Source organism: Python bivittatus, unplaced genomic scaffold (assembly GCF_059951505.1).
Source record: "Python bivittatus isolate LINGU-HERP-01145 unplaced genomic scaffold, Pbiv_v1 ctg000480_np1212, whole genome shotgun sequence".
Classification (NCBI taxonomy): Eukaryota; Metazoa; Chordata; class Lepidosauria; order Squamata; family Pythonidae; genus Python; species Python bivittatus.
Genome location: NW_028277075.1, coordinates 105,951,354 through 106,234,664, shown reverse-complemented (window position 1 = coordinate 106,234,664; position 283,311 = coordinate 105,951,354). Strand labels below are relative to the sequence as shown.

Genomic DNA, 283,311 nt, shown 5'->3' with positions numbered 1-283,311 from the left:
ATCTTGTTATTGCTATGAATATTAATGCATTTATTATGGCATAATTTTTATGAATTAAAGTCCAGTTAACATCTTATTTTACAAAACTCAAATTCAGTGAAAAGAGTTGAATTTCTTAATTTTAATTTAACTGATTAATGAACTTTCTGGCTGGATGTAAGGAAGGCTAGACCATCCCTTGTTGCAAGTGTTTTTGCATCACTTTTACAATTCTTTTAGTGACAATCAGAACTTGGCACAATTATGTCACTCTCACATTGGAAATTTATCTCATTGGAGATTTGCATGTAATGTTTTAAAGTGCACATCAGAGAAATGTGGTTTATTTCAGCATATCAGATCTTGCTTGTCTCTTCCACATTTATTTTGTCTCAAATAACTCCACTGATCTTTTCCATGGTCTGTTTTTTGAAACTGGGAGAAGTAAACTGAGTTTGTTACAAATTATTACTCTGAAGTCCTAAGTAAATAAAAGCTTTACCTTTCCACTAAAAGTAATGTGCATACCAAATTTGGAACTGATTCAGAATTCTCTATTTGAGAAATAGGTGAGAAACTAGGATGATAACTTTGTGGAACTTAATATGGACCAGGACAGGGCTATCAACTTCAATGCCCACTTTTAACATCAGCACGTAACTGAAGTTGGTGAAGTAAAAGAGGGGAAAAGAGCTTCAGAAAATGTAAGTGTAATACGTTTTTTTTAAAAAATTTCCCACTCTCCTGTTACATGGTCCTCAAAGCAATTTTTTTATATATGCTGCATAATCCTCAAACTCTCTACTTACCTGTATGTATAGGGAGAGGTACAGCAAGTTTTAATTATGTTCCTAGGAATATGTATGTCTTGTAAGAAACTCGCAGTACTTTATTGTGGTATAATCAACCATAAATTGACAGACGGTTGTGACATTATGGATGGTCTGAGTGCAGAGGTGTAGAGATAAGCTAATCAGAGAAGTCATGAAATGTGGAGCTACACCCTGGTTTACGGGAGACAGGTCAAGGGCAAAACACAGCCACAAACCCAAATGTAAAAGACAAATAGTGATGTAGTGCTTCCTTCATCTAGAAATATCTAATAACACAAACACCAGGGAAAGGGATCACATGCAGAGAATCTTGTCTGCTACCTGTAATACTTATCAGGAGGCAACATGGGCTTTTATTCACATATTCATAAAATATTAGAAAAGGAACGGTTCCTGGCCATACTTGAGGTCGTTGACCTCTTGGATACCAACCTCCAACTCAGATTTAACACATGACTTCTGGAGTAAATTTGTTCCATGACTGAAATAAGTTTCTTCCTCAAGAAACTAAACGTTAATTCCTGTTTTTAAGAACTCTGTATCAATAATGTTCACCATTATTTCAAAATGATGCATCTCCCCTAAAAGAAAGGGGGGGGGGAACAGAAAATTGTATTCAGCTGTTTTTAAGCAACTCAAATTACTGAATAATATTCAAGGTGCAGCTGAGAGAAAAAGTTTGCTATTAAATTCACACAGAGCTAGAAATGATGGCTTTCTCCAATTGTGCTATCCTTTGCTGTTCATATACAACAAAATGAATGGCTTAAGAAAAGAATATACTTTCATGCAATGGGTAAAGATGCTAAGAACAATTTGTTTTGGAGTGTATAGCACAGTCTCATGCATGCTTGTTTGGAGGTAAGTTCTACTGCATTTGGGGAGGAGGGGGTCATTCATAGAACCACAGCACTGGAAGGACTTTGTGAGAACCAACTAGTCCAATCTTTGTAGGCTATCTGGCTAACTTAATTTCAACATTTCCTTAACTCCAAGAATGTGAGAATCCCCAAATGTGAATGTCCAAGCTCCGCTCAAAAACCTTAAATAAAGTGGAATCTCTGCCCTCCAGCCATTTGTTCTGTTGCAGAACTGCTTCTATTGTCAGAAGGTGTCAGCTGGTGCTCAACTTAAATCCACCTGATTTGAACATTCAGGCTTACAAAGAACAGGTCTTTGCCACCTTGTATGGGACAACTGTTACTCTTCTCTTCTTCAGGAAAATAGTCCTTCAGGAACAGTCTGTATACTGCAGAAAACAATATAGCTGTTTTCCATAAGCTTTGGTTCAGTTAAAATTATATTACTCATTAATAAGTATACAGGTAGTCCCCAATTTAAGAACGAGTTCCGTTCCCAAGGCCTGTCCTTAAATTGAATTTGTATGTAAGTGTTGTTGTATAATACTGTATAAGTAATATTGTATATTTAACTTGAATAGTTGTGCATTTAACTTGAATTTTGCTATAATAGGCTCTGTTCTTAACTATAAGTCATCTGTAATCTGGGTGTCCTTAACCTGGGGACTACCTAGAAATTAGGATAACAATTTCATTGCTACAGAGAACATATGTGTCTCCATTCATTACCTCCCCCTGTAGACAGGTCTGCGTCAGTTGACTTATCTGGAAAAAGTCATAGCATAACCCTTTCGAGAAGATGGGATAAGGGAAACTGTGCTTGGGGCCACCGTTGCAACTATTCCTATGCTTCCAAGATGGCACCATTTATTCAGAAGTTTCTTCAGGAAGTATTTTAAGTGCTCTTAATTCTAACCTATTCATGATATAACTCTAAGAAATCCAATTCCACTGTAACACTTCCACATACTAGCTCATTAGAAGACCCAGAATTCTGAAAGGTATATACCTAAATAATATTAGCTTGGAGAAGGGTGGATTACTATATGCATGACTTTAGTTCTTATTTTTTATAAATAAAATAAATCTTTATAAATTTTTATAAATTTATAATTTTTTAAATAAATTTTATAAATAAAATAAATCCAGTCTCCCACCTCCCCTTCTTGGGGAAGGTGGTTGAGAAAGTGGTGGCTTCGCAGCTCCAAAGGGTCCTGGAGGAAACGGATTATCTGGACCCTTATCAGTCAGGTTTCAGGCCCGGCTATGGAACGGAAACGGCATTGGTCACACTTATGGATGATCTCTGGCGGGAGCGGGATGGTGGTAGTGTGACCATCCTTGCTCTCCTTGATCTCTCAGCGGCGTTCGATACCGTCGACCACGGCATCCTACTGGGACAGCTCAGGGATATGGGGGTGGGCAGCAGAGTTTTGTGCTGGTTCACTTCCTTTCTCCAGGGGTGGTCCCAATCGGTGGTGATAGGGAGTGAGAGGTCCCATCCTCGGCCCCTCCTTTGTGGGGTGCCGCAGGGTTTGGTTCTCTCTCCGCTCCTTTTCAACATCTATATGAAGCCGCTGGGTGGGATCATCAGTCATCATGGGATGAGGTATCATCAGTATGCTGATGATACTCAACTATACATCTCCATCCCTGGTGAGGTAAGTGATGCCGTGTCCGCCCTCTCGTGGTGCCTGGAGGCTGTGAGGGTCTGGATGGGGAACAACAGGCTCCAGCTGAACCCTGGCAAGATGGAGTGGCTGTGGGTTAATGGCTCCTCTGTATCCGGGACATTGTCATCGTTGGTTCTGGATGGGGTAGCACTGCCCCAGACAGACCCAGTGCATAATTTGGGGGTCCTCCTGGACTCACGATTCCTGCTCAAAGAGCAGGTGGCAGCCGTGGCCAGGAGGACTTTTGCACAGCTTCGGGTTGTGCACGAGTTACGCCCTTTCCTGGATCGGGATGCCCTGCGAACAGTCACTCATGCCCTCGTTATCTCCCAGATAGACTACTGCAATGCGCTCTACATGGGGCTACCCTTGAAGAATATCCGGAAGCTTCAGCTGGTCCAGAATGCAGCTGCGCGAGCAATTGTTGGGGCCCGAAGAAGGACCCATATAACACCTCTGCTCCGTGAGCTGCATTGGGTACCGGTTTGCTTCCGGGTCCAATTCAAGATGCTGGTTATCACCTTTAAAGCCCTACATGGCATGGGGCCAGGTTACCTGAAGGACCGCCTCCCCCCCACGATCTCACAGAGAGGGCATGCTTCGGATCCCCGCGGTAAAAGAACTTCGATTAGCTGGGTCCAGGAGGCGGGCCTTCTCTGTTGTGGCCCCCGCCCTTTGGAACATCTTGCCCCCGGAGGTGAGACAGGCCCCCTCACTCCAGGCCTTTCGGAGGGATTTGAAGACCTGGCTCTGCCATCTGGCCTGGGGTGGGGAGGGAGAATATCAGAAATGGGGTTGGCTGGCCCCTTAGCGGCCTGGTGTGGCCCCTATTGGCCTCTTGGATTTTTTAGCTTTTTTATGTTTCTAATGTTTGGTTTTTATAACTTTTAATTGTATTTATGTTTTTAGTGTGTTGTAAGCCACCCAGAGTCCCCCGTTGTGGGGAGATGGGCGGGGACAAGTTAAATAAATAAATAAATAAATATATTATTTATTTATTTATTAAACCAATTTATATAGCCACCCATCTCACCACAGGTGACTCTGGGCGGCATACAACAAAGCTAAAAACAATAAACACATTAAAAATATAAAAAGCAAAATAAGCAAACAAAATAAAAAGCAAAATAAAACAGAGAGAATAAAAAGATGTTAAAAATAAGGGAGCCATCTCATTAATTCCCCCGTCCCCTGGGGTCCCCAGGCCTGCTGGCACAACCAAGTCTTAAGTTGACCTCTGGAAGCTCAACAATGACAAGGCCAACCTCACCTCAGGGGGGAGGTTTTTCCACAAATAGCAATGTTATACTTTGGATTGGTTCAACCTGAACTACAAACATTCACAGATGTCTTCACAGAGATGTTCCTATGAAATCCGCTATTCCTAAATCTATGATGGCTTGCCATAAACTAACAGAGTATACCTTCATTCTCCACATGGAACAAAATTATCACCACATTTACATGCTAGTTCACTAGTCAATGTCCTTAGATTTTTCAGAAACAGAGGGAGCTTCAAGGAAACTCCAATTTGCCTTATTCAGATGAGATCCCAAAGTGCGTAGCAGGAACAGTATGAATGGTATACTGTGTGTGCTTGTTACTAAGTGCAGTATAGGTAAAACAATAAATAAAAATATCAACTAATATCAACTATAAAACAGTAAAACGATCAATAACAAGACATTTCCTAATATCAACACAATCATAATCTTTTTTTAAAAAAAACAACCATATCAAATCATGACAACGGAAATTCTTTTGACTTCATAAAGGTCCTGTGAAAAGAAATATTTTAGGAACCTTTTTAAACTTCAAGAGATAGGTCACCAGGACTAATTCAAGGGGGAGATGATTCCAGAGAGCATCCCATCGTCTGTATTATCTTTCCTTCTCCGTAGGTGGAAAGATACCACTGAATGCCCTATTTTATTTCCATGGAGACTCTGTAGCCATTTCTAAAATGGGAGCACTTAGAAAAAGAAAAATATTGGTAAATAATATGTGGAAAACTTGGCTTTTATTCTTCTTATCTATACTAGACCTGGCAATATAAAAGAAAACAAGGAAAGGGAAATAACAGATATAGCACTCTGCCCTACTGATATAGGCCCGGCAAGATTTTGGATTTTCAGTCCCTCTGAGTTTTGGCTGTTGTCACCAAATGAGGTTGGATTTCAGTGCCTCAGAAATAAATCTAATAAATGATACAGCTTAAATTTTATTTATCTTTCAACTTACAATATGCAGCCAAATGTTTCCTGGCTGGTAGCAATTTTGTCAGGAACACATTTTTTTCAATTTTGATTGGCACTAAAGCTGAAATGTATAATATACATTATTGGGGCCAAAGGGAAGTTCAGAAGATAAAAGATATCGTGTGCCAACCTGCTGAATTTGTTTTCCCTTTCCTAGCTGTTCCCTGCTGCTGTTACACAATCTTCCATTTCAGCGCCAATCAGAATTGAAAAACAGGAGTCTGCCTCCAAAAATAATTCCCATTCAGGAAGTCACAGAGCAGCTTCATCGTATCAACCCTCATAGAGTTTAAAGGCAGAGCTACATAAGGATAGCATAAAACCAACTCTGAATGAAGGCCAATGCTTCATTGCTAATGTTGCCATGTGCTATTGGCAATCACATTTGGCGGCAATGTTGCAGAATGGTCCCTGCAGCCGGATGGTGAGAATAATGCTTCCTTTTCTCATTGCAAACGGGCAATGTTTTACCTCGAGTCACAAACTACCCCCCAATAACTTCTTGAACTCCCTTCATGCATTGCCTTCCTTTTTCTAATCAGTCCAACTTAAGGATAGTTTTGTATGCTGCCCAGAGTCCACTGGAGTTGGGTGGCCAATAAATATAAATACATACATACATACATACATATGTCCCTGGTTTTCTTCAGCTGTAGGACTTGGATTGAACTTTTTTCTGTTTTGTTACCAGTTTGGACTGAAAATGAGACCTGGTGTGGGGTAATGGTTACAGCAAGGGGCTGTCACCATGGCATCACAGCTTCTAGCCCACCCTCCAAGCTGACTGGGCGACCCTGGGCCGGTCCCTCTCTCTCTCTGCCCAACCTACCCCACAGGGTTGTTGTGGCAGGGAAAAGTGGGGGGAGGAAGAAGCACTCTGCATCTCATCTTGAGCACCTGAAGGAAAAGCAGGATAGACATCTTACCAATACACACCTCTCCCATAGATACAGCGGGAGGCAAACTGCCAGCCCCAGACCTCCGAATTAGATACACTGAGAAGAGGGCTGGGTTTCCTACTGGGGTGGCAATGGCAAGCAGACATTTCTGTGATCAGAAAAAGAGAGAGCCTGTCCCCTTAATAACCACAAGCTAAAAAAGCATTATATTCACATTTTACCACATCCTGAAACTCTTTTTCGGTAGAAGTCCATTTCCCTCTCTGATGTCGCATCTGAGGATACAGCCCCGTGCGGTGCTTGCTTGCAGAGGAGTGCTCTGGGCGTCAAAATACTGTCTCAGGAAGTCATGCTCTGTTTTATAAACCAGTTTATCCAGACAGGGCCTTGCCAGGCCAAAGGCCTGCCTAGCAGTTCCAGCTCTCAAGAAGCTGTTGAGGGCCCCTTCAGCTAATAGCATGGGGCCCTCAACAGGGTCAGGAAAAGACAGGCCAGCTGTTGCAAAATCCTGTCTGGCTGAGGGGCTGAAGCAGGCTGTTGCCCACCCCCGTTCTCCACGAGTCGTTTCCTCTTCAGGCTCAAAGACAGGGGGTCAGGCACATAAAAAGCAGGTGGATCTTCAATTGCACCGTCACAGCCTCCATCTTCACTTTTTTGACCATACCCTGAGGACAACCCCACCCCCTGACCACATGGTAGCACTTTCATTCAAAAATTGAAACTAACAGGCCCAGCGGTCTTTCAGAAGAGTGCTGGACTCGTGCTCATAAATCACCCAAAGGACAGGTCAGCAGCAGGCTGTCAGCCGTCCCTGGGGCAACTCGAAAGGAAATTGAAGCTTCTGCCCAGCTCTCACCCACAGTGGCCCGAGCTCACCCGGCCACACATCAAGGACTGGGACAAGAACTGGCGGTTGTTCTTCCTGCTGGCAGATGATCCTGGGTGGGAGGGAAAATAGCCTGGGGAATTTATCAGTCACTGCCCTTAAATTGTTCCACGTTTAAATGGTAAGGACAGTCGCCAGCCCCGCCACTGAGCTCGGCCACTGGGGCAGCACACTCCGTGCCCGGCATGCTTATCTGCTCATCCAAGGGCAGGAGGCTTGTATGTGAATGCAGCCGGAAACTTCCCGGAGAGGCCCTGCTGAGGGAACCTGCGTTATATTGATTGGGAAGGGAAGAAAAGTTTTCTGCAGGGCTTCTAGCGACAGAGACCACATATTACTTCCCGGATCAGGGATGGTCTGCTTCCCCTTGGTTTCTGGTTGACCCCAAGCTGAATGCTGACACAGCAGCCTTGTCGACTGTAGCACAAAAACAGGGGAGCATTTCAGAGTTGGGCACCTCACGGCATCTGGCAAATCCAGCAGCCACTGAGGAAGGCTTGCTAGGGCCTTGAGCGCTCCTTTGCCTTTCACATTTTTATTCTCTTTTTTGTCTTTTTTTAAAAAATTATTTTTTAGTATTTCAAATTTGCTAAACTTGTTTCCTCTCATTCAGTTATTCTTCCTTTCTCAACATGTATAAAAGCACATATATCCATACACAGATATATATACATACAAACATATACATGCGTGTGTATACACACACACCAAGTAATAACACGATGGAGCATTTAATATTAAGTAATTAAGCTTAAGACTGAAAGCCTTATTATAAAACAAATACTTGATGTATGTTCTACCTCTATATTCTCATTCATTTCCAATGTTATATTTAATTTTGAAGAAAAAGTTAAATAATTGTAATGCCTGTAACATTAATATCCGAAACTGTGATTAATATTGATAGAATATCCACTTACCTATAGTCATTACTCTAATGCATCTAAATAACAGAATATTAAGAATCTAAATAACAGAATATTAATATTAATATTAATATTAATATTAACCCTAAATAACAGAATATTAAGAATCTAAGTATTTACTGTATATAAATATCATTGTACTGAAATAATATGCTGTATTAAAACTGAAAAGATGGAGCAATGGATGGTCTGTATGGCTAGATTTGATAATATGTCAAAAGGCTGAGCTAATTCTGCATTAATACTTTAGAGATATAGCTTTAGTTTCTTCAAATGCCACTCATTTAATTACTGTTTTGTATATTCTTTTTTGATTATATTAACAACGTTATATGTTTGGTTTACTTCATGATATCTTCTAATTGTTATACTTTATCAATAAAATATTTAAATGTTAAAAAAAAAAGAAACTCCACTTAGGATACCCCAGATAAGCCATGAATTTATTAAGCTAGGGCCATTCCACTGTAAAGGCCACGAGAGGGCAGTGTGGTCATACAGAAAATCTGACTTCTTTGCTGCCCTCTAGGAGTCTTTGAAGAGGCAGTGTGGCATGGTTCAGGCACCAGGCTCAGGGAGACCATGAGTTCTAGTCCTTCCTTAGGCATGAAGCCAGCTGAATAATTTTGGGCCAGTCCTTCTCTCTCACCCCTAGGAAGCAGGCAGTAGGAAATCAATTCCAAATAGTGACTAGAAAACCTGTCCGAGGAAGTTGCCAGAAATGACTCAAAGGCACACACATATATATAAGTAGTGATGTGAATTGTGGCAAACCAGATCTGGTGGCCCTAACTAAGCTCCTTTGGTGCCACTTTTGTCATGCCAGATGGTCTATGGTTAGCTCAGTGGGACATAAGTTGAACAGATCTGATTTAAGGACAGAAAACTATTCCAGACAGAATGTGCACCCCCATCCATAGTACTGTGGTTTGTTTCCAGGCCCACACACTCTTCCTTTTGACTAAATCTCACTGCAGTGCACCAACTGGAAACCAACTCAGCTAAAGACCAATCAGCAGTCAGAAGACCTGGCTATAAAGACAGGAACCCAGTCAGTCCTTGCTCAGTTGCCTGTGGTCTGTGTAGCAGACTACCTTGCCTCTGCAAATGCCAGCCACAGTTGCCGGCAAAACGTCAGGAAATCTGTTGTCTAGACCACAATCACTAAACCCTGAAGCCCGACGCCACCCAAACAAATATTACCTTCATCTCATTTTAGAAATGATCAGTGAACAAATATATTAATCTGATAATTAAATATATACAAAGTAATTGCAATGCACACAAAGCTGAGCCTACAGCTGAACATCTTGCCTATTCAGAACATTCACCACTCTTACTATTTATTGAGATAGTCTCTGGACCATTTTTCAAAAGCACGCGTATCTACATTCTGATGAGGAATCCCTCTTGAGTACTGTAAAGTCAGAAATGTCATCTCTCCAATTATGAAATCAGAATGAAACTAGCTAGAATGTCATATTATGACACAAGGTTCCTGGAAACAACTTGAACTATTGATCAACCTCACTATCAACAGATGTTAATTAGCACAATGCAGTTCCCAAGTCTGTAGGTTTTAATGCTGATGGCCTCTTATTTCAAAATGGAAGGAGAGATAATTTCAGGCCTCTCTGACAGACTCATCCTTTAAGGCATGGTTTCCCAAACTGTGAGGTGTACCTCCCTTGGGGAGGTGCAGACAGAGTCCAGGGGAGGTGTGAAGAAACTTTTAATTGTAGATTGTTACAATAAATCCACCTTTCTCACAGTTTCATTGTATTGTTTTCATAGTTCATTTGTGTTTGTTTTGGTGTTTGGATTTTTAGGGGAGGTGTGTACATTAAGATTACACTGAAGGGAGGTGTGATGATAAAAAGTTTGGGAACCCCTGCTCTAAGGGTTCCCCAGGAAAAAATGGTTAGTATAGGTTATCACCGGTTAGGCTGAATCTTCTAACACTCAGTCTGACCAACTGGGAAGTCTGAGTGTTGCTTTGACTCAAAACAATGCTCCATCTCTGAGGTCCTGGATCTAGTCAGCAAACCAAAATTATCTAGGGAGTCAACCTACATTGCTAATGGCCCTTGATTTAATTTTAAAGTTGCACTCTGTTTTTTACCAGTTCTGCCTTTGTTTAAATGGGAGAAGAGAAGAGATGGGGGGGAATCATCTATTCAGGCTTTTCCTCTTTGGGTCACATCAAAACTAGGGGTTTATCACACCCATTTTACAAATGAATAATGACTTTATGTGCCTAGAGCATGTCTCACATATATCTTTTTGATGATCAGATTTGGGCTGAAAGTTACCGAAAGAAGGAGAAGGAGTGATGATTATATTAGACATCTCTCTTTCTCTACAGTTTTTCCACAAGTGTCCATAACAGTTAAAATAAAAACTATAATGGCTAAAACATAAACATCCTCTATGATGTATGAATTGATAAAAAAATTAATGATGTATGCAGCATATCTTTAATTATCATTAATAATTCTAGTCTTTAATAATAACTGAACATGGTAAATCTAACATCTGTTACTAGATTCTGAACCTCAACATCAAAATAAATAAATGTTAAATTAAAAAATGAGAATACTTTCAAAGAAGAAATAATGCTAGCAATAGGGTACAAAGCAGATTCAGGGGAAGGCAACCAAGCTGGCTGTTTAGGATGCTAGACTTGGTGAATATATATCATGGACTGTCCATACAACTATACATATTACATATATATATTAAAGTTATGAAAAGAGATGCAGGCTTTTTTTTTTTTTTAAGTCAACCAAGTGAGGGGGACTATAAGAAGCATATTCTGGCTGGTTTATCTTTGCTGTAAAACAGATTTGGCTGGGTTAATAAACTTCAAAATAGACATGAATTATGGGGAAAAAAATCAAATTCTTGTTTTAATCACCTTGGGAGCTCTGGTACATGGGTAAAATTTCTGCCCTGTTTCTGCTCACAGTGGTACTTCCATTCCTTTGAAGGTACAGCATAACCATTTCTTGTGATGGTATGAATGGGGAAGCCTACCTGCAAGAGAGTTAATTGCTCCTTTCAGTGCAACAGGAATTGGGACAGAGGAAACAGTAACTAGAGAAAGCTCTAATGCTGGGAAAGGTGGAAGGAAAGAGGAGACAACCAGCAGCAAGGTGGATAGACTCAGTTACAACAGTGATGGTGCACTGTTGGAAGACTTGAAGAACCAGGTTATGGACAGATTGTCATGGGGAAAAATCCATCTATGTGGTCACTAGGAATTGAAAATTACTTGATGGCACATAATCAAACAGTAACTACTGGGAGAAGGAGAACAATTTCTATTAGTTAGATTCCAAAGGAATCAGGTGTGTATGTGTAAATAAGTGCAAACTATGACAGTATGAATTCACAAAGTGTTGTGCACTTTAGGGCTACACAGCACTTCAGATTTGAAAACAAAAAGATGCTTTGGGGTATGCAGGGTGCAAACATATGGCCTACCTGCAACTCCTTAAAGCAGCTTTATCTTTTTCTGGAATTACATATGTGTATGTGCATGTACATGTGTGAACATAGGAAGTCTGTCTCAAGTTTAGGCTTTAGGAGAGTTTGAGGGCCACATTAATCATAATGAGCAGAAAAGTCCTTCCCCCCCACCTCCAACAACACCGCATGCCCCTTATGCTGTAAAAATCATATTTTTTAAATGAGTGAAATTGTACACCACGACTCCATGTGTGTTTTGCAATAGCCTTCATTCTCTGAAAGACCAGCATAGCCTGGCTGTCCCAGAAATTGCAAATAAGTTTCCTCAGAGCTCCGTGCGCAAAGGGACCAAACCACCAAACAGATGTTGCTTAAGTAAGAGCAGAAATTGCTGAAGCAGAAGCATGAAGTGGTGTTGCAAGAGTGAAAGGTCAGGGAGCAGCACTGAATCTGCAGAATGCAGTTCTTGAAAAGTCAACGTTTGTCACCAGTTCTACAAAAACAGAACTACATTCAAGTATATTTAAGTATACTTTCCTATTTAAGTATATTTAAGTATACTTTCCTATTTAAGCTGCACTTGATGTTATAATCAAGGTCAGACAAAAGGCACAAATTAGCATGAAATATTACTACATGGCATATAGTGCCTAAATTCAGTGCATATTCAATGTATCTCAAGGGGCTTGTACAGGTACATATTAACCCATGGAATCACCATGTAGGATATCGTTTTAGTTACACATCCACATATATGAGTGCCAAAAAGACTTTAAAGTAAAAATGTCAATAATATCACCCCCACAAAAGCATAAATCAGACATCTAACAGTGTCAATTTTTTTTTTCTACAAAATACAAAGTATTTTGGTATTTTTCTTTGTATTTTTTTTACATTTACAAAATATTTGTTCCTCTTTAAAAGGTTATTTGCTTTTTGAACCTGGTATCCTCCAGATGTGTTGGGATACTACTTCCATTGTCCACAGACAGCAAGCTTGCTAAGAACAATGGAGTTGCAGACTAGAACTACAGACATACAAGCTGGATTTCAAAGAGGCAGAGGAACTAGAGATCAAATTGCCAACATTCGCTGGATCATGGAGAAAGCACAAGAGTTCCAGAAAAACATCTACCTCTGCTTCACTGAGTATGCAAAAGCCTTTGATTGTGTGGATCACAACAAACTGTGGCAAATTCTTAAAGAGATGGGGGTACCAGACCACCTTACCTGTCTCCTGAGAAATCTGTATGCGGGCCAAGAAGCAACGGTTAGAACCGATCATGGAACAACCAATTGGTTCAAAATAGGGAAAGGAGTACGACAAGGCTGTATACTGTCACCCTCCTTATTTAATTTATATGCAGAGTACATCATGAGAAATGCCAGGCTGGAAGAAATACAAGCCAGAATTAAGACTGCAGGAAGAAATATCAACAACCTCAAATATGCAGGCGATACCACCCTAATGGCAGAAAGTGAAGAAGAACTAAAGAGCCTCTTGATGAGGGTGAAAGAGGAGAGTGCAAAAGCTGAAACTCAACATTAAAAAAACTAAGATCATGGCATCTGGACCCATCAATTCCTGGCAAACAGAAGGGGTAGAAATGGAAGCAGTGACAGACTTCATTTATTTGGGCTCCAAGATCACCGCAGACGGAGACTGAAGCCATGAAATTAAAAGACGCTTGCTCCTTGGGAGGAAAGCTATGGCAAACCTAGACAGCATATTAAAAAGCAGAGACATCACCTTGCTGACAAAGATCTGCATAATCAAAGCTATGGTTTTTCCAGTAGCAATGTATGGCTGTGAGAGCTGGACCATAAGGAAGGCTGAGCGCCAAAGAATTGATGCCTTTGAACTGTGGTGCTGGAGAAGACTCTTAGGAGTCCCTTGGACTGCCAGAAGATCAAACCAGTCAATCTTAAAGGAAATCAACCCTGACTGCTCATTGGAAGGATTGATACTGAAGCTCAAGCTCAGAAACTTTGGCCACCTAATGTGAAGAGAGGACTCTTTGGAAAAGACCCTGATTCTGGGAAAGATTGAAGGCAAAAGGACAAGGGGACGGCAGAGGATGAGATGGTTAGATAGCATCACTGAAGCAATGAACATGAAACTGAGCAAACTCCGGGAGGCAGTGAAGGATAGGAAGGCCTGGCGCAATATGGTTCATGGGGTGAGGAAGATTTGGACATGACTTAACAACTGAACAACAACAAACAAATATCTAAGGAATGGTGATTAATACTACAGTGCAAATCTTTCCAGACAGGTAACCATATTTTCTGCTACAGCACGGAACAGCAAAGAAGATGACTATATCTTACTGTACTACAGTTACCTTTTTTAAAAATTGTGAGTAATAAAGATGGTTACGTCCATGCTGATAAGGTCTTGTATTCATAAGACTACTGCCCTATTTAGGAATGTGATTCACCCACTTTGCAAAATATATTGTTCTAGATAACAGTAGCGTGCCATTCTGTGCTTCAGAAGACCTGCATCATTTTTGTGGAATGTCAAGGGAGAGAACTTTTTTAGCACAGGAGAGAGGGAGAGAAAGACTCAGCAAAGATGTGGCACTAGCAACATTTTCACTCTAAGCAATTGTATCCTCTTTAGACATATGTAATCATTGCTAAGACTAACTTCCATCCATTTCCCCACTGGTGGATCTAGCATTGCTCTATAACCTAACTGTTGAGTTCAGGTTAGCCTTTCTGTTCCCCTCTCCCTGAGATTACAATTCCATTCTTGGAGCCTCCAATGCTTCTTTGTATGGGTTTTATTTAAAATCTATCTGTCACTCCCATTCCCTTCCACATCTACCTCTGCTAGCAACATGCAACATGGCCACAGCTATTGAGAAAATATCCAGTTGCAAAATCAGCAAACTTGCTATCAATTTTACAGTTGATCCTTCCTCATATAGCTTCCCCTCATAAAAAAAACCCCAAAACCTCAGATTTTTTTCCCAAGCTACCAGACCAGTGCTTCTTAGCCTTGGCAACCTGAAGATGGCTGGGAAATTCTGGGAGTTGAAGTTCACACATCTTCAAGCTGCCAAGGTTGAGAAACACTATACCAGACAGTCAATGTATTGAAAAACATGAAGGTTGGGAGGGGGGGAATTTTGTTGCTCCCCAATTGATGGTAGCTCAGCTAGTGGGTCCTGATTGGCTTATAGCATTCTTTGTTTAAATGCATAAAGATGACTGCATATTTTTAAGTTGGCAGAGATCAGTAAATAGGGAAGATGAACTTGTGATAGGTTGGAAATATTGGTAGTGTGGAAGTGCTCCAAGTCTCTTTCCTTAACCTATGCATCATGCATTTGATGGCTAACTTAATGCTTTCTTGGGCTCATTAAACATTAAACCATTTAAAGGCTTAATAAGTGCCCTTTTTCCTGATTTGATGATATTGCTATACTCCTTGGCAAACTGATATCTGATTTGATATTTATTAATTGTTATTATTTTTGTTATTGCTTTATTTTTCTTTATTATTATTTAATTATTAATTGGTCTCAGATTAAAAAGTAAAAACATACTGCTTGCCACATTGAATAAAGACAGATGAACTTCAGTTCAGGCAGACCTCAGATATACAGCATTTACTTTTACTGTAGACTGAAATGTTAAATTAACCAAACGGAGCCTGATAGAGAAGACAATGAATTATAGAATTTAAAGCCTGTTTTGAATGTCAGAACTGGCTTGAACACATCAGGTTTCCACATAGGGTTACCAGACATCTAGGAAAAGGAGGACATGGCCTCCTTGTTGTTCTCATGTCCTCCATCTGGCAGGTATTGCCTTCCAAATCAAATACTGTCTGGTTTTTGAGTATCTTTTTCTCCACAGTGCTGCGCTTCCCTAAAAAGTCCTAATACAAATTAACAAGCTCAGCTCTGTGACCTTACAGGTAGTCCTTGTTTAATGACCACTCGTTCAGCAACCATTCGAACTTGTGACATTGCTGAATGAGTGATAGTTATGACTGATCCTCAAGTGCTGGCTGTCACAATGCCCTCATAGTCACATGATCCTGATCTGGGCCCTTGACAAGGACTACCTATAATTAGTACCCTCCAGCCAGCTAGCCTGAAGTTGACAAGACCTTAATCAGTTACACTCTGAAGGCTTTTGCCTCCTAATAGGATCTAACACATTCCTGCCATTGAAAAACTAGTCTTTTATATGTAGGCCTAGGTACTTTTTTTTTTTTTAGTTTTTCGCTGTAATTTTTGTTGCAGATGCCAAGAAAGTTAAAGTGTTATTGTGTCCTCCTTTCCAATTGTCTGTGTCCTCTGCCTGTTCAGTTATCTAGTAACCTTACTTCCAGATAAATAATACCATTCCTGTTCAAACGTTTTCTAATTTCAGCAGGGTAGTTAGTTCTAGAACATATAGGGAGTAAGAAATCCTTGCAGATTACTAGAGATGTACAAATACATTCTGATCTGCCCAACCTAAGGCCACTTGGTCTTGCTGATCAATCTGACACTAGCAGGTTTTCCATAGTATGCATGCGAGCTGCAACACATCTTCTACTTTCTCCCTCTTCCTGTTAAAGATTACAGTTTCCATCTTACTTTTAGTTTGCTGTGATTCAAGAGAGCTTCACCTGTGTATAGGTCTATGGGGAGTTACCTACATCTGATAGGAGCCTAGGGTTAATGATCACTAGCTCAGGTTTATTGGCTGGAACTCTTAAAACATAGGACTTTACAACACTTGAACGTAGGCACGCACCAGCTGTTGTACAAGATACTACTTTGCTACTTAGGCAAGGTAATGGAATACAAAAAGGAGGCATCTGAGTTATTTGTCATGAGAAAGGCATTACCTTCCAGCTGCAGGAGCAATTTCTGAATCCCCTGCCCCCCCCAACAAAAATAGCAACTAGCCTCCACAATATCTACACGTAGACACAAAGAAAGCAATTTGGATTGATTTTTCATATAATCTTAAAAATGTTACAGACGCCCATTCTATCCCTCTCTATATTTTTCCTTATCTGTAGACCATTCAGTAAATATACTACTTTAGCAGAATATTTATATGCTTTCTCAATTATATAAAGAAAAGTCAATTAATATTTTCACTAAACTGAAAGGGGTCAGGATTTAACTTCCCCATTACAAGGTTAGGCAAATTAACAATAGCAATGAAGGCTGTAAAATAAGCCCATGATTACATCATACCTCTTCAACTGGCTGAGCCAAAATTACAAAACCAATCCAAAGTTGTCTTGCTAATTCATGTTAAAAACCTTTCTTTCAGGAGCCATCATCATAACTACTAAGATTATGTTTTCTAAATTTTTTGTTTCTAAAGAAAGAGAAGAATTTCTGGCACAGGGAGAAAAAAATTTATGGATGTTATTTGGATTTTTAGAGAAAATTGATACACACTTGGGCAATCAATCTCATGTCTCTTTTGCAGGACTCTTCTAACTGCATCTCCTGGAGAAGTTAAAATAATTATGAATAACTACAATACAGACAAAAACATTATTAGTCTCTTCATATATCATGTCTTACCTTACATTTCCTATTAATTTGCAACATCTCGGCACATTCATCCATTTCAGAAATATATTTTAATATGATTTTAATATAAAATTTGACTGTTCACATTATCTATGATGTGATTATGAAAGAAAGGATCTGACCAGCTAGAAAAAGATGTGTGGTCGATAAAAAGAATATATTTGTCTCATAGACAGTGTGGTTACCAAACATACTAGTTTTGGAATACTGATGCTGTAATTTATTGATTACGTACAATTATTTTTAATAGTATCTAATATTTTGGTTTATAAATGAACAGAATGTCATTTTTCCTATTACTGTACTACAAATTCTGGTTATAGCTTCCAAAGGCTTTGGGTTTCTTTCTCCTTTCCAATGAATTAGTGAATCTTCCCCAAGCCTGTTTTGGTTTACATTCATAGTATCTCCATTTTCACTCTACTGCTTATTTCAAGTAACAAATAACTCATTCCAGCTGTAAGTTTGTACCTTACATAACTCCACAAAGAAAGTTGCCCTCTTAATAACTTCCTTCCTGACTAAATCTGCTGTCAGAGTTTCATACCAATAACAGAAGTACTCACGGAGTAGTCATCAATAGTACAGTAGTTTCACTAACGTTCATAAACCTTTCAAACCCTTCATCCAAGGGTTGCAGTTTTGGCCCCGGTTCAGAGAAAGAGAGGAGGAAGAACAATGGAGTTAACTGAGTAAAACAGATGGGAGATACAGTGATTTCATCTTGATACTTTGGATTGTTGAAAGATAAATCAACCCTAGATTTATCAGTCCATTCCATTCCAACTAATATTTCACTTTAATCAGTGTGGGTAATGTGTTAAAAAAAATCTTCAGTAAAATTATTTTAAAAAAAATGTGGGTAATATAGATCAGATGGCTTAGGCATTTTTCCATGAACACTGGGTTGGGTGCAGAGCAAGCAGAAACAGAGTAGGTTTAAAAGTGGAGTGCTTAGTATCAAGGTCAGGTAATAGAAGCCCCAGATAAGCCAGGTTCTGTGACAAATTGAGGTTTGATCTATGCATGATGTAGCATATTTCAAATTCTGTTTATAACTACTTCCTCAGCTTGCAGCAAAACAAGTTTGAGAAACTGAATCTTGGTCTGAAGGCAAACAGAACTGGTCTTTGAAAGGTGCTAAAAGTTACTCTTTTGGCCCTTTGGGAACACTAAATTCCTGTGATCATTATAATCCAAATAGGTCTGCCAATACTTTTTGTTCATACGTATTCAATTTCTAAATCAACCTTATCTGATCTTTAATTTACAGAAATAGATGGGAGTACCTTCACCAATTCTCAAAAATAATTCAACCACACTAGTACATGGACTTATATTTAGTTAAGATTTCCTCAAGTCAGGTGCAACATCTGGTACCTTCATAGGTCCATGCATATTATTTTCTTGGCAACAAAACCAAATTGATTTGCTATTGCGTTCTTCCAGGATGTTTTTCCATCTTTCCCCTCTATCTTTCAGCCCTAGGATTTCCTGGATTGGATTTCCATCCAAGTACTAACCAAAACCAACCCTTTTTAACTTGTTCAAGATCAGATTTGGCTAGGTGCTACCATAAGTTTCAAAGCTTGTATTTGGGACATAGTTAAAAAAAAAAAAAGTATTACTTGAAAGATTGTTACCACCCCAAAGTAATTTTAGAAATGTGTAGAAGGTAATCTGTTAAAATCAAAGCATTTCTTTCATGAGTCCTTAGATGTGGGCATAGGAAGGCCTCATGTCACATGCTTGCAGTTGCCCTCCTAAATCATATTTTGGCCCTATGAATAAGAATTGGCAGAAACCAAAAACTGAAGTCTAAATTTTCTGTAAATATATGTAAGATGGTATCTTTGGGAAGTAGGGCATATTTATTTAAAACCTTTTGACTCCTCTGCTCGACTCAGATACAAAACTTTCCATCAAAATTAAGAACTAATGGCAACCAGAAATAGAAATAAATTAAAATACATTGTAGGTACAAACTCAACAGCAACATTAAGTTGTTATGATAAAAAGAATTCCAAAATTAACTTCCAAAATATCAAAAACAGAAATGGGAAGCAAGCAAACTGAACAACCTACTAGCTGGAAGAATCTTGATCAAGAACTGAAAACAAATATAGTACAAATTTAGTGCCTTGGCCATACAGATTTAGAAGTATTAATAGCAAGATAAACAAGTCCATTTTCAGCCTCTTAGTAAAGTGTTACAGGTCTCACTCTCAGTCTATCACATTTGAGACACATTACTATGGGAACCGCAGATATCAAGTCTGTAATGATCATTGATTCAGTGGAAAGAAGGACTGCACACATGGGAAGCAAATGTATAATCGCCAAGGATAAAAGTTATTGCTGTTAGATCAAAACTTTACAATAAATACACTATTGAAATGTATATAACAGTATATACACAATAAATGAATCATTCATAAAAAACACATATTATAAGGAAGTGCCAGTGCAATTACATGCACAATGACAATGTGGACTTTTCCCAGGAAGAAGACACTCCCCCAGAACTCGGGTGGAGATTAGAAAAGGATCTCTTTTCCTCAGGATCCTACCTTTCTCCAGAACTTCACATTTCTCTTTCAGCTTCCCTGTTGTGCAAATTATAATTCAGCTCTTAAACACTCTCTGGAATGCTAAAAGATGACCAATTGACCATGCAGCCTGGTCCATTCAGAGTTTCATTACTTCTAAACCCACATACCTTTGTTGAACCAGTAAAGTTCAATAAAAGGTTCTAAGTAGGACATGTCCTTGTGAAATGTTATAATTGGTTCTTTTGATGGGTGTTCTTATGTGGATAGGAAAGATAAATGGATAATTCAAGCTGCAAATTGTTCTTGTCATCCTGTTCACTTTCTGCATAAGAAATATGGTCACTGTGTTAGATTAAGGATGTTGGTCCATCTATCTATTGAGCACTGTCAACTGACCACCTTTTGTTGTCCATGTCGATGAAGCATGAGTCAAGAATATCCTTGTGTAAAAGACAAATTAACTTTTTTAACACACTGGGAGAGCAAAATGGCAAGAATGACAGTGCCTCCCTTGTTTTCAAAATCCTGCAGAAGTTGGCCTCACTCAGTTCTTATTTAGGGGCAACACTGCTTCCAATGCCTTACTGTTCTTTCCGACATTTTGATTTACAACTGTGATGCAGAGGTGAGCAGCAAGCTTATGCTACTTATGATGTGCTGTGTTTGCAAGGATTTCTGAAAAGGGTTTGAAGGGGTTCAAGAAACAGGAAATGCTAAACCATGGTTTGTTTTAACCACAATCTTTGGAATAAGCCACAGCTAGTTGAGATCATACCACATGATAAATTAAAAGCAAATCATGTCGCAGCTTGGGGTAATAGATAAACGCAGCCCCTGTGATCACAGAGCCACAGAACTAGCTTGTCTGGTTTTATTCATACAAGCCTGACCAGAACCTTCCTGCTTTCATAGCCCAAAACTGAAGAGCACAAAACAAATTCAAACACAGTCACTGTTGCTATTCAGACGCATGCAATTACTGTATCATAGGAAGGGCTTTCCACCTGGCCAAATTGTTTGCAAAATCCAAGATTGCCCATACCAACTGAAACTGAGTCTCTAATCCCTGAACTGGAAAGATGGAAGGTTAAGCCTGAGATTTTTCTCAATGGGTTCAGCCATGGCTCTGAGGTCATCCATTGTGTGCTCTCCAGATGTTGCTGAACTTCCACTCCCAATAATTTCAGCCAGTAGGCCTGCAATCTGGAGTGGCTGGCATCAATATCCAGTTTCTATTTTATAAAATGCATTAGACTGAATCAGCCTGACACTCAACTACATGGCTTCCTGACATCTCAGAACATGCCTCACCTTAAGCAGTGCAACATCTGGATGGTCCTAACCACTGAGACTGAACCGAGGGAAGGGGCACAGGAACCGAGATCTCTCAGTCTTCAGACATTTGAAGGAACCGTTTCTTCACTAAAGAGAGGCATTCTATATATGGTCATGGGCATTTTATTCCATGGCTTAATCTCATGACTTCTGGGCAACTGAGAGATTCTACCTATACTTAGAGAATTCAGCCCTCCGCAAAGAACTTAAACTGCCACTGGGTCACACACACACGCTGGGGTGAAGAGAAAGAGGACTCTGTTTTGCCTCTGTAGAGCTCTTCAAAATGACCAAAATTTGCAAAGCACATAGTTGGTACTTTTAACTGTCTTTGTACTTTGTTATTCTTCTAGTGAAGTCTTAAAATACACAATTATTTCACTGTTCTGTGATAACAGTTTTCTAAGTTTTGATCGATCAATTGCCTACGGTATATTTTTGTCAGCAAATGCTAGATCAGCCTTAACAACAATCAGACAGTGCAGACCATATTGTCATCTTAATGTCAGCAAAAAATGGCATTGCCCACACTCCTGGATACTTGTTTGCCTGAACACTGGAGTATTTATCTTCATTATTTAAGCAAGCACAGCTTTTGAAGCATGAACGTGAACTGGTACTTTGAACTGGTTAACAATGGCCACAGTATAGCCAGTTCTTGTCCTGAGCCAACTGGTTGAGGCTCCCTAGGAAATGCCAAGTAACCAAAGGAGGAGATCTTATTCTGCATTTGGATTAACTAGCTTAACTTTGTTCTTCATGAGTATATAGTCCTGCACAGAGACTGGCATCTTTGAGAGAGGAATCCAAAGGAATTTAGCATCCATGCCTGCACTGTAATGAGTCTGTGGATATTTGCTCATTAAGGCATGTTCCATGCAGTTCACAACCAGTGAGAGGTTTGAATTCTGGCACATTTTAACTAATCTTTCTTTCTTTATTGCATCTGGGGAAAGAATAAAAGGGAGGAGAAAATATTTTCAGTAATAGGATTCACAGCTCTTGATTAAGTATTTTGATGTGATTATGATTCTAAAATATAAAGCAGTAAAGACAAATTGCATTGGATTGTTACATTAAATACATAGAGATACATACTAAGAGAGCTAACAAGGTCTGGCAGATTAACACATCATTTTGTTCTCTTATTCCACAAAGAATTCTGATAGTATGATAGGGTAAGAGGGAGAAAGAGGATTTCACACTTTACACATAAGCACAAATCAGCTCATTCCTTGGAGCTGGGCAAAATTATTGATGCCACACGTAGGCAGGATCCTCACTAGTGATTTATAGCATCTTCTGGCATCATCCAACTATAGCTGGGCTGATACTACAGTAATGAGAACAGGACTATAGTAATGCAATGGTGACTAGGCGGCACTAGAAGATGCTCTGAATTGTTACTGGAGAAATGGCCTTACTGCCAGTTAAGGGAAGGCAGTGGGCACCGAGATAATTTTAGAGCCTGGAATTCGTGGAGTTGGAGTCCACAGCTCTGAAGGTGCCAAGGCTGAGAAACACTGCTTTAGAAAAATACAGAACAGGCATCTGTAGCAATAACTATCTACATGACCATCCAGCTACCCAGAATGTAAATTGTTTTTAAAATAAAAATGAAATAGGTTGTCATGAATAGCCTCAACCCAGGTGCCGGTGATGAACCTGCTGCTGCTCCCTCCCTGAAGGTGGGTTGTGGGGCTCCGGAGCTTGGCCCTGAGGTGACTATCAAGCATGGGGAAGTGCTTTGGGGGCTAACGAGGGTGGGGAGATGGGGTGGCCATGTTGAAGGGGATCTCCCCATGGGCAAAATGGAGAGAGGGCATTTAAATGCTCATCACCTCAAAGACACTTGCAAGTTCCTTTCTGAACCAAGATGGGACAGATTCCCCTGACACCTGACAGCTCCAGAGTTTCTTTAGGCCCTTTACATTTTTTCATAGCTTACCTTCCTTGAGATAATGTTCACCATACTGCTGTTGGATAATGGGAGGAAGGCTAGTCCAAATGGCCATTTTTTCTTTTATGACCCGGATTCTATCAGAGAGCTCTGTTTTGAATAACCCAGGTTGAATACAAGACACTTTCACTCCAAAGGGCTTCATGTCCTGTCTGCAAAACAGGAAAAGACATCACCAGTAATTCAGTAATTTACACTAGATGGGTTTTTCAGAGAGAGAAAGTATCACTGAGTTTGGTAGCACCTGCTCTGACTAACAAATGTCATTAAATAGCTATTAAAAGGCATAAGCTTTCATGGGCTGCAGCTCCTGTCATCAGAGCTGTGGCCCATGAAAGCTTATGCCTTTTATTAACATTTGTTTGTCGGAAAAGGGGCTACCAGACTCTAGATTTTTTGCCAGCATAGTCTGCCACAGCTCTCCTCCTACAATGCTGGATCTGTGTCTGCACATTCCTGATGGCCATTATACTGGACTGCACTAAGGCTGGCTGGATGTTTGTTAATATTTAAAACTTTCTCTTCCCCCTTGGGACAGTACCGAAGAAAAGCCATTTCTTTCCCAATCTGATCCAACCGATTTAGGAAAAACAATCCTCTCCCCAAATCAGATTTCTCCTGCCCACATTCTCCCTTTTGCCATTACTTTACAAGTAAGAGAAGATTCAGTGTAGGTTAAAATCTTGACCCACTTGCAGTGAACTGCATATGGACGAGTCCCATGGGTCTCTAGCTGGTTTCTCCTATCCCCTCTGCCTCTGCATCTAGATGAGGGACCACTGCAAAGATCAGGAGTCCAATCCCTGTGCCCTTGCCTCCATCCAGCCATATCGTGATGTAAGTTTCTTGTGTACTGGAGCATGAATGATGGGATATGATGCTGACATTACAGCACACTCGGACTGGAATGAGTCTTAGGTATGATGAACCTTATTTTTGACTCCTGTCTTACCTTAAATTGTTGGTAAATGCTTCTGCTCCAAATTTGGATGGACAATAACCACCTGAACATATTGCCAGAACACCGCCAATGCTGGTTACGTTTACTATTCTTCCTTTGGCTTTCTTCACCAATGGAAGCATGTTTAACGTAACGTTTATGAGGCCCATCAGGTTGACTTCAATGGGGGCTCTAAAATGCTCAATCCTCAGCCAATCGGTTGGTGCTGATGGTCCCATGACCCCAGCATTGTTGATGAGGCCCCAGAGACCTGCAAAGGAACAAAAAACCCACAAAAAATAATTTATGACATCTGAATATAAAAATCATGTTCTGACCATTATGAAAAGCATTAAGAAAGATAGCGCAGGTACACACACGCACATACACACAGGTTGCAACAATCATAATCCAGAAATATTCATTGTTTTAGCAATGCATAATCTATTTATCCTGAAAAGGACTAAAGGATGTAAACAAACTGAAAAACTGTCCAGTGGAGGGTCTGAAAATCAAGCTCTATGAGGAGCATCACAGGAAGCTGCCATAATAAATGATACTTCTGGTCCATATAGCTAAGCATCACCTGCATTAACTGGCAGTGGCTCACCACAGTTTTTATAGCCCTTCCTGGAGATGTCAGGATTGATTCCAGATGCAAAGCAAAAGCTCTGTCACCACTGTTTATCCTGAAGAAGAGATTAGGGGAAGATGCCAAAGATCTGAAGGGCTGTTGGGCAGAAGAGAGACCAGAGAGATTCTTTTCAGACAGCTAGAACTAAGAAAGGGGGAGAAGCTAGCTAAACATGAGGAGGAGCTGCCCAATGATACAAGTTGCTTGGCAGTGGAACAAGTCCCTTTGGGTATGCCTTTGCTAGAAATATTGACTTCTTCTGCCAGGGCAATCCCCAAAGTGCTTTCTGGACACAATTTAAGATATGGGTGTTAACTTTTAAACAGCCCTAAATAGCTTAGCATCTGAACGTATGAGAGATAATCTCTGTGGTTTTTGACCTTCCCAGATATTATGGTATACAGGGCAGGCCTTTTTGAAGATGCTTTATTTACTGGTCACACACTCTCTCTTAGCCTTCAGCAGATAAGAGCAATTAAGACATTTTTACTGAGATTTTAATTTTTTCATTCTTTTTAATTTTATTTTGAATCTCTCTCTCTTTCTCTCTGAACATTCCATGATGGAAAGGCAGGATAAATGGAAAAAAATAACACTCAAAAGTAAGTCCCGCTATGTTCAACATTCCCTGTGAGGAGATTTATAATTGCAGTCTCACACCGTACTACCATTGATTTATTTAATCAATGTATATGGCTGCCCATCTTGCAACAGCAACACAGGGTGGCTAATACAGGGTTAAAAACTCAAATACAATTAAACAATAATATACATAATCTGTCTGACATTCCTTTTCTGTAATCTTTAAAACGTGAAGCTTGAAGAAAGAGGAAGAGAAGGAGGAACAGTTATTTCTTTAATATAAGGAAATAGCTATAAAATAGATATGGTGGATTGTTGGCAAGATGTAAGTCATGATTCTTGTGTCTATTTTACAGAAACACCACTCAGACTAAGTGAGCTTTTGGCTTGACAGAGTTTCTCTTGGACTGCCAGGGCTGAGTGAGGCCTAGCAAAATATAGAAACATATCCCAGATGCATCTTGCCTGTATAGGGGGACAGCTTTAAAATTTAGTTGTTGTTGCCACTATTGTCATAAAACTGGCTAGTAATGGCCCCACTCCAGTCTCTTGCCTTTTGGAATGTCCTCGGAGAAAGTCCAATATAAGTAGCAGAATAACTTCCATCAGCTTTCTCCATCCTGGTGCTTCAGTTCCCATCATTCCCAGCCAGCATGGACTTTGACATACTTGGGAACCAGCAAGTTCAGGAAGGTTATTGTGAAGCAAAGCTTCTGTCTTGTCCACAACCCCATTTCTATCCATCCCCTAAGGGTGCTGAAGCTCCAAAGTCTCAACTCCTCAACTCCATATTTAGTAGACAGAGGAAAACATCCAGGACAGGGTTTTACTGCTTACCATGTTCTCCTACTTCCTTCTTAACTTGTTCTGCTACTTGCTTGATGTTGTCTGAGTTTGTCACATCCAGCAGCACCGTCTGGAGTTTATGAGATGACTCCTCTTTCAGCTCCTTTGCTCCCCTTTCGGTCAGGCAACCACCAATCACTTGAAATCCTCGCCTGTCAAAGGTTAGAGCTGCCAGTTTTCCAAATCCAGAGTCACAGCCAGTGATGAATACATATTTCCCTTCAGGATCCACATCATCTAAATTCTCCCCATCTCTCCATTTCCACCATAAAAAGATGACAATTAACCATAGTAGCAAATGGTACCACATGCTAAGATTGTGCTCATCAATTTCCTCCTGAAATAAATATGAAAACAGAATTGCCCCGGGCATTAAATTCATGTCTTTCCCTTGACCCTGAACTTCCATAAATAAATAAATAAAGATGAAGGAAGGACCATGTCTGAGAGGCAGTAACTTCTCTCATAAAAGCCACAGTTAGCTAATAACTTTATTATGATTAATTAAAATGACACAATAGATCATACAAGTCCTTTGGACTTCTTTACCAGGCAAGATGTTTAAAAAGCAGAGGGTGGAGAAAAAGCCAGTAAATCTGAAAAATATGCTTGGTGTTATAGTGATGAGTTATGCTACACAGATCGACATAAGATAGTGCTTATAGTCTGAACATTACTAATGATTAATGGAGGAATGTGGTTTTGAACCAGCTTGTGCTGATCCACTCTGCTATTCTGCTCTATTAGCTATATTAATATTCCTTTCTTGCAGTTCAGTCCAGGCCTACATAATTTTCTCCAGAAATCTTCCAAATAGGGCTACACATTGCACTAAGCTATAACACTTGGGGTGTAAATACAGACAGTATGATTTAGTGTGTCATAAAACCTTAGCTAACTGTGGCTTATTCAGTTAGTCATGTTTAAGCAAAACAGGGCTTAGCACGATATGCAAACATTTGTTTGATCTACTCTGTACTTCCAGTCCATGTCCTGGGACTAATCAACCTGTAGTATATTTGAGGGCACAAAGTCATTGTGAATCATTACCTAATTCACACTCTGCGAGAAAGACATTACAAATTATTTATTTATTTATCTATCAATCAATCAAATGTATATGGCCACCCATCTCACAAAAAGTGACTCTGGGCAGCATACAACAGTCCAATAAAACCATTATATAATAATTATTAAAAACATTAAAAACTATAAAAACAGAACTAAAACAGAACTAAAACAGAAAAGGAAAATAATAATAATAGGTGAAGGGATGTTAATAATAGAGCCACCTCACTAGTTCACCTGTCCCCTGGAGTCCCCAGGCCTGCTGACATAACCAGGTCTTGAGGGACCTTCGAAAACTCAGGAGTGATGAGGCCAATCTCATCTCTGGGGGGCAGAAAGTTCCACAATGCAGATGCCACAGCAGAAAAGGCCTGATGCCTAGGGCCTGCCAAATATAGCTCCCTAGACGATGGAACCCATAACATACCCACTCTGCTAGATCTAGTGGGACAGGCAGATGAAATTGGGGAGAGGCGGTCCCTCAAATAACCCAGTCCCATGCCATGAAGGGTTTCAAAGATCAACACCAGCACCTTGAATTGGACCCAGAAACAGACTGGTAGCCAATGCAGCTCATGAAGCAGAGGTGTAACGTGTGTTCTACCAGAAACACACATAACTGCCTGCACCACCGCATTTTGCACCAGCTGAAGTTTCCGGATACTCTTCAAGGGCAGCCCCATGTAGAGTGTATTGCAGTAGTCCAACCAGGAGGTGACCAGGGCATGAGTGACTATGAGTAAGGCCTCTTGGTCCAGAATGGGCGCAACTGGCGCACAATACGAAGTTGTGCAAAGGTCCTCCTAGCCACAACTGTCACCTGCTCATTGAACAGGAGTTCTGAGTCCAGGTGGACCCCCAGGTTGCGCAGAGTCTGTTTGGGGCAGTGCAACCCCATCCAGAACCAACAGTGATATAATCCCAGAACCAGAGGGCCTCAGAACCCCAAGCCACTCAGTCTTGCCAGGGTTCAGTTGAAGCCTATTGTTCCCCATCCAGACCCTCACAGCCTCCAGACACTGGGATAAGACATCCATAGCATCACTTAAATCATCAGGAGCGGAGATATACAATTGGGTATCATCAGCATACTGATAATACCTCACTCCATGGCGATGGATGAGCTCACCCAGCAGTCTCATGTAGATGTTGACTAGGAGAAGAGAGAGCACCGACCCCTGTGGCACCCCAACAGAACAGGGGTCAAGGGCAGGATCTCTCCTCCCCAGTCACCACCAACTGGAATCGACAATACTGTGCTGCCCACCCCCAATCTTCTGAGTTGATCCAGAAGGACACCATGGTCGATGGTATTGAAAGCCGCCAAGAGATCAAGTAAGGCAAGGATGGATGTACTACCACCATCCTGCCCATGCCAGAGATCATCCAAAAGCGCGATGAATGCCGTTTCCGACCCATACCCAGGTCTGAATCCTGACTGAAAAGGATCCAGATAATCCACTTCATCCAAGGTCCTCTGAGGCTGTCATGCAACCACCTTCTCAATCACTTTCCCCAGAAAGGGGAGGTTAGATGCTAGACAAAAATTGTCCAGTATGATGGGGCCTAGAGATGGCTTCTTGAGAAGGGGGCGAACTAACGTCTCCTTAAGAGGTGAAGGAACAATCCCCTCACTCAAAGAAGAATTAACTATCTCTAGGACCTATGCACGTGACATCCCCCAGGCCACTTTCACAAGCCAGGAGGTAGAAAATACAAATAGGTAGCTAAGTCGGAGAAGTAATTTCTTATGCAGCGTCACCTCGGGATTTCACCAAGCAATTTTGGTTCCATAATTTACCTATCTATACCCAAGGCCAGTTCTACATCATTCCTAAGCAACTGTTAATTTGGACTTTGTTCTTCTTATTTGAACCTGGTTTCATAACAATCATGTATAGAGTCACTTCTTTGTGAGATGAGCAGTGGCTAAATTTGAAATATAAATAAAAATAAATAAATAAATAAATAAATAAATAAATAAATACAGACTTCACAGGAAACTAAATAGTTATGTATTTCAATAACCAACCCTGCCCAGGAAATTTTACTGTACAGGTAAAAAGGTAGGAAAACACCTATAAGTCACATTTCAGCACTAGTGCTCAGAGCCAACCAAACAGCCTCTGAGAAGACAATCCAACAAACCCCGCTCCTCTTCCCCTCTGCAAACAGAATAAACTATCGCTATCAGCTGCCCTTTCATGGCACCCAAAATCATCCACCTGAGGGGATTTTGAAGGCCAGATGTAGGAGGAGAGTTGAAAACAAAAAGTTGCAAAACAAAATACTCATCTTTTATACACTTACCCCAGCCATGCTGGCCTGTGATCTAGAGAACAAGGTGCCTATTTTGTATGCTGTCCCTGAACCAAGGAGCTGCCTGCTTGTCTTATCAATTTACTTCCTATTCTCTGAAGAACCCATTTTAAAAGCAGGGCATTGAGGACATAATGTTGCAGAACAGAACAGATGGATGTGGTTGTCGTCACTTCTTTAGTAATTCTGTTCACACGGAAGTTGAACCGCTTAACTGAGGATGCAAGAGTTTCAGAAAACATATTATTTGTTTGGTAAGCACCTGCAAACACTGTAAATCACTTTGACGCCAAACTTTATTCAGAAACTTTCTATGTCGTTTTTTTCACCCTTAAGAACAGGAATTTGGAATACGTCATGTCACTCACTATTTTAAATAAATTAACAACATTCTGCCATCTTTTCGTTTTTCACACTAATCTATCAATTGTGTTACAAATTACACAGATTGTTTATGTACCACGTTTCTACACAGCTTTTTAATAAAAAAAGGTTCCCAAGATCATATCTGTGCAATAAAATAATGATTTAAAAATAAAATAAAACTGAGACTCATCTTGAATACAAAACAATAGTTATAGCGCATCCTCAATTTAGATCTCTGACATGGTTCCTTCAAGCATACTTGGCTACAAATTCATCGCAACAAGTAGGTCCTTTCCCCAAGCTTTCTTAGGATGGTGGAAGTTACTGAAAGTATCTAGAGGGCTTTAGGCTGATGGAGGCTGGCAATACAATATATTAATTTAAATAATCAAGGCAGGTTTGTTGGTTTCATTACCTCATCACATTTGAAGGGACCGATAGGTTTGTAAGTACAACAGACCCTGCCTTTCTTTTCCCCTAGACAGGAAGAGAAAAAATGTAGCCTCGACTTCTCTGGACCAAAAGGCAGAGAAATGAGAGTGGGAGGAATTGCAATAAAATCCACCATGGCACTCCTACATTCTGATGCCATAACATTTCTAAAATAAAAGAAACTAACTACAAAAGATTACAAACTTTTTTCTGAAAACAACTACAGGAACTTGTTCTACTGAATTCCTGTTCCCATGTGTGCCTGTGGGGATTTCATTTGTGGATCAACAGAAAGTTCATTAAGCAGCAATAATTCCCTTTTCTCCCAAAATTCATCAAAAAGAATAATTTCGTGTTTAACAACCTTTAGGTTTTGCATCCCTCCACTAATTTACGAAAGTGCATCCATAGGTCCTGAAGAAACATCTTTAGTTTAATAGCATCCCCAGCAAAGGGATTTACAAATACACTTTAAAATATTTTAAGAATAATTGAACAGAGCCATTTCTCTCTTTCTTAAAGTATTTCATTTTGTAGAAAAGCTGGTATAATACTGCTGACTTACTACATCTATGGCCATGCTCTCTCAAAGAATTGTTACAAATCCTAGATGTTGTGACACCAACACCAGGAGAAAACCAAATTCTCTCCCTTGTAAGAGACTTTACATACTTGGTTCAGATTTTGGAAAGGGCACTCCAGCTGAACTGCTGAGCTCTGTAATTCCTTTAAATTATTATGAACTCTCTGTATTCTCTCTACTGACTTGCATTACTGTGTTAACAAGTTACAAGTCTGTTTACAAAGAGTATCAGTATGGGGGAGGGTGGAAGGTGGAAGTAAATTCAGGAATCCCAATTTCATTCTCATTTTGCTGATTCAGTTTCCAGAAGAAAATTCCAGAGAGAAATTAGGAGCTAGTAGGACCTGAATTCCTCCTGGAAAAAATGGAAATCAATTTATCTTCATGGCTACTTCATCTGTTGCTACTTGCAACTGCAGGAATCTCTATCATTTGTCTTTTTGGCCCTCCAGGGTAACAATAGAAAACCAAGAGCGAGCTCTAGTTGCACCAGCATGCTTTCCCATCTTGGGAGAGCAATCCCAAATGTACAAACTCTGGCAAAGTGCATCTATATAGAGAAATACCTTTATAGTTCTCCTAATTTTGCCAATCTGGCCAGGAGGAATCAAAGAAAAACAGAGTGAAAATAAATAGAGGGCTTAAGTTGCAATGTGATATCTGTGATATAGAACGGGGGCATCTTGCAGCCCATGAGCAAGCCAGAAAAATCCCAAAAGCTAGTGTTGGTCCAAATGATTAAACTTGCTAATGCGATTGTATTAACTATATCGAGGCTCTAGTAATTAAGTCTTCATCCTACCATCAAGAGCTTCATGCCATGCTCAGTTTGTCTCAGTCCTGATTTAGGGAAGAAAGGAAGGCTAACTGTCCAAGAAGGAGCCGAGCTTTTCTGAACATGGGGATAAAGTGACAGCAAGTCTTTCCACTCTTCTAGGTGAAAAGAAGTATTGATTAATGCGCTCCAGTGACTGGATTAACTCCCATGATCCTTGACCTGCTGTGCTGGAGAGGTTGATGCACTAGATCTACTGGATTCCTTCAGGGTACAGAAGCCTGAGGCTTTAAGCAGAGTTTAGTGATGTCACAAGACAAGGCCCAGTGATGTCACAAACCCCATAAATTCTTAGAGAGAACCACACAGATCAGAAAGCTCGAGAAAACTACATAAATAAATACAGCCAATTTATTCCTAGAAACACATATATATCTTCTCAAAATTACAGTTGTGCAAGTATACAGGCAAACCCACCCATAGCAACTTTTTTCTTCTATTCTCCAAAATTTTTTTCCTTCTAACATACCTTCCCCTGGGTTACTCCCAAATTATGGAGCACACTTTCTCAGGAATTGTGTCTGGTTACTACACTCTCTGGTTTTGGAAAGGGTGTCCAGACACTACTTTCTGACTTGGCCTTCTAAATTGTTTTGTTGATGCTTTAATTGTGTGTGTATTATTTAAACATGTTTTAATTCTGTTCTTTAAAAAATATTCCTGTATTTTATGTTGCTGTTAGCTGACATGAATGTCTTTGTTGGATGGAAAGATGGGATGTAAATCCAATTACCATTAAATTCCCTTTTTCTTGTCTCTAATTTTCTCATTATGATCTATGTATTTTGCAGTTGATGTCCCCCAGATATTAACCTATCCACACATCCAAATAAAATATGAACACACATTGTCCCTCAAGTGGGGAGGAGTGTCATGCATTTTATCCATCATTGCTATGGGTGACTTAAGAAAGGATCTGGAGTGTGACAGTACAAAAAACAGTGAGACAAAGGTGCTTAAATCATGCCCTGGGAACAAAGCAAAGCCAATGTCATGGGGTAAAATTGAGCTTATGGCGGTATTTTATGTTATAAATGATTACCATTATGTTATATATAACAAAGAACATAGTCCTAAATCAGCTGCTTGGGTCTTTCTTCAAACTCCCCTCCCCCTTCCTGATTCCTTCACAAACCTGAAGGCACATTTATTGAGTTGTATTAAAGCAGAATATCAAGGAGGGTTAACATATTTAAAAACATACAAGATGATCTTGTTCCATTCTCACCATCCCATTTACTCATTCTTTTCTTCACTTCTATCTTGCCTCACAGTAAGGAAGTGCTTCTCTGTTTGGCCTAGCAAACTACACAATTCTGCTACACCAGATTCACAATCAGTACCACAATCCAGAGCATCACCAGCTGAGCCCAAGCAGCCAATCCATGAAGCAGGAGACATAAGGTGGATGTGCTTCATTCCCTCCTTTCCTTAGCTTGCCTTTGAGGGCAACTGCTGCTGGTGCTTCTGCTGCTACACTCCACCCCTCCTTCTCTTCCAGTGCAATAACAAGAGTGTGGAGAAGGCAGAGCACATGGGGGAAGGGTGTCCTCTCTTTTAAAGTAGAAGGGAAGTACAGTGTGGTGAGGCTGGAGTGATATCTTTTAAGAGACCACCATCTAGAGCAGTGTTTCTCAACCTTGGCAACTCTAAGATGTGTAGACTTCAATTCCCAGAATTCCCCAGCCAGCCATGATGGCTGGGGAATTCTGAGAGTTGAAGTCCACACATCTTAAAGTTGCCAAGATTGAGGAACAATGATCTAGAGATTTGTGTGACTGGTCTGACTGCCCACACCAACCACACAAATCTTGGGCCTTCAAGCTCTTGAACAAGCTCAGAGCACAGACTGGCAAGTCTAGCTGAATTCCAGGGAAACCTTTCGGCAGGTGCAGGCAGAGGAATAGCCCCAATGCATTATAATTGGTTTGCAGTTATTATCGCACCTTCTTTAACAGACGATTTGAAAACAAACCCACTACTTTAGGAGATTGTTGTCCAGGGCTGGCCTCATCAAGAGATATACCAAGGCACCCTCCTTAGGCAACAAGTTTGAGAATGGCCTAATTCTGGTCCAATGCTGAAACGTGCTAAGATCATACAGCAACATCTAAACACAGATCCATTAATCAGATTTTTATCTATACTTAATATTTACTTTATTCCTCACAAAGATTTAATTCACTTTTTATAACTAGAAGCCAAATGTGAGATCACAAGGTAATGGAACTTATTAGAGGAATCATCCATGACTAACTGGTAGAGTGGTTTTTTGTGTGTGTGTGCCCTCAAATCAGTGTTGACTCCTGGCAACTGCCTGGACTGGTCCCTGCAGTTTTCTTGGCAAGTTTTTCAGAAGTGGTTTGCCCTTGCCTGCTCCTTCCTAGGGCTGAGGGAGAAGGGCTGGCCCAAGGTCACTCAGCTGGCTTCGTGCCTCAGGCGGTACTCAAACTCACCATCTCCCAGTTTCTAGCCTGGTGCCTTCACCAACCACTACACCAAACTGGCAGTTATAGGAGGAGATATCGCTAGAAGACTGATGCAACAAATACAGCTAACCAACACTCTTGGGTCACTTCAGGATAGGACTATTCTGAAGCTACTTGGCTTCCTTTTATTTGGCATGTTAATAAACAGCAATGGAACTGTTCATTCCCCTTGATTTTCTATTTTTGAAGAAATATACTTAAAAATACAACAAATATTTCTAGTGATTGCAAAATGGTGATACAACTCTTCCAAGTTCACCACCTATTCCTTAATTTTTGTATTCTGTAAAATGTACTACAAGTTATATTTTAATATGTTTAAACTTTAAAAAAAAGTTTCTGAAAAGCAGTATTTTTAGTTAGCTTGTAATAAAGGAATTAAGGGTCCCAAACACATAATGTATGATGGACATTTGACCCACAAACTGCCCAATAGTTAGCTCACACAGGCACTGATTATCCTACAGCAATAAGTAAACTTTTATATCAGAAATAAAATTGGTTCTTACCCTGTTAAACGAAATACTGTGAGCAGGTGCCATAAATGAAAAAGCTCTAGTCACAGCTTGTCTAGGAGAGCGTTTGGTTGCCTCGCTCCTCTACCAGATTGGAAACATTAAAGCATGAATTATGGCATTGCAAGGCAAATTGTAGAGCTAATTATTATGAATCACTTATGAGTCATGCCTGGGTTTCAATCTTCAAGAAACACGTATCAAAAGCAAGAATCTTATTCGTAGTCAAAACTGGGGTGGATAAGGAACTCTTCAGTAAGAGTTCTTATATTTTTTTCAGTAATTTTAAATAATTATTGCACTTGTATGCCACTATTAAAATGTGTTTTTCTCATGTAACTATTTTTAAGCTGTCGAAGGAGTTTTCTTATAAAGTGAAGGGTGGAATCCCAATAAAATAATAAATCTGGAAGTATTTCAGCATAGTTAGAAAACAAGGAAGGTGCCATAATATTGATCTTTTCTCAGAAATTCACTTTCCTTTCAGCGAATTCATTCAAACTCGAATTCATTCAAATATTTATAATTACAAATATTCTCTTTAGTGTGCATGTTGTATTTCAGACACAGTTAAATGCCTTCTGATCCCCTCTGCCTCTCTTCTATTGAGGCTACCATAAACACTTGGGGATGGGGATTTTAAAAAATTTTAAAAAGATTTTAGCTCCTAAGGGCCAAAGCAGTGACATCTCAAGAGGGAAAAAGGCGGCAACCTTTTTAGCTGTTTGAGTTGTTTGTTTAAGAATTAAGATGTGTTAAACCTAGCAGAGGTATTATATAAATATAGTTTATTATGTTGGGGTTTTTTTTAAATGAAAAAGTATTTTGCCACAGAAACTTAGTGCATGATCTGGAAAGCTTCAAGGAGATGTAAAAAAGGGCCTAGGAATATAAAAAAACAACAGAAGATTGCCAAATCCTGCTGTGAGGCAAACTTTGAGGCTTACAATAAGAGCTTTGCTGTTAACCCTCTTCATAAACTGGTTGGGTTTTCAAGCCCTCCAGCAGAGGTCAAAGCTAAGACCCTTTTTTGTCCAGAAAGGGTCATTCTGCGATGGTGTAGCAACTGGGGTGGGAGATAGGCAAAGCAATTGGCTGCTTCCTCCTCATGTAAGTACCAGCAATTCTGGAAGATCTCCCACATGATGTGGGAGGAAGAGGCCATCAACCACCTTTGGGCTCCTGAGTGACCAATAAGAAACTCAGTGACAGCAAGGGGAGCATCTTCTGTCCCTCTAGTAATTGCCCTAGATACATATGCACTGCTCCCTAACATGCTAGGAAGGAAATTTTACGTACGTTGGCTTATTGGCTGCAGCAACACTGTGTTTTTGCTTTCCTCACAGCAACACAGTCCTTGAATTAGCTATATGGTAGCTAGAGCTTTGGGACAGATTTGTTTTAACAACAAGTGGGTACAAGACACTATACAACCTGGGAAAGGAGTTCTTCATAGCAGAGCAGAGAACTTGGGATTAAGATTGCAAACTAATTTAGTGGGCTGGCACGTTAGGACAGAATGATGCGACCAACTCATATAGGGACACAGCCAGAGTTTGAACCTTCTGGAAGTTGTTGTCCAAAAGGTGGGACATGTGAAATGTGGCTGATTTCTGGAACACTGCCTCAAGTGCACCAAACCCTTGTATGTTGTAACCAATGGAGTTCTGGTCCCAATATTTCTTATTCCAAATGTAACATGAGGTTGTGTGGTTTACTTTCACTCTCTGGATGCTCACCCGGTCACGTCTGTCATTTCTACCTTATTAAATGCTGCCAGTGCAATCCAATAATCAAAATTTCCAGTATGTATATAACTTGGAATTGAAAAGATCTGCTCATATAATCTGGAAACAGTATATCCAGAACTGCAGACAATCCCTTTCTTCTCTTTTGCTCACAATAACTGTTGTGGAAAGAAAAATGAACATTCTAGGGGGAAAGTCACCTTAGTTTCAGCTTATTACATTCCTACTTGTTACTCAGCAGCAACAGTGGGGACAAGGGTGTGGCTTTACTACTTAGAACACTGGGTCAGTGATTTTGACACATGACATTTGCTTCTTCTTGCACATGAGCTAAACATGTAATCAGCACAACTGCTGGAACACCATTCCTTTATGAAAAGAAATGTCTTCAGTGGACATGACATCTCAGATACACAACAAAAAGGTGTACAGGACATCCAAGGTAGCAAATGTTTTATTTTAACCCCACTTTCCAACATGGTGAGGTACAGGTGTCTGCAGGTGAAGGGGGCAAGGGAAGGACAGATGAAGAAATATGCTTTGCAACATCATGACACAAGTGATGGGATCTACATACTTGCATGCAACATCAAGACTCAGCCACAGAAGTCTGGGGTTTGCATGATATTTAAAGATTCTTATTTATTTATTTGAATTTATAAGCTGCCCAACTCCAATGGACTCTGACAGATGGCTAAACCCACTGCTCTCCCCATGTTTTGAACTGGTCTCCAGCCCCAACCCATGTGGGGGGGGGGGAACGATTGATGGATGTTTTCCCACTGGCAGGGAGATCACCAGTGGCTCCACCTTAAGTTGTCCTACAGCAAACTGTTAAGATGGCACTGCTGTCCAACCTATTGAGGCAGTGGAGCACCCTCTTGTGCCACTTCATGGCCTGGCCCTTTGTGAGGCAGCTGCTGGCAGTGCGAGGCCTTCCCAAGGGCGGCAGGGGCGGTGGAGGGCAGGGCAGCCAAATGGGCAGAGATGGGAGGAAGACAGGTGGGCGGGAGGAGTTGAAGTGGAGGCAAGCGAGGCATGAAGTCCTGGCCTAACAATCACAACTGGGAGTACCGGAACTGCCATCACTAAGCAGTGCAGTCCTGTGATGTTTTACCTAACGATTGTATTGCTTAGTGATGGAAATTCCAGTCACAATTAGGGTTAAGCAAGAACTACCTGTAAATGGGGCATATAGCAAGGATGGTGGAGGGAGAACGCTACCTTCACATCAGGTTCAGTTAGTTGGCCTTGGCTACGGGCTGGGGATGAAGGAAGGCTGAGTCACCTGGACGTGACCTTAAAGAATTATCAGCCAGGCATGTTCCAGCTGAAATGGGAGGAGGGACCAGATTAATAAAAGTCCTAATTTAGCAAATCCACTGGCATAAACTACTACATTTATTTAGAGTTCATTTTGGTTTGTTTCTTTGGTGGCTTAACGTGTTGTGTACACCCAGCTGATTTGGTTAGCTTATGATTCAGAGTCCTATGTCACCTCAGAAAAAGGATTAATTCAATAACCAGGTTAAACATGTTGTGAACCTAGGCTATAGTGTACCATGAAGGCCAGCCAAGTTTATTTAGAGTGAAGTACACATATGGGTATTGTGAGAATAAAATAGCAAAGAAGATGCACAAACATAGTACCCCAACTCTTAAGGGAATATGGGTTATCTTCCAGTGTTGGCTTTGCTGTGTAATAAATGAATATGCAAAACTAGGATAAGTCCCAGTTAGTTGAGGTGGGGGAGAAGAAGGAAGCGCGAGCAAATGAAGTTAATTTTTAGAACTTATTTGGGGGTCCTCCACAGTGCAAATTTGTCTGAACATCACTAGGAAAAAGGTAGGTTCTTGACTGTCTTTTCAGCTCCAAAAAAGTTCAGACTCTATTTGCATCACGGCCATTTGGAACTGAGAAAGCACCCCTTCGGAACTACCCAGCTCCCAGCCACCATCTCTTCGATGTCCTTCTATCTATCTATCTATCTATCTATCTATCTATCTATCTATCTATCTATCTATCTATCTATCTATCTATCTATCCATCCATCCATCCATCCATCCATCTAGATCTGGGGACAGAGAGGTGACAAAATCTTTTCACGAATCCACCGAGAGAGGCAGACCTGCCCCGGGACACGTGTGATGCTCAGACCCGGTTACCTGGTTAAGGGAATGACCTGTCCCTGGTCCCCGCCGTCCTGTGAGGACCTCTGACCCTAACTGACACGCGGGGAAGGGAGGGCACGGGCTTACCTGCTCCGTTCGCTGCTCTTCATTCATCTCAAGACCTTGGGCTACTTTTAGAGCAGGTTCTTTATAGAGGAAGAATAGGATACTCTGAGAATATTTATAGAACAGAGGAGAAAGCCCCGGGCTTCTGCGGGGTCACGTGACCGGCTGCCTCGACCGCGGAGCCCGCAGCGAGACGGCGGGGGTGGGCGTCGGCCGCCTCACCCAAACCTCAAGGAAGGTGGGGGAAAGGAGGCCGTCCCTGCAGGCTTTCCTCCTAAATCTCTGTATAATTGCCACGTCACAAGTCCCTTTATTATCCTTAGCCCGTTGTCCTGTTGTCATAGTTCTCTGCCACGATTTACTTCGCAAACAGAAGCCGGAGTTTGAGGGACGCGACCGGCAACTGCGATCGCCTCCCGCCTTGTCTCGGCCCCACTCCGCCCTACCTTAAAACCGCAATACAACCCTGGCAGCTTTCCTCGGCCAGCCCGGCCTCTCTGATGGGGAGCGTTGCCTCCTGCAATACAATACGAGTGCAACGGGCATTAATTTTATCGCAGCACACCGACAGTAGAGTTTTTTTTTAAAGGCCTACAAGTTATTTATAAAATAAGAAGGACTGGACTGGCATGAGTCATGGATAATTTTACTGCCACCTCCTGTTTTGGGGTAGGCGTATTTGTGTCCAATATCACTTGCATGTCAGTCTTCCCTTAGTATATTTTTACAAGCAGCAATCAGTTTACCTCCCGAAATCTTTCCCATGAAAATGAACAACTGGACAGTTTCTTCTTCTTCTGTCACCAAGTGGGTTAATCTGTTGTTTTCCTTAATTGGTTAAAAAAAAAAAAATCAAATGCTTGAGCAAAGTAGTTGGGCATAAATGAATGGGCAGAATAAATGGCTGGCTGTCAGCCTCACCAGATAGAGCAAATCAGGACATCAGCTCCACAGGGAGGCTAAAACTACTTTTATTGAAAGTGGCTATTGTAACAGAATCCTGCACATTTGATTGGGCTGTGCCTCCTCCCACTTATACTCCAATGAATTAGGGAGGCATCTATTATCTTGTTTCTCAGGACTTGAAAAAAAGGTTCCAGCTCCTTTTGCCTAGGTAACAGTTCTTGCATAATTCCATCAAGGCCATCTTCCTTAATCTCTACATTGGCTGCTTTGTATCTCAGATTACAAACTTTACAAAACTAATCCAGACCCCCTCCAGGCTATCGTAGTCAGGATGGCTGGGGATAATAAAAACTATACAGTAGAGCAGGGTTCCTCAACCTTGGCAACTTGAAGATGTGTGGACTTCAACTCCCAGAATTCCCCAGCCAGCAGGTTGAGGAACCTTGCAGTAGAGGACCAAGAGGGAATTAGGCTAGAGGCCTACTTATTTCCTTTAAAAAATGAAAGCTGGGAATCTGAAGATTGTGGGTCATTGGAGGATATCCTAACTGCAGTATGAACATATAATATTTGCTTGAGATCTGACTCACTATGATCCAGAGGCTGATTCATATGACTGAAAACAGAATATCCATGAAGAACTAATTCATATTCCTCTCCTCTATCTGGTATTCTCTAGATGTGGTGGGCCTCTAATAATGTTGGCTAATAATAATGGATGTTAAAATCCAATCCTTCTGACGGGCACCAGGTTGGGGAAGACATAAATATCACGTTAGAAGAGATTGACTAACACAGAGATAAAAGTTACCACAGATGACATGCGTAGCATTACTCATACCATGTGAGGTAATATACATGCACCGGTATCTTATCTGAGTCAGGTGAGTAACCCAGTATAGAAAGACACCTGAGAATCTGGTGACTGTAATCCAATGAACCTATTTTTAGTTTATGTACCTTCGTCAGCTTCAGAATTAACCAGAACATTCATCATGCACTGATTGTTCATAGAGTTAATGAATATAAGCAAAAGGGGATTGAGGCAGGAAGTTCCTCTTTGTGATTAACATGTGGTGACTTCATTATCTGTACACACCTTTGATCCATGCACTTTGGATAGGTGTAATAGCCTTTGGTTGAATGACCTTTGACCTTACAAAGGCAAGGTGCCAAACCTTATATAAAGCCCTGTGTGTATAAACTTACTACGCACAGAAAGCATATGTACATTTTGTAACTGTTAGTAACGCTCAGATGAAGGAGCATAATCACACCTCTATGATCTCTAAGCATTCATTCCGGGCTCTGAAAAAGCCACTAGAACATGAGATGGGGCCATGTGGGATCCTTTGTCTTGTTCATGCGCACATATACATACACACACACTCTCCCACACATCGCAATATTGGAATGGGGATAGATAATCAAATGGAAATACTGTAGATCAAGGGATGGTCCTGGAAAGAAGAAACAGTAGCAGCTCCAAGAAAAACTAGAAAACTAAAGAGAAAAGAGGAGGCAGGATCTCAACAGCTCCGTAGAAACAGACAATTTATGCATGATTTGCTGGCTTTGGAGGCACTTCTAAAAACCTGGCTTTCAGGATGTAGCACATTTTGAAATGGTTATTTATTTTTTACCAAGCAGAGCTAAGGGGCGGGGGGCGGGGAGGAACTGCAATGGAAGTTGGTGATCTGACCACGGTACCTTGAGCTTATTACTTTGGGATTGTATTTTCTAAACTTCTTACCTGCAATGGGCTATCGCTGCAGGGCACTTTGGGAGGGGCACCTCTAAAGAGGATTTGCTGCATTGGTGGTGGTGACTTTGGGGATTAGGTTTGTCCAAGCCTAGTGGCCTTATGGTGGTCTCTCTCTCTCCTGTGGAGAGGGATTTCTTTCAGCTCCATCAGATAGGTATTGGCACAAGCCATCTCAGAGCTTGAAAAAGAGTCAGAAACTGAGCCCAAAATTTCAGTTACTTCAGGATATAATAGTGTGTGGATTTCCCTGGAAGCGAGTCCAACTCAGCGTAATGGAACTGAGCGTTGGGTAAACATAGGCCGAGTCAGATTACACACACGTGGAAAGATAAACAACTTTCGCCTATTCAAATAAGTTCTAAGAATTCCTCATTTAATCTATAAAGTGGCATGTGCCATTTTTGCCCATTTCAAAAGATACTAATGCTACCAAATCTGAGCTGCAGAAATCCAGGTGGTCACAAAATGGCAGCAAAAAGTTAGTGCTTTCTGTATTTCTGTGCTGCCATTGATTGCCCAGTGTTTTCTCAGCATAATTAAGGTGTTGTTTTGACCACTGAAAGGCCTACATGGCTTTGATCCTAACTGGACAATAAGACCTCCTGAGGGGTCCCTTTCAGAGACGCTCTTGTTTTTGGAGTCCTGCTTATCAGGATATGGGAAAAGGTGGTTTCCCCAGGTATTTATTTCATTCCCCGCTCCTCTGTTTAAAAAAAGTGCGAATGCACCCATCTTCAGTAAGGTCTTTTGAATGTTTTAAGATGATGCTAGCATCTCTATATCCATGTTGCTTGTGTTATCTTTTATTGTTGTTGCTTTAATTTTTTGCTTTCATCCTATTTTTTTTATTCCACCTTTCTTATTTTTTTATAAATAACTCAAGGTGGCGAACATATCTAATATTCCTTCCTCCTCCTATTTTCCCCACGATGACAACAACCCTGTGAGGTGAGTTGGGCTGAGAGAGAGGGACTGGCCCAAAGTCCCCCAGCTGGTTTTCACGCCTAAGGCGGGACCAGAACTCACCATCTCCTGCTTTCTAGCTTGGTGCCTTCACCACTAGACCAAACTGGCTTTTCCTGGGTTGCTGGCTATTTTCATTGTGCATCCTGGAGCAAACAGTGGGCTATAAGTCAAATGGAATCAAATCAATAATATTAAAGGAGAAACATGGATCCCTCCATTCAACCGTTTCTGTCTGATTCTGAAAGCCGGTGGTGAAATGGCAGGACAACTAAAATTGTTATCCAAAAGATTATAAAAAGAACAAGAGAAATCAAGGAACTTGACTGAATTCTTTCTGCACTTGCTGACATGAGGAGTTTGGATAAACCAAAGGAAGCCTATGCAGCCTAGAGGGGATATTGAATTCCAGAGGGGGTAAATTCTCCCCTAGGGGAGAATGTGAATTTTGGATCTCTGCTGGGGGCGAGGGGGTGGGGTGTAAAATGTCAAAAGACTTTAAAAGAAAACAGGAGCTTTGCAATAAAAGTTGGCTGGCTAATTGTTCAAATGCTAGATGAAAACATGAGAATGGATATGCTAATTTTCCCAACAGAACACGTGTTTTTTAACCTTAGTTTTCAAGATAACCTAGTGCAATAATTTTCAAAGGACAGTGTGAAATTGAGAGAAATGTCAACCTCCTAACCTCATTTTTTCTTTCTTCTACAAATGGTGTGGCTGTAGCCAGCCAGGCAATGTAATGTAATAATAGCTGGAGTGGAATGGTAGAAAATTCATTAATTTTTCTTCCACAGCTTGAGAATAAACATTTCAGTACATCTGCTTATCTACCTCCCCCCCCCCCATCCCAACTTTGCTATTCAGCTGTGTGATGCAGCAGTCAAGTTAAAATTCTACATGGGATGTCAATGAACTTGGATGACTATGCGGCTACTGACCTATAGGTAAATAATTCTGGGCAATGTGGAGGCTTAATTCCTGACCACTAAGTTACTATGCAAAAGTTGGTGGGCATTGAAAACGCACAGATGCATTATTGGTTAATGTGACGCATTGGGATATTTGATACTTATTTCTTTTTGCTTTTTGAAACCTCATTTGGTGAGTAATTTTTTTTTTACTATTTTAGATTTAGGGGGAAATAATACTAAAAATAGCACACACTTGAACAAGCTAAAGAAAATCATCTTAAAGTTATTGTGACCAGATTCTCATATTCTTGCTATAATTCAAAGGAATAAAGACGCTTGCTCTATTAACAGTATAAAGCTAATTTAAAAAAAAATCTATGAAATTCTTTTTTGTTTGGATTAATGATATTAGGTAAGAGCTGTATGTATGCATAGATGGATGGGTTTTCTAAATTGTACCTTCTGCCTGCCAGCACCCAAATGACGGGCAGTAGAAATATCAATGAAAACATCTAAAATATGCCTGTATAATAAGATCATATAAGATGTGACAATGGAATTAGAATATTTACTTTTGTATTTAAAAGCCACTGACCTCTCATTTTTAGACTGTATTCAGACCAAATTATATTTGATGTGGGAAATCAAGGACCTGATGTCTTGATATTTTAAATGTGTGTGTTTAGGGGTGGGTGTGGGGTCTAAATTAAATTGGGATGTTGAGAGGTTAGTTGAGTCTGTGAGGCGCTACTAATTTCTTGTTGATTGGTTTTTGTCCTCAATTGCCATTATATGTTTTTATATTATTGTTTATTCTGTATTTGGAATTGTTATGTTGTATTAGCTGCTTAGAGATGCTTTTGTGTGATGGCACCCATATAAATTGAATAAATAAGAGAAGCAGAAGGGGGGGAGAGATCCCTTTGCATTATTTCCCACATCTAACCCATCCTTTTATTTTCATTCCTGAAGGGGAAAATAACTCATAATCTACTCAGTGAAATATTTTAAAGAAGTCAGTGCAGTGTCTTGGTTATTCTATTTCTATTATTATGTTATTATAAACTTCTAGAGCCCAAGGAATAAGAATTCAGACCAAAGAGCCAAGAACATTTATGTGGCAATTTAAATGGTTTGTTTGTCATGTTTACATTCAACACATACACACACAACACACACACAGAGTGAAAACATTCTCACATATCTTATTCTGGGTTCATACAGTGCACATACTGAGGTTTATACCTCTTTGATTTATTATATGTTAGCAAGTTGGTGTCAACTTTTAGCAACTACGTAGGTAGATCTTGTCCAGCATAATCAGTCCCCAACCTGTCCCTTCATGTCTTTCAACATCACACCCATTGCTGCTGTAATCAAGTCCATCCATCTTGCTGTTGGTTGTCATCGTCTTCTCTTTCTATCTACCTTTCCCAACATTATGGATTGGCAAAGGGAGCCAGATCTTTGCATAATGTGTCCTTCCAGCAGTGTCCACAGGATCCTGTTTTTGTCAGAGTGACAGAAGCACTGCTACCACTTCTTGTTGCAAGCTCCACCACTTTTGGTGTGCATGAAACCTCATGGCACATCTAGAAAAGGGGCAGGGCTTGTATTACTATCCTATAATGCTGCTTTCATCAATCTGAACTCCCCTGTGGATGCCACTGTAGCCCTCCCTCCCTCCCTCCCTCCCTCCCTCCCTCCCTCCCTCCCTCCATTCATACTCTCCGTTTCTTCTATTTTTTTTTAAGTTGTCATTTTTGCTAGTGTGTGTTGTTACCATAGGTTGGTTTGTGTGCCTTATGTAGTGTATTAGGCAGTACTACACACTTCTTTTGGTTCTCTTGCCAGGCCAGCAGCCAGCAAGAGGCTAGGCAGTGGAGGCAGCACAGTATATCCCAATTTGCTGGATGCCAGCCATTGTTACCTGAACACAAGTCTCTGGCTTAGGTTGCACTTTGGCCAGAGATGGTCACGATGGGGCTTTGGAAATAAAACTTGGATTCAAGCAAGATCTTCCTTTCAGCCAGCAGATACATTGTGGCTGAGCAAGTACAGTCAAACAATGGTGTTGTACTTCAGGGCACAGTTTCTACATGGGCAAGCTCTAGCAAATAAGAGAAATAGAAAGGGTTTCAGCAGCTATCCAGGTAGACTCGCTCGGAATGAAGGATGCACCTGCATGCAAGCATCCTCAATTCTGATACCTCCATCTATCATTCCTTTCCCAACTCTTAGAAGCCATTCTGAGTCCTTGAGTTGTCTCTCGTAAGGCTCATGTAAACCCCTGTTTAAAAAATAAGACGAGAAAGCATGAAACACATCAGAAAACATTTAGGGCATAGCATTCTCTTCTGCTGTCCACCTGACTGAGGTTGTCATCAACAGGATTAAAAAACTCAAACAATAAACAAGTGGCAAAAATGGAAATGAGGGTTAAAAGGATAAAATAAATTTCCAGTAATGTAGCTTTTTGGTAACCAGAGAACAGAATTCAGAACACCATAAAGGTATCTATTGGGCAATGAAGGGCTGGCTGAACAGATGTAGGAAGGCCAAGCCATGGGAACATCTTAGTCAAATTAAGAATGCAATGGATTATTGGATATGTTGGGAACAGGGTAGAAGCGATCTGAACACACACGTAGAATCCATAGCTTAAAAACAGAAATCAATATTTTGAGATGGCTATGGCTATTCCAACTGGACTCAGACCAAGGATTTTACTCCATCTTGAGTGAAATTTGGGTCACTATCACCAAAAGAGAGGGCCAGAAGAGTCTCAGTGTGACACTGTTAGAAGGAACAATATTTTAAACAATATTCTGCTAGAAAAATGGTGTCCACAAAGCTTATTTAAAACAATAAAGACCTGAAACAAAGTTTTTTTTAAAAAAGGAGGTGGCTTAGCACGGTCCCTAGGACTAGGCTACTAAGAAGATGTATTCTCCTAGCCAACTGGCAAATTGTAGATAACATCTCTTGAAGGGTGGTGATGCTAACAGGAGGAATGAGATTGGTTGGTTTCCAATTGATTTATCATTTTAAGAGTGGGAGAAGAAGCAGAAAGCCTTTGGGAGGCAAATGATTCTTGTTTTCCACCTTCAGAAAGCTTCCCATGTCTTGAAATCAGCTATTTTGTAGCCAGATTTCAGGAATGTGATCTTGGCATACTGAGAGTTTACTCCTCCCTGCCCAAGATGTTATCCACGAAACATTGCCATCTGCGTTTGTGCTCTGAAGCACAGCAAAGAGAAAGATAGCCTGAGGGGGATGAGGTTTTCCTTAAAGCAGCACACAGGGGAAATCGTAGATTGTTCCAGTGGTCTCTGTTTTTCCAAATCACGCTCTGGAATTGGAAAATTAATTAGATTAGACTGCTTTGGAGTTAGGCTATTTGGGGTGCTCTGGATTGGACAGTCTCTGCACACCCCTTTGCTTTTTTCAGAAAGCTAGGACATACTGTGGGTATGAGCCTCTATGAAGCCAGTTGTGTAGGGTAAAGGGCAATCCCCCCTTCTGCCCCCGGAATGCAGTTGAATAAAGCCAAGCTGGCTGAGGGACCAGCTGAAAAGGAAAAGGGAGAACCAGCAAAGGCAGAATGGATGAGGACATCCTGGAAGCCAATCTTTGAATAAAACCATCCTTCGCTGCACCATTTGGGCTGAGTCTTGCTTAGATTAGTCTAGTATCTATGCTCAGAGATGGAGGTACTTTCTCTTGTCAAAGCAGCTCCAGAGAGAAACAAGAGAAATGTCAGCATCAGGGCAGGATGACCCACAAAGTGAAGCTGATAGGAACATCCAGGATAAGGGACAAAAAAAATGTTGTCTTCACGTGATGCACAAAACCCTCATTGTTGGGTTAGTTGAAAACAGCATCTGAGGTTTGTGTTGTAGGTAAAGCTTACCACTGTGCATAAAAGAGGCCAGTCCTAAAATGCAGAGTAAAAAGCAGTGAGAGGCAGGACAGTATAGCAATATGCTGGTAAACTACTGGACTACCACAAGGGTTCAATTCCATTAAGGCAGGAATAGGCAACCTGCTGTGTTCCAGATGTTTTGAACTATAGCTCCCATGAACCCAATCATGATGACCAACCGCAAAGGTTTGTGGGAGTTGTTCAGAAATAGCAATTTGCCTATCATTGTTTTAAGATGGGCTAATTAGTAAAGGCTGAGGTATATCTGCAAGGGCTACTTAAAGTGAGCTGGTAGTGGATCTCTTCCAGTGCATTTCATCAGCTGCTAATCATTTGCTACTTAAATTAGAATGTTGGAACCACAGGATGCATGTGGATTTACAACTGATTGTAGAACTATTGAAAAGAGACAATTATTCACACAGAAGCCCCTTCAAAGATACATGGAAATGTATGGGGGACAGAGTAGATACACATTGCTAATTTCTTCCTTGGTACAGTTAAATATCAATTCTACATATAAACATTTTAACTTTTATTTTTGTTAAATGGTGATTGCAAGTGATGTTCAACCTTTCAATACTCTGACATTTGCCTGAAACTGCTGGGAGAGATCAATATAGTGATGATACCTAATTGTACATCACCACTCTGGATCACACAGGTGATACTGTCAACATCTTGACCCAGTGCCTGAAAATGTGGGGATCTGGTTGGGATGAAACATGCTGAGGGTGAATCCTGAGAAGTTGGAGTTATTGTTTGTTCATCATGGATCCCTGATATCTTCAGTTGTGTCTCTTGATGCGGTTGTACTGCTGCTGAAGAAGCAGGTCCATCACTTGGGTGTCCTCCTGGACTTACAGATACTCCTGGACAGACAAGTAGAGAGGGCCTTTGACCAGCTTTGACTGGCATGCCAATTGCAGCATTACCTGGGATGAGAGGATCTAACAACAATGATTCATGCCTTTATCACCACTCTCCCAAAACTGAACACATGAAAGTTTCAATTAGTATAGAATGCAGTGGCCTGATTGTTGCCAGATACTTACCAAGACAAGCACATTACACCAGTGTCCTGGGCCCTGCGCTGGCTTCCTGTTAGCTTCCATGGCAATTCAAAGTGCTGGCTTTGACCTTTAAAACCCTACATGGCTTGACACTGAGGTATCTCCAGTACTGTCTCCTCCACTCAATTTCACCTGATGTTCCTGGGAAAATCTATTAGTAGTCCCCATTTCTGGGTGATTAGGGAGATGGAAGACAGCAGATGTGGCTTTTTGGTAATGGTGCTGGTGCTATGCAACTCCCTACCCTGAAATCAACTCATACCTTGTTAGCTTCAGAACACTGTTAAAAACAGAGCTGTTTAGTTCTGTTCAGTTGTAGATGTCACCTATTTTATTGCTTTTTGATTAGTTATTTTTATTATTTTATCCATGCTTCAATTATTAAATATTGTGATTAAAATTATTTATACTGTGGATGTTTATTGTTGAGATTGTAACCTGCTAACAGGTTTTGATTATTATTTTTTAATAAATAAATGGATGACACAGAGTGGGGACAGACCTGCTAGGGTTATAGAAGATCATTGTATGGTTTCAAGTGAGCCAGCAACAGAATCACAATTTGTTGGATTTTTGTAGGAACTGAAAGAAGCAGATCATGCCTGAACCAGTTACTTTGTGCAGTATTAAGAGAATTGGAGAAGACAATTTTGCCTTTGAATCAAATGAATCACGTAAGCATTTGGAACACTTCTTGACTTCACAGATTGATTAGTAAACCTGATTTGTTCATATTATTCCTTGGTTATGGTTTATTATATGGTCATGGTTTATATATGGTCATGGTTTATTATGTTTTATCTACTATATTGCTTTTACTTTCTTTTAGTAAAGTACTATTAAAACTAATTAGATTGGACCCTAACTCACAGGGAGGTAAATAAAATATTGTGCATTTTTGCCTATTTAAACAAATGTTTGTTGAATTGGAGGGTCATAGAAGGGCTAATTGCTAACTTTTGGCATATGTAATGGTCTTCAACAGCTTTCAGGGATAGAATAGTGCTTGCATAAAGGGGAAAAAAACTCTGATCCACGAATTTCACCAAACCTTAAAAAAACCTCTCAGCAGTTTCTTAAAGTGGTTGTGTCTTCTCCCAGAAGGGCACCTCCATGTCTTGCATGAAAAGCCCCTGCCCTTTGAAGCACCTTTTCCCCTTTAAATCCAAAGCACTGCACAAGCCCTGTTATTCATATAAATGCGTAAATGTAAATTGCAGAAACCATTTGACTACAATGCAGAATATATTCACAGTGACATGTAGTAACTGATTTTTTTCAAAAGTGCCATTACCTTTATCAAATATCTACCTTAAAGGTGCAAGTATTATCTCTGAAGCTCTTAATGGCTTGGACCCAGCCGTTCACTATCCAGCTACCTGGCTACCTTGGTCAGCAGAAAAGGCCTTTTTGATGACCCTCACCCCCACTGCCAAAACCCTGCCTATCTGGTACACTAGAAGGGGTCTTCTCCTGAGTAGATCTCAGGTTGAGGAACACACTCTTCCGGAAGCTGTTTGCCCCAATATTCAGGAAAATAAGAAAAGACATCTCTTTTTATTATCTTCCTGAATATTGCCAAACGTTTAGTTGTTAATACATTTCAATGTTTAATTTCACTCCAATTTTAACTGTATTAATGTTCTAATTTATCATTTGTATTTTAATCACTGTTAAGTCAGCATGGTTGTTTTAAAAAAAACCCAGAAAAGCAGGGTAGAAATCTAAAATCTAAAATGTGCTTTATAAAATGGGCAAAGTTGGTTGCATGATTAGCAATGGCAAGATAACTGAAAGCAAAAGGATTTGACAGGGTAAAGCTTTCTGAATTAATTAAATGTAGAAAATTAGTTTTCCTCCTACTTCTCTCTTAAACAGAGAAAGATCAAAACTGAAATTTTTGTTATTCATCATGTATTAGGAACCAGTTTAGTGAAACAGAACTGAAACTGAAGACATTTCAATTTGGTCCATGCTGAATTTTTCCAAAAGTCATGAATGCAAGTGTCAGAGGAATCCTTAATCAGCACTGCATTGCATAACTGAAAGATCAGTGTAGCAAAGAAAGCGAGAAGCAAGCATACAGATATAGAGATTTGTGCAAGAAAAAAGAAATCTTGCTAAAGATTTAACTTCCAGATGTATTTGTTTTCCAACAGATAATGACATCAGCAAAGCAGAGTAAGTACGTCAGAGTTTTAAAAGGGTGGTAGAAGTGAGACCTGCAAAATATGTTGCATGTGTAGCTTCTGTTTCAGATTTCAGCCTCCCTTGCTCTTTCTCAGGACACTCCCTCTAATTTTCTCTGCCCTCCCCCCCAATCTCCCCTCACTACATCCCTTGGTCACTGAGCATGCTCACCTCTCAGTATTTGCATTCTAAGCCATTTTGCTCTCTGCCAGATTCTTGGTTCCTCTGAGCGTGTTGGATCCTCCACCTTATGAAGGTCCTGCGTGACACCTATCACTTCATTGAGGCCTTTTGTGCAATGCAAAGGACCTCTTCTTGTGCTTCCCTTAGCCAGAAATATGCTTCTGTATATGCACGCGTATGCTTCAACCCACTATCTCCAACGAAGTAGCTGCTCAGCTCTGCTGTGCTGTTTAGAAGCAGGAGCAGTGTTGCTGGGCTTCAAAGGAGTGCTTCGCCCAGATTTTCATCAAAGCAAAGTATCCTGTTGGAGATTTGTGCAACCTCTCACCCCCTTCCTGCTCCTGCCAGTTTCTCTGCTCTGCTCAACCTCCACCAATAATCAGCGTGCCAAGTGTAGCGACCCTGGTTCTGAATACCGCTCTCTTTTGAAAAACTTTTGCTTTTGATTAAATTTAGCTCATTCAAAATAAACCTGCCTTCTATGTATTTCAAGACATTTCAAGTAATATTTCTTTTAAAGATGATGTTCATATTGAAATCTAACACACACACACACACACACAAAGCTGCAGACTACATTCGGAGGAATATAATCAGTGGGACTGACACTGAACAGAACTGGACAGTTAATCCTGCTCCCAGTGAGGAAAATGTATTGCCTTTTGCAGGAGTTTTGCTGTGAAAAATGAAGTCTCTTCAAAGAACAATGCAAAAGCAAACAAGTAAGATAAACTTTCTTCTTTTCTAGTAGCGCATCTGATGATTTCATTCATTCCATTAAGATTTTTGGTGGGAAGAGGCAGGGTGGAATAATGCAAAGAGAATAAAACATTTTAATGTGGTAATGCAAACAATTAAATAGTCCTCATATAGATGCCTGAGGATGTTGGCTTCTGCTTACAATATCAACCAGTTCTAAAAATACTCTTATCCTTTGAATCATGCTCTTTGGACTTCATCTCCCTCCTTTCCCTGGAAACAGTTGCCTGCATGTCCTTATGGAACCATTCAGTACGTCAGTAATTTCCCTTATCTACTGCATGACAAGGCTTACAAAATCATAATGGGAAGACTCTTCATAAGGTCACTGAGTCCAACCATTGGTTTGATGCGCGAAAGCCAGAGCAATTGATTAAGCAAGCAAGAGATACTCTCCTCTGAATAACTGTTCAATTCCTGAACTGCTCTTATCATCAAGAAGTTTCTTTCAGTGTGTGAAATCTGTCCTCCTGTAACTTAAGCCCATAAAATCTAGCCCTGCAGAAAATCAGACAGTGTCCTTTTCTATAAGATAGTTCTCCAGAACTCAGAGTGCTATCATGTCCCACGTCAGCCTTCTTTCCCCAGGTGAAACAAACCCAGAGCCTTACCGGGACTTGTTTCTCTATTCTCATTTTGTTGCCTTCTTCTGACCCACTTCTAGTCTGTATTCAGGTTTCTTAACACCTGGAGTCCAGATTTAGCATACTAGAGGCTGTCTAGTTTTGAACAACGTGGGACCATTATTCCCCACAATTTGGAAAGCAAGGCTATACTAATGCTTCCTAGAGTTCTAGTACTTCTGTAGCTCTTCCAAAATTTGCTCAAGTGTAAGACAAGCACAGTATCACTTGGGACAGCAGTGATTTCCATAGATGGGTAATATGTGAAAAGTTCTAAAAATAAGGAAGCTAAATAAAATATACTTGGAGTTCTTGTGCAAAGATATGAATTGGTGATGTCAATTGTGAGTTACTGGTTCTACCTTTTCAGAAAATACAAACTAATCCCTTCAGATTAGACCAATTTCCCCAACCTGTTGCTTTTCACTGATCTCATACTACAGCTCCCATAATTGCCAGCCTACACAGCCATTAGCAATATTCCCCTTTGATTTTAACATGCATCACCAATGTATTCCTTCCTATAAATTATGGAAATCAGAATAAGGCCATAGCACTCTCATATCTTAGTTACCTGCAAATATTTGATTGATCCATCAATTAATTGATGAGATACAGGGGCCTGTGAGACATGGATTTGTACAACAATGCTTAGGCACTTTATTTATGAAGCATATTTCTATGCTGCTGCAATCAAAATGACTCTCGGCAGCTTACAAGAGAAAATACAATATAAAATGACCACAGTACAACAATAATACAACAAACATATAACAGTACATAAAAGTAAAGATAACAAGGTCAGTCTCAACTCAGGGAAAGGCTCTCTGGAACAGCTCAGGGTTTAAAACTTCCAAAAAACCAACAGAGAGGGAACTAGCCTGATCTCCACAGGGAGGGCATTCCACAGCATCAGTGCTGCAACAGAAAAACAGCACCTCCTTGCCAACCTTATGAAACTTATGACATTGTGCTGCTTATAAAGAGATCTTCTGAGGGCTACAAGATATGAACCAAATAGGAAAGAGCTTCTCCATCTCCTAGAAATATTTTATGTGCTGGATCTGGGAGGCAAAACAGCTGCTAGTTAGAAAGGTCTTCAGTGTTGGGGCGTTTGAAAAGGGTCCTGGCAAATCTGCTAGAAGGGGAAAAACTAAATGTATAATGCTCTGTGTCTTATTTTCTTTAAAGGATACCAGGCAAGAAAAAAGATGAAATTCGAATTGGATTCTTTCAGCTGGTAATAGCATTCCTAGTTTTCATTATTTTTCACATACACTATGTTTCTTTAGAGCAAGGCTGTCAAACTTTTCTATCTAACCCCACCAGTTAATCTGTCCAAGAACCTGGTCCAACCAAAATAGAAACAAAAGTCCAGTTTTCCAAGAAAGACTTTCATGTTTACGTATAAGCAACTTGTCAGAATTTATAAATTCTGCTAAGTTTTAAAGCTTAGTCTTACTGTGTGTCTAACCTGTGGTCCTGTACCATCAGTTGTGAACCACGGCATCAAATCAAGGGGGGGAGGGGAAGATCTCTGGTTTATGGGAACAGCTGTTCACTTACTTACTCAAACCACAGCATCTACAGACTGAAACCAGAAGTCCAGCCTGGAAATTAGCTTTCAGAATCAAAAGTGAAGTCTCAGTGATTTCACTACACAACCTCAATTCTCTTTTCTTCCCCAAATTTCTTTGCTTCTGCAGTGTAATTTAAGGAGGAAAAAAACCCCCTAATTCTTGCACAAAATTAGAAATTCTTTCTAATACTCCAAGTCTTTAACTTATTTGTCTCCATCATTGTTTTAAATCCCAGCAAGGAATCTTTTTGGCAAATTCATACTGCTGTTAATGTTTTATACATGTCTCCAGAGATTTAAAAACTTCCATCATTTTCCTAAAGGCCCTTTTGTCCTACAGGTAGTCCTCATTAAGTGACTGTTTCATTTAGTGACCATTCACAGTTACAACAGTGATAAAAAAGTAACATTGTGACCAATTGTTGCATTTATGACCTTTGCAGGTCTGTAAAGCAAAGATAAGCTGAAGATCATAAGCACAGTTGTGGTTTCACTTAGCGACCACTTTGCTTAATGACCAAGTTGCAGGTCCCAATTGTAGTTGCTAAATGAGGACTATCTTTAATTATCCGTGTTGGGGGATTTAATCAAGAAGGTCCTATGTTGGTCCTGCACTGCAGGCTGAAGTTAGGAACAGGGACATGTTACACCTGAAAGGATGCAATGCTATGTTGTTAGTAAAAATAATGGACCAGTGATGTAAAAAGCAAATGATGTGAAAACCACTGGTAAGCAAACCCTGCCTGTTATTCCTTACAGTTTAGATTTGCTTCTTCATCTGAGATACTGATGATGCTTTTGGGGAGCATCTGTGCCATTCTTCATGGAACAGCCCAGCCGGCCATGCTGGTTGTTTTCGGGATAATGACGGACACATTTATTCAATATGACATTGAAAAACAAGAGCTGAAAGACCCAAACAAAGTGTGCATGAATAACACAATAGTTTGGATCAACAGCTCTCATCACCAGAATGACAGTAACGCATCAATAAGTTGTGGGTAAGTCAGCAAAGTATTTTCAATTCTCTAATTTTATCAAATGGTGTTGGCTGCAATCAGGGACGCTTGTTTGAGAGTTTATACAATGGGTCATCTAAATCAACAAACAATTAGCCTTTCTTTGTGGATGATTACTCCATTAAACTGGGTACTGGATTTGCAACCTTTGTTATTAGAGAAATTAATGTATTTAAAATGATAGTGTCTGACCACATTCTACCTCAGTTAGGTTTCAAACAAGTGTTGACACTTCTCCAGAGATGGGAGAAATTGCTGCTTGCTCAGGAGTTGATAACAGCTTGTGTTCATCTACGGCACCTACAATGGTGTTAAACTTAAAAGAACTATCGGTTTTAACAGGATATTTCAAAACGTTGCATTTTGCAATCACTTTTTTTTCACCATTTGATGATGACAATCAACTTTGTTCTGGCACTTTTCCCCTCCCCTTCAATTTCTATTATCTTGCAGTGGTTTTGTAGAAGCAAGAATAATACATCTAGCGCATTAATCTTCAGTGTCATTAATTTTAGGCTTGAAATTCTGAAGTCACAGTGCACAAACTGAACATTGCAGAACATCCAAGAGCCAAAAATCAGTCTAAATGTGAGGTGGATTGCATTATGCAAAACTTCAAAGGAGTTATTTGATTCAGCAGTGCAATTAAATCATCCCATCAAAGTAATTGGCAAACCAAAGGGTGGCTTTGCAGATCTCATGGCTTTTCTATGTTGCTGTGGTTGTTATAGACACCATGCATGTTGCGATTTCAGTTCCATATGTGGAGAAGCTGAGGAAGTCATCCTCCATATGACTAGTAGAATCTGGGTTTCATTCATCTTCTGTAATATGGCCAGCCACAAGCCTGCACTTTGCTTTCACTTGTGCTGATCAGATGTTACACTGGTCCTGCTGGTTCTGCCCACTCAGCTGTTGGCACTCTGAATAATGAGTGTGTACTGGACTGATCAAGGCTGATCAGTCCAGTACACACTCTTTGGAAGGGTGTCTACAACTGTGCCATCAAAACCCCGCCCCTTTTTAATATGTGTGCCACAAATGCAAAAAAAAGGGGCGGGGTTTCAACCGTGCAATTGTGCCCACCATCCTGAGTTTTTCAGCCACCCCCTGTGGATGCCCCTGCTCTTAGATCAGATTTTGATTGGGGCAATTTCAGTCTTTGGATAATGACTGAATGAATAGCAAGCTGAAAACTGCAGGCACTGATCTTAAGTCTTACTGTTGTTAAGACTCAACAATAATAAGGTTATGGATTCTACTTATTCTGAACTAGCCTTTTAGTCCTTGGCCTGCTGCTTCTTTCTCGGTCATTGTACCCCATTGAGCTAGCCTCTTCAGCAGCTGCTGCTAAACAACCAATAGAGAGTATTAGAAGCAAGCAACAACTCTGACGTGATAGATTTGTACAATGTGATCATTCTTCAGTGGCAAGCCAACTTTGACATCCTGGAAAAACCAGACGAAAAGCAAGATCTTAAAACTGTGTAAAAAAAATGTCATTTTTAAATTGTGGCAGGATGCTTGCTGCCTTGATGTAGCACACGACAGTCTCTTTGCTAGTGTAATGGGCTGTGTGAGTAACCTTGAGGAAGAGCTGCAGCCTAAACAACTGTCTGATAAATGAAATCTGAGTCCAAAGCAGGAATGTAATTTGAGAAGGCATCTGAGTTGAGCCTCCCTAGTTCTCTGGAACGTGAAAGGCAGGGAGGGGAGAGGTGCATTCAGACTCGCAAGATTCTGTTACTGTAACCTTATAATAAAAGTAGTAGTATTCGTAATTTGGGTGTCTTGGTCTAGACTAACTTGAGGGGCTGACATCAGTCTTGCCAGTCAAACTCTGAGATGCTTTCTCAAATTACATTCCTGCTTTGGATTCAGATTTCCTTTATCAGACCATTGTCTAGGTGGCGTCTCTTCCTCCTGTCTTTCAAGGATACTCACACAGCCCATTACAGCTAGACAATGTAAAGGCTGGTGTATTGTCCTTTCCTCATCCCTGCTATTGCTGCCTTAAAAAAGCTGAAGGAGAAATGTATTGCAATGAAACCCTTGAAGAGATCCATCTTAAACCAAGCAGAGTTAAGATCCTAATAAAGAATTTATTATTCCTGCTGTTTACATTCCATTCTGCTCTAAACTGAAGCAGCTGCAAGCTTTTGGCTGTTTCCTAATCGTAACTTACAGATGCTTTTTTTTTAAAAAAAAAAACTTGAATCTTGAAGCAAATGGAACAGGCTTCTCCTGGAACCTTTTATTGCAAATTTAAATCAAGAAATGAGGAAAATGAGAAAAATATAACTTTGGGTGAGTCTTTGGGTAAAAGAAGCAAGTTTTTAGAGGCCTCAGATGAATGGAATTAATGGGATCACCTTAATAAAACTGAAACACAAAGGAATGTGCAGCATCCTTGAAGCTGGTGTGAACTAGGCTGACTGTAACCCCCCTATCACAAACATCCCCATAGGGATGGGGAGGATGCCTTCTTCCCGACAGTTGGCACCTTGAACCAATTTGTTTCTTCCTCACTGACACTATTGCTTTCCTTATAGATAGCAGTTGTTCTGTCCTTGTAGACAGCAGACAAGAACAGGGACAGACAGTAACTTGAGAAGTATTGCACATTTAGGTATGCCTGCATCATCATATGAATATGTATACGTATGCGTTCTTTTCCCTTCCCCTTCTTGTAGAACTGTATAAATATCAGGGCATCCATTTTGCCTTTAGGGGGAGTGTCTCCCACTTACCTTTGGTGGGGTCCCTCTCCAGTATGTACTGCCTAATAAACACTGCCATGAAGCCTTGATTATTTTGCATTTGTGTCCTGCGTTTTGATTCCACAAAGACATAGCATTTTTTAATCTCAGATCTTCAGTCTGAACAGAACCAAGTTGATTTGCACATAGCTAGTCAGTATGGGGCTTTGGGAGAAGATTGGTTACTTCTTTCTCTCTCTGCAAGTGTTGAAGGATGGAAAATCACTGGTTGACTGTTGCCTGAGATAATGGCTGAGAAAGTGTCAAGATGGCGTTCTGAGAGAAAAAGACTGATTTCTCTTTGGTTTCTATACAAATAACTAGTCTGTTTTTCCTTCTATAAAGATGGTAGAAAATGTTGGAAGTCACTGCTGCCTAAAAGGAAACTTAGGAGAGTATTAAAATCTCTTCTAAGCTTGTGACTATTGTAGGGGAGGTGGGCGGGAGAGAAATCCGATAGATAGATAGATAGATAGATAGATAGATAGATAGATAGATAGATAGATAGATAGATAGATGGGGTCAAATATTTTGATTTTTTTTTATTCTAAAGTAGCCTGGTTGTTCCAACTTTTATGGAGATTGTTTAAATGAGGGTTTGAAGATGTTTGTAAATTGTTAATATTTGATTAATATCTTCTGTCAGGAATATGTCAAACTCTGCAGTTTGTTTTATTCCTTCTGCAAATAACAGAATAGACTGTTATGATAGATTAGTTCCCGCAGATATTTTTTCTTCTTTTGGCAAATAAGGGGCCTTGGCTGATGTGAGATTTGACCCCAATTCTTTTGTGCATTCCACATGAAAAAAGAACCCATAGATTACATTAGAGCAGGCCCCAGACTTTGGTTTTGTTCTTTCTGAGTAAAGGCAGATGTTGTGGCTAACATTTTCATCCCATTCTCCCCAAATCTGAGACTGAAGCAGCTGCAGGAAGGCCAGTGCTCCCCTATGTTAGCCTAGGGACTATTTCTCAAATTGATCCTTGGCACAACCTGAATTGGAATTGGATTCTCTCTGAATTGCAAACAAAGGTGGAAAGTTCTGTTCAGACCTTTGATTGCAATTGAATCTAGACTTATTCTCAGAGGCTTAATCAGTAAGAGGTTTTGTTAACCTCTCCCTATGCATGCAAATACTCATTTGCATACACAGGAGGAAGAGGTTGCTGGGAAGATGCTGGGTTCCTGTAGCCTGAAAAATGTCTGGGAAAATATCAAGATGAAACTTTTAAAGACATTTCTTTTTCTTTTTCATCACACCTCTTGTAGGCAGGACAAGGAAAATGCTTGGCTCCCTATAGCCTGAAAGGGTGGTTGGGAAGGTATCAAGGTTGGACTTTAAAAAGATTATGTTAAGGTTTTTTCTGTATGTATTAAATAATAGCATGGGTTATTTTTTATAGAAATGGAACAGTGATTAGTTTGCTATATAAAAAGTAAAAGGTGAAATTAGATGGTTATGTGAAGTTTTATATGAAGTTTGAGCATTGATAAGCCTTTTCCATTTCTATTTATTTTGATATATGGGTGTTTATACTAAGGTTGTTTGTAGCTTTCATTTGGATTTTTGGGGAGTAAAACACCTTGGTAAAATTAGACTAAGTCTTAGTACTGTACTTTATTTTTTGTGAGAAATAAATGAATGATGTATATTTGCTTGAAATATGCCATTTAGTTGAGTCAATTTGCTGTGGTAGTTAGAAGCACCAAACTGGAAACCAGGACACCAGTTTAAGTTTTAGTCTTGCCTTAGGCTTCTGTATGTATCAAATAATAGCATGGGTTATTTTGTATAGAAATGGAACAATGAATACAGTTTGCTATATAAAAAGCAAAAGGTGAAATTAGATGTTTCTAATTTGGGTGGCTGGGTGACTTTAGGCGGGTCCTTCTCTCTCAATCCTAGGAAGAAAGCAATTGTAAATCACTTCCAAAATCTTGTCAAGAAAACTGGAAGTACTTGACTGTTTCATCACCGGAGGGCAAGACTAACTTGAAGGCGTTAAAAAAAGCAGCTTCTGTGTGGAAAAAGAGGCCTGTGTCTACTATCAAGCTAAGCCCCAAGTATTTACTGCTCTCAGTGTGGAAATAATGGCCAATGGCTAACATTATTCAGACCAGGCCCCCATGTTTGTCTCACTCTTCCTGTGATGATGCCTACATTTTATCTTTATCCACCAAAATCGAGCAGCTGAAGCCATTTTAATGCTCCCCCATGGGACTGGCTTACCCCTGAATCGCAAACACAAATAGAAACCTGCTGTCTTTGGATTTGGGATCGTCAACAGGAATGGACTCTCACCTGATTTGCAGAGGCTTTAACGAGCCTGGGGGTTGGGGCAAACTGTTAACCTCTCCCGCCTCTAAATGCAAATGAACAGCCTATTGCACCACTTGTAGAATTTGCCAGAAAATGTCAAAGCCTGTGTTACCTGAAAGAAGAGCTGGGAAGAATCAAAGTGGATTTGGGATAGGCGGATCTCTCCTCTTCCTTCCCTTATGTTTAAATACATACCTTGTTCTGCTTTTAGTGCAGGTACTTGAGAAGCTTGCTTGAGTCACTGTAGCCTGAAAAAGCAGCTACACAAGGATGAAGAGTGAGCTTTGAGACTCAATGGTTAACTGTTTTTGAGTATGTCATTTTTTGAGTTGTAACTTTTTCAAAGCTGGTTTAAGTTCAAGTTTCTTTCTTTGAAGGAACAGCTGTAAGCTCTTTGCTTTCTTTTAAATGTTTGGTATGCTAATATGACATGACTAATGTACTAAGCTATGTAAGTTTATTTGGAATGAGGGAGTATGAGTTGTAGTAGGCAAGCCTTAACAAGTTGCTCTGGGAGTAAAGGTCAATGGGAGTGTTACATAAGGCCATACAAGTTTGTTTTGCTATGTTTGTGAGGTTATGGCTTGCTTAGGCCAAGCCTCACAAGTTAGTTATACTCCTTATAGAAATAAGGGCACTTGGCTATTGTATGAACAGACCCTTTTGTTTTCCTGCTTGTGGAAATCAGGGCCGTGACTAATGTTTTCATCCCATTCTCCCAGATCCTGAAGCAACAACAGGCATATTGATAGTTTTATTCTTTCCAACTTAACAAAGTTGGAAAGAAATTATTAAAAGAAGTCAGCAAGATAGCTATCCAGAACAGAACCAGACCCAATTTGCCATAGAGAGAAGCCAGTAAAAGGAAGATTGGAGCCAGATCCAGTCAGGGGATTGTGGAGGAATAAATCCCCGTGGGAGAAGCCTTGGAGCAGTGGCTTGGAATGTTGCCATCATCTCCATTCTAAGCCCCTCCCTGTTCCTTCTGGTCATGTGACCTAGAGAGGAGCTCCTGTTAAGGGGTTGGAAAGAATTTCCCTATTTTCTTTTCAAAGCCACTCAAACCAATTTGGTTGACTCTTGAATTACATATGCAGATGGAAACATTTCCTCTTCAGTTTGAGTTGAATCTAGTTTGATTTGCATTGGCCTAGTCAAGATGGGGTTTGGGCAGAAGAATGTAACCTTTCCTCTCTATGCAAACGACCAGCCACTTCTAGCTTCTGTAGAATTGCCTGTTGCCCCAAAAAAGAGGGGTGGGAAAGTACCAAGATGGGGCTTTGGTGGAAAAATATCGAGCTGTTGCTATCTGTATTTGCATGATTCGCCAGATTCAGCTCTTGTAGAAGTAACTGCAATGGCCACTCCCTGGAGACTATCAAAAGAGATAGATGGGCAATTTTTTCTTTCTTTCTTTTGGTTGTATAAATGATTAGTCTGTTCTTAAAGAACTCTGGAAGATGCTGACCTTACTATTAGGTGGAGGAGGGTCTAAGAGTAGCAACAATTGTTTAAACTGTTCTTGGAACAGCAAACTCTGACTAAATAGCTAGGCATGCCCCACACAAGTTGTTTTGTTCCTTTTTGACCAAAACACATTAGGTCAGGCAGTCAATTCTTATTATACTCAGGGTGTAAATGTTTATTTTACTCAGGGTGTAAATGTTTATTTTACTCAGGCCAGGCCTCCAAAGCTTGCTTTACTCCTTTGGGAAGTAATAGGGCAGAGCTCTCATTAGGTCTGACTGCAGAAGCGGAGGCTGGGTGCCCCTTGTGTTACAATTCCTCTGCCATCCTGCCAGCCCCTTCTGGTGTCATTGGCTCCGGCCCCCCATGCCAGCCTCCCCTCCCTGCCAGCCAGCCAGCCAGCCAGCTGCCTGCCCAGCTCTGCTCTTGTCTGAGCCAGGTGTTCGGTTCTAAGCCAAAGGCCCTTTTTCTAGATTAGTTAACACCTGCCAGATCCTGCTCCATATTGGCACAGTTTCAACTCTGAACCAAATACACCTTTTGCTTTATGCCCCAAGTTGGCACAGTCTTTGAACTCTGATCCAGGGGTATTATTGCTCCATGTTAGCTCTCTGCCAAAATGGACACCACCCTAGCACACTTTTTTAACTGAGAGGTTGGCATTGGTGCCAGGCTGCCCAGCTCTGGTTACAGAGGGAGAAAACCCTCTCAGAGGGCATCCTGTAAATCACGGAAATAGAACATTGCTAACAGCATCTAGCCACATCAGGGCGGGGAGATCTCAAAAAAGTCCAGATGGCAGTTGTGACCGAAGCCCTGACCCTTCGTACGTGAGCATGACCCTGACGCATGTACAAAAGGGGTGGGGGGTTGACTGCACGGTTGCTGCAGCCATCTTGACCTGTTTTGCCTTTTCCCATGGACATCCCCAGGTGCCTCCTGCTTTTGCCATGATGCACATATCAAAGGGGTGGGGCTGACAGCGCAGCACCGCGTGGATCAGCTGGCTGGCAGTGCTGTGTCCCCTCTTGGGCCACGCTTCATTTTTAAGCCCTGTGGGATGAGGCAGGTTGAACTGAAGTCTCTTACTGGTGGGCGAGTGGCTGCCCAGTCTGTTCCTCTGGCATTGTATCTCTCTGGGCCAGCTGTTCTGCTTTCTCTGCCAGCCACCTAACGTACCGCATTGCCAGCTAGGCAGACCATCCTGGCACCCCTGAAAGACCCACTGATGAGGCCCAGCAAAACTCCAGCACCCCACGAGGCACATCCATGGCTGTTCTTTGGAGTCCCGCTTAGAAGCTGCTCAGCCTGGCAGTCCACCAAAGCCTGTGATGGAGGGAGCAGGCTTGCCAACCCACTACACCAACCCTCTTGGTGCCCCAGAGAGACTGCAAAGCAGATGACCCCAGAAAGGGATCTCAGGATTGTCCTGCGGTGTCCCACCAAAGCAACACAAAAGACCTTCTTACTGAAAACAGTTTTGGAAAAGTTGCATTTTTGAATTGGAGTTGTCCCTCTTTTGGAGGGCTCAGCCAGCTTCTCCATAGCTAGGCAATGGGGAGGCTGTTTGTTTCTCTTCTCTTTGGGAGATGTTTCCCAAAAACGATTGTGTTAAAACCATTGAAGGTATCTAGCTGAAACCTGCCAGGGTTGATGTCTGTTAAAGAGGCTTTGATGCCTGCTATTTTCAGCCCGTTCTGCCAAAAAACAAAGCAACTTCGGTTACTTTGAATTTTCCCCCAGTAGCCAGTGGACAAATGTGGAGAAAAATCTTAACCAATTCCTCTTCCATATGCAAATGAGCAACCTGTTCCAGGGGTGGAAGGGAAAATGCTGCACTCACTGTAGCCTATAAGGATGTCAGAGAAAGTAACAGAGTGGAGCCAAAAATAAATAACCTAGAGATTTTTTCCCCTTATGCTTAAGTTTATAGTTTTTTCAAGAGACATAAAGAATAAGTTGAATCAATGTGAGTTAGAAGTGTTGTTGAAGGGTTGAGAGTTAAATTTGAATTTCTTATTTCTGCTTTAGAAGTGAATGCTGAATTAACTGGTAGCTAACAATAGGTTAATAAGATTTAGAATATATGTATATAGAGAGAGATTTATACTGTGCTGTCAAATTGTTTTTTATTGTTAGTAGTTGGTGGCCTAAATCTGGTAGATGTGATTTGCTGTTCGGGGGAACAGATGAGGTTGTATCAGCTTAGTTTTATTTCTTTTGTAAGTAACAAGAACAGCTTTATTCCTTCTGAGGAAAAGGGGTGATCAGTACTTATTAGATTAGACCCCTCAAATTTGTTTTAACTCCTTGAGAAAATGAGATCAATGGTTTTAATAGTAGAGCAGGTCAGAAATGCTTGTTCTCCTTCTGGGAATAAGAGCCACAGCTAACATTGTCATGCTGCTAAAAAATGAAGCAGCCACAAACATTTAGATGCTTTCTACAGATCATTTTCTGAAACTAAAATCTGGAACCACCCCAAATGAAATCATTTTGCCCTCAAATCTCAGGACTGAATACATGTCTCCTCCTTCAAATTTCATGTCTTCACATTGAAATGTGTCATGGCTGATTTGCGCAAGGCAGGTCCCATCAAGAGGGGGCTTTGAGAGAACCATATCTTTCCCATGTATGCAAATGAACAGCCTCCTGCATCTCCAGGAGAGGTTGCTGGGAAGACGCTTGGGCCCCTGTTGCCAGAAAGAAAGGCAGGCCAAGGCCCAAGATGGAGCTTTGGGAGAACCTACACATCTTTTCCTCTTGTTTTTATTTCATAGGCACCTCTTGTAGAAATACTAAGACCATTGGTTGGCTCCCTGTAGCTTAAAGGATGGCTGGGAAAGTATCAAAGTGAGATAACTTCATAATCACGGAGCACCTTTAAGAGTTTTAGTTATTAAACGGAAAGGTTGAGGAATTAGTATACTTGTTTTTGCTTGTGAAGCGCATTGTATAATTTTCAATCTTAGTTTTATGGTTTTCATAGGATAGTTTGTTTTCTTGAGTTCCCAGTGAAACATAGTTCTTACAATGTATGAGTAATGCATTCTCTTCTGCATAAAAAGCTGAACTGCAATGCTTTTATAGACATAATTAAATGTTCTTGGTGTTTCTGCTGGAAGTCCTGACTGGGAGAAAGTTGATATATTTTTTTAACTCTATCCGGGAACGATAGGCTGTGTATTTCAAGCCAATTTTGTCCTGTTACTTTTAAGATTTGGAGGAAATGGGTCGTGTTAGGACTAGAGTAAGCTGAAGTAAGACCATAAGCATGGTTGCGGTTTCCCTTAGTAACTGCTTCATTTAACAGCCGAGTTGCTGGTCCCAATTGTGGTCACTAAACAACAACTATCTGTATTTCCTCTGAGAATAACATATTCAGTGGGAAATATTTGGCCAGTCTCAAATGTTTGATGTAGCAATAGAGGCTTTAATGGCCTGGAGGTTTGGGGAACCAATATTAAGCCCTCCCTCCTATGTGCATATGCAAATGAGCAGCCTATTGCACTACCTGTAGATGTTGCTGAGAAGATGCCAAAGCCTGTGTTGTCTGAAAGAAGAGCCGGAAGGAATCAAAGTGGATTTTGGAGAGGAGAATCGCTCCTCTTCCCTCCCTCATGCTTAAATATCCCACTGTTTGAATATGTGGAAGATGTTTGTGTCCCTGTAGCCTGAAAGAGTGGTAGAGAAAGTATCAAGAAAGGATGGTGGGAAGAAAGAATAAATTGCTTTTTGTTTTGGAATTGTAGTTTAAAAAAGGCTAGGGTTTATGTGGTTTGGAAGATAGTAGATAATAGGTTAGTATACACTGATTGGCTTCTTAAAAATGTTTGGATTTCTGTAAGACTTAACTGTGAGCTTGTTTTACTTTTTCTGATGTGGTTGATGTTGAGTCTGGCAGGTTATGCCTGCTGCACCGCTGCAATTTCAGGTCTGCAGCCAACAGTAATGTAAGATCTGCACATTTGTAGAACAACTAAAACAAGTTAGTTGTGTAATAATGGATAATGTTAGGCCAGGGTACAAAAGAAATGATATTGCTAATGCTTTGGCTCAGCTGTTCAGTATCTTTATGGCCCATGTGTTCATCTTATCCTGACAAAAATTGAAATAGCTGTAGGTGGTGTGAAATAGCTGTAGGTGGTGTGACAGTTACTGTCAATGGGCTGTTTTCTGAATGGAATCTTGAAGCAGGTTGATAGGCCTTGAATCACAGCTTGGAGCAGAGTCATACCTTTCACAAATTTTTTCACAATTTTTTAATGTGAATCTAATCACAACAGATTCATGCATAAGTCTATTAAAATGAAATTTACTTGCATTAGGAATTAGGTATATTAGGTGACTGTATATTGAGTTGCAAGTTGTCATGTCACAGTGCTTACTCTGAAGCATCTTCTCTCCTTGATGCCCATAGGTGTAAGCATTTGTGATGCAGGCAGGCAGAGGAAAGGGCACAGTATAAAGTGCATACAAGCAATCAGCCTTATTGAGTATATGCAAATGCTGGCCTTGAATTTATTGGAACTGTTGTTCTAATTCCTAAAACTGTAACCGCTTAAAGCAGAGTCACTCCTACTATCACCATTCTACGAAGATCTGAAATTCAAGAGTATATGAATTTTCTGTAGCCTTAGGAAAGTGTCTACTCTTACAATCCAATCAGTGGCATATGTTAATGCATATAGGTAATGCACGTTTATGGGTATTGGGCATTAAAGAGCATCCTTTCCAATATAGCTGTTTGAAATTAGAGCATTTTTTATCCTGATCATCTTTCCTGCTTTGCTCTTGTGGAATAAGTCATCCTTCAGTGCTGGTACTGAGTTACAGAAACAGATAATGTATGGATCCATTTTGTCAGACTATCTGTCTACTAATGTCATTTTATGTTTTTATTCTACGTTCATGCTATGAATCATTCTGTCTTCTCTGGATCCATGCCTGATCACTGAGCAAGAGAACAGTCATGGAAATGGTGCAGCTAGTTGGTTGTAAGACAATTCCAGTTGCTGTGCTATTCACTCAGCCAGTTTAGCCCACATATTTAAATTGACTCACTGAAATCATAATCCTAAAATGACATCCTTTGCACGCATTCATTTAAGCAGTCCCATTAGCCCAAAATAAGATGGGCCTTTCATGTGACTTGGCTCTTGAGAAGATGTTTCAATCCTGATTAATTTTTCTTCTTTTTTTCATAGGTTGCTGGATATTGAAAGCCAAATGATCTATTTTGCAACTTTCTATGCAGGAACTGGCTGTGCTGTTCTGGTGCTTGGATACCTCCAAGTCAGTATTTACTTCTAGTCCCTCATCTCCCACCCCACCCCAGAACAGAAAAGAAGTCAGTTATTTAACAGCCAGGGTTCATCTATATTAAGTGACAATTCAAACTCCTATAAACGTAATTGATTTGGAAATCAGTAATACTTTCCATATTATATAACCCATTTTTCTACCATAGGCTCCTGAAACAGACAATTCTTGTCATTGTTGATTTGCAAAAACATTAAATAATAGGAAATACTAATCAAAGTCCAATCATACAAAGTATTATGCATTAACCGGTAGCCTTCTTCTCCCCCCTCCCCCGCCACTTCTTACATACGTGGACATATATGTGGACAGAATAATAGGCCATTATGGAAATAGGAGTTATGTGCCTTCTTGATCTGAGACAAATTTTTGTACTGCCTTAGGACTAATATTGATTTTGGGGCTGGGGGGACTGAGTAGACATTGATTTATTTATAAACCACAGGGATCCATTTGCAAGCCAAAATGCTACACCTTCAGAATAATGTGTAATATATCTATGCAGTTGGAAAAAAGCCAAAATCAAAAGGAATAAGCTGATGCAGGAAAGAAAAGTGCTATAGCCAGTACTTGAGTAAACAGAGATGGGATGGATTTCTACAGCTGAGTTTTAAAAAGGCCTGGTCTCAGGTTCCCACATGTCTATTATGCCTAGATTTTCCAGCTAGGTTTTTCTTGATCTGGTATTCTTCTAATAGCAAAACTGCAGATCAAAGTGCTTGAAAAATAAGTTTGTGCACCATTATCCATCTTCCCTTTGATGCTGCTGATGAGTGTTTCTACATGCTAGAGTATGAACTCAGTTCACATGAGGAAGCCCAATACTTTGGACAGCATAATGCAGAGTCTTCTTCAGAATCCTCTGCTATGTGCAATGGTCCTCTCACAGCCAGTCTGATGTGTCAGAGGTTCCCTGGAGGTAGAACATTTGGAAACTCCGGTCTTACAAAAGGCAAGACGGTGATACGGTGTTATTCCCATAAATAGCACCATTGCAGCACGATCCCCATGTCTAATATTTTCCATTCTGAGTTAATGTAACCAAGCAGTTCCACTAATGTCCCAAGTGTAATTCTGCCTGTCAGTTTCACCTAAAGAAAGGAGATGTTTGATTTTTCTTTCTCTTTTTCAGTGTGTGCAAAGATGATGGCAGTGGAAGGCATACAATCAATGCTATGGATACTGGGAAATAGACTGTTATCTGTTTAGCTCACTGTATTGTCAGTTTGGCACTGTGTTTTAGTAGTCAAGGAAAGGGTTATTTTTCTTCTAATTGTGCTTCTTCCCCCCTGCCCCGCTTTTCTTAGATCTGCTTATGGGTAATATCAGCTGCTCGTCAGACACAACACATCCGAAAAGCCTATTTCAGGAAAATAATGAGGATGGACATAGGCTGGTTTGATTGTACATCAGTGGGGGAGCTCAACACACGAATTTCTGAGTGAGTAATTTAAGATAGCCACTGATGTGACTACATGCCAATAAACAGTCTCTGGAAAGTCAGTAAATGTTTAAAAAGTTATTTCTACCAGCTTGATTCTCAGCTGTGCCAACTTGTCCACTGGACTGCCACAACTGTTGTCCATAATAAGCCTGCAAATGGCTTTATGAAGCTGCTGTTGGCAGGGCCAGGCCTAGCATCAGGGACCTTGTTTCTTGCTACAGGAGAGCCAATATTTTGTGGGTGTGTTGAGATGTCAATATAGTAATAAAGACAGAGACAACCACAGACCTGGCTGAAGATGGTTGAATCACATGCAGGTAATAAGATAAAGATGGCACTTAGACATTTTTCTAGATGGACAAAAATATCTGAGGAAAGTCCATCTGGCCGGGTGTTTTTTACAAGCTGATAGTGCTTGATGAGCATCCATGCAAATTTTATTTTCCCCATCTTGTCCTTGCTAAGCAGAACCTCTGAAAGAGGGCCTAACCAACCCTCGGGGAGGATAAAAAATAGAAGCCCACATTTTATAACATGTAGAATCTTGGGGTGTTTCAGCAGAACAAGACACTTGGAAATTTAGGACCCTCTGCTTGCACTAAGTTTAAGTTTAATCTTATGTACAGGAAATAAATTCCCTAGATAAAAGAGTGATCAAATGAATAATTACCATGATAAATCATTCTCATCAACATTTCCCCAGTGTAGAAAGGAGTGATATCGTTCATGCACATTGGGAATTGAAATGAAAGCAAAATGTATCTGCTGCTTCAACTTTTCTTGTTCTCCACAGTGACATTAATAAAATAAATGATGCTGTTGCTGATCAAGTAGCAATCTTTATCCAGCGCTTCACCACCTTTGTTTGTGGATTCCTGCTAGGATTTGTCAGAGGCTGGAAGTTGACCTTGGTTATTATCGCAGTTAGTCCTCTAATTGGGATCGGAGCTGGCATAATTGGCCTGGTACGGAAGAATGTCCTTTATATTGAAAGAGGGTTCCTGAGGTCATTTAGAGAGACCTGGGGATTGGGGCAAGATTTTCAGGAAGTGCCTTTGTAACACTCCATCAAACCATTTATTTCTCCTTTTTCTTTTTAAAAGTCTAGTGGTCATTTATTTGACACAATTTCCCAGGAGTATTTTCTGTCATTCCTTATAAGAACTGATAGGTGGGCACCTCGAGAAACCATTGGTTTGCCCTTGCCTGCTTCTTCCCAGGGCTGAGAGAAAGAGTGACTGGCCCAAAGTCACCCAGCTGGCTTCATGCCTAAGTCAGGACTAGAACTCACCGTCTCCCAGTTTCTAGCCTGGTACCTGAACCACTAGACCAAACTGGCTTCCAGTTTTTTCTTTTGTTCCATGCAACTGAAGGAGAGAGCTCTGACGTATGACACTGTATACCACACAGCATTGGGTCACCTTTAAAGTGTCTCACGACTCTTTGCTGCTTGATTAAAAGAGTTGCTGCTCTTTGTTTAATCAACATGATCATCTGTTGGGATTTTGGTCCTGTGAAGGCAAGCCTTTAACCCATCTCAGCTGTACCTACATAGAATCCTCTACAAAACAAGAAGGCTAAGAAAGCCTTCCTAACAAATAGGTTCCCCAAAGGCACAAAGCATTGTGCTAACCTGCTCATGAGTCCAATTTCATTAACTAACTAGGTAATTTAGTTAGACCAGTGTTTTTCAAATTTGGCCACTTTAAAAACTCCCAGAATGGGAGTTGAAGTCCACACATCTTAAAGTGGCCAAGTTTGAAAAAGACTGAGTTAGACTTTGGCCTATGGAACAGCAACCTTTAAAAAGAGCCTTTCTGCCATATTCATTCTTCTGACTTTTGTTTTTGTTGTTGTTGAAGTCTGTGGCAAAGTTGACAGGTCTAGAGTTAAAGGCTTATGCAAAAGCTGGTGCCATCGCCGATGAAGTGCTCTCATCAATCCGAACCGTGGCTGCTTTTGGAGGGGAAAGGAAAGAAGTTGAAAGGTTGGTTATATATCAGGGTTGCTTCAGAGCACTAAGCAAGCCAGCTGAATCAAAACAGACCATGATTGCTTAAGTGCTAAAGATGAATGTTAACATATTGTGACAATTGAAAATAAGCTCTTTCTTGAATGAATAGACTTAAGCTATGTCTAGGGAGATGCTCTATTTTTAGTCTAGCTTGTGACAGATGCATGAAATGGTAAGATGCCATAAGAGTTTCCTCAGATTTAGCTGCTTTGGTTAAACCAGCAATATTGTAGAGCTGGCCTAGTAGTAGTTCCAAAGTGGATGGCTTCATCCATTATGCTTATGTAGGAACACAGAGATAGCCTTGAAGAATGCAACAGCCATTAGAGAAACATCAGCTTAGCTCAAAAAGACAGGAGGGGGTGTGGAAGAAACCCAAGACTGCCCTGTCTTGATTTTCTTTGGTATAAGTGGGAGGGGAGAGAATCTCTCTCTGGCTTTCAAGATTGTTATTATACCCTATAACAATAAAGTAGAGCTCCAGTAGGCCTTAAGGTGTCTGTTTCCTACCTGGCCTACTTTGAAAGGCTGATAGTGTTAAACAATGGGTATTTAATTATAGTTTCTTGATTAATTTATGCAACAAATAAAGATGTAAACCAAGGCTTAGTAACCACAATGGCTAAGCTCATGCAATTGGCTAAACCAAAACTAAACAGATCACATTATGACTTAGCCATATGTGTGAACCTAGTCACTGCTTGGGCAGCAAATCACCAGAGTTTAGACATGGGTCTTTCCCAGACTTTCCTGGAAATGCAAAGGATGGGCTGTGACACCACATTACAAGGCATCTTCCTATAGAGCGTCACAGTTCTTATTTTGCAGTGATGTAACCTGTAAAATGATCCTTCATTTGAGTCAACCTTATTTTTTTGAAATGTGCTCTTTCAATATACCTTTTGTTCTTTCTACAGATATGACAAAAATCTGGTGTTTGCTCAAAATTGGGGGATTAGAAAAGGAATCATAATGGGATTTTTCACGGGCTACATTTGGTGTATCATTTTCCTGTGCTATGCGCTGGCCTTCTGGTATGGCTCAAAACTTGTCCTTGAAGAACAGGAATACTCTCCAGGCACTCTTTTGCAGGCAAGTGCTTTCTAAAGCCTTCCTCCTTTAAGCACAAACAGTCATTTAGCTATCAGGAGAGCCAGCGACCCCCCAAAAGCCTTCCCTTTCTGCCCAACTGCTTGCTTTGACCCTGGAGTGATTATTTTGTAAACTGAATTATTAAAAAAAAGATGGTCGACCTCTGTAGATAGCATTGTAGTAGCCATTCACTTGGAATCCAGAAAATACAAAAAGAAAACTCATCCATGTGGGTTTTCCTATTTCTTTTGTCCTGCCCCACTGCCCAGTGTTTCCAAAAGAGTTGGTGGCTAGCCAAACTGAAGGGAAGTTTGCAGAGTGTAAATATGGAAGGGTGAGTGGAAGAACCTTTCCTCTGACCCCAGGGCTGGGTTGGATCTAAGCCCTGAGGAAGCCAAGTCACTTCCTTTCTTGGAGAGGTGGGTCTGGGAGTGATGGCACCCTGCAGCAAAATGTTGCAGTGAAACATGTTCCTGTTGGCAACCCCTTTCCAGGAGCTTCCATTATAACACTGTGCAAATCATTAAAAGTGCTGCTGCCTTTGGGAACAGAAACAAAGCCTCTCTCTTCCAGCTGTGAAAGCAGCTGTGCCCTTTCCAAGGTTCATGCAGCTGCTTCAGAAGTTGTTCCCTGCTGTCTCTTGTGCAGAACCAGGTCGCTTCAAGCAAATGCTTTGCCCAGCCTCGCTCAATGCCATAACCTTTCCACCATATGTTCTTCCCACCCCTCCAGCCCCAGTGTTGCTGTCAAGGAGCGTTGCATGTCTGCTGCAAACAGATCTGTCTTTTGGGGTTGGGGAGCTGTTTCTTTCTTTTTCTGAAGATGTGTTGCATTTCTGCAGGCCTTGAACTTCAAGCTGGTTGATGCTTCCCTGTGGTGTAGGGGGAGTACCATAAGGCTCAGCATTCAGCTAGTCTGCTTATTATTAGTACTTACCAAGTATTTTCTAGACCTCTAAATCTTGCTTGGAATTAAGGGGCCAATCCCTGATGTGAAAGCTGAAATAGCTTCCCTAGATTGGGAAGGAAAAGAATCACTCTAGGCTTTATATTGTATTCCTGCCTTCTGATAGAGAGAAATAACCTTTATGATGTTATTTCTCAAAAGAACAAAGCATTTTATCTGCCTTCCAGAAATACTCCTTTTGGACTTCTATAGCTTCTAATTGTAATTTAGTATTGGCACCAAGAAACTTAATTATTTTTTCCCTTTATCCCTCTCAGGTTTTTCTCGGTGTCCTGATAGGTGCTTTAAATCTGGGTCAGGCGTCCCCTTGCTTGGAAGCCTTTGCAACAGGTCGAGGGGCTGCCACGAATATCTTTGAGACAATAGATGAAGTGAGTAACCGAGTCCTTTGATGCTGCCTGTTTGCTTTTTGGGGGGAGGGGGGAGAAATAGGCGAAGAGAGCTTCAAGTAATGGAAACTAAGCTTCTGCCAAGAGTACAAATGAGAAATATTATAGTGATTAAAAGAAATTGATTGCAAGTTAAAGCAAGCCAGCATCCTGTCTGGGTATTTACAAAGAGTGCATTCATCCAAGTGACATTCCTAAATGATTTTCTTATGAATATTCAGCTTCTCACTGAGCCCCACTTTGTCTGTCAAAGGAGGCTATACTTTATAAGGTACCTGATCATCAAGAAAGGCAGTGAGACAATTTGCAAATTAAGTGGTTTCAGGAACTAAGTCTTTTTGGCCCCTCAGGCGTGTGATTATAAGAAAGAAAAGAAGGCCAGAAGCTCCAAGAATGATATTAATATGTATAGCACTGCCAATGCTTCAGGAAATTGCAAGAAAAAACACCCATTAAATCTTTCCCACAATAATTCTCTGGATACCAACGAACTATGGCTGTACAAGCCAATGATACAATGAATATTAGTTTTATTCCTTGTTTTGCCAAAAATAATTTTTAAAGTGGAATGCATATAAATAGGCAGGTCTATGCATACTGAAGACAGCCAGTTTGGTGTAGTGGTGAAGGCACCAAGCTAGAAAGTAGGAGACCGAGAGTTCTAGTCCCACCTGAGGCACCAAGCCTGGTGGGTGACCTTGGGCCAGTCCGTCTCACTCAGCCCTAGGAAGGAGGCCAGGGCAAACCACTTCCAAAAAAGATTGCCGAGAAAACTGCAGAGACTAGTCTGGGCAGTCACCAGGAGTCAAATTGACTTGAAGGGATAAAAACAAAACAAAAACACATACTGAGCTGTTGACTTAAGCAAGTCTCTTCTGCACTGGAGCAAGAAACCAAGTTCTTGTCACCCTCAGCCATGGAAACTCCCTGTTGACTTTGGGCCAGTCCCTCTCTCTCAGTTCAAACTACCTCCTAGGGTTGTGGTGGGGGAACATAGGAGGAGCGAGTACTGTGTACGTCACCTTTTGCTCCTGAATGAAAGATGGGATATAACTAGCAAGCCAATCACTTGAATACTTGTGTGGTCTGAGCCTTTCACTTATGGCTATTCTGGGTGCCCTAAATGGATGATATAAAAGCAGCATAGCCAGATGTGCTGGCATCAGGCCTCAGGGTGAGGGTGCACACTGGATAGTTACATTTAGAGTTTCAAGAGTTTGGAGAGTTCTCTAACTGGGAACTAGGTGGTCTACCAAAACATTCATGGACTTGTTAAGTACTGGGTTGGGAGTGGAAATCAATAAGAGATGGAACGACCACACGGGCATTCTGAAAGTCAGTTCAAGATATAAGAGCCAGAAAAGGAGGAAGGATAAATCCTTCATATGGAGATATGGAACTAGTTGTAAACTGAAAGAACGCTTCTTTAGAAAAAGCAAAATGAGTGACCCGATTAATTCTACCCCAGAAACCTAGTATTGACTGCATGTCAGAAGATGGCTACAAACTGGATAAAGTCCGGGGTGAAATTGAATTCCATAATGTAACCTTCTATTACCCATCCAGGCCTGAGGTTAAGGTAAGAACTCAAAAGATTCTATTGTGCAGCATTGCCGTAACTTCCAGATTTATTCTGGGCACCTAGGCTAGGACTTTTCAAATACAATGTCTTTTTCTTTTTTTAAAAAAAACCAGATTTTAGAAAAACTCAGCATGATTATCAAGCCAGGTGAAACCACAGCCTTTGTTGGCCCAAGTGGAGCAGGGAAAAGTACCACAATTCAGCTGATCCAGCGCTTCTACGACCCTACAGAAGGCATGGTGAGACTTTGACCTAACTCTATCATCTTTGTTTTCATTGGAAAAATCCTGAGGCCTGATCCATTCTTGCTGGGTAGTTATGTTTGCAATTTGCTATGAAGCTGTGTTCTTGGCCTCCTATAATCAACTGGTCTGTGGACTCAGAGAGCAAAATAGCATTCATTCATTCATTCATTTGCAGAATTCAAATGGCCACCTATCTCATATAATGATCCTAGGCAGCGCACAATAATCAATAAAAACAGAGATACAAACAAAATCACCTTTCCCCACAGGCACCAGACCAAACAGCTTCCCAGTTCAGCCCCCATCCTAGCCCAATACTTTGGGGGAAGGGCCAGGTCTTCATGGCCTTCTGGAAGGCTAAAAGGGTAGGGAACCCTTGAATCTCATGTGGGAGGCTATTCCAAAGGACATGGGCAGCTACTAAGAAGGTGTGCCCCCAAGGTCCCATCAGATGACAACATTTAAGGGAGAGGACCTGGAGCGTACACACACTATCAAACCTAGTAGGATGGGCAAATACTCTCAGGGACTGCACACATGTTGGAGAGGAATGAGGTGACATTCATATTTATATGAGAGACATGCCTGGCCTTCAAAACTGGAAATGGAAAACTCTATTGAACCCAGTGATTCCCCTCCATGTGCACAACTCTGTCTACATGGAAAGGTATCATGCCATCAGCATTTAAAACAAATGGGTGTTTTTCATTGTGTAATGCACACATTCCATAAATGGGATGTTTGTGCGACTAGAAGATGCATCTTGACAAGCAGTTCTCTCAGGATTCAGATCAATTAGATTTCATACTAGGTGGTTGGGTTTGTGAGCCTCATTAAGTCAGAATGCACTTAACTGTGATTTTATTGAGGAATTTATAGTTACCTGGGTACATGTATTGCATCAAGACAAAATGAAGAAAATACATTATGATGTGCTCCAGGATATGGCACAGCCCATCTGTGTAAAAATATTTTTAAATTCTTTTCATGCTGAAATCCTGTCTTTTAATATCAAATCCACCTAGGTAGATGAAACTATTAAGTAATATTATCTCACAGGTTGCATCTGAATTAAAATATCCAATAGAAAAGAACATTCATCTTTGGAAAATTCAGAATTGGTATGCACAGCCACCCTAAATACTGGCACCTAGAACTGTATCATTATTTTCAGTACAACCAACTCTCACAGATTTCACTAAGGAATTAAGTAGATGGTATGTACAATGATTAAAGGCAACTATGGGGGGCTCTTCCAGGAGACATCTGTGGAGGCATAGAAATACAATGTTCAGAATTCAAAGAATTGTGAAGCTAATGCTATGTGTCCAGAGCAGTGTTTCTCAACCTTAGCAACTTTAAGATATGTGGACTTCAACTCCTGGCTGGGAATTCTGGGAATCGAAGTCCACATATCTTAAAGTTGCCAAGATTGAGAAACACTGGTCCAGAGAGACCTTATATTACTCTTAGTTCCCACTCCCCACAAGGGAAGCTCAGATGCTTTAGAGCAAACTATGTTTGAAGCCAAGAGGTGTTTCAGAGATCATGTGTGGCTTGAGATTCAAGGAAAATTGTGAAAAATTCATAGGCTAGGCTAAGCCTCAGTAGCTTCCAGGCATTGTATGTAGGAATTAGGCATGAAACTGGAATTAGTGGAGTTCAAAGCTGCTGTTTTAAGAAGCTGCTTCCTGTTAAGAGAGGAAGATGTCAACAAGAAGGTGCAGGTGACCGCAGTCTTTCCCTACAAACTATTATTGCGCAGGTTACCCTAGATGGACACGACATTCGTTCCCTGAATATTCAGTGGCTGCGTTCTTTGATGGGTGTTGTGGAACAAGAACCTGTCCTGTTTGCCACCACTATAGCAGAAAACATCCGCTATGGTCGGGAAGATGCAACTATGGAAGACATCACCAGAGCAGCCAAAGAGGCCAACGCCTACAACTTTATCATGGATCTACCTCTGGTAAAAGGAACTTCAGCTTACCCCTTTCAACCTTCTGCCAAGACTGTCGCCTACGCCAGATCTTCGTAACCATTAAGTCAGGGGTTGGCAACATGATGTCCTCTAGTGCCAAAGTATCCATGACACCCAATATTAATTTGTTTAAATGATCGCATCTAAGAAATAGCCAACATCTCAAGAGCTTCTTAAATCTTAAGAACTCTTGCATACAATCTCATGTAAGTTCAGGTGAGAATGTATAAGATTTTAGCATTCTCATATGATATTGCTAGATTTTACTAAGGGTTTGGGGGCAGAGGCAGTATAATATCATGCCAGGCTGAAAAGATTGTTCAGCTCTGTCTAAGTTAAGAGAAAAACTTGCCACTCTGCAAGACCTGTATTGTTTTCGTAGTTGTTGCGATCCTAGGCAATTAGAAAGGGGAAATTAGTGGTGGTGTGGTAGATTACCATCCATGGCTAGTGGTTGACAGTACTAACTGTAATGGTCTACCCAAAGACTGTTTGCGTATCTAGGGGAACCTTTCAGATCATTTCCTGCTCAGTAGCTTTCTGTAATAAGACATTCGATGTGCTTCATCTCATCCCTTCTGAAGCCATTTGCGCCTGGGATAGAAGATGGTAGAAAAGACATTGCTTCTAGGGAAGGAATAGAGGCAAAATGAGCCTTCTTTCCCTGACATTTTTCCTTGAAAAGCTCTTAGAGGAGATTAAAACAAATAGAGCAGCTGCAGAAAAAAAAATATCTCAGAATCATAATCTGTAGGTGGATATGCACATGGGGTTATGCTTTATCATGCATACATAACTATATATGAGTTACAGCCATTATTGGTAGACTTTTTTCTTGGAAATGGTGGTTTTATATTAAAAAAAAAACCAAATAAAAAAATAAATCAATATATGCTTGAGTTTGGGGCAAATGTGAGTGCTACTGAAAGCTAAATTCAGTAGTCAGTAATGCCCTCAGATCTCATACATAATACATATCATGTCCAAATTTATTGGGATTGTTTTCAGGAATGCTGACCTAGGAGTTAGACTTGATCTAAAGTAGCACCTTATCTTAGGCAAGCCTTCTTTGATCTGGTGCTCTCCATGTCTGTTGGACTTCAATTCCCATAACCCCTAGGCAGTGTGCATAATAGTGAGGGATTATGGGAGTTGAAGCACAATGTATCTAGAGAGTGGCAAGTTGGGGAAATCTTTTTCCCCTTTTATCCAAGTACTGCACAATTGTGCCCCAGCAACACCTTTTTTTTTTCCTGCCTTGACCCCATGATATTGCTTTCAACTTGTCCCCAGGCCTTGAGTGAACCTAGTCCTTTGTACTGTACCAGTGTTAGAGTAGCCTTTTTCTCCTCCCTTGGTCCTGTCCAAACAGAGGGTGACATCAGTTAGGCTTGCAGAGCAAGCCCCAGACTGACAGTGGCTTGAAACTGAGGCAGCAGAGGCTGGATAGGAATGCATAAATTTCATGCCGGGATAGTTTTCTGCCCGTTCAAAGATGGGGAGAGTAGCACCAGCTCAGCAGTGGGGAGAGCCCTTCGGATCTCTGTTTTCCCATTCTGCAAGAGTTGGAACTGAATTGGCAGCCCCCGCCTTCCCTTTCTGTGTTTCTCTTCTCGGGCAAAGCTTGCTTGCGACATCCTTGCTTCAGGATCACATGGACCTTTCCTCTGGAGAGGAAGATGGGCTTCTTCTTCCCCCCATATTTGGAACAGAAGGCCAAAGCCCCAGTTATACTGTGGCTGCTTCTCCATCTCATGCCATGCAATGTAATACTCATGATTTGACCTAAGAGGACTGAGATGAAAACTTTTTGTAACTTGTCTGCTGTTTCCACTATTTCAGCAATTTGACACCCTTGTTGGAGAAGGCGGTAGCCAAATGAGTGGAGGCCAGAAGCAGCGAATTGCTATTGCTCGGGCTTTAGTTCGAAACCCTAAAATTCTGCTGCTGGACATGGCTACATCAGCATTGGACAACGAAAGTGAGGCTACCGTGCAAGAGACGCTTTCCAAGGTTGGCTGTGTCATCATACTATTTCAGTCCAGTGGGGTTAGGAATACTCTGTTTTTCAGTCTTAAGTATGGCCTCTTTTACCTATAAAGGGGATTCTTCTCACTAGTTTTAACAGGGTCTGGGATATAAAATTATGATTAACATAGCAAGACGGTTAGAGTCTCAGATGAGGAGGAGGAATTCCTTCTTGACACTACCATCCACCATTAGCCAGATGTTGCCTGATTTCACACAGTGCACTAAGCCATGTGGTTTGCGTAGCTTCGGCTTTGCATGCTGTGTGAACCCAGACGTTGTGATCTGTAAAGCATAGCTTAGGGCTTAGTAAAGTTTGTGAAGGCAACTACTGTGATTTAATTCAACTTAGATTATGACTTAACAGAATCTGTGAATCTAAGCACTGTTTTTTAACTCTGGTGAGGGTAAACCCTGAGTGGGGAAGAGAGGTGCCTACAGTATTTCATCTAAAGACTTTTGGAGGAACAGCAACATGAAACGATAATAGTAAGGATAGATTTTTAGATTTTGCATTTTCTCCAATGCACACATGCTGTTGCTTGCTGCAGTCTCCCTTTGAAATGACTGTGACAGCTCTTGTGAAGAGAAAGGCCTGTGGGCGCAGTGGAACTCCATAAAGTTTTGTTAAAAAACAGTGACTTGGATGCATTTCAAAAACATGGTGCCTCACAAGCATTCATGATCCATCAAATGGTCTTGCAGTTTCCAGAGAATCAGGTTGCAGTAAGAATGGGATGCAGGATGGGATCAGGAGCTTGAGTGATGCTGGCAAAAAGTATGTAGGGATATGCAGATCAGTGCACTGATGGTTCTTTTCACTCTCTGGATTAGTAGGGCAGCATTCTGGTCCATTCAGGTTTTCTAATCAGATTTTTCTTTAAAACCTCCATCTGTTTCCGTCTGCAGCTTTGCTTAAGATACAGAACTTTGTACAGTTTCCTTTCATGTACATAGTTGTTGCGAATTTGCTGGGAAATCACTCAGTGTCACTCTCTTTAGCAAGCTATAGAAGCTACCTTTGACTTTTTGTGGATTCTGTAAGCATCACTTTTGAAGGGGGGTTGGGAGAGAAATGAAATCAGAAGCAAAAGGAAGCTGCTTTTATGGTGAAGGAGGTGGTCCCCTACTTTATCTACAGCTTTTTATTTAGAGTTATTACAATTTTAAGAAAGGACAGATGAGAAATGTTTGCCTCCTTTGTCTGCTATGGTTCAATCAAATTATACTCTTTAAGTAATTTCTTGGAAATATTATTATTATTATTATTATTATTATTATTATTTTAAAAACATTTTAAAATTAATGCATTAGTGCTGAACACATAACATGTTATATGCACAGAGACCACACCAAATCCCGTTTTTCAAACCATCCTCAACTTGAAGTAGATATGAAAGGAAGCCGTGCTTCAAAAGTGCAATGACCCAGAAACAGCTGTTTTATTAAGAAAGGGATTGGAATACCCCATACAGATCTAAGTGGGCCTTGAGTAACATCCCATATTTTATTTTTAAAATATGATTTATTCATTTACACCGACACAGATGGCTTTCTCTATTAACAAACAGGAATGAGAGATCCTTCAACATCATGGAAACTTAAGTTCTAAAACAGATATAGGTAAACAACAGAGGAATTTAGGTCGAAATAAACAGGGGAAGAATATGTGATTGCTTTATCTTCTTACAAAGAGATGCAGAGGAAGATTTGGCAACAACCACTTTTGTAGCCCCCAACCTCCAAAAATTGTACTGCCAAGATCATTTTTTGCACTGTGATCTTCTTTCCTTCCTGGGCTAAAATATGCTTCTCTGGTATCACTGTATCACTGCCATGCTTTCTGCAGATCACAAAGCCTTTAAATTATATGAAAAACTGTGCCCTAGCAACCAAGGAGGGTGCCCACACCTTAGCACTGACTATTGCAGGGTTCCTCAACATGGTATCTGTGGGGATGAATGTACTTGTTCATACCTTCCTTGGAATCCTTGGGGATTTGAGAACTAGCCACATGGGAGCTATTTTATGATTGGGCAAGGCCCCCAAGGCTACTCTAGGTTCACAGCATGCTCTCAACCACACAGTGTGCTTTCAATATCTGTCTCTCTATTAATCTGTCTCACTCTCTATCATTTATTATCTGTTGCAGTCTCAAGACTCTTGGGGGTTTACGGAAATGAGAACATAAAGCATCCACAGTAAAAACTAAAATCATGTAGTTATAAATAGACAGTATAGGTGCTACCATAGAAAAACAGCACCTGTGAGCCTCTATATTATGTACTTCGCAGAAATGAGGGACTGGCAGCAGTTTCTCCCAGGACCAACAAGTAAGTGGGTTAATTCCAGTTCGAGCAAGTGGTCCTGGAGATACTTGAGGCCGGGCTATACAGGACTTTATAGGTAACGACCAACACCTTGAATTGTACTCAGAAGATAATTGGAAGCTAGTGCAGGCTCAGAGCATGGGTGCAACATGTTTGTGGTGGCAAGTGTCACCTGCTACACTAGCCTTTGCATTCTGGAGAAATTGTAGCTTCTGGATGGTCTTCAGCGATAATCCAATGTACAGTGCATTGTAATAGTCCAGCTGCATGATTATCAGGGCATGAGTTTTCTGTCTTGCTAGGACTTTGGTTCAGAGAATATCCCAGTTCAAGCATTCCCGTCACACAGGTTTATTAAGGATATGTTGCTTTATTACCAGCCACTGAGTTACATTGTATGGCGCATCAGTCTCCATGTCAATTTAAGGAATCTTTTGACATATGTATATCTATACTTGTAGAGGGAAATCAGTTGGTTAAGGTTCATGCTGTAGTCTGGGATGACAGAAGTGCAGACTGAACAAACCTCGCTTTCATTAATGGTTGAACCTCCAAGAAACTTTCCTTTGTTTCTGTAGGCTCGTCTTGGGCGCACTGCGATCTCCATAGCTCATCGCTTGTCCACAGTGAAAACTGCAGATGTCATCATTGGATTTGAGCGTGGAAGAGCTGTGGAAAGAGGAAAACATGAAGAGCTGATAGAACGGAAAGGGGTGTATTTCACACTGGTAACGTTGCAAAGCCAGGGGGACAAGGCACTCACGGAAACATCAATGCAAAGCAAGTTCTTATTCTGTATCTTTAATGTTCCAGAACTCAAATAATTAACTTCCTGGTAATGGAGCTTGATTTTTATTTTCTTTGGTTTCACGGAGACGTAGACTATGCATATTTCATAACAAAGGAAGCTCTCTGATTCAGGATCAAACCATTTCTTCTTGCATTAAACATAGCTCAGATATCATCTACTCTGATCTTAGCTCTCTCAAGGGACTACAAATCCCCTTTTAATTGAAGATGCCTAGGGCTGAGCCTTGAACTCTGTGCATGTAACGCATGGCCCTACCACTAGGCACCGGGACCTAGAAAGAAGATGCATTGATCCAGTGCTTTTTGGAAACACACAGATACCTTCAGCCAGGGCTTTCTGCATACATCCAGTAACCAAACCCATCTGTGATAAAGTAGTTCTTCTAAAGCATATTTTTTGGATTTCGCCTAGTGTTCTGAAATATTTTGCATGAGCGCTAAACAGGCCAGGAGTGCTTCCAAGCCTAATAACACCCCGTCTTCATTTTATAGCATGTTTGTCTCAGCAAGGAAGGCTTCTGCTGAGCTAGAACCCTGATAATAGTGCAGGCTCTGGTTGGTTCCTGCTCACAAGGAAGGCTCTCTGCTGCCAACAGCCACTGGTTCGCTGATATCACTAGCAGCACCTTAGCCCCACTGTTCAGTTCTCCTCATGTACTGAAATCTATTAGCAAATATGCCCCTGGAAAGGGGCTTTATTTAAACAATATCAAAGAAAACAAACAAACTATGGGCTGGGCTGGGCCATTTTAGAATGCAAGAAGAAAAGATTCCTCCATATCAAACATTGCTTGTTCCAGAATAAGTGCTCTGAATTAGCTTTCCTCTTGACTTTCTAGCAGTGGGTTTGAAATGACAGTTTGATAAGGGGGGGGAGGCTCAAATACACACATGTCTACTTGCCACATGAAATGATACAGCCAATAGAAGCAGCTCCCTGTGCCTTTGCTCCTGGTGAGGACCTAGGTGAAGGTTTCACACAATTATGAGTGTGAGGGGCAATTGGTGTTCTTAACACACCTTTCTTGTGCCAAGTCCAGGTGCTGCTGTGAGTTATGAAAGTTTCCATATGAAAAAGAGATAATGGCTTGTTTGCCAAATGAGCAGACCTAAGACGATCAAATTATCAAATGCTTAAGTGATCAAAGAGAAGAAGTGCAAGGCTTGAGATGCAAGTGTTAAGCACCCTACAGAGATTTTCAGTCTCATCATAGATTTGCTTGATGTTAATACTACTTGATTAGATGGTCTTTCTCTTGGATTCTCTTACCTTTGATTGGACTGTCATGAATCTTCTATGTCTATATTTACAGTACCTGACCCAAGACTTGAAAAAAAGCAGTCTTTCAGCAGGGGGAGCTATCAGGCAAGCTTACGGTAAGCCTGATGGATTCAAAATAATCTTAGAATCTAAACTAGAACATGTAGCAAAAAGTTTGAAAACCTCTACCTGTGTGAAAGCAGCGTATTTTCTTTTCCATTGAAGGCTTGAAACTTAAGAGACACATTACAACTGTACCCATGGAATTAGGAGGGAAAGTTTTGCAACACACATTCCATAATAGTTTCTAGAAAAGAAAATAAATCCACACCCATGGCTATGAATATATATAATATATATAAAAATAAATAATGTCAAAGTTCTCCTAGTTTTTTACAAGTACAGAGTCAGAAGATTCTGGTTCTGAACAAAGATAATATTGGTAATAATGGAATCCCCCCCACCCCTCTTATATACTAGTGTTGAAGGAGATACCAGATGTGTTCTCGGTCTTATTTTGCAGAAAATATCCTAAAAAAATGTCTGGTTTCCCCCTTCCACCCCCATTTCCTTTGAATTCTTCTTTGAACATGTTTTCACAGTTTTGTATGCATGTGTGGACCTGCACCAAGGAATGGGAAGGACACTCAATCTAGGACATATAAGGGATGCAGTATGATGGCATATTACCTGTATACTGGCATTGCCTCTGAAAACAAACAAACAAAAGTATTGTAGATCAGAAATCCTTTTGGACCTTCAAAAGCCCAAATGACTCAACTCTATGACTGACAATTATGGCCAGTTACATTTTAAAGGATTTTTTAAAGTTAATTTATTTGGTGGTCTCCAAGTTTTATTTTGGGGTGAAGGAGCCCTGGTCCAAGAAATAGTGAATATGTGATGTCTTCTCCCCCTGTAAATATTTGGTAACCTGATCTTCCCAATTTCTCTGCCCACATATGCAATGGGGATTTTAGAGGGCTTGGGGAAAAAAAACTCTCTTAAGCTGCAGATGTGAGAGAGATTGTGCAGAACTAGGGCAAAGAACTAAAAGGTTTGTTTAGATTCATTTACACCAGCTATCGTGAATTGAGGCCATAAATATTAGGGCTGTGTGGACTACATAATAAATCCAGAAGGAGGGCTTTGGATCTCATGTAAATGCAGCACCTCCCTGTTTTTTACAAAAGAACCCTCACTTTATCCAGGCTTTTGTGCAGACCTGGGAAAAAAAGGTGGGGCTGCTGTAGCAAATGGATTCCTTAAAGCGTTGATCTCTGTGTTGAGGACTTTTTGTCACTCAGTCGGATGCACGTATGACACATGATGCTTTTCTCTGGGTCTCTTGAGAGCGATTAAACTGAGCCACGGATACAAGCAAGACCCACCGCAAAACATTGCAGGGTAGAATGCTCCTGGTTCTTGCTTATGAACCTCCATGTCCAGGTTATCTGCTTCTCCAGTTCAGTTTCCTCCTTTGTTTTGCTTTAGCAGACAGCCCACTTTGGAGCTGTTGTTGTTGTTTTTAATTTACTCCCTCATCTTATTTTTGTTTTTAAACATTTAAAGCATTTTTGTTTTTATTAGAATCTTCAGGAACTACAAAGCCTGTTGATATCTTCTCGTGCATAGGCAGCACTTAACGTTAAAGACTTCATGCTAATATTTTGCTGATAAAGAATCTCACAAAGATCAGGTGCAGTAAGAGTGGCATCAAAGCAAAGCTCGTGGTGCCATTTGATATTATATGATAAATACATCATGACATCAACTCTTGAAATGGATAGGAGTGTGATTGAACTTTTCTCTGTTTCTTAGAGCATCTCTTCGACAGCGTTCCAGATCACAGTTGTCAAATATAGTCCCTGACCATCCAGTGTCAATTGTAGGATCCTATTCAGAGGTCAACCATAGCATATCTCTGTATGAAGAAGACAGAAGACCATTTATAAAGGTCAGTCACAGTTACTGCAAGACCAAGACAAACTTCTGTTTTATGTTCCTTTTTCTCTTCCTACCTCATGACACCAGACCTGGCCACAGTGATACTTGCACTGGGATTGAATGATTGCAAGTTACTCTGCTGGAGGCCTTCATTAAGAATTTTTAGAAATTGCAGTTGATCCAAACATAGTGATGATAAGGTTGGTGAGGGTTACAGGGAGGGATGTTACACTGGTCCTGTAAGTGCTGCAGTGACTACTAATTTGACTCCAAACGAAGGAATGGTGATGATCTTAAAGGCCTAAATGTGTAGGTCCAGATCATCTTAGGAAACAGCTTGCCTGCACCCTAAAATCCAATGAAGAGGCCCTTTCCCGTACCCCAGGTGAGTCAGAGGCTGGGTGGAGGAGGACAAAGAAAAAGCTTTGTTGGTGGCTGCACTTAAACAGGGGAATCCCTCCTGCAGAAAGCCACATTGGCAACCTCACATTGGTCTTTCACCCCCAGTTAAGATTATTCCTTCTACAGGATATAAACTTTACCTGCTGTAATATATTATCTATTGAATCTGCTTGCACCTACTATGTATCCTTCTCTGTTGTTTGTCTTTTAAATGGTTTAAATTTGTATTGGTGTAGCTGTTTTTAGCTGCTCTGAGTGGTGCCTGTTTAGTGCAAAATTGAGAAACAAATGTTTATCTGAACATAAATAAATTGCTTGTCTCCCACAAAACAAAAGCTGATTGTGAACACTTTTTTTACATCCTGTTGTGATGCAAAAGCTGCAATCATGAAAGAAAATCCTGGTCATCTAAATCAAACTTTTGAGTGGAAGGTAGTACATTATGGACCAGCTAATTTAATTAAATTAGTTAGTGTAAGTGGGCATGTTAGACTAAGAACATAAGAATTGGATCAGGCCAAGGCCCATCTTTCTCCACCATTTTCTTTTCTCATGGTGGCCAACTTATTCTACCCCACTGTTGTTCTCCTGCAACTGGTTAACATGAAGGTAATGCTGAATTTAAAAGGGAATTAGATAAATTCATGAATTGAATTTATCTAATTCCTCTTTAAAGCCATCCAAATGAGTGGCCACCACCACATCTTGTGGTAATGAATGCCACATGTGAATTACAGTATATATTGGATGAAGAAGTACTTTCTTTTGCATGTTCTAAATCTCTTTCCAGTCAGCTTCGTTGGTTTTCTTAGTTCTAACGTTTTGAAAAGAAAATCTCTCCTATCTTCTTTTTCCATATCGTGCATATGTTTATATGCTTTGAACATGTCCACCCACCAATCACTATGTTTTCCAGGCCACTGAGTCCCAAAGGCTCTAGCCTTTTCCTGTAAGGAAGGTATTTAGCCAGCTGATTGTTCTGGTTGCCCTCTTTTGCACATTCTCCAAGTCTATTATTTATCAAATATGGTGTCCAGAACTATACACTATTCCAGTTGCAGCTGTATCTAGATTTGTAGAACAACATTAAATGTTGTAGTTTTATTTTCAGCCCCTTTCCTAATGACCCCTAGCATGAAATTTGCCTTTTTCATAACTGTCGCATACTGAGTCGACATCTTGACTGAACTGTTCATTATGGCCCCCAAATCTTTTTGATGGTTACAGACTGCTCAGATCCCATCACTGCCTATATTAAGTTATGAGTTTTTATTCCAGTGCACATTACAGTACTTTACACTTACTTAAAGTGAATTGCATTTACCATTGGGTTGATTATTCACCCAATAAAGAGATCTTCTGGGAGCTCTCTACAATCACTTTGGATTTCCAGCACTCTAAATGACTTGGTGTCATCTACAAACTTGGCCAGCTCCTTGCCCATTCATAAATCAATAAATCATTGATGAATATATTAAAAAGCACTGTTCCCCACATAGACCTATGTGGGACTCTACTTCCTATTAGTCTCCACTGAGTAAAGTGCCCATTTACTCCTACTCTTTGCTTTCCTTTTTTTTTTTTTTTCCTAAATGTGATGAGAGGACCTGTTAGCAATGCATGAAAGGACAGATCCTCTCATCACATAGCCATTAAGTTTACCCAAGAACCTAGAGAAGGATGTAAATGGAAGGCGCAGAAAGCAGAGGCAGATTCAGAAGTGGTGAGAGAATAGTTGCTTTGGAGAAGCTTGACCTCAGCAGTGTAAGATAAAATTGTGGTATGAGCCATAGTTCAGTGTGGAAGAGGCCACACTCTGAACATGAAAGATCTCAGGTTCGGTCTCTGGTGGCTTCAGGGTGGTCTAGAAAAGATTTGGCTGAATTCCTGGAGAGCTTCTGCCAGTCAGGAAAGGCAAAGTGGGGCTAAATGGGCCCATTGTTGGACTCAGGGAAAGCCCTACCCACCCATCCTACAGCTGGCAGAAAACTAGACCAGCACAAAATTGCTACCCCTGCTGGCAGTCCCCGTCCTGCCATAGGTACAATGCTGCTAGTGGTGCTCTCCATTTTGAGGCATAAAGAACACATTCAGGATAGGGATTGGTGGATTCCCCCAGCTTTGTTTTCCTTCCCTCCCAATAAATGTCACAGTCTGAGTGTGCCGGGGATGGAGAATAGGCAAGTTTTGACTGATGGATTTAGTCATCTTTCAGAACTTGCTCTGATTTTGCACAAGTGCTGTTGTCGTATCAGCTGATAGTCAGACTCCTTTTGGGCATAGATTTTGCCCGATTCCAGAAGAGTGCTAAACACATGTTGAAAAGCAGCCCACCAGCTGATGGGCTTAAGGAGAGTTGTGCTCTTCCCCTTCATTATGCAATAGACCAGTGTTTCTCAACCTTGGCAACTTTAAGATCTGTGGACTTCAACCCCGTAGGGATCATCTGACTGTGACACCAACCAAACTGTTAGTGAACTGTGGCAGATTGCTCCCACCACAAATTTTCTGGAGCCTGATGCTTGCTTAAAGGGGCAAACACTTCTGTCACATCATAACAGCCAAGGACAACTTGAAGCTGGCTCATGTATGGGTTGGGGTAAAAGGAGGAGATGGCAGAAGAAAGAAGTTACTGGGGAAAGAATCTTAGTGTAAGGCCAAGGGGAGTCTAAAGGAGGACAGTGGCCATATTTGATGATCCTCATGCTGCAGGTTTTAAAGGAGATCAGAAAGGTCACAGCAACTGCACTTTATTTGTTAGCAATACTGCGAGGCGATTCCCTAAAAACTTAGATCTATAAAGTTTCAGAGATGTCTGCTGGACCAGAAGCTTTCATAAAAATGATGCAAGTCGCATTATTTATTTATTTATTTATTTATTTGACTTGTCCCCGCCCATCTCCCCACAATGGGGGACTCTGGGCGGCTTACAACAAACTAAAATCAAAAATACAATTAAAAGTTATAAAAACCAGACATTACAAAAATAAAAAAGCTAAAAAATCCAAGAGGCCGATAGGGCCACACCAGGCCGCTAAGGAGCCAGCCAACCCCATTTCTGACATCCTCCCTCCCCGCCCCAGGCCAGATGGCAGAGCCAGGTCTTCAAATCCCTCCGAAAGGCCTGGAGTGAGGGGGCCTGTCTCACCTCCGGGGGCAAGATGTTCCAAAGGGCAGGGGCCATTATGCTGCCATACCGCAAGTCCAACCCTTTTGTATGTACGTGTGATATCACACCACATGTACAAAAGAGGCAAAGAGTTTGCATCACAATGCTGCAATGCTGCTTTTGTTATTTGCCCCCCTGATTTTGATTCCCCCCTTGCAGAAAAGTGGCAGGGTGGAGAGCCATTGGCTGTTGTTCCTCTGGTAGCAAAATTCTTGAATGCTAATATTTCTTTCTTTCCTTTTTAAAAGGAACTGATTAATGAAAATGATGATGAAGAAGTAGAACCTGCTAACGTCACCAGGATTTTGAAGTACAATGCTCCCGAATGGCCCTATATGGTGCTTGGCTCCTTTGGGGCAGCTGTCAATGGGGCAGTAAGCCCTCTCTATGCCTTGCTTTTCAGTCAGATTCTTGGAGTAGGTCACAACCAATTTTCTTGGCCTTGTAATAAATGTTATTGGGTGTGATATGTTGTGCAGGAAATGGCATGGAAACAGTGTGCAACACTGACATAATGATTTCCTTTCTGTTATTTTGGGTTGCTCGTGATTTATTTATTTATTCATTTATTTATTGAAGATTTGTGGAAATCCCCACAAGCCGTTACTGGAGGAATCCACACGTCGCTCTAAGCTATAATGTGGATTCTTTGGTTTACCTTGTAGTTTGTAAACTGGAATCTTGCCAAACGTGTGGCTTCGTCCACTATTTAAAAATTGTGGTTTGGTGCAATATGGAAATCTAACCACTGTGTCTGCATATAAACAAACATATGTTTTGAAGACTATTTTAAGACTGGTTCTTCAAGCAGGCCCTGTTAACTTGCCAGCAGTATTCTGGAGAAACAAGGAAAGGAAGGTGCGAAAGTATCTTTCATGGGCCCAAGATCAGAAGGAGTCTTTGGAATGTAGCCGGGAATTCAAAATTCTGTGGAAAAACCAGTTGCACAATGCCTATAAGAAGGGTAGTTTTCCCTGTCCGTTTTGGTTTCAGCACATGAGGAAACAATCCTATAGCTACTTCTGATCCCAAATATGTCTCAGCACCCTTTTCATCTCTTGCTGCAGAAGGATGCTAGAAATGCTAGTTTGGGGGAGAGGCAAGACAAATATCATGGCAAGACTTGTATGGTTAGAGCTCCTAACACTTTCTTTTTTCCTTTAAAGCAATTGGAAGAGGGGCTATTCCAATTTGTGGCAGGGTTTTTTTCTAGCTTTTCTCCTTTGGGTATTCTTGACTGGAATCATAACCCCCTTGTCATGTTTTATGAGCCCTGCAGAAGGCAAGTGGAAAGCCGCTTTGATGTACGGGTGAAGGGATCAGGCTAGAACCCGGGAGACCGAGGGTTCTAGTCCCGCCTGAGGCACGAAGCCAGCTGGCTGGCCTTGGGCCAGTCACTCCTCTCAGCCCTGGGAAGGAGGCAAGGACAGACCACTTCCCAAAAGCTTACAGAGAAAACTTCAGGGACTAGTCCAGGCAGTTGCCAGGAGTCTGTGCTAACCTGAAGGAATAAATTAAAAAAAGAAAAAGAAAAATGACAGCAGAATACAGGTACCTTTATTTTCTCCCTAGAGATTAATAATTATGTTCTTGGTGGTGAGGTAGGGAGTTTGAAATAGGGGGAACCAACATTTTAAACGTTTTCCCTCCTTGCGCTGTGGCTTTGTTTAAATCTGGCGCAATGGGACTTATTCCTAGTCAAAGTGCGTAGAATTATAAACATAATCTGAAAAGAAAAGAATACAGTAATTAGATGTCCTTTCCCTTGAGGAATCATTATATCCTAGTAGAGCTTATTAACCTTAAAGAATTTAGTGACGAATATCATATTTAATGGAGAGAGGTCTATGTACATTTAAAATTTTCCAAATGCACTTTATTTCAGCTTTAAACTGTTCCGCAGTATGGAAACATCTTATTCTCTACTGTTAGCTAGTTAGCATGCATTTAATGATGGGGATTTTTAAACATTTACCTGTGTTAAACACAAGCTTTTGTATTTTTGCCAACGTGACAGGGCATACCAATAGCTCCTGTAGAAAGCAAGAATAGCCCTGTGCTCTTTTTTATTGCCCCTGAAATTTAATATTGATCCTCCATAGGCAGCAAGATTGACTGAAAGTTAATAATGCAAAAGTATCTTATACCTCCACTATAATTTCTTTTGAAAGCGGTGTAAGCAGGGAATTTTCTTTCTGGAACCAATTTTTTCATCTCATTTTCTGTTACAAATGCAACTGATTGACAGTCAGCTGGAAACAGTAGAAAAAGCAATCAGTGGAGCCTTGGGCCCTGATCTAATGCTTGCTACAGGTCCAAAGTTGCCGCTGCTTCACAAGGACTGTCCTCCTGGGTTTGAAAGGGGACAAAAAGCTGCAGAGAAGGCAGCTTTTTGTCTTTACTGACAGCTGGGACTGCTTTCCCCAACCTGGCCCACCTCCAGAGGGATGAATTTCACCCTTAGAATGCTCCAGGCAACTTAACAGCCATTCTGCAAATTCAGGGATTTGGAGTTCCCACATCTGGAGGGGACCTTGGCCTGAGGCACATCTGAGCACAAAGCAATTGCGTGGGAAGCCCTGAATAAGCACTTTGCTTCTCATTTAACCTTAGCCAGTCAACTAATATGTAGACTGGCTTTTTTTGTTCTCTGGAGTGGAACATATTTAGCGAAGTGAGGAATGTCAGCAAACGTGCCATTAGTGGCACTAATGTGGTGTATTAGGCATGTTTAAGAAAGGCAGAAATATTCCTCCTTAGCATCTGAATATGCAAATACAGATGTATTGGACGTGCATATTTATTTATTTATTTTATTTTCCCAGCAAGTCAATGTCTGCAGCTAACTTGATGAGGATTCAGGGACAATTTCAGTCACATGGTTGCCAAAGAAAAGAAGGGAAAAAAAATAGGAAAATCGACCTACTCACCCTGATGGGTTCTTCTCTGAAAATTCATTAATGGGTTTTAGACTTTTAAAAGTGGACTTTTAAAAGACGTAGTGCTACCTAATTGTTGTTCTTTTTTACTGCTACTGCTCTCTTGTACTCCTTTTCAAAGCTGCACGGCTTCATTTGGTCAATCATTATTTTCATTGCGCTTACTAATAATACGTAGATTGCTGCCTTCTCAAGAGCAGCTCGTTTCTTCTGATCTATTTCATCGGGGGTGGGTGGGGAGGGGGCAGTGTTAGGCTTTTCAGAACTATAGCGCTGGTTCAACAAACTTTCACTTTTTAAATCCAGGTATTAAAAATATCCAGAATGGGGTAATACTCTTGAAGAAAGGTGTCCACAAACTGGGAAGGGGCCAAAGAGGGGCAACCAAGACTGTTAGTAATGTAGTGTGGAAAATGTTAATACTCAGATTCTGCTGTTATTGATTCTTTATACCTGATGATGTGGCCAGCAATGATTATGAACCATTTGAAATGCCATGCTAAAATAAACACAGATTAGAATACACAAGTATGTGTGGTTCTATATCACTGTATGCGGTGGCCTAAATATTGAATGAAAACTCTCAGTGTGCTTTCAATTACTTTGTGTAAAAACATGTGTTTAATCTTATAATGCTTCCTTTTCTTTCCCCAAGACCTTTTCTCTGCCTGATGAAGAAGAGCAGAGATCTCAGATCAACGGTGTCTGCCTGCTCTTTGTCGTCGTTGGGATCGTATCGTTCTTCACCCAGTTCTTGCAGGTGATGATAACGGAATGGGCTTATTGGCAGGCGGGTGCCATTCCTTGGCTACTCTCCCTGTGACCCCTTTTGTTTTTTTCTTTTTTGTACATGTAGATAGATGCTTAGATTTACACTTTGTAAAAATCCCTTGCAGGGGTACACTTTTGCAAAAGCTGGAGAATTGCTTACACGACGGTTAAGGAAAATTGGCTTCCAGGCTATGTTAGGCCAAGAAATTGGTTGGTTTGATGATCATAAAAACAGCCCAGGGGCCTTGACTACAAGACTAGCAACTGACGCCTCTCAAGTTCAAGGGGTAAGAGATTTTATTTAAAGGTTATGTCAGAAATCATCCAATATGCTTGTGCAGTGCAAAGTCAGAATGAAGCACAATGATAATTGCTACTGGCAAATTTGTATTTCAGTAATCTTATAGAGGAAGAGTATACAACTTGAGCCCCCTCCCAGGATCATGGGTGCAACCCCCAGTGTGGCTGCAAAGTTCCCAATGATTTATAATTATTAATATGATAAAAGAAGAAAATTACAAGACATTATTAATACATGGTATGCAGATATCTTAAGCATCTTCTCATTGCAGTTGTAAATCTGTATCTTCATTATAGGCTTTTAGTCAGCAAGTGGCTTGCATGATTTATTTTGACTTGTTTTATGAAACCCTTTCTCTCCTGCCCTTCTGTTGCAAAAGCCACCTCTCAAAGCAACTTTATGACATTTAAAATTATGATTTCATCAAAACAACAATGTAAAACAATGAGAGGAGACGAGGCTAGCCATTAAAACCCAGTCGTAAAATCATTATCTGCACATCTGGGGGCACAAAGCAGTCTTCAAGAACTGGTGATAAAATAAGTGAGAAAGGGGATCAGCTGCACTTTATGGGGCAATCCGTTCCATAATAAAAGGCCTTTGTCTTCGCCCCTTCATTCATGCCCGTCTCCCTAGATGGTCTGTCTGTTGGAATGTTTCCTCCCTGAGAAGAGAGCTTACATCTGATACAGAAAAAACACACTTGCCTTAGTCATCCATAGCACACACATAGAGAAGACCACATTGAAGGTCCACCTTTGGTCTGAAGTGTTTTACGTCAATAACGGTGACTTTGGACCAAACTTTTCTAGATCTCCTCTATGTCACTCCTCTTGTGAGGTTACCTCAAGCTGAGAACACTGTGAATAAAATAGACAAAGTATAAAGGTAGCAGTGGCTGTGTTGTGGCTGATAGGCCTGTTTTGCAGCTAGAAATACAAAAGGGTGTCTGGTATACATAGCGAGCAAATAAACAGAGCTGCCAGTAGGTCAGATGGAAGCCATGAACCTGCAATCTTCTTCAGTTTTCAGGTAATGGTGCTCCTATGCTTTTCATGAGAAAATAAGGCTAACCTAAGATACTCTGAGGCTTGAGAAGGCTGCCAAAATGGCTCATTCCTTTCTATGTAAAGAAATGGAATGGGTTTCAGCGCTGATGACTGAGTAACAGCATGGAGTAGAGCAGATGGTGGGACAATGTCTAGTTGCATCTCTGAGCTCTCCAGCATCTGCTGCATAGACCCAGTCTAGTGGGAGAAGCTGTTGGTGATTGATTGATCTCCTTCCTTCCTTCCTTCCTTCCTTCCTTCCTTCCTTCCTTCCTTCCTTCCTTCCTTCCTTCCTTCCTTCCTTCCTTCCTTCCTTCCTTCCTTCCTTCCTTCCTTCCTTCCTTCCTTCCTTCCTTCCTTCCTTCCTTCCTTCCTTCCTTCCTTCCTTCCTTCCTTCCTTCCTTCCTTCCTTCCTAGGCAACTGGCACCCAGATAGGAATGATTGTGAACTCCTTCACCAATATCGGAGTGGCCATTATTATTGCTTTCTACTTCAGCTGGAAACTCAGCTTAGTCATAACTTGCTTCTTGCCTTTCTTGGCTTTATCGGGAATGGTGCAGTCTCGAATGCTGACAGGCTTTGCATCTCAGGACAAGACAGCGATGGAAGTTACCGGAAGGGTAATGGGTTTTATTTCTATTTTACTCTAAGACTGACTGAGAGGGTGAGTAATTGCTCAAGCAATTGCCTTTGTCAGATGTTTCTATCTGCATCTATCTCTCCATATATATACGTACAGAGAGCTTGTTAAGCACCAGAAGCTTCCCAGCGTTTAACATTTCTGTGGCTTGAAAGATGACCTGCTCCTTAGAAAGTCTGTTATTTCAGGGGTGTCCAGTTCCAGACTTGAAAAGCACCTTTATTACCCAGTTGGGCAGTGTGAATTGCAGCTAATGGCACCTGTAGCAAACTGGGTTCAAGTATTCTAGAGGTGGATCCTCTCAAATCTTGTAATATGGGCTGTCTCCCCACCAAATGGAATGTCCTTGTCTGCTTGAAATATTGGATGTTTGTTGATTTTCATTTCTGTCAATACAGATATACGATAGTGATATTTATGTAGTTATTTACTGAGAACCAGTTTGGTCTAACAGTTAAGGTGCTGGCCTAGAAACCAGGAGACAGTGAGTTCCAGGCCTGCCTTAGGCAGGAAAGACAATGGATGGCTTTGGGCCAGTCCTTTTCTCTGTCTCAGGAAGAAAGCAGTAGTAAAATGTTGCCAGAAAAATAGCAGGGACTATTTAGGCACAGTGGGCAAGACTGACTCAAACTCAAATGAATCTTATTTATTATATAAGTCATGTGGCCTTGGATACTGATCTTTGTCTTATGATCTAATCGTTTGTTCATCTACTTTGAATAGTAGAACCTAATACAGCAGGGATGGAACTGTGGCATTTTCTGCAGCTCCTTAATCGAAACTTCTTGTTTCCTTTCTTGAGACGAGGCACTGCTGCTTCAAGGAAACGCAAAGAGATGCTACGTTTGTGCCCCTGTGCACTTCAGCGCATCTTTTTGCCTTATAAGCTGAAGCACTGCATAGTCCTGATAGTCACCAGAGCGGATAAAAACAATGAATTCAGGTTCTATCTAATATTCAATTTGGATGAATGAATGACTAGATTTCAGTGAAAGAAGCAGTATCTAAGTGGCATTTGGGTCTAAATGTTCCCGTATTATTAATCTGTTGAGGGTTAGACCCCTGTTAGCATTTCCAGCATAGTTAGTATGTGCATTACCTAAAGAATAGTGAGACTTGTAGTTCTTGGGAAAATATGTTACATAGATGGCATATGAATCTCTCTTTCTCCCATATACAAGTCCAAGAGTTTCTTGTGCAAATGCATGTTGTGACTTTTCTCCTCTGTCCTAGAGGAGGCCAAAGGGCTAAGAGTTTGCTGTCCAGAATTTTGCTTGTTTTCTTCTAATACTGCATTAGATTGGCTCCAGCAAGTCTACAACGTCCGGGCAATAAAAAAGAGAGAAAGAGAATTAGGCCCAGCGCCCTAAATCTCTGGGCTTGGGCAAATGCCCTCTTTCCACCCATCCATTTTTTGTTCCCCTTTAATAACATTACAATTAACATCTCCTGAAAAAACAATTATCATTGTAATGTTATATATAAACTAAATAGCTATATAATGATATAACTACCCACCTATCCACGTGGAGTTCCTGATAAAGATTATATCCACACCAGTGTACAGCATTTGAAACATAAAGTAAAACAGAAGTTTCTGAACTTAAAACTTTTGAAATTTAATGGCTGATTTACACTATAAATTCAAAGTAGGATTCCCAACTAGGAAGTCCTCAGAAACAGTGATTTTATGACAAATTGTGGCACTAGATACTTCATTCTTACACTGTAGATGCTGAAAAGCAGTTATGGATGAGCCGGTGTTATTAAGGAAGGACGGCAGAGAATAGAACTCCTTTCAAACTACAGATATATCCCGAGGTGTAGGAATATTAATCATTGCTCAGCTCAGTAAGGATGCCAAAAAGAAGACAACAAAGCAATGTGGTTGTTTTCTCCACCATAGGATCTGAATGCTACTTCATTTCAGTCCCCGCTCCTTCCTCCTGTTAACTGTGTTATATGATATAATTTTAAAAATTGTATTCTGGATTCTCAAGGATGTATTTGTTCTCAAACAAATTCCGTACCAGCCAGACTTCTGGCAAACAGCTGTCTAACTAGTATTCAGTTTGTTGTACTTCTGAATAATGATACAAAGAAGGAAAGGGGTTTCAAAAGCACCTTTATGAGTCAGGGTGCTAGTTTACCAGATCTGAAAGTGACTCAAAGCAAATGACGTAAAAGCAATGTCTTGGTGATCCTGAAAGAACAGGGCACGCTCCTGGCTAATGCTAATACCTTGAGAACAGAACGAGTGAGGGCAAGCCCAACCCCTGACAGGGTTGTTAACAATAAACAGGGATGCCTGTAATGCATGACAGCCTGAACTCTACCCAGATGAGAGAATTCGTGCCATGAATTACAATAGCAGTCTTGCCTGGTACAGGGAAACTCATCCCTAGAGTAATTTTAGCTCTTCGATTAACACCACGTCAAGCCTTAATTCAGGTCTGGCTACAGCTGAAAGGTAGGTCTGGTCTCTTCTTGGGAGGCCAGCCAATGAAGAGCAGAGGACCAGAGCCAGAAATCAGGGTTTAGGAGACGCACAGCATTCAGGGCAAAGTAAGGCAAAGCTGTCCCCATGTCTATTCAATAAGACTGTTCCCCAGTCTGAGGAAATGGCTTAGAAATGACTTCCCCAGCTGGGGTCCTTCCAAGGGGGTTGCAGTCCCAATGTATCTAGAGGTCCCCAAGTGGAGGATACAGCTGCAGAACCCCTTCACAAGATTTTAATGTGATAGAAGTGAAACATGATTAAAGACATGGACAATGTTCTCATGAACAGTAATGTAATTTAAATGTAAGTTCAGCTGAAATTAAATACAGGGTTTTCCCCACCCCTGGCCCTGCCCACTTCTTTGACCTAAGCTTGCCTACTTTTTAGAATGGTTCTCATGCATCAGTCAAAAGCCACAGAGAAAGAAAAGCAGCGTATCTCCACTGAGGTCAGCCAGCTTAATTTACACTGGAAACGCAGCCTAAATTGTCAGGATTTAGTGGCCCTGAGTTGCCAAGAGGCAGATTCTTGGTGACAAAGGAACAATAAATACATCAGTATTTAGTCTGGTGTTCCACAACGACTGTTTGAGGCCACTGTGGGTGATCTGGCATCTGCAGGCATTGGATTGCTGATCCCTACTTCAGATGTCATGGAGCCACCACCTTAATACGTGAAAATCATAATTCTGTAGTTCTCAAGAGTTAAATATGTATACAACAGTTGATAAAACTTTGAATCATCATTAATAGATTTTTCTTTTTCTTTGGGATCAGATTTCCAATGAAGCCCTTGCAAATATTAGGACCATAGCTGGAATTGGAAAGGAGAAGACATTTATTGATGCTTATGAAAAACAGCTAGAAATCCCGTACAGAGCAGCTATTAAAAAAGCAAATGTTTATGGAGTTTGTTTTGGCTTTGCACAGTGTGTTTTGTTCATAGCCAATTCTGTCTCTTATCGGTACGGAGGATTTTTAGTTGAAAAGGAAGGACTTCACTTCAGCTATGTATTTAGGTAAGAACACACACCCAGGTATCTTTTCTTTAAATAGTGTTGAATCCATGAATTCTCATGTTGTTCAGACAAATATCTGACTGGGAAAGCTAAAGGATGTTCAAAAGGATGAAGAGGGGAGGTTATAAAATGTGTTGATAACAAAATAAAGAATGGGTCCCCATGTCAGGAGTTAATATATAATTTAAAATCAAATCCCGGAGACAAGGCGAAAAAGAACTCTAATCTTTACACGTTGCTTGTGAGCTTCTTGAGCCCAACTGGCTGATGGAGACCCAACAGTAGACTTTGGGACTTAGCGAGGCTCTTTTTAAGTGCCCTGTGAACTGAGACATTTCTTCTTCAATTTCAGGGTGATTTCCTCCATTGTTACTAGTGGTGTTGCTTTGGGAAAAGCATCCTCTTATACACCAAATTATGCCAAGGCTAAAATAGCAGCAGCCCGTTTTTTTCAGCTGGTGGATCGGATTCCCCAAATCAGTGCCTACAGTGATGTTGGAGAAAAGTGGGTAAGAAAACAATTGTGCTATTTGAATCACATAATTGTAGGATTGGGAAGATCCAAAGGTCAGACAATCCTCTCTGCCACCCTCAAGCAAACTAGATTACAGTGTGCTGTGTGCCAGGAAACTAAGGGAAAAGAGCAAAGTGTCCTGGTATCTGGAGGGCATGGTGTGAGTTCAGCGCTGAGCAAGTAATACCTACTTAGGACAAGAGCAAGGCACACTGGTGACAAGGCTGGATTGTATAACATTTGCCCTTAGACACTGTGACTATGGCTTGACTTTGTACCTGTTCGTTATATCTCAAAAGACATAATATCCATGGAGAGCAGTGTGGTGTAGTGGTTAAGGTGCTGGATTAGGAGCAGGGAGACCCAGGTTCTAGTCCTCCCTTGGGCACAGAAGCCAGCTGGGTGACTTTGGGGCAGGCAAAATATCTTGAGCTTTTGCCAGAGTATCTCGGGCAAGACAGGATGTTCTTAAAGTGGCTTGGAGTCAAGCTGGCATAAGCCCAGGACAGGAGCAATTTAAATAGTAAATGCAGATATGCCATAAGACACGTGGTATGCTGGAGAATTCTCCCTTTAGAGCCATTGGCCAGTAGGATTTGTTTGAAAAATTTTGACCTCAGGCAAAACCATAAACTTCAGAACTCTAGTGCAAGTCCCAACAGCACATTCTGGGTTCATTCATCTCTTGCAGTTGTCACATAGTTGTAAATGAAACATTGATTTCATGTTTGTCTACTTTCAATATTAATTAGTGATTCTAGGCTTTTAGCATTGTCTGTAGAAGGAAAGGGTCAGTTGCAAATGGTGTCAAAATATATTTTTTAAATTTAAGTCTTGTGTGTTATACTGATTGGCCTCGAACTTGCTAATCTCTGCAAATTTCATTGAAGTGTGATCGGTTATCATAGCAAGAAATATAGCAAAGTGGAAAATAGATTAACATATAATTGTCCTTTTTTCTTTTACGAAATATTAACTTTTTACAAATTAAAATGGAAACTGGGCATCTTTGCACTGTGCTGAATGCAAAAGGATTTCATTTTTTTCTACTTCCCAACTGATTGATTTAAAGAGTGAACTGTGACATCTTGGGGAACAGGAGAAATAGTAATCATTAGTTTCATAAGAATCATTTGCAAATTCAGAACCAGGATTTTCTCTTTGTTGTTGTTTAATCAGGATAATTTCCATGGAAGAATTGAATTTCTCAACTGCAAGTTCACATATCCATCTCGTCCTGATACCCAAGTGCTAAATGGCCTTTCCGTGTCTGTGAAATCAGGACAGACCCTTGCCTTTGTTGGGAGCAGTGGATGTGGCAAAAGTACCAGTATCCAACTTCTGGAACGGTTTTATGATCCTGATGAAGGAAAAGTGGTAAATAGCCTTTGCTGCTTTGGTAACATAAAAGTACAGATTGTCTTCACTTAACAACCACAATAGGGACTGTAAAATTGGTTGTTAAGTGGTGTGGTCATTAAATGAGTCATCACGTGACTGGATCTATTTTTATGACCATTTTATGATGGTTGTAAAGTGAATCACTGTGGTCATTAAGTGAATCACCTGGCCGTTAAATGAATCACATGATCATTAAGTAAATCCAGCTTCCCCATAGACATTTTTTTGCTGGAAACTGGCAAAAAAGGTTGCAAATCATGATCACGTGACTGCAGGATGCTGCAACTGGTCATAAATGCAAGCCGGTTGCCAAGTGCCCAAATTGCAATCACATGACCACAAGGATGGTGCAATGGTTTGCAATAGTCGTAAGTGTGAGTACAGGTTGTAAAGCACTTTTTCCGAGGCCATCGTAACTTTGGACTGTCATCAAACAAACAGTTGCTAAGTGAGGACTACCTGTACTAATAACTGAATTTGTAATTCGGTCTCCATATGCCAGCTGTACATTCTATGGCCTAGACATTTAACAGTCTCTTCTTTAAAATGGCCTCTTTTGAGTCAAGCTTAATTCCTGGTAAATTCACACATTCACTTCAGTCAATTTCTGCCTCTGATCGCAATCAGTGTAGTTTTCTCTACAGCGGTACAGAAGTGCTTTGCTGTGCTTTGCTTATCTATTTACTTGATTTATATAATTGCCCCTCTCACTTTTATGTGACTCTAGGCGGCTTACAATAAAACAAATAAAATATATAAAATACACAGTATTAAAAAAAAAATCAAAATAAAACACATAGCAGCCGGGCATAATCTAACCAATCATCCACACAACCAGGAGACGGGCTCTATCCCACACCCAGGGCCCCAGACGTGGACACGAAGCCACATTTTCAAGGCCTCAGGAAAAGCCAATGGGGACAGGGCCGATCTAATCTCCAGGGGACGATGTTCCCAAAGGCTAGCACTGCAGCAGAAAAGGCTCTTCTTCTCAGCCCCGCAGCTGAGGCTCCCTAGCCAACAGCACCCAGAGCGTGCCCACCCTGCCAGATTGGGTAGGACGGGGGGAAACCATTGGGGAGGGATGGTCCCGTAAGTAACCTGGTCCTTTTGCTTTTTTGGGTTTGTTTTTTTCAACTTCTCAGTCTACAACCCTGATATTTGCTGATAGCTTTCCATCCAGGTACTAAGTAGGTCTAATCCAGCTTAACTCCTTGAAGTCTGACAAGATCTGGCAGGCTGACGAGGATTGGTGTGGGAAGATGGGCTGCCTAGAATAGTGTCTGGAGTCCTCAATAGGCTTCACATGGCAATATTTTGTCGCAAATTTTGCTTGTTCCACATACTGTATATCATGGAGGTAAAATCAGCTGAGGCCTTCAGATTTTTAATTCCAGAATTAGACATGGGCGTCTGCAGGGGCCAAATGCTAAAACGAGCGTTGTGTGCACGCATGTATACAAAGAGTAGTGCTTGTGTCACATTGCTCCTTGTATCATTCTGACAAAACTCTGAGATCCTGCAGAACCCTTCACTTGCAAACGGATTTTTTACTGAGGAACAATGATGCAATGACCACAGATTGTGGTGCTTAAGTTTCAAACATGTCAGCAAATGTAAGCAAAGTCTTTTAAAGTTAAGATTTCTTTTTCAGCCAAAGACATTCTATATGTTTTGTGTTTTCGATGTACAGTTGATAGATGGCCATGACACCCGGAGAGTGAACATCTGCTTTCTTAGATCTAAAATAGGAATAGTGTCTCAGGAACCTGTGCTGTTTGACTGTAGCATTGCCGACAACATTAAATACGGTGACAACAGCAGAGAAATATCTATGGATGAAGTGATAACAGCGGCCAAGAAAGCCCAGCTGCATGAATTTGTGATGTCGCTTCCCAAAGTAAGTACCATTTTTAAAATCCTACGTTATAAAAAGAAGAACATTCTCTTCGCTGTTGATTTAACACATTCTCAATGCTTCCCCAGCGAAATAATGTTTTGAGTAATTAGCCCTCTGCCGTCATTCCTTCCACTCTGAATTGTTTGGCTTTCTCACCTTTGATAGGTCTATGACTGCCTAATTCACTATTCTAATTAGGCTTGATTGCTTCATTAGGTCCAGGAATTCCACTGAGGAATTCCTTCAGCACCTCTTGCTTGTTTCCTAACTGACACATCACTGGGATGGTGACTAAGAAGGAAGAATGCAGGCACTGAATCACAGGTTCAAAAAACATGTTCTCGGAACTATGACGGAGCTGTTACATACCAACCACATGGCCGTAATCAGCAGCCTTTTGAAGCGTATTGATTAAGAGTAGGAAGCCACACTCTTAGCTTAATCTCTCAAAGAAATCCTGTCTCCTGCCTGTCCTGATTGGTGGGATAAAAATGTCTTGTCGAAGCAAAGCAAAGAAGTCCTTTAGGTCACCAGAATCTACAGCTATGTACTTTTCTGGTGGTCTCCCATTCAAGCATAAACCAGGGACAACCATGCTTAGCTTTTGACCTTAGTCAAGGCCAAATAGTGAACTGCACAGTCTGGCTTACAGCCCTGGGGTCTCCTATCCAAGTAGTAACCAGATCTGACTTGCTTAGCTATTTCCAAGATCAGCTAGCTGCTTTCACCTGCTATGGCTGGAGAACCTTTTGAATAACTTTTATCCTGGTTAAAATAATTAAAGTTCATTCTATCTAATAATTTAAGTCCATTCATTTTCTAAAAATCATTCAGTAACTTTCCATGGTTTACTTTTGAGCATTCAGTTAGAAATACCCAGTTCCAGTGCCTTTTTTTTTACTGGATTGTTGTACACTGCCCAGAGTCACCTTTGGTGAGATGGGTGGCCATATAAATTTGATAAATAAATAAATAAATAAGTAAATAAGTAAATAAATAAATAAAAACTAACACATGCTTCCCGTAATAATAACACAAGAGATCTGTCCGGTTTGCTTGTCAGTTGAAAGTTCCCCTACCCATAAAGTAAAAGAATGTTAGAATAAATCAATAAAATAGCTCCATTTTCTCGCCATCCGAATTGTATTTTTGTTCTTATGGGAAACAGAGTCGCTGAGCCAATCTCTCTCTTCAGAAATATGAGACCAGCGTTGGGGCTCAAGGGTCTCTGCTGTCTCGGGGGCAGAAACAACGCATTGCCATTGCGCGAGCCATTGTCCGAGATCCTAAGATCTTATTGCTGGATGAAGCAACTTCTGCACTGGATACAGAAAGCGAACAGGTAAACAGGAATGAAACTAGAGCAACACATGCTGAATATCAAGAAGCAAAAAACAGAGTCTCTTTTATCAGGGCCAGCTTTGTTCTGGCATGTTTTCTCTTTGACAACCATGGCAATAAATGATGGTCTGCCTCTGTGAAAAAAAAAAAAATGGTGTAGATGGAAGCCATCCAACTTTCCATCTCTGTAAAGAAGGCAGGTGCCAAAGGCCATGTTTTCAGAGTCATATCACAACTGTACTGTGATATTATTCAAGCGTGGCTTTTGTAAACTTCCTGGATGAAGATATTATGGATGGATTTGCCATTGGAATATACTGATGTTTGTTGCGTGTCTGCCAGGTTGCTCCAGCTCACCCTTAATTTATACTTTGATCCATCTGCTGATGCTTACGTATCTCTGCCATTACCATGTTATTCTAAAATTGATGGCCTCTGAATGCCTTCTAGATTACCAAAGAGGCTAAGGGAATTTCCAGTTACAGGGAAGATCTGAGAAAGGATAGACCAGCAGCTGGCTGTCCCATATCCTGTCTTCCCAGCTTTTCTGGACTGCTGGGAGAATTGCAGCTCGTTGGAACAGAGTTCACTGATCCCTGTTCACACCTTCTCTGCAGTGCTGTGATGGAATGGAATTATGAAGGCCAGGCTCAGAGATATAAACATTTTCTTAGCTTGCCAGAGGAGCATGGGAGATACAAGAGGATGAGACTGGCACCTCCCTGAGGAATTCATAGTGTTGTAGCTGGCTGACTTTGGGAGCTGGGGTTTCAGTCTGGGAAGATTCTTGCTAGAGGTTGTAGCTAATAAACAAAGCTGAACTGAAATTGCATTGTCTCTTGGAGTTCCTTGGGCTAGGCTTGACATCAATCTTCCCAGACTCAAAATCCAGCTCCCAAGCCATCCAGCCACAACAGTGTGAATTCCTCAGGGAGGTGCCAGTCTCATCCTCTTGTATCTCCCACGCTCCTCTGGCGAGCTAAGAAAATGTTTATATCTCTGAGCCTGGCCTTCATAATTCCATTCCATCACAAGTGCACACTGAATTCATAGAGGTAGAAGCAGATTGCTGTGCCTGCGAGTTACTCCTTAACACTGCAGAGCCCAAGTAGGTACCTTCCACATGACCCATGGAGGTTGGAGTTGTGGACGGTAGAGGCTCTTCTGTTCTCCTCCTCTTTGAATTCACTGGATGTTTGGGGAGGGTTTTTGACATGATTAGACTGAGTAGGTCAATGCCTCTCCAAAAACAAAGTCACATAGAGAGGCCAACTGGCTTTATTCCTATTAATGTAGATAGTCATGATGACTGGATGAAGAGTCCTTCCCTTTGTCCTTTCCTTTTCTCTCTTCAGACTGTGCAGGCTGCCCTGGACAAAGCTCGCGAAGGCAGGACCTGCATCATCATCGCGCACCGCTTGTCCACCATTCAGAATTCTGATACCATCGCTGTCATGTCTCAGGGAGTCATCATTGAAAAGGGCACTCATGAAGAACTGATGGCCCAGGAAGGGGCATACTACAAACTGGTCACCACTGGGGCACCCATTAGCTGAGCTTCTGGACTCCCTGGGGGGGTTGCACTCATTTTCTTAAGGGCCGTGCTAAAACCATTATGGACATATCAACTATCTTTGTGTGGCAAAAGGTGACTGTGCTGTGATGTGGAGCAATGCACCTGTGTTGGTAAAACCACTTCAGTGGAGAAAGGGAAGCCCTGGTGGCCAGCTGATGACTGGTCCTGTTATACCCACTGTTGTGCCTACTGTTCTCTCAAACCGCTGCCACTGTTGTGAAGAAAGGGAGCAGCCATCTGCTGGAGAACTGAGATGCGATAGGAAGAGTGCTCAGAAATCTTTTCAATATTTAAGTGTCCATTCCATGGAAATATTTTTATATCTATCTCTGTTGCCCCTGAATCTGCAATGTCAGAGAAGCCTAACTTCACCGTGGATCCAGAGGGAGGCTCCATTCAGCACTCAGTGCAAATGGCTGCATTGGGCTGTATCGCCTACTGCCCCATCATCATCGTCATCGTCATCACCATCAGCATCATTTATTAAACTGGTATGCCCCCTGACTCTCAATGACTCTGGGCGGCTCACAACAATCAAATAAATTACAATAAAATCAATAAAAATTTTAAAGTGAAGATAAAAGATGGCAAGAGCGATGAAGTAAGGGATCTTACTCTCCCTCGCCAAAGGCCTGAGTGAAGAGCCAGGTTTTCAGGGCTCTTCTAAACAACAGCAGAGCGGGGGCCATCCAGATCTTGGGGGAACCTCATTCCAGAGGGCAGGCACTGCTACAGAGAAGGCTGTATTCATCGTTATGATGGGAAAATACCAGACACAGATTCTTACATTCATAAAAGAGCAACATTGAAACCTGACTCTGCCTATCTATAGAGACTGACTTACTATATGTATACAATCTCTTCTGCGTGTAATGGTTCTGTATGTGGTGTTAAAAGCACTTTGGCCAGGTTACAAAATACAATTATTCTATTCACTGCCAGTGAGACAATCAACCATTGCAGTTTCCAAAAGGGTAGCCTTTTTTTTTTTTTTTTGCAGGAAAAAATGGTCTCTTTACAAAATAATATTAATGTATTAATGTATAAAATATTACTATCCACTAACCCAGTACCCTAAATAGACTGTGGATGCATCTTGCAGAGGAGTGTCCCCTTGAAGGTTACTTGATATAGAGGGACTGACTACTGTATATAGGACAGAGACATACAATAGCCGGAATAGAATAAAAACCCAGAGAATTAAATAGCAATGCAACTCTACTCCTTTTAATGTGCACGGAGAAATTCGGCGGGAGATTAAATCATGCCTGAGAAATAGGGGTAAGCAGGTGGTAAAAGCTGTTGTTAAATCAAGAAATTGTACTTTATTGAATCCCTTTATCCAAAGCAGCTGAATCTACTTTGTCAGCGGCTTCCTGAAGCAAGAAGCTGGGGTCTTAACATCCTTCAACAGGAGATCCTCGTGAACTGGACTGGAACCATTTACATGAGGAACCTGCATTCTGCTGCTGGAGTTCATCCTGCAGTGGCTGGAGCTTCTTTGTCAAACAGGAAGAGTCCCCTTATCCCAAAGTCATACTCCTTCCCAAAGCCGTGCGTGTGCAGAGCCGTAAACCAGAGGAAAACAGGAAATCAGTCTGGTTCCTCTGTCAGCACTGCAGAAGTGGGAAACGTGTAAATAAGTGTCATGGGGATTCAAAAGACTCATAAAGGCAAATACCCCTTGGAGGTGAGGAAGGCAGCTTGTTCACAGAGTGCCTAAAACAAGAAGCAGTGAGTCAAGCTATGAAAACCTAGAATTCAGGAGCAGTTCTAAAATGTGTTATGAGGACAGGAAAGCAAAGATATAACCAGAACCAAGAAAAGGGTCCTTTTTGACTGACCATTTGTCTAACTCGGTCCCTCAGTACTAGTATGGGTTTTAATTTAAGCAGGCCATCATAGTTCACACCTTTGGGTGGTCCTCCAGCTGTGAGCCTTCTTTCACCCAGTGCTGCTGTTTTCCTTTTGATCATTCCATGTAGAGCTACCATAACATGACCATATGGATATTTTTGTCCCCAAGCCTTCCTGCTCCCCTTTTTGCTGCTCTGGTCTGGAGCCAATGACTGGATTTTATAGCAAAATGTTAGACAGCACTCATCAAATTCTCTGTTGGAACTTTGTTCTCCCAGTAGCTGATATGTAAAGGGTGTGTGTATGTGTGCGCCTTCAAGTCAGTCTTGACTCCTGGCGACTGCCTGGACAATTCCCTGCGGTTTTCTTGGCAAGATTTTTCAGAAGTGGTTTGCCCTTGCCTCCTTCCCGGGGCTGAGAGAGAGTGACTGGCCTAAGTCACCCAGCTGGCTTCATGCCTAAGGTGGGACTAGAACTCACCATCTCTCGGTCTCCAGCCTACACCACACCACCAAACTGGCTCTCATGTAAAGGTATATTGCCTCTGAATCTGGAGGTTTAGTTTACTATCAAATCTAATACCTGTTGTAGTGGCCTGCATTTACCTTAACAAGTCCCTGTTAAAGCCATTTAAGCAAATGACCATAACTTGTGGCAGAGAGTTCTATAAATTAATGATGAAACCAAGTCTTTTGATTGTCCTGAGTCCATTGCAAGCTGTAACATGGTGAAAGTTATTTTCTTCACACCATTTATAACGTTATTAGTTCATTACCCATTTATGAGTCTTTCCACATATGGGTGAGTCATTCAACATTCAATCATTTGGGTTGTCTTTCTGCATTTTTTCCAACTCATGGATGCTGTTGTTTTCCAGATATAGCTGGACCATCAACTTATGTTAACGCTTGATGATAATGGCTATGCTTCCTGGACAGCCACACCCCATTCAGTGGGATATTTTGTTGTAATCTGCATCACATTGTACCAGGGCACATTCCTGCCTATTCATTCCTTTTGGAGCTCTTCATAGTCCTGTTAGCTTTGGCCATTCTGAATAATTTTGTGCCATTTCAATCTTGGGCACTTCATTGCTCACTCTTCACTCTAGAACAATGTTTCTCAACCTTGGCTGCTTTAAGCTGTGTGGACTTCAACTCCCAGAATTCTCCAGCTAGTGTGCTGGCTGGGGAATTCTGGGAGTTGAAGTCCACACATCTTAAAGTTGCCAAGGCTGAGAAACACTGACCTATTAATTTAAAAAAAATCCTGGAATCCATATCAAGAGGCAAAGCTCTAGTGACAGAAAACTGGCTGCACTTGAGTGAATGTTTCACGCCGAATCTCTCACGGAACCCCCATCAACTTCTCACGGAACTCAGGGTTTCTACAGAACACAATTGGGAAAGCCCTCCTTTATTACGTTCTTCTCTGCTCCTGTTGCTAATATCAAGCCTTTGGAAAAATTCTGTGAAACTCAAATTTTTGCTCATTACATTTGTCTGTCTGCTTAGTCCTGATAAAGGTATTATGCTACTGAAGGTTTGTGTGTGTATATATATGTATACGTGCATTACTGTAATGGTTTTGATAGCTATCTGCAACTTTTCTTTAAAATGTCCTCTTATTCCATTATTGCTATGTTTATTCAGGAAGGTTTCATGAGGCACTCAAGGCCTACTTACCTGGCAGGGGAAATACCAACAGTCATGACGGTGGTTTTCCCAGGGTGAGACTCATCCATTGCACTCAAGGCTTAGTGAAATGAATTGGACAGCGTATCTATCCATAACAAAGTTTTCATAATGATAATTCTCGCTATGATGGTTGACAATGTCAGAGTTCTAAAAATGTAGTGATGTGAACTTATGTTTCCAACTGATACGTGGTTTTTTCCACAATAAGTTTAATTATTTAGGGTCTCCTCCCCGCTTATTTACCTGGGAAGGAACTTAATGATGAGGCCTGTAATTAAGAATAGGTGTTGAAGTGGCTTTCAATCTTCTGATAAGCACTTACCGCTTTGAGTGTCAGCTTACATATTTTTTTGTTGGATTGACTTTTAAATATCAGTTAACCATAGAACTGCATTCCTTTTTATGTCACTTGTACTACAATCTGGTAGCTGTGTTTATGCAACACATTGAGGCATAATTTGCTTAAATATGGTTTATTGAAGCTATCACTATTGGCTGAGTTTGCACCACATACTAAGCCATAAATGATAGGTTAAAAATGGTAAAATCTGGGTTTACACACTTGCTAAGACAAACAGATCAGATGATGGCTTGGTGTGTGATGCTAAAATAACCCAAGAACCTGACTAGCATTCATAGGGGATATGGAGAACAAGGGGACAAGTGACAAAACATGCATTACAATGTCACAATGCAAACTCCACCCCTTATGTGCTTGTGTGTAGTGTCACAATATCAGTACAAAAGGGCAGAGCTTGTATTGTGACATCGTGACACACGTTTCATCATTTGGGCACCAGCATCATCAGGAACAGACATCGGTGCTGGATTGTATCTGGCAAGGCAAGGTTCAAATCCCCATCCAGACACAAAACTTCACTCTCCCTCAGTCAAACCTCCCTTGTAAAATGGATAAACTGGAATGAAAACCTTGCCACCCTGAGCTTCTTGGAAGAATGGTGGGATATGATGAAATACTCTTTTCTGTGGATAAAGCAGTTCGGTGTGCCATGCTTTTACTTTAATGACCAAGGCCATTCCTTAGGCAGAGCAAACCAAGTTCCTCCTACTTTTTCCACTGAGTTTCTGAAGACTACCCCAATTTAAGCAAAGCACTGGTAGTCCTTAGGTAGTCCTTATACCTTAAAGCTCAGACAAATGAACCCATTTGATGGTCTGAGGTAGGGATCAGTCACAGTAGGTGGGGACGTAGCTGGAGGGGGCCTCAAATGAATGGGTTTGAAACAAAAATTAATTACAGGGATATCATCTACTGGAGCATTTCCACATGTACCCCTTTAAATGTCATTTGGCAACTCCCAAATCTTAAACAACACCTGTGGAAACCACCTTTTTGTGAACACGTTTTGTCACTTCATTTGGAAACATGTTGCCAAAAAGGGATATTAAATTAAAAACTAGAATCCCCTTGGGTGGCTATTAGCCATTTATAGAGAGCGCCATTAATGGGGAAAAATAATTGGGATTGCAACTAGTGTGATATAAACAGGAGTCCCTAAATCCCCTGCTCTGAGTCAGAACTCTTCATGCATTGCAAATTAAGTTCACAAGGTGACATTCCGGCAGTGCTAAGTTGAATTGTTTCCTCCTTGGCTTCAGGCAGCACAATAGCATGGGCTGGTTTTGTCTCTCGCACATCAAATGCTCTGCATCCTATAGCTATCCTGTTGAAAAAGGTGGACCGCTAATGTCAGTTATCCTTGCAAATCTGCTGGAAGATGAATGAAATCCAGAAAGATGATGTGCTGTTTTTGGCTCTTTGGTCTAGGTATTCATTTAACACTCGTTCAGCTGCATTCAGGAGCTCAACATTGCTAAATTGTGACATTCAGAACATGAGGCCATTCAGGAGAAGTTTAATATATAAAGTCCATTTCCATCTCCCGTTCTATAGTTTAAGCCAGGGAGAACACTGAAATGCAAGTAGGATTTTAAAAGGAAAAAAAAGCAACATAGCTGCAAAGTATGTGCATTAGAAATCAGGAAATGCAGTTCTTAAATAAGCAATGACTTTTACTTCACATGTTTAGAAAAATCTGAAAACGATGTCTTACTGCTAAGTATTTCTCAAATTATTATATAATCAAGTTGGCTCATATAATTTCATGTAAGGTCCTCATCCTCTTATAGCACAGCTGGATGTGATATCTGGATTACGCTTCACAGCCATGAAATCATCACCAAACTGAGGTTCATGAAGTAAAGGAGCGAGGAATCCAACTCCAAGAAAGAAGGATGCCTGTAAATAGAGGCAATTTACAGACTTCGTTGCACAACCAACACAGATCCATTTCCTTACAATCTTGACTTTGTTATAGCCTTTCTATCGCCACTGAAGCCAAGGAGATGACCTTTTTCTTCTATTAAAGTTGCCCTGGCAGCTATTTGCACATTTCATGCTTTGATAGGTGGGACTTATTGTTATTTATCCAGTCCCACCATCAAGAAGTTTCTCAAAGGTTTGTTACACAGATATGCTTTCTTGCCTAGAACTTCATAGAGTTTGCTAATACCCAAACTGTTTGACTCCCTTGCCACCTGGCCAATCCACCTTGCTTAAGGAAAAGGGCAGTTCTTGGCATCATCAATATGGGACATGTTAGCAAGATCTGCACAATTCTGCCCAGACTCTGTGTTGATGACATTCCATCAGGATGGTCTCATCTGGAGAATGGATGTTACCTTTCAAACTCAATTGTCTGAGTTCTGCCTGAACTAGTACAGTATTCTCCCTGCTTTTTTCCCCAGTTGCCAAAGGCAGAGCATGACATAGATGTCCCCACAACATTAGACGAATAGCAGTCTTACATAAAGACCCTTGTCTTTGCTAAGCTGGGCTTTCAAAAGGCATGCAGATTGCAAAGAAACTGGGCCAATTTGGCCCAGACTGGCACAATTTCCTCCAAACCTATTTTGGAGATGAACATACTTTAAAGTCTCCCTGCCAGCACTCCAGAATAATGAAGTTAAGAATTCTTATTGACATCTCTTACAGCTTTTATTTCAGGTAAGATGGTATCATAGACGTTGTGTGGTGAGTTATCATACAATATTCTGATCATGAGTAAATAAGGATTACGAAGAACTAAATCTTTTGTATAAAGTTGATAGGAGCAGATGATTTAGAATACAGTGTAAGTTTTTCCTTTTCAAAGATACACCCACAAAATGCATCCTGAGGGCTTAATTACAGAATGATTGTCACAAGGGTTATCAGTGGGCTGTAGTCCCGATCAGTGTATCAGGACTACAGTGGACAGTGAGATGAAATGTTGGTTTGACTCAGAAGGGGAAAGGGAATGCTGAGCCATTACAGAAAAAAATATTTGGGTCCTAGGAAAGTAGAAAGCATGAGAAAGAAATTCAGAACAACTCCACCTTGATTGGATTAGGTATAAGTTGAAGTAGAGAAGGGCTTTGACACATTTTCAAGATTCTGTTTTAATACCCTCACCACATTAACGTACATTCCAGGGCTCCTTACAACTCCTCTTCTCTGACTTTGCCTACCTGAAAGGGCTGACAATCATCAATAACATAGTATAAGGAGATGCTGTTCCTGCTTATCTTGTCTTTTCTTTTTTTATATACTGAATTCCCTTTTGTCCTTATCATTCCCTCTTTTTACTCTGTCCAATTGTCAATTGCATCTCCTCTTTCCTTCCTCTCTTCTGCCCCAAAATTCTCTTAGCTATCTCCCTTCCTTCCATATAATTAGATCTTGACTTACACTCTATTAAAGCAGCTGACACTGAATTTGTTGACCCAATAGAATTATTCCACCTGATCCTATTTCACATATTGTAAGAAATCACTTAAATGTGACTTGTGTGATTAGGATAAACCACAGTTTGTTTCCTACCAATATAGATGATGTCCAAACAAAAACTTCCAGAAAAGAAAACATCTTTTTTTTCAATGGACACACAGAACATAGGATATTTTTCAGCAGTCATGAAGTCACTATGCCATTTTGATTAATTCCACTTTGATGACAAACATTTTTTGGTAAAACAAAATGCTTTTTAAAAAAAAGATATAGAAGACAACAAACACATTCTGAACGATCTAAGCCTAGCAGAGTCTCATTCTCTGTGTTGTGAAGGTTCCAAAGAACCAGAAAGTTGCTTTGCTATTTAAATAAAAGATGCACTTACTGATCATTGCCATCCATATCATTTCTAAGCTGGAACCAGGGAGGAAATCTGAAAGAATTATTCCAAACCCTCTAATAATAAATGTAGACAATTCTGGTAAGATCTAGTCTTTCTGGAAATTCTGAATTATGACTACTCCATTGCCAACAGAGATTCATCTGAAGTAGTTAAAAACTACTAAGGCCGAGTCCCTTAAAACAGGGTTCCTCAACCTTGGCAACTTTAAGACGGATGGACTTCAACTCCCAGAATTCCTGGCTGGGGGATTCTGGGAGTTGAAGTCCACCCGTCTTAAAGTTGCCAAGGTTGAGGAACCTTGCCTTAAAATAAGCTCCATTTCCTTTGCTCCTTAGCTTAATTAATAGATTTAAAACCCTGAAACAGAAGTTGTTGAAGCAATACGTGGTGCTGATTTCTGCATCTGTATTTCTCAAGCAGATTCTTTGCAAAGGACGGTTAGATTTAAGAGATAAGAGTGGGTTTTGTTGTTGCCTGGTGATTTATTTCTTTGCCAGTTTAAACAGAAGAAGAGCACTGAAAGATAGTTTGATCTGCTGCAAATTCTGAACAAGAAGTGTAATGCTAAGTATGGAACAACTGTATCAGGCCATGTTTCCTTTCATTTTTTCACAGCCCGTTTTACTAGAATAACTTATCTGAGCTGGAAAAATCCAGATGACCATGACAGAGCAGGCCAGTGTTATTTCCTGCCCTTCTTTGCTGCCAGCTAGTGCTCACTGAGAGCTTTGCAACCAGGTTTGGGCAGCCCAATTTTCACCCAAGATCCAGTGCTTCTAATTATATCATTCTAACCTGCACACTTCTAATTAATTTCTTCTGCTGCTATAAAGGCTGGGAGAAATACCTCAATAATTGCTCCCAGCAGAAGTAATTAAAGCTTTGCATTTTTATGTCAGATTTAAAATTGCCAATATGACCACGCTCATCACTTAGCCCAACTCTGCCTTTAAAGCGTGAATGCCAACAGTAAGAATATATACAGCAGTAAAGAAGGGGTTTGAAGCTGGTTGTTCCCAAATATTATTTGTTTGGCCCAAGACATGATTTATTTAAAGCTTTTGTTTGCTGCCTGCCACTAAAAAATATTGAAGTAGTTTCCAGTAAAATTCGAACAATGAAAACAGTGGGTTAAAACAATGGAAAAGAATAACATGATTAATATATTCTAGAAAATACATTATTAGACCAAAAAAAAAAAAAGAAATGACAGAATAGGTCTACTTTTTGTTATTTTCCTATCAGTGTGTACCTACCTAGCAGTTTGCAGAATACAAGAATTATGCATGACAAGACCATGAAGGAAAAGAAGAATTTGAGCAATAAGAAAAATACAGTCTTCATTAAGCGCATTCTTAAGAAGAATCTCCTCCTTTGTGCTCTGAATTCAGAATGTCCTTCTACTGGCATTAATTCTCCTTTTCAGAGCCAATTTCATATACTGCTATTTTCCTAGAACTATGGGGGAAAGTTTTGAATTGTTGAAATGAAATTTAATTTATCATCCACCAGAGTTTCTTTTTTACTTGCTTGCTTTATGACGGTTGTGCCCCTGTTTAACTTTTACGGTTATCGTTTGTTTCTTTAACTTCACAAACATTGCTCTGGAATTGCTTTTGATGATGAAGTAATAGAGAAATATTTATAATATGGGTGGCGGCGGTGGTGAGAAGTGGTTGATGATAATGTTACAGACAGTTGTTTAACAGAAGCATAGAAAGCTATCTAACAGAAGCTTTTAATAAATAACTAAAAGGACCCCTTACTGCTTCTGTTTTTAAAGAGATAAATGGCCTGCATACCACTCTCCATGTGATAAGCTGTTCAGGGTCTAAAAGGAGTTTATGTAACTGAGAATGTCCCAGTTACTACAGTTGTCTCTTTCTTCCCACGCTCCTCCAGGTCTACAGTTCATCAGTTATTTCTGTTAGCTACAGTGTTTTATAACAAAGAGTTATATTTTAGTTCATTCAGGAAATAAGTGACCTGCACTATTCAGCAATTCTTTAAAAAGCAACTAAAACTCATTGGATAACATACTCTTAATTGTAGACTGTTTAATTTGCAGGGGGTGGAATGCTTTTAAGAAAACCACTGACTACTTTGCTTAAAATGTTCACTACTTTACTTGCTAGGTTTTAATTCCACTTTCAGAACCCTCAAGATGGATTATACATTTGCTGATTTTAAAAATCCCGCTAGATGGCAGCACCTATCAGCCTTGACTGATCTCAAAAAGTTAGGCAGGATCAGACTTGATTGTTTCTTTTATATCACTTGGGTCTGGGCTGCTGCCAGCGTGTTCAACCAGACATGACGCCCAACGGGTAGCCAGCATAACTGGCACTGGACCTGACCGATTCACATAAGCATTCTACCTGCAGCTTTCAGCACCAATTAAACCCCCCTGTTATTCCTTCCAGTTTAGGGTTAACCCACCTTGGAGAAGCAGCATAACCTCGAGGACATACTAATGCTCGATATATTGTTTTATTGCAGACAAAAATGAAGTCACCTATTTGCAGATCTGCCTCCTGCAGACCACAGAAATCAAGCCCTGTAGGGCATGAACCTGTCACCCCAGGATTTAAATCAAGCCCTGTCCTCCCACCCTTTCAAGTCTAGAGGCTTTTGGGCATTCTTGTCCCAACCTCGAAACTGGAATGCACTCGCTCCATCTTTACACAGTGCTCTGGGCAGTCTGAACAAGGTGGGTTCCCGCCTTGCCAGCTTCAGCTTCAGCCTTTACCCACATAGTGCAAGAGCAAAATAGACATAACCTGGGAGTGCAGGTTGAAAAACGTAGAATTCCATTTCTGTCCCAGGTCAGTCCCTTTCTGGAGGTCAGTATTGCCCACCCAGGCTTCTGCCACCAGAGGTTCTCCTGACTTGCTGGACAGCAACTCCAGCCTGTGTGGAAATGCTATCAACGGTCAAGCAGGTTGTGTTGCACACACCCAGAGACAGACACAATCTCAAATGAGTTCATTAAGGATTCCCCACAGAGGGCCGCACATTGCCCTGCTCTGATAGATTAAATATCCCAGCAGTGCTCCTGACTCCTTCCAGTGCTTTGTAAATGTGCAATGCCTGGGGGGAGGGGGGGAGGAGGGAAGAGTGCTCCGCTGAACTTTGAGCCAAAGTGGCATTTTTGCTTTTCTCTGCTGATTTCTTATTTAAACCACTTAACTCTGGATTTGGGTCACAGCTGCACTCTGAGCACAGCCATTCCTGGAGTTGTCCATAACGTGCCCGAGATCTGTCCCTGCATGAATGCAGCTAATTTAAAACTAATTAAACCAGCATATGCATTGCTCTACATTTTCTCCCTCTCTGATGTGTATTCATTTGCATTTGCAAGTAGTGAATTTTATCCTTCAAGTACCTTGTTCATTTTCTGTGGTGGTCCCCTTGCTCACCTTAATAATTTCCTCTAGACTTGCATAATTGAACCTTGTCCAATTACATCTTTTGCCACTTCACTGTTCAATTCCTTTTAAGAGTTGTACTACAATCCTCTTTACAAGTTACCCTGCATGGGATGGGAGAGGATACTATTAAATCCTTATGTATCAACATGAAAAAAATCAACACCGTAATTGCATTATCGTTTCATTGCTACTTCTTCAACAGTGCAAATGTTAGAAAAAGGGGAGCTTGAACCAAATCCTATACTTTTTGAGAGATTGATCCCCTTTTATTACTTGAAAATGTTTGAAAACACCCTAAAGAATGAGCTGGCTCTTAGTGAAGTAGATTGTGGCTGTCACAATCTTGCGTAGAGAGTGAGGAAGATGACCTTGATGAGGATCAAGAACACACAGGAACCGTTGCCTAGACAAAAGGGGCTGAATCATTTTTTAAGTCTAGGATTATGAGATAACCTTTGGAAGTAGCTCAGATAGACGCCTCCCTATTTTGCTGAACTATAAGGAGGAGGAGGAGGAGGAGAAGGAGGCACACCGCAATCCGATTTGCAGGATTCTGTTATGATAGCCGCTCTCAATAAAAGTACTTTTAGCCTCCTTGTGCAGCCAATTTCCTGGTCTAGTTTACCTAATGGGGCTGACAGAAACCACAGAATGGGAATGAAAGGACAGCAAATAATTATTTTATTCATGAGTATTTTATTTTGACTGCTAGAAAGGGGAGAAGCATGTGTGTGATTTACAGTATATGCCAGCATAACTTGGTTGGTCTCAAATATTATATGTCTTGATTTTGGCAAACAATTTATTGCAGATTTGAGTACCAAAATGTCTTGAGTTGGTAACAGTGGCCCCATCTCCCAACCTCAGTCTCAGTGGATGACAAAAAAATCCAAGAGTTTTGTGACACTTTAAAGACTAACACATTTACCATCATTTAGTTTTTTTGTCAATCTGTCCACTTCATCAAATGAATGGAATGAATTCCCAACCTACTGTATAAATTTGATTTCTGTAAGTACCTACAGTTACAGGGAGGTAAAAGACAGTGGAGGGAAGAAAGATGTTGGAAACAGGCAAGATTTTGCTAGAAAGCTGAGATACAAGGAAACAAAATTGCAAAGATAACGCTTGTCAACAAAATATTGGTGTCTTCCACACTCATTAATTGATGGTGATCAAATGTAAAAGATATATTTCTCTTTCTCTCTCTTTTTGCTTTAGATCTAAATTTGTACAAACGCCCTCCATGAGATGGCTTGCTGAAAAAATTAATATCCCTCTGCCTGAATGTCTGATTTTTTAAAATAAACATGCCAATAAATAATAGCTATTTAATATTAGACTTACAAATCCCATACTTGTATGTCTATAATGGATTTTTGTTTTTTACTAAAAAGTTCAGTTGATTCTTTTCTATGGAAAAGAATGTGAACTTTAAAAGCTGATTAATCTTTTCCTTTTATACAAAAATCCAAATGCTAATCACTGAACTCATTACATATAGATTTGTGGGGGAAGCAATAACTTTTTGCAATTGTTAAGGTATTACCAGCTCAGGTTTTCTAGTAACAGTTTCACTGCTCGCAAGATCCAGCAAAATCAGTTCAACACGATCCTTTTTTAGTTTCAGTGATGTTTAATGTCTGCTTTGGTAAAACATTGAGGATTGAAAGTTACTTATCATTAAGCTTGTAAAATGCTACTTTATGAGATTCAAACAGATGCCTCTCAAAATGTTGCCACTGTTTCTGACTGAGGGGAAATCAGCTTGTGTTATAGTCAGAATCAGCTCATCAGCTGGGCTTGTAATACTTCAGACTACTACAACACATTGTTCTTTGTGCTGGTCAGTTAAGTTGTGAAGAGAACTGAATGACACCTGGGATTTGATTCCAAAAGGGAGCTTTGGAATATGCAGGCATGCAAAGACAGCACCTGCCTGGACTCTTTAAAGCAGTTGCATCTTTTCTCAGAAATATGGACCTCAAACAGATGCTGTGTTTCTGCTCCTGCTTCCCCCAAAGCGCTTTTTTGGTTTTTTTTTTAAATAGTAATTTTGTTAAAAATTATAATTACAACAATAAATACAATACAAACTAATACAGACTAAAAAATAAACAAAAACATTAGAAGGTTAACTAGAAAGAAAAAATAAGAATATAGTAAAGAAAAAGAAAAGAAATATATAAAGAAATGACTTCCTCCTTCATCACAAGTATAAACCACTTTAGTAACTTATCACCTTCTCTTAAAATACAACAAATAATCTCTTCTTCCCATATCCCATCTCTTATCTATAAACAAAACCTTGACATTTCAGTCGTGATCAGCAAAAGTCCATTAAGGGTTACCAGAGATAACAACACATCTGTTTTAACCCTGATCAAATAAACCAATTTTATATTTCTTCCTTTTACTTTTAATAGTCTTGATCTTTAGTCCCTTCAAATAATGTCCTAGAACTTTATTTCTTTTCATTTTTCTTTGTCCTTTCTCACAATGTTCTTCAAAGCTTTAACAAGCCTCTTTTGTAAATTCAATATAGGAAAATTATCCAGGTCACTCTCTTGGTTTATTTGTATATTCCTTTTAATTATTAAGACATCAGCTGGTTTATTTTGTATGTCCACTGGACACCCAAAGCACTTTTTTGGAATCAAGTTCTAATAAAAAATGTTTAGCAAAGTCACATAATGTGGGGGAAAATGTGTGCAAAATTTGGGAAACCAAGCAAGAATTACAATTCTTTAAGAATTGTTGGTTTCTAGAGGCATAAAAGTTTCTCCTGATATCCTTGTGCAAGATAATTGTCCTGATGTGTAATTTTAAAACCAAGAAAATGTACTAGACATCTGGCAATCTGATTTTTTTTAGTTAACATAGTGAGTCACTCTCAGTATATTAAAATTGTCCAAACGTTCTGCTGTGCTCATTAATGAAAGGCCAAGATTATAAAAATTAAACTGTAACTTACTTTATTAAAGCCTTTATATTATACTTACAGATATGAAAAAAAAAACCCTGAAACGTGCATTGTTCAAGATTCGTGTCCAAGTTTGTTACAGGGAAGAGTGGAAATTCTTCTGCTCTGGCCATTGGTTGTCATCTCATCTCAAGCTTAGTACCAGGTTCAAAAGGCTGGCAGTGGATGGTCTGGGCTCGACCGGTATGACTTTAAGGATTCGCATGGCATCAGTAATTGAGGGCATGGGTATCAGGGCTAAATGGGCATCACTCTGTTAGCCAAAGCTAAGTTGGCAGATTTAAAACTCTTTCTGCATCACCAGTAAAAGCAAACCCATCTGTGTAACATGTCCTTTTCCCATAATCAGCCTGAGTCATTTCAGCACGGTCTGCTGAATTAGAGTGCCAAATGGAAACTCTTTCTCCAGTGATCCAACCCAAGCCTGTTAGCAGTATTTCAAACCACTCTAAGGCTTCCCCCCTTTTAATGGAAGCATGTCGCAACTCAGGAAATCATGTTGAAAGGACAATAATATGGTATTAAAAAGAAAGATCAGCTCAGAGATCATTGATCCAAAAGCTCGGTACCAACTGTGAGCAATTAACTCTACATTCAAAGGATTCCTTGAAGGTCGCTGTTTTACTTAGCTCAAGAGTTCCTGAACACATTTGGAATTGTCATAATATACAGAACCATCAAATTTCTTTGAGGACATACAGTATATCTCTGCGGGGTCTTAAATGCACAGCGTTTATCTTTAAACCATTCTCTGAAGAAAAAAAAAGCTCTTAAGTAAAACAAAAAGCTGTTACAGTTTAAAACAGGCAAAAACAGTTTTAAAACATTAGAAGGTTAATTCAGCATGGTGCAACATTCACACAGCATGGAGTAACTAAGCAATTTCCTTATGAAGGCTTGTGAAGCAATTGCTTCACAGGCCTATCTGAGCCCTCAGTAGGACCTGACTGAGCTGGCTTTGGATAATTCCATTGGTTTCCACAGGCATTTCCCTTTTATACTCTTCCTAATCTAACTCTGCATATTTCATGTTTGACAGATATTCATGAGCAGATAGCCTGAAATGATACTGTCTTCTCCATCAAATCATAAATTCTTCTTGCATCAAAGATATTTACCAATACAGTATATATTTGTGCAAGATAAGTGAATATAGCTAAAATGAATGTCCAAGCCTGAAACCTGCCCACTTTTTTTGGGCAGTTCATGGCAGGGTGGTGATGGGCCACCTCATCTCTCATTTCTGATCTTCCACCGAGGAGCTGAAATGTTCAAGCTGAGACCCCTCAGGGTTGCCACAGTTCAGTTTGGGAGCTACGGAAAGCAAAAGAGGACATGGACATGATTATAGGAAACTTAAATTTCAAAGCACGCCACCCATGGTGGAACTAAGGGCAGGCATTGCTGAGCACAGCTGTTTGTGAGGAGAAGGAAAAGTCAACACAGTCCATTATTTCTACAGCAGCCTTAGCCTGAATTACACTTACTGTTAGTACGGTATGTCTATGTGTCAGTACATCAGGCACACAGAATAACATCGATTTTAGATAGCACAATATTGCAGATGCTAAATTTTCCCCTCCCCTCTCTAGTGAGTAATTCTTGGTCTACAGTCAGGAGTAGAATCACCCAGTAGGTTAGTGGCATTTTCAGGAACTGCTGAATAAAAAAATCATTATCATATAGGTTCCAAACTCACTTTACTTTGTGGTGGGCTGGCCTCTGTGTCCAAAGATTGAGCTTTTAGTTGATCTTGGGGAATGTCTTAATGTCAGTAATATCTTACACACAGGCTGGGTTTACACTGTGTGTGTCATGTCATCCCACACTTTGTTCATTAGCACATTATGTAAACCAGCCATGATAAATCATCTTTTTGGTTTTGTATGAACCAAACCAATTATAATTTGTTCAACAAACCGTAGTTAAGAAAATTGTACAAGCCTTGTCACAGAATTTCACCAAGAGGTCAGTACTGCTACACTATTGCCCCAAAATATAGGCAGAATGTCCAAAGACCAGATTATCTGTTAAAAACAGAGTCCCTTGTAAGCCTGCTTTTCCTCCTCCCATACAACACTAGTAGCCTTAATCTCTTAATCTCAGGCTTCCCCTGATGTTGTTACCTATTCCTACACCTATTCCTTCTCCTATGACCTTAACAGCAATTATGCCCATTATGAACTTGAACAAAGGAAGCTTCTGGTCCAGTCAAGGTGAGTTAAAGGTACAGGATCTGGACCAATAAATAACTTCTCCATTTCTGTATTCAGAGACCACCTACTTTTCTGCATTCATCTAAGATAACATGGCTACCTATGAGGTTTTTGCATGGTTTTTGACAATATCCAATCAGCAAGATTCTGCACTAGAGAAAGATGTTACACCACCTAAGACTTTAATTAATTCATTTTTGAAGCTACCTGAATGGGCAGACTGTTTTCACCTAGATCTTTTTCTAATTTTGCTTGCATTAAAAACAAGCAAACTATTTTATTTCTGTATTCCATCTATCAGGCAGCATGTTTTGTCCAAGTACTGGAAATAGATTCAGAATTACAGCTACATTTTACATTTTCTAATATGGGTCAATTTTGTGTGTGCGTGTGTGTGTATGGTCCCTGGAGTTCTCTGAGCGTTTTCTTGCAAACCTTTCATTACCCGGTTAGGTAATATCTTGAAGATGTTAACTAGCCAGGTAATGAAAGGTTTGCAAGAAAACAGCCAAGCTCAGAGAACTCCAGGGACTCCAGAGTTCAACCCTGAGCTACACATATTCTCTTCTATTGGTGTGCGTGTGTGTGTGTGTGTGAGAGAGAGAGAGAGAGAGAGAGAGATTCAACTTCTCTGTCCAAGCAACCTCAGGAGAGGACTGATGCCCTCTGAATCATCTTGGGACTTGATATCATTTAGTTTTCATGACTATAGAATATTCCCTCATTCTAATGAGTTGTATCAAAATGGAGATTCATGACTCGAACAAGCAGCTTTTTTTGTTTTTCCCCTTCTCCTTTGTTAGTGTACATTGTAATTGTGTCCACATGACACATACTAAGCTAAAAATGTGGTTGGTGAATATCTTACTCTCTGTTTTGTGGGGCTCTTTAATTAGAGCTTTCAGGCTATCATGTTAGCAGAAGCTATCACCATCTTGGCTTTAGGGAAACTAGACTTTACAGTTGTGGTTGTAAATTCTTGGTTACAAATTCCAGTTTTTCATAAACTGGATTAAAGAGCTCTGATTAAAGAGCTGCTGAGGAGAGACTAAGACAGTCATAACCATTATGTATTTGCAGGGCTTTCTAACTTAGCAGATTGGGTAATCATAGCTCTTGTCTAATATAAAGTTTTTATATCTTGAAGACTTATCCAGACTTATTTGGTAGATCTTGAGCTGGTCTAATAATGGTCTTACCTTGTTCTGGAAGATGAATTTTCCCTTATGGCTAAAGATAACTGGTTTTCCTCTTCGGCTTTAACTTTTCTATCCATCTTTTTCTGGTTAAATAAACAACTGCAGAGTGTTGATTTCTTTAAAAGTGCATTTGAGAAAATGCCCTTTCTGCAGCAAATCTAATGTGTAAATGGAGGGTTACACTCCCAATTTCCAGGCAAGCCAACTCTACTGGTCAACTGAGATTCCACGTGTTTTATTAAAATCTGTATTTTTAGTTGCTGTCATGCCATAAAGCACAAATATGAATGTGCTTTTATTGTACCCAATGGGGGAAAAATGACTATGGGCTTGAATGTAGGTCAGCATTAGAGAAAATTGTTAGCCTGTTGGTAAATGCCAGTGACCACTGGGAGTGTGAAAAAACTCCCATTTTATCAGGAATCTTCAAAACATTTGCAGTTTTTTTTCCAGTAACTATTCAATAAGACTCGCTATGACATGGCATCAAACTGGATTTCAACATGGGAGCCTTCAGAGTAAAAGAGTGCAATGTTTTTAATAGAAAATAGTTTAGAATAAACATTATATTCTTTAACCTCAAGGCTCACACGTTTCAAATTACAGAAAGGTGGAAGTTGTGCAATGAAAGGATTTAGCTGCTTCATAAATTTGAACACCGCAAATCCTACTTCCCTATGAACAATCCATATTTAGTTAGCCTCCAAAACCTCCAGTAACAGCTTAAAGAGCTACATTTGAATGTTATTAGGGGAGGATGAAATATGGCTGCAAAACTCCCAGCATGCTATAGCTAATGTGGGTTTGCATGCACTTAAGAAATCAATTTACAGAAAATCCAGAATTGGTTTTATATATGATCTCGCCATTAGTACTATGCAGGCCACGTATGACAGAAAAACCTGTAGGACTTGCAACTGCTGAAATGCTTTTGCCAGTGCGGGAGGCCTGATCAGGCTCCTCAAACGTTCTCTCAGCAGCCACCTTCCTCCCTTGGGATGTTACAAGTTGTGTTGTAGGGCACTGTATGACTTGGGAGCAGCGTGTAATGAGGAGATGAAAGGAGCCAGCTGTGTGTGGAGACGGGCGGCTGCCTACTCCTAATGCAACTTGCGACGGGCTAGTAAAACCCAGCTACACATTGGCTTTGGCTTTATTTTTAACTTCTCTGTCATATCAGAAGTTGACTAAGAGCTTTTGGGTGGGGCCATTGTAGCAAGGGATCAGCTGCAGTTTCCAGATAAATTAAATGTTGTTGGAAACGTGGCAGAGAACTGGAATGGATGGTAACAAAGGTTTGAGCTGTATTGTGTGCTGAGTGTTGCTGATTAAAAAAAAGATGTAACTTGCAACGTACTATGAAAACCTACCTGTGTTTTTTGTCTTTTTACTTTCTATGTTTGTTGTGGTAACAAACATAGCACGGAAGAGTAAGAAGGGGAAGGGCAGATCCTGGCTGTCATATTCCTTCTCCTTCTTTAAAACTTTAAATACTGGTGCCTCCTCCTGCCCCATCATTTTTCCCTTTCATGGATGGATTTTTGCATTGTAAGCCTGCAGGCTAGGGACTCTCTGTTTGCTATTGCTTTAACTGATCTTCTGTCAGCCGCTAACTTCTAACTAGAGAAGCTTTCTCAGCTGAAGCACAGAGTAAACGTGCCGTGAGCAAACGCAGCAGCTTCCTGGCCTGATCAAAGTAGTGTCAGCAGTTCAAAATGGGGCATAATACCTTCCCATAATACCTTTGCTCTGATAGTGTTGAAAATGAAAATACATAAAGCAGAGAAGAGAAACCCAGGCTTTAGGCCAAAGGGCTTCCTGACTTTTGAAATCACACACTCCAAACTATAACATGAAAACAAAACATCAGATCGTGAATCCTAGCACTAGTCGTTCTTTTACCGGCAGACAAACTACCACTGGCCTGCTTGGTTTTCTGTTAATATAGTGGGGGTTTTCTAATGCAGTATCTTGAAACATTTTTAAAATGATTGACATTAAAGATCTTCTGGATGGATACCTGGCACAGGTAATGGAGCAATATGGCAGCTCGCGATGCACCTTAAAATGCTCAACCTGTGGGCATCCCGGGGGGGGGGAGGCCCATGATGACAACAATTTATCCAACAATGCGGGATGTATCTGTAGAGCCTATGCAGGAGAAAGGGGATTGATTTATTTTACTAAGCTAGAGTTTTATAACCACTTTTTAATGAATAGCTTTGGAAAGTTGTTTTTGTCATTCTTCTGGGAGGCAAGAAGATAATCTTCTATCATTGTCACACAAAACGGATGGTCTTTTAAACTGAAGATCAGCAGTCCTAATAAAATAACTGAGAATCACTCACAAATGTTTTCCAAGGAGCCTCAGCTCCTTTCTGGTATATTCTGGGATACATTTTTTGGTCAACTGGGAAATAAGAGAGCAGCAGGGAAGCAAACATGATCTCTAGCTGCCACCTGCACAGAGAAAATGGAAAATAGAACAAGACGCGGAAGCCACTTGGCAGATTAAAACAGAAGAATTCAGGATGCTTGAGCTAAAAAGTTCAAAAATGAGACTGATGCTAAAGATCAGGGAGTGCTGCAAAGAACTATTTTTGCAACCAGCCAAATGAATGGATGCACATCCAGCTTTCATTAAAAAACAGCAATCTGCTGCTGAAAAAGTACAAGTACAGAGATCTGTTTCCAGAACGAATGACATGACAGAAATATTCAGTCTCAAAGCAGTGGAGAACTAACTGCAGAGCACACAACTTTTCATTAGGCAGTCTGCTATTTATTACTGCAGCTCAGCTACAGCTCCTGAGTGCTGCTTGTTCAACACCCTATTCTGGCTCTTAACATTTGACAGTTGCAAAATAAGTTTCTTACAGCAAAGTCTGAAACATGTTTATGGTTAGATAGAGTCTGTACCCGAGGAAAATGATTTTCTGCAATCTGGGCTCTCTGAGAGCTCAAAATTAGGGTGGAATACTCCCAAAGATGGCATCATAGGCTTTTAAACCTTGTTTTGCTTACATAAACATTTTAATGTTTATTTTTGCTCTCTGCCTATTAAGAAGACCGAGGAGTTAGCTGACTGGGTAGAGCAGAGGTGTCAGGGTGCCCCAAAAAGTAAAGATGGCAGGGATTATTGTGTGACTGAAGCACACACATACACACACGTTCGGTATGGTCATTGACAGGAAGGGAGCTTCAGACCAGAGGTTGTGCCTGCCATCTTGACATGTTTTGAATCCGTCCCATCCACTGGGTGCTTCTGGAGTTAGTTTAATTCCAAAGAAGACTGTGGCTGTTTAGGGTTAAAGCCAACCCCCAGTGGTTCCTGACTGGGGCAATGAATTCAGATTTGGAATTCCCCTGAGATGCTTACACTGGCAATGAGGCCTGTAAAGAGGGAGGGTGCTGTTGCTAAATGAGTCTTATGTCTTGAGGATTGGAGCTTCAACAGAACCAGCTCAGCACACTTGCCAAAGGACTTCTGCTGCTCCTCATCTTTGTAATCCTTGTGAGTGCATCTGGCTCCCTAATGCTGGTGTTTTGCTCCAAGCAAATAAGCCAACCCATTGCTCAATGCTGGGCTGTCCTGGCAAATCTTGATAATGGTAAACAGAAACCATTTAAACAGCCTTTGACTTTGGGGTGAAGTTCCCCAGCCAATAGATGGACCCAGGGACCAGCTTTTCTTCTTCCATAAGGGGCGAGTAAGGGTCAGTGGCAAAAGTGAGAGTGCCCTGGACATGGTTGCTCGGGAAGGAGTGCATTTGATAGCGGTGGCAGATGAACAATAAAAGATGTGATCCATTCCCGGTGGCTCAGGAAGAGTTTGCCATGAATCTTAGTGGTTTACAAGAGTCTGAAACTGAAGGAGAAACGTCTATGTTTATATTCCATAAAATGAAAGAGAACCCAAATCATGTTTAGCCTTTAAGAAAAAATAGCAACACTAAAAGACAAGCAGTTGGATTTTCCCCTCCCTCCCTAGCTGTGAAAACTAAACATTGGAATCACAGAGTTCCTAACAGGTTGGCAAGAGAGGGAGAAAATATGACAGTAACAAATAACGTTGTACAACCTGTTCATCCTGCTTTTCTTCAACAATCCTGTTGGCGCTGAACATTTCGTGGCTGGTTAAGAAAAAATCTTGGTTCTATTACCTTACAAACATTGCATATGGCACTTTATTGGGACCTTTTTCTCTTCTTTCTCCTCCTCCTCAGGGATGAGCACATAGTGAGATGAGAGGGTCTTTCCTCTTTTTATTCTCACAATGGCCCACTGCTGCATGCTGGGCTGAAAGACAGCAAAGACACAGGAGGAACTTCAGTTCTCCTGCCCCAGTCCCACATTTTAGCCAGACTGTGGGGCAGACTCTCATCTCTGCAGAAGGCCATCAGATCTGGGCTGCAGAAGTCCAGGAGGTGATTAGAGGCAGTAAAGAGAAACAGAAAACTGATAAAGCCTCACGTGGGTCAGAACCTGGGTCTCTTCAGGACCACATACTCCCAGCTGTATCTGCCTGCCCAGCTAATAAGATTGGGTAGAACAGGCCCCCTCCATCTCCCTTCTCACAGGCAATGCCATGGACAGAGAATATGGGGGGGGGGAGCCTGCATGGGGGGAGCAGCAGTCCCCTGGAGATTCAAATGGTCCAAACCCTACTGGGATTCAGGAAAATGCAGAAAATACAGCTGTTCCAGCAGGCCTTGGGGCCAGGGCCTTGCACTCGTCCCCTCTTACACTAGTTTCTGTTGGGTTGATGTGATTTGTGTTCCTCGGTGTATGTGTGTTGTCTAAGCAGTACAGGTGTTATTGTACTTTGTTATTGTTTTTTAATTTTTTTTATTATGGTAATTATTGTAACAGTGATGATTAGAGTGGCATATATAGACTACTGCAATGCGCTCTACATGGGGCTACCCTTGAAGAGTATCCGGAAGCTTCAGCTGGTCCAGAATGTAGCTGCGCGAGCAATTTTTGGGGCCCGAAGGACCCATATAACACCTTTGCTCCGTGAGCTGCATTGGGTACCGGTTTGCTTCCGGGTCCAATTCAAGGTGTTGGTTATCACCTTTAAAGCCTACATGGCATGGTGCCAGGCTACCTGAGGGACCGCCTCGCCCCCATGATTTCAACCCGTCCCACCCGATCTCACAGAAAGGGCATGCTCCGGATCCCCTCGGTAAAAGAACTCCAATTAGCAGGGTCCAGAAGGCAGGCCTTCTCTGCGGTAGCCCCCGCCCTTTGGAACATCTTGCCCCCAGAGGTGAGACAGGCCCCCTCACTCCAGGCCTTTCGGAGGGATTTGAAGACTTGGCTCTGCCATCTGGCCTGGGGCGGGGAGGGAGGATGTCAGAAATGAGGTTGGCTAGCCCCTTAGCGGCCTGGTGTGGCCTCTATTGGCCTCTTGGACCTTTTAATCTTTTTTCTATCTCTGTAAGTGTGGTTCTCTTTTTATAACTTTTAATTATGTATTTATGATTTTAATTTGATGTAAACCGCCCAGAGTCCCCCACTGTGGGGAGATGGGGGGGGACAAGTCCACTAAATAAATAAATAAATAAATAAAATATAAGCCCCATTTAAAAAAAAAATACAAGCAAAACCCTGCTGCCATCTAGTGGCCACTGGAGTTTTGCAGTCCAGATCTGGTCGCAGCATTTATTAAGTTATTACAGGAGCTTTTCTGCCATTTTGGTTTAAAAAAATGAATTTCAGTGACTTACAAAAGCTAAATCCACAATAAAACACCGAATCATCATCAACCACATACATAAAACACATCCACATATTTCAAACCCCATAATAATTATAAAACCATAGTAAGCAGTGTCCACAACCATTCTAGGTACAAATTTAACACCACTATCTCCAAAACACCCACTTAAGCAGTCAGGTTTTCAGAAGCTTTGTTAATAATGTTAACCTTAATAATGAGGATGCTGTTCTTATTTCCTGGTTCCATAGGAGGGGAGTTCTGGCAGAGAATGCAGTTCAGTCCTCATTCTCCAGAAAACCTAGAAAATCTCCCTGCTCCTTATCCTCAGGGTGGCCCTTGTATTCAGTATGTTAATAGGTTTGCAACCTTGGTTAACAGGATGCTTCAAATGGTGACCCTCCCCAACTTTACCTCCTTCAACCTGCCTGAACAGTGGTTATAAGCTCCATTTTATCATTGGTAACCACATTCAATAAACCAATACATTGCTCCTAGTGGACTTTTAAAATTTATGTATTTATTCACTGCAAATATACACGTTTCCCAGTTCCTGTTCTCTCTTGGGTAGAATTCTAGGTACTGGCAAAGTTCATCAGAGTCAGAAATTGAGGGCATATGAGTGGCAGAAAAAAAAATGAACCTGATAAACTAATGCCCATCCGGCAGCCAATAAATACAAAATGCACTTTGTCTTAGCTGAAGTCATTCTTTAGGAATAAAAGTCTGGAGGCTGAGTCATGGCAACTAGACTTCTTTTTCTTTTGGTTCGATATGTTTTGCTGCTTGTCCAAGCAGTTTCCTCAGTCTAGAAAGTTGGTTGGGGGGATCCCATAAATGTCTTCCAGGGTGGCTGCGTTTCTCCCTAACATGATGGGCTCGTTGAAGGGACAATAGGAGATGTGATTATTTCTAGACTGTGAGGTTCTAACTGGGACCTGTGGCAAGCTAGAAAGAGGGATTTACAGGAAACCCACACATACAGACCAATACCTGCAGTTTGACTTCCACCATCCACTGCAGCACAAACTAGGAGTCATTGGGACATTACACCACAGGGCAGAAACCATCCCCACCTCCACAGATGCCAAAAAGAAAGAAAACAGACACCTTACGGCCTGTGGGTATCCAAATTGGGCCTTTATTAAATCTACTTCTAGATCCAACAAAAAAATGGCAGACAGAGCTGAGACACAGAGTCAATGGAAGAATCTTGTCATTCCTTACATGGCTGGTGTGTCAGAGAAGATAAAACGGATATTTGGAAAACACCACATAACTGTGTTTTTCAAACCCACTAAGACAGAGGCTTGTACACCGTAAAGATCAAACACCAAAACATAAGAGCAATGTAGGATATGCAGTGAGGAATGCTCAGAGCTCTACATTGGGGAAACCAAACAGCCTTTACACAAGAGGATGGCCCAGCACAGGAGGAGCAACAACACAGGATCAGAATCAGCAGTTTACCTTCATCTAAAGGAAAAAGGACACTCATTTGAGGACAATAATGTTCACATTTTGGACAGAGAAGATAGGTGGTTTGAGAGAGGAGTGAAGGATTTTCCATTTATGCCAAAGTGGAAAATCCTTCCCTCAAAAGAGGTGGAGGCTTCAGACACAACTTGTCTCCCATTTTCCATGCTGCCCTTTCATCAGTCCCCAGGAAGATTAAGACCACAAGTTCACCAGGGAGGCAACACTTAATGATCCCCTTGGGGTGAGTGAGGGATTAGGAGTAAGACATCTACATCCCAAAGACTCACTAATCACATCTCCCTAACCAATTTTCTAGACTGAAGAAGCTGCTTGGACAAGCAATGAAACATATCAAACCAAAAGAAAAAGAAGTCCAGTTCCCATGACTCAGCCTTCAGACAATTCCACTTGGATGACTGAGAATCTTCATCAACATTTAGGAATAAACGAGTCTGCATCCCTATCATCAGGCACTGTGGGGCTGAGAACAGCCAGGACAGACTAGAAGGTGATTAACTATGTCACGTTAATGAGCCCAGTTCCATGTAGCCCTTCCATCCAATAAGTGATACAACCGTTGTGCCAAGGTAGCCTTGTTAGGTGAAGCGGCAAATAAAAACAAAAGAAACAGAGGCAAAGACACCCAGCCCCTTCTCTGCTCTTTGGTTACCTCCAGATGTCTTGGACTACATCCCCCATAGTTCTTTGTCCTTGACTATATTGGCAAGGAACGATAGGAGTTGAAATCCAGAGCATTGGAAAGATTGTGAAGAAATTGTGTAGTTTAATTAGATGTCATCAAACTGGGCTTGATTTCTGGTGGCAACTTGGACAAAGGCTTTCCACCTCAACTTCTCCCCAGCAATTAGTAGCCTCCATGCATTCTATATTCTGGCTTGAGTTACATAGTCAAAGGCCTTAACGTAGTTAAAAGGGCAAAGGTGAGACCTCCTCTTCGTCTTTTCTCTTGGTGTCTCTTGCATCTCTGGCACCGCAGCCCGCCATGCTTTCCTCCTGTGTCTGCCAAACAAGCCCTAAAGGAAAACAAAGGGGGGAGAGGAAGCAACCGGTGATCCACCGCCGTGGGCAGAGGATTTCGGGACCGACAGAGATTTGCCAAGAGCGATCCCGCTACTTTCGTCCCTGCTCGTTTTCGTCATTCTAGCGAACACCAAGTTTCCAAACCAGGAAGCCGAACCCGACCGCAGCAAAAGCTATTAAACTACAACTCCCATCATGCACCTCATCCCTCTTGCCCAATGGAGAAGGAGATTCCGTAGCGTTTGACCTTTCCCCGCGATGCGAGCCAATGGCGAGTCCTGTTCGCGCCCTCGCTCAGCCAATAATATGGGGAGACGATCGTTGAGCGTTGGCGGGAAAGTGGTTGGGATTTTGAATGAAAAATCGGGGAAGTCGGAAAGGCAAGTGGCTGCGAAGAAGGGCTTGTGTATATATATTGTGTGTGTTGTATGGTAACTGCATTTTAGTACTGCGCGGAGAACCCCTGGATTCCTTCATTTCTACCTTCCTGGTTGGTAGGAATCTTGTCGATAGACCTTTCTCCTATTTTTAAAAAAATGAAGTCTAGAAGCATTTTTTAAATGAAAACTAATGATGGTAGTTCGCTTGACGTAATTCTAGGGAGACAGAAGTAGAAACGCTAAAAATGTTTTGGAAGATTCTTGCGTTACCAAGGGCTTTTGCAAACGGATGTGAACAATTGTGATATCTGTTACCATCGAAGAAAAATTGGCCGGTTGTTCTGTTTCATACAGTTCAGAATTATTTTCTAAGGGTCTCCTCTTAAAAACCTGCTTTGGTGTGTGCATAAATCTTGGTTTCTATGTCTGTGGCTCACGATCAAAATTTTCTGAAGGTTTTAAGTTGGAGGCATTCAGTTATAAACATGCAAAATATCTAGGTATCCAGGTTTGAATGCATGTAATTTTTAAATGAGCAGTTATGTAATAGATTGGGACCAGTAGTATTCTATTGCAAAGCTGTCCTTAAAAACGAAATAATCTTTCCAGCTTATTACTTGCAATTTCTTTTTAGAATAATGGCTGAGATGAAAGATGATGGCGAGGTGGCAATGCTTGAAAAAGAAATAAAGGAATTTTGGGCAAAGTTCAAAACTACTTGTTGCAGTGAGCCTGTTGATCAGATTTTGGGGTTAAGAGATTCATGGCATGAATCCATAAACAACCTTTCAGGTAAAATTAAATCTGATTTATTATTTATTATGTTGTTCAACAGAAGATGAAATATACAGTGTATCCTGCATGTTCCCTTCTCGGTCTGCAAACAGTTGAGGGAGAGGCTGACCATGGAGAAAGAAGAACGGAATCTAATATATATGATCCTCTCCTTTTTTGTCGTCTCACAACAATGTTGTGGAGAGTTTCATCTGAATGTAAAGTTTGTGGGCAATTTTATTGATTAGATTAATATCCTCACCTTTCTCAGGAGCTGAATTTATATATTTTCACTGCTTTGCATAGGATTTAAACTAGTAGCAATCTTTATTATTTTTTTATTTGCTCAATTTATGTAGCTGCCCATCTCACTTTTATGTGACTCTAGGCTGCTTACAATAAAACAAAAACACAACATATATAATATAAAACAAAAATAAAAAATAATGAAAATAATTTCTGGTTCAGTTTTAATTTTGTTTTTTACATTATAGATAAATGGTCTAAAAGACTGAAAGAAGGGGATGAAATTATCAACAAATTTCATGAGTATACAAATGGTACAGTATGAATCATTCCTCGTTTTTCTTAAAATCTTTTTACAGAAGCTAGTAGACAAAGCAGAATCCTTGAAAAATATTTTTTATGTTGATGTCTATCCTGAAAGATAATGTCTGGACCACCTTTTCTATAAAAGCAAACGTAAACTGCTGAATGCAGTGCAGATAAGCCAAGCCTCTTGATCTAACTTTCAGTTCTGTAATACAATAATACTTCATCCAAATATTTAATTGTAAAGAATAATAATTATGGCCTTCAGGTAATCTTTGCATTTTCAGTAATGCTCCTGTTACATTCCTCTCAAATGTCCATAAATCAAACTGTTTTGGGTAATGTCCATTGTCTGATAGTCTACCTGATGAAGGTGACAGTTTTATGGGAATGTATATTTCTGCTGGATTGGGACTAAATGTAAAATCTCCCATGAGCCAAGTTTGGCTCCTGAGACCTACAGGGATACATCCATATAGTTTTCTCAGCAATAGTACGGAAATGGTTTCCCATGGCTTTTTTCAGGATTTTCTTTTTCTTCCCAGCCTAGTCCACTGTCCTGGTCCTACCTGATGGTTTCTCATCCAAGTACTGACCACGTCAACATTAGGATTGAGTTACATTATAAATATGGTATCATCCAGGTGCTATATAGTTTAGTAAAACAGAAGTTGGGTTTTCTTCTTATTTTACATGAGTATGCATTGCATTTATTTTTATGATTTTAATATTTAGTAGCAAGGACAGTAGTTAATATCTAACACATGTAGCATTTGAAAACATTCATAGCAGTTTATATAAGAGAAAGTCTTAAATATTTATTTTATCATATTGATACAGCATATGTCATAGCATCTTTCCAAAGATAATCCTTTATTGAGTATTCCATGTTATTGGAATTACTGAGGGATAAGCCCAAATTTGTGAGTAGCTCTTGTGTTTAAAAATATGTACCCAATTTTCTCTGCTCCATACAGAAGTCTATCAGAAGAATAAATCAATTGAAGAAAAACAAACTAAAATGTCAGAAGTTCTTTCTAATATTAAGGATGAGGAAAAACAAGAGACAGACTTAATGAGCAGCATTCAAGAGTTGAAGGAAGAATTGATCAGAAAAAGTAAAAGTAAGTTGCAGTGGGAAAATTGAACATGAATAGATTAGATTTGTATCCTGCCTTTCCTCCAGGAATTCAAGACAGTGTATGTAGTCGTTTGTCTTCCAATTTTTCCCTGAACAGCATCCGGTTGGGTTGGGTTGGGTTGGAATGAGAGAGAATGACTGGTCCAGCATCTCTTGAGCTTCCATAACAGGGTGGAATTGAATGTGGGACCCCCAGGTCCCAAATGAACACATTAATCATTACACCATACTGGATATTTTTATAACGATTCAGGAGATGTTGGAGCTGGCCATTCTATTTCAGCAATGTCAATTTGGAACCACCATGTTAGATTTATTACATGGAGAATTTTCTCCCTATAGTGAAACAAATAATACAGTTTGATTCATTGTGTTTTCTTCTGCCCCTTATACTAATTTGGTATCTTTTGAATGCATTACTTATCCATATTAAATGGTGGCAAATAGCATATTAAATAGAAAGAAAACATAGTTTTGGGCTTTGCTTCAAAGCAGGCAGAATGATAATCATCTCCCAAAGCACCAGGGTAAGTGAGGGACCTTCCTTATTTACCAAGTCCAGCAATGATACAAAGGCTTTGAAGTTCTATATTTTTGACAGCAATATAGAAAACAGGGATATCTGAGAGTGGAGAAAATAATCAGGCAGAAATTAACTCACTCATTTCTCTTTCTTGACTGAGTTTTTACTGTACTTTATGTTAATATTTCGGTGTTAATGCTTGTTTTGCAAAGGGGCTGTGCTGCAACCTGGTCTCTCACATTCAGACCCTCACAGCTGAGTATCAGCATATTAATGGTATTTCACCCTGGGCCAACAGATGACCTCACCCAGCTCTTTCATGTAGATATTATATAGGAATGGGAAGAGAGTCGAGCTCTGAGGCACCCCACATAAGAGAGGCCTAAAGCTAGACCTCTCCCCCACCAACACTGGCTGGAACTGGCCCTGGAGAAAGGAGAGCCACTGCAGAACAGTGCCCCCACTCCCAGCCCCTGAAGCTGGTCCAGAAGGATACCATGGTCAATGGTATTGAAAGCCACTGAAAGATCCAGAGGGCAAGAATAGATGCACCATTCCCGTCCCAAGCCCCCCAGAGGTCATCCATAAGTATGACCAATGCTGTCTCAGTACCGTAACCTGGACTGACTCCTGACTGGAAAGGGTCCGGATGATCCACTTCTTTCAGAGTCTCCAGAAGTTGTGCATCTACCGCCAACTCCACAACCCTCCCTAAGAAGGGAAGGTTGGGAACGGGACGAAAATTGTCCAGTGCTGTTGGGTCCAAGGATGGCATCTTATGGAGGGGACAGGCCACTGTCTGCTTCAAAACCCTCTGTTCTGCAGAGAAGCATTCCCTACCACATGGATGCCACCTCCTGGCTGGCCTTGGTCAACCAGGAGAGATGCTGGTCTGATACACGGATGGTAGAGCTCACCGCTCCAAGGAACTTGTCCACTTCCTCAGAGCTAACTGGCCAAAACTCATCCCAGATAAACATAGGACCTGTCCAGCTAGCGTTCAGCAGATCTGAGCATCTTTGTCCAACAAATAGAATCATCCTCCCAACAACTCTGCAAGGGCTTCCCATCCCCTCTTTGCCAAGGAGGGATCTGGTCACCTGAAACAGGCCTGCCAGTCGCTATCGGCAGAGTCAGTAAGAACGGAGAAGTGAGTCTGCTTTGCTGCACTGACCACCACTAAATAAGTCCTAATAAAGACTGCTACCCGTGCTTAATCGGATTTGTTCTTTGCCTTCCTCCACAGTGATCTGAGTGTCTATTATTGTGATGTTTCATCTCCCAGAACTCAGAAAACTAGAGAGCATCACAGGATCCCTGATTACACAGAGTCCACACATGCAATCCAATCTATGTACCCCATTAAGGAACTGCAAGTGATAAGCTGAGCGGTATTTTAAAATAAACTCTCTGTTACTTCTTTCAAGAAGTCAGGTGCTAACGTACTAGAAAAAGAAAAGATGCCTTGATTTCATAAATTTACCAACTGGCTAAAAAACAAACCTAGGCATAAAGCTTAGTGGAGATTTTGAAGCTTTGTTTTCTTTAAATCCCAGCAAAACATAAAGCGGCAGAAGAAATGGAGGAAAGACTTCATAAGGCTGAAAAACTATTCAGAGAGAGGCTTGGGTTAGAAATACGGAAAACGTGTGGTAAGATTGATGCGCGCTTCTCTACTTCAGAATGACTAATGTTAGATTTTGTAGCAGAATCAATTCATTTACTTTTTTCCTATAAAGCTGGTGGTTATTGATGCTGTGCTATATAATAATGAGCTTAAATAGTAATGATTTTCCATGCAGATTTGCATGATTACCAAAGGCATCTGCTGGGGAAAAGGCCCTTTCATTCAGCAATTTATTGCCTGTGCAGGGCATCACTCTCGGCTCTCAGCCTCCTTTTAAAAGCTCTCTGTAAGAGACCAGTCCAGCCCTCTGGTAAGTCTTGCCTTCAGCCTTCTGCCTGAGAGACAATTTTAGAAAATGAATGAAAGAGGAAGTGGTCTGTCAGAAAAGGGGGACAAGCAGAGCCTAGGGGTCGTTGTCCACGTCACGTTATGCCCCACTCACTGGTTGCTTCAATCCCAGCTATTTTGTGGTTTCCAATTGATGACATGATAATTAAGGATGTGCAGAAGGCACCATTTGGGGGACAAAATGATCCAAGCAACACCTTATTGAAAACACTGAATCCCTGTGGATATCAGAAATGCCAGTTCTGTCCTTTTACTTCTGGAAAAACTGAGGGACCAGCCCCGGAATGGCAGGTCGAGCATAGTTTGGAAGAAAAGGGAATGTTTCATCCCCAAAACTACATTTTGCACATCTCTTTTATATAAACATTCCCTTTTCATAACAGCTGTTAGCTGAAAAACCTGCTACCAAATTCCTTATTTTTTGCCACATAGGCTAACGCAGCTCTCTTCCTACAATATCCCTAATGATAATGTTTTTCATAAGTGAGTAGAAAGTTTCTGTGTGCCAAGTGCTCTGGGTTATGCACATTTTTCTTCACAGGGGTTATGTGCAACGTAAGATTTTGCGAACATATGAATAAACATCCAGCAAGTTCTTACTGAGCTCTGATCTGTCTGAACTTCAACAAGAATTCTCGTAACTTCTTAAGTTGTTAAAAGTTCTATTTACTATTATAATGATCAGAACCAGGAAGTCAAAAACCTAACCCTACACCGGATGATTTCATAGGGAATAAAATATTTCTCAAAATAAGGAACAAGGGTGCCTCTGAGCCTACACTTTATGCAAAAAATTGTTTTCAGTACTGGAACTGAGCTTGCAAGTCCAGTCACACGTACCTTAGTTCCTAGCTTTGTCCTCAAGCTTTCTTCCAACCCTGCAACAAGGATAGGCTTTTATTGCTGTTAAAACTTTGGTGTTAGAAACCTTTACCCGTATTACCAAGACGCTTATTAAAGGGGAGTGCTCATCTATCTTCTGCCCATCCTTGATAAGGACTGGGAAGCATATATGATTGTGCTACAGCTTCCTAAATACCCAACTTCCTTTATTTCACCCTGCATATAGCCAGGGAGTGGGAATTCTGCCTCTGTCAAGGCTTTTAGCTTTTCCCACAACTTACGTGGAGGGTTGTTGAAGACCTTCTAGTGCCAGGATGTTACTGAAATTGGGAGATTTGGGCTCCCTCTGCCTCACCTTAAAAGATAGACATGGGAGTTGGAAACCCTGGGGAAGGGAAGCAGTTCTCATTTCCATCCTTAAAATCCTAGAAAATGGCCAAGAAGTCTCAGAAGGGACAGCAGTGGCCACATGTGGGCTGTGGGGTTTCCTGCTCTTTGTTAAAGGCAATCAGTTAGCATCCATTTATTTCCTTATATGCGCACAGAGGGGAGAACAAACAAACACATCTGTTCTTCTTTAAAGGGAATTTCTGAAACTGCAGTTCAGAGGTTACTATTTTGTACCCTAAATTATTCAGGGTTAGGGTTTAAAAAAAAAAGCAACAACACACAATAGCCCAACCTTGTGTTATGTATTCCCGCTGATCCTTTATAAATGATTAAGAGGAGCCCTTCTCAAGATGGAAAGCAAATGAACCAGGGGCTGTGATTGGTCAACGCCTCCCCAGAGAACAGTTTGCCGTTTCCACCCCTTTTCCTACACTATTTAGACATCCACTGCAAGTAATTTCTTTAAATGTGAGAATAAAGCAGTAAACGTTTAAGACTTTATAAAATGGCAGTACAACTGAAATAACGTACAAATTAATTGTATCTGGCGTACCTGTGCTTTAATACGTTCTTATTTCTGCACCTAGATAAGCATTTGCAATTTGTATTCCGCTGCATTGATCAAAAAGATTTTGAAAAGCCATACACGCTTACTCTTTCCATAAATGAAGAGGGAGCATATGAAGGTATGTATGGAGCTTCCAGCAATGTCTTATTTTCCTATTTCTTTTATATCAAAATAAACTCACACGTGCTCCTTCCGATCACCTCTCCATCCTATTAAAAGGCCTTTGCTATTGGAATGATTATTTTAAGAATGTAGTTCTCAGTTTTTACCTTATTATATCTTTCTCTTGGCAGCTTGTCCCATTTTTTCCCATGATTTTTCTACAGGGCTTGAAGAACTTAATAGTTTATAGGTCAGGTTACATTTTTATGTCCCACGTTGGAGAACTTCCCTGCCTTCTACCCAGTAATGCTGGGCTTAAAACATTTAAAACTTTGTTTTGGCAGCTCTGCATGAGATCTGTTTTGGCTTCTTATCTCATTCCTGCCTGAAAAAGACCATGTGGCTTGAAGATTTGCTCCCCTTTTTTACCCACTGAAGTCTGGTCTTGTACAGTGTGGAGGCACCAGGGTTGTGCAAATCGTACGGAAGGGTCTGTTGAATGTCACAGTGCTGCAAGCAAGGCACCAAGGTGATTGCATCCTTGGGATCTTCTAGCGCAGCTGCTTCAGGAGCCTCTCCAGGCCATCTGGACACGTATATGCATGAACAGCAAACTCTTTTGCAGGACGTTCACAATCAGAGACCTCCTCCGAATGATTTGCACAGTTATTGTAGCTATCCGTTCTGTGGCTTCCACATTGCAGATTATCAGCGGCCACTTATCTAGCAGCTATTAGAAGCAATGGTAAAGGACACCCCAGTCTTCTTAAGGTCCTGGAGCGATAGAATGTATTGGCTCTTTTATTATAGAATTTATAGAATAATGCATTTCAATAAAATCCACCAAGAAAACTTAAAACCTTCACCATCAATTATAAGCGATAGCTGATGATAAGAAGCCAGGGTCAAACTGCCAACAGAAGTGCTTCTTGGTCTTATGCTGGGGTAGAAAATTATGAGAAGTGAATGCAGGATATTCCTGGTGATGTCATTTTGTGACTTTTATGACAAAATATGTCCAAATGTAGCATGCCATGTTAGGATGTCTTATTTTAATTTAAAAAAAAATCACTGTTTCTTCCTAGTGATCTCTTGTTCTCCTCCCTTGGACTGCATAGAAGAACTGCAGCGGAAAGTGAGAGAAACCAACAATTTCTCTGCATTTATTGCCAACGTTAGAAAAGCCTTCATTGCTTTGACATACCAATAATGCACTGCTTTTTCTCTAAATCTGCCTTCTTATTTTGTCTCTTGTTATTTAGGAAGAATAAAAGCCTTGTAACTACTTGAGGGTCTTGGACTAGGACTGTGGGAACTTAGGTCGATACCCCCACTCTTCTTTTGAGTGTTGTACAGAACCTGGGGCCTGCCCCTGAGACTTACAAGTTAGGCAGAGGGCGGTTGTGAGAATACAAGAGGTGTGGGCGGAGAATCTGGTATGCTGCACATAACTCTTGAAAGAAAGGTAGGATTTAAATGTAACATATCTAACTATAACATAATAGAATTAGGAAATAGTTACAGGTTATCTATCGAATGATTGACCCTACCTCATCATGAGGCAGAAGAGTATCTAGGGGCCTCTCATCTTAAAAAGGGAATATATTTGCAAATTGGAGGTCTTGTATCTTCTGGCAGAACAAATTTCTGGTGTACTCAGCTTTGCAATAGGGATGCTATTATCTTCATGTCCTTCTAAAGTCTTATGGATCTCATAAAGCACTTGTGTGGAATTTGGCTATGTCGTGGCAATTCAGTTTATGAATAGCCTATGGTAAATTGGCTTCCTCTTGCATTTCAGAAATAAATGTCAGTTTCCCTTTCATTACATTGCAAAGATCTTCTCCCAACAACTCATTAAATGACAAGTTAATATGATGATTTAATAGTTAGTATCATTTGAAAAGGATTTAATTGTTGTCTCTCATTGTTTTGTTACAATGATAATTCATCAAATTTCAGTTTCATAGCTTCTTATAAATAGAGAAAATTATTGTTTGGCTTCCATTGTGAGCATAGAAACATGTCAGTTGAACTTGCTATCCATATCTGTGTGGTTATTTTTCATTTTCTTTTTAAAGAGAAGATTCTTCATCACTCCTGTCAGCCGAGAGAGTGACTTCTTCCACATACGTAGCAGGAAAATTGCCTTTTTCCCCATTTCTAGAACCATACCACCAGCCATTCTTGTCTTTGTGATGAATTACAATTACATCACCTAAAAGGATAATACAAGCAAGTTCATATTTACTTAAATATGTCGTGTCTTTATTTAATCTAATGCATGGGGCAGTATCTACCAGCCAGTGGAAGACAGATGTATAGAAGCCCTTCTCTCTACAGGCCTCCAAACAAGACAACTATTCCCAAGCACATCTTGCATGTACTTAGGAAGAAGACCAAGACGCACAGCTTCCAGGTTTGGAGCCGGGTTAGGAAAAATGGTCCACTCTTTGAACTTTCTGCATAAAGTTCACTCCATTTCTCTGGTTCAGAGCTTAATCAGCAGCCACACTGTTCAACAAATTTATGCCGTGCTTGATTCTAAAGCTCTACCACAACAGACATACAGTTGCTTTTAGTACCCTTTCGTTGTAGGCCAGTCCTTTTGCAATATCAACTCAGTTTCTTAAATCCCTGGGTGGTTTCCTTATGCATAGATATCCATCTTTTTAAAAGCTGTTTATCTTTGATCAGTGAAGCACCTGCAAAAAATGTGGTGATTCTTCCATGTAGTTATAATAATAAGGAATCCACAACTTTTCCCCTTGGGTTTTAATTTGGCAATCTTAGGATAGCTGTTATTTTAAACCTTTTAAACCTGTTATTTTCTGAAGATCAGTCATTTGTCATTGAGATAATTATTATTAGAGTCATGCAGTTACAATGAGGCAGGGTTCAAAACTTTTTCCAGTTTAGTTTCTTTTAAAAAGTTATTTGCATGGTTAGCTCATACCATTTTCCTTCTTACCCCAAGACTGCTCATCAAAGATAATTCTACCTGCATATCTTGTTGCATTTTTAAAGGATTATCCAAGGGCGTGGGCAGAACATAGATTTTGCAATGCACGAAATGACACACAAATTTCAGAATGTTAGGCAGACGTGTACTGTACAAACTTGGTTACCTCTTCAGCCTTTCTCCACATTCATTTTTAGCATCCAGTAAGGGGGATAAAAATATGGGCAGCTGCTTTGAGATGGCCCAGTAGGAATACCGAAGAGCATCACTGGTAGAAAAAGCTCTGAATATTGAATCAATTGTGGTAAGTTCAGCTGAAATTGACAAACCATGCCACATGACCCCAAACAGTTCTATGGCATATTAATGGGCCTTCTTCCCTAAAAAATATGTTGGACAGCACACATTGATTTTTCTCCTCAATTTACATTTTATTGACTTCTAGCTCTTTTTTCTAACTAGTACTTCTTTTGAGATTAGAATGGGGAAATGTTACCTTTACTTAAGCAAAGCTCATCCTCTCTTTCTGTGTGGTAATCATACAAAGCTCGACACGTTCTGCTTACTGAATTGCCATTCTCCAGCTGCAAGCAGGTGGTGGACTTCGCACTACCCAGTGTTTCTGCAACGTCAAGCCAAAAATGTAATATCTTTAATATCAGCCCAGTTACCGTTGCTGAACTAAATATTTAAGAAAGGACAAATTTGGAAACTGCTGTAACCAGAAGTGTCATGCTTGGTATAGCGATACCTAGATAGATAGATAGATAGATAGATAGATAGATAGATAGATAGATCTTGATTGCACGTTTGGTGGCTTTAGTTTTGGCCTGACAGTCCTGCGTCTGCTCCTTTTTCTCTGCATATGATAAGACAGCTCTCTATTGGAGTGAAGAGCCTCAAAGACAAGCTCAACTGCTGATGACTCCATGGATGCAATTAGTTTTCTCTGCAACCCTATGGAAGTGGGTTGCCACTGCTTTTTTCTGTGATCTTCCATGTCTTCAATTTCCTCATCTAGCCTACGGGCCTGAGAATTTCTGAAGGTTTCCCATCCAATACTAACCAGACTTGATCCTGCTTAGACTCCAAGCCTAGATAAAGTCAATCAGTTCTGCCATATGTGTGTGTATAGACAAAGATCAATGAACGTATCACAATTCTAAACACCATTTCTCTGATAAATCTGAAAGTAAGAAAGAAGCTTATCTGGAAATGAATCGCTGTGGAAAATATCCCCTCAGTTCCTATCCCGCAGTATATTAAGAGTAGCTGCAGTTTAGCGTCTTTTCTATAAAGAAATTCCAAATTGTAATGTCATTTTTATTATTATTTTTAAATTAAATTCACAAGGAAGCATTGTTTGGGCTCAATCTTTCTTTAATAGTTGCTGTGACAGTATATGAAGTACAGGTAGTCCCTGGTTTAAGAACGAGTTCTGTTCCCAAGGTCTGTCCTTAAGTCGAATTTGTATGTAAGCTGGAACAGTATTGTATAATGCTGTATAAGTAGTATTGTGTAATGAACTCGAAGCATTGTGTATTTGACTCAAATCGTGTACTTAGCTCGAATCATTGTGTATTTCAAATTTTGCTACAAAAGGCTCCATTCTTAACTATGTGTCATCTGTATCCCGGACGTTCTGAACCCAGGGACTACCTGTAGAATATAGTTAGCTTTGCAGTCAAGGAACAACTGAGTGGGGAAGAATTAACAGGGATAATGAGGGGTCCGAGGAATCTACCAACAAACTTAGCTATATTTGACCAAAAAAATCCTGTAATTCAGATATAAACTGTGGATTCTCTTATTATTTGATGCCTAGCTTTCTAATATTTCCTTGATAGAATAAGGACCTTTTTCCACTTGTGTAATTATGAGAGAGAGAAAGCCAGTTTGGGGTAGTGGTGAAGGTATTAGACTAGAAACCGGGAGACCATGAGTTCTAGTCCCGCCTAGGGCATGAAGTCAGCTGGGTGACCTTGGGCCAGTCACTAGGAAGGAGGCAAGGGCAGACCACTTCTGAAAAACCTTGCCAAGAAAACTGCAGGGACTTGTCCAGGCAGTCACCAGGAGTTAAAAACTGTCTCAGAGGCCCCAAAAAGGAGAGAGAGAGAGAGAGAAGGAAGAATATATGTTGGCCTAGTAAATAATGGATAACGTTACCTGGCAGACAGCTTGAGCTAATCCCAGCTTCACTGGTGGTCCTTGTTTTCAAGGTCTGCTTAATGCTCCTCATTGTAACAGGGCAAGTGATTGTCACAGAACTATGTACACAGTCCTAATATTTTAGGGAAAGGAAAATAGTATTGCTTATCTTTGGCTATTAAATGTTCAACCTAGATTTCTGTTGGTTAATAATCCTGTAAAAAACCACAACAGATTAAGTTCTAATTCTCCAAACATTTAAAGTAATCATCCTGGATGCCACAGGATTTAACCACAATGTTATTGCTGATTGGAAAGAAGATGTCGGAAGATATTCTAAAGAGGATCCTGGTTCAGAAGAGCTTTCATCTGAAGGCTACTGTCCTGTTTTTGACCTGCAGCTCTGCAACCATCCTGATATGTAGCACAGCAGGCAAAAACTTGCCACCTCCAAGCGCAGAAGCAAGAGCTGACTGAGTAAAGTCCCTACATGTATGTTGGCCATGTATTGTGCGATACTTGTCTCCCCCTCTATGCGTTACTCTTGAGAAACTGGAACTTTCCTGGATCAGCTTTTGATAACATTCTATTCTTAACACTGCATCTTCATGTGCTGCACTGTGTATTACGATCTCTCTCTTAATTGTTGGTTTTGTCCTGTATGCTTGGGGGGTGGGGTGGGGTGGGGAGAGGAGATGGAAGCTTAAAGAAAATTCATTATTAGGGTACAGAACTAGTCAGGGATCCTTTCCTGGAGGATTTTTCCAGTCATACCTATGGTATCAAGATGTAGAAGAGGGGGTGGATGGATGTGTCTTTTGGGATCTGTGGACACTTCCAAGCTCATCTAGCTTTACATGTTAAAAGAATCTATAACATTAAATAAATAGAAATCTGGTATGCTGCAATGCAAATCATCAGCCTTCAACATTCACTCCATTTCCAGAAATGTTCCTGGGAGTTGCATGGCCTCAAAAGCATCCTTAGGAATAAAAAATGTGAAGGGCTGCACCTCAATACTTAGTTTGGAAGGGGGGAAAAGTCCTCACCAGTTTCCCTTTGAAGAAATGGGGCTTTTGTGACTGGACAAATCCACCATGGCAGCCATGTTGTGTGAGTGCTTGAAAAACTAAACATGCTTCAAGAGACTGGGAAGAACAAAACTGGCTTTTTAATGGTTTTTGCCCTTATTAGGAAGATAGGTTATTGGCAACAATGAAATGAAATGAAAGACTTTATTGTAGTTATTAGTCAGCACAAAGGAAATATGAATTGACAATATCAGAATAGTTAGGAGAAAGACATGCAAAGAATTTTGACTAAAAACAATATTAAAAACGTTACAATACTTGCTCTGGCTACACATGTGTGAAAAAGTTATTAAGATTAGCGATCAGGGTAGTATAAACTTCATAATGGTGGCATAAAAATCAAGTAAATATTGACAAGGCAATAAAATCATCCAGAAGGGATTTGGGGATTATAAACTTCATTTACAGACTCCAGCCAAACCTGAGCACATGTAATATAATAACTGACATGGTGGGTACACACCAAGATGTAACCACCTTCAAGAGGCTAATAAGTAACCAAGAGTTAATGCTGAGACCGGGCCATTTCTGATTCTCCGCATTCAGGTGGGTTTAGAATTAGCAACAATAACATCTGATTTCCATTACTTAGCTATATGAATTAGGTTATAGATGTATCCATCTGATCTCTAGAATCATCTTATGGACATGCAGTACCATAACTCTTAATATTACCTTTTCTTTCCATTTTGAAATGTCATTCCAGAGACAAGATGGTTTAGGCCTTTCTTCAATTTCAGCTAGCACACTCCCCAACTTGAAATGGTTTGCTCGCAGAAGGGCAGCTTTCAGAGTTGCCTTTAATATATATTTTTAAATATGTGTAAATAACAAGTATTTTGATGCAAAGTTTTTTTTTTTCAGTTGTGATTCTTTGGGGCAGTGGGAGAGACTGAAACTAAATCTAGTTTCAAAATGCAGGTAGCCCTCATTTAGTGACTGCAATTGGGACCGGCAACTCGGTTGTTAAGCAAAGTGGTCGCTAAGTGAAAAATCACATGCCCACAACTGCGCTTGTGACTTTACTTCAGCTTTCCTTTGCTTTATAGTGCTAGAAGGATACAACCCGAAACAGCCGGGTGAGCCCAAATGGTGGGGAATGTTTCTGGAATTCAACTCATGAGGAAGCTGAGTAAAAGGGCAAATCTTAAAGCCTTTCCCCCCACTCTTCCGCCCTTTGGAATGCCCGCCCTGATGCTGAGATAATTAGCAAGAAGGGAATTGATATTTATATTTACATTCATTGGAGAGGAAGGGATTACAAGAGAGTAAGCAGGCACACAATGGGGAATACACATTAAAAGGAATGTGCTAGTGTTTGTCTAGCACACTCCTGTCAGCCCCAGGCAGTTTAGGAGGCAAACAAAAGCAGAAGGTGGGGAACTGATTAAAGTTTTATCAGTCGTGGTCAGCAGCTGCGAGCTTGCTAATTAAGGCCCCAGAGCTGAGCTTGTTATCTTGCGGTTAGCATTTTTTAGGGATACACTGCACTGCAGAGAAAAGCAGCTCAGGAAGAGATAGTTTGTTTGGGCAATCTCCGCTCTGCGAGGAGGAAAAAAAGAGAAAAAAAGGGCCAGGCACAAGACAATGTGATACTGTACTGACTGACTGCAATGGTGAACACGTGACAGAGAGAGAGAGGCCGGCGAAGGTCATAAATGCAAGGATTGGTCACAAAGTTACTTTTTCATTACCATTGTAACTGCAAAACGGTCACTATCCAAGGCAGTTGCTAAACGAGGACTACCTGTACTTGTTTTCTCTTACTATATTGTCCTAAAGTAAAGCTCAAATAGCATTAACAAAATGAGTTTGGCAGGTTATTTTATTCCAAATCTAGCCAATGAATCTAATAAAAGAGGACATTGATCCTGAACATTTCAACCTTATTCACTTGTTCATTTCACTGTATTTTTAATTTGTTTGTGATTAGCTTGTAAAGCTTTTAAAAAGTAAGAGTAAGAAGTACAAGGCAAAATAGTTGAAAACTAAAACGTAAAGAAGCAAAGGTAAGCATGCTTGGGAAAAGCACTTAACCTGAAGCTGAAACTAGTGGAAGGTGCCTTGGAAGGGCATTCCAAGCCCCAGAATGGAAAGGCTGCCTTCTCTGTAGTTACCAATCTAATTTCATTTGATGGGGACACCTAGAGGTGCACCTCTGAAGACAGCCAAAGGATTAAAACTGAAGGTTGCATTTTAGCTAAACAAAAGCTAAGTAATATAGGTATTAAAAATGTAAAATGTATATTCATTTCCAGCGTACCTCACTAAGTTGTGCGGTGATATCATTTATATTCTTTGCATCTGAAAACTGTGGGGTTTCTTTGTAAGCCTGAAGCATCCGTTCTAGGCCTTTAAAAAATATAAATACAAGGATTTGTTCATTCTTCGTAAAGTCTTAAATCATCCTGGAAATCAACTGTGATAAGTTATAGCACCATTAGCAAATTCCCAAGTTATTTATCTTAAAATGCTATTTTTTAAAACCCTTTAAGTTCCCAACACAATATATAACGTTAGAATAAAGCAGCAGACATGCTATTAAAAAGGAACAGAAACAACATTAGATTGTACACAATGGTACTCATTTACTTTCAAGAGTAGAAGTAGCAGTCAAAAGGAATATTGTTCAAACATACCCAGTTTTCACTGGGTCCTCTTTAATCTTCAGACAAGCTTTAGGAACCCATATGTTATATTTTAACCTTAGAATATTTGAAAAGGCTGTTTCAAATTGAAGATATTACTTGCATTCCTACCATACATCCTCAAATCTCTGTAAGTATTGGGAAAGTTCCTGTTCCATCTGAGTATTAAAAAGTTGGATGAGCCCATGCTGTAAACCAGGGGTTTTTGACCTTGGACCCCTTGGGGATCCGTGAGCTTGGATGGGGAAAAAAATTACATTATTTTTTTATTAACCTCTAACTTAAGTCTAGCTTTTCGTTCAATAATGTATGTAGGCAAGAAAGTAATGTATGGCCTCTAGATTCCAAAAATGTTAACTTCAATATATTTCATTATCTAACATTATACTCTAAAAAAGGGTATTGTCTTTTTATTGATTTAATGCACTGAATAAAGAAACTCATGTATCACTATATTAGATATTTACAATAAATATTGATAACTATATGAGCAGAACTGGTTTCCTTTGTAATGTAATCTATATCTATGTATTTTATTTTATGCATTTAAATACATTTTTCTGAGAAGATGTCTGTAGGTTTCAATGGGTTCTCAAAGGGGTCCATGGCACAAAAAGGTTAAGAACCCCTGCAATAAATGCTATCAATAAAACAGATTATCCAAGGGGAACTAATCAAGTGAGAGTTTTAAAAGTTTGGTCTTCCTTAACTTTGGAGGAGCTGAAAAAGTACCAGCTAGATATACCTTATCCTTGAGTAAATGATGAAATATAAAGTACTGAAAGTGTGAGGTAACCTGTTTTGTCCTGTAGGACTTTCTCCAAGTCTGTTTGTACCCGTAATATTTTAGCTTTAATGGCAGTTTGTCTCCTCTCTTTTTCAATTAGGCTCATCAGATCTTCTTCCTTTTATAATTAAAAAAAAAAAAGGGGGGGGAGGAAAACAAGATAAACATGTTTTGATTAAAATGCAGGCAGGGTATGAAGTATATCTTTGGTAATGTTCTCAACTCAATTTTGGTTTGGGCTTGACAGACCAACATGGCTAGCACAAACCATGCCAAGCTGGCAATTTGCTTTATTTTTCAGTAGCCTTACGAGTTATGAAATGCTTCAGACATTAGACTGAAAGAGTTAGATTCCCTTGGCTAGAAAAAAAGGAGGTGGACAGACAGAGCTGACAGCCACTATCAAGGGTGAAGATCACAGATGCCCTCCCTCCCCAACATACTTTACCAATTTGGCTCTAAATAACTAGTTTTCAAAGTACGTGGAAGCATCATTGGAAGGCAACAGATCAGGCTCCTAGTTTTTAAGATTCCATTACGGGGGGTCCATTCTCCTCTGCCCCAACCTTTTGCTTCAGTTAGTGCCAGGGAGACAAATCGTGTCACTTTCTGATTAAAAGTTTAATCAAAATCCCAAAAGATGCCAGACACGCATCTATATGGTCCCAAAGGTGTAACAGTCAAGACTAGCTCCTAGAACTGTTACTTGCACTGTGCACTGCACAAAGAGTTACAAGGGAACACTCCAGATAAGGATATATAGTATATTTTAAAAAACATATAAAAGATTAAATAAAAATTGAGATTATTTGGGATGAAAAGTTGGAAGCTGAAAAAAGCAATTCTCTATTAGTCTTGTATATTTTCTTATGGCAGTAAGAATTTATTTTATTGAAATCTATGACCATTTATGGCTTTTCCCCAAGTTGATATGTGACTACTTCTTAAAACAATGAATTTGAAATACTGTAGGCCCTTTTAAAGAATTAATATGTGGTTAATTAAAATACTGGAACATGGTAGTTAATCTTGAGCCTCTTCAATTAAAGATAGTGACACTGAAATCCTGGCTGTTCCCATAATGATTTCTTTAATACAGAATGCATTTCTTAATGTTTTGTCCCACTGTGGTATCACACTCTTATACATCTTTGATCTGGTTTACATTGGATATATAAAGTGTTACTGATAAGCATTCTGTGTGGCACTGATCCATGTAGGTATAAAGTTAATCAGGCTAGCAGTGTACCCTCTGATCCCAGGTGCTGCTAAGTTTGCACCTGAAAAGGCCAGCTTACACAAGAAGCTCACGTCTGTCTGTGTGACAGGCATACTTCATGGGAAAGAGTTTTAACCACGCCTTTCATTCAACATGAGTCAAGGCTATGGACAGAACAATACTTAGCTACATAGACAGGAGTGAACCTGCTTGTCGATGACTTGCATCCTTCAGAGGAGAAAATATATTTGATTAGAGCTACAACAATCTGGATGACCATTAGAAAGCATCATAGAGATAAAGAAAAGTAACTCTTTCCTGCCATCTGGTGGGGTCTGAATTAGTGTAGTCCAGGTATGATAGCTATTATTCAGTCCCCTGTAAGTAGAGTTTACTTTCTATATTTTCCTTTAAGTCAGGGAAATAAAGCATTAAACTAGGCCATTGATGCTGAAGGTATTGACTTTCCAGACCATGATTCCCATAGAATGCATTGAGATATAAGCTCTATGTTGGCACAACACTTTGTCCATAGTTATAGTGTTTTCAATCAGGACACCTTTTGGAGTTCATTTAACACACTGAACCATGACACGCTTTCTGGGTTTGAGAATACAGTAGACTAAAATGTGTGTTGGAGATACAGCTCCAAAAGCAAAGATTCTGGCCAGTTTTAATCCTACTGATTACTAAGAGCATTAAGAATACATATATACATATGACAACTTCTTTGTTCTCCTTTTTCTCTCTGTTCTTCATACTCTTGATTGGAAGACTAATTCTCTTAAGCTCTGCCTATCAGCCTACTCCCAATGGGAAAAGTACTTCCATCTCTTGTTCACCATGAAGGCTTTCTATTGGAGCATGAAATGCACATACAGTTTATAGGTCTTTTGGGATTTTAAGCTTCTGATTCTAGATACTCTAAATGGCTTGGGTTCTACTTGTGTACCAGGACACCCATGGGGGAGGGGAGGGGAGGGGTGGGGTAAAGCAAAAATTAAAATGGTAATTGCAACCATGTGGTCAATGTCTTGCCCCTTTTGTATGTGTGGGCATCATGTGCATATACAAAGGATTGCACCATTGTGATCACCATATTGACATTTTGATACTCCACCTACCCCATGGACACTGCTGTCCCACACATATGCTGTGCTTGTGAATGAACTGAAGGATTCCAACCAGGACTCCTCTCTACAAAAAATACAGTTGGCTACCTTATGGTTATGTGTTGTGCAAACACAGCCAGGTTATACCTCCATGGCAATTTATCCACCCTGGTGTCTTCCAGAAGTGCTTTATTCCAGCTTCCAGAATCCCAGTCAGAAGAGTCATGTCCTTGCCTTAAAAATTACTCCTTCCATTACTGAGGACAGGAAATTTGGCAGTGCACTTACATAGTAGTCTGTTAACAACAACTCCAGTTTTGTCTCTGCGGTGGTTACTGACATTTCATTCACTAACATCTGCATGTCCTCGTCAACTTCTGCTTCAGTGACAGTGTTGTGAACCTTTGCATGGCACTAGGATAATGACAAATAAGATCAGGCATGGGAACACTTTCTAGCAATATTTAATTCAGAGCAAAAGAACTTGGAATTAACATACAGCAATGAGGCTTTGTCCAAAATGAGAAAGAAGCTGGCTATAACGATGTAGCGTATTGCAGAGAAGCAGGAGTCTCTCTTTTTCAAGATCAAGAATACTCTGTTGAAAAGGGAACAATGATTATTCTACACAGAAAGAACAAGTTAAACCTGATAGTCAGATCAGTTACTTCAACCATACCCAGCCATTAGCCCAATTCCAACAGGGCTTGTATCTAAAGTGAATCCTAGAGTGTTGGGATAGACCTTCATTCACACAGAATGATTGCTAATGATCCCATTGAGGGCATGGAAATAGGAGGTGGGAGCATTAGGTACATAGGCTGCCTTGAGATGGCCAAAAAGATAAAAATCAAGCACTCTAATAAAATAAGTTGTGAACATACAATATGACCATTGATCAGGAGCATTTTGAATGCTAGTGATTATGAATGATCAAACATACATGCAAGAAGTCTTTTTACAAAGACAGTGCCTTCTTGTTGTAATTAAAATGTGATTTATATTTGGGAATCAATCCTTCATTCTAGCTGTTGCTCACTGTGGAAAACTCAGACAATTCTGTGGAATTCTGTCTGAAAGACGGGTTTTTAAAAAATGTGCCCTTCCAAGCATTAAGATGCTTCCATCCCAATTACATTATTTGTTGTTGGAAAACAAGGGCTCTAGGTTGGAGCTTTGCTCTTCTTGAGTAAAGCTTGCGAAAACTGATGGTGGGAAGAGAGTGAAACTCCCTCAGTGACTAGTTCCAGTACAACTGGGTGGAAACTGTTGGCTTGCAGATTGCATTTAAGAGCTCCCTACAATTTCCACCCATTGGTTCCAGTCCTGCTAGAATTATGGGTGGGAGAGGTTCATCCTGACTCAACGTTTATTTCATAAGACGTCCCTGAGTAAGGAAGATGCAAAATCAAACCTTATTTCCTTCTAATCAGCACACAAAAAATGCAAAATATTAAGCAAACAGAAACTGCAGAAGCTACCTGCTTATATAATGTGGTACAGCCAGCCCAGTACTGAGGCATCCTTCAAAAACTAGATGATCAAAGGAGTGCAGTTGAGATTCAGGGGCTACATTTATTAGGAGCAGCTTTATTTCCCTATGGGGCCTTAAGAGCTGGTTCAAAGATTACTTCAACAATGTTTTTCTGGATCACTGAAGCCATCCATTTGCACTAACAATAGCTAGAGAATGCCGCTTGCTTGCACATTGTTAAGAGCTGAAAAAATGGATCCAAACAATCATCCTTGAAGCAGCTTGAGCTCAATCAAAAAATAAACTTGGGTTGGATCATGGATCTTCCTGACTGTTACGTAGGTGTGTTCCTTTTAGCTAAAGAGTACTGAATGAGTTGGAGAAGATCTAAGCATGTAATTAAAAGTACAGACACTCTCAGTGGAGGTGGTGATGCTCAACAGCATTTAATTAATCTGCTCCAAGAAAAGATGAGAAGGAGATTTATGGCCAATTTGTTGATGCTTTTTTAAAAAAGCGCTTTTAACAAATCTCAGTATTTTTATGACTTTTTAGATTCTAATCTAATTCTGGATAGTCATTAATCTGATTATGTTGAACTCAAAGAGATATATACTAAGAAAAAAAAATAGAAGGAGGCAGGGAGCCTTTTTAGTAAAGTAAGGGTCTGGCATGACTACCCACCAACTATGGAATTACTTATTCTTATGGTCTTAGCAGTTCTTGCAGGCAAAAGGACAATGTTGTCGGTCATGGTCAGTGTAGAACAGTGTTTCTCAACCTTGGCAAATTTAAGATATGTGGAATTCAACGCCCAGGATTCCCTAGCCTGAATGGCTGGGTGGGGAATCCTGGGAGTTGAAGTCCACACATCTTAAAGTTGTCAAGGTTGAGAAACACTGGTATAGAATCATAGAGTTGGAAAGAATGTTGAAGGTCAATGTAGGATCCCATCAGTGCAGGATGACAGACCACCTTTTAGCCTCTGCCTGAAGACTTCCAGCAAGGGAAAAGTCACCATTTCAAGTGGCAGCCTGTCTGGAGGTTTCCCCTGACATCTACCCTGAATCTACTTCCTTGTAGTTTTAACTCACTGGTTCTGGCCCTGCCCTTTGGGGCAATAGAGGATAAATCTACCCCTTTTTCTGTGTGACAGTCCTCCAGGTATTTGAAAACTGCTATATCTTTCTGCAGTTGTCTTTTCTTAGGCTAAACATATCCAGATTCTTTAAATGTTCCTTAGAGGATCTTTTAATTTGAACATGTTGATTTTAACAATTTTTTCTGGGGCGGGAAAGCATACAAATATATATTGCATTAAATAGTTTTATTTTTAAAGTTAATATGTATGCACATAAGCAGAAGTTAATCCAAGCCAAGATTTTATATTTCACAGTTCATCCTGCCCTCAAGGAATAAATCTTGAGGACAGGATGAGCTACTAAAACTAAATGTATCTTGAGAACATTTATGTTGCTGTAAATCAATATGGTTTTGTCATGTGGTTCTCTTTCATGCCAGAAACTAAGGAAAATAATACATTACTTATGAAATTCATGTAATCATATATGATTTTACCAAATATAGATAATAATTGTCCCAAAAAAATATACTACAAGCCAGCAAACTTCTGTTAGCATGTGAAGGGTCGTCTGTTTACATACATGTGTGCCCTTTAATCTGTCCTCCAAAATTTAGGTAATGATGATGAAATTCTGACATAGATGAGAGAAGGGAAAAGAAGCTGAATCTGTGGTAACTGAGGAGGCGAAAGGAAGAATTTCTTATCCTCCAAAGGACCAGTAGCAGCTCTACTAACATCTTCTTACCTGCTGTTACCTACATCTTCTCATCAGCTAATGCTGGGAAAGAAAAAGTGCTTCCTCCTCCATAATCAGGAGGTTGTGGGTGGCTCTCTTGCCAAGAGCCCAAGAGCTTGCTCTGAGTATTTTGAGAGCTGAGATCCTGGGAAGATCTTTTGTCTTGGGACCATGCAGGATAATTCATAGTAAGATGAAATTGCTTGGTCTAATGATGCCGAACAATCCTGCTCTCAGATGCAGCTCATTATGCTGGAACGGTGACAAGAATCCATATGAGGTCTCCACTTCAATACAGCTAAAATTATTGGTACATTTAGGTTGGGGATTTATTCGTTGCAAATAAATAACCTTTCCATCAATAGAGTGACAAGTGTGGGATGCTTGAGATGCTGGGAGCGGAAACTATTTTATTTGATATCTTCAACAAAACAGTGTTTAAAGTAATACTTTTTTGGGCCTTGATGTTTTATCTTGAACACACAGCTGTAAATCAGGAGGTGCCTCATGGAACTGCTAATCAAAATAGAATATGAGTGGAAAAGAAAGAATATGGCTTGTTTCCAGCTGAAGAAAAGCTCAGAAGAGACAGGCACAACGGCGCAAGAGAAGAGCCCCAGGGGACTTGCCTGGTGCCCATTTTCTAACGTATGCTCCCATTTCACCCGAGTTTCACAGGCAGCTACATTCTTCTTATAATAGTCTTCATCATCCTTTGCCAGTTTGATTGCAGATTTTTCTAGATTTCTGAGCAACTAAAATGAAAATATAAGTGCAGCACTGGTTTTTTAAAGAGCAATTGATTTCGCTCAGCAGGGGCGTTGCTTTCATAGAAGGTTAATAGGGGAAAACAATCTTTTATCCAGACACACGCAAGGAAGGAGAGGAAAAGGCAACATCTCTAAAACCCCTAAGATTTACCAAGTGATATGGAAAAATTTGTGTCAGAAGAAATGCACTATTCTAGGCTATGGAAGTGCTGACAGATGCTTCCCCAAGAGGTAATTAGCAAACAGATGTGTGTCGCTCTGGGAGATGAATATGGGGCTTCCTGGGTCAAGCTACCTGTCTACCTATTCCAGCTCATTTATCCATTTGGACACACACCTGTCTGAAGACATACCTTTTTTTTGGTCTTTGGGGAAGCCAGCGGGTGGGAGCTTTCTGTATTGCGGAAAAGGGCTTCATGGTCCTTGGTTAGCTCTTTTAACTTCTTCTTGGCCTATCCCACAAATACACCAACATCAACAAAGTTCACAGTTAGAGTGGATATGAGCTATAGTCCGAATCTCTTAGATGCTTTATTATTCCATGTCGTGGGAGTTCCATACAGCCCAAACCATGGGTGTCAGGGGTGTCAAAACGTTAAGATGGCAGGTATAGCTGTGTGATTGAAGCCCCACTCTTTTTAATGCTCATTGACTTAATGACACTTTTTTTGACACTCATACACACTCATACACACACACACACACACACACACACACCATGGACATCCCTGGCCTGGATCCTTAGCTTGCTGATGATGACATTTAGATGAGATCTATCAGTCATTGCCCTGAGAATAGTAAATATCTCATTATTGCATACTAGTGAATGTAACATATGGTAGAAGAAAATGTACATTTTTTAAGAAAAATGAGTTGTACCCTCCAGATTACTAGTTCTTAACTATTAAAATTAATACTTGCACTGACAAGTGCTGCAAAAAGTTCACTGCCATTCAGACTAAGCCTGTAGGCCAACCAAATTCTGGAATTAGAATTTTTGTGTAACATGCAGATTTCTCCTATATTGGAATATCAAATCATCAGCATTGTAGTGAACAACACAAAACCCAGTGGATTTTTATGTGCCTTATCTTATAAACACCTCCCTCCTTCTCTTCAGATTAGAACCCAGCCAGCCAATATCTTATTTGCAGTCACTAGAGAGAGCTTCCATTTAGGCAACTGGAACCAATGCAGCAATTTCTGATGGGTCGGTCACTTCCATGTATTTTTGCAGGAATAAAAGATAAGAACTTGCCTTTAACTGTTGACGCCAGTTGCTGATAACTGCTTCAGCTGCCTTCTCAACTGTATTATCTACCTTGTGGAGAGAAACACCGCAATTGTGCAAGAAAAAAATCATTGTTTCATTGTTAAGTTTCCAGTTTTAATATTAGAACTGACTGACTGATACCATTTGGATAAATTACTTGGGGAATATAATACAGTACATTTAGTTATTTTGGACTTTTTAACAGAAGGTAAGATCTAAATCTTAATTTTGAAAAAAAATGCTTATTATTTCACAGTACATAATGAAAACCAAAGGCAATCCAAGGGAATAACAGTTCATATTTTTTTAAGTGCAGGACTTGCCAGGAACATGTGTCTTCCACATGAAAAAGGGGTGGGCTACCTTGACTTTTTTAACTTCCACCCCCACTGACGGCCCCAAGATCTGCTGCAGAAATATGTTGCCAGAAGCTTTATAGTGAAATGTGTAGGAAAGGGGGGAAGGAGAGAAAAGTAGAATTGCACAGATTGACATGTACTATTGTGCACACCATCCTAAGAACAATTCTGTCATTTTCAACCTGAACTCCTCTTTACCCTTATCACCAAGTTGAGGGTTTTTCATGTACCTTGTTTCACAAGGTGCCCATTTTATAGTACCTCAGATCAAATTGATTACAAAGGGCAGAATGGGTACAGGAGAACATCTTTCTTTAGGAGAGAAAGATTTTCCACCTGAGAGACCTTTGAAATGTGTGTAATGCCTCAATCCCATTTTGCCAGATCAGACAGCAATTTGCAGTTTAGAACCCTAAGAGGTAGAAATCCTGTGCTTCTACTCTGTGGTAGATGCTTTGCCCACAGTATGGACAGAATGGAACAGAGAGTCGGCATAGCATAGTCACCCTGCTTTTGCCCAGTAAATGGCGTGGCACTCACTGAAATTAAAAGCCCATCCCCAAAGGCCACATGTCACCTTCTTTGCACCTTGCATATTTTTAAATTCAGGACTTGAAGGAGGAGTCAGTTCCACTGTGAACCAGATCCAAGGAGAGCTGGTCACCTATGGTGACAATCACCCATCTGGGTTTGTTAGAGACATGTATCCTGAGGTAGGGTGAAACAGTTTTCTTGGGATGACTTTCGGGAGAACCATCTCAAATCTGGGCAGTAAAGCCAGATTTGAAAGGAACTATCGCCTTTACCTCTTGATGACATGAATGACTTCCCTTTTATTAATGCACCTTCTTGAATCTTCCCTGTTTGTCTGTGTCTCTAGGGTTGTTCTGCTAGTTAGTGTTGGCCAAACTCACTTTTGCTCATACTGCTATCTTTGCAACATGATCAGGCCTGGGGAATGGATGAGCTTCAAATGAAGGATGTTTTTTCCAGTGAGAGATATTTTGATGATAATTTGTGGTGCGGGCTTGGATCCTAACCAGTATCATGGTAGGCCCAAATACTACAAGCAAAATGTTGCAGTACATTATCATAAAAACAAGGGTTGTTTGAACTCACTATTTTTTTCTTCTTTTCATGGTCCTGCAGGATACGATTCATTGGGTTGATCGCTTCGGTCTGAATGGCTTTGCCAAGTTTTCTGGGCACAGGACATAAAATATAGACAACTATGTTATGAAAACTTGCCTTCTCAGAATATTATTTGCCAGACAACCACAGCAGAAATGGTTGTAAATATCACCCATGCAATCTCCTCAGAGCAAGCAATACAACTGAAATGTTTACTGTAGAAGTTTTAAAGCCCTTCCAGCCCTTGGTAGACTTTGAATAATGGACCAGATTGTACTTACCTGTGCAAATCTGATGCAGATTTCAGCTCCTCAGAAACACAAAGTGAAGTTCTATGACTATAGCTAAAGAAAGACCACACAAAAAAGGAGACATAGGTTTTTATTTCAGCTTCTGAATGACTGAGTTATGATTCCTAAGAACCCAGGCAGTATGACATTTTTACTAGGTTGGGGTTTACATTTTCATATGATATATTTTGGAAATCTGAGACCCAGGCTAATTCTACAACAGTGGCTTTATAAGATGAATTACAGATGTGTATTGCTTTATAGAATTGAACACTGGGAAGCAGGCTGGCTATGTTTGACAATAGTTTGCAAGGCAAAGTGACACCTGAGTGATGTGTAGTTAAACTGAGGGCTGCCCCATTTTTTTCAGTATTGGAACATTTTATTTCAATTCTATTATGCATGTAGAGCGGAGGGACATTCTGAGGTCCCAAAGTTATATATGGACCAGGAACCCCATGGTTCCCCCCCTCCCCAATCTGATTGCTACTGTTGAATAATAGTGGTATAATTTTCCCTATTTTGGCATGGGAAACAAAGACAGACTCCAATGTAAGCTCTATAATGGCTTTAACATAGTTCTTGAAAACATGGAGAATTCTCCCTCCCAAGCTTCTGTTGAACCTCTCCCTGCAAAAGATCCTGGCTCCATTCACATTAACTTTGCACCAATGCTTTACTTGCTTAGCCCTCAACTATGCCTAAATACAATTGTTTTTAACAGAGATTGCCCATATCTGATATAAGGTATTGACTGAAATTAGAAGAATGATTCCCCATTTGTTGTCTGGAGACCACTATTAATCCACAAAGGTACTATAATAGTCAGTGATGGACACCAATATAAAATATATATCTCAGAAGATAGCCAAATCTCACATGATGATTTTAGGTGAGAATACTAAATTCTCATAATATTTGGTAATGCTACACAATTTTGGTTGTTTTAAAAACATTTTGGGGAGCCTATGGCGTCCCTGTGGGTACCCACAATCACCTTATTACCAACCGTCTTGCATGGTGGTCTTCAACAGCTTCCAATTATTATGCTGTTGCTGCAGTTCTCAAATGGAAAAGATCAAGAAATGCGGGTAGCAAGCAGAGCAACTTTTTCCAACCATCAGAGCTCTGAGTGCATATCATTTGGTCAGAATGTATGACTGCAGCATGTCCAGACTTCCTCTTGTCACACCCAGAAGAGAAAACACTTGGACCTCCAACAACCATCAAGGGCAATATATCTTCACCCACTAAGAGAGTCCTAGACCACTGATGGAGGAAAGGAGTGTAAAAGTATAGTCATCACTTACTTCACTTGTATTTTATTCAGCATTTTGGCAAGCTTGTTTGCCAATTTCTCCAGTCCTTTACCATATGTAATCTCCAAATTGGTCCTGTTGAGAAAAGAACCAATGGGCATTTATTCCTTTTAAAAGTTAAAACTTTGGAAACTTCACCAAGGGAGGAAAAAATGGGGGTTGTGTGTCTGTGTGCATGTGTGGGTTGGGGTGGGGGTGGGGGGAAGTAGGGAGACAGGAATCTGTATAGCAAGAGTTAAATTGATATTCAATCTTGGCCCAAACTGTCCTAGAGACAATGCAAGCCAGATTCTTCCACTACACAGAGTCTAATAAATCTCACAAAAGTCAGATTTGGAGGGAGTTGAATAATATCTGAAAGCAAAATGGACAGATTCACCAGTCCAAGGACAACATTAGAATGCTTAGCTTCTCAGAGTCTGAATTATGGGCACCCACAGGAATTTTTCCATGGGCAGGAGGGAAGAATCAAAGCTGCAGTGTAGGCTATGCTTGCAATTTGCATGTGTAGCTTGTACTGCTCCAACACATCTCTCTCTCTCTCTCTCTCTCTCTCTCTCTCTCTCTCTCTCTGTCTTTCTCTCTCATATGCTCTTGTTTTGTGGATGTGAGCTGTTAGATTTTTTTTTATTTTTTGGAATAACCATCCTTGTCATAAATTTGACAACTTCACCTGATTAATCAAGGAAAAAAGCCCATTTTCTATAATAATAACATGGGAAGCTGTTTTATATCAAATCAGAGCCTTGTCTATCAGACTCAGTAGTGCCCACACTGACAGGAGCAGCTATCCAGGGTTTTAGAGTTTTTTTCAGTTTTACTTTGGAAGGTCAGAGAATAAAACTTCTTCATAAATAGTGGAGACTCTAAACCGCAACCTCTCCTTCATCTTGGAAACTTTGATGGGCTTTATGTAGAGAATAATGGTGGCGCCTGAGGCATTTATTTATTTAGAAGATTTATATGCCACTGATTCCCCTAATGGTTCTAGACAACTTACAAAACTCTTTTGTAGTGGTGATGGAGAAAAAGACAGAAACTTGGTTAACATTTGGAGAATTCGAGGTTGGCCTGCCCCAGGTGACTGATGAACCCTGTTGAGTTCCAGAGGGAGCTTGGAGGTTTTCCTGAGGACCTGTCAGGCAGTTTGGCTGAGGCCTTGGCTACAGCCTGGAAGAGGCATGTGACTGAGGCCCTTATTGATTGGATCGTTCCTACGTGGCCTCTCCCTGTGTGCTGATCCTGGAGGGCTTCTTGATTTTCTGAAGAGCTCTGGGAGATGAAATGCCAGAGCAATGCCTGGAGTACTACTGAAGAAAGACAAAGTGTGAATCTGACTGAACGTAAGACCCCATATTCTGGCCTATGTCATGGCGATAAGGGCAGCAAAATGTTGCTATTTCTCTGCCCTTATTGTGCCTGACGATAGCCACCCAGCAGCCCTTTTTAGGGTGACCCTATTGGGGACCCTTATTGTTGGTGGGGCAGGGCCACAGGATCATCCGCAGGACTGTAGTGAGGTACATTCGTGCTATCTGGCAGACAAAGTCACTCAGATTTGCTCAGAGTTGGACTTCGACTGGGCAAATCCAAGTGAATTGCCCGGGGCAGAGCCTTGTGATGTTATCTGGACTGCGTTTGATTCTGTCACATCTGAGGAAGTGGGCAAGTTCCTTCTGTGTGTTAGTTCAGCCACCTTTTTGTTAGACACTGGCCCCTCCTGGGTTATTAAGGCAGCCTGGGAGGTGACTAGAGGGTGGGTCCATGTGGTAGATTTAGTCTCTGAGAGAGGGGGTCATCCCACCAACCTTGAAGGAGGAAGTGGTATACCCCCTCTTCAAGAGGTCATTGCTGGACCCTTCCCCGTTGGATAATTTTCTGCCAATTTCCTATCTTCCCTTTTTGGGGAAGGTTGTGGAAAAGATGGTTGGACAACAGCTACATAGGATCTGGGAGGAAACAGATTATCTAGACCTCTTTCAGTCTGGTTTCAGACCAGGGGACAGTATGGGGACAGTGCTGGTCACGCTTGCTGATGACCTTTGGTGGAGCTGGGATGGGGTGCATCCATCTTAATGTTCCTTGATCACTTGGCAGCTTTTGATACTGTCAACCACAGTATCCTTTTGGACTGACTGTGGGGGTTAGGCGTGGGAGGCACTGCGCTCCAGTGGTTCACACTCTTCCTCAGCAGTCAGTTCCAGTCAGTGTTGAAGATTGCATCCATGGCCCCTTGCGTGTGGGATGCTTCAGGGCTCAACTCTCTCCCCCCTCCTGTTTAACATCTACATGAAACTACTAGGTGAGATCTTCTGCCAGTTCAGGATTTGGTATCATCAGTATATATCTCAACCTGAGCTGCATAGGGGAAGCTGTTGATAAATTGACCTGGTGTCTGGAGGCTGTTTGGGTCTAGATGGGGCAGAACAGACTTTGGCTCAATATTGATAAGACTGAGTAGCTGTGGCTATTTGTCCCCCCACAGTCTTTGGTCTTGGATAGGGCCGCACTTCCCCATTCAAGACTGGTTCCCAACTTGGGGGTCCTTCTGGACTCACAGCCACTGCTCGAAGAGCAGGTAGCAGCTGAGGTCAGGAGGGCCTTTGCACAGATTCATCTTGTGCACCAGTTGTACCCTTTCCTCAATTAGGAGATGCTTCAGACAGTTACTCATGCTCTGGTCACCTCACGATTGGATTATTGCAATGTGCTCTACATGGGGCTGCCCTTGAAGACCACCTGGAAGCTACAGCTGGTTCAAAATGCAGTGGTGTGAGCCATAACAGAGGCCTTTCAATGTACCCATGTGTTACCACTGCTACACGAGTTGCACTGGCACAGGGCTGGATATCTGAGGGGCCCCTTGTCTCCAATTGTTTCTGCCCATCTGGTATGTGGTATGTTCCAGCAGAATGGGCACGCTCCAGGTCCCTTCTTTTAAATGTTGTCATCTTGTGGGACTGAGGAAGCATGCCTTCTCTGTTGCAGCCCCCACCCTCTGAAACAGCATCCCTCCAGAGATATGGACAGCACCCTCTCTCCTGGGGTTCCGGAAAGCTCTGGAAACCTGGCTTTGGTCCCAGGCCTGGGGTTGATGTATTAATGTAGTACTTTATTTCTGGGGCCGCTGTTTTGTTTGACTTGTGTTGTTTATAGGATTGTTTTAGACTGGGCTGTCTGTGTGGTTTGATGTTTTATCTGCTTCTACGGGTTTTTCAGTTTTGTATGCCACCCAGAGTCCATGGAATTGGGCAGCTAATAAATTTGTAATCATCATCAGCAGCAGCAGCATTTACTTTCATATTGGTCTACCACTCTTCTTTCATCAGCTAACCATTCTTACATTACTTGAATGTTATACCATATTAATTTGGTTGGAATTATATATGTTTTTCTGGAGATGCAGTTTTTGTGTCTGCACTTATAACAAGAACAACAATGATAATAATAATAATAATAACCAGAGAGTATCATATCTACTGCTATTATAACATATCAACCCAGACAATTGGTCAACTAAAAAAAAAAAAGTATGCTTAACTAAGAAAGTGGGATACTAGGTCTACATCTCTCCCCCCCCCCCCGCCCCAATAAACAAACCTGGTTCCAGACAATATATTTCTATCAGGAGCTAAAATTTGAAATGAGTGAAATCTAAAGGTATTGTTCAAACCCTAAAAGGAGACCTGCTTTCAGGCACGGGGTGGAGAAATAAAAGCAACTTAACTGTCAGCCAAAAGGCAGACCAAGAAATTGTTAATCCCCTCAAGCTCCATTTTGGAGGGAAAGCAGACGACAAATATGGTACACAGTCCCAGGGAGCGATGTCGGTGGGTGTTCTCATCCAAGTGCCAAAAGCAGCATCAGGAAGTTGCGCCACCAGTTCTGCCCCTTTGGGAGGTGCACATGATGTCTGTGATGCACACAGAAAAGGAGATGTTCTTTTTGCCCTCCCATGAAGCTGGCTGTTTCAGGCTTCCTTGAAATGCGTACTGTGTTTGGTTTCGCCTCTGCTTTCTAGGGAACACACAAGAGACTCACTGCATCCTGCCTCAGAATGCCAGAGAGCGCACTCATTTGCCAGCGACCATAAGCCAAGTTGCCTCGGCAGTACCCAGGCCTGCTTGCAGAGAACCAGAGGGGGCCTCAAGCCAGGAAGAAAGAGAAAGGAAACATGTTGGGCTCACTTGCTTTGAACTGTTCTCGGATACTCCAGAAAAACCTTTCCGGGCCTTAACAAATGGCATTGCCACCTCAATTCCAACCTCTTCCCCCGCCTGCCTCCATTTAGCCCCAGTCCCACACACCAGGAGACTGGATCAAAACACTGGACGACTACCTTGCGTGGTTGTCATTCAGCACTCTTCCCTTCTCCAAAAGTTTGCCCGGTACAGTATATGAAAGGGGCAGGGCTGATGTAACTCCCCATTTCTCAACCACTGCCCTGCTTTTTACAAGCATCTAATAAGGGACTTGCTCTGTATTCACTGGCAGGATACATTTTATATTCTTTAGGAAGAAACAACAAAAATCACCTTCTTTTTAAAAGAATATTACAAACTTGGTCTGGGTGCCTTTCTTGGCTTTTTTGGATAGGCAGACTGCTGTCCAACTATAGTTACAGGTAGTCCTTACTAATAACCATTCATTCAGTGACTGTTTGAAGTTACAATGGTGTTGAACAAAGGGACTTACAACCAGTCCTCACACTTACAACCATCATAGTAACCCCCCCCCCACGGTCATGTGACCGCAATCTGGGCACTTGGCAACCAGCTCGCACTTACAATGGTTGCAGCATCTTGGGGTCAGGTGATCGCCATTTGCAACCTTCCCAGCCAGCTTCTGGCAAGCAAAATCAATGGGGAACTGCATGATTTGCTTAATGGCTGCATGATTCACTTAACAGCCATGGTGATTCACTTAATGACCACTGCAAAAAAGGTCGTAAAATTGGGTGTGACTCATTTAAGAACTGCCCCGCTTAACAACAAATTTTCCAGTCCCTATTGTGGTTGTTAAGCGAGGAATACCTGTATACAACGATCCGCATATTTGAATGGGTTTTTAGGAGATAGTGCTCACTTCCCCAAATACTGCAGTACCTCTGTCAACACTTTTTATTCATTGTTCATTCTTTGTGTAAAAAAGAACAGAGAGCAAGAACAGGTTTGGGGTTTTGTTTGTTTGTTTTTACAAAATGGACAGAAAAGTGCCCACACTATATCTTCTCTGTCTCTCTCTCTTTCTAAGTGAAAACTGGGAATCTGGGATTATGGCACATCAGGGTAGGTTGGCAAATGCCTTTCCTTGCCATTGCAGATGTTTTTAATCATGTTTAGGGCACTACATTAGAAGTGACATTTCCCTTTCTTGAAGGGTTCCTCAACTGGAATTCATGCATGCCTTTAAAAAAATTGAAGGGAAAGAATTTGAAATTAAAAAAAAAACAATAAAATGGGAGGAAACAAAACAGAGAGAGAAATTAACTACCTCTGCAGCTGCTGGGGGAGGGGGGAGTTCAGCTAGCTGCACCCAGTGCTGGTTCTATCCCCATGTATGCACAGACATAACAACCCCCCCCCCCAAACAACAACAACAATGAAGCAAAATATTTAATCAGTTCCAACAGGTCATTTGGAAGCTGTTTGATTGTTGCCAAGTTTATAATGAACATAAATACTACAAAAATTGTTCATATTTTAATTCAAGAAATAATTTTTATTTCCAGCCTTAGAGTAGCTCCATCACTGATGGATTAATAATTATTTAGGTGGGCTTGGAAGGATGTTAATGGGATTTTGCACCTTGTTTCAAAGAATACTTTTTCTTTTGCAGACACCTCTTTATGGAAGGAAGATGGATTTTAACTTTTTCAAAACAACAGATTTTCAAAAAGCCTCTTCCAATACATGCCGCCCCTTGTACTTGACAGGAACTATCTGTCTTTCTGGAAATTTCACCCTTCCCCACTGCTGTATAATTCATGTCACTCAGCAGCTCATATTAAAGTCAGCACCAGTCTCCTAAGAATTCTCATTTGCACTGTCATGAATCAGTTATGCCCTGTTTGCCCTCAGCGCTCATGTAATTTACATGAGAAAATTGGTTTCCGTCTCTCAGCCACTCTTACTGGCTTTGACTAGAATGTAATTTATCAAACATGCTCTTCGAATGAGGGGTGGGGCAGGAGAGGACTATAAGAAAATGTATAGGGCAAATAACGGGCAGACACTTAAAACAGTTATTACAGACAGAGGTGATAGAACTGGATCTTTTGGAGGCACCGATTACAGATTCGTATGGCAATCCAGGCACACGTGTACATACGTTGAGCTGTTTCTCTTAATTATTCCTCATTTGATAAGTGGCAATTGAATATCTGAAGCAGCCTCTGTTGAAATGAATTGGCTCTGAGATTAGAATAATATTGGGTCCGTGGGTATCTCATCTTTTTCACAGGGAAGTGAACAAGCACCGACACACTCTTCAGGAAAGAGGCACACACCTCAGTGGTGCACATGCTCGCAGACAGAAGATCCTAAGTTGCAGATCTTGGTGTCTCTTGTTTCAAAGGTTTAGGTGGCAGGTGGCGACACAGAGCCTGGGAATGGTTTCCCACCAGGAGGGGAGAAAGTGACCTGCTTAACTCACTGAGATGAAGAATTTAAAATTAATTTAAATGGAAACTTTAAAACCAGCCCCAGTTGAAATCAGAATGGCTTAAAATCAATTCTTGGGGGGATCCCCATATTCTAAGGTGTTATCTAGAATTCCAATGTTTTCTGGTGAACTGGTGGAGCAAGTACTTCTCACACCACCCCATTAAACTGTATATCTGAAGTGGTTTCATTTCTGACTTCATGTTTTGTGTGAACACAGCTCTTGTACATAGCTTTATGGGTCACTGGGTTATGTATGAGTCCAGGCATTGTAGTTTATTCAATAAACCATGGTTAAAACAAGCTATGGCTTACTGCAGTGTGTGAATCCAACTAGTTCCTGAGCCAAATACTTGCTTGATTCAGAATCAGGCCGTTATCAATAGTTCAGCTCATAAAAAGTTGTATATTTTATTATCCCAATATTATGAAAATAACTATAACGCTCCAGCATCTATGAAAGGAAGAACAGTGATTTTTGTTCAACTCCATTTCCCCCTCCCTTTAACTGCACAGATGGTGAAATGTTTCATTCTATTTATAAGAGCACCACTTTCATAAAGACATCTCATACAAAGGAAGTCTTAAGGTTTAAGATGCAAGACAAATCTTCAGTGGAATGGCAATTGCTTTTTGGAATGCACGGCTAATGAAAGGTACTCAAAATATCTGACAGCAAAATGAATTGGGTTTTCAGGATGAAATAAGCTGCAGTTAAAAGCCCTTCCTCTCTCTTCAGTGATAAATATATCTTAGTAAATCTTATGGAACTTTTGTTATGGGCTTACAAAGTCAACAATAATTGCTACAAAAAGTATCTCCTAACCTAGAGATACCACTGATATGAAGAATGTAGAAGAGTACATTTAAATTAAATATAATCCATTTTAAATTAAATGGAACAGTTTAAAATTATTCCCAGTTGAAGTCAGAGCATAAAAATAAGAGCCAGGGAATTTCCTGTGTTGTTATTTAGAATTTTAATGTTGTTGGAGTAGGGAGGGTGTGACTATTCTCACACAACTCCATCACCTTGGACCTCTGAAGTTATGTAGGATAAACCAAGGTGAAGATCTTATTCTGTGATTCCCACACTAATCAAGCCTTTGTGAAAAAGTGGCCCTCCAACTGTTGTTACGCTGTCGCTTCCATTGTCTCCATTCTGTCTCCATGGTGGCTGAGACTGATGGGGACTGTCATCCAACACAACCTAGAAGACCATAGGTTTCCTATCTAGGCCATAAAGTGAACATTAGAAGGACCTGTTAGAGAAAGAACTCTAGATCGCCTTTTGTGTAATGAACTCCAAGGCAGCAGATACATTTTGGTATTGCTTTTTTTTAAAAGCCAAGGACAGGGTTCAGATAAAATTCCTTTGTTTAACCTTTGCTTTAAGGTTATATACTATATACTTAATCCTATATATATATATAGGATTAAGGTTTAATCCTATATACTCTTAGTATATAAAACGTATCAAGTAATTAATCTGCGGCAGAGTGACAAGTGGAGCACATCAAATAACATAGAGGTGATCAAAACAGTTACAGCAATAGAGGAATTAAACCAGCTGTCACCCAGAACATGTTTTCCTCTTATTACAAGAGCTATACTAGCTTTTAATTAATGCCTGGACCTAATTCAAAGTCCTGTTTAAGACCTCTAAAGCCCTGTCGAGTTTGGAAATGGGGTAACTTATAGACAATCTTCTTCCATATGAGTCGCCTGTTCCTTATAAAAAATCCACAGACACATTGATGCAATATTTATCTCTGGGCCTGTTTACATGTTCTCATGTAACGGGGCTGATTTATTTTTTTGGTCACTTTGATTATTCCAAGATAGATAGATAGATAGATAGATAGATAGATAGATAGATAGATAGATAGATAGATATGGTATATTTCATTTGTATCAATGATATTCTGCAGTGGGCCTTTTTCCCCATTGGCTGGAATTTGCTTCACTGTCTCTTGTGACTCAGATGATGTAGTATTCCCAGATCTTTAAAGGGGGACTATGCCTTGATGGCTCAGATGTGTTTTGCGTAAGGCCAGACAAATGCAAGCACCTTGCTAATCCAGTTTAAAATGCAGGTGGGATTAATTTGAACTTCCTTGACTCTTTGTAAGTCTTAGCAACTATTTCTATGCACCCAATAGCCCAGGCAAAGGCAAGAGTTACGTCAATTCCTCCTCCTTCTAAGCAAGGGGTGATCTGTCTATAAGACACTTGGTTTTCTTGGAAATGGCTGCTTCATGGATGGGAGGAGGGGGTGTTAGCAATTTATTTTCCTTTCTTCTGTGAAATGATGGAGGTGAAAAACATTGTGTGGCTCCACAACTATCTCTACCTCTGCTCCATAGATAACATCAGCATTCTAGTTCTGGTTCTCCTTTGTAGGTATTGATTAGACTATAATCTCCTTTGTTCCACTCCATGTCATGCAGCAACATACAACCAGGGTTACAGCTTGTGGGAAAAGCTGCTGATTACAAACTTGCTAGCATGCTATTCTTTCACCACTACAACTAGCAATAGGCTTTAAAATGCAACAAAGGAACGATGGTTTTAAGTCTGTTCAATAGCATCTAGTCAGATTTCTCTTTTGAAATGGCTTGACAAAGGCACACAACATGTTTTGAAGCATGGAAGTGTGGTGGATTTTTTATTTATTTATTTGTTTGTTTGAATGTGGGATTTTTATTGTTCCAGGATCTGCAGTATTTGGGGTGGGATTGTTGGAGTTGCCTATTTGTTCCAAAATGGAAATAAAAATCTCCAAACTCTTCCCTGTAGCCACATTAGTAGCTATGCAAGTTCAGGTAACAGTATACAAGAAAGCACTATGATCAAGCCAGGCAAACATCATGGAAAAGAAATAAAATCCAGGTGTACAATATTATTCCGAAACTTGTCTTTTGTCTCCATTGCCTCAGCTGTCCTAGTAATCACCGGGAGAGTAAATTAAACATATGTTGCAACCAATTCAGAGTCTCATCTTAAAGCCATCTTAAAACCTGCTCCAAGTGACAGCAACTCTTTCTTCCTTCCCAAATTTGAAAACAAAAACAAATTCAGCAGCAGAATTGGTTGAATTCTGTCAGGCTGATCATACATACCTCTGCTGAAGGATAGATAAGACTTGCTTGCAGTAATTATCCCCATTTTTAGAATATCCTTTCAGCTCTTGATATGCCCGATCATGCTGAAACACAGCACATGGATTGAGTCACAGAGTTTAACATTTGGCAATATTTCAAGCCTACACTAGGGTGACCTGCTATGTTGCTTTGGCACAAAGCATTTGGAGCTGTCTGTACCTGCTTAGGTGTGTATGTGTGTGTGTGTGTGTGTGTGTGAGAGAGAGAGAGAGAGAGGAGGGAGTGGCAATGATTCTTCCCAGCAGGAAATATTGGGAATAAAGGGAAGGAGACTTAAACTGATAATTTATCTCTTAAACAGATGAGTCAGTGAGAGTATACACAATGCTCAGATTTGTTTGTGTGCATGCACAAGAATTTCAACTACTGAGTTGCAGCCATTTCTGAGCATCTGGCATCTCCATCCAAGAAACTGAAAGCCCAGCCTACTCAGGAAGAGATGCATTTACAGTATCACCACACCTTCTTTAGCATCCGCACAAGGATACATGGCTGCTTTGTCATCTCCCTCTTCCCAGAATGCCAGTTTGTTCAGTCTGTTCCTAAAGTATGATTGATGTTAATTTTTTTGAAGACATTGCACGTATTCATAAAGCTGAAGAGCACAAAGCAGCAGAACCTGAACCAGTTTGCACCCACGTACAATGGATCCGGATCAAGTAGAGAAAGACAACAATTCTGCTAACTTTACCCCAAAATAGTGGTCCCTGTAGATTTTCTGTGAAATATTTGTGGCTTCCAAGGGGTCAAAATATACTTGATGCTGTGACATGTGGATGTTATCCTCAAGGATGTTAGTGTTTCTCGCTTGTTTTTGCAAAGCATCTACCCAAAATGAAATTTGAATCATGGCACAGGTTTCAGGCTGTATTTCTTTCAGGCTGTCTTTGAGTCAAAATCACCCAGTGATGAAACTCAGAGAGAGTTACATGATTTCACTCCCTGCCCTAATAGTTGGTTGGAATTAAGATTCAACCAAGGATCAGAACCTCTTATGGGGCAGCAGACAAACGAGATAAGTGACCCAACAAACAAGCATGTCTTCCCACTACTAGGAAGGACTCTGAATTTCATTCTCCTTTCTCTATAACCCTTTACACCCCAGATTTGTTTCAAAAAGTTGGAGGAAGTTTTGCCTTAACTCCACTGGTAATTTTTTGCAGCCTCACCCTCGACCTGCCATTTGAATGACAAGTGTAGTCTTTGGGCTGGAAAAAGTTAGGTGCTTCTGACACAGAACAAGGGTGGGCAAACTTTTACTGGCAGAAGAGTTATAGGGGACCTTTGGGTGGTACGCTGGGGCTGCAATTCAGAAATGGGACAAGGCCAGGGCACAAATTATATTTGGTTAAATTAAACTCCTGTTCACATTAGATTACTTAAACATTGCTAATAGGATTATTCCGATATACTGGATAATACCCCTACTTGCTGGTTATTTTGGTTGCAGCTTTTGGAGGAAGTCTGCCGGCTGCACCCACAGATTCCCCGCCTATGAGCTTCGGCAAAGAGAGGAAGAAAGGAGATGTTCTAGGAGAGAAGAGGCTGGCCTGGGAAAACAGTTTAAGTATGGGCAGAAGGAACAAAGGTGTGTTTTTTTGACTGGACACAATCATTGTGGAAGCTATTTTGGGACATGGGTCCATGTCATGCTTTCAAAGTCTCAAGAATGCCCCCCAGCCCCAAAAGTGAGCCTCAAGCAAACAAGCAAAACATTCAGGAGGGTCCCTTGCTGCTTGTGCTCTTCCCCATCGTGTTTCTTCTCCTTCGCTTTCGTTTGCCTTTCGTACCCAACATCTTCATTTTTCCAGGAGGCCTCAAGGTGGCCCCATTCTGAGAAAATCAAGATGCTGGAGGCGAGCAGTAGCAAGCCTCAACTTTTGGGAATGCGCAAAAGGAATGGAGATGCTTGCTGCCAGCTTAAGGAGGAGTGAGTGAGCTGGAGACAGAAAATCTGGAAGAGCGAAAGGAGAAAGGGGACTTAGAGCATCCAGGAATCTATGGTACGGCTCAACCCAGAGGCCAGCTTCCAGGAAAGAGCCCTCAACCTAGAAGTGCTGTAGGAACAATGAATTCCTTCTGCCTGCCTCCAAGCCCTTGTGAAATTGCAATCTGAAATCCCCTTTCCAAGCAGACACCCAGTCTCCTGGTCTAAGGAAGAGACAGAAGGAGAGAAGTTGCACAGAAAGGCCCGTGTTCCACTCACCATGCAGTCAGCGAGTGGGTTCTTCATTCTGGACTGCCTGCTATTGCTGTTGCATTTCCAGTTTGGTCTAGGTCTGAGGCTGGGAGTTTCTTGGCAAGCAATTAGGTCAGATGAGCAAAGCAAAACACAAGGTAATTAAGGGACTAGCCCAATGGCTGGTTGTTATCCAGTGCACTTCCTGGTAGTTAAACAAAAATCAGAAGGCTGGAAGCAGTTTGGAAAGTGTTTTCTGTGCACTTTTTATCAGCCTGCAAGCAGAGCACCACTGTAGAATTAAAAGGGATCCCAAGATGGTAGAGTGAGCAAAGAGCTGGGTTAGAATTGCAAGCCCTCCCTCATCATTCAGATCCTCAGCCATGAAATTCAGGAGGTGACCCTGGACCAGTTATGTGGCTGAAACCTTTACCACCGCACTGGGTTCCACACAAGAAGGCTGGAAAATCAATGTAGCAAACTCTTCTGTCCAAGTTTCCCAGAGAACCAGCAGCATAACAGAACTATGCCAAGTGGCCATCCCTGATAGGTGTTCGCTTACAACTTCCACAACCTCTCCTCCCAAAAGTACTGCAGCTCCTCCCTTGCAGCAATTCCCTAAGCAGGTTAAAGTTGTTTTAGTTCAGTGACTTTTTCTACTCTTGGTGGTAGAAAAACATAGGAAATAAATGCTAGGTGTTGGAGACACAAACAGGAAAGACCTCTCTTGCTGATGCCCTGCTTCTTAGCTTCTCCTTATTGAACTCCATTCCTAACTCTTGTGATGTTCAAATGCATATAAGGACATTATTCAGTCTGGACTCCTGAAAAGGGCCATGGAAAGCTTCCAAAGAAGGGAAAGGTCATAGGTTAATGCCAGTGAGAGAGGGAGATGGTAAAGAAGCTGCTGGTAAATGTTGGGTAGCTGTAGTGCCACATAGGCCATTCTTGTTGTCCACAAGCAAATGCATCTTATTTCTTTTGGGCAACAACTGCAGACAGGCATTTCTGCTATTCCCTTCCCTAACGTCCCTTGACGTACCTTGTAAAGATATTGAAGGAATTCAATGTGTGCCCATCTTTCTTTGCTCAAGACAAGAGCAAGCACGGGCAAGACACACCTAGGATTAATTTCATTCAAAGTGTAGTAAGATAGGATTGAAGAGATTGTAATAATAGCAAACCTGTTGTGTAACTAGCTAAAAAGGAAGACAAGGCTGGTTATCTTAAGGACCATCTATCTTTGATAATTTCTGCCCATCCTGTATGATAGACAGGTCAGGCATACTCCAAGTTCCATTGATCAAACAATATCACTTGTCAGGACCCAGGAAGCATACCTTCTCTTACACTGCACTAGCCCTCTGGAACAGCTTCCCCCCAAGATCCATATGGCCCTCACCCTGAGGGTGCTTAAAAGGTCTTGAAAACCTGGCTGTTTCCCCAGACCTTGAGTTAAGGTGTGTGGCAAGTCCATTATAGAATTGTGTATGTTACTTTGAATGTTTCTCTTCTGGACAGGTATCATTCTTTTCCTTGTTTTATTGTTCTTGCTGTTTTAAATGTTGTATACTGCCCAGAATCTGTATGGAGTTGGGTGGCCTTCTAAATTTGACAAACAAACAAACAAATAAATAAGACACATTGGCTCAAGAACAATAATTTAACATTGTATGAACCAGGACAATTTTGGTTTTTTCAACAACTGTGGTTAAAAATTACAACTTAGTGTGAGGTGCAAACCCAGTCAGTCATACATGCAGCATGAAATAAACTCATGTTATGCTGACTCATAGTCTTACTGAGAAACAAGAAGATGATTTGATGTTTGCAGAAGTATAACAGATGTCTGAATCCAGAGAGGCTAAACTATTATTCCCAGGCAGTCCAATTTACACTAAACATTCAGTAGCTGTGGAATATTAATTTTAAACCAACAAACAAAAATGGAGGAGGGGTGGGGAATATTGTTTGTATCCCTTGAGGGGAGCATGGCTCCCTAGTGCCCAGAGCAGCAGGTTGGCTCAGGATGTTGATACAATCTATTTTACTGCAGATCTCTCTTGTACATTCTAAGAGTTAGTCCTCTTTAGACATGTGGATTCAGGTGGGCAGAGAATGCCTTCCAGCCCCTGAACGTGAGGCATATCCCCATTGGCCTGAAGGCAAATACCTCTCTAAAGACCATGTAGGACACTAGAAACACAGAACTGTGATCTCAGGAAGATAAATGTGTTGGGAAATTGCATAAATCAAAGAACACCTGGGTCCTCTAGGTGCTCTGACCTACCTTACTCGTTTTTAAATTATGAAACAAGCAACACCAAAAAGAATTCATCCTCATCTTTATTTTCAGAAATGCCTCGTCTCTAGGCATCCTTAGAAGATGAAAAAGGGCGACAGTAATGCTTCATTTGGAAGGGTGTTAAGGGAAACCTATTTTTGAAGGACCTCCTGGGTGCTGGACACAGAGTATTGGATTTAAGTTATATGAAGGTAGTCTCCACCTGAATGTTAGCCAATACTTCTCAGTAGTAAGAATGGTTGGATAGTCCAACCAATTGCCATAGAAGATGGCAGAATTCCCTTTTCTAGATACTGTCAAGCTGAGCCCCAGCAAACATTTTTGGGGATGCTTTCAGTCAGATTCCTGCACTGAGCAGGAAATTCTATACAAAACAAAGGATGAAATTCAAGGAAATCCGCCCCAAAAGGCTACATTTCAAAGCCACTAGCCAGCACCAACTTACCTAAGCAGATTTTTCTATACAAAACGTTGGTTGAACTTTCACTAAGCATCCATCTAATATAAACAAGGATTTAAAAAATGTATTGGGAATGCAGCAACAGACTTCAGCACATTTATCTTTTGCCACCATGGAATCATTTTGTTATTTGCTGCATGTGATCCCGCACTATCCTAGCAGTCCTCCCTCTAGGAAAGCAGTATTTTGCAGGGAATGGTGTGACTAGGACATCCACTGATTTTGCAAAATTAGATTTGACTTTGGGTTAAAATACGCCCTTGGTATTGACATTGGTGCCTGTAGCATTTATGAATATCTATCTCATTGACAGGAGGATCTACCATTTGCGCAAGTAGAAATTTCCATTGATTCCTCCCTCCTCAGTCTGCTTCTGAAGCATAACTGCTAGAGGGGACAGCAGAAAATGGGGAGGCATCACTATTGGAAACCTGCACTGGATCAGACAGCCTTCTCTGTCAGGATACAGCTTGTATCCAGTATAAATAGGAACTAAGACCAGCATTATTATGGTAAGATACATTTCTATACTGCACTGATGTTCTACCATTTTTTGTATGAATTTTGCTTTCCCCAAAGGGTTATTCCATTTCTATTCTGACTTTCAGTCAGGGAACATCAAGGAGTGCCAATGTCCATGCAGCTCTCTTCCAGCGCTATCCAAATCTCCTCATTGTGAGCAGTGTTGTCCAGCTATGTGCTTGGTGCCTGAGATCAGAGTTTACTGAAGGCTGGGCAAATGTTTCCATTTACCAGTAGAAGTTAGTTGTGTCTTTGTGATGCTCAGCTATCATGTGCTTTGGGCTTACCATGTTTTATGGCTTGGCATGAAGTGGGAGTCCAGCTCTTGTGGCTTATAAAACAAATAATAGCTTAGCATGATTTGTGAATCCAACTTCTGGTTAAGCTGCTTAGAGGACTTCAGCCTAGGTTCAAGCCTTAGGTTTCCCTCTGCAATCATTTAATTAGAAAGAAGGCAAATTAAAAAAAGTCCTAATGCTTAGTGTTTATTATGAAAGTGTTTTCAGATCTAAATTCACAACATTGATTGATTCCAATTTCAGAAAAATGGTTATTTTTATATTTATGAAAAAAGGAAAAAGAAGCAAAATCCAAGGCTATACACGTAAGTTCTCATAGTTCCAGGAGTTGCTCAGACTGTTTTGAAATCTCAGGGGAAAAATTGCACCTTTTGCCCTGAGCTGATCTCCTGAATATGGCACAGGGCACAAAAAGGGTATTACTTTTGGGGGCATGTAGGACTTTCCATGCACACCTGTCGCAGCCCTCCACCATATTAGATTGGTATGTGTCATACTTCTTTTTGATCTGAGTGTCATTACCAATAATAGTGATAGTGATCTTATTGTAGCATTAATGCACAAGGCTAAAGCAAAGGTTGAAATAAATACTACCAGCATACACACATCCTTTCCCTCTACTGAAATAAAGGAAACCGATTTCCGAAGTATACAAAGCTGAGCCAGGCACTTAATTTTCATTTCATTCAAAACTTGCTGCAATGGAACCTGCAGAAGGAAATTTCATCCAAAAACTCAAGACAATTCTGAAAGAGAAACTAAAGTCGGGCAGTTTAGCAACATCCCATTTGCCCAAGGAGTACTCTTGTAGTAGAATAAGAGCTCTTTTGATAGTTTTTGATTTCCAGACAGGCTGGATTTGGAATAGTTTGGTCATTCCCACAGTACCATGTAGAACTTTTAATTTATTATTGGACATGAGAGTTCAGGAATACAACAGAAAATATAACATCAGACAATAATTAAATAGTAATTAAAATGTTAATAACAAGAGAGAATAAACTATCCCATCTTCTTCTTACAGAAAACCAAAGTTTATGTTGTGGTGTGTATATATGCATGTGTATGTACATATATGTGTGCTTGCACACACACACCTATTTATTTGTGGTGAGAAGAATGAACATTAATAGCCCTAAATGCCAAATGCTGGCATGTACTCTTAAAGTGATGACAGACTATATAACTGACCTGAACCTTCAGCATATTGTGTAACCCATATCTTTTTATATACAGTGCAAGGCATTCTAAAGAAACTGGCATTCAGTTACATAACAATTTGCCCATCGTTTATTGCAAAATATGATATTCATGCGAGTGCACAAACATGCTCAGCTCCAGTTGTAGAATATCTGGAACAAAAGGATGGTTTCACAGGCCATCAGTCTGAAGAAGGTCGTCCAGGATCACTCTGAGAAATGTAGAGTTATTTGATAATGTGTGAAAATGGATGATTAACTTCCTTCTCTAATAACCCCAACTCAAGCTTTTAGGTCTTATACAGGTAGTCCTCAGTTTAAGAACAAGTTCCGTTCCCAAGTTCTGTCCTTAAGTCAAATTTGTATGGAAGCAGGAACAGTATTACTGTATAATACTATATAAGTACTATTGTGCAATGAACTCAAAGCATTGTGTATTTAACTAAAATCATTGGGTATTTAACTCCAATTTTGCTACAATAGGCTCCATTCTTAACTATGGGTCGTCTGTAACCTAGGTGTTCTTAGCCCGGGGACTCCCTGTACATTTATTCTTCTAAAAGACAAAAAAGAGCTACCTCCATATATCAGATATAAGAAAGAAGCCCGCTTCAGCATATGACAGTAGGAGGGAGAAAAACACATGTGAATCCTTCTTAGGAGAATGGCATATGACTTGATCTCATTAGCAATCAATAATATTTTCTCCTTAAACAAAATCAGGATTATTTCACAGAAGGACACATATCCTTGTTTGCAGGATATGCAAGGAAGAGACAGAAAGTAAATTCTGGATGTATGCACTTTCCGCTCCACTGTATATAGATTTTCAGTATGAACCGATGTGTGTGATTAAGCTCCAATTAAGTGTACTATTAAAAAACAGGCAATAGAAATTGGGGGTGGGAGATGAAGGAAACAAACAGTATCTGTGTAAGGGCCTAATTGCAAGATGAGTGCAAGGCTAAAGTCACACTGAAGTTTCTGAACCGGCCCTCTGTACTGGGTCTTAGGTAAGCCAGTCCTCCGATAGAGGAAATGGCAATCTGCATAAAAGAGGCAACATATGAAGCAATCCACTGAATCAACTCAGAAATGACCACAGATACATGTATTATTTCTTTTTGGCATTTTTAATCTGGCACTCTACAGTTCGGATTGAAACTGCAGGTAAGGCGTCACACTTCCAACTTAACTGGAGGTACACTGAAGAGGCTTTCGTCTTCAGAGGTGTATCCAATCTTTTTCTTTTCTTTCTTTTTTAAAAACACACCACTACTTATGTTAGTGCGTTCCATGGCAATTGTTAACAGAATAAATGCACACAACTATAGCTCTTACTTTACTACTCCAGGGCTGGCTAATAAAACATTCAGTCAATCTAAAGGCTACTAACTCCCATGGAGTTTTTTTTTTTTCTTCATTTTTTTCCTATTCTACACATTCCAGCCACTGCATTTCTTATTCTAGGGCAAAAAGGGACCAAACAGCTTTTACGAATGAGAACTTTTAAACATGAAAAGAAAGAAGCTACATGAGAAAATACTGTTAGAGGCAAAGGAATGCCAGATGGATTCTAGGAGGTCTTCCTGTGACTAATTCCTTATTCTGACCTGGGCTCTTTGCATGCACAATCATGGGAGAACACTGAGCTTACGCATACGGCAATACCACCCCCATTTTCTTACAAGCCCTAGCGTGCAAGAAGGGGCATCTTCCCAGCATGGGAAGTCTTCATGGCATGAAGAGACCAAATCTGCTGTGACTTAACACTGTTTACTTGTAGCTACCATTTTACAGCTCTAACAGCATACTATCTAACACTCTCCTAGTCACCTGAGGCACCAACGAGTTGGTGTCCCCCTCTTTTATTTATGTAGTTGCCACAATCATATGGGGATTGGATTAAACAGGCCAACCTTTCAAATTAGTGCTTGCTTTCAACACAAACTGAATGTAAATCAAATGCATATCTGTTTTGACTATCTCACCTTATCACAACCCTGTTCTTCATGTGGCTCTTATAAACTTTCTGCATAAAGGACTTCAGCCTAGCTTCACCTGCCTAAAGGACTTCAGCTGCATTGGGCTTGAGTCAGATGGTGATGGCTTCAGAATGACAATACAGAAATAAAAATAGAAACTCTGGGGCCAATGACATTTTAACTAATATCCATGAGGGTACTAATACTGATTCTCAACTCCTGTTTATTTTCCCTTTCTTAAATTCTTGAGTACAAGGCTATTAATGGATTATGCAGAAAACACAAAGGAATGTTTCCATATTTGCATTTCAAGAGATTTTAAGTCACATAAGTAACTAATTTTTTTTTGCTTTGTTTTTTGGGCCAATGTATTTGCACACACGAGTCAAGTGACCAGAGTTCAGATCATGACTAAACATATCCTGCAAGAAATCAAAACATTCACAAGATTGGGACCAGCATGCCTGCAATGCATCCATTGGGAAGATAGAAAATACCAATTGGGTTGGCTTCAGAAACAGTTACATGAACTCCTCCTCAGCATAAATGACAAGTACGGCATCTAGTTATTTAGCCTTCTTCTTCCTTCAAAGCCTCTCCCCATATAATAAAGCCAAGTAAAATACTGTACAACTTTTCTCAAGATGCAGATGTGCAGCAACAGCAAAAACAAAACAAAACAGAACCAAACCACACCGCCCTCCCAAACTGGCTTAGAATTCATTTCCGGCTCATTTAAACTGAAAGCAAGTGCCTCTTAAGCAAGAGATTTTTGTGTAAATTTACATTGATTCGAATGAGCAGCCCATCCTGTCCCCACCAACAGTAAATTTAAAAACCGGGTATAGTCCAGACACAGGTTTACTGCGATCTATTAGAATTAGGCCTTCAGAGAGTTCAATCTCTCCTCTATACCATGCCTCTAGAGCCCATGTTATTTCTAGAAAAACATTCTTTCCAGCTGCTGCTCTTTCCTTTGTTCTAGATCTTTAAATACTAACGTTGGCACATGTGACTTTTGGGCCAAGCAAATATATATCTTCTGAAATAAGTAATTTAAAAAAGCATCTATGTGAAATTCATACAATTTGTTTCAGATGTGGCCTGTGCAACTAACTGGCAAAGTGGACTCCCTGTTCTTATTCGCAACAGCCCAGGAGGCCTCCAAAAATGCTACAAAGGTGGATGGAGCTATTCTTGCTGGATAGACTATGTCCTGGTGGAGCTGAAACTGGATATCCCCAAACACTGGGTGGAAGCACCTTTTGTGAGTGCAATTCTGCTTAGAAAAAAGTGTCTTATTCTGATTTTCAGGAGACCCCTCTCCCCCATGTCCCCAACACCAGACTATCTCATATGTCAAGGTCCTTAACCCTAAGATCTTTTTCCTATAATACAGCCACCAGGATAATGGGGGAACACTCTTCACTGCTCTGCCTTCTACAACACAGAAAGTCCTAGAAGTCCTCTCTAGGCTCTCTCTCTTGGTGGTGATTTAGATTTCACTGTCCTGTGAAAGTGAGTTTGTGTAAAAAAGGAACAGGAATGTTATGGGGTACAGTCCTCCTGACTTATCTATAGTGGTACTGATTCTACTTGCACCATGTGTGTATAGTTTCCACTTCAGCTAAATAAATAAAAGTGACAGCCTCCCAGCCAGCTTTGTGCTGACTGGAAGGACTAAAAACAAAAAACCCAGCAATACTCAACCAGTTGAAAGCTGATTGAGTTGTGCATCAGCTCAGATGCTGCTGATGCACAAGGTAGGTCGCTTGGACAATTTGATCAGACTCTAAACAGCATTTTTGAACAGCTGGAAGGGCTACTGAGGGAAAGAAGTAAAAGAAGTGTGCTTATACTAGCTCAACTGCACATGCTTGAAAAATTAACCCAAACAGAAAATTTGGGGTAACATCTGCAAGAGAAGACTTATGTTGAAGATGAGTTAGTTCATTATGCTTGAAGCCAAATCAAATTTGCCACTAATTTGGGAAGGGGGGGGGGGAGGTTAAATCAACGATAAAATTTGATCTTATAGCAAGTATGGGTTAAAGTGAATGTTCAAACTGACCTTGTTAGATAAAAATACTAATAAGCGTTTTAAAATGGGGGAAAGTGACTATTGTGATTGTACTGGCAAGTTCTAAAGTCAGCATCTTTCAGCAAAAAGACACCTCCCCACAAAAAAATCTAGAATGAGTCATGAGCCTTTGTGGTTTTGCAGTAAGAGAAATCTGAGCAGGCGGCTACAATATCACATATTGGCTAGAGAAACCAAGGACAAAAAAGACACATCTTTAACTTGGCAATCTCTAACCCTTATGAAGTCCAAAAGAGAATCTTGAGGAGGTGTTTTTTCCCCCCCCATCTGGAAGTCGGCTCAAAGTAAGATATAAAATAAATAATACTCAAAGACTACTGAAGAAAATACTGCTCCCATCTGGTCAGGTATATATAGATACAGCATGCCTACATACAGAAAATCATGTGGCGCTGTCATTTACAAACAGGAAATACAGCAGTGCGGTATTAGAAGCTTTAAATATTCCAGGTCTGTGTAAGTTTTTTTTCTGAGATTTAACCCCCCTGCCAAAAAAAAAAAAAGGAAAGAAGAATGGAAGGAACAAAAAGTCAAATCCTGCATTCACAAAGCATTCACAACTTATTTGTTGTCTGTAGCAAACAGTTCATGTGGCTGTGTATGTTCCGGGTATTAATATTCCTCTGCAGAGTTGCTACCCGTGAGATACCCGTTTGTTCCATTTGTCCCATTGGTGGTAGCTGAGCTGTGGGAGCTCCTTGATTGAAGAGCGGAGGACTCCTCATCTGAACTGGACTCAACATCACTTCGGTCATCTTTTGCCTGCAAAACATGCAAGGAAATGGGTGTGCGGGGAGGAGGACACCTATTGGAATCGGTTGCATAAGAGAAAGGAAATCAGCCCTCTGCTCAATTATTTACTTGTTTATTAAACTTGTTATACTGCCAACTATCAGAGTCTCTTGGCAGTTTACAATAAAACAATTAATCCTGTCCCCAGTTCAAAAGTTGGGGAACCATCCAGCTTCTAGCTGCATCTTGAAAGATTCTTTAACTACTTGCTTCAGAGTACTAAACCAGAAAAGTTGAGGGAAAGCTGCATCAGACCAGTGGGTGGTGGGTGAATGCCTGCTTCTGTGTTTTACACTAAAAGGGACACTTAGTTGAGAAGAGCTAAACGCTTCCCCCTTCTGCTACCTCACCTTCTGCATCTGATCAGTTCAGCCTTTTTCCCCTCCCAGCCCATCTTATCTCTGGTATTAGAGCTAGGTTGGGAGGAAAAAGAACTGGTTATAGAGTTCAAGGAGAGGTTAGAAAGAAGACTTAATGGTACTCATCCAGAAGTTAAATTTAGACCTCAGCCTCAGTACTACATCCAGTGGGACACACAAAAGAAACAGCAGTGGCTGGATAGCTCTGGTCACATCCTTTTTACTAGCTGCTGCCTCCTACCCTCACCTTTTAAATCTCTGTATTATGGTCCATCTGTCTGTCCACCCATCCACCCATCCATCCACCCACCCATCCTTTAAATTTCCTTTCTTTAGCAAAGTCTTCCAGAATCTCTTTAAGATGTACTTGCCTGTACTTCTTTGTCCCAACTGAGCTTTAGCATTGCTTTAATCCCTGCTATTGTCATGAGCCATGATTCAGAGTCAGAGTCAGACTCTGAATCGTGGCTCATGACAGCTATCACCCTGAATGCCCCTTGTCAATAAAGCTAATGTCTGAAACCCACTTTGAGGAAGGAATTACAGACAATCAGCAAATCTGATCCATGTACCTATAGCATAACCTTTCAATTTCTCTTCCTCTCCATATAAACAAGGAGGGGAACAGCAATATCTCTTCTTGCAAGCCTACACTAGTATATTGAAAGCCTACACCAGATATTCTTCTTGCACTTGTTATTGCTTATGCCACTAGATTTGCTAAAATAGCTGCATGAGATTCCAGCTGACAATTTCGATTATAAGTTTTTTGTTTAGAGTTCCCATAGCTAAATAAGTTTTGTGACAAACTTAGCACATGGTTGATAGTATCCTGTAGTAATGATATCAACAGTAAAGAAACAGTTTGAGAGTTGAAGAAATGTTGACATCAATGAACAATATACAATAGAGGAAGCTTCTGTGGGCATTACCAGTCATGGCTTCAAATTGGATTGTGCAAAAACCAAAACCCAAACCAACAAAACAACAACCCTTTGCCATCATAGTAAGAAAAAACTGAATTTGGTGTGATAGAAAGCACCCAATGAACTAGAAGCCATGTCTGCTATGGCAGTCAAGATGGGCAGGAGAAGGTGAGTGTCAAGAAGCAGCAGCAAAGAAATTATTGCAGTTGAGAAGGCCATGAACAAACCAAGAAGCCACTGATGGAGGGATGGGCAATTTGTAATCCAAGGACCATATGCAGCTCTCAAATTCTTATTTTTGGGGTAGTTCTCAGAGCTGCTTCTAACGTCAATTTTGAATGGTGCATGCCCCCAAATTAGCAGTTTCCTGCTAGTTTAAGACTGTACTTTAAGACATTGTATAATATTAACATGGCTAACTAGTAATACAAAATAAATTATACAAAAAAGGGGAGAATCCTGTAGAATTCCAGCCCCATCTGCATTCAATACTGTGCCATCTACTCTGGCTCTCAGCTCTCCCCCAAGCCCCACTACTAAAAGGCTGTCTACTCCTGCATCAGTGAGTGCTCAATATACTATGAAGTAATGTGCTATATAATAAAAATCCTGATCATGAACTGTATTTGGCACAACAGCAAGCAGTAAATTTGGAGCAGAAGAGAAAACTGCTAAACAGAAGAAGGAGCCTCAGACAAAGGCCAAGCAGTATCAAAAGTAATAAAGCAATGGAGGGTTGAGTGAACCTGCAACTGTGTGAACTAGACGCATGTAATGAATTTCAGCACTGCATAAGAAAGGAACTCTAGTATTTAAAGCCTCTGAAGTCTTACTGGATGTGCATAGGAGACCTATTATTTGATGGCCAAATAGTAGGTTATTTAAGTCATGTATATTGAATTCAAATGCAGGATATAAGCCACTGACAAAGCAGAAATAAAATTCCGTGCTAGTTATTCAAGTTGATGTTCTTGTGATCGCCTGACCAAAGGAAATAAATAACACTATATAGTAACATTCCATAAAATTTTCACATGGGCTTGTGGGCCACTGCAAATACTTTCAACCATCCATCCTGTAAGTTATTGGCATGAAAAGCTCAGCTGGGGGCAACTCTAGAAACACTTTTCCTTTTTTTCATATTTAAATGTTTCCATCTGGAAATGGCCATTAGAACAGGAGGTCAAGAGAACAAGGGTCAAATAGGTTTGTATCTTTCCTATCTAGGAATATGCTAAATAATTGTTGGCTCTAGCGCTGCAAAGAGCATGCAATCTTTAGCAAAGTGAACATTCAGCTGAACAATTAAAGGACACAGAAAGGAAGCGGGGAAGAGGCAAACCCAGAAAAAGAGATACGTGTACTGTGTTCTCCCTACCAGGGAAACTTACATGCAAAGGATTCCACTTCCCAGCCTTCAGAGGCAGCAGAAAGGAAATTATTAAGAAGGTTTAGAAAGAAGTCACATGCAGTTTTCCTGTGAAACAAGAGGCTGCCTACCAGAACACAAATTAAATACGTTCCAGTATGAGGCTCAGTATGGAAGACACAGAGACCCCACAGAAACCCCACCTACCAGCCTAGAACACGTCTCTGAATATGAGAAGTCTGGGCAGATCGTGGTTTCACATTCTGCAACTGCTCAAGGCTGTTTTGCACGCTGCCCTTTTAATTTTATTTATTATATTTTCCACACATACTTTTTTAGAAAGAGAAATACAAATGCATGTTTGTGACTGCACGGGTGCTTTCAGAAAGAATTGAAAACAGCTTCCTGACAAGTGTACACTTGGGCAGGTACAGATGCTTGTAGTCCTAAGAAACAGACTTTTGCTTAGGAGCAAACTGGTCCTGGTAATGAACTAAGCACAAAACCACAACAATAACCACTTGAACCAGAAGAGTACGTATTCAATCTAATATTCAAATAATGATCCTATACTCAGATGATCAATAGTAAATATTTCAGACCTCACAGTGGCTAAACCACATACAAAGGTTTGCTTAACCAGAGTTCACTGAATAAACCACAGTTGGCTGGGTTAGTTCAAAACACTAAACCACCTCCAGAAAACCAGGCTGGAGGTGAAAGGAGAGAAGCACAATAGGCTGTTTCACCTTCCATTGCAATTAGGCAAAGCTTGAATGAGGCAGTTCAAAACAACCTTTCCACTGGAAAACTAGAATTTAGCTCGGAAATCAGGTGGATAAAAATAGCAAAAAATACAGAAGACCTAAAATACGACAGGACAAGGATCGATGAGTGTACTCATGAACTGAGCTCAGAGCTCAGCCTTTGGGTCTTTCAGAGAGAGCTTTTGGCAGGTTCTGTTCTAAAGTCAAATAGTGTTTCTTTGGAGAACCAGACTTTGCTATCTACAATGGCTGAACTCATACAATGTGCTAAGATACAAATATAACAAGAACTGAGCCTATGTTTATCGGAAGCACTGCGAGCCTCTTTAACATCTTTGAAGTCAGAAATCCTAACAATGCTATGATAACAGACTTCCACTGCCAAAAAGACTATAAAGCATGCAAGAATATTCACTGGAAGAAGATTAAAAGACATAAAAAAAAAAAATCTCAATTTATCTTACCTTGCCTTTCAAAATAGCTTTATAGGCTGCCTTTATTATTAAGTAGGACCAAAAGCAGTGGAGAACCTGAAGTACTGAAAGTAAAATGACGAAGATTGATAAAGCAGGAAAGCCACCAACAAGTTCAGGCAGTTCGAAGAATACTGTATTTATTATCCTGAAAGAAATAGGGAGGGGGGAGAGGCACATTAGTGAGAAATAGATCATTTATCAACACTACATATTCTCACAGAGATACTTAGCAGTCAAGCTGGTAGCGCAGGAGGTTTCACACAGCTTCTATGATTTCTGAGATGAATCAGCCAGACTATTTTTATATTCATGCAGAATTTATACATTTCTTTCACAGAAGGCAAGTCTACTCATATTACTTTTATCCCCGTTCCCCCTTCCCTCCTGTTTTATTATATTTCTTACATTTATATCCCACCTTTGCTCCAACTCTTTAGGGAGCCCTCTCTAGAATCATACCCATTTCTGCTTAATTATGTTGAGTTTGCTATCCTGGAAACTCTTCCACATGAGCTGTTTTATTGACTTGTAGTAAAATGCTTGTTAACAATCTATATTTAGGTAACTATATCTATACACATCTCACAACAATATCTTAAAGGAGGGAACAGAAGATTAAAAAACAAAAGATAACATTACACAATTTGTTAAAATAAGCCACCAAAAACTATCAATATAACACGTGCCCGAGGTTTAAAACCATGCCATATTCACAGTCAATAAAAAGCCAACGACCAAGGAAATCAAAACCAGGGCTCATTTAGCATTCTGGCCTAAACGCCTGAGGGAACAATCAGGTCTTTAATGCCTTTGGTGATGGGTCAACAGGGTTGGAGTTATCCAGATCTTGGGACGGTGGTGTTCCACAGGACAGGCGTTGTGACAGAGAAGTCATGACTTCTGGGCCCCACAAGATGACAACGCTTAATAGAAGGGACACAGAACTTGCTCACCCTGTTGGTTCTGGTGGGGCAAGCACAAACAACTGCATACGGGTGGTCCAACAAGTAACTTCCTGCTGTATGTTGTCCTATTTTGCTTGAGAGACTTGTTTTATTTTAATTCTTCAGTGAGGTTGCTCTTTTTTATCTTTCCTTCCCCAGGATTTTGCTTGTATGTAGAAGGGCATGTCTTATCTTGCGGTGGATATTTTTGAAGGCATAGTTGAGTTTTAGATTTCTTTTTAAGAAATACATCAAACCAAAATGGCATGAAACACTAAGTCACATCTACTTCATTTGTCTTGTAGGATTACTCATGGTGCATTCACTTTTTTTCTTCCACAAGGAGGTGGTAATAGACCAAATGTAACCACCAGATGGCATGTTCAGCAAGTTAGCTCCAGTAGTCATTATGATGGTGAACTTTTAGTGGAAAATTCTCCAACACCAAGAAATTTGAAGTACGCATCTGCTTATATTTGTAATTCAATTTTTGGGATGAAACAAAATCTGGGATTGCATGGAAAAGTGGGGATTAAACTTTATACAGGAGATGGCTGAAGGCTCTAAGGGTGACCCAAACGGGAAAGACACTGGCAGAGAGTCCAGATATGATAATGAAAGGTTTAAACATTGGAATGAAACTTGAAGCAAGGAGAGAGAATTATCTTGGGACAATGTTCTGGGCTTAAGCTGAGGAGCTGCTGTTCTCTGAGAAAGAGAGGGGAAAGGAGTATTTTAAAAGGATGGTTAAATGAAGCCGGATAAAATGGGCCAGATTTTGTCATTGTGGTATCTTTCCAACATGGTTCTTGATTCCAACTTCTTTAATTCTAGTCAACCTGACTGGAAATAGTAGACTCTGTAATTAAAGGTGTCAGGCAGGCACTAGGTTAGAGATAGTTGAATCAGGCAATGGCCTGAAATACACCATCATGAGAGAAGAGAAGGTGATACAGACGAAGTGGAAGGGGAACAGGAATTTAATTAAAAAGAAAATTTCTCATCCACAGTCTTAAAAGCTTTATATTTTCAATGGTCTGTGCAAACCTTTCAAAATTTCTCAGATGAAAACAGGGACACCCACATCCAAAAATGTACAGGGCAGAGTGTGGTAGGTCAATGGCATAGCCGGTAGATGATAATGGGGACAGTATGACTTGGATAGACATTCCACTAGGTAAAATTGGAACAAAGAGTGAATGGTGAAAAGAACATGATGGAAAAAGTCAAACATATTGACCGGGCTCATATGTGGTGCTATGTCATGGTTTGTTTAACCATGGTTTGTTGAATAGATCACAATTAGCAGTTCATACAATATGCTAAGCCCAAACAAAGGAATCCACCTTCTGGCTTGCTATGATGTGTGACTGCAGTCACTGTGAAAGAAGAGTTTTCCAGGTTCAAATAACTAATATTTCTTAGAGAATTGAGTACACTTTCATGTGAAAGAAAATCTCTGAACTTCCTGTAGCTACAGAATAATACAGATTCACTGTTAAAAATTGTTATCAATTCCTAGTTTTCAGCAGAAGTCAGAGCAAATGCAATTATTTGAGTTTGAACCATACATTACTTTCTTGCATTTAGATTTATTACTCCATTTTAGCAACAAGTATTAAAATCTTTGACACAACCTTAAAATCCTACCAGAAAAGGATTCCCTTCAAATGCATTTTTACAATTTTCCATTGTCTTCCATTTTTAAAATGTAATGACTAAACAATCTTAATTACCCTTCATTCAATATGGAACACTGTTCAGAGCAGTGTAAAACTATAAAAAATATAATATAATAAATAATATTCATGCAAATACTAAAAAAAGAGGTGAAACAATAAGGCAGAGAATATCCAGCTGCATTCTCTACATGGAAAGTTGTTATACTTTACAATAAGTTGATTTTTATCATAATTTTGTCCCTTAGGATAGTTAATTCAAAACATATCTGAAAATGTGCCCAATTACTTTGTGATACTTAATTAAATGCGACCCACAGAAGTATTAACAGCATCTACTTTTTTTTTCCTGTCCACATTACTCAGAACAGGAATGGATAATGTATTTATATTACAAAAACATGTTTTGTCTTTTGCAGTTTTAAGTATCTGTTTGCTTAAGACAATATTTACGTGGCAAAATATACAGGAATCACCAATGTTCAATTTGTCAATTGTCAAATTAATTAAAATGAACACCTTTATTTCAGATCTAGTTAGGTTTTTGAACAACATCCCTCACAAATCTTTACTACTGGCTGGGACTGATGGGAATTGAAGTTAAAATCTAGAGATCAGAACATTCAACAGATTTTAGGAAACATTGTTCTGAGTGTAGCTAATTACAAAATGTTAATTTCCCAGGGGAAAAAGGTGAGATTAAAAGAAAACATAACCAGCCTAGGAACCTGAATAGAATGCAGGACAGAAAATTAGCAATTTGAATGCTGTTTTTTTTGTTTGTACACAGATACATTTCAAAGAAAAGTGAACTACCGAATATAAAAGAACTTGCTCCAAATCCCAAATATGTGGTAGAAAGGAGATTCTAGCCTCAAAATAAGCACCAGGGCCCCTGAAATCCAAGAAAACACCGATGGAAGTGCTAGGTTTGATGAAAATGGTAATCCAGTGTATATGAGGGTGTCTGGTTGAAGAAGATAATGCAGTTTGCATATTCTTGTAGGACATTAGCTTATCCTAAGATCTGTTTTGCAAGGATTAGAATCTTCCCATTTCATAGATGAGGAAATTCATTACACATGAATTCATCTGATTCTGACCACTCCCTACTGCTTCGTAAGAGAATAATTAATATTGGCATAAGGAAGCTGATATTAGAGGATGTGTCAATTTTTTCCTGGGTCATTAACCATCAATATAAAAGTATCTTGCACAAGTAAGCTCACACTGCAACACAGTCTGAGATGAAATCTTTTCAACTGAATTTTTTTTTTTTTTTTTTTTACAGTATCCATAAAGTCTCCCACTTGACTCAATTTGAATACATTCAACTTTTCTCTCTCAGCTTTTTTTGAAGATATTGTGTGGTGGCATATTTAAGTTACTATACTGAAAGATATGATTTACTGAGTTTGGGAAAATAGTAATTCAGCTGTATCTGCATCTGGTGGGATAGAGTGGGGTGCAATATTCAGTAACTACTCCCAATAGATACTGATTGGATTGGGAAAAAAATACTGCAATTGCAGAATCAGTTATTAAATCATTTTGCTGTAACTGAATTTAGAGTCTATCTTATTTTTATTTATTTATGAATTTATAAACCACTTCAGTCTAAGGGATTCTAAGTGGTGAACTAAAGAATCCGCTGCAGCCAATGTAATAATAACAATGACATACATACTACATACAATAATTATGTTAGCATATAATGACAGAAATACAATTCACAATGATGGTTAAACATTACAATTAATATAATGTTCCAGCAGTAGGAGCACTGCAGTGCCGAAATTCCAAAGGGCTTCTGGAACAACCATGTTTTTATGAGCTTCTAGAAGGTCAAGAAAGCAGATGCTATTTTGACAGGCTGTTCCAGAGGTGGGGAGCCCAGACAGAGAATTTGAAGCCCCTCCCGTCACACCTCAGTGGGCATTCCTGGTGTCCTTGGATTGGGTCAGCAGAAGCTATGGGGAATAGGTGGTCTCAAAGAAGGAAGGAAGAAGGAAGAGGAGGTGGCTTTACCTACTTTATAGGTAATAACCAGCACCTTGAATTCCACTTGGAAATATATTGGCATCCAGGGTAGCATATGGATCTTGTGCCAGACTGGCTGCTGCCAAGCTGGCGTGAATCAGCAGAGAAAAAGACAAAAGAATGGGGAGAAGAGGCTCAGGTATGGCCTTGGAGCGCAGCCAGGCTGTCAGGAGGGCAGATGAGCTGCCCCGGCTGCCAGCCAGGGCTGTGGTGGGGCAGAAAGAGGCAGCGTTTTCATTGACTAAAGCCCTGAGGGGAAACCCACCTCATCCGTTGCTGGAGGAAATGCTGCTGGTTTGGGCAGTAAAGGAGAGATAGGCAGAGAGAGGAGAAAAACAGAGGGACACGTTTGAACCTGTGCTCCTTTGAGGCACTGAGTCAAATAAGTGCCTTTGGAGAGACAGCCTGGAAAGCTGGTGGCTGGAGAGAGACACATCATCATGTGTGAGCGCTGGGCTGCTGGAGTGTGCAGGTGCCAGTTCCTGGGCCAAGAGGGTGAAGACGTTCGCTGGAAACTTCCCTGGGGAAAAAAGACATGAAGACCCAGAGAGGGAGATGTACTTCACCCCAAACCCAAGACAGATGGGGGCGGAGGGAGGCAACTGTCTGCAGATGGATGCCTGCAGCCTTCAGGGAAGCCCCAGCCTGGGAAGGGCTGGATAGAAGTCCCAGAAGGAGCTGCATTATGGAACATCTACCCAGAGGGACAGTTGACAAGGTCCAAAAAAGCACAAAGAAAGGCTTTAAGCACACCCCACAGTAACTCAGCCACTTCCCTTCTTCTCTCTCTCTCTTAATGAAGCTGAGGGGGAGGGAGGAAGACAAAGGGAGGGTGTTGGCAGCTAGCAGTGGAGTGGGTGGTTGCTAGCAAATGGCTCTGGGAGAGAGACAGAAAAGTTTGGACACTCTGCTGTAAACAGTAAAGGAAACATAAAAGCCGCCACTGTCTCTGTGAAGCAATCGTCTTCCTTAAAGACACACATAAACACACCCAGCTATAAAAGAATCCTTAGTCACCCAATCAGCTCCTGCACCAATGGTGTTACGTGGCAGTAATGAGACTGTCCAATAAGCATACAAACTGTTTCCCTTTTCATCAGTTGGAGTATCTGGTGGATCTTCAAACAGCAGCCCCATGTAAAATGGATGGATTAAGTGTCCCCAGCCTAATCCTTCAGGTCTTCCTGTGGTGTGTCTGTAATTGGGTCCATCCACCTTGCTGCTAGTTGTCCTGTTCTCTTTCCTTCCACCTTTTCCAGCATTAGACACTTCTCCAAAGAGCTAGGTCTTTGTACAACATATCCAAAATATGATAATTTGAGCCTGGTCATTTGGGCCTCCAGTGAGAATTCTATGTTGATTTGTTTGATGATCCATCGGTTTGTTTTCTTGGCTATCCATGATATTCTCAGGAGTCTTCTCCAACACCAGCATTCAAAAGCATCAATGCTCTATTCTGCTTCTTCTAAGTGCAACTTTCCCTTTCAATAGACTGTCAATGGGAAAATCATTATTTCACCATTCTGATCTTTGTAGGTTTGGACACATCACAGCATCTGCATATTTCTTCCAAGGCCTTCATTACTACACTACCAAGTGCTAGTCTGCAGTGTATTTCTTGACTGCTGGTTCCTTTACTGATGATGATGACGATGATACACCATGAAGTCAGTGCTGACTTTTAGTGACTACGCAGGTAGATTTTCTGCATGAAGATCTGTCCCTAACCTGGTCCTTCAGATCTTCCAATAGTGCATCCATCACCACTGTAACGGAGTCCATCCACCTTGCTGCTGAATACCAAAATAAATAGCCTAGTGGCTACCAGCAGTTCATAGGCTCTGAGTTACTGTCCTACTTGACCTGATACAGAAAAGTGTCATGAGGTTAGGGTCACTAATACTGAAAAATTGTAACAACCATAGACTTAATTTTGGACTTTAGTTTGTATGTTTCCAAGATACATATTGTAGTCCATTTTCTGCTCATTTTTACATAGACAAAGAATGAAGGAATGCTTTCTTATTCAGCATTATAGTTTTAAAAAGTGCATGTTCTATTGATTGACTGATTGCAGTGTTTATATGCTGCCTACTTGTCAGATGTGCAAGTACGAGTACAATATTAAAACTCCATAAAAACCCCATATAAGATTAAAAATACATCAGTTGCTGTCCCTCAAGTTGACATTCTTCCTTTGGGAATGCTCTAGGGAAGACAAACTTCCTAAAGGATAAAAAGGTAGGGGTTAACTTGACCTCAGGGGCAATCTATTCCACAGTGAGGAAACTGCCACAAGAAAGTCATCCACTGGGCCCCAACCCCTTTGATCTCTTGAGGAGTGGATACCTGAAGCATTCTCTTCCATCTTAAAGAGCATGTCTTAAGTCAATTCTACTGCAAGCTTCTGAATTTAGCCGAAGACCATCCTCTACAGCAATTTTTTCCTGCTGAGTAATCCAGCCCTGCTGACTTCTGCCACTTTCAAAATGTAATTACACTGAGAGGAAAGCAGCACGGAAAATAAAAATCTGCTACTGCACTTCTACTGAATTTCAAGTTCATTTCTTATTGATGGATTAGGAAAGATAATGAAAAATCCAGGCATCAGAACACACAGAGTTTTAGCACTTTGTAAAAAGAAATGATAGTTTGTCAAACAGCTCAAAGTACTTTTGGATTTGGCAAAGCTGCAGGAAAGTTTAGAGGAGCGTATAAGTTTAGACTTCAGGTTCATGCTTTTCCACTATTTCTGTTGTCACAGAATGCAAACCCCATCCAATTTCTGTAGCCTGCCACCAAGAGAAGTGGACACAACATGGAAGTCCAGCAGATTGCACCTACATGGTCACCTAGCCTGAAGCCACTTCTTTTCCATTTTACTGTTACCATAGTCACAATGCTTTTATTACAATCTGTGTAATAAAAAAAAAAGTCAGTGTTAGCACTATAAGTGGATGCTACTTGACACCTAATATTTGGATGGTATTCTAGTTGTAATCTAAGCAATGCCCTCTTCCTGCCAAGATTCACTGGTTCTTCACTGTGGAAAACATCACATTATAAAAAATAACAGCCTTCAAAACAGAGAGACAACAGGCCACTAACTGGCTCTTTCCCATACTTGAACAGTCTTCCATACAACCTGGAGCCATCTGTCGGCCACACTGACTAGAAACTTTGGGAGTTGCAGTCCAACAAAGCCACAGGTTTCCAGGTTGAGGAAGGCTGTCTTAGCATATGCAATCCCGTGAAAAAAGTACACTTACTTACCATAAAGGATAGATTCCAAGCCTAGTAATAATGAAAATAATAGCAAACATAAGGAAGAGGAAATCACAGAGTTTTTGAAACTTGCAGTAGTTTGCCATTTTGGCTGCCTGTAATAAGGAAAGGAAACAGGTCACTTTCGTTTTAAAGCAACTGTGCAGAAATTATACCATGCAAAATACTCAACTATGCACTGTACACTATTATGAATCTTTACTGCCCTTACTACTTCCACTTTGAAGCTTCATAGAATATTGTGAAGGCAAAAGGTGATACTGTCCATTAACACTTCTCATCTTATTTTTTAATGGCTCTACTGCTATATACCATCTTTATTTCTGAATTATAATAAGTTATAATATTGGGTTTTTTGTTTTTTTGTTTTTCTAGCACTCCAAACTTAAATAAGCTTATTCAATTTATTCTGAGTTCAGGACGACCTAATTCCTAGAAACAATTCTTAGGATTCTTTCTTTCCCACTTCTATTTGCTTTTTCTTCTGCGCTAATTCAATCACATCTTTGTTATTTGATCCCTATATATTCAAATCCTTCTCTGGATTATATTTCAGACACTGTATACTTGGGTTTCCAAAAGCTTTTGACAAAGTCCTTGTAGTGGATTTAGGGGACTGAAGGCTAGACAGTGATAAGTTTTTTAGAATCCCATAAAGCTCCTGTTCTCTTCCAATGAGAGGCAGCTGGGACAGGGAGGAATTTGGGCTGACAGAGGCAGCTAGAACTTCCTTCAGACCAGTAATGTGTTGGCTGCAGGTCCTGAGAATATCAAGGATTGCAGGAGCAGGTCTTCTGACTAGGCCCGGGACTCATGTCTTCTCCCAAAAGTCTAGGGAGAACTAGAACCAGTACGATAAAATTGGCAGGAAACATACCTGCAAAAACATCAAGGATGTTTTATTTCTTTTCAGTGCTGCTATGCTTAGTTGTGTATTCTGAACAAGGTGCAGAAAGACAATCTTGCTGTGCTCATGCGCCTTACTTCCAAGGACAAATATGAAGGTTTATGGTCTTAGACAAACAGTGCTTTCAAAACAACTGTCAATAGATCATGATCTTTCATAGGCTACAAGATCTGTTCCAGGTAGAAACCATTTTGGACAGCAAAGAATGATTACAAATAACTCTATCTCTTACCTCCAACACAATATCAACTACATCATGAAGACACAAAGTCAGGCACCCCACTCGTGTGAAATTGACTACGTAGGAGATTGTTATTAAAATGACTGTCACAATATGATGTGTAAACATGATGCTAAAGTCCTGGAGGATAAAGAGAGAGAAAATAAAGCAGTGTTACACAAATTAGTTTCAGTTTTCCAATGTTTAGCTTCAAGAATTTTAAAAAAATCTAATAAATGTTGTGTAATTCTTTTATGCAATTAAGTATGAAACATGTAGCAGTGTATAAATTAAAATTCAATCACCAACTTAGTAAAGACAAATAAAAATAAACATAAAATACCAAATAGCATTGTTTAACTCATATCAAGAAACAACATAAACAATTATATATAAAACAAATATGAAGCCCCAGGTGCTTTGCTTTATTACTTTCTGAATAAGGCCAGCCCAGCCAATTTGGCTGAGGGTTACAACGGTGGGACAACTGCAGGAGCTCCCCCTGACCATTCCTTGAGCAATGCTGAATTTTCATCCCATGGAGTTGGTGTCCTGGAGACATCTGCAATATTGGCCCAGGTGGGTTGATCAATCTGAACGCCTTCTGCAAAGATGTCAGGATAATTGGGGGAGGCCCTGATCAATATCGGAAACAAAGAAATAGACAAAAGATTCCTGTGCGTGTTGTGTGCACGCCTGTATCGCTCTGCTCATATGACACTCATCGCTGCCTTATAGCTTTGGCTGGAGTGGACAGCAAGCAGGTTCTAGTAGGAGCTGTGAAGGAACAGCAATGAGGGAGTCAGCGACAGAAATGTGTACTTGGGAGGCCTATTGCTTCAGGAGTGATAACATTTTTAGCAGATACATTTTTATCTGATTTATCCAAGGGATCTAGATGGATGAGGGATGGATCCTGCCTTTCGCCTAATGCACACTATCTTAGTATGGCTCTTCCCAGCTATGTGAAAAAGATGAAGCATCAGTGTAGGAGATTTGACTTATATACTTTTTGAGAAACTCTTTTAAGAGCAACACATACTCTTGATGTGTATGCAAAGATACAATAAAATATAAAATAAATATTGAAGCAGAGTTGGATAAAAGATAGGAATCTGAATTACTTCTAAAACAAACCAAATATAGTCCATATCTAGACTTATGGAGCCTCACATACTTACATGGAAGAAAGTCATTAAGTTCACCCTTTTATTTGCAATATAGTTTGATGGACTGTTAAGAATTAAGTAAGTTTGGGTTATTCACATTTTATGGAATGTCATTAATATGCAGGCATTCCATGGGGAGTGGGGAAGAGTGAGGGACTGAACGGGCTTTTATTCTTTGCTTGGATAAACTCCAAATTATGCTACTACAATATGTTTTATAATGGACTTTGCTTAGTCTCTGACAGCTATATTTTGGATTAATAGGATCAAAAAGAACATTTTCTGCTAGTTTTTAAATGAATGTAGTGAATGCTACATTTCTGGGCATAATTCAAAGTACAGGCATTTACCTGGATAGATCTTGAGTATGTGGGATCTAGATGCCTACATATTCAAGTTTTTAAAATAAAGCAGGTGGTAAATAGGGAACATCCTTTTAGTGGTGACACTCATCCTAAGTATGATAACTCAACAAGTGTCCATTTATGTATTTTCAGCATCAAGATGAAACCTTGTTATTTGCCCAGGCTTTAAAAACTAAGCTTCATAGAAGTTTTGGGATGTATTATGCACGTATGTTTCATTGTGTCATTTGTCATGCTTCGAGTCTTAAAAGATTTCTAGAAACTCTGGAAACAGTAATACTGAAGAATGCTAGGCAGAATTTTGAAAATAAAAATACAAGTACTACAAAGGGATACTGAATCCATGAATTGCCCCTCTTAGAAAGGTTTGTGTTTGAATTGATGAAAACTCTAACCAAACCACTGTCAGTGATCACCTGATGTACTCATTAAGGGACAGAAATGAATAAGTGACTAGGTTTTATAAATGGCTAGAAAAATTAGCTACAACAATAATTTAAAGATGAGACTGGATTAGTAAACCAACATCTCATTTTTCTCTTATCTTCTTATTCAATCCTATCTATAATTTGGAGAAACCATGTGTGAAAAACTAAGTATACCCTTACTGCTTCCACTGGTATGAAGAGGCTAAGTAGCAGCCAGGTGCTGCTAATCAATGCCCTTGATCAATTGATCATCAGCAAGTGTGACTACCTCTATAACAGCCGAAGTTTTAGGAGTTTGTTGGTCTTGAGCATTGAGGTGTGTGTTGACACAATGCCAAAGAGTAAAGACATCAGCAATCATCTTAGAGGAGCAATTGATGCTGCCCATCAATCTGGGAAGGGTTATAAGGCCATTTCCAAACAATTTAAAGTCCATCATTCTACAATGAGGAAGATTATTCACAAGTGGAAAACATTCAAGACAGTTGCCAATCCTCCCAGGAGTGGATGTCCCAGCAAATTCACCCCAAGGTCAGACTGTGCAATGCTCAGACAAATTGCAAAAAATCCAAGAGTTACATCTCAGACTCTACAGGCCTCAGCTAGCATGTTAAATGTTAACGTTCATGACAGTACAATTAGAAAAAGGCTACAAGTATGGTTTGTTTGGAAGGGTTGCCAGGAGAAAGCCTCTTCTCTCTAAAAAGAACATGGCAGCATGGCTTAGCTTTGCAAAGTTGCATCTGAACAAATCACAAGACTTCTGGAATGCTGTCCTTTGGACAGACGAGACCAAAGTGGAGATGTTTGGCCATAATGCACAGCGCCACGTTTGGTGAAAACCAAACACAGCATATTAGCACAAACATCTCATACCAACCGTCAAGCATGGTGGTGGAGGGGTAATGATTTGGGCTTGTTTTGCAGCCACAGGACCTGGGCACCTTGTAGTCATTGAGTCGACCATGAACTCCTCTGTATATCAAAGTATTCTAGAGTCAAATGTGAGGCCATCTGTCCGACAGCTAAAGCTTGGCCAACATTGGGTCATGCAACAGGACAATGATCCCAAGCACACCAGCAAATCTACAACAGAATGGCTGAAAAAGAAAAGAATCAAGGTGTTGCAATGGCCCAGTCAAAGTCCAGACCTCAACCCGATTGAAATGCTGTGGCGGGACCTCAAGAGAGCTGTGCATAAACAAATGCTTCAATGAACTGAAGCAATGTTGTAAAGAAGAGTGGGCCAAAATTCCTCCACAACGATGTGAGAGACTGATAAAGTCATACAGAAAACGATTACTCCAAATTATTGCCGCTAAAGGTGGTTCTACAAGCTATTGAATCATAAGGTGTGCTTAGTTTTTCACACATGGTTTCTCCATTTTGGCTTTCTTTTTGTAAAATAAATGATGACATGGTATAATATGTCATGTGTTGTTGTTCGTCTGAGGTTGAATTTACCTACTTCTGAGAACTGCTAAGCACCAGATGATTTTTATTATGTCCTGATATGTAAAACCATAGAACTCAAAGAGGGTGTACTTTCTTTTTCACAGAATTTGTATTTGTTTCATTATTCAGTCCTCATGCATTCTCTCTACATTACCAAGACACCTCAACATATGTATTTTGTACTGATCACTTACTTTTGTATTCAATTTATATTTCTCACCCATTCATTTTTGACTCTTATCTCTTCTTGTTTTACTACATGTATTTCTTAAGTAAACTATTTCCATTGCATTCAACTTAATTTTATGCCTTTACTGACATAAACAATATAAATAAACTGACTTAGCCAACTTTCACTTCCACATAAGAGTGGGGTGAAGCACACTGTTATATGCAGCTGTTTTCACTTATTTCAATAAACATTCATTCCTTGCAGTAGAACATTTACGACCCACTATTTTCATACCAGCATTTGCACATTTTAAAATTTCTCCAACTATTTCCCCATCTTTAGGAAGCTCCTGCCAACTATACCAATTCATCTACTTGCTCTCCAACCATTTTCCCCCCATTTATGTATAACTTGCAATTTTGCCACTCCATTTTCCCTGTCAAACACAACTCCCTTGGTCTTAAAGTATTTTTCAGATCCATACTCCTTATTGCAACATATGATCAATCTAGCATCTGCTGCAAATCATTCAGATTTACAGCCAACAACACGTCATGGTCTGCATACAAATGTATACATACTGTTCACATCCTAATACACTTCTAACATCACCACAAGCGCTACTTATATATTCATCTGTAAGTGCTTTAAACACCCAAAGAGACATCATATTTCCTTATCTGTTGAACTATTTGCTGAGCATTCTATTTATCTGCCTGTACGTTTTTCTTTTACCATCTGGTACTCAAGTAACTACCCCAAAATATGTGTCATAAACTTACTCTCAGCTTTATTTTTCAAGTCAGTTGAACAGCAAAAATCTGATCTACACAGCCCCTACTCAACATGTATAAAGCCAAAGCGCACTTCCACATGTTGCTCATTGTTACCACTTGTATTCTCTCGATCAGAAAGCCAAATATCTTCCAGGGCACACTTAACAAACTAATATCTCTATAGTTTCACATTCACTCTTTCTATCTTTGCTTGGTATATGAAAGCTACAATGATATTCGACTTCGGTGAAGATTCATGGCGAACTAGACATCCCTGAAGGAGGAAGGGTGGCATCGTGGTAGAGATCGATGGCCAGATGGTGAATTCTGGCTGGCAAAATCTCTCCAGAAAAAGGAGAGATCATGAGATTGCCCACATGTACTCTGGACCGCTGGTCCTCGTGAGTAAACTGCAGGAACTGAAGTTTTTGCAGTCAGCCTGAGAGTCAAGTGGCTGGGAGTCGAGGGATTTCTACCAAGCTCACAGCTGTAATGTAGCCTATATGGGTATAAGGTTTGCTGAGCCTAATTTCTTAATCACTTTTGAATATTGCTTCTTAATTGCTTTTTAGCTATTAGGAACTTTCGCAATGGCACGTTTTAGAGCAAATACAGGTTTAAGGATTTTTTTTTAAAAAAAATCTTTTCTTTTGGAATAAACAGCAGAAGGGTGATTAGAATGTTGATTTTGGAAAGTTACAAATGGACTAAGGATCCAGGTGGATTTGAAATAAAATGTTGATATTAATTATAAGAATCTTTCCCCTGGGAAAATGCTGGTGTTTTGAATTCTTTAAAAAAAAAAGATAGGATGGGACTTTGAAGGTTGAGCACTAAGAGACCCAGAAGATTACAATTAAAGGAGAGGAACACTTAAATGTGACTTACAATACAAAATGGAGCAAAATACTTTTAACATTGGATGTATTGAAGGATATTTGTGAACAATAGACACGGAAATTAATTTTACAAATGTCTGCCATTATAGATAGACTGCGTTTAAAAGATGTTATGGAAGAGAAACAAGTTTTACCAGACAAGACTGAGACTGATTTGAAAGTAGATTTAAAAAATGACAGGCTACAAGAATCATATGGAAGAAGATGCTACACTACATATGCATATGAAACTGGCTGATGTCTTAATAATTAAGAGGGATATACAAATAACAAATCAAAAGAGTGATTTGGATAACTTTCCTTTATTGGATTTACAAAAGAGTCTTGTTAAAGTTTTGAAGTATTTTGTGAGAAGGGACCAAAAAGAAAAGAAAAGAAAAGAAAAGAAAAGAAATCAAGTTCTAGGACAGTATTTGAAGGGATTAAAGATCAAGGTTGTTAAAAGGAAGGAATATAAAGTTAGTTTATTTGATCAAGGTTAAAATAGATATGTTGTAATCTCTGGTAACCCTAAATGGACTTTTGCTGATCAAGACTGAAAGATGAGGCTTTAAAGATTTGTTTATAGATAAGAGATGAGATATGGGAAGAAGATATAATTTGTATTTTAAGAGAAGATGCTAAGTTACTAAAATTGTTTATATTTGTTATTATGAAAGGGGAAGTCATTTCTTTATATATTTCTTTTCTTTATTATATTCTTATTTTTTCTTTCTTTTCTATATTTTTTATTTTTTCCCTTCTTTTCTGCACTTTCTATTTTCTTTATATTCTTTTACTGTTTTTAGTTTGTATTAGTTTTTATCTTTTTATTGTAATGTTTAATAAAATTACTATATATACAGTATATAAAAGAAAACTATAATACTCTTCCAATCAGGCATAGATGTAGTTGTCACACACTTGTTAAGTAAGTTGCACTACATAGCCATTCCACAAGGAAACCACATACATATTTTAACATTTCTCTAGTCACACCATCTACGCCTGTAACCTTACTATTTTTCAATATTCTCAAAGCATTTGTTACTTCCTTTTCATCAATGTTTTTCTTTAATATTAACATTTATAATTTTCATTTCAGTTCCAGTCTTCAACATCACAATCATTCCCACACAAGTGTTTAAAAACCTTTCCTACATTGATTGATTGATTATGTGCCATCAGGTCTGTTTCGACTTCTAGCAACTGCATAGATAGATTTTCTCCATGACAATCTATCTCTAACCTGTTCTTTCAGGTCTCCCAATGGTGCACCCATCACCACTGTAACTGAGTCCATCCACCTTGCTGCTGGTCATTGTATTCTCTTTCCTTCCACTTTTCTGAGCATTACAGCTTTTGACAGAGAGCTGGGTCTTCGCATAATGTGTCCAAAGTAGGATAATTTGAGCCTGGTCATTTGTGCCTTGAGGAGTGAGAACTGTGGATTGATTTGTTTGATGATCCATCGGTTTGTTTTCTTTGCTGTTCACAGTATTCTCAGGAGCCTCCTCCAACACCGAAATTCAAAGGTATCAACAGTTGTCCTATCCTGCTTCTTCAAAGTCCATCAATCATTTTTAATTTGTATTCATGTAGTTTTCTTGGTAAAAATGCAAGAATGGCTTACCACTGCCTTCTCCCATGTAGTATGAATTAATGCCTTTGCCATTGTCACTACTTTTCTTCTTAATTCTGCTCAGTTTGCCAGAGATCCTTGTTCAGCCCTTTTCACCCATCTCAAAATTAATCTGTATTTTCTTTGCCCCTTTTCTCTTAACTATTCCATAGTCTCTTTGACTACCTTCTTCCAACCTTATTTTTTGCAGCAATCACTCTCTTACATGTATTTTTTTCTCACCCACAGCCTCTTCCACTTCTAGGGGCATACGTGGAGCTTTCTAGGGCCCAAGCCAAACCCCACAGCTGGGTCTCCCAATGGTGAAAGAGCTGAGGTGCTGAGCCCATCCTAGACTGTAGCAATTGAGGTCAAGTGGGAGAAGGTAAGAAGGGTCAAATAGCTACTTCTCTTCTCTGTGCTGCTGCCATAGGAGGGGAGGAAGACAACAGCCACCAGCAAATGCCAGAGAAGTTACTAGGTTTCTAACAGCTCTATTTGCCTTCATGGACCTGCTCCTCCTTGATACACTTCCAGGTGATTCTTAGCAGTGACTGTGTTGGCAGCACCAGCTCAACTTTCAGGAGTCTCTTCAGGTGCCTGAGACAAGTACACAAAGGCCATGCTTGGGAGAAATGGCAGTAGCAGTGGTTAGAGATGAGCACAAGGTCTCTCTTGCACGTGGAGCAGCATTGGCAGTTTTAGTGTATTAGTAGCCTCCTCCACTTTCACCCTAGGCAAATTAGGGTCCGCCTATGGGTGCAAGGTGCTAGCCCTGCAGCTGGTCATTGGCAGGTCTGGAATTGACCATTGCCAAAATGGTCATCCTCTGCCATTACAATATTTATGGTACTGTTCACTTTAACTTTTTTTATCCTTCCCGTTAATATAACTCCATGTGTTTCTAGTAATATAATTCTTTTCATTCTGTTCCAAGAAACTTCCAGATTTTCTTTTCTTACATCTTTCATTCATTCATTCATTCATTCATTCATTCATTCATTCATTCATTCATTCATTCATTTTCATACACATCCTTTCTCCTTCTAAAGCTGTTCTTTCAGTGTAGTTTCTTTCATTTCTTTCCTTCTCTTCCATGTCCATTGTCCCCCATGATCCATTCTTGATGCTACCAAACAATGGTTGATCCCACATTTAGAACCTCCCATCAGGTTTGTATCCTTCACTATTTCTCTCAATCTTTTGTCATAAACAATCAATGTTTTTAGATTATTCCCTTCCTACATGAATGCATGGATAGACTTATGCTTCAACCATGCATTTGAAACAAGTCAAGTTTCACTCCAAACATATTCTATGCCAGCTAGGATTTCTAAATTAGAAACTACCTAGCAGGCCAAAATGACATTGTCCACATTCCACCACCTGGTAGGTATATGCAAAGTATTGGCAGACACTTAGGATTCCATTCAGCCTCCCATTAAAACAGAGGTATGTTCAGGTGGATGGGACAAGTGTATAAAGGGCATGCTTGGGAGAAACTGTATGTGCAATCCTCATAAATATACTGTAGGTGTGAAAAAGAACATCAGGACAGCTCATGGCTGAATATCAATTTGAATCCAGTATCACTACTTTATCGTATGAGAACCAGTGTCACCTGTGTAATTCCATTATTTTTTCTAGAGATGGATAATCATTCACCACTTATCTCAAAATAAAATTTTAAAAAGTTACATAGCTACCAGCATTTTCTTCAAAGGCAAATTTCAAGGAATATGGCAAATTCTTAAAAGGAACACTTGCATATAAATGGATAACTTCTATCCCCCTCCCCTAACTGTTTAGACAATGCAAAGGAAGAAAGCACAAATTGCATATTTTTGTGTGTGCGCACATGTATATAGGTACTTGGCAGCAGGAGAAAGACCATCTCCTGTCCCCTGGAGCTGAAATATATAACCATGCTCATAAATGCGTTTAAGTTTCTTCAAGGATCATGGGCTTCCAGTAATTTCTTCAGTAGATGGGCTTCCACCACCAGTATTTCCCTCCTTCCATAAGCAAATTAAAGGGATATGCTTTTTTCTCTCTACTCTTACCTTAGCGCAGATTGAGCCATTTGCACAATCTCAAAGGCTGCACCAGGATTTGTGGCCGTGTTAAGATTTCAGGAGCTGTAAAGGGTGAGATGGGTTGCTCAAGGCTTAAGGCATCCATTTTGCTCCTTACACTCCTCAAACCCCAAAGGTCATCATTTTTGGCTTATCGCTCTGGGAGATGGCTTCGTGGAAGACATAAAGAGAATGCTGGAGGGCCACACGGCCTGGATTTTTTTATTTTTAAAATTAATACTTAGGAATATTCATGGACTTGATAAAGTGGCTTGCTTTTCATATATGAACTTTAGTGTGGTGGGAAAGAAGCTAAGTACACCCTTAGCCATGAAAGCTCACTGGGGGATCTGAATGTAAATCTAACAAATAAAATAAATAATAAACATGTAGAGACATCCTGAGACTGCCCCCTGGTGTATTTAATATAAAAATACACTTCGTCCTCTCTCAGAAGTCACAGGATATGGGAAGACAGAGATTTGTGTTCTTGTTATGGCATTATCGTTGCCACTGTCTTAAAAGTTTCTACTATTTCACATAAGCCAGATTAGCACTGCCAAAACTGTTTCTGTCTAAGGCTAACTGAATCACTCTGATTATTCCTGTTTTTATCAAGTTCCCAGAGCCAGTCAGTTTTCTACGTTATTTAGATAGATTTTTCAGAAATCTGGAAAAGAAAATACACACAGGAACACATATATGCCACGTGGTAATTAGCAGCTAATTTTGAAGTTAGTAATTTCAAAACTGGTACTAGCTATTCACACTCTTTGTAAATACACGTACAAAGGAACAAATCTAGACTGCTCTTGGCCAGGCAGTGATTTGAACTAAGTGTCACTATTTCATCTGCCTTTGCCGAAAACACTTGATTGCCCTGTACATGAATATAAATTCCTACCTCCCAACTTAACATTTTAGTACACCAATAACTTATTCTATTAAGATAGCCATTTTCTAAAATCCTTTAAATACTGACTTTGAGATAACTCTCTAAAAATAATAGCTTGCAAAACAGACCTGGTTTTGTCACTCTACCAAAGCTCAAAAGTTACATTGGTAAATTTGACTGATGTTCAAGTAAGATATTCTGGGACAACCACAATCTTCTTGGTAGTACATTCTCTCCCCTTAATTCTTTCTCTACCCCATAAATGTAGTATAGAGATATGTAGGAAAAAGCTAGCTAAACTGCCCACACATGTCTCTTAAGCATACACAAGCTGCACATGATAATAGCCAATAAGGATAATTCATCCCTCCTGGCTCATTATGAGCTATGAAAAAAATGTCATCTGTTCCATCAAGTTAATTTCACAGAATGCTGATCTGATCATATGCACTGGACTGCAGGTTTTACTCATGAAACTTCAGCCAAGCAGAGGTAACCTAAGTGGAATTTATACCCCAACAATCACTGAAAGACGCTTTTGAGAATCAAGAGTCAGTTCTATTGGAAGCTGTTTTTCCGTCAGGAGTTTGCTGTTGGGTAAACAGCAGGGTTAGCACATCTGTCTTTTCACCGTAATATGGCAAACCATTCATACTCTAGGATTACCCAGTTGCTGGATGTAGCTCGCTACTTCTCTCCTTTGTAATATACAAAGCCGCTATGTGAATGAAGCCACCATTAGTTCCAAAAGGCAGTTAAAAAGCAAAACAAAAACCAGTTGCCATGAGGATTGTTTAGTCTGTATTTCTGCATGGCAGATACGTTGGCTTTCTAACAGACGGAGTCAAAACACCAAGTCTTTCCTTTGCATTTCTTCCTTTCTCTATTTTAATAGTATTTTATTGAGATTTTAAAATTACAAAGTTAAAAGTTAGAAATGAAAAAGAAAATTGAATATACAAATTATAAAGAAAAGGAAAAGAAAAAGAAAAAAGACATAAAAAAATAGATAGCTTCCAATCTATCTCTGGTCTTAAGAATAATAAGAGTGTCATAGGTGTTAGTTTTTAATGCATTAAGTAGGAATAATTCTTTGTCAAAACATATCCCATTACATTTATAATCTAATCTTCAAATCCCCATGTAAGCTTTGCCCCACCTGCATTTTGCAAATAGTCCATCAATGGTTTCTATTCCTTAAGGTAATAATTATTTGATTTTTCTTTTAATAAACAAGTCAGTTTATCATTTTCTGCCATTTCCATCAGTTTTAACAACCATTCTTGTATTGTTGGTAGTGTCTGGGTTTTCCAAAATTGTGCATACAAAAGTCTTGCTGCGGTAATCATGTATTGAGTAATTCTGATAAGATGCTTTCCGATTTGAAAGTCCATTATCCCCAACAGGAATAATTCTGGTTTAAATGGAATCTGTATTTGTAGTATGCTCTGCATCAAGGATTGTATTTGAGTGCAAAATTTCTTTGCAATTTTACACGTCCACCACATATGGTAGAACGACCCTTCTTGTTGGTTACATTTCCAACAAATGTTGGAAATTGTCCCATACATCTTTGATAATCTTTGGGGTGTCATATACCATCGATATAACATTTTATAAAAGTTTTCTTTCAAATTATAACATAAAGTAAATTTTAATCCTTTAGACCACATATTTTCCCATTGCTGCATATGTATATTATGTCCAATATTTTTTGCCCATTTAATCATGCATTCTTTAACTTGTTCTTCAACCATTTTTTCTCTCAACAATAATTTATAAATTTTTGCTATTAAGTGCTCATCTGTTTCACTTAGTTGAATTTCAAATTCCGATTTATTCTGTTCGAATCCAAATTCTTTTTTATCAATTTTGAATGTTTCTTTATATTGCATATTTAAAGTCCACATTAACTTTAACTTTATCATACCACAAATATCCGTGCCATCCAAATCTCAAACTATAACCTTCCAAATTTAATAATTTTTCATTTCTCAAGGTAATCCATTCTTTAAGGCATACTAAACAGCAAGCTACATAGTACAGTTTCAAATCAGGAAGACCCAAACCACCTCTTTCTTTCACATCTTACAAAACTTTATATTTTATTCTTGGTTTTTTCCCTTGCCATATAAACTTAGAAATGTTGCGTTGCCATTGTTTAAAGGCTGCTTCTGAAGTCAATATTGGAATTGTCTGGAAAAGATATAGGATTCGCGGCAAAATATTCATTTTAATCACCGATATTCTTCCTAATAATGACAATTGTAACTTTTCCCATCGGTCTAAATCTTTTTTAATATCTGTCCAGAGTGGAACATAATTATTCTGAAATAAACCAGCATTCTTAGATGTCAAATATACTCTCAGGTATTTTATTTTTTTCTCTATTGTAAATCCAGTTAGTTCATTAATCCATTTAACAAAGTTTTCCCCAAATTTCATAGAATCCAAAACTTTAAACATAAAGGGCCAATTTAAATTGTCAAAGGCTTTTTCAGCATCCAAAAATATCAAAGCTGCTTGTTTTTCATAATGTTGTTCCAGGTATTCTAATATATCCAAGACATTTCGGATATTATCTCTAATTTGTCTTTTTGGTAAAAATCCTGCTTGATCCTGATGGATAAATTTTACAAGAATATTCTTCATTCTTTCTGCTAAAATTGTAAATATCTTATAATCATTGTTCAATAGAGATATTGGTCTATAATTCTTTATCAAAGTCAAATCCTGTTGATCTTTTGGAATCAAGGTAATATGGGCTTCTTTCCAGGTTTCTGGCATTACACCTGTGTCTAAAATTGAATTCATGGTCATTTGTAAAGGAAGACAAAGCTCTTCCTCAAAATATTTATAATAAGCCGCTGATAAACCATCTGGGCCAGGGGCTTTTTCAGAGTTAATTTTCTTAAAGGCAGTTGACATTTCCTCTAATGTGACTTCCTTTCTCTATTTTAGACCCCTTGCCCACATGACAATGAACTGACTTGATGCATCCTTGCCAGAGAAAGAGGATTCTCTCCCCCATCACGTTAGCAAAGGCAACGTCCAAGAAAGCTGGACCTCTTACAAGTCAAAGCCAAGAGGGCATGGCTGACACTTCACACTTCCACAGGTTAGATGTACCAATTATGATACAGAGGAACAGAACATTCTCCTCCCTCACTTGTGATGAAACAGCCCTGGAGCTTTCTCTGGCATATGATATTCATGGGAAGATCTTCACGACCGAAGTCCTAGAGTCATACCCAAGCTGCAAGGGCCAATTTATATTCTGTGAAGTTGAAGGGCAGGCACCAGATGCGGCCTGTTGTGCAAAGTGAAGTCAGGGTGAATAGCGAGAAGTCAGAAGCCAGGAAAACCATATGTCAAACTGAAAGTCAGCAGGTGCTTTGGCTTTGGCTGCTAACCCTAACCCTGAAAAATTAAACAGGATCAGATCTGCTAAATACTGGGAGATCAGATTCCTCTCCTGCTTCTGTTCTGATTCCCTGTGGAATTATGTGGTTCTGATTTTGTATATGGAACATGATAAGCAATGCATGTGGCTGATTCCTCTTCTGCATTTCACATGCTGGTAAGAAAAAAAATCTGCCAATCATGGTGCTGCAGCAGGAATGAAGTGGGTCTGTCTGCAGGACTCTGTTAATCACCTCTAGGCTCCTTCCTGTACCCCCTCCTCTTACACATGATTCTTTCAGAATCAAAGCTGAATGCAGTTTAAGAAACACAACAGATGGGAGTCATGAAAAAACTGAGCCCCAAGCAGGATTTTTATTTAGGATTTCTCTCCCCTTCTTTTCCTTTCTTTATATAGCCTTCCAGATTCCTCCGTGCTCTGTCTGGGACAGTGGGATGGAACTGATCCTATCATTTCAGTGTTATACTATTTCACCATTCTACTGTAACACCATTGCACAATTTTGACATTCTCTTTCCCTTTTCCACTATTACATTACTTCAATCTTGCACAAAATTGAAACCACAGACTTAATGTGAATTACTGTACTCATGGTACAGGCTGAGTAGTTTACACTATTGTGCAATTTTGACAGAGCAATAGCAGAATGGCAGTAACAAAGGCTGATTAGGGAACTGAGGGAAGGGGATCTGCCTCAATCAGTCTGAAATGGCCATAAATACTGCTCAGATCCCACACCCTACTGACTTTGGTTCTGACTTAAGAGGTGGTGAAGCATAACTGATTTTACACACCTTCCACCTGCTGCTGGATACTATTGGCTTAAGGGCTGGGGGGCGGGTTAAAGACAGATAAGGATGATTTAAGTCTGTCTCATTCATTTACCCATGGACTGGGGTAAGATGAAAGCAACAATCAAAGGAAAAAATTGTTATGGCATGTTTTTTCCATAGTTGTCTGTAGGTAAGAATTGTAATATCTATCCTCTGAGTCTGAGGAGAAAAACAGGAGGTACTGGGTCTCCAGAAAAATCTCACTGACTTTTGAGTCATCTTCATTGCCTATTCAGGGTTTAAGGTTCATGATAATCAGGATGATCAGAATGCAATCAGCCAATCAAAATAATCTGCTCTCCTTGAAGTGTCACTGATCAAGCTGGGTACAGTCTTAGTGGCAGGAAGGCTTCCTGAGGTATTATGGCACTATACTGCGCCATCCCCCTCCACCAAAGTACAACCTTCCCAGATATAGGGCTATCAGTTGTGAACTGCCTAGAGTCAGTTGGAGTTGGGTGGTGCCTAAATTGAAATAAACAAATAAATAAATAAATGTGCTGGCAATCACATTTAGTTATCTATCAACGTTTGGTTATCTATCTACAATTTTTGACATTCATTTGGGCATTCCTTAAAAGCATGTCCATTATAATGACAATTTCTTACTATTCTGAAATCATAATATATTCCACTAAATAATTTAAGTCAGGGAAAACCTGTGACCCTCCAAAATGTTGTCAGCAGCATGAGAAGCCTTTATAGCAGCATCATGCTCCGCATAGTATCTTTTCTTTTCAATGTTCTCAGGAATAGCTATGAGATCCTGAAGCATGCAATACTGGCCAGCTGAAAGTGAATACCCATTTTATTACCACTAGGATTTTAAATCCTACTTCCAGATCAGACATGCAGGCACATGTGTGACATTTTTTTCCTCTAGGAACAGTTCTGCTTTCTGATAAAAAAACAACAGTAATAACACTAACAACAATAATACTAGGCTGCTAATTACACAAGAATGTTTTTGTTTTCATGAAAATCTGATGGCTAAGTGACCAGCATAATTAATTCTGTATATATAGTAATGTTCTTATACAACCTTTCCCAACCTGATCTAAAAGTCAGCTATGATAATTTCCACTAGCATGTTCAAATTCAGTATTGGAAGAATATCAAGTTTGGGTATGTTATTACAAATTATTCCTTAGCACATCTGCCCCCAAACTTAGATGTCCTCCAGATGTGTTGAGTTCAATTCCCAGAATTCTCAACAACAGTTGTGCCGGCTAGGGAATTCTGGGTGATGAAGTCTGTACATTTGAGCATTTAATGACACATAAAAGATAAATATGTTCTAGTATACTTTAATACAACCTGAATAAGACGGTCAGTACTGTACTAATTAACCAGTAGTCGATATTGCTACCAGCTCCCCAAAGATATTAAAACCATCTCAGCCTAATCCAATAACGTCACCACATTGTGCAACCTGACTGTATTGTTTCCTGAAAATAAAATAGCCATTCACAGCTGTAGTCTTAACACTAAATTTATATCGCCTTGGACAGTCAGGATCAAGATGCTGCTAATAGGGCTGTGCAAAGCATTCAAAATAAGTGCTTTGGAAAGCATGTTAGCACAGATTAAGTACTTCTTTGTATATGTGCACACAGACAATATTTTTACTGGGACTGCCAACAAAGTAAAGCAACTATGCATATACACACAGGTAGAGACAGTTGGGAACAATGTTTAAATCAGCCATATAAGTCCTGCAAAAGATGTGGCTGACTTAATGCTCTGAAGGATGATACTTAGTGGTTCAAATGCTTTGCATGGTCCTTGGTGCTATTTCAATGTATATGTGTCAGTCAAAGTGAAGTTACACAGTTCTATCAAATAGCATTGTTCCTACAAAAGAATGATTGCCCTTACCTTTCTTTTGATGTCAATGAACTGAGAAAACATTATGGACCAATAGAATGATAGCTCAAGTATGTAGTAGTAATGAACCTCGGGCATCAAAGGCTGGAGAGTAAAAGTAAACAAGATCTTAAAAACCCCACCAAGATAAATTCAATAACTCTGGGAACAATTCAAATTTTTACCTGACAGATTTCTGCATAACATTTTGGAGATCTGGTGAGTTAAAACAATACTTTGAACAATACCTTTTTTATTTTTTCCAACCCAATGGAATTTTCTTTTTCTTCCTAGCGTTTTCCCACAGGTGCAGGGGTTTTTTTGAGGGATCAACCAAAGGTTGATCCATTGGTTGTAACAGGAGTTAACTGACCAGCTTGTTGCCTGAGCCTGACATTGTGGCTGAGAGACAATGACCGGCCTGGAAAGTAATTATGTAAAGGGGCTCCTAACTCTGTCTTTCTGTCCATCAGCAGGTTAACTCTCAAAAAGCATAATGAAAAGAGACCAAATTTGGTATGGTGGGAGAAGCTGGCAAAAATAAGATCAAGTGAGGCTGGAGCCCAGTACAGTTGAATGCTGATGTATGGGGGAGTGTTGCCTTTGGGAGTGTTTTTGTTACGTTTTTATGGCTGTTTTATGTAACTGAAGGCAACTAAGAGTCACTACTTTATTGCAGCTGCAGCTCTTATGTCCTCCTCCCCTGACGTCAACTCAGAATGGTTTCAAGATTCTCTGAATAGGCTTGGAAAAAGATCCCTGGCATTCAGCTTGGATCCAAAATAAATACTGTAGAAGTAAAGACACTTACATGAATACAAGACACTCCCATTCCAACAAACCTGGCTGACCCTTACTTCAGTCCCCTTCATTATATCCCATTGGGTTTCTCCACTGAAAAAGCCTATCAGTTCCTCAAGGTCACTTTATTTTTCTTTTTACTATCAGGTGAGGCCAATTTGCAAATCTGGTCAAGGTCAGTTGTGACTTCACACTAAGATATTTTTCACTACCACTGCATAATAGTCATGTTGAGGTTCAGATTTGGTATTTTTTAAGCAGGTTAGAAAAGTCCTTGACCCCCTTCCTTCCCAAGGGATTAAGGAAGTCTAACTTCCCCATCTCTTCTGCTTTGTCAACTCCAAAGCTGCTTCTTTAAACATGATATCCCACCTTGTCACTGACAATAGAGAAACAGATGATTCTAACAGTAAACAGTGGAAAAACCAAATAGACTCTCTTCCCCAAGCCCCAGCTCTTCCTCACTTCTACCACCTAGACCAGCGTTTTTCAAGCTTAACAACTTTAAGATGTGTGGAATTCTGGGAGTTGAAGTTGCCAAGTTTTAAAAATACTGACCTAGAATAAATGCATGAAATAAAAGACTGTGTTGGAAGATGGCAGCTATAGCCATTTCAAAGACTCTTGCAATTACATTTTCAATATTTTACATTCACGCTATGCAACACAGTTATTTGCTGTTGTTTTACCTGATATGGGTAACCAGCCCAGCACTGCTTTGTGTTCCACAGCCAGGGACTCTTTAAAAAAACAAATAAGCAAGAGAGAAAAAGAGAAGAAAAAACAAGATTAAATACTTGCAGGGCAGTGCAACTGAATCTTCTGGACATTTGAAACACATTCATTTGACCCTGCCAGAAGAAGGTATACTTGTCTGTTGCTTAGCATGTCATATGAACTCAACGATTATGATTTGTAAATCAAGGTTTATGGCTTAGTGTGTTGTGGGATTCCAGCCAACTATTGTTTATTCAGCAAATTATGATTATTTGAAACATGACTTAGTACAACTAGGGTCATACCTCAAAGGCCAATTATTTCCAGTTTCAATGTTTTACTTATGTCTGTGTCAGTTCACACTCTAGTCCTCATTAGAAACTAAGTTCTGCCATGTTGAATAATACCAAGATCCATTAGCCCATAACTTTCTTTCCTACAAGGCCTCAAAAGTAAAAAAAAGGACAGTAATGGCTGTCTCTTGATTTTTGTCCAAATGTCTGAACATAATTAAACATTCCGGCTATGGATAGAGAGTGGTTCTGTTTAGGAAATGAAGCTAAGCATGTTTAAAATAAGCCATTTAAATCTTAAAGACTTGTATATTCTCTTAGGAGAAGTTCATATTCTGTGACAGCATTTCTTATGAACTGTGTATCAACTACCAGAGTTGGTGACAGAATCAACAGGTATCACAATCTTTCTACCGTTTCCCTCAAACTCTGAAACAATGATGAATATAGGACACATTTAGTCCTTCCTTTGAAGAAGTATCCTGAAAGGCAGCCTTTCACTTTGTATTATGCCTTTGCTTGGATTCTGGCAATATAAAAGTCATAACCAAAATTATTGTCACCTGACTAGTAATATGCAGCTCACTGAATTTTTGTTACATCTTGTATGCACACTACACCTATCTACATTTATACTGAGAGAAAGATGAATTTATTTTTCTTAAGCTATAAATGATCCACTACATTTTCCTGAAAGCTTTTGTAAATTTGAAGTAAACTTGAAGAATAATTTAATGAATAGTTTATCTTAATTTTTAAGAAGTGAAATACAAAGTATTCAGCTTAGGAAAGGGCTAATTATTGATCTGGGCTGTAGGCATGATTATCAGACAACAACAAGTAAACAATTACACAATGCAATGAATAAAAAATCAGGGAAAACTGAAAGTTTTTAGTTCTTAACAGGGCAGTCAAAATTAGGAAAATGCATCCCAACAAACAGCCATTTTGAAGCCTGTCACTTCTTTCTTGGTGATTTCAGATTTTAAAACCTGAACAAGAAGGAAAATCCTTAGGATTGTAACATAATCTCCTCATTGGCTCAACAATCAACCCCAAAATATTTTTGCTTAGTTAAAACCTTGCAATCAGTCGCTAAAAGAAGCTGGTTCAAAACTAACTGATCATTCTACTTTCATGTAGCCCTTGCCCCAGTTTCCAAACATAATCACCTCACATTTCTAGCAAGAGCAATCTGTCCTTTCCCTCTTAACTTGGAATAAAGAAAAGAGGATATCATAAAGAGAAAGAAGAGGGGATCAAAAATAGTGAGTGCCACCACCAAATAGGGGGTGCCACCAACAACTTCTAGGTACTGTTCCCATCTATTGATTGTAAGAATAAAATGGTAGCAGCAGGGATGCATGCAGAAGGGAAACCATTTATGTTAGTCATTGCTCCTTGAGCTGAAGGCTGCATAAACAATAACAACAAAAACTACTAGTCTTAGACTAGTAGATAATGAGGAATTGTGTTAGGATGGTTAAATTGTGATTCATCAGTTTGTAGAAAGAAAATCAAGTTTAGAATTTATCACGTGCTCTTCCTCTACAAATTTTCTTTGTTAGCTTGTTCTATAAGTCTACTCATCCATTTACCTTAACTAAAAGATGTTTTAAAAGGTCTTTCCCGATACTTATATTTCTAAACAAACCTTTTCAAATCACTCAGGACACATGCAGATGGCCAGGTTGAAGCCCTATCCACCAGCAAAAAAGTATGCCAGCATAACATTTCCTAGCCCAATTGCTGAGTCCTTATTATTGTTGGCAGTTGGTGCTGTTGTGACTGTTTTAATGGGGGTTAAATTAAGGAAAGTGATTGGTCAATTCTCTCATTTTTGTCCCCTCCCCTGACTAAATATCATACGCCAGTAGAAAAAGAACCACTAATGATATTATTTGTTTTGTTGTTGCTTTAACCAGGGCCTTATGGGTTATATGTTGTTGTGGTGGTTTTAATCTTTGTATGCCACTCAGAGTCATAGAGATTGGTGGCTCTATAGATCATTCATACACATACACACGTGTGTAGGTGGGTGCTTGAAATAACATGTTTAGCTAACTTTCAGGTTACCCAACTAATAAATGGTTGGAATGGGGGTGCTCTTTGTCTATGACCTGTCAGACATCTGAAAGTGCAAAACCCATGTTGAAAAATAGTCTGGGAGACAGATTGCAGGATCAGAGGAAGTGCATAGGGAGAAATGGGAAGAAGCAATAATGAATAAGCTGTCCTCAACTAGTCTTGTAACAGAATGACAATACTGGCAGTGATTCCAGTTCCCTCTTTATAGCTGGCAGCAGTGGAAGTAGCCCATGAATGGTCCTGGAGCCAGACTGCAGCAGGCAAAATGATGACATCCACCCACCCAAGTAATAAATACAATGGAAAGTATGGTCACACTAAACATCCTGTTTCCAGAAGCAGCAGAAAACCCATAATACACCCAAAGGTGACAGAACCAGCAACACTCAGCTGGCAGAACCAGGCTCTCCTTCCAAATTTAAACAACCAATCTGCACAGTGCAGGACTGCGCAGCACTGCTTTTAAAGAAAAGCCTAGCATTCTTTCAAAAGAACACTGTATCTGGGCTTAAAAACCAGATCTAGTTGTCTTTCGAAAGAGCATTAAACCCATATTTAAAAGAAGCTTGTGTAAGATCTGACAAGTGTTTTAGAAAGTACCAGTCAGGCATTAAGAGGGCAGATAATTCTGCAGAAGCCAGGTGTCTCTCCTGCAGCCCAAGCCAAATGTATCATGGAGGGCAGTGCCCAGCAACCAAAGGGAAGTATCAGCCTAACATCAGCCCCACATCAGCCTAAATTGGTCAACAGAAGCTGGGCGGAACCCACCCCTGACTGCTTCAGCAGCCACATAATCAATGTTGTCCATAACAAAAACTGTGTTTGGAAAGGAGGGGAAACACTACTTTAAAACTGAAACAGCTAAAGATGAATTTAAGCTGCCTCATACGACATGGCATAACTGATTAGCAAGCTAAGTTTGTGCCACAGTTAGGGGAACATGAGGATGAGCCCAAAGAGACATAATTGAGTCACCAGTTTGAAGAAATTCACACATCAACTCTAGTATTCTACATGGCCATGTCCCAGGCAGCTAAACAAAATACAGTCCAATATAAGCAGAGGAGGAGCAAATTCATTTCTAATAGAGAGAAATCAAAAACACCATACGGTAATGATTTCTTCCAAGGCATATTTCAAATAAGAACCACTTTAGTGTACAATAGTGATTTAAGACACCGGGCTACAAACCAGGAGACCATCAGTATATTTCTTAGTTATGAAAGCCCACTGGGTGGCTTTGAGCCAGTCATTTTCTCTCTGCCCTGGGAAGGAGGCAAGGGCAAACCACTTCTGAAAAACCTTGCCAAGAAAACTGCAGGAACTTGTCCAGGCAGTCACCAGGAATCAAAACCATCTTGAGGACACAAATATACACACTTACATATTCAAATACACATGAAACCAAGTAACTAATATTATGCAGAAGCAGAAACAGAATCTTGACTACCCAGTACTTCAGGCTTTGACATACTTAGCAGCTTTACAAAACAGTAGGACTGTTGCTGAGCTCAGATTAGGATTGGGTGGATGAAGGGTAAGAGAAGGAAAATGCAACACTTTAATATAGATCAACATTAGTAACAACGTAAGAAGAATGCTTGAGTGAGGCCCTTGTTGACGCCTGGAATAAGTGGGTGGTGGGAGCCTTGGACTGGATTGTGCCCACGTGGCCTCTCTCCTCCTGTGGATCCCATAACTCCCTTGGTTTACAGAGGTGTTGAGGGAGATGAAATGAGGAAAGAGATGCCTAGCGCATCGCTGGAGGGCAATGAGGAGTGAACCTGACCAAGCACGAGTTAGAGTCACTATTAAGGATTACCTCATGGCGGTAAAAATGGCATGGACAGTCCTCAGTCAATGCACATTACACTTCTGTTCTGTAAGCTGCATTGGTTGCCAGTATGCTTCTGGGTTCAATTCAAGATGTGGGTAATGACCTATAAAACCCATCATGGCATGGGGGCTGGGTTATTTAAAGGACCGCTTCCCCCTAATTATGCTTACCTGTCCCATGAGGTCTAGCAGGAGGCATGCTCTGGGTCCTGTCTACTAGGGAATATCATCTGACAGTGCCCAGGAAGAGCCTTTTCTGTTGTGGTACCTGCCCTTTGGAACACCATCCCCCCAGAGAGGAGATTGACTGCAACCCTACTAGCTTTTCACAAAGCCTTAAAGACATGATTTTGTCACCAGGCTTAGGGATCCAGATGTGTGTTAGAGCCTATGTAGTGGCTGTGTTAAATGCCATTGGTAGGTTTTGTACTTCACCTGCTGATTGTACTGGTATGGTTTTTATATTGTTTCTTGTTTTTATATAGTTTTTAATTGTTGTTAGCTGTTAATTGTTGTTAGCTGAATTTGAGATGGGCGGCCATATAAACTGAAATAATAAAATAAATAAAAATAAACAGATGAATAAATAAGAACTCTGCTGGATCAGGGTCAGCAGCTCTTTTAATGCAGACCTCTGTGTCACAGAGTGGCCAACAAGATGAATTCAGGATGTTCATAGTCAGGGACAAGAGGCCAATAGCCCTCTTTTGCTATGGTTCCTTAGCAGCTGGTATTTAAGGTACATTGCCTGTGATTTCAGAGGTACCAATATCCATCAAGAGTAGACTAGTAGCTACTGATAGCACAGTCCTCCATGAAATCATCCAGTCCTTTCTTAAAACTCTTTGGTGGACATTACTTACATCTGACAGCAACAAATTCCACTGTTTAATTATGAGTTCCGTAAAGAAGTCCTTATTTATAGGTCCTGAATCTTCCTGCATATATAGATTGTAACTGTTGACTGTTACTATGATATATTATACTTGTGCCTTCTCTGTTGTGGTGCCTGCCTTTTGAGATAGCATCCCCACCAGAGGGTCAAGTGGCCCCAACTCTGCTGTCTCTTGAACTGCTCTGAAGGCCTGGTACTGGGTTTGGGAAGTATGTTTTCTAAGCCAGCACTGCTGGCTACCCACCAGGAAGACAGCAAGCTGGGTGCCTGGCACAGTTCAAAGACACAACTTTTAGAAGCAAAGGATCCTTTTTACCTATAGCTAAAAATGACAACTGTAACGTAGTCAAAGCTGGGCATGGGTCGAGACCAGGAATCCAGTAAACAAATGACAAATCCAAGGGAAAAGACCCAAGACATGCTGAGGTGGAATCTGGAGTTCAAAGCATGGCCCAGCAAGGTAAAGACAACAGAGTTGAGGCTTGAAAAGTTGTTCTTGGCGTTTTCCCTCAGGGAGGGAGGCCAATAAAGAAGCCCCGCTAAGCTACCACCCAGGTGCACACCTGGGGGATGATACTTATTGGGGTCTGCTCTCCTATCAACCTGCTTCTTGTCCAGTCTCTCTGACCTGCGGAGCTCAGCCCTCTGCTGTTGGATCTTCAAAGGCCTCCTCTGCTTGGGGCTGGGTGGGTGAACATCTGAGATGCCGTCAGTGAGTCCTGGGGGCTTGCTGGATCTGCCCCAGCCAGAGCTGAGTGATTGGCTTCAACACTGCTGGAATCGCCTCCTCCAGGACTATTATCTCTAGAAGACCCTGGCTCTTCCTCCTCCTCCTCCTCGTCCGAAGATGAGTCCAGCAGGCCATAACAGTTTGTATCTTCTGTGGGAATTTTTATGAATGGGTTGTGTGTTTTAACCCCCAGGAGGTTGCCTCTTTTTGCTTTTATTGTGTTGCATTGTATTGTATGCTGCTCAGAGTCATTATGAATAGAGCAGCCTATAAATAAGTAAGTGAAGGTGATGATAGTACCATGAACTAGAAACGGATAGCTGTTTCGTAATTATCCTCCACTGTGGATTATCCTCTGTTTTGTGTTTGATTTACTCTTTGAGTATTCTTTTGTACCCCATCAGCTTCTGGATTTCTATTCTCATTTACAGTGGGCTAGGTTCCCAGTGTTTACAATAGGAAAGAAATAAAATGTTGGTTCTCCAGTTCTATCTTCCACAAACTGAGAATACCAGGAAAAATGTATAAATAGAGACATATGCTAAGCCTTGTACTTGCCAGTGTGATTCAATCACTGATCTGCATGACAAAAACATGAATTACACACAACAGTATTTAAGATGTAATTTACTCCTTCTGCTTGACCTTTATTATTTTTAACAATAGTATAGCCAATAAAGATTTTCTTTCCTTCTTGATTTTTCCTGCTTAAGATATGCATTAAGCTAAATGTTGCTAATGCTTCTCTTTTTCTTTTCTTCTACATGTTTATTATCCTCAAAAAGACCATTAGTAGTTCAGAATCATGGAATAAATTATATCAAGTTAGTGTATTACTGAAGGGCCAGGCTTCATCTTTCTTTCTTTCTTTCTTTTTCTTGGTCATCACCCCTACTGATCAAAGTACTGACAATTTGTCAAAAATCATCAGTTTAGGATAAAAGTGATAAAAGAGAAATCTTCAGACAACTCTCTAAAGTGATTTAGTATTCAGATAGATTTAATGCTGACTCCAATGCTTTTCACTGTTGGAATTTTATTTTCTGAAAAGCCCATTTCAAAGCTTATTTTGAAGCAATGCATTATTTCAAAGGTGTACAGACAAGCATCTTTGTTCTAAATCCCACATAAAAGCACTTCCCTAGATATACAGTACATCTAGAAGTGTCAGGCCTAGCCCAAGAAACTCAAAGAGACCATGCAAATCCAGTCCAGCTATGTTTATTAGCTACAACCTCTAGCAAGAATCTTCCCAGACTAAAACCCCAGTTCCCAAAGTCCTCCAGCCACAACAGTGTGAATTCCTCAGGGAGGTGTCAGTCTCATCCTTTTGTTCCTCCCACGCGGTTCTGGTGAGCTAAGAAAATGCATATCTCCCTGAGCTTGGCCTTCATAATTCCATTCCATCACAAGAAGGCTATTAAAGAATGTATCCCACAGAATCATACCTTGCTTTTATGAGAAGGAGACTATACACACTATTCACCATTTCACAAACAGCTCTTTAAAAAGACCCTCTTGAATCAAGTTCAACATATGAAGAGGATAAAGAACCCCAAGGGATAATGATTCCTCTGTTTCCTGTCTACCAAGAAACATTTGGAAGATAGAATGAATCCTCTTCCAAAACTTCAGTAGCATGCATCATGCTCTAGTTATCACAATAACCACAGAACAAAGTAGGATGTGTATCAACTTTATTTTATTATATGCTTCAAGAACCAATCACTGGACCTCTTATAGAAAACACTCCAGAATAGTATTGCAGCAAGAAGAATTCAGACCACCCAAATTCCAACAACCAGCCTTAGAACTGATAATGAAAATATCAAAATTAATAGACAGCTTCTGCCTTTTAGGATCAACCATCAACAGTAAAGGAATAAGTAGTCAAGAAATATGCCACAGACTAGCACTTGATAGAATACCCATGAAGGCTTTGGAAAAGATATTCAGATGCTGTGATGTGTCTATACTTACAAAAATCAGAATAGTGCAAGCCATGGTATTCTCTGTGACACTCTATGGAAGCAAAAGTTGGACTTTGAAGAAGCAAGATAGGAAGCGTATTGACATTTTTGACCTTTGGTATTAGAAAAGGCTCCTGAGAATACTGTGGACAGTCAAGAAAACAAACAAATGGATCATTGAACAAATCAACCCAGAGTTCACACTCAAGGCACAAATGACTGGGCTCAAATTATCTTACTTTGGACACATCTTGTGAAGACCTAGCTCCCTAGAGAAGTCTCTAATGCTGGGAAAGCTGGAAGGAAAGAGAAGAAGAGGATGACCAGTAGCAAGGTGGATGGATTCACTTACAGTGGTGATGAGTGCACCATTGGAAAACCTGAAAGACCAGGTTAGGGACAGATTGTCATGGAGAAAATCTATAATCATAATCTCATAATCAATCAATCAATCAATCAATCAATCAATCAATCAATCAATCAATCATATTATTTGCCTTATAGTCTATGGTCCTATAGCCTGGATTCCTACATTATGCTGTTCCTAGTTTGATGCTGGAATATAACTGTCAACTTACCTAAACTCATAGAGGAGGATGGTATTGAATCCTTCTTTACAATGTTTGAATTTTTGCGGCAACTTGCAAGTGGCGAAAAGAGGAGTTAATGAAGACAAGGAACTGAATGGGTATTGTGACCCTCATAAAAAAGGAGAAGGAATGTGGAAGGAAAGCCTGGCAATGGCTAGCATAAGCTTTTCCTTATGCTCCCAAACCAAGAAACAAGTCAAATCATTTTTAGGTTTGGTAAGCTATTATAATAGGTTTATTGCCCATTTCGCCACCCGAGCTCAGGTTTTTACAAATCTTACACAGAAATCAAAAACCAATAAGATACATTGGATTCCTAAATTTGAACAAGCATTTCAGGACTTGAAGAATGCATTATGAAGCAAGCTTGTCCAACATGAAGTTGACTTTGATCGATCCTTCACAGTTTACATAGATGCATTGGGAGTGGGGCTAGGAGCAGCCCTAATACAGACCTATGATGATGGAGATCATCCTGTCATGTACTTGGCCAAGAAACTGGCACCATGACAGCAAACATATAGCACCATTGAAAAAGAGGCTTTAGCACTATGATGGGCTGTTGAAGAACTTAAAGTCTATTTATGGGGATGAGAATTTCAAGTAATCACTGACCATCAGCCACTCACATGGATCCATCAAATGAAGGACAGCAACCCAAGGATTACTAGATGGTACCTATTGTTATAACCATACAGGTTTACCATTCAGCACCAAGCTGGAAAACGCAATATCCTAGTGAACTACTTATCACAGGATAGAGTGAGTACAGAACTCCAAGCCACATGTTAAACAGTTAATGAAGACAAGGAACTGAATGGGTATTGTGACCCTCATAAAAAAGGAGAAGGAATGTGGAAGGAAAGCCTGGCAATGGCTAGCATAAGCTTTTCCTTCCCTTTGTTTTCTCCACTTGGGACTTTATGGCAGCCTGAAGGATATTGCACCACACCTGGTCTCAGTTCTAAAAGTAAAATGCCGAGAGCACCAGGGTGTGGGTGTGTAGGTGCATTTGGAAGAAGATTTGTGTGTGGGGGAAAGCCAAAAGGAAACATTTGCAGCCCAGGGAATGGAGCAGCTGTCAACTGCTGGAGCAGCAACTGAGGAAGGAAGGAAAAGCAGCCACACCAGCAGTAGACAAGCTGAAGGGAGAAGCAGAACCTAGCAGCTTCACCACTCCAGCAGCAAAGTTGGGAGCTATAGCCAGCCAGTAGCTGGTGAAGCATCTTTCCTTTCTCCCACAGCATAGACTGAGAAACTGCAAAGCCAACACTTCAGCAGCAGTCTGGAAAAAGCAGCTGACAGAAGCCAACTTGCAGGTGGCTTAAAGGTGGCTAAAGACTTTGGTTCAAGCTCAAGCAACAGATGGTATGGGAATAAAATAGAGGCATAGATAGGTATTAGTATGGATATACTATAAGCCTAGTAATAAGTATGTTTGTTAATTGTTTTGTAATAAAAGCCCCCCTAGAAACACAGGGAGGATAAAACCAGTCTGTATGGTGCTGGCCTGTACCATATCCCAAAAGAACCTCTCACAGGAAGCTATTCAGCAAATGGAGGCACTGCAGTACTCAAAGAGACTGATGTGGCTCCAAATAACTTTATCAGTGCCTACATGGCTTCCTGCTTTAAAATCAAATGATTTAAAAAACAAGAATAATGAAATAAGAAGCTGGCCTCTACAAAGGGAGCCCACAACCTTTAGCATCTGATTTATCTGTAGCAACTGCCTTTGGATCACAGAGGTCTGAGATGGTAGAGCACATCCTGGAGAGGATTCTCTCCCTTTACCTTCTGGATGTTTTGCAACTGGCCATGCCTATCTTTGCAGCTGTTTTGTAAACAGGCAAGAACCTTCATGCCCATTTTGTAGGAATGTGCCCGTCAAATGCTCTCTAAAGAAATGGAAATTCTAAATCTGCACCTGACCTCAAAGGTTGCCTATTCCTGTTCTATAGCCTGTTCATAATTAGAACTACAGATTACTTAATCAGCTTCTTTCCTCCTCCCCTTACACTCATGCAACTATTCCTGTAACTATATGACATTGACTACTTTATGATATGCTATGGTTTCATATGCTATGAAAAGCTATGGTTTTTCCAGTAGTAATGTATGGCTGTGAGAGCTGGACCATAAAAAAGGCTGAGCGCCGAAGAATTGATGCCTTTGAACTGTGGTGCTGGAGAAGACTCTTGAGAGTCCCCTGGACTGCTAGGAGGTCAAACCAGTCAATCTTAAAGGAAATCAACCCTGATTGCTCATTGGAAGGATCGATAATGAAGCTCAAGCTCAGATACTTTGGTCACCTAATGCGAAGAGAGGACTCTTTGGAAAAGACCCTGATGCTGGGAAAGATTGAAGGCAAAAGGAGAAGAGGACGGCAGAGGATGAGATGGTTAGATAGCATCACTGAAGCAATGAGCATGAAACTGAGTAAACTCAGGGAGGCAGTGAAGGACAGGAAGGCCTGGCGCAATACGGTTCATGGAGTTACAAAGAGTCGGACACAACTTAACGACTGAACAACAACAACAACTTTATGATATATTTCAGTTGAGAAGAAGTTTGCAGTAGATATACAGGATGACTTTCTTATGTGCATATTTGAAGGAAAACAAAAATATTCAGGCTGTTTTATTCATGTTTCAGGTACAACGTAAACATTAATCATGATTATTGCAAAATACATTGTAACTATCCTTTACCAGGAAAAATGTGATTTCTTCTGCAAGATTCAAAGGAGTTTTTACAAAATGTAGAGGGTTAATTTAAAATCACTAAAGTTTATAAACAACTTAAATGGATCACTGATGATGAGGCTACATTATATGTTTTTTTAAAAAAAAATTCTCCAGAGGATTATTTCAGAAGTGTAAGAGTCAGCATGTGAACTTCCAAAAGGTTAGGGCCTCTGTAGATTATTCACAGAGAATAGAAGGAAATGTGATCAACTACTGAGAGTGCCACCTGGGATCAAACATCCAACTAGGGTGGATGTTTAAAGGAGTCCCACTAATACATAACAGTTCTCCAACATTTCTTTCCCTCAATTCCTGTATTCTAAAATTCAGTGATGGACTTGCTAAATAAATTGTAGTGAGCAGTAGGACCTAGCCATACTTGGCGGATCTCAGAAGCTAAAAAAGATTGACTTGGCTAGTACTTGAATGGGGGACCACTTGGAAATCCCAGGACTGCAGACTAAACTGGACAATCAAACAGCATCTCAAATGACAGCGATGTTAAATCACAGGTAGTCCTTGAGTTACAACTGCAATTGGGACTGGGATTGCTGTTGCTAAGCAATGTGGCCATAAAGTGTGATGTCACGTGACTGCATTGCTTAGCGATGGCAATCCAGGTAGTCCCAGATGTTGTCATAACCCAAGATGCGCAAGTCGTTAAGTGGGAAGCAGAGGGAGTCCCAGGTAAGGAGCACGGGGGTGCCACAGGGGGGAGGGGGACGCTGGAGAAAGAGGACGTGGGGTATGTGCGTGTATGTGAGTACAGGGAAGCCGGGGAAGGAGGGCGTGGTGCATGTGAATGAAGAAAGGCCGGGGGGGGGCAGATTTACCTGAGTGACTTGTGACCTTCCCTGCTGGCTTCCCCGCTGACTTTGCTTGTGGGAAGCCAGCAGGGAAGGTCACAAATGGCAATCACATGACTCTGGGACACTGCAACTAGTCGTAAGTGCGAGCTGGTTGCCAGCCACCCAAATTTTGTTCATGTGACACGGGGGTGCTGCAACGGCCAGAACTTTGAGGACCTTTTGGAAGTCCCTTCATTCAGCCTTGTTGTAACTTTGAACAGTCGCTGAATGAATGGTCATAACTAGAGGACTACTTGCATTTCCATTATGCTGCCAAGAAAACTGCATGAATTATCTCACTATGACTCAAGCTAAACCCAAGGGAGGCTTTCTTTTTTTCCTTGCTATATGCAGGAGTAAAAAAGTCAGAAGCAGAAAAGCAAAGCAAAAACTAGAGAAACCAGCAAGAGCTGGTAGGAGATGATTCCAAGGGGAAGAAAGCATAGGAAGAAGAGCTCCATGAAACAGCAGAACCTTAAGCTTGGGAACAGAGTATTTATTGGAAGAGTCTTCAAAATCAAGGATAGGGGCTCATACAAAACGATGTGCCAGAGCAGGAGGCAGTTTAGAAGTCAGCCACCATTTCAAGTAGATAATTAAGGGTTCTATCCTCTCTCAGAGGGACAGCAGAGAAAGACTTCAACCATAGTCTAAGAAGGGATAACATGAAAGTGAAGAAGAAAACATCCAAAATTACTACTCCCCTCAGTAGATTTTGGTTAAAAATCTGGTTACTCATGATTGAAATACATGCCAGACTTTAATATGGACTACTGCCATTATCTATGGGGAAGGAAAGAGAAACAGGCCAAAAGAATTTTCAGTGACAGAGTATCCAGTTCAACTTGGTAGGCTTGAGTTAGACTGTACTTCATATGGACAAATAAATTGAGGGACATTGTATCTCATTAACTGGAAAGAAAGGGAGATAGCATAAAAGAAGGAAGAAGAAAGGTGAGGCTAAAGGGAAAGGCAAACATTTTATTCAAGAAATACCACAAATTTATAAAGAAACAAATAAAAAAATGCATTTAGAAAAAGCAACTCCCAATATTGTTTTATTTATTATCTTGATACTTCTTTTGGAATATTTTTCTCAAAGCCATCAAGCATCCATAGGCATGTTTCAAATAAGTTAGGAAATGCTGCTTCATGAACCAGGACTAACTAAAGGATGTTTGGTATGTTTTTTAAAGATTTTTTAAGAGATTTAGGTTCTCTCTCAGCCCAACCCACCTCACAGGGCTGTTGTTGTGGGGAAAATAGGAGGCAGGAGGATTAGGCATATATACCACCTTGAGTTATCTATGAAAAAAATGGTGGGTTAAAATAACAATAACAACAAGAAGAAGAAGAAAGTAACAGAAAATGAAGAAGCTAAAGTGCTCTGGGACTTTAGAATTCAAACAGACAAGCACCTGCCAGATAAACACCCCAGACTTAATAATCGTTGACAAGAAAGACAAAGAAGTCTGGTTAGTGGACACTGCAATACCTGGGGACAGCAGAATAGAAGAGAAAGAGCTGGAGAAAATCACAAAATACAAAGACCTGTAAATAGAAATAGAACAACTGTGACAAAAGAAAGCAAAGATAGTACCAATAGTAATAGGCGCCTTGGGTGCAATTCCCAAAACATCTGGAGTACCACTGGATGGCCATCAGCACTGACAAAATCACCATCAGTCAATTGCAAAAGGCAGCTTTACTTGGAACAGCTTACATCTTGCAACAATATCTTTAACACTGTCAAACCATCAGACAACATCTGCCTATCCCAGGTCCTTGGGAAGGACTCGATAGCTGGATAAAAATGCCAAATCCAGTTTAAACATCTGGGTGACTGTGTTACCAACAATAATGTTTTTAAACTATTATAATTTCTTATGAAGGAGATTGTCCTTGAGAAATGCACTGGGGCCATAAAGAAATATTTGGAGCTAGAGTTTTGCTTGTTTTTACTTTCCCAATTCCCAAACACAATGTAAATTTTCCACTGCAATTTATCTGTGTCTGTTGGAATCTTTTGGACTGTTTTGCCACTAAAAGAGACTGCAGCTACTGAGATTCTGCAAAAACCTCTAATTCCATATTACTCTTATATTTTTGCTGCTAATCCATTTTTGAATGTTGGCCAGCATGTGCAACTCTTCCTGAATCCTTTAGTGCAGGGGTGGACAATTATTTGGTATTGGAGGCACATCTAATATGATTTGGGAGGACAAGAACCAAAGAGGTTCAAAAATGATGCAAGTCGGTAAGCAGCATCACCCAAGCAGATGAAACCAAGATGGTTTGCTTTTGACTCAGTACTAGCTTTTGGGGAGGAGGAGGAGGAATCTTGTTTAAAATTATGTGAGAGACTCTCCTGTTACTTTTTGGTACCTGTGCTTTCGGGTAGCTCTGGGGTCACAAAACAGAGGCCTAAAGACTGCATGATATCCCAGACCTTTTAGGTCACCTAACCCTGCTTTAATAAAGCACTACTTTAGCATCAACAGAATAATCCTGCTCCTGAGGAACACAGTCTTATTTGAATTACTCTCCGTGTCTAAAAATACTACTAGGCTATTATCTACACACCCATATTTTTCTGTGAGATCTGGATCATGACAGACCTCTCAGAGCATCATTATTTTATAAGATTATCCTGTTTCTCAAGGAAATACATTACATGAAAGCACTCCAGGTATATTACGGGTTCTGACAATCTTCCGTGTTGAAACTGGCCCCTATAATTTGTGCATAATTGTATAAGATGTTAACTCCTTAAAACCCTCTTTATTGACAACTGCAAAATGATCATTGGATGAAGCAAAAGGAATGGAAAGGCATCAGGCTTGCTCTGAATTTTATACAAGCAACTGGGTCATCCTGGATATTCTCCTTCATCTCCTCTTGAGACAAAACTATGCTTCCTCACTATGTCTTCCAGTGAAAGAAGCTCTCACCAATTTCAAGTTGTACTGCAAAAAAAAAAAAAAAAAAAAAAAGCTAAAAAAACTTCATGGGGGGGACAGCAGAGTCCTAGCATGGCAAAAAATGTTGTTGCTGAATGTATAACAGAGAACTTTTTTAAAAAGGGTTATCCTTAGTCTCTCGCTGTGTTAGTCTGTGGTACAGTAGCTGAATGGGTCTGGTAGCATCTTTTCAGCATCTGGTAGCATTATATTTCATTAAAAGGCATAAGCTTTTGTAAGCTATAGCTCACAAATGCATCTGATGAAGTGCAACTTTAGCTCACAAAAGCTTATGCCTTTTATTAAAATTTGTTAGCCTCACTTCTTCTGATCCTTAGTTTCTCCTAATCTGAGAACAACACTGAGAGCTCCCAAGGAATCCTCCTGAGTTGCACTGCTTGACTGATGACTTGATCGTTTGGGAAGCATGTAATTTCCCTTAGACCACAACTGGAATGCACAATATGAAATTTGGGTGTATAAAGCATTGTAGCTGAACGTCACAATAACAATACAGAAACCCAAGGAACACACGTGGTAAAATTCTTTGCAAGTCAAGAGTTTAAGTTCCCAGCATGGCCCACAGTGATACTTCTTTTGGTACTTCCTCATATTTTCTGGGTTTTCATTTTATTTTAATTGGGAAGCAGGACACATTGCAAAGTAACAGCTACAACAGAGATTTCCAAAAGCACCTCTAGGTTCCGTTCCATGAGACCCACAGAGGCATTTTTTGAGAATCCCAGAGATTTCTTTTGAAGTAAGCCAAGCTGAAAGAAAGAGGGAAACTAAAGCTGAAGGGGAACATCCTAGAGGGATAGATGAGGGGTTTTCATCTAGATGTGTCAAGCGTATAAGTGAGACTGCAGTGTGTGTCAGAATCTGGTGGGTGTGATAGTACACCCCTTACATTTTAAAGCAGTCCGATGTAGCATTGGTCATGAAAAACAAGCTTAAAACTGACTTTCTAATTGCTCAAAAGGAAACCTACAAGCCTTTACAGTTTGGGTTTATGTGATTTATGACCAATGCTAGTCTACATGGGAGGAGAAAACTACTGCTCTCTAAAGATATACAAACCCCTGGAAATCACTCTGCCCACTCAACCTGGAATTCTGACAACATTAAGGAACAGCTCAGAAGTTCATCAGAAGCTACATGGGGCTATAGGAGTATCGTGTTCTCACTTTCAGCAGATTACATCTGAGGCATATATCTCACAGGAAAATGCATATTTATATTCTGATTCTATAGTATTATATTTTATATTAATTCTTCAGAAATGAACAAAGTTTCCCCTTGCACCCAGAGGCTTATTCATGAATGTGTGACCATAATAATGTATTGATTTCATAGGTTTCTGAAATGTATTCAGAGCAATCACTGAAAATCTCCAAGTAATCAGTTGAAAGAAGGGAATGGCTACAAAATTCAGGTGGCTACTAAAAGACCCCAAGATAACAAGCATCCATTCACCATGAAAGGAACAAGCATTCTTGCTAATTTCACGAAATAGCCTCTTTAAGCACCATGGAAACGTTTCTGAAAATTTTTTTCCAAGAATTTACCTTGTTGCTGGTGTACAATTACCAAAGAAATCCCAAACTGCAGTGCTGCTGTACTATACCTCAAGGTACAAGAACAATCAACAATTTCAGACAAACAAAAATCAAACTGTGTGTCTATACATTTAAATATTCACACAGAAAGACTGATGGAATTCCTACAAAATATATGCTGGCTGGGGAATTCTGGGAGTTGAAGTCCACTCATCTTAAAGTTGCTAAGGTGGAGAAACACTGCCATATGGGATGACAGAGAATGATAAGTATCAGGCAGGAATTCAGTTCAACAAATAATAACAGTCAGCTTCTTGGTAGCCAGAAAAATAGAGGGGCAAAACTCTCCTTTTTAAATAACATATATGTAGCTGGCAGGTGGCAAAGGCAAGATAAAAGCAAAGGCCAACAATGAGAAGCATTAACAGGGAAATGGTGGTGGCAAGGAGGAGGAGGAGATTGAACCAGATGGCAAAGAGCAACAGGAGAGGCAGGTGACAGCAAGTGGGAAAGATGATGTTGGTGAATCTATATCTCTAAAGGAAGGGGTTTAAGTGTACATATGTATACTTCTGTAGGGACACCCTCTGAGTAAGTTTGCCTTTGAATGCAAGTGCTCTCATTTGCTTATGAACAAGCTTATGCCTCTCAAAGCTTGATCTGCCACCTGGAGCACCCTCAGGAGCTGAAAGGTTTCCTATGTTTGAATTAAGCTGGCCTACTAAGATGAAATATAAAGTCTTTATAAATGATGCAGTTGGCAATAATTCAGGAATATATCTTCTTGGCAAGGATGGCCAGGTTTTTGTTTCCTCATGGGGCCTTTAGAAGATGATTCAAAACCAATAATCTTTAATAGAACTTGTTTACTTAAAGACAGTGCTTATACCTTTATATTTTAATTTATAATGTGAATATGGGTAGGACTCTCAAAGGCAGGTGACTCAGATATGACACCTCAATATCCAATTAGATATTAGCTGGATGTAGCAGAACTAGGGTTTGGTTAAAAAACCATAATTACTTAAATAATAGACTATGTTAATTAGTATAACTAAAAGGCTCTAAGGCTCTACTTTCATCTTGTCAACCTTGTCTGTCTACTCTAATCCTACTTTCTGTTCTTGCCAATCTTTGATCTGTGGCTGTAACCCAAACAAAATTATTTATTTATTTATTTGTTTGTTAAATTTCTCACCCGCCCATCTTCCCCCAATGAGGGAACTCTGGGCGACTCACACCGAACATTAAAAACACAAATATATATATATAAATACATAAAATATCAGTTTAAAAGCATTGTTAAAAAAGGGAAAGGAGAGTCCAGGAAAATGAAAAATCTGAGGCTGAAGACAGAAGGCCTCTATGGGGCTAGCCATCCCCGTGCTTGTGGTATTCCCTCCCCACCCCAGGCCAAGTGGCAGAACCAGGTCTTCAAAGCCCTACGGAAGGCCAGGAGTGAGGGGGCCAATCGCACCTCCGGGGGCAGAATGTTCCAAAGAGCGGGGGCTCCGCAGAAAAGGCCCGCCTTCTGGACCCTGCTAATCGAAGTTGTTTTACTGAGGGGGTCCGAAGCATGCCCTCTTTGTGCGATCGGGTGGGATGGGTTGAAGTCATAGGGGAGAGGCGGTCCCTTAGGTAACCTGGTCCCATGCCATGTAGGGCTTTAAAGGTGATAACCAACATCTTGAATTGGACCCGGAAGCAAACTGGTACCCAATGCAGCTTGCAGAGCAGTGGCGTTACATGGGCCCTCCTTGGGGCTCCAAAAATAGCCTGTGCAGCTGCATTCTGGACCAGCTGTAGCTTCCGGATACTCTTCAAGGGTAGCCCCATGTAGAGCGCATTGCAGTAGTCTATCTGGGAGATAACAAGGGCATGAGTGATAATACCTTGCACTTCGTACCACTAAGAGTATAATCAGTTTCTCAAACTGACTTAGGGTAATAGTGCACACACCTGCAGGCAGGAAACTCTCAGGTTACTCTGGAGTTTTCTATAGCACATAGGCTAAGTGTAACACTCATATACAAGTATTTTTAAATACAAAGACACCAGAATCTGGAAAACCTGTTTGGCCATGTTTCTTATGTGCATGTACAAGCATATTGCTTCACATTTATTGCTGTAAAAATTGTAGCACATTTCCTCACAACAACTGAGATATGTGGGACACTGCCCCCAGATTTTGGCTTCAGCCAAAGGAATTTCCAGGGCATAATAAGTGCAGAATCCAATCTGCTTAGAAGTAACAACTTCTACTCATGAAGACTTAATAGCTAATTTCAGATGTCTGGGGACTTTCTGATTAATACAGTGCAACAGAGACACATCTCTGAATATACTCAGAGGTACCAATTTGTGTTATTCCAGATGCTGTCTGGCTAAGCCCTGCTGCTAGAACCCAGAGATGCACTTTAATTGAGGCAGCATATTGAAGAAGAATTAAAAGGAAGACATTGAATATATTGATGGAATGTGAGCAATAAAGTGACTAGAAGTTTTAGGGTTCTAGGCACTCTAATTTTCTGACCTGTCCAGTCCAAACACAGGTCTCATTTTGGCACTGAGTCTATTTTGATTGCTTGGATGGCTGGTCTTTGACAGGAAAGGAACTGGGGGCTACAACATCTGATTTTCTGGATTTTTTTGGTGGATTTTGATATTATTACCATTATACTTTTCTAGAATAGGAATTGAGATCACTGTGCTGGATTCCATTCCTGTCACTTGTCCAGTTCTAAATGGGACACTTCTATAGTACAATGATTTGGGTTTGTCAGCCTTCCGTTGTGTCAGACTATTCAACATCTAATAAAATAAGATTAGGAATCAACAGTCCCACTGCACAATTCTAATGCAGATCCAGGTATCCATCCCTATAACAAAATGCAAATATAAATATAATTTGGAGAGAATCTAGTGGGATTGCCAACTTCTGAATAAGAATATCCAACTGTATTCTTTTTAATGCTTGAGCATCCTCCTTGATGCATCTTTGTTGCAGAGCACAAGTTAATTGTGTAATAACAATTGTCTCTTCTCAGCTGTGATCCTATTTAGATAGAAAAGATGGTTCCTTAATGTGAAGATTGAAGAAGGCTAAAAACAGTGCAGGTACCAACAACAGCCAAGTCTGAGAAATGGACTCATAAAGTCTGATATGATGAAAGGGCAGGAAAAAGAAGCAGAATTTAAACCTCGAAGCTAGAATAAAGGGCTATATAAAATGTTAGATACTTAGATTCTATAGAAGCTGTTCTTCATCATAACTAGGGCTATTTCATATCTGCAGTAAAGCTTTTAATCCAAGTCTATCCTTGAATGAGAGTTGGAGCTTTAAGATTAATTGGAGTGGCTTGGGTGTAAACTGACTCTTAATTATTTGTTTTTCTGGAAACTCCCAAATGTCTGAAGATAGTTCAGGTATTATATGTAATTCTGTACAGTGAATTATCTACTATGTGGGAATGTTATGATTTCATTATGTTGGCACTATGCTCGTTTTACTACTAAATTACCAGTTCTGTTTAAAATTGTGGTTTTGATCTTTAATGTTCTTTAGAGTTTAAGTGGAGAATTTTCTTCTGTGTATGTACCTATGTATGCCCTAAAATCTTTGTGAGAGCCTTCTAAAGAGCCTGCCCGCAGGTCTGTACAATGATCTACTATGCCTTCCTCTGGAACCTGCCTAAAATATGTGCTTTGCATGGGAAAGATTCCAGATTGAGATCCTTATCTGAGACTTTGGAAAACTGTTTCCATACTGGGCTATTTGGGCAAATAATCTGACCTGGTGGAAACAGCTCCTTATGAACATTTCAGGATCCATGTCATGACTACCTTTCTTTACCACCTGGTCCTTGCTGTTTGAGTGGGTAGTGGAATCTGTGTCTGACAGGTAGTACTCCAAGATCAGCGTAAGCAGCAGGAATACAGAACTATGAAAGAAGGTGCGGAACATCTCTTTTGATATATATTTTCCCTACTGCCAGTCTTTGTAGGGCTCAAAGTCAGTCAATTCTTCCACATTTTTGCTTTTCACCCCTGGCACTAGATGACTGGTCTTTTAAAAAATATCTAAATATTCTGAGTAATGAAGGGTAGGTTAATTATGACAAAATCTTTTTACAAGGAATGGCACACTTTTTTCACTCCAGAAAATCTATAATGCATTAATAAACCAACAGTGCCCCAAATAAACGAGAATCCTACCATAGAATTGGAAGAATAAAAGCTTTTGCATTTACCTTTATGTTTTTGGGGGTGGGTGGTGGGTGGGTAGATATATAAACATGAAAGGCTTAGTGTCACAATTCTGCCAAATCGTTATGTAACAGATAATATAGGGCAGATGATGTCCCTAATTCCTGTTCTGCATAAAGACTTAAGAAAAGTTGAATATTTTGCAACATTAATTGCAAATTGTGAAATATGGGTAAGTTACAGCCAGTACATTCATCATGGGTAAATTCAATCTACATAAATCAAAATGAAAAAGCAAATAAAACAATGCCCGTGCTATCAAAAGAGATGCTGAACTCTCCTAAGCCGCATTTGACTGGGCACATATGAAAAAGCTAGGGATTCCTGATATATTTTATATGTAATCTCACAGTTGCCAAATAACAGCTACTTCAAGCAGATATTAAATCAGAGCTAGTCATATTATGTTTTGAGCATGCAAAGGAATGTAGTTCTTTCTTTAAAAGAATACAACAAACATAAGACTGATATGTGAATTCAAACTGAAATCATACTTCACAGAGCAAAAAGGTGCAATCTTTTGCATATTTAAAAAAAGTTCAGAAATGAGCCAATCAACCAATCTATGTTTACAGCCAATCTAAAAATTCTGAATCATGTTTTTAAAGAGACAATTGTGATTTAACTAATAGCTTCATGCAAACATGATAGCAACAGTCTCCAAATTAGGAATCTACCTAGAGTTCAGGAGATGTTGTCTTTAAGTCTTACTAATGGATGCTATCTTTTTAAAAAAAATTCTGTCCACATTTTTTTTTAGCCAAGCAAGCTAACAAATTAATAGAAGTGTGTTCAGGAAGGGGTTTTTATCCACTTTCTTTAAGAGTGAAGAGCAGAATCTCTGCTTATCATGATCTCTCTGTCTCTGAATTTCTATACCACCTTGATGATGCAAGGAGGCTGATATTTATCCCCTGGAAGACCTCCCCCAATTTCTACAAAATTGCCTCTAGCAGTACTTACAGCATTTCAATAGTTCATTTCTAGTCTAAATTAGATGTATTTTCAACAAAGTAGGCTGGCATCTTCTAAAAATTCAGGCCACTTAACAGGTAACATTCATTAAGCCAACTCAAAAGGTTTACAGGTCAGCTATAGCCAGCAAAAGGAATGGAAGTATCATGTATGCATTAAAAATGGTCCTGCATTCAAAGAATCACTAGACTGGACCAAATTTTTTATAATTCAGGAAAAACATACATATTTTATTTCAGGAGATGAAAAAAACAACAAGATAAATAGAAAAGAAAGAACAGAAAGCTGTAAAAGTATTTCCATGACATACAGCTACTTGAAAATCTTTATTGAAAACATCTGCAATTATTGAGTCACTTACTGAAAGTGGTCATCCAAAATCAACCATATCTATAGGGTATTTTAAAGGAATTGGGAGCTAATCTTGGGGAAAATATGAAAGAGATTATAAGGAGGGAGTTAGACAAGATAGTACACAGTCCTGAGAGAGAAGGAAGCACAAGAAACTCAAAATAACCCTCTTGTGATTTTGTTTAGCATAAGATGGGACAGAGAGAAACTTTGACCGGCTTTCAAAATCCTGTCATATCCTACCAAAACAAAGTAGCATTCCTGGAAGCCTTGTGTTGCCTGTTTCTTGACCTGGTCTACCTTAAAAGGCTGATAGCAATCTTGAAAGCCTGCCCAAGTTTCTCTGTTTCATCTGATACTAAACAAAAACAGGGCAGGATATTTCTTTCTCATGCTTCCTTCTATCTCTGCGCTATGTACTATCTTGTACTATTCTGCACGATGCACTACTGTATGTACTATCTTGTCCAACTCCCTCCTTAACATCTTTTTCATAGCTTCCCCAAGATCAGCTCTAAATTCCTGTATAAGTATTCATAAGGCTATTATTGGCAACACTCATAAGACAATTTGGTTTATCCCAAATGACAAAGCATTTTGTCTTACCGTTTTTAAGAGCCGGAATCCATAGGTGAATATGTAAAGATAAAATGTAAACCTCCACCTGCAAATAATATAAAATAGATAAACTTAATAACCTTGTGGTAAGCAAACTTGAGAATTCAAATTACAGAACAATATAGAAATGTCCACAATAATTTATTCCAAAACAATAATTTATTTCAAAATATATGAAACAATATACCATCTGCAATTGGATTGTTAGAAGTGCATATCAATCAGGATTAACCAGGTTTATTTGGATCCAAACTAAAATCAGGGTACAGGATTTCATTCTCCCATAAAGCACTGTTTCATGATCAAAATAAAAAGCATATCAGCGAGTTAAATGCAGTTAAACAAATTCAACCCAAGTTTGTGTTTCCTGTTAACAAAGTGACATAAAACAACCTATCTTAATACAGTATGGTGTTTGTTAGAAGCCTTGGACTTCAGCTCCCATGATTTATCAATTACCATGGTCATAGGTCACAAAAATGGCAGAAGGGAATATGCCCCAGAAGCAAATAACTGGCAACATGCCTCATGTACTCATATCTCCCTTCTCACTGGCTAAATTGCACATATTGTTCTGAGGGAGGACAAAGTTTTATGGCAACTGAAAAACTAAGATTTCCTCTAAATCAGAAGAATTTCTGGAACCAAGGTTCCATGTACACAAAGCAGGAGAGGGCAAGAGAAGCCATAGACTGTTTTTTTTCACCCACAAATACATTCACAACATCAACAGATGTAGTTTTCACAGAAATCATGGGTCATCTCATTATTGGTGCTATCCACAAGCAGAGTCTCCCTAGATGATCTTGAAGCATCAATCCAGTGGTCCTGGGAAATAGGCCAGTATTAACTAACCCTGCACAATACTAGAGGGAGACGGGAGGGGAGAGAGATATCAACAGTTCATAGGAAAAGCTGTCTTATTTTAGACAAAAGGAGAAAAGCGGGAGTGTTAATAAGCTAGCATTTAGATGAACTGGAAGAGGCAGCAGGAAGAAAGTTCATTCTAATTTAGTAGAAATAAAGTCTGGACTGCACCACGTGATCCTGAGCACACTAATTCAGCCCACTGAAGTGTGTAATTATCATAACTGCCTTGCATTTTAGTTGTGATACCGTCTTAGAGGCAAAAACAGAGGAAACTGCTTGTCATTCAAGGCATTGTTGTTTTTATCACTGATGTTAATACATTTGCGTCCACAATAAGATTTGAGACTGCAGTAGTCTTCTCAAAACAATGCAAGCATAATATTAAAGCAATTCCTTCACTTCGTTTGATGAATGCAAACCATATAGACTAAGATTCTTTGTTCTACATCAATGTATTGAATTCTCATTGTTATTGATTCCATCTTATCCTCTCTCTAGATTTTATTAGAAGATTTTACATACATAATAAGAAATACATTCAAAGAAAAAAAAATAGTAAAGGAAATGTGAAAAGGAAAAAAAGGAAAGAAAAGAACAGACAAAGGAAAAAGGAGATAGAAAAAAGAAAAAGAAAAGAAAAGAACAGAAAGCATGAATACATACATACATACATACATATTTATGGCTTCTGATCTTGTTCTCGGCAGTTATACATACAATTCTAATCAAATCTTTCTCTCTAAGATTACATCGTAATTCCCTATTCTTTCTAATCATCAAAACTATAACTCATAAAATCATTTTCTTTTTTACACAAAAAGTCCATAAGGGATTTTCAAGTCATTGACAAATGTCAATAATTACCTTTCTCTAATCAAAGAAGTCAGTTTGACCATCTCAGCAAGTTCTGTCAATTTCACCAACCATTCCTCCATGGTGGGTAATGCTGAATCTTTCCATCTTTGTGCATATAGTAATCTCACTGCAGTAATCATATATTGAAATAATCTTCCATGGCCCTTTTCTAATTGTTTATCCATCAATCCCAAAAGGAATAGTTATGGCTTCAGTTGAATATTAATCTTTAAAATCCTCTGTATCAATGTGTGTATTTGAATCCAAAATTTTTAGCCTTATTACATATTCACCAAGCAAGAAATAATGTCCTTTCATGTTGTTCACATTTCCAACATACATTTGAAATGCCTTTACACATTCTAGATAATTCCTCTGGTGTCATGCACCAACGATACTCATTTTATAAAAATTACATCATAACAATGTAAATTTCAACCCTTTTGACCATGTATTTTCCTACTGATCCATCTGTATATCATAACCAAAATTGTTAGTCCACTTTGTCATACATTCTTTAACTTGTTCTTTCATTTCAAATTTCAACAAAGTTTATACATTTAAGTAATTACATGTTCATCATTGGTACACAATTGCAATTCAAATTCTGTCTTACTTAGCTCCATACCATAAGTCTTTTTATCCATTTAAAATCTTTCCGATAATTATAAATGGGAAAACCACTGACAACTATATCCTTCTGCCATTCGTTTGTCTCTTGATTTAATTTTATATTCCTTTTGATGATTCTCCAATAATTCCTGGTATGTTAACCATTTGTCTATGCCTATTATTTCTCTTCTATAAAATGCTTCTTGTGCTAAGGTCCACAGAGGTGTTTTTGGACACAGTCTGGGTTTATATCTATTCCATTTTCCTCAATATGGCACATCTAATAAAATGGTTTTTAAAATCCACATTCACTTTATCGTACCATAAATATCCATGCCACCCAAACCTCAGGTCGTGCACTTGTAACTCTAAAAGTCTTTTGTTTCTCAGCAACATGCATTCTTTCATCCAAACCAAACAACAAGCTGCAAAATACAATTTCCAATCCAGTAAACCCAATCCTCTTTTTTCTGTTGTATCTTGTAACACTTTGTACAGGTAGTCCTTGCTTAATGATCATTTGTTTAGTGACTGTTCGAAGTTATGACAGCACTGAAAAAAGTAACTTATGACTGGTCCTTGCACTTGCAACCATCGTAGTGCATCTGTGGTCATGTGATCGTGATCTGGGCATTTGGCAACCAGCTTGTGCTTATGACGATTGTAGCGTCCCAGGGTCATGTGATTGGCATTTGTGACCTTCCCAGCTGACTTCCAGCAAGCAAATCGATAGGGAACTGTGTGATTCACTTAACAAATGTGTAATTTGCTTAATGGCCATGTGGTTCACTTAACAACCACTGTGATTCGCTTAATGACTGCTGGAACAAATGTCATAAAATTGGATGCGGTCACATGAGGCCTCGCTTAATTACTACCCTGCTTAATTATGAATTTTCTGGTCCCTATTGTGGTCACTAAGCGAGGACTACCTGTATTTAACTTGTGTTTTTTCCCCTTGCCATACAAATTTAGATATATCTTTTTGCCATTACAAGAATGGTACATCAGTTGTCAAAACAGATATTGTCTGAAACAAAAACACCATTCTAGGCAAAACATTTTGAGAAATTCTCAACAGTGACAATTTTAATTTCTCCCATCTTAACATGTCCTTATTAATTTCATTCCGTGTCTTAAAATAATTGTTTTGAAATAACATAGAATTCATATTTGTCATAATGCCCAAATATTTTATTTTTTTTCAATCTTAAAATCAGTTTTCTCCATCAGTTCTATTTGATCTTCTATTTTCATATTTTTTGTTAACATCTTTGTCTTTTGCTTATTAATCTTTGGCTAGCATACCAAAGTCCTTTAATTTTCCCATTAATGTTTCTACTCCCTCTAACAGATCCTCCAAAACTACCACCAGGTCATCAGTAAATGCCCTTAACTTGTACGTTTCTTTTTTAAACTTTACTCACATGATTCTCTCATCTTATCTTATGTCTCTATTTAGTACCTCAAGAACTAAAGTTAAAATTCTTTTAACCTCTTTTTACAGTCCTCCACTACTGTTTTCTTTTGCAACAAGACCTCATTTAATCTCCATCTGAAAAACTGTTTTTTTCCTTTTAAAAGTTAAAGTCACTGGGTTGTGGCAAAAAAGTCTTTGTTAATATCTCCACTTTATGAACATTAGTAGCCAAAGTCTTAGAGATCCAAATCATATCTATTCTTGGAAAGGATCTATGTCTTTCAGAAAAATAAGTATATTCTTTTGAGTTACCATTTTTATATCTCCATACATTAACAAGCTCCAAATTGTCCATTAAATCAAAGAAAACCTTTGGTAGTTTGCCTTGTGTATTTTTAATATTTTTCTCAGAAGTTCTATCTTTTTGTGGGGAAACCACCCCATTCCAATCTCCTAGGAAACACCAATTTTCATACAAAAAGTCCAACAGTTTATCCATAAATCCTTTATAAAATGCTGTCTTATCTTCATTTGGGGCATACATTCCCAATATCAAAGTCTTAGCTTCTTATAGATTAACTTCCATTCCAACATATCTGCCATAATTATCAGTCAATATAAGTTTTGAATATAGTTGAGAATGTATATACAAAACAACTCCATTTCTTTTTTTTTTATTCCTGCAGAAATAAATTCTTCACCCAAATTTTGTGACTCAAATATTTTATATCCTTTTTCCTAATATGCCTTTTTTGTAATCAAATCATATCTTGTTTTAACTTTTTCAAATAATGAAATATTTCTTCTCTTTTGAGGAGCATTTGCTCCATTTATATTCCATGTTAAGCATTTATAATCCATAGTTACACCAAGATTTTAGAAAAATCAATACCAGTAGTGCCCAACATGGTAGCATCTTCAGTGTTCTGTTGTATCTGTTGTGGTATTTGTTTAGTCACATCTGTCATTGTCACTTCCATTTGTATTTCCTCCAATTCTTCTTTGAATTTTCCCAAGAAACTTCTTGCTTTCTGCACAGACCTCAGTCTGAGTCTCTGCTGTTTAAAAGTAACAATCACCCCTTGCAACTTATCCCATATAAATGGAATCTTTTTCTGTTTGAGTTTGTCAGAAAAAAATACTCTTTTCTCTTGCGCAGTGTTCTAATTGGAATGTTCTTAAGTACAATTGCATCTGTATTATTAATCCTCAATCTAGTATTAAAATGCTGCTGTAAAACTTGATCTGTAGTCCTGACAAACTGTACAAGGACATCCCTCGGAACATTTCTTAATTTTGCAAATCATGTATTGATCCTATAAACTTTATCAATCTCAGTGTAATCTTCATCCCAATCCAAAAAATTAGACAGAGATGTAACACTCATCTCTCTGATATCTTCCCCAAGATCATCTGGAATTGCTCTAAATCTTAAACAAAATTCTTCTTCTTTCAGTTCCAGTAATGCCAAGTTATCAAAATCTTTCTCCATCTCTCTATTTATAATTTCTGTCTTAATTTCCAAAACTTCCACTTTGTTATTAATTTGTTTTGCATCTCCAGCCAATTGTCCTACAGATTCTTCAATCTTCTTAACTTCTTTCATATCCTTTTTTATCCTTGCAAATCCTTCTTCCATTTCCTTTTTAAAACCATCCAAAGTATTGGCAACTGTTTCAGTCATCTTCTTGGCAAATTCCTCAAACATTTTCTGCAATGAATCTGGCGTGATGCCCTTATCTGTAAATTGTTCTAGTGAACTTCTCCTTCCTTCTCCTACTTTTGCTGCTTTTCTTGTGGTTGCCATTATAATAAAGTGAAAATATGTCAATTACTAGAGTGAAAGTAAAAGCAAACTTCTTCTTTTTCCTTTCCTGTTTTGCTTTTCTTTGTCTTTAACAATTTAGCCCCAATTAGCTGTCCATAGTTACAGTCACAGTCTGGCTCATATTACCCTTATCTTCTTATTTTGTAAAATCCATCAATTATCTTTCCTTAATAATAAACAATCAGCATTCCCACAAAGGTCCAGTCTGTTTGTCTAGTTAATTTTACTATTTACTTTCATAAAAAAAAAAATCTGTTTTCTAAAATTACTATCTCCTTTATCTATTTAAAACTTTCTTAAATCATAATCTTGTTAAACTTCTTGCTTTTAAGTCAAAATCCTTTAAGAAAGTTTTTTCTCTCTTAATTCCAAAAAGAAGGCAACTCACCAAGTGTCTTTATTCTTTCCTGCTAGTCAGAAGTTCTCTCTTAAGTTGTAAATTAATTGTATCTGAAAGTGTTTAAGAAAGTGGGGCTTTAGCAGGTCAAGTGTCCATAAAAGCTGCATAGTGGTTTGGAGCGTGATAGTAATCCCTTGGCTTCCAAGCTGCTCAACCCACAATCGACTGTAAGAAACTCAATTCCTGCAGTTTCCTCGCAAGGAGCAGCTATCCAGAGCACAAATGGGCGATCTCCTGATCCCGCCTTCTCCAGACTGAATTTCGTCAGCCAGAATGTCTGTCTGGTCACTGATCTTCGCCAGGGTGCTCTCCCCACTCATGGAGATACTTGCAGGGATGTCTAGTCCACCATAGGTCCTCACCTGAAAGCCCCATCTTGTCCTCTCTTTAGGACAAGATTCAAAATCTTCTTGTATTGGCACCATGGAAGATTGATGGGGAGTTAATGGTGTGGACCTTTTTTCCCCTTTGCACACACAAGAAACACCTACAGAAAGGGTTATTTAGCCAGTTGAGGTAATTTGTGTATTCCTGCACACATGCACTCCAAAAAAGCTACTTTGGCAAGGTTTGTGGATTGCATCATTGTTATAGTTAATCACTCTTGCCTCTTAACTATATTCCTATAAGGGTTAAGATAAAGGGGACACACTAGCTCCCTCATCTAACACCTGGCAATACCTCCCTAATCTGCCAAGGGGAGGGAAAAATATCTGCTGAAAAGCAATATTCTCAGAAACAAAAGATCACTAATCTGGCTTCCCAAGGTCCCCTTCTGACAAGGTCATCTCCCTTACTGTCTACTGGGGGGGGGGGGAGCTGAATTGGTTCTTATAAGCTATTAATGCTGAGAAGAAAAAGAAGGGGTAAGATCTGCTAAAAAGAGATCTGAAGGAGAATAGAAAAGCAAAGGAGAGAGAGGGACCATGGAAAAAGCAGAATGAAAATACTGAGTGTTACAAGGAAGAGAAGAGAGAGCAGCTCCATCAGGAAGAAAATGAACTTTCATACAGAACAGAAAGAAGCTACATTACTGGTGCCATAACAGTCCCATTGTAATATATAAAGTATAATGAATTCACATTCAATTGCTTGCATAGTTTCTGCATAGTTATGCCTGCTACTTAGAAATGTGTTTTCACTGAAAATCCTGAAGCAAGTATTTTTTTATCCAGATATACTGATGACCAATGCACCCTTCCTCACTTGACTTAAAGAAGTTGAGATTCTAATAGGAAAACATCATAACATTACCCATTATGCAATATGGAACCACTGTGAATATACTCTCTTCCAGTCTACTGTGGCAGGGTGATCTGCCCTGTTGGTCTCAAAGGTTGACTTTTTTCTAAAAGCTTCTTGTCTGATTAAAGAAGCTTTAATCAAGAAGCTTCCTGTCTGATTAAAACACCTGGATGCAGGCACATGTGCCTTATAGCTGAAAATATATAAAAGGCAGAGAGGTTAAGCCATGGAAGATGAAGTTGCTGTACATCACTGGAGTTGATTTGTATGGCATGGCCTGGAGATACTGTCTATATCTAGGAACAGGTGGAAGAAGAATGTGCAGTTGAAAACTCAGCAGGAGGAAGAACCCAAGGGAGGGAACTGCTAAGTGGGCTGGTTGCTAGAGTGGGGTGCAGCTTTTGGAGGACTGACCAGACATCAGGGAGGATAGCCTGACAAAGAGGCTAGAGTCCAAGAAGCTTGGGAGAAAGTTATTTTTCCTTCTCTCCATCCCACCCCCACCCCAAAGAGTATAAGCAACCCCAGAAATGAAAGTACCAAGAGAAACTGTGTTAGGGAGAGAGTGAAACAGGGAAGAGACTCTAAAAAGCTCTGTTTGGAATTGTCTCTGTAGAACTATGTACTGTATGTATAGTTTGTTAACCCAAAGCCATTTCACCTATTGGAAATATGGAGAAATTCTCTACCCAAAAGAACCAACAAGCCCTGTAATTTAGAGAAGAACAGCATGTATGAGTGCAATTCCTGCTCCTCCAATACATAACATAGTCTGCGATTCTGGAGCAAGAAGAGATGTGCAAAATATTACAATTTTTTCCCTTAAGGTCTATTTCATTGTTAAGGCTACCTCTATGTGAGTAAGTACCGCTACCGATATATTTCTGAATGTTTCACCTTGAGCAACCATGCTTTTAACATCACATCTTTATTTTTCTGGGAAAAGAAACAAAACCACTCTTATCTGCCAGCTCTTGAATAGCTTGTTTAAACAACACTTTTTAAGACACTGAATTTAAGATTGATCAAAAGGAATCAGGGAACAAGGGCAAACCCAACATGCCGTGCAAAAGATTCATGATTACAATTCCTGAAAATTTTATTTAGACTTTACAATAAATATGTATGGGAGCAGAAAACAATGAAATATATCCTTACTCTGACATTCCTCTTTCTTTGCTATAGTCTTTCTTTTGTTCAATAGCACAACCTCACTCCTCAATAGCGCATTAAAAAGAGACCAGTTTTTTTTTTCTCCAAGTGCAGGAATTAAAATTCCTCAAAATTCTGACAACCTGCTAGCTTTATAAAATCTGAATTTGCAGACTGAAGTACATGACAAACCTTTCTGAGAGAACTTGAGAAGTATTACTGGAGGAGGAGGATTCTAGTTCAAGTATGTAAAGGAGTACATACAATAGGAAATCTTCACTGCAATTCTATTTGATTCCCTAGCTGAGTATTTGGTTGAATTCTGATTTTCTCCTTGGCTAGAGTTTTGAAAGATTCTCAATATTTAATGTTCATAGGATTACTTGAGACTAAAGCTTCCCTAAATTTGCATGCTTGCAATGCAGTTTTGAGTGTCAGGTTCGGTCAGCACGGGGCTTCAGGGAAGCACGGGGCTTCAGGGAAGCACGGGGCTTCAGGGAAGCTCGCAGCAAGACCACGCGGAATCCACCGGCGGTAGCTAGCGGGGAAAAGAGGAACCGAAAGCGCCGCTAATTAACGGGCCACCTGCGCCCAGCCAAACAGGAAAACCGCAGCGGAAGCTTTTAACTATAAACTGATAACGGCGCGAGCCAGCAATGAACGGGGCCGCAGGCAGCGAAAAAAGATTGCAACGCAGCACAGAACCCGCGGGCTTGCACGTAACGGGGAGGAACCAACCCAGCCGGAGGGGGACTGGCAATCAAGGACAATAGACCCTGACCGATCCTGCCATCATGAACAATCAAGGGGGATTATTGGGGGCCCATAATCCGCAGCTGCAACGTGATCGCGGGGCGGGAAAAAAGCGCGGGAAGGGGGGAATATAACAAGTGATGCAATTGTACCAAGCCAGTCCTGGCTTTGCTTGTGACTACTACGTTACGCATGAGTAAACCTTCTTTGTGAACCACACGTGTCACGAGAGTTTCTCTGTCGAACGGGGCAAACCTTACATTGAGAACATCAGAGCAAACTTTATTAACTCCCCAATTTCCTATGGTTACTGCCATAAATACAATGATTGGACAGGTAGTACCAAAAACAAAGATATACATGTGAGGTTTGAATTTTGTTCAGTATTGTATAATTCTTTTGGATGGCTGTCAGCATTCAGATGAGAGCAATTCAAGTTTCATGAAAACTTAAATCACTGTTCTAGGAAAGGTTCTACTGGATCTTTTTCTTGCAGAAGACATGCAAGGAGAGAGCTGACCTAGGATGTCCTTTGCCACAACTCCATTAGCCTCAGATTAGAGCATTTCACTTGCAGTGTTTCAGGTAAGAGCTTCCAGAAGACAAAAGAAGCATTTTTACCAGATAAAAAGTGCAGCTTCCTTGTAAAAAGCTGCTACTGTAATAGCCTTATTTCTTCAACTTTCAACCAACTGCTGTGGCTAACTCTCAACACACAATTATGGCAGTAGACATGTGTGAAAGGAAGTTTATTCTTGCTTTATTTCCTCTAGTACGTGCTCTCTGCTAACAGCTCCTCAAAACAGCTACATGCCTAGTCCTCAGCCTCTCTGCATGATGACACTTTAACAACTTGTAGAGATATGACTTTGCTAGCGTAACCTGCTTTTCAAAGGATTAAGCCCATGCTGAAAAGTAGTTTCTATAGGACCATAATGAGTATTGTGGAAGAAGATGAGGTTCTTAGGCCAAATGAAACACAAGTTAATTATTGAAAAAAGTTCAAAGGGTAGTCAAAGTATAACAGAATACTTCAGGCTTTCTCATTTGCTTAAACATTTAGCAATGGGAAAAGCAATAATCTTCTCCACTCTGTGCTGTGTTAGGATTTTGCCACCATTTTTTCTATAGGTTATTTGACTCATATATACTGTACACATGTGACAGGAAGATTGGCTGCAGGTGGCAGAGGAGCATTCTTTAAAATGAGAGGTGCTACAGAAGTGATTAAAAATGTTTTAAAACTTCACATATAGAGATGACAGCCTCATGAGGAACAAACCCCTAGTCAGAAAATATTTAAGATTGTTTTTATAAGAAAAGCAAAAGAGCACAGATGGGGATTTTCATATGCTGCAATTACAGATGTTATACCTATATTGACTATCAAAAAACCCCTTCTATTTAACTGAGAGAATGTTTCCAATTTCGACTCAGATTTCAGCACTAGTACGTGACTTAGTGCATAAGTGATACTTCAGTGTTAACACTAATGTAAAAGATGGCAGTCCAGAGAGCAGATGTCAATAAGTTACTACAGTAGTATATACTTAAACTATTCAATCAAGTCTGATGGAATTATTTGGAGGTCAAAATAATATGGCTTTAACATTTCCCCTCAAAACATTTAAAAGGGACATTGAAAAATTCAAAAGGTAGCCAAATGAAACTTCGAACAAAACATATTATGAAAGGAAACATATTAGTTGTAAAGTAGTGTATAACCCGATTTAGTTTATAACCAGCCTTCTATGTAGTGAACATGAAAATTTAAAAATCTTTATCTCATGCAAAACTGAAACATATGCTTAATTTTGAATCAGAGGTTGACAAGCTTAGAAATAGACCCTGACATTCCTACAGCTTCTCTTTAAAATTCTATTTTTAGACTGATTATATCTTTTATATTAGTATATTAAGTATTTCTAATGAAACTAAGCTGGAGGCCAAAACTGTAGGATTCCATACAGTTCACAACTAGCTGCTTATTCTCCTGAGGTTTTGATGGAATCTCAGCCAACAAAAAGATTGAAGGTATATTACAGGCAAGCAGAAAAACAAAAACAAACAGAAACTATACTTCAAAAGGCAAACTGTAACTGCTACACCTCAGGAATTCCCTAGATGAACATCTCATTACAGCTCTGTAGTAAGATGATTGCTATCTTTAAAAAAATCACATTCCAGGCCTCTGAGCTTCCCATCCTGATGTAATTGTTTACCATTTCTAGGAACATTAAGATACCAACTTCTTGCCACTTCTTGCTTCCTTCCCGAATCTAAATGAAAACCTGACAATTTGTCTGAGCAGGTGATCTGGTAACTTCAACAAGCAGACCAGTCGGGTTCAGAATTACTCCTTCATGTCATACATGACTTAACATTCCCTTCCAATAGCCATTAGGGAGTTTTGCCAAAACTGAATGGACCAAACAAACTCTACACACATCACCAAACAAGAACTAATCCCAGTCCTTCTACACCAATCACTTTTTATGGTCTTTTCTTCAGGAGAAGGTGGATAAACCTCTTCCTTAAACTGAACTGTCCCTGTGCATCCTTTTCTCCCTTCAGGTCCCATGCCCAAATGTTAATTGCCTTCACTCAGAACCTTCTCCTTTTCTTCTTACCAAGAATAACTATATGAATCCTTCACTGGCTCTTCCTATTACAGGGCCAGTTTATGGTTTCACTAAGCAGGTATGTGCACGATTTCTTGAACTGCCCTGGATCAAAGCTACTCTGAAGTTTTGTTTGTTTTATTTATATTTATTTATTTATAAATCAAATTTATATCACCACCCGACTCCCACACAAGGAGGAACTCTGGGAGGTTCACAATAAAACAATTTAAAATCAATAAAAACATAAATAATACAGTATAAAATACAGTTATTAAATATAATAAAATCCAAGCGATGGTGATATTATTTCAGCCTGTGACCAGATAATATCAGTCAAAGGTAAGACTAGGGAACCAGCCACCCCCAAAACTGACCATTCCCATCCCCACTCCATGCGTGATGACAAAACCAGGTCTTCAGTTTTTTTCTGAAGTCTAAGAGGGAGGGGCCCAACCTCACTTCTGTGGGAAGGCTGTTCCAAAGGGCAGGGGCTGCTGCAGAGAAGGCTCGCCTCCTGGACCCCGCCAGATGAAATTCTCTTGAAGACGGGGTCCGTTTTGCTTTCCCATCCCATCTATCATATCTATTACATAGTAAGCCTACAGGAAAGGATGACCTTGTTTTTAATCTTTGTACAGGGCCTAAAAAAACCTGTTGCTTTATAAACAGGCAACACACGTACATCATTTTTCCAAAAAAAGGTGACAGGAAATTGTGTCAACATAATCAAATTCAAATTGCTTGCAAGAGGAAATAATGGGCGCACACACCCAGCTGCAGTATTTTAAAAGATGCAGGTTTTTGTTGGAATGTGCTGCATTTAGTGCCATCTATGACTACTGGTTTCTAAACAGGTTATCAACCCAGTGGCAATGTCAGTGTCTTCAGAGTTCCTATTCATGCAGACCTTGCCACTGTTGTTATTCATTGATGTGATTATCAGAATTAGTTGGTCAACCTTATTTGATTCTTCTATTAATATGCCATGATTCCAACAGAAGAGAATATATATAGCTCATGGTTGAACTGTGGAGTCCTTGGTGCTCTTTGAGCTTGGGGTTGTTTGCTTGCAGATGTTTCATTACCAGACCAGTGCTAGTGAGTGTGGGGTGCGCTCCCTGTTTATATACAGTAGCTTGCCCTGTCAGTGTTGGTAGGGGTATGGTTTTTTCCTTGATAGTTCCTTGAGCAGGATATTGTTTTCTGCTTGATTGTTTGCTTGGTGGTAATCCCTGCTTATCTGGGTGTTGGCTGCTGGAGAGGATGTGTTCTGATGTTTCCTTCTTAGCTTTTTTATTGTCTCTTTTGAATGGTGTGTAAGTGTATTTTATCTCTACGTGTCTATCGATGTCTGATGTCTGAATGCCAAGCTTCCAGGAATTCCCGAGCATTTTTGGATTTAGCTTGGTCTACCATGCTGAGTTTCCCAATTGAAACTATGGTTGAGTCTGCCAATGTGTTGTGAGATTAAGTTTTCATTGTGTCTTCTGACTACTAGTTGGTATTCATGGATGTGCTCTGCTGTCTGTCTGCCCTACATAGAGGCTGTTACAGTCTTTACACTGTATATTGTAGATGACTCCTGTTTTTTCTTCTTGGGCTACAGGGTCTTTTGGTTTACTTAAGATGTTTTGGAGGACTTTAGTTGATTTGTGTGCCATGGTGATGCCATGTGGTTTTAATAGTCTGTTGGTTGTTTCTGAGATGTTTTTGATGTATGGCAGTGTTATCCTTTTTATAGCTTGTGTTGGTTGTGTTGTAGTGGGCTGGGTGTTGGCATTCATTTTGTTGGAAGATGTTGTATAGGTGGTCTGTTTCCTTTTCCTGGTGTTCTGGGTTGCTGCAGTGCATTTGTGCTCATCTGAATAATATTCTTATACAGCAACTCTTGTGAGAGGTTGGGTTGTTACTTTGGTAATGGAGCACCTGGTTAGTGTGGGTTGTTTTTCGATAGACTTGTGTTTCTAATTTTCATCTGCTGATGAGGCTATCCAGGAAGGGTAGTGTGTTGTTGCTTTCTTCTTCCCTTGTGAATTTTAGTCCTTTAAAGATTTTGTTGATTGGCTGGTGTGGGTCTTCCGGGCTGTGTGGCCGTGGTCTTGAAGTCTTGTTTCCTAAGTTTCGCCAGCACCTGTGACCGGCATCTTCAGAGTGCAGGAGCACAGACAGGAGCAGTTCTGGGCACAGAGAGAACTGTGGAAACGTTACGAAACGTTAGGAAACAAGACTTCAAGACCACGGCCATACAGCCCGGAAGACCCACACCAGCCATCGTATGCCAGCCGTGAAAGCCTTCGACAGTACATTTTGTTGATTGTTTCATGTATCTTCTCTAATTGTTCCTTTTTTATTATGATGAAGTTGTTGTCTACATCCTGGATCCATACTTTTGGTTGCATGTGTGGCAGTGCTATAGTTTCTACACACTGTAATGCTGTAAATGGGTTTTCCTCCACAAGAAAGGAATAAACTTTAAGCCCTGCCTTCTAAGTAGAGGAGGTGAGTTAACTTTGTGGCAGTGAAGATTAAGAGCAGCTAGATTTAGGAGGGGAGTTTAGATTTTGATAGGGATTTTATGTCTTGATTTTCTGCCCTTTAAAGCCCCTAAATCTAAAAAACAAAGTGAATAAAAAAAGCCAGAAAATTTGGCTCCAGACTCAACAGATTGTAAAATCATAGCAGCAACACCACTCTATGACAGAAGCTCTGCTAAGAATGACTGAAGGTAACTTTTTAATTTTAGAGCCATTTCTGTATAATAGTTGATGCTGTGTTTAAATGTAATAAATTCCACAACATGCTTATTCTATTGGATTCCAATTTCTTTAGAGAGCTATAATTTACTTCTATATTTCCAAAGGAAACTTGTGCCAATTATATTGAACAAAAGTCAATCTGAAAAGAGGGAAAAGAGTTCATCTGTTTTAGCAAACAATATACTGTACTGCAGCGATCCCAAAAAATCCAGGATGAGGAGACTCGAGTGAGGAAAAAGAGAACCAAAGAGAAGGAAAAGAGTTCCTTACAGGCTCTCGCAGAACTTCCTAAGAGTGCTTGGCTTTTCCTGGTTGCGTCTCTGTCGAAACCAACGCTGAATACTGCGCACATCCCAGTCTAGTTGCTTGGATAACCCTTCCAGCCTCTTCTCATCTGGGTGCTAACAAACAAAAATGAATCAAGAAGTTACTCTTTTGATGAGACTTCACCAAATGCCAGTTAGGACCCTACCCCAAAACTAAGCAATAAGTTTCAGATATGCATGAGATAAGGGGAATGTCCTTTGAAATGCCAGCTTGCTATCTAGACCAGATTTTCTCAACTTTGGCAACTTTAAGATATGTGGACTCCAACTCCCAGAATTCCCTAGCCAGCCATGCTGGCTGGGGAATTCTGGGAGTTGAAGTCCACATATCTTAAAGCTGCCATGGTTGAGAAACACTGGTCTAGAGTATAAAACAGTTTGTGCAAGTTAAATAGCTGCAGCCTTCATTTTCAGTTTGTACTGTTTTACGGTTTATATTACTATCAAACCTCTGCATATGATCTTGACAGAAGTATACAAAGAACCCTAATGCCTCCAGATTTGTGTCATTTGCATAAGAATGTAATCAAGCAAATGACATAATATACCACCATGGGCAATCATGCTGTTTTTACCATCTTTGATTTTATAATGTAAGCTGCCCAAAGCTGTCTGGAGTTGGGTGGTCTTTACATTTTAATAAAATAAAATAATTGGGAATAGTGGACACAATTACTCTGTTAAATCACGCTTTCAATTGAATGTTGATTTTGGTGCCTTATTTGCTCCATTTATAATAGAATATAACTCAACCCCTTTTCTGCCTTCTGTTTTCTGTGGCATTGTTCTCAGACACACTCATTTTCCATGAGGCCTGCTGGCTTGGAATTCTGGTACCTGTAAGCCAAATTATCAGGATAGCTCCAGGATGAGGACAGCTGCACATGCTGGTTTAGTTTTGCTTCACTCATGCATTGTACTTTTGTTTCTTTTCCTCAGAACAGATCCAAAACAATTTACAGGTAGTCCCTGGGTTAAGAATGCCCAATTTATGGACAACCCATAGTTAAGAACAGAGCCTATTGTAGCAAAATTTGAATTAAATACACAATGTTCGAGTTAAATACACAATGGTTCGAGTTCATTACACAATACTACTTATACAGTATTATACAATAATACTGTTCTGGCTTACATACAAATTCGACTTAAGGACAGATCTTGGGAATGGAACTTGTTCTTAAACTGGGGGGCTACCTGTACTGCTTCAGGATGCCCATCTCACCAAATGAAGACACATAATACTAACTTTGTCACTGGAGATTAACAATTCTACAAATTCCTTTTCCAGAGAATAAAAACACATTAACAATACAGGTAGTCCTCGCTTACTGACCACTTGTTCAGCGACCGTCTGAAGTTATGATGGCACTGAAAAAGGAGATTTATGACTGGTCCTCGAAGTTGTGGTCATTGCAATGTCCCCGCAGTCACATGATTGCCATTTGCAATCTTCACAGCTGACTTCCGACAAGCAAAGTCAATAGGGGAGCTCTCAGGAAGTTGCAAGTCACGGTCACATGACATCACGCTTAACAACTGTGGATGATTTGCTTAACAACCACAGCCAGAAGTGATGTTGTAAGTTGGCATGGCCACCTGACATCATGCTTAATGACTGCACAGCTTAGTGCAGAATTGCCAGTCCCAATTGTGGCCAATAAGTGAGCACTACCTGTATATTTCAGCTTATTTATTGCCCCAAAGGATACCCTAAATTGTAAGTTTTGGATATACTCTCCTAGTGATTCTTAAAATTTTCAAGACTGTGGAACACATTTTTTTTTTTTACTTAAGAATACCTATAATTAATTTTTTGAAGAAAAAAAAATCAAAGAAATAAAAATATATTCTTTATTTTCTGGTACATTTAATTTATTTATTATAAATATAATGGGATGTATGAGCTCATATATTAGCTGGTATATTTAAACATTTAAATATTAAAACACATTAAAACATGGTGGCATATGCCATCCATGTTGGGAGTGAGATTTGTTAAAGTTTTAGAATTAGTATAACATTTAGCTTATTTTTGTATTTAGTCTTAGTTGTAGGGAGTGTTAAGTCCAGTTTTATAATGATATACTGAAGAAAAGGCAGTTGTCCTTTAAATGCCTTTTCACTTAAGCTCATATTCTGTGAATTTACACCAAAAACTCTGCTAGTGATTATTTTTTCTCAACTGTTTTATTGGACATCTGAGCAGAGATCTATCAACATCTTGCTTTTGATCTTGGAACTAGCTTGTGGAAAGTTGTCTATTTATTGGAGAACCTTGGTGTACTGCAGACATTGTTTAAGAAATGTCCTGTATACAATTGAAATATAATTGTTTACTGAGGCTCTATCTCTCAAAAACCTTACACTAAATAACAAAGCATGTAAGTAGCAGAGGGGAGGGGAAGACTCTAATTTACTTGTGGGTTGTAGCCAAGTGGGTAAGTGGAATGGACTATGAAAATGTGATGAACTGTGAGAATAACCTTGGGAGACAGGAGGAAGAGCCGCAGCCTAGACAAGGGTCTGATAAGAGAAGTTGGAGTCCAAAGGAGGGATAGGGGTGGGGAAAGCATCTCAGAAGGGACCCTCCCTAGTTCTCTGGAAAGTAAAGACAGGGGAGGGGGTAAGTGCTTTCAGACATGCAAGACTGTAACCTTATAATAAAATAGTGTTAGAACTCATGGTTTTGGTTTCCTGTCTGGACTACCTTGAAAGGCCAACAATAAGTCATCTGATGGCATCTGTGTATTGGCAGGCAGGGCAGGGCATGTGAGAGAGAGAGAAGGCAGCCAATTAGCAAGCAGCAGCAAGAAAAAAAATCAGTTGGGTCCAAATATGTATTCTTTTCAACCTATTGCTTACAAATTGTCTCTTTGTGGTTCATCGGTGAATAGCTCTTCTGACACCAGGTATTATTTATCACTACAAAAAGTATGCCATGAAAGTTTGAAATTGCCAACAAATATGTGGTACAACTGGCACAGTGGTTGCATTGAATGTTGTTGGTAGATGTCATTACCTCATCTGTGAATTTTATGAATTTTTATGACAGTTTTTAAACATGTTTTTGAATTTTTTAAAACAATTTTTGAACTGTTGTATTGTTTTGTTGTTTTATATTGTTTTAATTATATGCCACCCAGTTTTATTTATTTATACATACATACATACATACATACATACATGATAGATAGATAGATAGATAGATAGATAGATAGATAGATAGATAGATAGATAGATAGATAGATATTCTATAACTCCATGACAATTGTCCATAAAATGACTGTTGCCCTGGACTTCAATCCCCAAGACCAACTCCTTCCATGCAACCACTTACCTCACAAATCATACATGGTTTTCTTGCTCAGAAATTTTATATTAGATTTTACTATTATAATCAAAATTCTTAATAAAAATTATATATACACAAGAAATTGATACAATTTTCAAACCACAAAGGCTGGGTTGATACAACATGCTAACCAAAATCTTGCAAATTGAGCTAAGATGCTAGATGAGCCCATTTTAATGATATGATGTGTGTGTCAGTATCTCCAGTGTGGCATGTTTTACTGCTTTTCCTTTTTACTGCTTTAATCCTTGCTAGCAAGCCTGAGTTGCTTGGCAGGCGTAATTTGAATAAATATAAATGGAAAATACTGATATAGCATATTTGGAACTGGACTGAGGTTTGTGATGGCTCCCTATATAGATTCCAGCAATAGCAAATAGAATTGGAATTGAGAGAGAAGCGTCTTTACATGAGAAGCACAATAGATGGTGCTTGCTTGGAATCACTTTGAAGTCAATTCAGTTCCTTATCTGAAATAGCCCAAGGCAGGCACTATAGTCCCTTTAAATTCTGTACAGTGTGATCTTACAATTTCAGAAGACATGACCCACAGAAGGATAACTCTATGTAGTAACATGTTCACCTGCATATTCCAGAGACCAACAAAGCATTCAACAGAACTGCCCTCCAGGTCACTGGGAAAATCCCCAGGTGCCTTTCAGAAACCCTCTGGATCCATCAAGCACCTCTGGTAGGACATGTAAATTTGCTCATTCTCCCTGCACAAGGTGATGGTTCTGGTCAACCCATAGTCATGAGGGCAAGGGACTGATGGAAATGTTCCCAAGTCCTGGCCCTGTATCTTATGATGCAATGTAAAGGCCAGATTAAATGGTGGCCAGCTGTGTGTGCTAGAGCTGAGATGAACTGGGACAATTCCTGAGCCACTTTTGACTCCAAGCGCAGGAAGTTAAAAATCACCCAGGACTAACCAGGGTGAATCCATAACCACCCTTGCAATGAGTTTGAGTGGCTCATGAGGGGACACTACTATGCAGCTATGAGGATGGTAAAGTAGCAGCCCCCCCCCCCCCAGCTTGTCTTTCTGGCCCAATCTCACAAATATATCTGGCCACCTGCAGAACAGCACTCCTCACACAGTTGTGTGCCAAGGTCTCCTGATATACAACTGCCACTCCATTTTTCCTGCCCTGGAGTCAAGACTGATGCAGCATACAAAACCAGGATGGATAAATCTCTGTGAGAGGTATTTCTCCACTCCTCATCCAGTCACGATTTGATGACACATGACAAGTCTGTCCTCTTGTCCACAATCATGTCGGGATTGGATTTATTACAGACAGACGTGGCATTCAAAAAGTTCAATATGAGTTGAGTTCAATATGTCCAGCAATTTGGTTACCTGGCGCAGGAGGTGAGACTGGGGAGCCTGATTGGAAATTTAGTGCCATCTCTCTTGTCCTGCAATGACTTACTCTTATCTCTTATTATACTCCTCCTCCCATCATGACCACTATCCCACCTCTCCATATTTGTCCCTCTAAGCTATTGATCTCCTCTTTCACAATCACCTAGGCCTGCACTGGATAATCATGCATTGACTTCAGACTTGCTATACCTGGCAGCTATGTTCAGATGCACCCAGGCTCCAAAGGAGGTGACTGGTGAATCATGCAGAGTACAACCTCAAGTTCTTTTTCTTTCAATATCAGTGTAAGTTCTTTAAATAAATCTTTTTCCAATCAACTCTTGGAACTGCTTTCTCTTTTCCCCTCTATTCTTGCTCCTTCCAAAATATATATATATATATATTTTTATCTGCGCTCAGTCGTTACCGACTCTACAGTGACTGCTTGGACGAGTCCTTGCAGTTTTCAAGGCAATTGTTTCAGAAGTGGTTTGCCAGAGCCTCCTTCCTAGGGCAGAGCCCAGCTGGCAAGTGCAGGAGGCGGGGTTTCCGTCGCTTCGCGCCCTTTTCAGGCGCGCGCGGTTTTTCGCGCTTACTGGCAACTGCTCCCGACTCCTTTTTGCAAGGCGCCACCAGCATTTTTCCTCCCACCAGAGTGAGAGTACCCATTTATCTACTCACGTGAGTTTTTGAACTGTTGGGTTTACAGGAACTGGGGAGGAAACAGGAGCTCACCCTGCTAATGCGAAGGCTGGACTCGAACCGCTGAAGCGTCGACCATTTCTGGCCGGCAACTTTCAGCGTCATTAAGCCGCTGCGCCACCAAGTCCCCTTCCAAAATATGTCTTGCCATAATTGGTAAGTATACCATTCACACCAGCACAGACCTACAAATATATCCAACCTCTCAGATCCTGTCTTATGCGATAGTAGCACTTTGGATCACTGTGGGAAAATTAGCAGGATGCTTCTGTTACTACTCATTACTACACCTATCAAATGAACATGCCAGGAAAGGTGCCCAATCCCAATAATTAATTATATTGACAAAGAACCTTTTCATTTTCCTATAATGAATAAAAGGATTTTAGGAATATGTTGTACCTTTGTAATGGCAGTGAAGACCTTTTCAAGAATAGCATTAGGCTGAGCTTTCTGTGGTCCATTGGCTTGGACTTTTAAGCCTAAGGCACACGGCTTAGCTATAAACCTAAAATGGAGAGAGGGAGAGAGAGAGAATGAGACAGGGAAGAAGAAGGGGGAAAAAAGTAATTAGATACATGAGAGTGAATTTTGTTGTTGTTGTTGTTGTTCAGTCATTAAGTCATGTCTGACTCTTCATGACCCCTTTCTTCCAAATGCTGATTTTCCCCACCTCTTTAGCTGCACACAACTCAAATGATGGAATGACATTATCTGCAAATTAGGGTTGATGTGATACAAACTTTGAAAACTACTGACTCCTTGCCACCCTCAGAGAAATCAATTTGTAATTTTTTCTTGTGCTTCAGAGATTGAAACTCATGTTCCGATATGTTTAACCTGTGCTTGTGGGCGTTTTGCTTTCCCACTAGAGAGACTGCCTGTCAACCCCCCTATGTCATTTTGGTGCCATGCTGCTCTCATGGGGTTTATTGTTATGCAACAGCCTCATGATTTGTTCGGATAACACATTTCATAAGGCTTTTCCTAGAATGCTGGTCTGCAACACTGACCTAGTGTCACATGAACAGTAGGTTTAATTGTTTTAAAAAGCTGATCTTTCCTTGCACCTGCTTCAAAAGCAACCTATTGGGAGGTGTATTTTGCCAGACAGATGTCTGCAAATACATGTAGATAAATGTAGCAAGAGAGCTATGTTAGTCTATGGTTGCCAAAAATCAGAAAGAGTCTGGTAGCATTTCTTCAGCCTTACGCATTTTATTAAAAGGCATAAGCTTTTCTGAGCTACAGCTCACTTCATGAGATGCATAGAGTGACTAATCTAGGATTCAAATTGGGATGGGGTGGCGGGGGGGGGGGAAGGGAAGGGAAGAGAAGATAGTTATGCAAACACAGGTTACATGTGAGACAGATTACAAGTACTTTATCAGCTAATAACTATAATTATCAATTGTAAACAATCAGCAAAGCCCCTTTGGATTCTGTGTAGGACTGCACAAAATAAGTAATAGAAGTTTGGCATCAGAAAGGAAAATAAGGACAAAGAATATCAAAGTATTTAAACTTCCCAGGACACTACGATTGTTGTTTAGTCGTTAAGTCGTGTCCGACTCTTCGTGACCCCATGAACCATATTGCGCCAGGCCTTCCTGTCCTTCACTGCCTCCCTGAGTTTGCTCAGTTTCATGCTCATTGCTTCAGTGATGCTATCTAACCATCTCATCCTCTGCCGTCCTCTTCTCCTTTTGCCTTCAATCTTTCCCAGCATCAGGGTCTTCTCCAAAGAGATCTCTCTTCGCATTAGGTGACCAAAGTATCTGAGCTTGAGCTTCATTATCGATCCTTCCAATGAGCAATCAGGGTTGATTTCCTTTAAGATTGACTGGTTTGACCTCCTAGCAGTCCAGGGGACTCTCAAGAGTCTTCTCCAGCACCACAGTTCAAAGGCATCAATTCTTCGGCGCTCAGCCTTCTTTATGGTCCAGCTCTCACAGCCATACATTACTACTGGAAAAACCATAGCTTTGACTATGCGGATCTTTGTCGGCAAGGTGACGTCTCTGCTTTTTAATATGCTATCTAGGCTTGCCATAGCTTTCCTCCCAAGGAGCAAGCGTCTTTTAATTTCATGGCCGCAGTCTCCGTCTGCGGTGATCTTGGAGCCCAAATAAATGAAGTCTGTTACTGCTTCCATTTCTACCCCTTCTATTTGCCAGGAATTGATGGGTCCAGATGCCATGATCTTAGTTTTTTTAATGTTGAGTTTCAAGCCAGCTTTTGCACTCTCCTCTTTCACCCTCATCAAGAGGCTCTTTAGTTCTTCTTCACTTTCTGCCATGAGGGTGGTATCGTCTGCATATCTGAGGTTGTTGATGATTCTCCCTGCAATCTTAATTCCGGCTTGTGATTCTTCCAGCCTGGCATTTCTCATGATGCACTCTGCATAGAGGTTAAATAAGCAGGGTGACAGTATACAGCCTTGTCGTACACCTTTCCCTATTTTGAACCAATCAGTTGTTCCATGACCGGTTCTAACTGTTGCTTCTTGGCCCGCATACAGATTTCTCAGGAGACAGGTAAGGTGGTCTGGTACTCCCATCTCTTTAAGAACTTGCCACAGTTTGTTGTGATCCACACAATCAAAGGCTTTTGCATAGTCAATGAAGCAGAAGTAGATATTTTTCTGGAACTCTCGTGCTTTCTCCATGATCCAGCGAATGTTGGCGATTTGATCTCTAGTTCCTCTGCCTCTTCGAAACCCAACTTGTACATCCGGTAGCTCTCGGTTCATGTATTGCTGAAGCCTAGCTTGTAGGATTTTGAGCATAACCTTGCTAGCATGTGAAATGAGTGCAATTGTGCGATAGTTTGAGCATTCTTTGGCGTTGCCCTTCTTTGGAATTGGAACATAAACTGACCTTTTCCAATCCCGTGGCCACTGTTGCGTTTTCCAAACTTGCTGGCATATTGAGTGCAGCACTTTAACACTATCATCTTTTAGTATTTTAAATAACTCAGCTGGAATACTGTCATCTCCACTAGCTTTGTTGTTAGCAATGCTTCCTAAGGCCCACTTGACTTCACTCTCTAGGATGTCTGGCTCAAGGTCAGTGATCACACCAGGGTGGACATCAGGGACATTAAGATCTTTCTTGTATAGTTCTTCTGTGTATTCTTGCCACCTCTTCTTAATCTCTTCTGCTTCTGTTAGGTCCCTGCCTTTTTTTCCTGTACCATGCCCATCTTTGCACTAAATGTTCCTTTCATATCTCCAATTTTCTTGAAGAGATCTCTAGTCTTCCCCATTCTATTGTTTTCCTCGATTTCTTTGCATTGTTCATTTAAGAAGGCCTTCTTATCTCTCCTTGCTATTCTCTGGAAATCTGCATTCAGTTGCTTATATCTTTCCCTTTCACCCTTGCTTTTCACATTCCTTCTTTCCACAGCTATTTGTAAAGCCTCATCAGACAGCCATTTTGCTTTCTTGCATTTCTTTTTCTTTGGGATGGTTTTAGTTGCTGCCTCCTGTACAATATTACGGACCTCCGTCCATAGTTCTTCAGGCACTCTGTCTACCAAATCTAATCCTCTAAATCTATTCATCACCTTCACTGTGTACTCACAAGGAATATGATCTAAGTCATACCTGAGTGGTCTAGTGGTTTTCCCTACATTCTTCAATTTAAGCCTAAATTTTGCAGTAAGAAGCTCATGATCTGAGCCACAGTCAGCTCCTGGTCTTGTTTTTGCTGTCTGTATAGAGCTTCTCCATCTTTGGCTGCAAAGTATATAATCAACCTGGTTTCGGTATTGACCATCTGGTGATGTCCATGTGTAGAGCCGTCTCTTGTGTTGTTGGAAAAGAGTGTTTGCTATGACTAGCTTGTTCTCTTGACAGAACTCTATTAGCCTTTGCCCTGCTTCATTTTGTACTCCAAGGCCAAACTTGCCTGTTATTCCGATTACTCCTTGACTTCCTACTTTAGCATTCCAATCCCCTATGATGAAAAGGACATCTTTTTGGTGCTAGTTCTAGAAGGTGTTGTAGGTCTTCATAGAAGCGGTCAACTTCAGCTTCTTCAGCATCAGTGGTTGGGGCATAGACTTGGATGACTGTGATATTGAATGGTTTGCCTTGGATACGCACTGAGATCATTCTGTCGTTTTTGAGGTTGTACCCCATTACTGCCTTTCCCACTCTCTTATTGACTATGAGTGCAACTCCATTTCTTCTAAGGGTTTCTTGCCCAAAGTAGTAGATATAATGGTCACCCGAATTAAATTCACCCATTCCCGTCCATTTCAGTTCGCTGATTCCCAAGATGTCGATGTTCAATCTTGTCATCTCATGTTTGACCACATCCAGCTTGCCTTGGTTCATAGATCTTACATTCCAGGTACCTATACAATATTGTTCTTTACAGCATTGGACCTTCTTTTCGCTTCCAGATACATCCACAGCTGAACGTCCTTTCGGCTTTGGCCCAGCCGCTTCACTCTTTCTGGAGCTACTTGGAATTGCCCTCCGCTCTTCCCCAGTAGCATATTGGACACCTTCTGACCTGAGGGGCTCATCTTCCGGCGTCATATCTTTTAGCCTTTTAACATTGTCCATGGGGTTTTCTTGGCAAGGATACTGGAGTGGGTTGCCATTTCCTTCTCCAGTGGACCACATTTTGTCAGAACTCTCTGTCATGACCTGTCCGTCTTGGGTGGCCCTGCACGGTATAGCTCATGGCTTCACTGAGTTACGCAAGCCCCTTCGCCATGACAAGGCAGTGATCCATGAAGGGGAGGACACTACGATACAGATCTCAAACAAGCTGTTTTGGAACAAAGAAACTTTACCAGCACAATTGAGCAAGACTGCTGAATTCTCATAGAGCAAAAGATTTCAGGCTATGTCAGAAGCTCTTAACAAACACATTATCATTGCTAATTGATAAAACACTTGTAATCTGTCTCACAGGTAACTTGCACCTTGTCTTCCCCTCCCTCCCCCCATCCCAATTTAAATCTGCATCACTTTAGCCACTCCTTGCATCTGATTAAGTGTGCTGTAGTAATTTTTAATAAAAATTGTTAGTTTGAAAAAGTGCTAGCAGACTCCTTGTAATGTAGGTATGTGTATGTGCTGTGCACTTGACTATGTGCATGTTAAAAATCTGCCTGCATTATATAATTAAGAAGTATTAATTACATACTATGATTTTCTAAAGATAAAACAGTAGCAAGACAGAGAATATAATGGAGAATTTTTTTTTCCCATATTCAGAAGCATGTCGTCTGATATTTTGTAAGACATACTGTTCTTGAGTATTTTCACAGACGATTTCTTCCCATTGCCTACGTTCTGCTCTCTAAAGGGCAGATTTCTGTTAGAGTTTTGTAAATGATATTTTTAAAAAATCTGAGTTATTCAGAATAAAAAGATAATCCATCTGCTGACCCAAAGTAACTTATCTTCCCCCCCCCCATAACTTAAATAAAAAAATTAAAACGAGAAACCTCATACAACAGAAGCAAATCACAGTATAATGCATCATTATACAGCATTGGTTATCAAATCTTCAGTAAAATCAAGTATTTGAGTTATTTGCAAGAAGTTTTTATATTCATCTAATTAAGATGAGAAAGGGTCTTAGAGGAGGGGAGAGGAGGGGAGAGGAAGGAGGCAGGTGGGTCAAATTCACATTTCAGTGGGACTGTATGTACTTAGGCCCAAACTGAAAGCTGTTGTTAAAATCTCATTTTTTTTTCTTCAAGATTTTCAAGGGTATTAGATATAAATGCCACATACACATATTTTCTACTAGGCTGTTAATATGCTATACTTGATACCAAATTACACCTTAAGTAAACCAGTAGATAAACACCCTACATCCTGTTTTCTCCTCCAAGATGCCTATTAGTCCTTTCAATTTCTATCTTCATCAACCAAATTTTCACCATCCCAAAAACTGCCAAACAAATGTTCTATTTTTCTTATATTTTGGTGCTCCCGGCTTCTCCACTCAGACATTAACGTCATAATGGCCATTTTTATCCTTCCTATTCTCAAACCTGCTGACACATTCATACTTTTAAACCTGAAGAACTCGAAACAGTACTTGCCAGGAAGACTCTGTTGATTTTTGTAGAATACAGATCACTGTCAATCTTATAAACATGGAGCCTCACTGGTATAGAGGGGAGGGTAGATACTCCTCTATGATTACTGCTGCACATATTTAGAATATTTTAAATACAGTAGAAAATAAGCTTAACTTTCTTGGTCCATTTTTTAAAAAATAAAGGGGGAAGGAGTAAAAAAAAGCACGGGGCCAGGTTGTCTGAGGGACCACCTCTCCATGATTACATCAGCCCCCCTATGTGTGAAACAAGCAACACAAATCTCTCTCTGGGTTAACCAAAAGTAAAAAGTTTATTAAAAGCGTTTGCAAAGGCTGGTAGGCTTCATAGCGTGCAAGTGGGAAGCCACACCCAACTATAAATTTCAGCATAATTATATACATTCCTGAGCGCATGTCTCTCCCCATTTCCCCATGGGCTAAGGTACTTCGGGTTTACACTCTTTCCGGCCGCTCTGTGATTTCTTCCTGGTCCCTCCCAATTCATACATTGCATGTTTATGGTAATTAGGTGTTTAAGTATGCAGGGCATGTTAGTTAATATTCATCAGTTCATTACTCATGCGTACTTCTGTCTTTAGGCTCAAGGTTTCAGCTAATCACATTATACTGATAAAGATTGCTCCAAACTAGTTTTTATTTACATTGTCTCACACAAGGAGACAACTTCCCCTCCATCTGCAACTAGTTGATAACCATAACACTACTTCCTTATCTTTCACAACTATTAGATCTGGCAGAGCAGGCACGAGGAAACGGATTATCTGGACCCCTATCAGTCAGGGTTCAGGCCTGGTTATGGGACAGAAACAGCATTGGTCACACTTTTGGATGCTCTCTGGCGAGAGCGGGATGGGGGGAATGCATCCATCCTTGCTCTTCTTGACCTCTCGGTGGCTTTCGATACCATCAACCATGGTATCCTTTTGGGTCGGCTGCAGGAGTTGGGGCTGGGTGGCACAGTGTTGTGCTGGTTCGGCTCCTTTCTCCAAGACCGAACCCAATCGGTGTTAATAGGGAGCGAGAGGTCCAGCCCCCGGCCCCTACTCTGTGGGGTGCCTCAGGGTTCGGTGCTTTCACCACTCCTATTTAACATCTACATGAAACCGTTGGGTGAGATCATCCGGCACCATGGGATGAGATATCATCAGTATGCTGATGATACCCAATTATACATCTCCATCCCAGGTGCCTTAAGTGACGCTGTGACTGCCCTCTTGCAGTGCCTGGAGGCTGTGGGGGCCTGAATGGGGGACAACAGGCTTCGACTGAACCCTGGTAAGATGGAGTGGCTGTGGATACAGGGAGCCTCAAGATCTAGGAGTTTGTCATCTTTGGTTCTTGACGGGGTTACACTACCCCAGACAGACCCAGTGCGTAATCTGGGGGTCCTCCTGGACTCACAACTCCTGCTCAAAGAGCAGGTGGCAGTCGTGGCTAGGAGGGCCTTTGCACGACTTCGTGTTGTGCAGCAGTTACGCCCCTTCCTGGATCAGGAGGCCCTCCGCACAGTCACTCATGCCCTGGTCACCTCTGGGTTGGACTACTGTAATGTGCTCTACATGGGGCTACCCTTGAAAAGTATCTGGAAGCTACAGCTGGTGCAGAATGTGGCGGCACGGACAGTTCTCAATGCCCCTAGGAGGGCACATATAACACCGCTGTTGCGTGAGCTGCATTGGTTACCAGTTTGTTTCCGGGTCCAATTTAAGGTGTTGGTCATCACCTTCAAAGCCCTTCATGACACAGGACCAGGTTATCTGAGGAACCGTCTTGCCTCGGTTATTTCAGCCCGCCCCACTCGGTCCAGCAGAAGGGGCAGGTTGCAGACCCCACCAGTCAAGGAATTTCGATTGGTGGGGTCTAGGCAGAGGGCCTTTTCTGCTGTGGCTCCCGCCCTATGGAACATCTTGCCTCCCGAGGTCCGGTGTGCCCCTTCCTCATGGCCTTCAGAAAAGGGGTTAAATCCTGGCTTTGCCAGAAGACCTGGGGGGCAGATGGAGGCTCACATCTGTGGAGATGGCTGGTGGGGTGATGGGTTCTGGCTCCCCCCCCAGCATCTTGAAGGTGTTAGTGCTAAAATATACAGAGGGTTTTTAGGACATTTTTAATCTCTGTTTGTATTTTAATTATTTATGGATTTTAGCCACTGTTGGAGGGATTGGTGTGCTTTTTCTTTTTTGTTATTGTGAGCCGCCCAGAGTCACCCGTTGGGGGAGATGGGCGGCATACAAGTTTAATAATAAATGAATAAATGATGTGGGTCAACTAGGGATGTACAGCATCAGCTAGGGATGTACATTTGATGGGTCCCAGGTGACGGGCCTCCTTTGCCGTGGTGCCCATCTTATGGAACATTCTTCCCCCCCCAAAATTAGATTAGCTCCATCCCTTTTGATGTTCCGGAAGTCCCTCAAGACCTGGTTCTGTTGCCAGACCTGGGGCTTCCAGAGAACTGGAGACATGCTTAGATGGCTCCATTGCTGACGTGGCTGTTCTTATTCTCTCTTTGCCTAGGGTTTGTATATTTTGGGTCTATATTATTTACCTTTTAATATTGATTCTTATATTTTTATACTGATTGTTTTATATATGTGTTGTTTTAGTGGGTTATTGTATGCCACCCAGAGTCACTTTTTGTGAGATGGGTGGCCGTACCAATTTGATTAATTGGTACGGCCACCCATCTCACAAAAAGTGACTCTGGGTGGCATACAATAACCCACTAAAACAACACATATATAAAACAATCAGTATAAAAATATAAGAATCAATATAAAGAATATAAGAATTAATTAATTAATTAATAAAAAATAAATTAAAAAAAAAAAAAGCAAAGGAGAATATAGGCAGCCCAGGGCTTTTTAGAAGACGAGCAAGGTAAAAACACATCCAGTACTAATTCAATTGCCAGCAGGTAGTTCCAATATGTTGTGAAGGTGAATCTTTGGCAGTTAACTCCAGGAACAAGCAGACTAGTTCACAGTATGCTTCCCAGAATCATCAGGCAAATCATCTGTAATGCTCTTTCTGAGCATTTGCAGTAATAATTACAGCAGTACAATAGAAATGAATCAGAGTTGTGAAAATCCGATATGATAGGGAAAGTGCATAGCCATTTAGTTGGATATTTAGTCAATTTTATTTGATTTATTTTATCTCAATTTATTTAGGGTCAGGCAATTTTCTGTTGCCGCATCTTACGTACAGAATGTTTCTTCTTAGGCACATTCATAATTCAACTGCCTCAACTCCAAACATATCTTATTGATTTAAAAACTGGATGGAAATAGTGGTATTTAGTTTAATCATCATCATAATTTAAAAGCAGTTTATATTTAAGGTTTTAGCATTATTTGAATGGCAGTTCCTATCACCTAATTTAGTCCTTCAGTATTCATATATTTTAACTAAAAATATAATAATACTGTAATATTCTTTGAAGTTAAAGAGAGCATCTTAAAACAGCAGAATATTCAGAAGAACAGATTTTTAGAATACAGGTGTATTGCAAATTCAAAAATAAATACTTCACAGCCAACTGGCTATTGTCTGATGCAGTATCTAAAAATAATTCATTTCTAAGGTCTAAGCTTTCCAAAAGAATAGGGGTGGAAAGGAAATATTTGCTTATTTACAGTAGACTGGGAACCACACTTCTTACATATTTAATAATGTAGCATAAAAATCAATATAACTGACATCTCAAGTAGTTTCCCTTTGTTCATCTTTAGTGAATGACATCAATATACCTTTCTCATAAATTATCAGCAACTAAAAGACATGGTAACTATTTTTGCTATGAGAAAGCATCTTATACCTCCCTCCGTTAAACAGCAAAACATGAATGGAGGCAACATCTAGTCCCATATAATACAGAATAATGACCCTGTATGATGTAGAAGATGTTTCCAAACGTTGTAGGAGCATGAAGAAAATTAGCAGCAGAATACAGTAACATGGGGTTGCATACTTTAAAATGAGAATATATCTGCATAGGAGGTTCAGATGTATAAGTAGTGACACATAGCTACTTGAAGTACAAGCATGTAAGACTTCAAGTGCCAAGCTGACTATATAGAAATCCTGTAGTTCATTGTGGTGTCGCACCAAGTTTCCCTGTTACTGTCAACCATACAGTGGGAAAATTGTTTGGGAGCAATTCATTAGAAATGCAGTATGTCAATTGTGGAAGAGAATAATAAAGCTGTGATTCTGGAGCAATAAGATAATTTTTAAAAGCTGGCATAGATTATTTCTAGGAGAGGAGGGAGCACTGAAAAGATATGTTATATGAATATCTTCTGGAAACATGGTCAAGAAAACATTTTTTTGGGATTTCTGAAACACGCTATCCATTTCATCGCCAAATAATTCCCAATACGCTTTAAATCTAACTTGCATTTCCCCACTTTGTCTTAACCATCTGCTTGCAAGTCTAATGCTTGCAGACACTACCTTTAGTCAATTATTACTTACTCTAAGCTAGCCAGTAGCTCAGAATAGAGAACACAAACCAACCAGGTTCACTCTTTCTGCTTCAAATCTGCCAGTCTTTGCATTCACAGTTTTCTAGTTCCCAACTTGTCATGAAATAACAGCCATTCAAAGCAAAAAAATTATAATTTTCCCCAGCACATACACCATCCAGAAGTTTGTCAATAAAGTATTTGTGTGCACTTGCTTGGGGGTTTGCAAAAGTATTTCTTCTGGTAGGCTAATAGAGTTGCAAGAGGAAGGTAAGTTTTAAAGCCAATGCCAAATGCAGAGAAGCTTCAAAGGCCTTTCTTCTACCAGATCAGCAAGGCCTCCTAAATATGTTAGAGCAAGTCTTGAACTATGGCAGCAACCTTACAAAGACCAAAACTCCATTTTAAGATTAGAGTGAATGAATGAAATACAAGCTAAGTGGTGGGGACTGGGATGACATGGAAGACAATCTCCAATCAAAACAAAAACAAAAACCTACAAGCACAGGAGAGGCATTCTGGCATGACTGCTCTATCAAAACCTGAAGTGTGAGAGAAAACAAACAGCTGCTCTTTCTAAAGTAGTCAGGATGCTACTGGTTTGCTGTCTGTAGTATGTGATAACCAAGAGTGCACACAATGGGAGAAGCATGGAAAAAATGTCACGTGATATGTGATAAAGAACAATTTCACAGAAATAATTTTATATGAAACAGCTTCCATTCAGAAGCTTCTGAAGTATTTGAACCCATGAATCATGTCCAACAATGATGAGACAAATTTTGTGCCCTCTGACAAATTTTGTGCCCATTATCTGGAAGCGGTCTAGGAAATGTGGTTGAAAAATAAATGTGCACATACATTTGTTTTATTTTTCTAATATTGATCACAGCTAATAGGTGTTGGGAAGAGTTCAAATTCTTTGGAATTTTACCTGAAAAGTAAAAACAGTGATAAGGAGTAATAAAAATTAGCATAAGCATTAACTTCTTGGCAAACATTTACACCAAATCATTTGCATTTTCTTTTTCTCTAATATAACCATACAACAGCACACCCAAACCCCCAATGACCAATATAAGCTTTCAAAGAGAACAGTGTTTGGCTTCATAACTGATACAGCAGGCACCAGAAATACTGAATTAAGAGACATCTCTTTATGATGGCATTGTTGTGGATAATTAGGAGCACTTTAAAAATGCTAATAATTTGTAGAACATCATTTATTGCTTGTTACAAACACTTTCACTAATAACAAATGGTAAGGTGCCAACAGAAATGAAGCTAAAATGGGACTACTAAAAATCAGGAGAGAAATCTCAGTATACTTTTCCAGCCCTTACATGGATAAAAGTAAACATGGATTAAATATGCTCACTACTCAAGGAATGTTCTACTGGAAAAAATGGAATCCCCTGCTTGAGCTTCTTAAATCCTCGTTTGTGAGGATTCAATGCAACATTTTGTTTTGAGTCTTAACTGTTTTTAGTGAATTCTAAAGAATCCAGATTTAATACCCTGTTTCTTACGGCTTTTCTCAGAATGAGAGGAGGAATGACTATGTCTTCCTTTGTTGAATATGGTTGGCATGTCCATACATCTACCAGCCTTGACCCTCTTATCCTGTGGTGGTTTCACACTGCCATTCAAATATCCTGATTGCCACTCTGAGGCTGGAAATTCTGGCCAATAAAGTGGAAAAAATCAGTTCAGCAGCCCGCACTCCGTATTTCCTTTTACAGGGAGAAAAACCTGTAAAGCTGACTTGCGCAGGGGTGGGAAAGCTGTTCCTTTGATCACTCCAGAGAAAAAGGAGGGGGGAAGGGAGGAATTTCCTAGCAGGCAGGAAAAAGTGGGAATTCCCAACCACAGAAAACTGCCCCACCCTAGAGCTCAAGAAAAGCATGCAAGTACAGTATGTTTTCGTGGTTCCTCTTGAGCAGGAGCTGAGCTGATAATTAATTAAACCCAGGTTTCACAAGATCATTGGGACAAAGAACAATGATGCCAAACTCAGACTAGCGTAGCTTCTGCATATGGAAGAGACCTGCTTTTTAGTAATTAGATAAATACCAAGGAATGTATCCATGATTGCCTCTTTAACTATTGCCAAAGATTTAAGTTATGAAATTCAAATGAGAAAATATGTATTTTTCATTGGATCACTGCTAAAAACGATACATTGTCCAGACATTTTAGAATATAATCATTTCAATCCCCTAAAACACTGCAAATAGTATCCCATACAATTAGAAACACTGTAGAATTTGCATTACTGTAATCTCACCTAACCAAAAAGCTTTTGGCAAGACATTAATATATTTTTTCTTATTTTTTACAGTGTCAAAAATGCATCCAGTCCTTTCAGTATGAAGCAAATCCAATTGCCACTGTACTTTGCTCCATGACCTCCAAACAGATAGGACTGCAGGAAAAAGAAAAAGAGAGAGGCCCCTTGACCAGGAAAAAATGGTATAAAACAGTGTACACCAAGCGATATTTCTCTTTCTATGAAAAGGAACAACCACTGGATACAATACTCCAACTTCAAAGATTTAGAATTATTGGTGGCACCATAATGGTGAGCTAGAGTGATATACATTTCAGAGACCAGGTCAGCTCTAGCTACTGGTTTAGATAAAATGATGAGGTATGGTTAATTGCAGGATTTCCATGTGTCATTGCCATTTACATTAAGAAAAGAGTGAAGCAGAATCCAAGGGCCTGTCAACAGGTGCACAAAGTGCATGCATTTATTGGTTAAATCAGGATTTGTTCAAATAAGTTAGACCTCAGCCATATATTACTGTGGGCTTTTTAGCAGGACATTGTGATCTAGGAGATCCTACACAGCATGCATTGGTAAATAAATAAATAATAAAATAAATATTCTCTGTGTGTGTGCATCTGTATAGACATAGACAAATTCTGTGCTAAGATTTTAAATTATGACTATTTATGGCTATACATTAAAATACATGGATATCTACTCCTGTCATATAAATAAAGAATGCATGCCAAAGTGAACCTGCTTAATGATTAATTTCAGTTTGTGCAAAGAAAATTACTTCCAGAAAAAATTCAATGTAGAAGTGCAGCCTTACCTGTAGAAATTATATAGGCTGCAAAACCAAAGCTTGTGTATTATGTTACCTAGATTATTTACCCAACTGTGTTTTAATCATTATAACCATGTTTGTTCAGAAAAAAAAATTACTTTAAAAATTAAATTGAATTTACATTTTGAAAAATATAATTTAATTTTCTTAAATGAAATTATAAAATAATCAACCAATTAACAATACCAAATCAGGTTTTGCCACAATGTATATATTCAACAGAGACCTGGAGCTAATTATGGCTTCCTATTGAATTCACTTAGGTGTTAGAAATATTAGCAAATGCATGGTTGTTGCATGTATGCTATCTCTTTGAAGGCATATACCCTAATTTGTGGTGCACTCCTAAAAATGCACCAGCTGGTTCCTAAGATGTTAACATTTCAGGTAGTCCCCGGGTTAAGAACATCCAGGTTACAGACGACCCATAGTTAAGAATGGAGCCTATTGTAGCAAAATTCAAGTTAAATATATAATGATTTGAGTTAAATACACAATGGTTCAAGTTCATTACACAATACTACTTATACAGTATTATACGATAATACTGTTCTGGCTTACATACAAATTCAAAGTAAGGACAGACCTTGGGAACAGAACCTGTTCTTAAACTGGGGACTACCTGTAGTACAGGTAGTCCTTGCCATCTGACCACAATAGGCACTAGAATTTAGGTCACTAAGCAATTTGGTTGTTAAGTGAATCAGAGCTGATTTTACAACCTTTTTTACAATGGTTGTTAAGCAAGTCACGTGGTCGTTAAGTGAATCCAGCTTCCCCAATGGATAGTTTTTGCAGGAATTTGCTTAACGACCACACAATTCTCTTAACAACCATGGTCATTTGCTTAACTACTGTCATAAAAAAGGTTGCAAATCACAATCATGTAACCACAGGGGTCATAAAGCACTTTTCCCAAGGCTGTCGTAACTCCAGATGGTTGTTAAATGAACGGTGGTTACGTGAGGGCCACCTGTACTTGGTCAGCCAAAACTCAATACATTAGCTTGCTGTGTAAGATCACAGAAGGGTTCTGGCATTAGAGGTAGGTTGTGCTGAGAGTGCCTGTTCCAAGTTACCCAGTGAGTTGTCTGGCTGAGGCTGGGCTACAACCTGGGTCTCCCTTGTACGAGTTTAAAACCTTACTCGTTACACCACGCTACAGTTCTGTAACTATACCAAATACTATATTTTCAATAGCTTTGGGTCTCGATTTTAACAGTGCGTTCTATGAATTTTGTTCTAGCATGCTTTGGAACTAGATGCTAGAAATAGCTACAATATTTTATCTTATAGGTGGTGCTGATAACTATGGATCAATAAACCAGGTAGGATAGAGAGAAAAGTAAGACAAGAAGGAGCAGAAGAAGGCAACAGCTAATTACTTCTATATTCTGCCAAGGAAACTGCTTGGTCATGTCCATGAAGTCACAGCAGAGAAGCACAATTCAAAGGAGATTATCAGAAGTGCAGCTGCTACCATCACTGATATGACATAAACAGGGTTCAGTACCAGCAAGAACAACTCTTCATGGACTCAGGTAAAGTAAGAAGTGCCAGAGAAGTACTGTTGGCTGAATGGAATAAAACAACTGGGATACCTACAGAATCCACAGGATCAAAAGACAGGACCAAGTAGAAGTGTACCAATCAGAGCCTATTGATTAGATCTTCTATGTTGACAAAGAATGTCCAAAATTTCTATATCTGGATCTACCCACCATGGGAGTGCTCCAGTTAAGTCCCACTCCCTGATGACTTTACTCCAGTGATGTGTGTATCCCAGCATCATGTACATTTAAGCATCCAGGTCTGCATATCTTGGTTTAAGTGCGATGGCTTCCATCAACAGGGTTCTGGTTCGTGGGAAAGGCAATGCAGCTTCTCTCCTACCCTTAGCTGTAGTGCATTCCTCCAGGGAAGGAATGTCTAGCTATGTCATTAAGATGATCTCCAGAGGGGCTATTATTTGCATATTTACTTGGGGGGGGGGGATGAAATACTCTTACAATACAATTATAAAAACAAAACAGTGATAATAAATAAAGTCCATATTATTTAATCTTTATATCATACAATTGTAATTCAACTATACACTGAAAAGAAATAGGAAGGTAATTTGCACAAGTGGAAGCATGTGTATCACATGCCAGCAACACAGCAGGTGCACATTTTGATGACAATTCTGTGCTGCAGATTAGTGAGAAAATTGAAGATCTATGTATGTATAATTTAACGCAACATATTAATTTTAACAGTGAATTCATCATTGCTCATCATTATATATATATGCACACACACATACACAGAGGGAGAGAGAAAAAAAAGAGAGGGGAGGATTTTTCTAGATGAAAACAGGAGTGCATGTTCTATATTTTATTTTAAAAATAAAAATAAAAACTGTATAGATTTTTCATCAAACCCAACTTGTACTGCTAAGCAGATTGACAGAACTAGGTCAAATACTTCTCTAGAGGTTCTGGCCGATTTCAGTCAATTGACTGAAACTGCACCTCAGATGGGCCCTTTTTTTAAAAAAAATTCCAAACATCTTATTTCTAGCATTCAGATCCCAACACATCATTATCCCTGTTAGAGACAGGTAGAGAATAAAGGATGCCAGTAAGCTATACCAGTAAGCTCTTTTTTAGCTGACAAATCTGATTCCTTCTAAGCCTTATATCGTTTTAGCACTAGACAATTCTACTAACAGATCTGTGAAAGTATCCCTTAGGAGATACAGTGGAATAGGGTGGTAGATAAAATATTAAGACAGCTAAATAGCTAGGTGTATGATGAAAACAATACACTTGGCAGGCAATTTTGTATCTCGGACAATGGTCATGGACCAAGGCAAAGGTTTAATCCTGTTTTGTTGATTTACAGATAAGGAACAGTGAACCTTGCAGGGCAATCACACCTGTTTTTCAAGGCTTGGCTACAAAGTCAGAGGTTCTCTTAAGGCTTAAGGAAAAGAAAATCAGATGGTTTGGCCAACTAGAGAAGTACAGAACACAAGAACATATATAAAACCATAACTACCCTATTAAGGGAAGAAATGTTAATTACAGCTTTAAAAAATTATTGTGTGGCACACTCACTGAAGAGGCATCTTATGGATAGTCCTTGCTTAACAACTGTTCATTTAACAATGGTTTGAAGTTATGACGGCCTGAGAAAGGGTGCTTTATGGGCTGTAAAGCACTTCCGGCCATCATAAAACATTGCGTTGCTCCCCTGCAGTCACATGGCTGCTTTTCCGGTGCTTGGCAACCATCTCACATTTATGACCAGTTGCCAAGGGCCCTGCAATCATGTGATTGCCATTTGCAATCTTCTCTGCCAGCTTCCCCATTGGAAGCTGGCAGGGAAGTTTGCAAGCTGAGGGGACATGGCAGTGTGCAGGAATAGAGCTTAAATCCTGATTTGAGCTCTGTTCCACCAAGGATTTCCCCTCCATTCGCGGAGGGGAGGGGAAATCCCTTGGTGGTGGGAAGGAACGGAGCTCAAATCCTGAAGATTTGAGATCCACTTCCTGCAGCCCCACCAAGGATTTCCCCTCCATCCATGGAGGGGAGGGCAAACCCTTTGGTGGGCTTTAGAAATGTTTGAGAGTGAAAGGGCTACCTGCCAGGAGAATTTCAGCTCTATGTGGAGCTGAAACCATCTGGCAGGCAGCCCTTTTGCTCTCAGACATTTCAAACAACTCTTTCGCTCCGTCTGTTTAACGACCTGGGAGACTGCTTAACGACTGCAATTGGGTGTGTCCAAATTGTGGTCATTGAGCAAAGCAGTCTCACTTAATGACCGCTTCGCTCAATGACTGAAATTCCTTTCCCAATTGTAGTTGTTAGTCAAGGACTACCTGTAATCTGTTTTCATCCATCAGTTACATCAGTCTTGCAAAATCATCCAGGGTTCTTTTATCTACAGGAAGGAGTAAGGAAAGAGCTGCAGCACTATTGGGAAGGTGGGGTAGGAGGCAGGTGATAATTTTCCTCCAATTTATCTGTGGAGTTAAAATGGAAGGAGTCTATGGGGTTGGTTTTGCTTGCAAATACAGCCTAAAGGGAAAAAATCTGAGCTAATAGTATACTGTATAGTTTGAGATTAATACACTGGGAAATATCATTACAGAAGTTATTGCTATACAAACCCATCCAGTAATTTCCTGTTAATAGCTGGTTTGGTTTTCCAGCTATAAATAAACCCCATATTGTTTAATTCAAGTATCTCACCCTTGACCCCCCTCTCAAACCAAATTCATCACTCAACAACAGAAGCCTCATCTTCTATTCACCTACATGCAACATACACACAGGTATGTGTATCTATCACATTATTCTTTTGGATAAGCAATGTTATGCAAAGCCCAAATAAGTAAGGGATAGTATGCCAAAGAAACTGAAAGGATGATGTGAAAAAAGAAAAGGAAATACAGCCAAATCTAGTTCATTCTAGCACCACATACTCTAAATTTCTATCCTTGCTTCCAGAGATTCATCCACCATTACATAAATTACCTTTGCTGGAAGCTTCTGGTGAGTGCCATGGCAAACTGATGTCCCTAAAAAACAGGGAAAATGTTATGGCTGAAAATGGTGTCTGAATGCTGGATCCGGACCACTGAAATCTCCCCGGAGACAGGAGAGATCTCAAGATTACCCACACATACTCTGGACAGCTGTTTTTGTGAGCAGATGGCAGGAACAGATGTTTTTGTGGTCAGCTTGCAATTGGCTGGGAGTCACGGGACTCCATCATGCTTATAGCTGTTAATGTAGCCTATATGGGCACGAGATTCAACTGAGGCTCACCTCTTAATCACTTTGAATTTTTTTTTTTTACTGCTTTTTAAAGACTGAGAACCTTCAGAACAGCAAGTTTCATTGAATTCACTGGGTGAGTTTTCTTCAAGCCTTTAAGAAAGAAGTTTTAACTATGAGTTTAAAGGTGTGTAAAAAAATTTTTTTTGGAACATACAGCAAAATGATGTTTAGTATTGATCTTAGAAAGTTTTAAATGGATTAAGGGCTCAGATGGACTTGATTTAAGACTCTAAAGTTAATTAAAAGAATCCTTCCTATGGGAAACTGTCTATGTTTATATTTGGAAACAACTGATAAGATGTCTTTGAAGGTTGGATACTAGAAGGAAATAAATGCATTAATTAAGAGAGATAAATGATAAATAAAATAAATGCATTAATAAATAAATGCATTAATTAAGAGAGATCTATGATAAGATCTTTAAGAGAGATCTATGATGAGTGGGTGCAGGTTAATTTTAAAGTTATCTCCTATTATAGAAAAACCAGATGGTGTTACTGAAGAGGAACAAGTTCCACTTAATAAATCTGAAATCAAATTGAATGTGGATTCAAAAATGACATCTTATAAGAAGGAGATGGAAATATTGGATTTACAAATGAAACTGGTTGATGATTTAACAATTTAAAAAGACACAAAAATACTAAACCAGAAGAGTGATGTGGATAACCTCTCTATATTGGATTTACAAAAGGGACTTGTTGAAGCTGTCAACAATTTCATGAGAAGAGACAATGAGAATATGAACAGTGACGTGGATAATTTTTTTATACTGGAATTACAAAAGGGGCTTGTTAAAGATGCCAATGATTCTGAGAGAAGAGGCAAAGAATCTGGGTTTATGAAATATAGTCTGTAAGAGTTATGTTGTTATTTCTGATAACCCTTAATGGACTTTTGCTGATTAAGATGGAGAGATGAAGTTTTAAAGATTGGTTTATAGAGAATGGGATGAGATGTGGGAAGAAGAGATGGTTGGTTTTATTTTAAGAATTAGTGATAAGCTGTTAATGTTGACTATACTTGCTGGGAATGAAGGGGGAGGTTTCTTCTCTTTTTTCCTTTTTTTTTTTTTGGTTGTTTTTCTTCTTTTTCTGCACCTTATTTTTTGTTTTTTATTTTTTTCTATATTTTTATATCATGTAGATAGTTTTATCTGTATAATATAATCCACAGTACAATTATTATATAAAAATACATTACCTTTTGCTTTTTAATCTTCTCACCTCTCTGTTTCTGAGGATCTCATCAACTCCATTTAACCATGGAGACTTTCTTGGTCTTCCCCTTTCTTTCAAGCTATTGCATGCTTGCCTTGGCAAAATACTGCATGACTGTTCCCAGTCAACTTTATCTGAGCACTTTCTCAGCCTTACCTTTTCCTACTCTGTAGCCCTGATCTGCTTTGTTTCAATTATAAACCTAGGGATTCCCTGAGTAAAATTGCAAGAAGTGCATAAAACTTGAATGGTTGTGCTTAACCTTTGTGTCACACAGACCCCCAAACCAGTTAAAATGTTATAGGCTAACTTAAATGTTATCCCATTCCAATATAAGAAAGAGCCTGAAGATACACAACTTACTAAATTAAGGAGATGAAAAAAGCTAGGATACCTGTCATTGCAGAAGTTGCAGAGAGATACAGAGAGAGTCTCAAATTAATCCCATTTGCCTTAAATTAGCTATACAATGGTACCTCGGGTCACGAACGCTTCTGTTCACAACCAATTCAGGTCACGAACAGCACAGTTCGCAAAATTTTGCTTCTGTCCACGAACTCCGCATCGGGTGATGAACAGGATCCACGGCCATTTCCCTGCCATGACACGTGGTCGTGGCTTCCTGTAGGGAGGGGGACTCTCCCTCCAAGCAATGACCGCCTCCCCACCCGCCTTCCTGTCCTCCACGCCAGAAGTCGCCTCGAGCAAGGTTAGCGTTCTCTCTCTTCGTACTGCACTGTACTGTATTTTGTTTCATATTTTTGTGGTTTTAAAAAAAAATACATATGATTCAGAATGGATTAACTGTAATTACATTGAACCTTATGGGAAAATTTGATTTGGGACGCGACTAAAATCGGTTGGCGACCAAATTCGGAGGGGTCAGAACGGATTAACCATATTTACATTGAACCTTATGGGAAAATTTGATTCGGGTTGCGACCAATTCGGGTCACGACCAGAGTCGCAGAACGAATTAAGTTCGTGACCTGAGGTACCACTGTATTTTAGACCATCCTTCTCCAACAACATCCTAATTCTCAGTTTCATGTTTAACGCCAGATCTCCTTTTCTCCTCAAGCATCACCTGACTCCTAAATCTAATAGCTTACTGAACTGAAAAGACTTAAAAATATTCTGTATAGAGTTTAATGGTACCAGCCATTAACAGCACAACATTATATAGTTCTACTCAGACAAAATCCCCTAAGGTTGCAATTCTATACCTTCTTATTTTGGGTGAACCATAAACTGACCATTATGTATGGAATAAATAATCATTGGTTGTATGTAATATGCTAACTGATTGATTGTATTATAATCTATAACCCATGGTTTATACCATGCTAATCTATAAACCATGGTTTACAAGAAATATAATTAAGCGTATTGGTTGTGCAAACCAAACTAATGGGATTTAATTCTATGAATTGTATTGGATGAGACCAAGAGACCATCTGGTCCAGTGGTGAAATATGTGCCTTGGAAAAGTCCACGTGCAGGGCAGGACTACAGTATCATCTGCCCTACCCATATCCCAGCAACGGGAATCCCAAGGCTTACTAGCAGAGATATATAAGTGTTTATTATTATTATTATTTTTTTAAAAAGAACATTAGTGTACTTATACTCAGACATAAAGAGGTAAGTTAAAAGTGTTAAGATTGACCTAAAAACCATCAAAGAGGGATTTCTATAAATATGAGAAATATGAGTAATGATAAATACTGCAGTATGTGAACTGAGAGTTATTTTATGCTTACACTTCTTGACATACTATATTCTTCTATTTTTTACATTAGACACAGAAGGTTAAAATACTAAAAATTTAGGAAGTACCTTCAGTTTAATTTCTGTGAGGCAACTATGAAAGGGGTGATCTGAAACAGAAAAGTAGGTGTTTAAACTTTACCCAGATTTAGAGAGCAATATGTGGTACCTTAAACAAACTGTTGTTTGTTTTTAATAGCCATCAATCCTTATCACTGGCTATGCTGACTAGAAGTGATGGAAGTCCAACACTAACAAAGGGGGCACACATTGCCCATTCCTGTCCTAATGTACAGTAGCCTGTGACTGATGTTATAGTTTAGAACGCCATTTACCCAGAAGCTTGTTTCAGTCTCTGCAGAACTGTGCATAGTGTCTATATACAAGAGCTCATAAGTAAGTGTGTGATTATCTATGAGAAGCTATGCACTCTTGTTTGGCATACAGGTAGTCCTCGAGTTATGACTGCAATTGGGAGCGGGATTGCTGTCACTAAGCGATGCGGTCATAAAGCACAATGTCATGTGACTGCATCACTTAGCGATGGCTATCCAGGCAGTCCTGGTGGTCTTTGTAACTCAAGACGCATGGGTCATTAAGCGGGAAGCGGATGACTGATGAAGTTCCACTATGTGGCTAAAATTTATTGCCAAGTCCTAGTTTGGGGAACCTGACTGCATGTTGGCTACTGATTCTCTGGCAACTCTGGTGACCACTGATCAGGTAACTAACATCTTGCTTCCAGGGAGAGGTATCTAATATTCTAGGAATTCCAACTGAATAAAAATAATTGAAATATCTAGGTATCAGCATTACCAAGAATATAAAAAACTTATTAAATAACAATTTTAACCCAGTCTGGAAAAAAATAAAGAAATGAAACACTGGACTAAATGTCATTTGAATATTTTAGGTCAGATAGCAACCAATAAAATGAAAGTTCTTTCAAACCTTAATTTTTAATTTCAATCCCTTCCACTGAAATTTTCAGATAGAATATTAATGATATGGCAGAGGACTGAAAGCTTTTACTTCAGCTGTAAGAAATCAAGAATGCATAGGAGGTTTTTATATTGGCCTCAGAAACAGGGAAATTTGTGGGGGGTCCCAAGTTTAAAACTTTATTTTCAAGCATCACAATTAAGTCATTCAGTTCCATTTATATAGTAGATAATCTGACTAAGCAGTGGAATTCTACAAAGAGTATATCAGAACCTGACATTTTAAAAAAAATTATATACTTTTTTAGCTCATGATTTTTTTTAAATAAGCAAAAACAATAATGTCTTTACCAAGATAATGTTTCAGATCTGGAAAAAAAGATATCCAATATTAATAGATGACATCTACCGTCTAGTACCTCTAACTACCTTTGTTTGGGATGGAGAACTGATATGGATTAACTCAATTAAACTGACAAATTATAACTTCTATAAGATAGACAACTTTTATAGTAATATTGGGCCATGTAATAAGGATGACATTGCACAATGTACTGGCTGCCACCCACCCTGGTTCTTCTGGCACCAGCTTAACACTATATTGGGTAAAGAGGAGGTCAAATACTCCGTATCTCACCCATATACTATATACTATCTTGAAGAACTTAATATTGAATTCTTTGGCATAACCAGAAGGAATAATGTCAAAGATCTATATGCAATTATTGCAAATTGAAATAGGGAATCCCTCTTTTGGTCTAAAGGATGCTTGGGATACTGATCTAGGATAGTGGGATCAAAATCACAATCAGTATAAAAATCAGGTTTCCTTTCTGCCTCTATCTAAGAGTTGCTATGGAAGATATTACCTCAGTATGAACAAATTAATCCACAAGTTGATCAATTGATTTGTGGATCAATAAAGCTTTTTCAATCACTTTACTATAAAAAAGTTACTGACAGAATAAAGAATCTTCAAATGCACGAATCACAGTTTAATCAAATCTGAGCAAATTGTATTCATTTTGTTAATTGCAATAGAATTAATTTAATAAACTCTCATGATATATGGAATTTATGAACAACTTTTGATTTTTTTTTGTCACTAATACCCTTTCTCATTAGGTTCTTTTTAATGCAGATTACTGTTTAATAATAATGATGATGATGATGATTAAATATTATTTCAAAAAAACTTTAAATCTAACATCTTGCTACAATATCAGAACCAAATGGCTACGTGGATGTACCAGCTCTCAGAGACCAGGCAGCCCAGCAGGTGGGACAGAATTAAAATCAAACATCATCACATATGGGTCCTATTCAAATGGGAACCCAGACTGATCCCACAGCTGCTGCTGAAGCAGCTGCCACTTTACCCATCTTATGCCTAGTAGGTACTTTCCCACCAAATATGATGGGAATCTTAGCAAATCCATTACCTTTCTTGCTCAATGTCAAATGTGCATCTCCCTGAAATCAAAGGACTTTCCCCTGACTAAATCCATGTAGGATTTGTGATGAACCTAATGACAGAAAGAACAACTGCCCTGATTTGGACAACTATGCTAATTTTGTGCATGCTTGACTGCTAATTTCAGGAATCCTGTCAAGTAAATGATAGCCAACTGTGAGATCCACCACATAGTTTCAGCTGCTAGTCAGGAAAAGACTGGAATGGAAAAGGAAATGTGTGCCTTCAAATCAGTTTTGACTCCTGGTGATTGCCTGGACAATCCCTTCAGTTTTCTTGGCAACATTTTCAGAAGTGTCTTGCCAGTTCCTTTTTTACAGGGTGAGAAAAAGTGACCTGCCAAAAGTCACTCAACTGGCTTTGTACTGTGGGAGAATGTGGGTGGGAAAGAAAGATGCCATTATTCAATTTCATTACTCTTCCCTTCCTCTCTACCTATATCTCAGGGAGTTCAGAACTTGAATCCATGAAACTGGGAGCCAGAGTGCTCCACTAACTGCCCAAAAGAAATTATGTGATCACTCACAAGGCTTATGTTTATCTTACTGAAAGACATTATCAGCCCTTTCTTCTTCCCTGCCAGTACTTCTATCCTTTTTGTAAAAAAAGAAAAAAGAAAAAAAGATGCCTTTTATGTGTTATCCATAATCTCTAGCTCCTGAACCCCTTAATCATTATGGATCAGTACTCCCTTTCATTTCTGAACTCTCAGAATAACTGCAGTGGACATGAATTTTTACCATGCCCCAGCTTAGAGGGCTTAGAATCTGATTTGCATGAAAGAAGGGCATATTTAATTGCCTTCCATTGTTGTTAACTTTGAATATACAGTTATACATTTTGAATTTTAAAAGGGAAACAATTCAGTTACTGAGATTTCTGCCTTTTTATCCTGTTTTCTTTCAATACATCTTCTTAAAAAAAATTCTGGAAGAATCTTGATTGCTACGGAGGTGGGTCAGCTAAAAATTAGATGTCTTGTTATATCTTGGACTGGAAGAGTCTGCACAACCCAAAGTGGGGAAAAGGCCTGGGTGTGTGTGTGTGGAGGAGAGAGTATCTCATCAGCTCCAGCAGAAAACAAGTGGATATTGAAGTTTCTTATGCCACTTCCCTGCCACCCCCTGTTCTATGAAGAGGAATGAGGGGGGAGAATCACCACAGCTTCTGGCTACTCTGAATCAGGAAGAAAGAGGGGTGCTTCCTGGTACTTCCAGACACATAGAAGGGGAGGAAATTGCGAATGGACAGGGGAACAGGAAAAGAGGTAAGCCAAGAGCCAGTGGTTAAACAGTGTACGATAACTGGTCAGTTTCAAGGCCACGAGTCCACTAAAATGTGGGAAAGATGGGAAGCAGTAGTAATGAATTTAAACTGCCACAAACATAAGAATGCAATTGCACCTGCAGGATGAGAAGGCTTTATTGTGACTTCATTTTAGATTCTTATCTAAAGATTCTTAGTTAAATGCACTGGGTCATGTATATGAGAGACTTTAGCTGAGTCTGAATCTATCAGCCAAATAAAGCTGGGTGAAATTAAGGAACTGAGCTTTATTGCCAAGTCCTGGTCCAGGGAGCCTGACAGGGGAATTTGTTTAAAAGGATGGTCCCTGCATTAAATGTTTATTTAATGGTCAACGACAGCAGAAAGTTTAGGAAACTGTTTTAGGAGCGTGCTGGAACCACATTATAAAGCCTAGTAGTTAAGAGAAAAACTTTTTATTTCATTCCATTTACATTTTAGTTTACTGCAATTAAAATAAAATACAGTTAACATGAGTACTACCCAGCTGTGTATTTTATATTCCCTCCCTTCTATCACATTAATATAGTTTTGTACTGGGGGCAGTAGTCCCCCAATTGGGGGCTGTGATCTGGGGCTCAGTTGTGTAACTGTGCACTCATTCTTTTGCAGCCAGCACCTAAGGAATTGGAAGGGTTCGCCCCCCTCCGTTCTGTTCCAGGGTGATATTTTCATATTTTTATATTCTTAAAATGAGCGCACCTCCATCCTCCTTTTTATGAAGAACACACCTATGAGATAATTTTTTGCTAAGAAAGAGAGTGAGAGATTGGCTCAGAGTAACCCAATAAGTTTCATGGATTCCTTGTCCTAGCTGACAACACTGAATAGAACATCACATTCTATCTCGGTTTGAGTTTAACATCCAGGACTTAAAATTGTTGCTTCAGTTTTGAAGAAGAAGCTGTACTAGAACGGTTTAGACTCCATTTAGCAACTCTTCCCATCTACATAAAAGCAAACATATGGAAATTGTTACGCAATTTGCTTCTATACAATTCTTATGTGCAATTAGTCTTTATAGAAGAGTAATTACCATAAAACATTATAATAAAAACTGAATCTTCCCAGCTGAAATCAGAAGCAAATCTTTGATTAAATGAGTTCAGATTACAAAACGTTGAATACTTGGGAGCGAGTTCCACTGAATTCAGAAACACTTATGCCAAAATAGCCATGATTAAAGTATTCAACAAAAAAGTACAGCAATTCTGCCAAGAACAATGAATCACGCTTGCTTATTACAGTTCTAAGGCAAAAAAGCCACAATCTGGGGCTTCTGCTACATTTGCATTACGTGATTTAAGCAATAGAAGCATTTAAGGGACAAGATATTAAATGTATTACTGTGTAGAACAATGAACTGAGAACGTAGCATCTCATAAGTATATGCAAATAAAATATATGGTGAGGTTAGCACCGTTAAATGCTACATCAATTCTGGAACTAAAAGAAACTAAGCAAAAAGAAAATGAAGAAGGGAAAGCCCTTCCTTCCAAAATGCTAAAAGGTGAATGCCCACTGAATTTTACCTATGTGATTTTCAACAGATATTGAACATATTTTCACATTATGCTAAGCCATTTAACATTTGGTTTAACATTTCATCCAAACTTAGTTTTATGTTGCTGGGCCTGCCCTATGAAATCCAGACATAGAAAATTTGAGACTGTGCTCATGCAGTCACAGGTATAATAGGAGGAAATTTTAGTCTTTCATGTTTAAGAAAGATAATATTTGCCTCTTTATCCAAGCCAATCAACCAACAGTTTTGCAAAACTACATACTAGAGCCCCAAACAACGCTGAGACCCAGACTGGAGAATAACTGTGGCATGCATAAGTCATCATTTCATGGTTTGGGGCAACATGCCAAACTATTGCTTGCCCCAAAACTGTACCAAACTTCTAATCTTCTCTCACAAGCACAAAAATCCATAATGTGTGAACTCAAACCTTCTCATTTATTCAACAAACAATGGTTAAGCAAAGATTGTTGCATGAACACAGCTTGTGTATACTCTGCATACACATTAAGTTTAAAAACAACAAGGCAGGAAAATATAAAGATATGGGCATGTGACATATGGACAGGCCAATGGAGGAAGAAACAAGTACTGTTTAGAATGCAGCAATCTTTTGTATTGATCACCAGAAGATCACAAGCCATATTTTTACCAGGTTTACACATAATGCTAAGTCATAGTAGAAGATAGAAAATGTGTGCAATGATTATGCATTACCAGAAATGTCTTTAAAAAATGGAGACCAAAGAAGTGTGATCAGAGATGAAATGTACCTATAGCGTTACCCCAAGGTGAGTTCCTGTGGCACCTACTATTAGGGATGATGCTGTCTCCACCCAAAAGAACTTGTTCCTGGATAAGGAGTACTAGGAAACAAGGCTGATAGCATTATTAACCTCAGGTATGTGTTCCATACTACGACTATGCTGAGTAGTCTTGTCTAGCACCCTTTGGCCCAGTCAGAGCTTCAGCTGCTAAGTATCCACAGACATTTTCAGCCAGGCAATACCTTTTCTCCTTTCTGTAATTTCTTAGGCAGGGCAATCCTATGTGGAAAGAGAGGAAGTACCAAGGCAGACAAACTGTCTTTTCCAGTTGCATTGCCAGCTTGTAGTGACAGGTGGGCGGGAGGCATAGTTTGTTCTTTTCTATCTGGCAGTTTTTGTACCTTCTTATTTTATCCTCCCACAGATTTTAATCCGAGGGAAATGAACTATGTCAAGGCTAGCACAGTTCTTCCTCCACAGAGCATAGGAAAACAATGGATACTGTGATCTGTCACTTCTGCTGGCTCACCTCTGGCATGTGTGTGAGTGTCAGAGTATCATGGGCTACAGATTTCTCCACAGGCCCAGGAAAGATGCTTGCAGATCCCTCCAATACTGAACCTTTTTTTAACCATGGAGAGGGTAGACTTGAAAGATCTAACGGCACTTGGAAAGCCCTATCATGGACACAAAAACTGCAGCCTAGAAGAAATGGATGTTTCTTTTCAAAGCACTTACTTACCTGTTTCTATCTGGTGCTGCTATTCAGAGGAAGGCTTTTAAAAAACTGCAAAAGGTACACGTCTATATGTAATATTTAAATAAGAAAGAGTAAGTGATAAAGGCCTCCTATCCCCTCCCTTGAACAGGTCCTATGAAGTACCTTGGTTATACTGGGAAAGCTGACAAAGCATTTTCTTCAAGAACTCAACTTGATATGAGAGGAGCAGGAGTGGGATAGAGAAGAAGAATTAGGGAATTTATGGTAGAGATCAAGTAATAAAGAAAAGAAGGGTCCATACTGTTATCAACCTCACCCTTTTATCCCCTAATATGCCAGATTAAAAAGCTTTGATATATTCTATACAATCAGGATTTTAAAGAAAAGAAAAGAAACCTTTAACAATAGTTTGGATTGGCTACCACCTGGAATCTTGGAATAAAAATAGCACAAATCTAAATAGTATCAATCCTAAGGGGGCAGGGGGGAATTATGCAGAATTATCTTAAGCAATTCTCCAACAACAAACAATATCTTCACTCCATGGATTGGGTGACATTTACAATATTTTACTAGTTTAGATTAGGGTTTAGGAATCATGATTTAATACCGATTACTAATTTTATCAACAGACTTTTTTTTCCTATGGTAAATATTTTTTTGGGTTGAAGACTAAAAGCTAACAAGAATTGTAACTTAATCAGTAATGCAATCTAGTTTATTAAATACTAAGGACATGAACATGTCACTATTTTAGTAAATTCACAGCCCTAATTCTTTTTTGCTTATTACCTATATCAAAATATACAAGTACTTTCTTTTAGAAAGTGGACATTTATTTTTAGGATAGAATAATGTTGAAAAGTTATTTAGGATCTATTTTGATCCAGGGCTCATTATGATTCTGTTTGCTCTTACCTGCTTTAAATTCTGTAGCTCCAGCCTGGAATTTAATTAGGGTTTGTTTCTTTTTTCTTTTTTACTCATTTAAGGCTATGAGTATGTATGGGCATGTAAAGAAAGCCTTATTTCTTTCTTTGGACTCTATGGCCTCTTCTTCCAATTCTGCTGTTAGAAAACAGTGTTTCAAGTCTGAGGGCCTACCTTAGAGCACATTCTACTGAATCCTGCTATATTTATCTGAAACACAAAGCCATGAGGCTATTCGAAAGAAGTTGGTTGAGTTAACAAGACACAGAGTTCTCATTTTCCAAAGCATATGATTCTCCACAGGGTTAATCACAAAAATTCCCATTCCTCCAATCTGGTACCAGCAGACTGGCTGAGGACTGTCAATGAAATTTTGCCTTTGAATGCCATCATGTGGGCATGCTGCCCATCACAAAACTGCCTTCTCTGATAGTACCAAACAGAAGAGTGGAAAGAAAGAGGGTCTAAAACGAACTCAGATGCCTTCTAGCCAAAATAAACGCCTTCTTTTTTGTTTCACAAACCTAATGACCACACTGGACTAACACAGCGTAAGGAAACCACATTCCCCTCCTCTCTCCTTTTCTTCAGGGAAGTTTGATCTGTCCATCCCACAGTCCTAACTCCAGAGGCTAAATGGGTGCCATGCCGTAAGGGTCTTTTCCTACCACCAATATAGCTTCAGGCGCACGCCAGCCCAAGAGACAAACATGACACCAGCCCAGCGAGTTAGCACGCGAGTTGTTAACGGGAAGAGCAGACCTTCCCACCGGAGGCTGAGGTGAGATGGGGTGGGGACGAGGGAAGGCGATGCCCAAGGTAGCCTCCTCACCTTTCGAAAAGCATGCGGATCATGAAGATGCAGAAGGCCAGGGGAAAGGCTAAGTAGAGGTCCTCCACCTGAGGGAAGGTGGCTTCTTCGGTGCTCTTCAGATCCGCCCAAGTGACATTGTGTGGCAGCCAAAACCTCTCGTTCCAGAACCAAGCGAGGATCCCTGCCATCTTTGCTTTGTCTGGCTCAGCCTCCCCCCACCTTTTTGCTTTCCTCCCGCTTGCCGCCGCCGCCGCCGCTGAGGATGCTCAGGCGCGCGCGTGTGCGCGTGTGCCCGCCGAGCTTAATGTGCCTTGAATCTCGCCGGTCAGAGCTATTGATGCTGTTCTAAACCCCTCCCTAAGCAGCCGCCGCCGCCGCCGCCACCTCCAACCTGGTCCCGCCCACCCCTCCAGCTTGCCTGTTCAGGGAAGAGGCCGCCCTGCCTGTCACAAGTCCTTCAGGAGGCGCCCTCTGATTGGCTTCTGGGATTGTCAGCCAGCTGGACGCAGGCAAGTCCTAACGCTCCCGCTGCAGCTGCTTCAGCCCCCCACCCCCTGTGTTCGGCCGCGGAAGGAAGGATTTCGAC

At 40.0% G+C, this 283,311-nt stretch overlaps 5 protein-coding genes and 1 long non-coding RNA gene across 10 annotated transcripts; 2 read left to right on the top strand and 4 right to left on the bottom strand.

Moving 5' to 3' along the window:
* Positions 1-19,679: 19,679 nt before the first annotated feature.
* Positions 19,680-39,190, bottom strand: DHRS9 (dehydrogenase/reductase 9). 2 transcript variants are annotated; one of them, XM_015890197.3, is made up of 7 exons: positions 38,810-39,190; positions 34,797-34,886; positions 29,574-29,796; positions 26,187-26,532; positions 24,146-24,404; positions 23,182-23,345; positions 19,680-22,179 (listed from the first exon to the last, which is right to left on the bottom strand). In XM_015890197.3, the coding sequence occupies exons 3-7, from the start codon at positions 29,580-29,582 to the stop codon at positions 21,953-21,955; spliced, it is 1,005 nt and encodes a 334-aa protein (XP_015745683.1). In that variant the 5' UTR covers positions 29,583-29,796; positions 34,797-34,886; positions 38,810-39,190; the 3' UTR covers positions 19,680-21,952. The 2 variants fall into 2 exon arrangements, with proteins under 2 accessions (XP_015745683.1, XP_007421904.1); XM_007421842.4 differs by lacking the exon at positions 34,797-34,886.
* Positions 39,191-43,428: 4,238 nt separating this feature from the next.
* ABCB11 (ATP binding cassette subfamily B member 11) lies at positions 43,429-107,567 on the top strand. Of its 2 annotated transcripts, XM_025174618.2 has the most exons (29): positions 43,429-43,526; positions 48,914-49,008; positions 50,494-50,515; positions 51,376-51,429; positions 53,281-53,329; positions 54,428-54,669; positions 66,444-66,531; positions 67,866-67,999; positions 68,796-68,967; positions 69,865-69,989; positions 70,934-71,108; positions 72,332-72,445; positions 73,932-74,042; positions 74,159-74,284; positions 76,056-76,259; positions 78,114-78,284; positions 81,208-81,409; positions 82,753-82,816; positions 84,522-84,657; positions 88,467-88,634; positions 91,813-91,917; positions 92,054-92,215; positions 93,696-93,899; positions 97,196-97,437; positions 97,790-97,946; positions 99,131-99,328; positions 101,046-101,252; positions 102,448-102,594; positions 103,949-107,567. In XM_025174618.2, exons 2-29 carry the CDS (start codon positions 48,933-48,935, stop codon positions 104,147-104,149), a joined length of 4,056 nt encoding a protein of 1,351 aa, XP_025030386.1. In that variant the 5' UTR covers positions 43,429-43,526; positions 48,914-48,932; the 3' UTR covers positions 104,150-107,567. The 2 variants fall into 2 exon arrangements, with proteins under 2 accessions (XP_025030386.1, XP_025030388.1); XM_025174620.2 differs by lacking the exon at positions 88,467-88,634.
* Positions 47,784-51,368, bottom strand: LOC112542250 (uncharacterized). Its single transcript, XR_003086059.2, has 2 exons — positions 50,696-51,368; positions 47,784-48,196 (listed from the first exon to the last, which is right to left on the bottom strand). It is a non-coding gene; the product is annotated as an uncharacterized LOC112542250 (long non-coding RNA).
* A 22,715-nt stretch (positions 107,568-130,282) lies between the features above and the next one.
* Positions 130,283-143,004, top strand: SPC25 (SPC25 component of NDC80 kinetochore complex). 3 transcript variants are annotated; one of them, XM_025174637.2, is made up of 7 exons: positions 130,283-130,370; positions 131,005-131,162; positions 131,639-131,704; positions 132,674-132,820; positions 134,917-135,012; positions 137,156-137,254; positions 138,324-143,004. In XM_025174637.2, the coding sequence occupies exons 1-7, from the start codon at positions 130,297-130,299 to the stop codon at positions 138,446-138,448; spliced, it is 765 nt and encodes a 254-aa protein (XP_025030405.1). In that variant the 5' UTR covers positions 130,283-130,296; the 3' UTR covers positions 138,449-143,004. The 3 variants fall into 3 exon arrangements, with proteins under 3 accessions (XP_025030405.1, XP_007421908.1, XP_088002827.1); XM_007421846.4 differs by having other exon boundaries at positions 130,338-130,480; XM_088146701.1 differs by having other exon boundaries at positions 130,340-130,484.
* Positions 139,314-169,700, bottom strand: NOSTRIN (nitric oxide synthase trafficking). The gene is made up of 16 exons (XM_007421843.3): positions 169,674-169,700; positions 167,426-167,511; positions 157,633-157,716; positions 156,314-156,376; positions 156,021-156,102; positions 154,528-154,590; positions 153,623-153,721; positions 153,129-153,254; positions 149,705-149,803; positions 149,494-149,619; positions 146,884-146,992; positions 145,703-145,791; positions 144,115-144,237; positions 142,367-142,481; positions 140,697-140,822; positions 139,314-139,456 (listed from the first exon to the last, which is right to left on the bottom strand). The coding sequence occupies exons 1-16, from the start codon at positions 169,698-169,700 to the stop codon at positions 139,314-139,316; spliced, it is 1,560 nt and encodes a 519-aa protein (XP_007421905.2).
* Positions 169,701-173,397: 3,697 nt separating this feature from the next.
* CERS6 (ceramide synthase 6) lies at positions 173,398-283,096 on the bottom strand. Its single transcript, XM_088146700.1, has 10 exons — positions 282,744-283,096; positions 253,152-253,257; positions 247,268-247,398; positions 232,471-232,528; positions 209,729-209,779; positions 208,251-208,343; positions 192,294-192,422; positions 191,143-191,249; positions 183,195-183,351; positions 173,398-179,279 (listed from the first exon to the last, which is right to left on the bottom strand). The coding sequence occupies exons 1-10, from the start codon at positions 282,911-282,913 to the stop codon at positions 179,130-179,132; spliced, it is 1,152 nt and encodes a 383-aa protein (XP_088002826.1). The 5' UTR covers positions 282,914-283,096; the 3' UTR covers positions 173,398-179,129.
* Between the last annotated feature and the right edge of the window lie 215 nt (positions 283,097-283,311).

Bases quoted from the DNA above. Each gene is read 5' to 3' on its own strand.
- DHRS9 (XM_015890197.3), bottom strand. The intron at 24,405-26,186 runs GTAAGCAGTAAA...GTTCCTTTGCAG, and splicing joins GAAGGAAGTAGGAGAACATG to GTCTCTGGGGCCTCATCAAC. The intron at 23,346-24,145 runs GTAAGACAGGAG...CCTGTTTTGCAG, and splicing joins GCATTTACCAACAATTTAAG to ACAGGACATGAAGCCCTTTG.
- CERS6 (XM_088146700.1), bottom strand. From the start codon at position 282,913: ATGGCAGGGATCCTCGCTTGGTTCTGGAACGAGAGGTTTTGGCTGCCA. The intron at 253,258-282,743 runs GTGAGGAGGCTA...TCTCCATTTTAG, and splicing joins ATCCGCATGCTTTTCGAAAG to GTTTATAGCTAAGCCGTGTG. The intron at 179,280-183,194 runs GTAAGATAAATT...CATGTTTTGCAG, and splicing joins AAGCTATTTTGAAAGGCAAG to GCAAAAGATGACCGAAGTGA.
- NOSTRIN (XM_007421843.3), bottom strand. From the start codon at position 169,700: ATGAAGAACCCACTCGCTGACTGCATG. The intron at 153,255-153,622 runs GTATGTCTTCAG...TTTTCATTTTAG, and splicing joins CCCCAAAGACCAAAAAAAAG to TTGCTCAGAAATCTAGAAAA. The intron at 149,620-149,704 runs GTATGTTAATTC...TCATTATCCTAG, and splicing joins TTGGACAAAGCCTCATTGCT to TGCCATGCAAAGGTTCACAA.
- SPC25 (XM_025174637.2), top strand. From the start codon at position 130,297: ATGGGGAGACGATCGTTGAGCGTTGGCGGGAAAGTGGTTGGGATTTTG. The intron at 131,163-131,638 runs GTAAAATTAAAT...TTTACATTATAG, and splicing joins ATCCATAAACAACCTTTCAG to ATAAATGGTCTAAAAGACTG. The intron at 132,821-134,916 runs GTAAGTTGCAGT...TTTAAATCCCAG, and splicing joins ATTGATCAGAAAAAGTAAAA to CAAAACATAAAGCGGCAGAA.
- ABCB11 (XM_025174618.2), top strand. From the start codon at position 48,933: ATGCCTGAACCAGTTACTTTGTGCAGTATTAAGAGAATTGGAGAAGAC. The intron at 49,009-50,493 runs GTAAGCATTTGG...GTTTTCCAACAG, and splicing joins CTTTGAATCAAATGAATCAC to ATAATGACATCAGCAAAGCA. The intron at 54,670-66,443 runs GTAAGTCAGCAA...TTTTTTTCATAG, and splicing joins AACGCATCAATAAGTTGTGG to GTTGCTGGATATTGAAAGCC.